The 235608-nt window shown below is 50.9% G+C and overlaps 11 protein-coding genes across 19 annotated transcripts; 3 read left to right on the top strand and 8 right to left on the bottom strand.

The window, feature by feature from the left end:
* Positions 1 to 9554: 9554 nt before the first annotated feature.
* On the bottom strand, positions 9555 to 20604 carry LOC122385042 (chondroitin sulfate N-acetylgalactosaminyltransferase 2-like). Its single transcript, XM_043373005.1, has 3 exons — positions 20241 to 20604; positions 12115 to 12184; positions 9555 to 11598 (listed from the first exon to the last, which is right to left on the bottom strand). The coding sequence occupies exons 1-3, from the start codon at positions 20404 to 20406 to the stop codon at positions 10353 to 10355; spliced, it is 1482 nt and encodes a 493-aa protein (XP_043228940.1). The 5' UTR covers positions 20407 to 20604; the 3' UTR covers positions 9555 to 10352.
* A 25998-nt stretch (positions 20605 to 46602) lies between these two features.
* LOC122385041 (putative vitellogenin receptor) lies at positions 46603 to 52845 on the top strand. Of its 2 annotated transcripts, XM_043373004.1 has the most exons (3): positions 46603 to 52008; positions 52325 to 52464; positions 52504 to 52845. In XM_043373004.1, exons 1-2 carry the CDS (start codon positions 46609 to 46611, stop codon positions 52430 to 52432), a joined length of 5508 nt encoding a protein of 1835 aa, XP_043228939.1. In that variant the 5' UTR covers positions 46603 to 46608; the 3' UTR covers positions 52433 to 52464; positions 52504 to 52845. The 2 variants fall into 2 exon arrangements, with proteins under 2 accessions (XP_043228939.1, XP_043228938.1); XM_043373003.1 differs by having other exon boundaries at positions 52325 to 52845.
* Positions 52846 to 61845: 9000 nt separating this feature from the next.
* On the bottom strand, positions 61846 to 66648 carry LOC122385037 (glutamate receptor ionotropic, delta-2-like). The gene is made up of 7 exons (XM_043372999.1): positions 66580 to 66648; positions 65943 to 66134; positions 65524 to 65710; positions 64390 to 64523; positions 63835 to 64053; positions 62028 to 62159; positions 61846 to 61872 (listed from the first exon to the last, which is right to left on the bottom strand). The coding sequence occupies exons 1-7, from the start codon at positions 66646 to 66648 to the stop codon at positions 61846 to 61848; spliced, it is 960 nt and encodes a 319-aa protein (XP_043228934.1).
* Positions 66649 to 73490: 6842 nt separating this feature from the next.
* On the bottom strand, positions 73491 to 84090 carry LOC122385063 (sulfotransferase family cytosolic 1B member 1-like). Of its 3 annotated transcripts, XM_043373048.1 has the most exons (5): positions 83926 to 84085; positions 81873 to 82180; positions 81301 to 81580; positions 80035 to 80283; positions 73491 to 73953 (listed from the first exon to the last, which is right to left on the bottom strand). In XM_043373048.1, exons 2-5 carry the CDS (start codon positions 82178 to 82180, stop codon positions 73771 to 73773), a joined length of 1020 nt encoding a protein of 339 aa, XP_043228983.1. In that variant the 5' UTR covers positions 83926 to 84085; the 3' UTR covers positions 73491 to 73770. The 3 variants fall into 3 exon arrangements, with proteins under 3 accessions (XP_043228983.1, XP_043228984.1, XP_043228982.1); XM_043373049.1 differs by lacking the exons at positions 80035 to 80283; positions 81301 to 81580; positions 81873 to 82180; positions 83926 to 84085 and adding exons at positions 75217 to 75496; positions 75788 to 76095; positions 77832 to 77958 and having other exon boundaries at positions 73494 to 74202; XM_043373047.1 differs by lacking the exon at positions 73491 to 73953 and having other exon boundaries at positions 79384 to 80283; positions 83926 to 84090.
* A 1387-nt stretch (positions 84091 to 85477) lies between these two features.
* LOC122385066 (sulfotransferase 1E1-like) lies at positions 85478 to 97252 on the bottom strand. Of its 3 annotated transcripts, none has more exons than XM_043373055.1 (4): positions 97172 to 97252; positions 87721 to 88028; positions 86981 to 87266; positions 85478 to 86388 (listed from the first exon to the last, which is right to left on the bottom strand). In XM_043373055.1, exons 2-4 carry the CDS (start codon positions 88026 to 88028, stop codon positions 85954 to 85956), a joined length of 1029 nt encoding a protein of 342 aa, XP_043228990.1. In that variant the 5' UTR covers positions 97172 to 97252; the 3' UTR covers positions 85478 to 85953. The 3 variants fall into 3 exon arrangements, with proteins under 3 accessions (XP_043228990.1, XP_043228989.1, XP_043228988.1); XM_043373054.1 differs by having other exon boundaries at positions 97125 to 97224; XM_043373053.1 differs by lacking the exon at positions 97172 to 97252 and adding an exon at positions 89992 to 90236.
* A 4969-nt stretch (positions 97253 to 102221) lies between these two features.
* Positions 102222 to 105221, bottom strand: LOC122385065 (stomatin-4-like). Its single transcript, XM_043373051.1, has one exon. The coding sequence runs from the start codon at positions 104725 to 104727 to the stop codon at positions 103213 to 103215; it is 1515 nt and encodes a 504-aa protein (XP_043228986.1). The 5' UTR covers positions 104728 to 105221; the 3' UTR covers positions 102222 to 103212.
* Positions 105222 to 108358: 3137 nt separating this feature from the next.
* Positions 108359 to 209386, top strand: LOC122385056 (muscle M-line assembly protein unc-89-like). Of its 4 annotated transcripts, none has more exons than XR_006257144.1 (45): positions 108361 to 108625; positions 132056 to 132178; positions 139442 to 139620; positions 140571 to 140682; positions 141849 to 141984; positions 142960 to 143088; positions 143427 to 143551; positions 161840 to 162031; positions 165060 to 165230; positions 167942 to 168070; positions 168566 to 168688; positions 168889 to 169027; positions 170084 to 170295; positions 170556 to 170732; positions 171199 to 171382; positions 171622 to 171758; positions 172005 to 172132; positions 172487 to 172598; positions 173692 to 173901; positions 174165 to 174356; positions 174632 to 174815; positions 175016 to 175200; positions 175543 to 175701; positions 175971 to 176203; positions 176490 to 176695; positions 177042 to 177344; positions 177621 to 177784; positions 178910 to 179038; positions 179566 to 179718; positions 180076 to 180256; positions 180420 to 180595; positions 181052 to 181459; positions 186764 to 186944; positions 187219 to 187301; positions 188035 to 188130; positions 188976 to 189144; positions 191108 to 191299; positions 191521 to 191724; positions 195239 to 195384; positions 195676 to 201923; positions 202676 to 203770; positions 204104 to 204203; positions 204323 to 204583; positions 207651 to 207875; positions 208496 to 209386. XR_006257144.1 is itself a non-coding variant. In XM_043373037.1 (45 exons), exons 1-45 carry the CDS (start codon positions 108488 to 108490, stop codon positions 208582 to 208584), a joined length of 8520 nt encoding a protein of 2839 aa, XP_043228972.1. In that variant the 5' UTR covers positions 108375 to 108487; the 3' UTR covers positions 208585 to 209386. The 4 variants fall into 4 exon arrangements, 3 of the variants coding, with proteins under 3 accessions (XP_043228974.1, XP_043228973.1, XP_043228972.1); XM_043373037.1 differs by lacking the exon at positions 195676 to 201923 and adding an exon at positions 172921 to 173070 and having other exon boundaries at positions 108375 to 108625; XM_043373039.1 differs by lacking the exon at positions 195676 to 201923 and having other exon boundaries at positions 108359 to 108625; positions 207654 to 207875.
* LOC122385057 (uncharacterized transmembrane protein DDB_G0289901-like) lies at positions 143880 to 149938 on the bottom strand. Its single transcript, XM_043373040.1, has 2 exons — positions 149832 to 149938; positions 143880 to 148778 (listed from the first exon to the last, which is right to left on the bottom strand). The coding sequence occupies exons 1-2, from the start codon at positions 149844 to 149846 to the stop codon at positions 144240 to 144242; spliced, it is 4554 nt and encodes a 1517-aa protein (XP_043228975.1). The 5' UTR covers positions 149847 to 149938; the 3' UTR covers positions 143880 to 144239.
* LOC122385058 (macrophage mannose receptor 1-like) lies at positions 156547 to 159181 on the bottom strand. The gene has a single exon (XM_043373041.1). The coding sequence runs from the start codon at positions 158797 to 158799 to the stop codon at positions 156643 to 156645; it is 2157 nt and encodes a 718-aa protein (XP_043228976.1). The 5' UTR covers positions 158800 to 159181; the 3' UTR covers positions 156547 to 156642.
* Positions 209387 to 212158: 2772 nt separating the features above from the next.
* Positions 212159 to 214339, bottom strand: LOC122385059 (dynein regulatory complex subunit 3-like). The gene has a single exon (XM_043373042.1). The coding sequence runs from the start codon at positions 214077 to 214079 to the stop codon at positions 212454 to 212456; it is 1626 nt and encodes a 541-aa protein (XP_043228977.1). The 5' UTR covers positions 214080 to 214339; the 3' UTR covers positions 212159 to 212453.
* Positions 214340 to 218541: 4202 nt separating this feature from the next.
* On the top strand, positions 218542 to 227692 carry LOC122385061 (general transcriptional corepressor trfA-like). The gene is made up of 2 exons (XM_043373044.1): positions 218542 to 219660; positions 227236 to 227692. Exons 1-2 carry the CDS (start codon positions 218991 to 218993, stop codon positions 227274 to 227276), a joined length of 711 nt encoding a protein of 236 aa, XP_043228979.1. The 5' UTR covers positions 218542 to 218990; the 3' UTR covers positions 227277 to 227692.
* Positions 227693 to 235608: the final 7916 nt, after the last annotated feature.

Below are 235608 nucleotides of genomic sequence, written 5' to 3'. Positions count from 1 at the left end.
AGCATCCACCTTCACCGTGCTGAGAGTTTCAATGTCCGTCTTCGTGGTCCTGGCGGCTGATTAGAAATGTCCCGACCGCTGACGACACGACTTCACGACTTCACGACTTCATTACCGCGGCGGTGCAGCTCTGTTCGTGGGTGGTAATTGGCTAACCCCGTCCCCCACAGCCCTACGGCGGCCCGGAGCTAGCGCGAGCTTTAGTCCTAGCATGAGTCCGAGCTCAGCTGAAGTCAGAACGCATCATGAATCCGAGCCTGGCCGATTGTTTGACCCGCACGGCCTCATGGCGGTCCGGGCCCAGCCAGACCAGGCTTGGATTACTGATTGGGCTCTGACTTCAAAAGAGCTCCTTATTTGACTTGAGCTCGGGCTGGGGCTCATTCATTTAGGACTCGGAGCTATCAGTCAACGTGGGCTTAGCTGGGACTCCTGATCGGGCTTGGGCTAGGCTCGGATCCCTGATCGAACTCGGGTTTTTGGTCGGGCATTTGCGGGTTTGGCTGGGGCTTTAGGGCCCTGCTCCAGTCAGCAAGGCGGAGAGGACGCGGGAGCTTCCAGGGAGCTCGGCGTGGTTCGGTTCAAGCAGTAAGAAGCTGTTGACGTGCACCTACCCTTCAAGCCAGTTGTCGGGCATAATTAATTCTTGAGGAGTTTCATACCAACCTATTAAGCTGTAATCAAGGTGAATTTTATTTTTGTGGCTAGTGAGGGTGACAATTATGACTGAAGAGACCGTTTGATCGCGGCCACCGTTTCGTTAGCACCTGCAGGTAAGTGGAAGGGAATTAGCAATATTCGGACGGTATTTCAAAACACGATGTCCTTACGACAATGCCACTCAGGTGCTCAATTGGCGCATTTACAGCCTGTCTGATTACTCGGAATGTGAGAATTGGCTAGGTTAGAACCCGCGCACGCTATTCCGCAAGGTTACGCCGATTGCAGGCCGCCCCTTTCTCGAAACGGGAAATTCCTGGTAGCTGCAAAGCCTAGACACGAAGTATGACATGACCGCCTAGCCGGTGCCGCCCATTGATTTCACTGGTTCTACGATTAAACATATAGGTGGGTGCATAGCAACGTGATTACTTTGTTTCGGAAAATATTTTTTCTCTAAAGTGCTTGAGGAGCCAATTGCCAGTAAACAGCATCCCTATCAACATTTGGCACTTTCGTGCCTTGTGTCGCTGTTGGTGTAAAGTCCGCAGGATTGGACGGTGCTGACCACACTCGGCGGCATCCTTACGACGGTCACTGTTCCGTGTCGTGTCCTTCCGTTCTGAACCTTTGCAGTGCCAACTGCTGTGTCTTCCTATACGCTTTGTCCCCATGTTTTGCGATACTGTTCCGTCCCGTGTCATCCCCTTGCCGTGAACCCATTGCGTCGCCGGCGGTGACGGTCACGGGTCCGCCGGGCGACACTGGGGCCATTTGGACCGGTCACGATTGCAGATAACGTGCTCACGAGCCGCCGACCGCCGCCTCTTACACGCGGTGACGCGGCGCGTTTGGTCCGCTGGTCCGGTCCGGCGGTCTGGTCCCGGTCCCCAGTGGTCCCGGATGGTCTCCCAGTGCTCCCGCCTGCACCGGCGCTGTCCCTTTGTCCTATAGGCAGTGGGCAGTGTCCCGGGCACCGATGTTCAGTGAAGCGAATGCCTTAGTTGTTAGTTACATGTTGACCAGGTTGTTAGTTCAGTATCCCCGGATGCTGCTGTTGATTGGTCTCACAGACACCTCTGATCTGGAATTTGTCACAATAGCATGATGGCAATGATTTATTTCTTTGTGGAAACTATATTCATTTTGATATTGACAAACCAAATCATTTTGACATAAACGTACCCCAGCCTGGAGGAACGACCATGAAAGTGACAATAGGTTATGAACGGCGAGTGCCGTATGTAAGCTGGCAACAGCTGGATAAACATAAATATGTAAAGGGAGAGACGATGAAATATGTAGGCAAGTGATGGTGTCTGCACACTGTCTTTCTACCCCACTATTCTCCCATGAACGCACGATTGCCCGGAATAGTTAGCTCGCCTTTTGACCAATTTTCAGTAACTTAAGCGCCTTCATTGCAGGTCTGGCCAACAAAATAACGCAATAACAATAGAAAATTTGTTCTACGTGGGTACCTACTGTTCTATATGGCAAGTACTGCTAAACTTGTAAACATTTCCCCATGTCTGTTTTCTTACGAGCTCAGGTTTCGCTAAATGCCTACTGCCGCCACGTGACCCCGGACCACCACTCTTGCCGTGTTGACAGGAATCCTGCTGAGAGCTGATACGTGACAGTTCTCCATTTCTGCAGCCTTTGGGGCCTGGGGGCCAGGGCCACGTCAATTGATCAAAGTCTAGCCCGTCTAGCCTTAGTGCAGGTGCGAGTCCGATTCTATCGCTTCTCTCGCCGAGTGCAGCGCCACCTACATTGCTGCCAGTGCTGATATCTACCGCTAGATGGCAGTATATCACGCCAGAGCCGTTCTACTTTCGCGCTGCCACCAGCACTCAGCAGCATTGCACGCGTCAATAAAATTAACCTTACCCGGGGAACTTGATAACCGAAGCTCGTGAGATGACGTTCGAACGCTCAGCACCAAACGAATGTCCTAAATGTCCGGAAGTGTCTTGTCTTGCCTTGCACACCTTTCAGGTAGATATTTACCTACACATGTAGGTAAATACCTATTAGTGCCACTTGTGAACGTGTCAAAGCTTAGGGCTTTATTTGATAATTTAAATAATTGTTTCTTGATTGGCGATTAACTTTATTGATGAATCTATTTCATGCCCAACTTTTGTTGCATATTCATATTCGTTCTCAATACCTACGCAAGAAGATGATGCTATTATTAACCCGCGACCTGGTGGGGGGGGGGGGCTATTTTTTGCCCCCCCCCCTCCAGACTTTTCGATATATCTCCAGAACCGCTGCGCCGATCGTCACCAAACTTTCAGTACCCTCCCGGACATCAATTTTACACATTGTGACCAAAAATTTTTCCAAAGGCTATGATAGGTTGGCCGGAAATGACGTCAGAGTGACGCCATGTTCTGCCGTTTTCGACCCAAAAAAGGGTTTCGCGGGAAGAGCTGTCAGGCCTATAGCTTTGCAAATACAGAAAAATGATAAAGACATAAAAGCTGTAGAATTGACAGGGCTACAAAACTGCTATCTCAGATTTTTGAAATTTTTGGATTTTGACCCCCAAAAATCAAAAAATAATTTTTTAAGATATAATAATCGAAAAATCCAAAAAGTTTTTTGAATTTCGCAAAAACCGGAATATATGTGATAGTCCTTACCACCTTCCATCCACATACCAAATTTGAGATTGATACCTCTTTTTTTGGCGAAGTTATAGCGAAAAAACTGTTCAAAATTGATGACGTCAAATTTTCAAACTCAATTTTTAGCAATTCTAGACCCCGTAGCGCAAAACAAAGACCACCATTAGACTCCCCGTGACGAGTTGCATCGAATCAATACCCATTCTATGCAAAACTATCAACTTTAAAATTTGACCTTTTTTGGCCTGACCTTGACCTGACCTTGACCTGAACTTCACCAGAAAGTGACCTAAGCCGTACCTGATAGTCTTATAACCAACACCATTGAGTTGGAAATGAAAAATTGGCCATAAAACATGCATCACACAACCCTAGTAAAGTTGGGCTCATGTGACCTGACCTGTGACGCTTGGTGACCTGACCTGTGACCTGACCTGGTATTGTCAGTAACCTCTAATAGCAACATATCTACTAGGCAACTGACGCCCTATCGCTGATTCTCGACAAAATGCGTTTTCCTCGGTGTTATAGCGCATTCCCTAGAAGACCCGTGAACGGTGAAACATTTCATCTTTGACCTGACCTGTGACGTCATCGGTGACCCTGAGGTCAATGAAATTTGGTTTCCTTCAACAAATTTGACAGGCCTTTCGAACGCCGTTTGAATTTTGTGGATCCGTCCAGTAGTTTCGGAGATATGAGGGGGGGGGGCAAAAAATAGCCCCCCCCCCCACCAGGTCGCGTTATAAACAGACCCCACCAGGGCGCGGGTTAAGACTCGTATATCTTATTTGTAGACGAAAACTACGGATCAAACCATGCTCCATGGATGTTTACCTACCTATTTTCGTCTTATTTCATGTTATAGTTTTTGCATTACCTTCAGGTGTACTTTACTCGTTTCAGGTACGTCGAACTGGAATATCATCAGGCCTGACACTCCAGCATGGGCCTGACACGCGAATGATTCCTTCCCTCCTTTCAAATGGACACGGAATATGCATGAAAGTAAGTACCCAGCTTAGAGCTAGCCTTGTGCCTGCGTGTTGTTATCTTGCATGCAATATCCGTTTATTTGTGGCATTATCAGATACCTGCCGCACCCATTTTCGAGTGCCCCCTGCCCCGCCCTCTCCAGCTAGCGGGTATTGTAGTTAGGGCAGAAGTCAGAACTGACTGATTGGGCACAATGAGTGGCATTCTTGGTCACCGACAGTTCGCCATTACATATATCATCAGCCACGTCAGCTCAAACGCCGGACGCTATCGTTACGCCGATAACGAACAGGCGGTGCCGTCTTGCACAACGCACGTGGTCGACTGACGACGGTCGCAGCGAGCCCCTGCGGCGAAACGGTCGAAATTGGTCGAAACGTAACGTAGTGGCCCCTGGTGGCCCCTTAATCCTCGCCAGGCGAGGGCCTTTTCCATAACACGGACGGCGAGGGGGGGTTGGTACGACCCCCCTTCGCGATTGGCTCCTATGGCACTTAGAAACGCCAAATTTACAGGGTAGGTGGGTCCATAAGAGATCTCGCCCCTGTGAAAGTTTGGTGACTCTAAGTCAATATTTATGGGGGTTTTGGGGGGTATGAGTGCAAAAAATTTGCTAAAACATCTAAAACATGCTAAAAGTTTTTCGCTTATAACTTTTTACATAGTAAAGATAGAGCAAACGTAAAAGCACCAGTGAACTCAGGACGTCCGTGCGCATCGAATGATATACTTTGTTACCAATTTTAGTGAACTCTGGAATTCAGTTGCCACTAATTAGCGGCAATATTGCTCCGGGCCCAAGCAGGCTCAAGTGCGGATTGCCCGAGATTTTTAGTCGGGCTAAAGTCGGCTAGGGCTTGGGCTAACGTCGGCGTATGACACAAAAACGCCGACTGAAGCCCATGCTCTGCCGGAGGTATGCCCGCTCTGCGAGCTCCGGACAGCCGTAGTTTAGCCCTAGTTGAGCGTTAGCCCGATTTAAGCCCGAGCAGTGAATCCATTTATATAATGGAGATTACTCTGGGCCCGAGCGGGCTGAACTCCGGCAAGCCCACTCTGTGTGCCCGGTCTATCCCGACTTAAGCCATAGAAGTGAATGGGGTTTATACGTTGCAAACTGCTGTGGCTTTGCTCGGGATCGGCTCGAGTGACGGCTCCTGTTTTCTCAAGTCTCGACTTGACTTCATCTTGCTTTTGCTTCACACTGGATCAACTAGCAAGGAGCAGCCAATGCACTTTTAGCAGGTTGTGCGGTTTCAATGCATATTTAAAATTGTTACGGCCACTCTTATGCTCTGTTAACCGGTCATCGAGCATTGCGAAAGGAAAGTAGTGGTAGACTTTGATTGAATGTATATTTCAAACGACTACAGACACGTCAAATGAAACATAAATACATGAAACAGTGGACTGCAAACTGCAGTAATAATATGGCATGAGTCATGAAAAAGCGCCATCAAAACTATAAAACAATCACAAGGCCCGCTAGCCTCCATCCCCGTTCATAATACTTGGTTGAACACTCAACCGAAAGCATAAAGTAAGGACAGCAAGTAATCACTCATAAGACATAAAGCAATTAGCAAACAATCGTTTATAAGGAAATTCACTCTGGTGAATGGGAGCTTTGGAGGCGTCTGGCTCCTCAACGCACACATATCTGCAGTAGGTGGTCGGCCAGCTTTCGGCGCAGTTTCCGTATATGTATGTATACCTACTTAATTATAAGCAGGCAGTTTCCGCTAAACCACTTGGCGAGGGCGACTGCGGCATCCACCCGGTCCTGGTTTGTATAACTATTCCATTTTTTGGAACCATTTGCTCTAATGGTACGTACCTGAAAAGAGATTAATTGGTTTAATTTACATTGCATGTTTGCTTGAAAAATAACTCATTATTGCATTAATACTGTAAAAGCACTTCTCATTGATCCGTATAAAATGTTCATTCGATTTTCAACGCGGACAGAGAATGAGCGTGCTCGGTGATAAGTAGATAAATATTTATGTTTTGTATTTCATTTTCCTGGTTCAGAAGTGCTGGTATTTCACAAAGATATAAAGGCAAGGAATGCGGCTTTTCTGAGCGAGGGTATAAGTCGCCAGGCTGAACAGCTATTCAGCTTCATGTTTGATGGCGTGAAACTCAGTCAAAATCATGACGTTTACATACGATCAAGCGCACCATTCAATACACTTACCTACCGTAAAACTCCATGCCAGTCCACTTGATAAGAGCAGTGAGCACTATCCCTTCTTCGCGCTGTCACACGCGCCCAAACATCAACCACCAAATGCCCCAACACCGGTGTGTCGTTTCGTCGCACAGCGCGCAGACTGTCACAAACGCTGCACATGATTGGCGCAGAAATGCGCATGCGCGAACAGCCGAACAAGTATGGCTAAGCTCCGGCTTTACTCCAGTTAGCCGAAGGACACAGCCAGCTTGATCAGCCCGCGCTCCGCCCAAGTTAAGCCTGTTTTGGATGCGCGGGCAGATGTCGGGCTGAGCTACTGCTATCCGCACGTGGGCATAGCTGCGGCATGCCCCAGCTCAGCCCTAGTAAAAAATACATTGGTTTTGATCAAAGTGGGCAAACCCAAGCTAAGCCCAAGCTGCCCGACGTTTGCCACAGCTCAGCCCAAGCGAATTGCTGGCTGGGAAGCTAGTCCAATTTTCCCCTGACCTTGTTTTTGTGACCTGGTGACCTGACCTGAAAAGACTGGGACTTCAAATTTTCAGGAAAGGTGCGAAAATGTTGCCCCAGAGGGTATGCCAAATTTAACGGCGCTACGTGCCGCCGTTTTTACGTTATTTGCAAAAAAAACCTTAGGGGGGTTGCATCAACCCCCCCCCCCCCCTCGTCAGGCGAGGGTTAAAACAGTCGAAACGCAGCGTACGTACACTCGGGGGCAGATTGATGTTCTACAACTCTTTATCCACCGGGTTCCTATGGCTCAGCATTGGCAGCAGCCGCCTGGTACCGGTAGACTGTGCCGCTTCACTTACTTGTCAAGCGGCACAGCCTACCCACACCGTATGCCACCGGTCTGGGTCGGTGGCTGGAGGGCGATGTGGGCCGCCTGTGACGTCAGCGCAGCGGTGAGGGCCGAGCCCGGAGGCATGGCTCGGGTCGGCGCGGCGCGGCGGCTGGCGAGGGCTGGGGAAGTGGGGAGTGAGGTGGGGTGGGAGCACGGACCATCGCGCGGCTGAGCGAGTGTAGTTAACTTTCGCGTCTGAAGGCGCCAATTATTCTACCTAACAATTGTGCTAAAGCAGTTGTTAAAATGTCCTATCCCCAAGACAGCGCCTATCATCATACTTGCCATGCACATTACGACACACTTAAACGTGGCATTGGGACAGCCGATAGAATTTATATCACACGTGCATCGAGTTGTGGAGCTACATTGTTTTTAACAGATCAGTATTAAGGCCTTGATTGAGCTCATTGGTGTCTATTATTTCGCACAGCAATCGTCCAGAGACGTGGGAACTGGGGTTTTTGGATAGCGCGGCGTCCCAACTTTAAGCAACTCTTACTGTTCCTCTAATGTGTGGTCGCAGCCACCAATAGCAAACCGTTCCATCTAGGAACAAATAAGTCGCGCACCTGGGACGGTTCGAACCGGGTTTCTCCAACCGGTCACCCTACGAAGCGAGCGTGTTTCCACTGAGCTGCCGAGACCAGTGACCAGTCGCCGCGGTCAAACGCGATCAAATGTCACAATAGTGTCATTAGCAGTCAGCGGGTGAATGTCATTTTGTTTTGTGCAGACGAGGACCATTCTCGGTAGCTCAGTGGATGAACGCTCGTGTCGTGAATTGGCCGGTGGGAGAAGCCCGGTTCGAACCCCCCTGAGTGGCCGACTTTTTGGCTCCTAGTTGGAACGGTTTGCTATTGGGGGCTGCGACCACATATTAGAGCAACAGTAATAATCGCTTTAAATTGGGGCGTTGGCTGCGGCACTACTCATAACCCCCAGTTCCCACGTCTCTGGACGATTGCCGTGCGAAACAATAGACACCAATCTGCTCAATCAAGGCCTTAATACTAATATGTTATACAAAATAAAGCTCCGCACCTCGATGCACGAGTGACATAAGTTCTATCGGCTGTCCCATTGCCACGCTTAAGTGTGTCGTAATGTGCATTGCAAGTATGATGATAGGCGCTGTCTTGGGGATAGGACATTTTAACAACTGCTTTAGCACAATTGTTAGGTAGAATAATTGGCGCCTTCAGACGCGAAAGTTAACTACACTCGCTCAGCCGCGCGATGTCCGTGCTCCCACCCCACCTCACTCCCCACTTCCCCAGCCCTCGCCAGCCGCCGCGCCGCGCCGACCCGAGCCATGCCTCCGGGCTCGGCCCTCACCGCTGCGCTGACGTCACAGGCGGCCCACATCACCTTCCAGCCACCGACCCAGACCGGTGTCATACGGGTGGGTAGGCTGTGCCGCTTAACAAGTAAGTGAAGCGGCACAGTCTACCGGTACCAGGCGGCTGCTGCCAATGCTGAGCCATAGGAACCCGGTGGATAAAGAGTTGTAGAACATCAATCTGCCCCCGAGTGTACCTGCTTCTGCGTTGGAACGGTCGAAAGCAAGTACAAAACCCTGTTTGGAAATGTGGAGTGTTCAGAACTGCCTCTCTCTTTTATGTACATTCTACATCTTCTCTTGTATGCCTTATGCGTGAGCCATTTTGAAATATTTGCCAAATGAAGGTATGTTTAGTTCTTTGATGACAGATACGTATTCGGATAGACAGATCCGACCTCACCTCCATCGTTCCATCAATCCTCCTTATCCCTAGGTGACCGATATCGACCATCGTGATTCGTGACTGGTTTGGCCACTACAGAGGAAATTCCTTAGACGAGTGCGTACACGGAAGCGGCCCTATCGGCACCCGCTGAGTCAGTTCTCGGGACTCGTGTCTGATATACAATACAGCTGCCACGCCTTAGTCTGATAATGCGACATTAATGTGAGTGATTGTTCAACGAAAGGATAAATGCGATAGGTTATGAAATCGGCACTTTGGTGATGGCAACAGAACCAATCTTGCAGCAGCCGATCATGAGGTCAAACAGAGCGATACGGCGCCGCTGCTTGCGATATCCTTGCGATACGGCGCCGCTGCTTTATGGGCAGCTTAACGCTCGCCATATAGATATGCTGTATGTAGATTTGAAATTGATGCTTACTTGATACTCCTTGCAACCTTGCACATTTGCTTCATTCTTGCCTGAATCATAACATGACTCAATATATATTGTATATACACCCGTATGAAACACTTTCTTCAATTGGTTCAAGACAGTGCGAACACAATATTGCAGTGCTAACGCAATATTGAGACATACATTTTCACGCGCGGGGAAATGTTATCTGACAGCAGACCCAGGAGCAAATATTAACTTGTAACGAGTCCATATCGCTCCCAGTTAGTGAGAAGAGAATCCACGCTTATTCCTGGTACGCCAGATGACAAAACTCTCAGCACAGTGCAGCCCGCAGATATTCCGTCACCGCACAAACACTATCTAAGTCAAACACAGCTCGTGTGCTCACCAAATGTGATAGCGGCGTCACTTGGAGCAAATCCGCTGCCCGCGTAACGAGCGCCGCGCCATGATGCCCGCAAACACATCAGTGAGCACTGGCACTCTCCGAAGGGGCTTGACTTCAGAGTTAACGTTCTTCCGGGCACTTCACTGCGGGATCAATATGATGAGCCTAGCGTCAAGTAGTTATAGTCCGATTTGTTAAGCCTGTCTAATCTTTTTAAGCACTTTCGTGAAAACCACACGCGAAGCCTCAGTAGCTTTAACACGACGCTGGTCAGCCGAAAATATCTTGGTTTTAGTTATTGACCTCCTATTCATTCCTATCGCTCGTCTCGTGCCGTATTCATCATAAGTGCACTTAAAACGACCAGACAGGTATAAAAATCCGGCTATAGTTCAAGCACACCGGTGGGCAGTGTTCGATGTTGTCGGACATCACAGTCAAAACAGTCACTACGCAACAATGTGACGGCAGTCGGCGCTACCGGCCGCTGTCCCTCTGCGGCGGTCCGGCGCGGAACACTTTGAGGAACTCCTCAATATCGTCTGTGTCGCCCATGTGTTTGTACACCCACAGGCCCCAGCCGAGCTGGGAGGCCTCGTTCATCGCCTTCGACTTCAGGCAGGAGTTGAAGCGTTTGCCGACCTCAGTCTTGTTGCACTGTTTCTTGTGGTAGACGTGCACCAAGTCCGGGTCGGGCATGCGCACAATCTCCACACTGCTCTTGGTGAACTGTTGGTATAACCGGACATCCTCCAGGCCCCAGCCGGAGATGTTGAAGAAGTTGCCAGTCAGTCGGGTAAAGTCAGATCGGTACTGACAGCTCATGCCGAACCCAAAGTCAATCCAGTAGCCCTTCTCGCGATCAATGAGCGTTTTCTTTTCGTAGCTTGTCAGAATCGGGACCATCTTCTTTTTGATGACGTCGAAGACGATATGCGGGTTGTATGTGTTGAAGACTATGGGGAAGTAGGCCTGGTGGCCTGGCTTGGTGTTTGTACGACACCTCTGCAGGAAACTCTCTCCGAACAGCATGTCCACATCGCAGAGGAATAGCAGCACGTCATCGGTGGTGTCCCACGCGCGCGCGCCCTCCATGAGCGCTGCGCCACGCGAGAAGACCCCCGACTTCTCGATCAGACGCACCCTGGGCACTGCACTGACGCTGGACAAGCGCATGTTGATCTCGCTGACGAGTGCAGAGACTCCGTCGCGGTCTTTGCGCGCCTGGTCGGCACTCATGGGCGGAAAGCCGTCCATGTACCGGACGATAGTCAACACCACCTGCTCCCGCTTCTCCACCAACTTGGCGAACCTGCCGAGGAACTGGCGGAGCGTGTGCAGCCGGTTGAAGTACGGCAGGATGATGTTGACCACCTCGTAGCCCCCGCTGCCGCCGTACTGCACTCGCGGCAGCGCTAGGGGCCGGGTCACGCGCACTGTGTGGAAGCCCGTCGGACCCGAGTCGCGCGTGCGAAAGTAGAGCTCATACTGCACTCCGGCGCCCGGCAAGAAGCGGTAGCGACCTCCGAGCGCGTCCGAGCGCGTGAAGCTCGTGTCGCCGGTGCGACGTCGCAGCTCGGCCAGCGAGGCGTTCACCACGGTCAGCAGCTCGAACGTCTCGGGCCCGTCGCGGGGTGCGCGCTGCACCTTGGTGGCGCCCGGCTCGATCACCTGACGTCGCCAGCGGGACAGCTCGAAAAAGTGCCACGGGTACGGCTCGACCCTGGGGGCAGAGAGAGAGAACAGTGACTTAGACAGGGCAATTGAATGCATGCCCGAGAGCAGGTAGAGGGATGGGGAAATAGAATAAGAGGACATTCGACTGCATGCCCGAAAGCAGTAATGACCGGAGGAAGGTTTAACATATCGAAATGTTGTGATGCAAGGAAACGTAAATAATACATGATGGCTGTTAATCTTAAAAAGGATATGCAACTGCACACTTAAATTGCATGCAATGATTATTCCGTGAGGTCACGTACAATTCGATTGAACACTCAAAATAACCCGTAACCGAAACATCTTACACTGTTTTAGAGCCGTCCCACTTAGAGAATGACGCATTTAGGATCACACATGTGCTGCGCATCAAATGGTTGCAGACTCTCGGCCCTTGAGCGATAGACGGTCGCTTCTAGCACTTCTAGCGCCGGCCACGATGACCAATGTCCATACGGTCCGTATTTTCTGTCCGTCTGACCGCTATCAGCGACTCATCCCGGCGGAAGTCGGTACTTACCCGGGCGGGATATCGAACCGCGAGCCATTCTCTTCCTGCGTCAGAGAGCCCACCGCCACGTACTCGGGACCTGCGGCACAGAGAGTGGGTAAACACTGGGAGTGGCGGCTGCAACCTGGCACTGACACACACAGACTTACAATGAGTGGTGCCTGGAACTGATGGATTTGGGCCACGCTCGACGTGAAAGCGCCGCTGAAATCTTGTGTAGGACTTCGAAGACCAGGCGGTTTCAGCTTTCAATAATGCATTACTGGGGTTGTCTCAGACGCTGTTTTTGGGCTGCGACATGAACTAGTATGTGGAGTGGAATGCTATAGTATCAGCGTCATCTCTTGTTGTGAATTGTCAGCGCTGTTGCCGGTTGTGGCTAAATTTCTGAATATGAATAAGCCTATAAGCATCAGGCACTCGATCTGGGGACTGGGGTGAGTAATATCGAAGAGCAACAATCCATATGAGCGACCCAAATATGTAAAGTAAGATTTTAGATAGCATATGTTCAATGTTCATGGTATGGTACGTACGTTTGAGCTGTAACCAAGTCATCGTCAATGATAGTATCTATGACCGTGGTCAATGAGAGGCCAGTCGGGCAAGCAATTTCGTCCTCTTATCGATTTCGCACACATAACCAACAGCCTAAAAGCTTAAAAATGGTGACCGGAATACCTACAGCAAGTCACTTACCAAGCGAGATGGCGACCACGGTTAGAGTGATTGTTGGGCCAAGGCAATTTCGTCCTCTTATCGATTTCGCACACATAACCAACAGCCTAAAAGCTTAAAAATGGTGACCGGAATACCTACAGCAAGTCACTTACCAACCGAGATGGCGACCACGGTTAGAGTGATTGTTGGGCCAAGGCTTCTATACAGCTTCAGCGGCTGCTCGAAATAACGACTCGTAAAGTATGTTTTAGGAATACCGATCCCAGAAGGATCAGCATAACTTTTTCACCGTACGAAGTAGGTGTTCATTATACATTTTTAAAAGTAGTTTTAAGTTTTACATGATATAGGTAGATTGTATATTGCATTTAAAACGTAGGACTGATAGCAAAAAAGGTTTATTCTTATTTTATGCAACAAAAGCTTGTCGCCCTATTTCATTCGGTGATCCCTAAATACAGAACGGTTCGGGACGCGGGTCGTGCTTAGTTAGGCATGCTTTGACTTGGCGTTAAGGCAATACCTTGTGCACAACTGATCATTCCTGATAAACCTAATTTAGCTTCTTATAAACGTACATCATGCACGATGCATTCAACATGAACTACATGCTTTGCTGCAGTGTCAATGCAATGTAAATTGTGCATGCTACCCATATCATTGCATGGATCTGCTTGTAGTTTGGTATGCATTGTATCGGTACGTAAGCGTGGTGCTGTTCCAAGTAGGACCATTTCCATTTTGATACACAGCTTTCGCGCATAGCGGTTTGGGGGTTTCCTGAACAACGCCTGGAACCGCTCAAATATATTAACATATTTCGCTCCTAATGTCGCCATACCTAGTATGGCGGCAGACGGCGGGTTCCCAAACAAGTGCAACTTCGAGGCCATTTGGAAAAAAATGGTGCGTTTTACCGACTTCCGCAGTACGCCAAACTTTGAATGAGGAATTTATTTCATAATGTTTGGTAGTCTGTTGCATTCGTGTATCCATAGACCTCTGTACACCCTCAGGTCAAAAGCACGCCGATTGCACAGGTGAGTCTAGGACAAATCCCATTCGACATTCGCTCAATTATCTACACGATGCTGTTTTCCCCGTGCCGGACGGACCCCTGGTCACCAAAATATGGCACCGGGACCGGACCCGTGTCGGCCAAAATTAGCCGTTTTCGCCCGATTTCGCACGCTGATTTATACATGTAAAGTCTATGACGCGAATTTGCACTTTTTGAGCACGCGCCACGCGCTCCCTATCGACCCGATCGAGCCCAGACCCCTCAAAGGCACGTCGCGCATCCTTGATCTATAATATCTAATATCTTGATCTATTCTAGGCGGAGCGGAGAGTGCGGCTGCGGTGTAGCTCCGTCAGCTGACGGCGGTGGATCCGACTTGGGCGCTGACCTCGGGTGGAAGGGGACATGCCTAAGAGCTGGACTTTTTGCACGCGTTCCCCGCCAGGGGGCGCCACTGAGGAAGCACCCTCTGACGTCACGATAAAACTGCGCGCACTGTGCGCTCGGTTCTGTAAGCAAGTAATATAGTGGTGGTTTCATGGTGGAAATTGGAATAAGTATTTTGACGTTGTAAAATTTCAAGCCGTTTTTGTGAAATTAATTAGTAAATCCATTTCAAAAGTATTTATTTAAAGTGTGAAAGGAGAATAATTAGAAGAACATGCATATTTTTGTTCCAATAGCTTATTACTAGGGTTACCCGCGTGCTCCGCAACGCGAAGAAGAGTTATGTTTGACCCGTGGGCATTGGGTTGGTCTGTGTCGATTTGGTTGGTATCCATTTTGTTCGATTGCTTTTTGACGGCCAAGCATTTTGTAATAAAACAAAGATGCATCGCATCGAGGTGCCCGTGTCGTATTATCATGCGTACTACTTAAGAATGATTCGAAAACTGGCGTGAAGTCTTTTGAGGGCCATCGATGAATTTCGCTAAAAATGACAATGTAATGGTTTGGAACATTTACATTTTTAAGAATACTGTTGCTCATCATGCAAAAATGAAGAGTGAATATTGGGTAGAATTGAGTGCTCTTTCCAACGGTGCCATTTTTTATTGCCAGAGATATCAGATCATGGAGCAAAACCCGTGTGATTAATAAAGTGGCACAAAATTGACAAACACCATTTTCTCCCGTAATTTGTACCACCTTGATTTGGATCAATCAGCTGTTCACAATTTTTCCATGAGAGGCGGTACATTTCTCTTGCCAATAGGCGTTGTTTCAACTCTCTCCGTCTGACGGTCACCTAAAAATTATATAAATTCCAAAATCCGTGCAAAACGTCAATTTTCCAAATAAAAGTGCCCTCCCTGGTGCACGTGGCACGTGCCGTCCTCTGCATTGCACACCATTCAATAGCCCGTTCAATTCTGTACACGATGCTGTTTTCCCCGTGCCGATCGGGCGCCCGGTTGCCGAAATATTGCACGGGGACCGGACTCGTGTCGGGCAAATTTAGCTGTTTTTGCCCGATTTCGCATGTCGATTTATACATGTAAAGTCTATGACGCGAATTTGCACTTTTTGGGCACGCGCCACGCGCTCCCTATCGACCCGATCGAGCCCAGACCCCTCAAAGGCACGTCGCGCATCCTTGATCTATGAGTTGTGCAAATTTCACCGCGCTAGGTGCAACGGTCTGGCCTGTAGTCCACGCAAAGCAGCACCAAGTCGGGACCTCGGTAACGGACAGACGCACCCTCCTCAAATAGTATCTTTTTTCACTTTGCTTTTTTTCACTTTTACAATTTATTTACCGATCCGATTTACTATTTGAGGAGGGTGCGTCTGTCCGTTACCGAGGTCCCGACTTGGTGGTGCTTTGCGTGGACTACAGGCCAGACCGTTGCACCAAGCCCGGTGAAATTTGCACAACTCATAGATCAAGGATGCGCGACGTGCCTTTGAGGGGTCTGGGCTCGATCGGGTCGATAGTGAGCGCGTGGTGCGTGCCCAAAAAGTGCAAATTCGCGTCATAGACTTTACATGTATTAATCGGCGTGCGAAATCACCTGTGCGGTCCTGAGTCTATGGTGTATCGTTTTCAGAAGTTTCTCATGCAGTGAGGTTTGATTTGAAATTAGGGGTTACGCTCAGATCGCTAGCCTGCCATGACCTTTTCTTATTTCTGACTTGTCATTCATAGACGGTCGTCACGGCTCAGAAGGAAAATCATGTCTACATTCAGTGGCGTCGGAACACCTTCATTTAAGGGGGGGGAGGCACCGCCGACTTTTGGCCCCATTCTTTCCATGCAACGCCCATAGGGCTAATGTTAAAACGCCAAAATCAAAGGGAAACACGGTGCCCCGGTGCCCCCCCCCCCGTTCCACCGCCTATGTCTACATTATATCAATGAATCAAGGGCACCCACTTCCCTAACCTGACCACTTTCATCAGCTGAATCAAAACGCATTCCTCATACCTACGCCAGTCACCAGCCTCGGAAACGGAATGCAGATACAAATATTAGCATATGCATGCAGCATAGCATATGCATATGCACTTCAGAGACGTTCAAAGCAATGCCGGTCGTCCGGCGTCCGGTGCTAGTCGCGCGCCTCGCCACCAAGTGCTAACTTTCTATCGCAAATATGACCCAGCGGCCAGCGCTGTTTACTGCCCGCACAAATCTAACCCTGCAGGGTGGCAGGATAAGTGACAGCACATATATGGCCGATGCAGGACGCGCTTGGCGCCGGCACCGGTAGCTGATAGACCGGTACGAATAATTCTGTTTGACAGTCGGAGCTATTCTGTTTCTGGGATAATTTTTTGCACTCGTTTTTCAGTTACTAAACTAACGAAAAAAGGTAAGGTTTCCTGCGAAAGGTTTCATTTTGATAAGTGCCTTTCGATGGACTCTCCTTAGACTCTCCTAAGCCTCAATGTTACACTTATCAAAATAAACGAGTACCTACTTACATTTATTTGTGACGTGGAGGGACATGTAATGAGGCTTGATAAAACCAATTTAGGTCGCAATTTTGCCTTTTTTTGTATTTTGGCCTCTGTATGCGAGTTACCCTGATCACCTCTTCACAATTTTACACTCCAATCTGAAGGATACAGTGCACTCATTATTTCGATGGTTTATCCCTCAACCGATTCTCCTATAGGCCCCTGCAACGTATAGAACTGGTCGCCTTCTGGGCTGATGTAACAAGAACATGTCGGTATATTTTCCACGCTTTATCTTGTGCCGATAAAGGCAACCCCACAAAATAATTAATGACGACACAGTAAATTGGCTGTAGTTTCGAACTATGGGTGTCCCCCAATTGAGTTGCATCACATGGCCAGGGGCAGCAAGATAGTCTGGGCGCGAGGCACGATGAAAGCCAGGCAAGCCGCCAGCCCTGAAATGGGATCCGTTTCACCGTGATCGGAGCGGTCACAGGACTTTGATCGGTCATTGTCGTTCAGGAGGGGATATGTGCTGAGCGGCATAAAACAGGAGACGAAACAGGAGACGGTGACATGGGGGGGGGGACACAGTCTTTGGGAAGTAAGTAGCGGCTATTCCGAGGCTGCAGGGATCCCTTTTACACAACTTATATGAGCCGGCACCGCGTCAGACTTGTGCCACTGCCAGGTAACCATTTTCGTTGATCACCAGTAGGTAACTATGCAGTATGCACTCCGGCAAGTCACAATCTAAGGTTGAATTAGTCCTTAACCCTCGCCCGCACATCGGGGGGGGGGGGGTTGCCACCCCCCCCAGGTAGTTTTTCTGCTCTGCACTCAACATTTTTAAAGCTAGAAGCCTGATTTTTCGTATAGCTGCTGCTCTATTCTTTCTTGATGTCCACTGAAAACCTCAAGTTTCTGTGGTTTTTGGTTTCGGAGATATGACCTTGTTTTTCAGGTCATGTCATGACCCAAATGACCAATTCTCAACATCTTGCGTTGGCTATGGGCCTTGGGAGCTTTTGACACCTTGATTTCGGCCTTTTTTTTGCCAGTCTTACCTCCCACCTATCATGGAACATGTTGTTCGACGATGTACAGATGTCAAGGTCAGGGTCAAGGTCAACCTAGGTCATCTAAAATAATTGCGTTTTAGGCAAGCTGAATTTCCTTTTCGTGAAGTTTTTTGACTGCATTTTTGGTAAAAGCTTCTCAGATCATGATTTCATGTAATATGGACACAAACAATCGGTGCACACATCAGTATGCACACAGACATACACAGACATACAAACACATATCATTGACCTTGACCTAACTTGACCTGAAATGACCTCAGCAGCAAAAACCTGGTCGGGTAGTGTGACAAAGAGGTTCTTGCTGGCTTGGCACCAGAAAACGGCATCGTCATCGGTATATGATAGCAGCGCACTTGATATCCAACGGTGACCGAAAACAGCAACATTTTTTAGTTTGACCTGACCTGGAAGGTCAATGACTGACCTGAGAAGGTAAAACTGGGTATCATTGGATTCGTCTCTTCCCAAAAAAAAATATTTTTGGTCTTTACCGCGAAGCTCTATCTCCAACAGGAACGAAATGGCGCGGGGGTGGCAACCCCCCCCCCCCCCCCATGTGCGTTCTACGATGGGAAAATGGCATGTGCGGGCGAGGGTTAAGTCTAACAAGCAGTTGTTGCTATGAATGCGGCAAAACGCAATCAACCGTAATCGAAAACTACCAATGAAGACCATTGTGCTCACGTCAATTGTCTGACAGATCTTGTGTGCTTTCCAATGATTTATTGCTCGCTTGCCGAAAGCAGCTGCAAGCGGAGTTTGCACGCCGCCGTATGCACCATGCAGCCTGACCTACTCTCCAGCAGGGTTGTGCTTGACTCATGAGTCGAGTCAGAAATTTGACTCAACTCTGACTCAAATGAGTCAGATTTGAGTCGAGTCGGATAAAATGTTGAGCTGTTGAGTTGAGTCAGAGTTGAGTCAGTAAAATAACTTTTGACATTGAGTTGAGTCAAACATTTAGGAACATGAGTCAGCTGACTCAACTTTCTAGAAACAAGCTTTTCATCCCCCCCCCCCGCTTAACAACTTCGCCCTGGCCCTGCTGCCGGATTTTTTTTTCACCCCCGCCCCCGCTCAACAACTTTTTTATCTGAGTCAATTTTGAGTCAACTCACTTGACTCAACAAAAAATTTGAGTCAAGTTTGAGTCGACCCATATTTTCATTGAACCGCTTGAGTCATGAGTCGAGTCAAGGGAAAAAATCAGCTCCTTGTTTGAGTCAGAGTTGAGTCAGGGCTTTCTGAAGTTGAATGATGAGTCGAGTCGGCAAATTTTTTTGAATCGAGCACAACCCTGCTCTCCAGCACATAGACTCACTACAGTGTTGTCAGACCAGAAGTCTCGCTGTGCCTGTGTTCTGTTCCGTGACGGCTGCAGCGACGGTCGGCTCCGTCGAGGTATCCGTATCGGCTCCGCCAACCGATACGGATATATCGGTGTTCGTCCTGTATTTTACCCTCACGCCATTATTCATGCTCCTGACAAAGTGGTAAGACGCGGTGCATTTTCAAAACCGTTCAATGATTTCGAAATCGTGTACAGACCTTTCAAAAGGTAGCCAAATAAATGAGTGTTTTGTGGTAAAATATGCATTCACGTACCGCGTACGCTCCAAATTATGTCACTTGGTTTAAAAACGCCTATTAGATCAAAACGCACACTTTATTCGGTTGTTATTCGTTTTCGTCTTTTGTATTCATTTATGTTGCCTTCTGTCTTCTGGCGGCACGAGATTTGTTTTCGCCCGCAGTCTGCAGTGAATAACCCAATGGACATTTTCTAATAGGCTCATGCTACGGCTGACCAAAACCAGGGGCCGTATCGGGGACCAGATCGATAGTTTCCCAAACGATAGTGGTTTTGCCAAACAGTGGCACATGTTTGACACTGAATCCGTGGCGAACGTATGTATCGCTGGAACCTAAGGCATATGACATATTTAGGTCAGTAGAATGTTTTTCTTACGTTTTCATTGCAGATGAGCGGCAACCGCCAAATCAGATGTGATGTCAGTTTTAAATGGTTGAAAAACCGAAACCAAGCAAACTATCAACCAAAACCACGAATAACACTGAACCAAACAAACTGGAATAGTTTGATGTTGAATGATGTTGAGGGTTTCTTTGAAAATGAGCCCCATTATTATTAAAAGATAAGCAAGTAATAGCCTTTGGCTCATTGTATAATAGACAAAAGAAATGGAAAAGAATATATGTGCGGTCATTGGGAAGGTCGGGAATATATGTGCGGTCATTGGGAAGGTTGGGAAGGTCATTGGGAATATACTGAAGGTTTGATATTGGTATAGCACAAAAATGTCATTTCAGTGGACATTTCCACCCAAAATCACCATAAGGCTCAGTGTCATCTGAGTGCCGCCAAGTGTTTGCAGTGTTCACTGTTCAGCTCAGCGTCTGCTCACCCGCCCAGTGCTCACCTGGCGCCTGCCGTTCGGTCGTGGTCGTCGTCACCACCGGCGCCGTCACCCTGCTCCTGGCCGCCCTGCGCCGGTGCACGGTCTCTGTTTCTGTCAGCGCGAGGAACACCAGAGCGCCCGCCAGCAGACTGACGCCGAGCGTCAGCCGCCGCCACGACACCCGCATCCTGACTGACGCGCGCGCCGCCCCGGTCCGCCCGCCGCCCGGCACAGCGCGCTCCCCGGCCGCCGCGACACGGCACCGATAGCCGCCGGGCTATCGGCGATAGTGACGTCCGCCGTCCGCGTCATACTCCACGGGCGCACTAAAACACACACGTCACACACGGGGAGAGGGAAGACGCACGCGGGAAGAGGAGTGAGATGTCAACAGGTGGTATCTTTTGAGAGCAGTTGTGGAGGCGTGGAGGACGGCACGTGCACGTGGGTAAATCAAGGACTTTGGACGGTGTAAGGTGGACAATGGCGTGTATGACGTCATAGTATTGATGTCGTCAGGTGATATGATCCTTACGCATGATTTGTCCCAATTTAGAGAGGCTATGAACGTGGACGAGGCTTGGATTCAGACCTCACGGTACTGCCGATCCAGTAGTGCTTTGGGTATGGGGGGGGGGGGGGAGGGAGCATCCCATGATTGGCAGTTGTCGGGTGCTGACCGGCACCACATGTCTCGGCTTATTAGCATCGTTATGTGTGTCAACCGGGCCACTGACACTGGGGCACTTACGGCGTACCTAATACTAAGTGATATTGCATGTGCACGTTTACCTCGTGAATCGAAAGTCATATACAGGGTTGGGCAGATAAATTGGGACAAATTTCAGCTTCCTCTAAAACGACTATTTTTTTTAGTGATAATGATAATTTTTGAACATAAATATAGGCTAATGAATACGTTTCCATGTTATGCAGGTTGCGTTGTAATTTTGAGTCGGCTGGTCACAGAACGTGGGCTTAAAGGGACTATCCCACCTTCTAAAATGTTGTCAAAACCAGTTAAATTGTGCCCGACTTTATAGATTGGATGACCAGGAACACGGTTCTGGCATTTATTTTTCATTAAACATCTTAGGCTTCCCATATTCCAAACACAAACTTTCAAATATGTGACGTCACAGCCCAAAATTACCTCCTTCCTCAGGCCACATTACTGTCATAAAGCTGATTCTTTTTACTCTGTAGGCACCACAACAAAGTTCAGACCAAGTTTTAAGCGATTTTTCAACGAACAAACCCATTTAAATCAGAATGACTAAACGAGGTGACGTCACACTAACGGTCGCTCCATGTTGAAGATAGGGCCTTGCGCAAGGCCCATTTTCAAATGAAGGGAACGAATTTCTTCAACACCAAGAGGCCGCGGGGGTTGCAACCTAGATAGATAGTGGTTTCTGAACCTCGCCGCAAACTTGGCTATCTCAACTCAAACCCCATGTTAAAGGGACCCTCCCACCTTCAAAAAAGTTTATGAATTGGCATGAAAGTGATGTCGCTCGGTTCAAAAAGAGCGAAAACGAATATCTACCAAATTTCACCGAAAAATATTCACCGGTTTTCAAGATATTAGACTTTTACTTTTGTTTACTTTTTGGGATCTCCACTGTTCCTAGCGACTTTATTTAAAAGTGCGGCATTTGTTGCGCGCAACGCAGCATATACCACCGCGTGCTACAAAACGTTTTAGTCAAACATTTAACGGGCGTTCGAAATCCTGATGACGTCATCAGATTCCCGTAATGGTTAAGAGATAGGGACCACGCTGGTCCCACCCTGCAAGTAAAGGGAAGAAATTTCTTGAACACCATAAAGCTGCGGGGGTTGCGACCAGGATAAATGGTGGTTTCTGAGCCTGGCCGCAAACTTGGCTATCTCAACTCAAAACTAATGTTAAGGTGGGAGGGTCCCTTTAAAGGTGGGATAGTCCCTTTAAGCAAGCCACTTTCAACTTAGTCCGCGCGCACATGCATGCCAATGCTCTAATTATGCTCCATCAAATGGCTGAAAGTAGTGTGTATCGAACAGACGTAAACGTTGGAGGAAGAGATGATATTGACTCATCCTTACATACCTATTGCATTGACACCGGCCGCTCCCCCGGTTTTCCAGGGGGGCTAGAAGGTAAAATTCAGTTAAATCAGAGGATCCTCGCGAAAACAGTGGCGCGAGCTTACAACGAAGGTAGCCGCGCCATGAGAAAGCGATATACCAGCACCTCAAACATGTACTCTTATGCATTGATGCATATCAACCTGTCAACATAGATGTTGAAGCAGCTGTGACGTTAAAAAGATTGTTTCCTTTTGAAGGGCTTGGAGAAGCGAGCAAGCACGTGCAAGCCTTTTTCGACGATGGTATCTCCATAACCGAACATATGAACAACCGCAAACACCATGTAACATCGCAACCAGCCCAGAAGACGTGATCTTAGTTCCAAAAAGCATGCAGCAGACATCGGTGATGGCATTCCACTCGGTGACTTCTGACGGTCACGTGGGGCGCCCTTATTTTACGGAATCGGGAGGGGGTTCGCCATTACAGGGTACCTAACCATTATTCCGGCAGTTCGAATCAACAAGATGGAAGAAGGCAACATCCTGTATGGAGTGATGCTCTTCGAGGAGTCAGCTCCCCGGCATACAGTAATTAAAATACAAAATCTCCTGAAACGGAGGATCCCGCAAACTGTACCCAAGGGAAAATGCCTTCATTAAACCTCAGCCCCCACAAGTTCTGGTTGCTGGGGCGTTTTTGCGGGTGAGTCTAACGAACGTCCCCATGTGACTGTGGTGCAGGGTTGTATACGACTCAGAGTTGAATCATGAATCGACTCAGGAATCAGTCATTTTTCTTTGAGTCATGAGTTGAGTCGAATCAAACAATTTGAAAGCGTGATGAATCATGAGTCGAGTTGATTCACATATGTACAGGCCATTTGAGTCAGAATTTGAGTCGATTCAAGGTAACGCGAGTCACATTTGGAATCGAGTCAAGGTAACTTTTCACATTCAGTCTGCTCCAACCACCAGGTAACATAAATTTATTTGAAACTGCTAGTGAGCATCTTTTATGTTTTGGTTGGCATCAGCTCTCTATTATATTCAACTTTGGCAAGTCAGCCTGTATTTATATATGTAATCACTACATCTGTGGACTGTTACTGAAATACTCACATTTGTGATTTGGTTGGCTTTGTGAATGCTAGTAAGAAACACTACCAAGTATGAGTTAGATACCAGTTGGCAGTTTACTTAAAATGAAACCTTTTTTTTTTTTTTTTAGTGGCCCTTACTTACGTTACCGGCCTCGCGAGGAGGGCGGCGACCTAACTACGCCGCGCAAAACAAACCGGCCGTCCTAACTAAGACCGGTGGCCACTTTTACAGCAAGACAACATGGGAAAACCCATATCCATGTACTATGTCATGAATATGGGGAAAAACCCATGAATTTACGTTAAGACACATAAATGACAGTGAAACTTACCGGTAAATTGATGTTTGTGAAAGGAGGGAAGGAGGAAGTTTGTGAATGGTAAGGTTACGACGAGAGAAGTTTGTGAATGGTAAGGTTACGACGAGAGTTGGATGACAGGAATGGTTTGAAGAGTGGGGGATAGGTCGCTGGGAGGGATGGGGTTTGTGAATGTTTAAGCGTCACGATGAAAGGAATGGTTTGGAGGATGGGGAATCTGTCGCTGCCGTGCTGCAGTTGGCGGCCGACGGTTGTCTGTGGTCGTTCAGCCCGGCCGCCGCCACTGTTCAGCGGCCGGGGTCCGCTGGTGTAGCTCGCTGGGCCGCTAAGCCTCTAAGCCTGCTCCCGCGGCTGGGGAAAACCCGTCTGCCATCGAAGCTCTGTGCTTCGGTACCAGCGAAAAACTCGACCCATCGGCCATCCCGTAAAACCTTAAATAATTGTCTTTGTCTAAGTTGTCTAGAAAGATTATGAACAACCATCACATCTTTCTTTTCCGATGGGCACAATTGCTAATTCGTGGTCGCACATGACGTCGCAAATAACTATTCGCAAACAACATGAAAAATGACGTTTTTATTCAATTTAGGCTTATAAATGGAAAGCAACATATTTAAAAAAATATAAAAACTTGATCTTTTTAGCCAGAAAATGATAATATGATAAGGGCTAAAGAAAAATATAAAATGGCTTAGTTTCAAATTAAAATTGCATGACGTCATTAACGTGGACGAACGTGTCTCGAGCATGAATCGATGACAGTAGTATTTGTAACTTATTAGCAATTTCTGTCAACAATCATGTTTGCTACCATATCCCAAAGGTAAAGGAAAAGCAAAAAAATCGTAGCGGCGTTACCATAGATAAAGAAAACGCTACCATAACGCAACTAACTGGAAAGTGACGTTTTTATTTTACTTTGTAAGTTATCCAAACGCAAACATACATTTTAAGGCTTGGTTTTGTATTTTCATGCTAAGATGCATTAGAGTTGGTTTGTTTATCTTGAGTTAAGTTAGTTTTGACAAGCTAGAGTTAAGGTTAAAATAAGTGACGTCATGTGTTTATAACGGGATCACACCACATTGCTCGATTATGCCCTAAACCTTGCCCTAGCCTAAACTCCCAAGGCCACAAGACAACAGGGCATGAATGGCATGTGTCTTTGCGTTTTGTGATTCTAATTATCTTAATATTTGGCTTCTTATTTGTCATATATTAAAGGCTTCATATTTGTATTTTGCATTCTTATTTAGAAATCAATACCGCGTGGCTTGCAGCTGGCAGGTAGGTAGGCACCTATCGATTTGCTGCTGACATTTTTAATTACATTACAGGTATATACAAGTGTTCTATGTGGTTTCAATGATAATAGCAAACATGTTTTTCTTTATTTCTATTTCATATGTAAATAATATGACTAGTGTTAACTTCATATAATATGACTCGTCGATTCAAATTATTTCACAGAACTCTTGAGTCATGAATTGATTCGAATCGTTAAACTGAAAATATGCTTGAATCATGAGTCGCTTCGATTCATATATTTCTTGTCATGTTTGAATCAAGAGTCGAATCGAATCATTTCAATTAAAGTTTTTGGAATCATGAGTCGAGTCGACTCAGTTTAGGAAACTCTCTTTTGAATCGACTCACCAAAAATTTGAGTCGTATACAACCCTGCTGTGGTGAGCCTCAGCAGTGCCAGTTGGCTACAATTACGAGCCATTTCAGACGGGAGATCTCGCCGCGCGTGCAGCCAGCCCAGTCCAGGCACCGATAGGCGATAAGGACTGATGCAGGTGGACCACGGTGACCATATTTGGTGATTAATGTGTAAAATTGGTGTGACAATATGTGATCCAAATTTGAAATAACTATGTTTACAAATTTCTAACATACGGCGTTCTAAATGCAAATATGTATTTTGTCCCAATTTATCTGCCCAACCCTGTATGTAGGTACTAAAATGTCTGGAATCTATGGGGGCTATTCGTCCTCAAGTACGATGCATTGAACAATAATGAGTCGTGTTTTATCCACTACAGCGAATACGGTCAGCATACGAAGGACTGCACAGTGATATGTCCTCTATCGCTGCCCAGTCCAGGCCTGGGCCGGGTGTTGGCAGGACGCCAGGCAGGTCACCGGCAGACGGCCGCTGAACCCGCCGGCCGCGCCGTGTGCTGAGCAGGAGGTCATTGGGGCGCGGGGCGCGGGCCGCCGCCGCCGCCCGGTGACTTCAGCGCTCACCAAATAGGACGTCCTGCATAAAACATACTCTCTCGGCGGCTTGAATGTAGCTGTCACTAGCCGTGCAGTCTATATGTTCAATCAGCCTGGGGAAGCTTCTTATGAATGAGGCATCGAGAAATCCGTCGCATTGTGCAACTCACAGAACTGTCCGCTGTTCAGACTTCAGCATCCTCATACTGACAGCAATGTTTGTTTTTGTAGTTGTATTTAAGATAGGTATTCCCATACATTTTTTAGGGTTCACGAACAATAAATAACACGGCCCTTGAAGACCTTTCTCTTGCTTATAAATGACCTCTGCATCCTAATTTCCTCGTTTCTTCCCTCGCTGGCCCGTGCCCATGAATTTCTTTATTTATACCAAATGCCTTCGTATTTCTACGGTCTACACTTGTACAGTAGGTCTACTAAAAGAGTCCCCCGCTCCAGAGGCGGCCGGCCGGCCGAACCCCCGGATTCCAGCCCCGACTCTATTGCGCAGGCCGCGGCAGTGGCACGGGTCAGGTCGCGGCGCCCGGCGAGTGGGTCAGTTGGCGGCGGCCGGCCGTGGAGTGAGGACGCCGTGTGTGGGGCGCAGAGATGCCGCAGTGCAGAGGATGGGAAGATAGTGACTCTGCACGATGCCGGAAACGATGCCTTTGTGATCTAAATTAAACACCTGCACTGCAGTGCATATCCTCCCTTGCCCCATTCCTATTATATCATAATCCTTCAATAATCCGTAATGACCATTCAACGCAAGCAAGCAAACAAAACAACCCGTTTAGTGGCGACATCATCTCGGATAAAAAAAGCGACAGTGATGATTAGAATTGACTTTGCGCGAGGGCAAATCGAGGGGTATATATGTATCATATGCCGAGTATTTTATTCCCATCTAGCAAATTAAGATTGGGGATCTTGTCCAACAAGTCAGCGGCCGTTCTAGACACAGATAAATGCTTTGTTTTCGGTCGCATCATTATCTGCAACAATTCGAAGCGAGGTTTAACCCTCGCCGGCCGAGAAGAAGGGGTGGATGCCGCCACCATGTATTTTTTTTTGCGGTAGCTCAAAGCACACTGATGATAGAAGGCTGACATTTCATATGCCTTACATTTGATTCAAGCCGGATCATTTGAAATCAACCACGTTTTCATGTCAGGTCACTTAACTATGACGTCTTAAGTAAACCTCTGCAGACTGCACGGTTGTCGGTTATAAAATGATGCAAATCCATAATGCACTTAGTGTCATGATATAAGCATAATGGGAAAATATGGAAACTGTTAATTTGGCGTCGGAAATGAGCTAAAACTATACCTCACGCACATGAAATCGTGACTTCATACATTCTTGGCAAGGTTTAATGCTTCACTTTTGCATTGTTCACCTTGCGTGTCGGAGTGCTCGTCAATAACTCCCGATCAAAATGAGCTAGCCAGTCGGGACAGCCATCAATGGACTCTGCAAGACTTACCGAATCTAATGTTATGCAGCATGTCCTCCTTTCAACAGCTTCGTGACCTGTGTTGCCCTAACATGACATTGACCTAAACATCCTAAATTGCTTCACCTAAGCAAAAAAGCATATAAATCGACGCGTCTGAGAACACTGAACAGAAAACACGATTGTATCGAAATGACGATAATGCGACCTTTTTTGCAAAGTTATTCACCGAAAACCGATCCAATGCCTTGGGGCCCTTGACCTGCCCTAAGAGGTCACTGATATTTTAAAACGGGGTGACAGTCGCTGCGTCACGTAACGACGCAAGCGCTCGTTTTTTTCCGCGAGGCTCTAGCAATTAGCTCAATTATAGGAGCTAAACATGGGGATGGGGAATCGCTCCCTTCTCACTCACTATTTGGCCGGGATAGTGTTTGTAATTATTGTTAAAATCTAACATTTTAAGATTTCAAATGATCCATTTTTCCCGCCCAAGTCTTTCAATTCAAGGTCATAACACCAGGTCACGTCAAGTGACCTTACCTCAAGGAAAATTCCTGTGCTCATCATATCTAAATACATCGACTAACCGATCGCTTTAGAACCTTCAGTGATTTCAATGGGCAACAGTATATGTATTTGAAACGTTTACTTTGCAAGTTTGACATTGCTGACAGAAAGGTCGGGTCAATTTTGAGATCGCTAAAGTCAATGGGAGAAAGTTGAACTGCGCTTTTTTTTGGACGGAACGCATAATAAACACCCTGAAAACATGTGGTGCCTGATTACGGAGCGAGCGAAGCGAGCGGAGTCTCAGACTGAATTAAGGGAAAATCCTGAGTATGAGCGGCCGGCCGGCCGGCCGGCCGTGGGGACGCTCTTTAAAAGCTAATATCTTAGGAACGGGACATCCGATTGACAAGCGGTCTTCTTTACTGAATGTCATTTGGACGTAAAAGTTCTGTGGTGTGATGGCCACCATGCGTTCTTGCCAACCACCGCACGTGGCGCGTGGTAAAGTTGGACATTTTTTAAGAACCCCCAAAATTGCAACCTCAATAACGGCACAACGGTTGGGCCGATTGAATTGAAACTCGGTACACAGTTAGGTCTCCATCAGAAAATTCATCTGCATGTGTTAAGGTTGGGGTGCTACAGCACGTGCGCACGTGCAGGGGGTGCTCCCAGATCTCGAGAACGGCTGGGCCGATTGCGCTCAAATTTGGTACACGGTTAGGGACCAGCTAGTAGGGTGCCGTGCAAAAGTCAGTACTCAGTTTGGACCCCGCTTGCACGTGCGCACGTGCAGTGTGCCGCTTGTATGTATTGACTTCATGACAAACCATTCCATATACAAATAATGGCTATTCTTGGCGTCGAGTCCAAAAAGTAAAACACGGACGGATGGGAAAGCTCTAAAATGCACATACGAACATTCATACCACAACCCACGCATCCCTGCACAGTACACATCACACATTGCAAGTTCAACTATTCACCATTCTGCACTCTCAGCAGATGGCTGCGGCAGTGGGCACTAAACTGACGAGGGCCCCGGTCGCGGAGATCCTGGGGCAAGGCATTGTACTCCGATACAGCCGAGTACAGGAACCGGCGGCGCCCGGACTCGGTGCGTATTGCCGGTGTTTCAAGTGAGTCCGTCTGCCTTGTATCACGGCCGTGAATGCTTCCACGAGTCACAATTCTATTTCTCAGCGACTCCGGCTGCCCTGTGTGCATCATACGCTTCAACATGCTCAGTGAGTGATAGCGCCACAGGTTCTCCGCCGACAGCCACTGCAGCTCCCTAATGACATCACTTATATGATCGTATTTCCGCCGACCCGATATCACCCGAGCTCCAAAATTGATCAATTTCTGCAGCCGGGCCCGTTGCATTGCGCCACACACGCCGTATACACTGATGCAATAGCGTACGGAAGACATAACCAGCGCCTGCACCAGCGTAGTCAGTGTCTCTCTCGGAAGGGCGTGCCGGCAGTGACTCAGCCCACTCAGAACACCTGTGCACCGGCGCGCCACATCAGTCACATGATCGATGAACGTGAGGCTCTGGTCAAACGTGATACCGAGGTTTTTGACAGTACGAGACCCGTTTGTTGGCGACGCTTTCGTTCGAATCTCCTTTCATGGTGTGGACTGTATTTAATCGCGCATCGCACAGCATTTGGTTGTTTGGTGACCGAGATCTAGGAGGAAAATGGTTTAATTGGAAAATTGGGAAAGATAAATGTTATAACCTATCACGTTAGCCCAGTTAAGATACAACTAAATATTGGATACAGGATAGAGCGCCGGATGCCGACGACTAAGGAACCTCCTTCTTAGGAAGTATATTTGGACCTAATAAAGGAGCGCCGGATACCGACGGCAAAGGAACCCCCTTCTTAGGGCGTATGTTAGGGCCTAAATAAGAGAGCGCCGGATACCGACGTCAAAGGAACCCCCTTCTTAGGGAGTATGTTAGGGCCTAAAATATGAGAGCGCCGGATACCGACGTCAAAGGAACCCCCCTCTCAGGGAGTGTGTTAGGGCCTAAATATAGAGCGCCGGATGCCGACGACAAAGGAACCCCCTTCTTAGAGAGTTTAAGGAATGTTTTAGGATGAAAAAAGGATAGTCAGTAGACCTGGTCACCGGAACCGATACGCCTGCCGCATCTCCGTCGAATATCTCATCTGTGTGTAGACCGCGCACTGTTTCACTTCTCACTCGGGCTTCTCACACACTTTGTCTTCTAGTTCACTATATTTGGCGGACAAGGCAGCGAAACGTACCGGGAAGAGAGCTAGGGGCAGCGCAGTGTCCCCGTCGAAGTCGAAAGGTGAAGTGAGGGCCGGGGGTGTTTACAACTAGTTTATATACAGCGACAGGGGGTGAAAACAAGACGCGTTGAGGACGGTCAGAGCACACAGAAAAGGCTAAAAATGGCCCGGGCGTCCAGCGCTCCACCCGGAAGACACACACGCTGGGCGCGCACGTGCGTGCCCCACACAATGGCCCGGACCTGGGCCGGTCCTACGCAAACAGGGAGCCGCCCTGCCGCGCCGGCCGGCCAGCCGAGTCAGAGGGGACACCAGCGTCCCGCGACCGCGGACGGCGCTCGGCTCGGCGGCGCGGCGGCGGTTCGGCTCGGCAGCGCCGAGTCTCTACCGCCTTGCATAGGTCAAGGTGCAATTTGTCGGCAACATCACTCCCCCCTGTGTTCGGCTTCCCTGCGAAAGTCGAACGCATACATTTGACCGACAAATTGAACAGCGCAAACGAACAGTCAAGAAAGGTGATAACCGAAACGGGCGCGGTAACTATCATTTCCAAGCTCCATACAAGTGAAAACACGCACAGCATACCAGTAAGGTGCAGAGCGAGATAAAGCGGGCCTAACACTCGCGCGCGGAGAAGGGTTACCTTTACACAGCCCTGAACTCAGACTCAGGCCCCTGTCAGGAAGGCACAAAAATACCAGAGCCGTCACGAACGGTCAGTGGACAGGGGGCGTCAAGTCACACGCACCATGGAAATGACGGACGACTGTTGGATATCTTCTCCGAGAAAACCCAGATGAGCACCGGCTATGGGGGACTGGACGGTTGGTGCCTCGGGCATGGGACCGCAGCAGGCAGTGATCAGTTGTCCACGGGACGCAGCCATGAGCACTGCGTGTTCAGCTCCTCCCAGGCGGCGCTCAGTTCGCGCACCACGGACAGCAGCTCCTGGTTGCGCGCCTGGAGCCCCTCTTTGTCCCGGAAGGTGACCAGACGCTGGGCGATCAGCCGTCCGGCGGAGAAGGTGTCCAGCTCGAGCTCGTACCGGGGTGTGGCGACGAACCCGCCGCGCGCCTCCTCCACCTTCTTCAGCGGCACACAAAACTGCATTGCCAGGTCCGCTGTGTGGGCGGCCGGCCGATCCCTCTCGTGTTGTACGATACGCAGTCGCCGGCGGGCGCCGTCAGGCTTGGCGCGTGCTGTCTCCAGCTCCCGTAATGCCTCGTCATTGTTGCCTGTGGGAGAGTCGATCGTCTGCACCGCCGCCTCATAATCCTCGCGCTGTCTCTGGATGGCCGGCGTCCACTTATCAATGTCCTTCAGGATCTGGTCGAGGCACAGTTTGAACTGCTTGCTCTCGGCCTCTGTGGCCGTCAGCTGCTCCTTGGCCTGACTGAACCCGGTGAAGATCTGTGTGAGCGTCATGCCCTGCCACAGGAGCCGGCTGACGGCGGCGGCGGACGGTGCCGTGGCCTCCACCACCTCGTCTGAAAGGCTACCTTTGCGGGTGATTGCCTGCAGCTGCTCCTCGTAAGTCTCCAGCCGGTCGCGCAGCTGGAGGATCACCTTGTCGCGCTCCACCAGGTACTGGCCGTGCTGGGTGTGCGTCTCGTCCAGATGCACCTCCAGCTGGCGTTGCTGCTCGCTGGCCGAGCTCAGCAGTGACCGCAGCTCGTCCACCGAGCGCAGCATCTCATTCGACCTGGCCTCCGCCTTCTCGACGCCCTCTTTGTAGGGCTGCGCCAGCCGCTCCTTTGACCGCAGCTGCTGTCGATAGTTTTCCTCCTGCTCGATCTCGGCCTCACGCTGCTGCCGGGGCTTCTCCACCAGTTCGGTGAGCCGCTGCTCCAGGTCGGCCGCCTGCTGTGTCAGCCGTTCTTTTTCCGCCTGCTCCGTCCCCAGCTGGTCCATCTCGTTGGCAAGGTCGGCCTGCAGCTGGAGGATCCGCGAGCTGTGCTGGCGGCGCAGCGTGGACAGCTCCTCTGCTTGCGACTTCAGGCTCTCCAGCAGCAGAGACATCTGCTTCTCCAGCACCTCCTTCTCACTCGCCATCTTCCTCTCTCTGTACTGGAAATTGATCTCCTTGGCGGCAATTTCTTCCACCTGTACCAGCGCCCGATACTTTGCCGCATTAGCTGCAGCCAGTTCAGCTCCCCGGTCGGCAAGCTCGGCCGTCAGCCGGGCCACCTCAGCAGCGCGCCGCTCCAGCTGCTGTACCAAGCTCGCCTTGTCCGAGAGCACCTGGTCGCGCTCCCGACAGGCGGCCAGCTCAGCGGCCAACGCTCTGGTGAGGGCGGCATCTGCCTTCCTGTAGTCTGCGGTGGCCATGGTCCGCTGTTCCTGGAGTCTGGCAGCTGCCTGCTGCTGTTCCTCCAGCTGGCTGGACTGCTCCTGCAGCTCCTGCTGAGCCTTCTGTAGCTGCTGGCCCAGCTCAAACTCATTCTGTTCTGTGAGTGCGTCTGCTGAGACAGCAGCGACCGATACATGTCTCTCGGCGACGTAGGAGTTGATGATGACCTGGTACTTCCCTGCGACCTCTGGAAGCTTCTCGAGCTTTCTCTCCGTTGCCTGTAGTCGCTGAATAGCCTGTCGTTTGTTGTTGGGACGTGTAGGACTTGTCTCCTTCCACAGCAGACCGGTATCGTATCGCTCTCCACTTTTGGTCGTGTTTCTTTCCAGCATCTGGAGTGCTTTCTTATCCTCCTTCGATCGTGACGTCGTTTCACTGTAGTTTGTTCCAAATGCTTCTGTAGACCACCATTCGTTGACGGCAGCGCACAGCTCCACTTCGCTGTCACTCGATTGGTGCCTCAGAAACATGACCTGGTGCATGCCGCTGGGCTTGATGTCAGACACGCATCCCGTCAGGGTCCATCCTAGGTCTGTCTTCACAGCGGCCGGCTGATTCGGACGTCCCATACGCACCTCCCTTTGCAGCACTGCTTCAAGGACGTTTGCACCGATCAGCAGCTTCACCTGCCCGCCATTATATTGCGGGAACTCCAGATCACGAAGGTGTTCAAACCTCTGAAGCTGGCTCTTCGTCATTGAAGTCGCAGTCACATTCAGCGCTGGCACAGACCACACTTCAGGAATGTTGATGCACTTCTTTGCCCCTGTGCCAAGGGGGCTGATCTTCAGTTTCACTCTCTCGGACGGACGCTGAGTGCCACTGGTCTCCACGTTTTGTATGCAGAGCGGGTGTCGCTCCCCGGCAACGCCCAGCTCCTCCAGAACATCCTCACGACACAGTGATGTCTGAGCTCCAGCATCCAGGAGTGCCAGAACGTCTGTCGAGCCGCGGGGCCCGTGAACCCGCACAGCAACAATCTGTAGCAGTGTGTCTGTGTCCGTTTTTACCGAGGCCGCTACAAACGGCTGGTTCCCGGAACTACCTTCAGCTGAAGATTCAGGCGCTCCCGTGGTTGTCCCTGCTGACGACTGATCCCTCCTCGAGCTGCTCTGATCGGTTCCTGACCGACTTGATCCGCGGTGGAGAAGCGGATGGTGCGTGAACTTGCATCCCTTCACATTGCACAGCCGAGACACTTTGCAGCTTCTGCTCCAGTGGCCCTTCCTGAGGCATGAAAAGCAAAGGCCTTCTTCATAGGCAACAGCGCTTCTTGCGTCTGGGGTCTTGGCCTTAAATTCCGAGCAGTCGCTCAGCTTGTGGTTACTGCTGCACACCACGCACACTGGCAGAGAGCGGGCCTCTGGTTCGGTTTCACCATTGGCTCCTGTCGCCAGCGCTGTTCGCCGAACAGGGCTGTCCCTTGAAGAAACTGTTGCACGTTTCCGTTCCGATGTTGAAGTCCCGGACTGGACAGCAGAGAAGCTCAGGATGCTGACTTGGACTTGGAGCCACTCGGTGAACGTCTCCAGAGTCGGTCTCGTCGGTCGCAGCCGGAACACTTCACGGCCCCACTCTCGGGCTAGTTCGCTCGGCAGCTTTTCGACCACTCTCCTCAAGTTTTCACTGCTTGACAGGTCACTCGCGTAGCCGAGATTTCGCAGGACGGTGACTGTGTTATGGACGACCGCATAAAACTTCTCCATCGCTGGGAGGTCCATTAGTGACGGTGGCGAGGTCATGAACACATTTCGCAGGTGGGCCTGGATGATGTCTTCCTCTCGTCCGAACCTATCTTGCAAAGTTTTCAAGGCCTCGTGATACAAGTCACCGTTGAATAACATGCCGTCAATGGCCTGGGCCGCGGCCCCTTCCACCGCGTTTTGAAGGTGAGCCATGCGCTCAGCATCCGACAGGGACGGCTGATCATGCACCAAGGCTTTGAAAAGACCAATCCAGCGCGGCCACTCACGTGCATTTCCACGGAACGTTGGCAGAGTCAGTCGCGGTATGCTCTTTACGAACGCTGATGGTCCTGCCAGGTCATTCCGTCGGGGTGAGGCTGGCGGTGGGATCCAGCTGGCACGAGCCAGTCCGTCTCTCTTGTGCACCCCATTATCGCCTTGAGGAGCACCGACAGCTCTGGGTGATGACGAGATGCAGCGGGAAACTTCGCCACCATTGGGTGCCGGCCGCTGCTCACCTGACGTATGACGGACGCCTCTTGTTACATCATAGTGGTTAGGCTCCACCTCCACTGGGATATCGTCATCAAAGTCATTTCTGCGCTCCCATTCAAGCTCATTTTCTGCAGCCCTCAGAAGTCTTGCCCTCTGTTGCGCTCGTTCCACCTCCTCTTCTAACTCCTTTTCCTCCATCATCCTCTTCTCTTCTTCCATCCTTTCTTCTTCTCTTCTCCTCTGAGCTGTTCTTTCTTCCTCCTGTTTTCTCAGCTGTCTTTCTCTTTCTTGCCTGGCTTTCAAATGCTTCAGCTCCAGGCTTTTCATCTCTGCCGTTATTACAGCTTCCCTGGACGCCGCTCTGGAGACTCCTGAAACACGGGATCCATTCACTCTACTCCCCCCGTGATGCAACTTTGATGGTGGTGGTCTGTCATCTGCTTGCGACGCCGCGCAGCAGCTCACTGGTCGGTGCGTAGTCGCCTCTTCAATTCTTTTCACCGTCTCGGCGTGCCGTGCCGTCAGTCGGGTGGCGTACTCTTCCGCTTCTTCCAGTTCGCAGACCTCCTGCACCTTCTCAACATAGGTGTCATTGGCCTCCATGAAACCATCCAGTGTCGCATTCAGGGTTTCGATCCGCTTCTTTAGTTCTTCCTCGCTAGCTCGGCGCGCGATCTGAGCCTCCGCCGTGTTACAGGCACGAGTAAACGCGGCGGCCTTGCGCCCGCGCTGAAGTTTCAGGTGCTTCAACACGCATGCAGTGTCTCCAGCTTCCTCGCCGGCAGTGTCCTGACTCACCGTCGCCGTCTCTGTGTTCTCCGCCTGAGTCGAATCTTCCATCATCGGAATTTTCTTCTCGATCCGACTGGCACACACGAGGCACAGCTTGTAACCTACAATCAATCAGTGAGTCGGCAACGGGCAGCCACAACGGTCTTCAGTTCTCACTTCAGGCCCGGACCATCCGGCCCGGAGGACCAGAAAATGTTGGCGACGCTTTCGTTCGAATCTCCTTTCATGGTGTGGACTGTATTTAATCGCGCATCGCACAGCATTTGGTTGTTTGGTGACCGAGATCTAGGAGGAAAATGGTTTAATTGGAAAATTGGGAAAGATAAATGTTATAACCTATCACGTTAGCCCAGTTAAGATACAACTAAATATTGGATACAGGATAGAGCGCCGGATGCCGACGACTAAGGAACCTCCTTCTTAGGAAGTATATTTGGACCTAATAAAGGAGCGCCGGATACCGACGGCAAAGGAACCCCCTTCTTAGGGCGTATGTTAGGGCCTAAATAAGAGAGCGCCGGATACCGACGTCAAAGGAACCCCCTTCTTAGGGAGTATGTTAGGGCCTAAAATATGAGAGCGCCGGATACCGACGTCAAAGGAACCCCCCTCTCAGGGAGTGTGTTAGGGCCTAAATATAGAGCGCCGGATGCCGACGACAAAGGAACCCCCTTCTTAGAGAGTTTAAGGAATGTTTTAGGATGAAAAAAGGATAGTCAGTAGACCTGGTCACCGGAACCGATACGCCTGCCGCATCTCCGTCGAATATCTCATCTGTGTGTAGACCGCGCACTGTTTCACTTCTCACTCGGGCTTCTCACACACTTTGTCTTCTAGTTCACTATATTTGGCGGACAAGGCAGCGAAACGTACCGGGAAGAGAGCTAGGGGCAGCGCAGTGTCCCCGTCGAAGTCGAAAGGTGAAGTGAGGGCCGGGGGTGTTTACAACTAGTTTATATACAGCGACAGGGGGTGAAAACAAGACGCGTTGAGGACGGTCAGAGCACACAGAAAAGGCTAAAAATGGCCCGGGCGTCCAGCGCTCCACCCGGAAGACACACACGCTGGGCGCGCACGTGCGTGCCCCACACAATGGCCCGGACCTGGGCCGGTCCTACGCAAACAGGGAGCCGCCCTGCCGCGCCGGCCGGCCAGCCGAGTCAGAGGGGACACCAGCGTCCCGCGACCGCGGACGGCGCTCGGCTCGGCGGCGCGGCGGCGGTTCGGCTCGGCAGCGCCGAGTCTCTACCGCCTTGCATAGGTCAAGGTGCAATTTGTCGGCAACACCGTTAATGTTGGAACCCATGAAGCGAACCGTGATCGGTGGAAGGCTACGAAGACCTTGCTTAGTTCCAATTACAATTAATTGCGTCTTTTCTGCGTTGATTTTCAGTCCGTTTTTGCCAAGCCAAGTTGAGAGGGTGACCAGATCCTCTTGGATGCGATTCACTAACGTGGCCACATCCCGAGGGCATCCTAGTAGCGCCAGCTGGACATCGTCAGCATATTGCACCAAACATCGGTCACGAGAGACATTATCGGTCAGAAAAAGCGGCATATCGTTGGCATAGATGTTGAACAAGAGGGGCCCCAGGGCGGACCCTTGATAGGTTCCTATAGGGTTCAACATAGGGCTCGAGAGCGCAGCTCGACCATCAGGTAGGCGGACCGACACCTGCTGGTAGTGGTCACACAGGTAGCTGGTAAACCATCGGGTGTCAATGCAGTACTGCTGTAGCTTGATTAGCAGTCGGTCATGGGGAATCGTGTCAAAACACTTGGAAAGGTCAAGCATACAGAGTAGCGCTATCTGCCGTCTGTCCATTCCCTCTAGCAGTCTATCGGTCATCGTCAGAAGTGCCGACTCAGTCGAATGGTTTGTACGAAACCCATGTTGGCAGGGTGAGAATAGGTGATTGGAGGTGAAAAACTCGAATAGTTGCTCGTATACAACTCTCTCTGTAATCTTCGCGATTGTGGGGAGGATCGAGATTGGTCGATAGTTGGATGTGTCTGTTGATTTGGGACTTTTCTGGATCGGGTGTATGAGGGTTAATTTCCATGACCGAGGGACCGTGTGGGATGTCAGGCTGGAGTTGACGATGTGGGTGATAACATGATAAACACTGGGAAGACACACCTTAATAAATCGCATACAGAGGCCATCTGCACCGCAGGCGGGGCTGCTGTTCATACGGGCTACCGTACTGAATAACCGTTCAGGAGTGATCGGTTGCACCTGGAAACGGCCAGTTGCTACTCTGGGGAGACGTACAGGCAGGTCGGGGCCCGACGAGTCTACCTGCCGCGCGGTTTGGGTGCCGACACTTACAAAGTATGCATTCATCGTTTCTACATCGGCGCTCGGTGTCGGTCTAGGCGTCTGTCTACCTGAGATAACCGGTCTGATACAACGCCACATGTTCCCCCGTCCACTGTCCTCAATGCGCCTCTGTATATCACAACGTGTGTCCTCGCGTATCGCGGCCTTGACACGACGGTTCAAGGCTTTGTTGGCAGATCTCGAGAACGGCTAGGCCGATTGCGCTGAAATTTGGCACATCGCTAAAGACCGGTTAGTAGGGTGCAGTGCACAAGTTAGTTGGAGGTACCCCCTCGCAATTTCCCACGTGCAAGGCCCATCCTCTCGCTCGCTCCGTTGGTCGCCCAAAAGGCGTTTTACTAGTGAGATACAATACTGAATGAGAAAATTGTTTGTTTTGTTGGGAGCCATCTTTTTCGGTCTGGGAAGGCCCTTGCAGAGCTATGACATAACTATGCTCTGGTGTAGTAATTTGGTTGTGCGAGCCAGCGACAGTGATCTGCGGACTCCGGAAGCGTGACTGTTCCCGTGGGACGATTGCCCTGTCGGGCGGTCCAGCCGTCTCCCCAACGGTCACCCGAAGAGGGTTATGTGTCTTGGAATGGAACCGACATCAACTACAGGTTGGCTGGTGGGGTGACCTCCAGTCCAGAGAGGGAAGCATGAAGACTAGGGGCGATGCGGATTGGTTTTTCCTGAGGATAGCGAGGACGGAAGGAATCTAGCACCCTTGACCCTTCCTTATACTGAATGTATCTCAGGCTGTTAAATCTTCTAAGCGTTTTTTTTTCTCGACATCGTCAAGGTGCCATTAATAAAAATATGAAATCCGGGAGGATAAATTAAATATAGAAATTGTGGCCAACAGAACATTATCAGTTGCGTTCAACATACTCGTAAGCATGATCACACACCCAGCTTACACATGAGCCATGTAATAAATATTTTTGATAGACATGCTTAAGTTATGAAATCATCTAAAGTGTTTGTAAAGTTTCACGATACGGATCTAATATCCTGCTATCCATCATGACTATTTCTGGTCAGGTCATGTCTTTGAACATAGGCCAAATTCTTCAAATGACCTCCCTTGCCGGCACAGGGAGGGAGGGTTGATGCAACCCCCCTCCAAGGTTTTTCGCGAATAACTCGCGTAAAAAGCGGCCGATCGCGACGAAACTTTCAGTACCCTCGCATTGATCAATCTTACACCTACCCTGAAAATTTCATGGCCCTGACCCAAATGACCTTTGACCTGTGACCTCTTTTCCGAGACCATGTTTGGCCGGAATCGCGATTCGGCGTATGTCGGCTCGCATTAGCCGCGCGTTTGCAAGCTTTTCGTGGTTTCAAGCGTTCAAACATGTGATTTGATGTTGCTCCGATGCATTAGGGTGGGTGTCAAGATCACCTGAAGGTCAGGTCAGGTCATTGACCTTTGGTGACCTCGGTTCACTTTTTCGAGTTTTACATGTTTCTACGCCAGTTTTTGGAGCTGAATTCGAATTTAGCAACCATTTGAACATTTACGAAGTAGTTTTGGTGCCTTCGTAACATGTTACGAAGCTGTCAGAGGCGGATGACAGGTATTACGAATACCCGTCGTGACCCCTACCGGTTGACCTGACCTGACCTGACCCGACCTGGTCTAAATGCTTTAAGACATCATCTCTGATCAAAACTAGCACGATATTCGTGATCAGCACCCCGGAAAACCCCATAGCAGCCACACTTTACGACTTTCTAACAGGTCCCCATTTTCCCGATTTTCGGGTCATTGACCTGACCTGGAAGGTCACCTGATGACCTAGGACCTTAAAATTGGGTACCATCGGCTTCCTCTCGTGACGGGCAGCACGCTCGTTTTTTTCCGCGAAGCTCTAGCTCAATCAGGGGCCAAGCGCGAGGGGGGTCGTGCCAACCTCCCTTGCCCCCCCCCCCCCCCCTTGTGCCGTCGAAGGATGCAAAATGGCCTGTGCCGGTGAGGCTTAAAGATCAACTTTTGATTCATTCGAAGCGTTTTGATAGGAGGAACACGAGGCTGGTAAAATTAATTTCATGCAGGTTTAGCTTAAAACTTTTAGTGTTTGTGGAAAAGCAATTGGTTTTCTCATAATACCGATGGTGGCAGTTGCTGTTATTTACGTGCTAAGCCGTTGACCTTAATTAAATCTGACAATATTATTCAGACATAGCGGTAAACGAGCTGCTTGTTGTGTTAGGTTAGGCTCTTTCGGTCGATTTCAGAGTGGGAAGGATGACAGGAATTAGGGGGAGACAGGGGGCCTGGGCGGGAGTCCTGAGCCTCATGCTCCGCTGGGGCCGAGCCCATCACGTGGGTTGGACTGCCCTGATACATGGATAGCCCTGGGCGGTGTTTCACGGCCCCGCGCTGCAGCACGCTGCGCTGCGCTGCCATGCATTGTAGCGGCGGTTGATATGAATTCGGCTCCACGCTAGCGTTACGAGCTTCCGAGTCTGTTGATGTTTCCATGGAAATTGGAAACCCAATGCACCGGTGCGCACAACGCATCCTGTCCAAGCAAAATTTTACCATCGATGACCTCTGGTGACATGACCTTTTGCTCTGAACCGATCTAAAATTGGCTGAAGTATTTTTCTTCTTTTTGCTACTTTCGACGCTACTTCGAATACCACTTAAATGCCCAAAGCTGAGTTATAAGAATGATGCTCAATCCCCATTTCCCCTCCAACAGGGCGTGAGAGTCTAGGCATTCCTGTGGGGCACGGGCTAACAATGACTATCTCATAATCATTGTGGCCATGAACATCTACTGCCATTCTTTAACACGGTAACACCGGTTTCGCTGCGCTGAGCGGTGGCCGTCTCGTTTGTTGGATTCTACAGCTGGCTGGCGGAAAGCGTTACCGGCCGCCCGTCCACCGCCCGCGGGCCGGACCGAGCGGTCCCGCTGACCCTACCTGACCTGATACCGGCGCGATACGGGACAGGCAGACGGGGGTTCGGCTCAGCGAAGGCAGCGCCCACTGGTGCTGGGGACTTTTTTAATAGACCTACTGTACCTTCATATTCGAGTCCGTTTTCCATCACCTAATGCACAACGGCTTGCCGCTCTCGATACTCATCATAAATGGTTTAGCAGTTGGCACACGAGTTGTATGACCCGGAGGGCTGTTCACGGACCCTGTGTGCGGTCGGACCGCACACAGCCTCCAAGCTCCGCCCACTGCGTCCCTACGTCAGCCTTCCGTCACCGCACACAGCGACCGCTGTGGCCGGTCGGGACTGGCCACAGCGGACCATCCACCGCACGCAGCCGTGACGTCAGAGCCGCCTACCCATCCCCTACCCCCACGCCTGCTGCACACACCGCACATTTCTACCGCACTCAGCAGTTTGCGGTGCCCGTGAACATCCCTCGGGTCTATCTATTCAGCGATTGGGGAATACCGTGCAGTCGTGCCGCGCGGCCCCTGCCCGGGTCCTCTCGCCACCTGACCGAGTTCCCTGGGTACTCTGCCATGTGGCTTAGCCTGCTTTCTCTCCCACGCATGGGATTATATTGCTGCTGGCTCTCAGACGGACACAGTTTACACCGATTTCAGCTCTGCTTTTACTTCAGTTAACCATCAGCTGCTTTTGCACAAACTGAGAACATCGTTTAGTGTTTCTGACAAAGCGTATGCCTGGCTCGCATCTTATCTGTCCAATAGGCGTCAGCGCGTAGTGCTGAATTCGGCGTGACCTCTGACTGGACTTCTGTCAAGTCTGCGGTGCCAGAAGGCAGCATCTGTGGACCTTTGTTTTTTATCTGCTACACTGCTGACATTCCATCAACACAAACTGTATCATGTACGCGGATGATTTGAAACTTTTCAATCGTGTAACCTCTAACGACGACGCCGCCGTCCTGCAGGCCGACCTTGGTCGGCTGGTGCGATGGTCTGAGGCATGGCAGCTAAAATTGAACCCAGTCAAATGTTTTGTTATTTCGTACACGCTCAAAACCCGGCCAGTTACATTTGATTTCCAGATCACTCATGTTTCACTGCAGCGCAAGGTAGAGGCACGTGATCTCGGAGTGATACTGGACAGCAAGCTGACATTCGCGCGTCACATAGACACTGTTGTGGCGAAGTCCAGACGCATGCTCGGGTTGTTCATTCGGGGTATGCAGCAGCCTCGCAACCTGCGCGGTGGGGCCCTTGACGTCAGAGCATTGCGTACTGCCTACTTTGCGCATGTCCGATCACTCCTGGAGTAGGGTAAGGGCGGGTAAGAGGACGCGGGCGATAAGAGTACGCATCAGCTGTTTCGGTTGCTTAGCAACGCGGGTTTGTCGAGTTCATGAAGTGACATGAAGCCGTCAGTGCGTGTTTGTCACCAACGGAATGTGGGTGTTGTGCGGCGACGCTGTTGAGTTTAAGGCGATGAATATTATTTTCGAGCGTTATGATTACGAGCGAGCGAGCGCAGCGAGCGAAGTGAGTCTTTTCAATATAACGGAAAAATCTCAGTATGAGCGGCCCGGCCCGGCCCGGCCCGGCCCGGCCCGGCCTGTAACGCTTTTGAGAGGCTTATATCTCAGCAACCGTTGGACCGATTGGCCTGCGGTCTTTTTTGCTGGGTAGCCCCATTCCTTCTACCCCGTAATTGACTACTTTTGATACATCTCAGTGACCGTCGTGGCACGTGCCACGTGAAAAGTCAAGGGTGTTCAAGCTGTTTTGCAAAAGTAGTGATTTTGAGAGGCCCATATCTCAGCAGCCGCTTGGGCGATTGTCTTGCGGTAATTTTTGTAGGGTAGCTGCATCCCTTCTACCAAAGGTCGGATATTCTTGATCTATGTGAGGGACCCCCACTGCACGTGCAAAATGCAAAAAGAAGAGGTGCCAAATTTGTTCCCATTTCAATAACTCGGTAATTACTGGGGCGATTTCGCTGAAACTTGGCATACAGGTAGGCACCCACCAGGCAATGCATTCCCATGTATTGCGGTTAGGGTGCTACTGCACGTGCGCACGTGCAGGGGGCGCTCCCAGATCTCGAGAACGGCTGGGCCGATTGCGCTCAAATTTGGTACACGGTTGGGGACCAGTTAGTAGGGTTCCGTGCAAAAGTCAGTTTGGACCCCTTTTGCACGTGCGCACGTGCAGAATGCCGCTTCCAGATCTCAGGAACGGCTGGGCCGATTGCGTTCAAATTTGGCACACTGCTAGCGACCGGTTAGAAGGGTGCTTTGCACAAGCCCGTTGGAAGTACCCTCTCGCCCTTCCGCACGTGCAGGGCTCACTATCTCGCTCGCTCGTTCTTCGCCCAAAAGGCGTTTTACTGGTATTATTATTTTCGCGAACACCCTGTATAAGGGAAAAATCTCAGTATGAGCGGCCCGGCCCGTAACGCTTTTGAGAGGCTTATATCTCAGCAACCGCTGGACCGATTGGCCTGCGGTCTTTTTTGTTGGGTAGCCCCATCCCTTCTACCCCGTAATTGACTACTTTTGATACGTCTCAGTGACCGTCGTGGCACGTGCCACGTGAAAAGCCAAGGGTGTTCAAGCTGTTTTGCAAAAGTAGTGATTTTGAGAGGCTCATATCTCAGCAGCCGCTTGGGCGATTGTCTTGCGGTAGTTTTTGTAGGGTAGCTGCATCCCTTCTACCAAAGGTCGGATACTTTTGATCTATGTGAGTGACCCCCACTGCACGTGCAAAATACAAAAAGAAGAGGTGCCAAATTTGTTCCCATTTCAATAACTCGGTAATTACTGGGGCGATTTCACTGAAACTTGGCATACAGGTAGGCACCCACCAGGCAATGCATTCCAATGTGTTGCGGTCGGGGTGCTACTGCACGTGCGCACGTGCAGGGGGCGCTTCCAGATCTCGAGAACGGCTGGGCCGATTGCGCTCAAATTTGGTACACGGTTGGGGACCGGTTAGTAGGTTGCCGTGCGAAAGTCAGTTTGGACCCCGTTTGCACGTGCGCACGTGCAGAATGCCGTTTCCAGATCTCAGGAAAGGCTGGGCCGATTGCGTTCAAATTTGGCACACTGCTAGCGACCGGTTAAAAGGGTGCTTTGCACAAGCCCGTTGGAAGTACCCTCTCGCCCTTCCGCACGTGCAGGGCTCACGATCTCGCTCGCTCGTTCTTCGCCCAAAAGGCGTTTTACTGGTAGGTATATCATCCATGGAGCACTGTGAGGCAGATGCGTACCCGAAATTCTTCTAAATACGAGTTATTCTCCCTTTTGATTGTACATTTTTTTAGAACCACATGACATGATTATTTCTTGATTTATAGATTTGCAAGATTTATTTTATGTTTTTCTTTTTGGACACTAGAAGTAACTTAAATGTCTTCTGAGTTTGATGTTAAGCATTTGGACAGTACAAGCTGCATAGGTGTGTGTGTTCATATGCTTACGTACTCCACCCGCCTGGCGTGCGTACTCTTACACACCCCATATGGTAAGAGTACGCAACAGCAGCGGTTCAGAAAACGTCATTTTTAGACCACTTCCATTTACGCTGAAGGATCGTTGCCTCATGAGTTGATGGCTAATTCAATGATCTTTAATATTCTATATTTGCGATTTCTTTCTTTCAAATATTAAACAAATGAGAGCAAGAAATCCACTAAGTGCGTACTCTTATACGACTTCACCCTATTGTAGTGTCGTTTGGGCCGGCGCTGCAGTGACCCACATGAAACGACTATAGACCGTGTGCAACACAAGTTCCTCATTTGGCTCGCATCTCGTTCGGACCATCCCACAAACTGCCTGGATTACGAACATCTACTGTCTCACTTTCAGGTTCCATCCATCAAATCGAGATTTCATCAACACGACCTCATGTTTTTATTCAAGTTTTTCCATTGTCAGATTGACTGCCCGCAACTGGTCACAAGGTTCTCACTCTCAGCTATAGTAGAAGGGTGCGCAACATCAGGCTGTGGAATATCTCACCAGCACGAGTCAATGTACTGTCAAAAACTCTATGCTCGGGCGAATTCCTAACAGCTGTAACGCCCTCGTAGCCGCGAACAGTATAACAGTTGACTTTTTCACGGCAACACTTGGAGCCTTCAGAACTGCTGCATATTCATTCGGTCAGGCCGCCGGTGTGTACTAGCATGTTTCCTTTTAGTGTATACTTTTAGCTTGTTTTATTTTTAGTGTTGCTTATAGTAGATACCTACCTATGTTATGCCGTGCTTTTAGCTACAGTGTTGTGAATCGTTCGTGTTTTCACCTCATCGTGTTTATGATTTTATGTACAGTTTTGACTGCATCTGTTAAAAGGGCGTTTGCCTGTGGGTGCTTGTAGTAAATACAAATACAAAATACAAATGTGTGCCTCCGGGGAGGTCACGCGTGAACGGTGCTGCAAGTTTGCTAGCAAGATTTACTTCGCCTATTGCTTTTGTTGCTCACTATAGAATGTTCAGTTATTTCAATCTCTATTTTAGCTCATTTGATTGACTGCACTGATACGCACACACAAGCATACCTACACATACAATACATATTACATAAATCTTTAACCGAATTTGATCTGATTGTTTTCGGCTAACGCAAAATAGCTGTTTTTAGAGAAGCTTAGGTATTTCTACAAGAATAAAACGAAGGACAGAGTGTCAAATATAAGAAAAATCGAGAAGAGTTAGAATTATAAATTTAATGTGTCCCAGACCAAACGAATAATACGGTAAAAAGCCAATGCTAGGGACAAGTCCGGCTATTCTGTGGAATAATTCGGGGGTAATGAATGAGAGCAATACCATAGGTATAAAAGACGGAACCAGTGACACCGAAATACCTACTTATATCGCCTTCGCATTAATCAAACCCATTTATCACTGCAGTGTGGAAAAAACGAAACTGAATGATTGTCGTCTAAGTCAACCTATGGTGACCAAATTATATGTTTCTGAAGTAACGTTTGAACTTTAACATGTATATGGCCGACAGAGCTCTTCGGCCTGTGAGCTACCGCCTGTGGGACTGTGGGTGGCCCGTGAGTGGTGAGCTGTGAACTGTGGACTTTGGTGTGCTGTGGGGGACGTGAGCATGACTTGTAAAGTGTGAGCTGTGAGTAGGCAGTGGGGCTGTGAACTTTAACAGTGACCCGTGGGTCTGGGGCAGCATCTGTTGGCCGGCGGATACGGGCTGTGCTCTGGAATTGTGGTGTGGAGGATGTGTGATTTTTCAACTGTGAGCTGTGGTCCGAGGCCTGTGAGCGACTGTTGTCGGTGAATTGTGGGCCCGGCTGTGAGTTTTGGGCGATCGTTTCGTATCGAACTGAGTTATCTGCTCCATTGCGGCTATCTCATACCGATAACCGAGAACAGCTGCGCTCTGTTGGCTCAGTTCCGGCTTTATGGCTACGCTTTCCAACTTTAATCTGGGCATTGCGATGTAGAAATCTTGCCAATTATGAGCTTGATATGTGTAATTATACGTGAAATACTCGTTAATATGACTTATGGAATGCTATTGATTAAAAAATAAATTTAACCTCAGCATTTATGCGATTTTTATCTCGGGCGTGGCTGAATAGATTATGACGTAAGATTGTGGTCCAAAAGTCCACTGTCTAGAATCGTACTCAGAAGCCGTTTTCACTCCCGAGGCCAGCGGGCGAGCCGTCCGGCCCGTCCGGCCGTCCGGCCGTCTGCCGTGCCTGGCGCCGCGCCTGCCGGCGGCCCGCGGGCGTGTCACGTGACCCGACCTGAGGTCTGTCCGGCGGTGGCCGGCCGCGCCCGGCCATTTCCCCGAGCGCGCCGCCGTCGCCATGCTGTGGGTGCGCTGTGCGCTGGTGCTGGTGAGCGCGTGCGGCCGGGCGCCGCCCGCCGACGCCTTCCTGACCACCGGGACGGTGGCGGCGCTGCTCTACTCCAACGGCGGCTCGCTGTCGACGTGCGACGGTGACGGCGAGTTCCTCTGTACGGACGGCAAGGCGTGCATCCCGGCCGGCCAGCGGTGCGACGGCTCAGACGACTGCGGCGACGGCTCGGACGAGCAGGACTGCCCGCCGGGCGTGGAGCCCACCGAGGACCTCAAGAGCCAGTGTCTGCCGCCGTCCATCTGGTGCGGCCGCTGCATCCCCAGCTCGTGGCGCTGCGATGGGGAACAGGACTGCAACGACGGCAGCGACGAGAGGGACTGTCCGAGCGTCTCGTGCCAGGGCGGCTTCAAGTGCGACTCGGGCCACTGCGTGCACATCTCCTGGCTGTGCGACCGTGACGAGGACTGCCCGGACGGCTCCGACGAGCGGAACTGCACCGAGTCGAGGGCGGCCGACTCCGCCCGCTGTCGGCCGGGCCAATTCCGGTGCTCGGACGGAGCTGGTTGTATCCCTGCCGCCGATGTCTGCGACGGCCGGCCGCAGTGCTCCGACGGCTCCGACGAGGGCACCGGCTGCGCACGGCGCGATACCTGCTCACCTGCCACGTGCACTGCCAGCCAGACCTGTCGGCCGACGCCGGCCGGCGGCCACCTCTGCCTGTGCCCCGAGGGTGCTGTCCCGGACTCTACCGGCGGCTGTCTGTCCGAGGGATCCTGTGTGGGCCGCGGCTGCGAGTACGACTGTCAGCCCAGCGGTGGGTGCGTCTGTCCGCCGGGGCTGCAGCTGGGAGCCGACAACAGGACCTGCGAGCTGGCGGCCGACAGCGCCGAGCCGGAGCTGCTGCTGGCTGACGGTGACACGGTGCGCCAGCTGGCGCCGCGCTCCCGGCGGCTGCACACCCTGGCGCCGGCTGGCGATGAGCGTGTGCTGGCCGTCACCGGCGAGCTGGCTACGCGCACCGCCTACTGGGGCTTCCGGACGGCGGACGGCGGCGGCGGCGTGAGGAGGCGCGCAGACTTCCAGCGCGCCCCCATCGACCTGTTCCTGATGAGCGGCGTGCGCGTGGCTGACGCGCTCGCCTGGGAGTGGGTGGCGCGCGTGCTGTACCTGGCTGACGCCGAGCGGGGCCACCTGGCCGCCTGCGACTGGCTCGGCCACTGCGCCGTTCTGGTGCGGCCGAGCGGCCGGCTGCTGGCGCTGGCAGTCTACCCGCAGCAGGGCTTCCTGTTCTGGTCGGAGATCAGCGAGAAGGGCGGCCAGATCACGCGGGCCGTGCTGGACGGTGCGGACGCGGCCCCTCTGCCGCTGACCGGCCTGGAGACGCCGCGCTCACTGGCCGTGGACCCGGCGGCGCGCCGGCTCTACTGGACCGACACCAGCCGGCGCGTCATCGAGAGCTGCCTGCTAGACGGCTCCGACCGGCGCGAGGTGCCCGAGCTGCTGGTGCGCGCTCCATTCTCACTCACCGTGCTCGGCTCAAACCTCTTCTGGTCCGACCTCGACTCCGAGGACGTGCACGTGTGCAACAAGTACACCGGCAAGAACCGCACGAGCGTCTACAAACGGCGCAGCATCTGGTCGTTCCGGATAGCAGCGCTGCACGCCTCTCTGCAGCCGGCACTGCCGAACGCCTGCGTCGGCTCCCGCTGTTCTCACCTGTGCCTGCCGTCTCAGACTTCCCCACACGGTCACCGCTGCTTCTGCTCGGAGGGCGAGCGGCTCGGACACGACGGCTTCACCTGCCACCCGGGTAACGCCAGTCAGGTGGTGCTGGCTGGCTCTGACCTGCTGCTGGACGTGCCGGTCGGGGTGCTGGGCGGCGTCGGCGCCACGCCGATCGAGTACCCGGCCCGGATGGTGACGGCCGTGACACTCGACTGGCTGCCGGTCGGAGAAGGCCTGAACCTGACACTGCTGTACGCCGACTCCGCCGATGGCGCCATCCATGCCGTGGATCTGGAGACGCGACGCCAGCGTACGCTCGTCTCTGGACACCTGACGACGGTGGTGGCTCTGGCGACCGACCCGGTGCGCGGTAACGTCTACTGGGCGGACAGCTCGCGCGGCACGATCGAACTGGCCAGCTTCGACGGGAGTCACCGTCGCCTCATCGCGGACGGTCTGCGCCACTTGACTGCGCTGGCCGTGTCGGCGTCCGAGCGCCTCCTGTTCCTGTCACTGGGCGGTCGCGCGGGCTCCATTCAGCAGATGGAGCTGGACGGCAGCCGGCGCCGCGCGCTCGTCTCTGAGAGGCTCCAGACTCCGTCTTCACTCGCCGCCGATGACACCAGCGGTCGTCTCTTCTGGGCGGACGCGCAAGCCGGCGCGATTGAGAGCATTCGCTACGACGGTACGGAGCGGCGGGCGCTGAAGCGGTTCCTGGCCGGCCCGCTGTCCGTCGCCGTCACCTCTGGTCGGATGTTCTGGAGCGATATGCACTCGTGGCGGCTGCACTGGGTGCAGCTGAACAACATCGGCCACCAGTTCGCCCAGTCGCTCGGCGAGGCGGTGGACGGCAGAGACGTGAAGCCGCTTCTGCGGCTGGCTGCTGTCGGAGTGGACCGGCTGGAAGAGGTGCTGCGGCTCCGCGCGGAGAGCCGCTGCCCGCGCCTGCACTGCGCCGAGCTCTGTCTGCACAACTCTGAGCGCGGCGAGCAGTGTGACTGCGGCACGGGCCGACAGCCGGCGTCCGACGGCCGCTCGTGCGCCCCCGCTGCCTGCTCGGAGCGCGAGTTCGCCTGCCAGTCGGGTACCTGCCTGGAGGCGGACTGGCGCTGTGACGGCTCTCCCGACTGCCCCGGTGGGGAGGACGAGGCCGACTGCCCGCACCGGCGCATCGCCGTCTGCGGCGCCGACGAGTTCAACTGCACCTCCGGCGAGTGTCTGTCGTCTGTTCTGCGCTGCGACGGTACGCCGCACTGCAGCGACGCCAGCGACGAGGACGGCTGCGCCGACCGGGCGTGCGACGCGGACCAGTTCCGCTGCGGCACCGGCTACTGCGTGCCGGCACACTACCGCTGCGACCGCCACTCTGACTGCACGGACGGCAGCGACGAGGCTCACTGCGGCGGCGGCGCCTGCAGCAACAGCTCCTTCACCTGCGTCACCAGCCGGCGCTGCGTGGCCGCCGAGTGGTTCTGCGACGGCCACCCGGACTGCGTGGACCTCTCAGACGAGCCGGCCGACTGCCAGCGCCTCAAGAACTGCACAGATGACAGCCGACGGTGTGATGACGGCCGATGTGTCGGCGCCGACCTCTGGTGCGACGGCGTGATCGACTGCGCCGACTCTAGCGACGAGGGAGCGCACTGCGGCGGTAACGGGACGGCCACGCCTCTGCCGCCCCTGCAGCCACGCGAGGAGGACAAGGCGGCGTGCGAGGAGAACCAGCGAGCCTGCGTGGACGGCCGCTGCCTGTCCCTGACCGCCTTCTGCGACGGCACTGCTGACTGCGAGGGCGGCGAGGACGAGCTGGGCTGCGGCGAGCCGACCTGTCCGGGCACCGAGCGGCGCATCTCGGCCCACTGGCTCTGCGACGGCGAGCGCGACTGCGAGGACGGCTGGGACGAGGCGGCCGCGCAGTGCGACGGACGCCCGGCGGCCACGAGCACCCCGCCGCCGACGCCCGCCTGCGCCGACGACCAGTTCGCCTGCGCCGACGGCTTCAGCTGCCTGTCTCCGGCCGAGGTGTGCGACGGCGTGGCGCACTGCGGCGACCGCAGTGACGAGGGAGGCATGTGCGAGACGGCCTGCAGCACGCACATCTGCGCGCACCGGTGCCGCGCGACGCCCACCGCGCCCGTCTGCGGCTGCCTGGACGGGTTCCAGCTACAGGCCGACGGCAAGACCTGCCGGGACGTGGACGAGTGCGCCACCGGCGCGGCGCCCTGCTGGCAGCTCTGCAACAACACCGAGGGCGGCTTCCGCTGTGGCTGCCTGGCCGGCTACGGACTAGAGCCGGACGGGGTGGCGTGCCGCGCCAACACCTCCCCTCGCCTGCTGCTGACTCAGGCCAGCCGGGTCATCGCCGACTCTGTCCGCCACAAGAACCTGCAGCTGATCTACCGCAACGACAACACGACGCTGGCCTTCTCCGACTACGACGCCTGGACGGAGACGCTGTACTTCTACGACAGCTACCGCGGCGCCGTGCTGGCCGTGCCGGCCGGGGACGACCAGCCGCCGCGCACGGTCGTTGCCAACGCCACCGGGGTGACGGCGATGGCACTCGAGTGGGCCACGAAGAGCGTCTACCTGGCCAGCAGAGAGGGCGAGACGGGTGTGCTGCGCGCCTGTGCCGCTGACGGGCTCTGCCGCACGCTGGCGAGGACGGCCGGTGAGACGCTGCTGGCGCTGCGCCCCGTGCCCGAGCAGGGCTTCCTGCTGGCGTGTGCCGAGCTGGCCGCTCCTCCCGGCGGCCGCCGGAGCGGGCGCGTCCTCCGCCTGAGCGCCGACGGCTCCGAGCGGCTGGTGCTGGCCGACCACAAGGTGGGCCGCTGCGGCGGCGTCGACCTGGACCGCACCACCGGACTGGTCTGGTGGTCGGACACGCACTTCCACCGGCTGGGCTCTGCGCGGCTGGACGGCAGCGGACGCGCCGCCGCCGACCTGTCGGGCCTCCACCTGCCGCGCGGGCTGGCCGTGTTCGAGGACTGGGCGTACGTCATCAGTCACCGCAGCCAGGTGCGCCGCTGCCACACCAGGGTCGTCGAGACGGGCACCGGCACCTACGCGCCGCTGCGACCCGGCGCCGCCGCCTGGTGTCAGCGCGTCTACAACAACGCCATGGAGCTGCGGGCCCTGGACGTGCTGCACAGACTGCGGCAGCCGCTGCTGCTCGGCGAGCGGAACGGCTCGGTGAGCGCGTGTCGCCGCCACGGCCGGTGTCGGCACATGTGCCTGCCGAGAGGGGGTCAGGTGGCCTGCTACTGTCCCGACAGCGAGCCCGACTGCCGGCCGGAGCTCACCGACACAGACCTGGCGGACGGGGCGGGGGAGGCGGCGGGGGCGGCCGGCGCGGCTCAGCCGCCCTCGGGCGGGGGCGGCAGCAGCGGCGCCGCCATCGGCGTGGTGCTGTGCCTGCTGGCGCTGCTGCTGGTCGGCGCCGCGCTGTGGCTGCGCCGGCGCGGGCGCCGCTGCGGCCGGACCCGGCCCGCCGGCCACCAGTTCCAGAACCCCACGTTCGGCATGACGCCGCCGCCGGACGCACCGGACCTGGGCGCTCCGGGGGCCTGGCTCCGCGACTCGGCCGACGACAACAACAACCCCTTCAGCGAGGAGGACGACTACAAGAAGAGGACGGCCGGTGGCCGGACAGCCGCGCAACACCCCGACTGCAGTCCGAAGGTCAGTACGGAACTAGTGTTCTGGATACATTTGGTTATGTTTATGAAGTAAAATAATTGCTTCTCTCGTCATGGAATGCCTTGAGATATAGCACTCATCTGACCTGCGGTCTCGAGCACTTATTCACTTGACTTTTTTGTAAAACGAATATAAACAAGTATTTTCCTTTAGATAATAACCTCTAAACAAACGTACACGATGAGATCAGAAACTTGCAATCCCTCCCGCCTAAACGTAGCATGCAGGTCTTTCCGTGCACTCAGCAGTCAATGTGTGTTCAATTTTTCTAACACAGCGTCTCCCTCTTTGTTTTCAGACAAAGAGCTGTCACATCCAGCTCGGCCTGGGAGCTCGCAGCGAGGACTCTGGGTTCCTGGAGCTAAGCTCCGCCGGCTTCTCCTCCATGGAGCGGTTAGTGCAGTAGCGTCATCGCTGGGACGTCATCGCTGGGACGTCATCGCTGTGACGTCATCGGTGGGACGTCATCGCTGGGACACCGCCGCAACTGTGGTGACATCGTGGATGTTGTAATGTCAAAGGGTCGTCTCCGGAAGCCATTTCTGGCCTTGGCGGCAGCGAGATGGCCGAGTTTACGGTCCAGTGAGGGGCCGATGAGCGCAACGTTCATACCGGATGGGCTGACTGGGCACATCCTGCCGCATTCCGTACTGGAATGGCATGACGAATGGTTTAAATTCATGGGCGTGCATTGTTGATACTGGATTTGTTTTAAGAGACGTTGAACTTAAATGTGTTTATTTTGAGCCACATGTGGTCCAAGCGATTATGCCACGATCGATGTCCTTAGACGCTCTTCACAATAAAAGTGCATGCCGATACGATGTTTTAAGTCTGATCGTGGATCCCTTTTTGATAGCGAGACAGTCGTGATGTCGATAAAACAGCGATTTTTGCAATGCGGAATCTCACAGAAAAGTGATCAAATTGTTTAGAGTTATTTGCTATTTTGATTAACCACTGGACAATGCGCCTACGTGACAGCGCTTACACAGATATTTCAATTTCGAAAAGATTCTGATGTAGGCTATTTATCGACGATGTGACAGCAACAAAGACGACACTAAATGTGAACTCATGCTTTTTCGATCGGTGTCTGGTATTTGGTCAGGTGGCATAAGTGGATTCTGCGGTTATCCATTAATCTTTGAACTTTGAAGTTCACGTTATTGCTGCTTGTTCCCATTCTGCTTATGATCGTGTCATTAAATGTACATAAATGCACATTTGACATTTAGAGCTATGCTATGGTATGACACGTTCAAGTCCATTTAAGAGGTCGCTTCAAATGTTATTTCACATATTCATCGCAACAGCAAACACAAACATTGAGCGTTGGTTTTAACTCGGCGCCAAACACTCGATGAATTAACGCCTCGGCTGCAAATGAGGGTCTTTCCCCTGGCCCACCTCCGCTGGGCGTTAATCATTAATAATCAAACCGACGCCAGTAAGTGTGTGCCTGACACTTCATGCAATATGCATGGTATACATACAGCATAGACTATAGTGTATATGTGAACCTGCATATATTTGGGAAAAGCAAATCACTTCGGCATCACAATCCACAATGTCTATCCAAACGCATATAATATAGGCAAAATCTCTTCAGAGCTGGGATGCATTTGCTGAACCAACAGTACCTAAACGATACGGTCATGGGTACGATCATCAAATTACTACTTTCTAACTACAGCAGAGCATATGTGCTCTCTCTCTCTCTCTCTCTCTCTCTCTCTCTCTCTCTCTCTCTCTCTCTCTCTCTCTCTCTCTCTCTCTCTCTCGTGACTAGACTGTCTCATATCGCACATCGCATCGGTGCAGCTAATGGCTAATGGGAACATGACGCCTTCAGCGCTCTCTCCCCGTTGCAGCGGATCGCTCTCCCCCGACCGAGTTGGCTCCGGTCCCGCACCTGCTCTTTACGAGGGAGAGAGAGAGAGAGAGAGAGAGAGAGAGAGAGAGAGAGAGAGAGAGAGAGAGAGAGAGAGAAAGAAGGAGAGAGCGAGAGAGAGAGAGGGGGATGGAGAGAGAGAGAAAGAGAAAGAGAGAGAGAGAGCGAGAGAGAGAGAGAGAGAGAGAGAGAGAGAGACAGAGAGACAGAGAGACAGAGAGAGAGAGAGAGAGAGAGAGAGAGAGAGAGAGAGAGAGAGAGAGAGAGAGATTCACGTCCACAGTCGATGGTCGGTTCCGTGGCGGTAGAACCAGGCGTCGGAGCTGTACCGGATGTCCGCCCGGTTAGAGCACCACAGTATCAGGTGTTCCAGCACCAGCAGCACCAGACTCAGCGCCACGCCTGAAACGGCAGTGGAATGTCAACAACTTCTGGAGTTGATAAATAATCCATCAAAGGTCTGAGAGGTCTTTGAAATGTTGAGGGCATGAAAATACCGATAAAATACGTAAAGCTTGAATGAAATACGGAAGACAGCATTTTTTTTTTCTTTATGAAAACGTTGGCTACTAATTGATGTCTCAGCAGCAGCGTGTAAACCAAAAACCCTCAATAAGCCGCCATTCCATGGACAAATGTTGGGATGAGGCAGTGAAGTGAAAAAAGGATGAGGCAGTGAAGTGTCAGCAAATCAGTGCAACTATGAAAATTTAAAACTATGAAAATGATGACAAAGAATGAAAAGAAAAAGATTACGAAAACAATATTTTCAATTACCTAAAGCCAACTAAATGGAAATAACATGAAACAAACCGAGAAAAACATCACTGAAAATGTCATATAGGTACCTACTTGATACCTACTTTGTAGTATGTGTTCGTGTTCGTGTTGGTCGTGTCATGTGAAACTGTTGTGTTCTTTGTGGGGGCCGTTGCAAAGGCATTACCCAAATAAACGTCATGTCATGTTGGGACGCCGGATGACGCAGAACCGTGGCAAACATAGTGGCGACGTGTCACCTGATGATAATTACAATCGACTGCGTCATTCACCGCCTCATTATTCTGTGTCAATTCGTGCTGGCGCTTGGAGCGCGCACACTACATCTATTCAGCGAGGGGCCTTTTCATGCATTATTTAATACGGATGCGCCGTAACGACAAATTCAACAAACATTGTTTATTTTTTTACGTCACTTGCTTGGTCCGCCAGCCCCTCCCTATATGTCCATTCATTGACGCGTAGTGAATGTAATTATCATCTATTGACAGACTGCTCAATGGACTCCCATTATCACGCCTTCCCGGATGCACAATGTGCATGATGACACAGAAACGTCCACTTTCACACACTTTATTGAAGTTCGCACCAGGGCCCAGTTTCACCAAGCTCTGTTTGGGGTAGTTTCGGCAAAACTACCCCAAACCAGTTTCACCAAATGGGGTAGGTTCTGATTGGCCACTTCCAAACTACCCCATGGGGCAGTTCTTATTTTACCCCAAATTTGCCATGCAAACAGATGCTCACGGTCCGTGAGCATCTGAACAAGCCAATCAATCAGCTGTTTGCCGGCAATTCTACCCCAAATATCCGACCAAAATTACGGCTGACATTCGTGGGGTAATCTGTGAATATGATACGAATTGTGAGCAAGAATTGACAGTAAAATAGTAATAAGAACATATTTTATTGAAGTCCAATCACCTGTCATGTTTGAGTATGCATTATTCATAGCATAGGTACTTCAAGTTTCATCCAAATATTTTACTGCATGTAGCCTGCACCACCTATGCTTGTGATCTGCATTGCAACACCCAAAAGAAGCATTATAGATGTCGCCCATAGCTGAATGCCAGGATTTTTACTTTTTTAACTATTAAAGGTTTTCCTTCAACAGTGACCTTGAATACCGGATGAGGAAGCCTTGAAATATAAACAATAAAAATGCACATTCTTCACGGTGGTTACATGCTGACGATGTGTCTTGTTGAAATGATCATAGTACTTCAACTTGTGCAGGGGCGGATCCAGAAAAACTCCAAGGGAGGGGTCATGAATCGAAGTGGGGCAACCTACCTATACCCAAAATTAAAAACTCAACGGATTTCGGCCACTTATTTTTTGGTGGGGCCCTATTTTTAGTTTTTTTCTGTTTTTTTTTATCTATTTTTTTATTTTTTCCCTGCCCCCTGGGCCCTGACAGAACTGGGGTGCCCAGCTGACAACCCTGAAGTGTCCCTGACAGGCACGTGGTGCACCTGACAGGCCCAAGGTGCCCCTGCGAGGCCGGTGGTGCCCCTGGCTGGCCTGTGGTGCCCTTGCTAGACCTCTGGTGCCCCTGACAGGCCTGTGGTGCCCCTGAAAGGGCTGTGGTGCCCCTGGGCTCTGACAAGCCTGAGGTGCCCTGACAGGCCCGCGGTGCCCTTGCTAAGCCTGTGGTGCCCCTGGCAGGTCTGTTGCGCCCCTAGCGGGCCTGTGGTGCCCCTGCTAGGCCGCTGGTGCCCCTGGGCCCTGGCAGGACTGTGGTGCCCCTGACAAACCTGAAGTGCCCCTGATAAGCCCAAGGTGCCACTGGGCCCTGCGAAGCCGGTGGTGCCCCTGCGAGGCCGGTGGTGCCCCTGTGAGGCCGGGGTGCCCCTGGCCCCTGCGAGGCCGGTGGTGCCCCTGGCGGGCCTGTGGTGCCCCTGGTGGGCCTGTGGTGCCCCTGTCAGGCCTGTGATGCCCCTGGGAATTGATAGGCCGGTGGTGGCCCTGGCAGGCCTGTGGTGCCCCCGTGGGGCACCACAAGTGCCCAAGGGGGGGCCATGACCCATATGACCCCCCCCCCCTTGGATCCGCCACTGAACTTGTGTGATCTATTCAAATTATCATTCGAGGTATCTATATGCCTTACGGTCAATGTGCAAATATCCAGCAAATGTCAAGACGCTAACAACTGAAATAAAAATAAAAATGCCGTACCTAAATCAGCAAGAGAATGTCGTGCATACCTAGGTAATTCTCATTAGAAATAAAAAGCATATGGTGCAAGTAATTCGTAATAAGCAGTTGTTAAAAATACCAGGCCAAGTGGATTCGATACTTTCCATATCTATGTTTTTATTTTTGTCGCTGTTGTGCATATCTCAATAAAGTTGCGTTAAATGTGCCGTGCATCTGTAGGTACTGTATGTATTTTGTAATGCACATTAGAAATAAAAGCATCTGGTGCAAAAGATTCGTAGTTAAAAGTCGTCAAAAATACCAAGCAAGGTGTATTCGATACTAGTAAAACATGCACTATGATTTACTAAAACATTCTAATTATAAAACACTTAACATCTAATCTAATCTAAAACATCTAATTTAAACATCTAATGTAAACATCAAATTTACTAAAACACTAATTAATTTTAAAACATTCGATACTATTCGATAATAAAACATGCCATTGTTCTGTAACCTATCCATCAAGATTCGCGGTTGTGCATTGCATTCCTTTCTCAATAAAGTTGTGAATCTTGGAAACTGAGGTGCCATTGTGCCATCGTTACCAAGGTGATTGGTAGACAAATACAAGAAGCCAAATCAAATGTGTTCTTCATTTCACGCCGTCGTGAAATGAAATTCTCGACCAATCAAAACGTTCCGTTGTTTTGCTGATGCTGCTTGCTTAGCAAACATTCACAAGAGACGCCGAAACTACCCCATGGGGGTAGTTTGATCTGGTGAAACTGGATTTTACCCCATGGGGCAGAATGGAAATCTACCCCATGCCGAAATTACCCCACTTGGTGAAACTGGGCCCAGGCGGCCCATCTGTTTGTCTTCCCCGAGGAATCGCTGAGCTGCATGAACACGCTACCCACCTGCTGGCATCACCAAGAACATGCCGCTGATGTCAAAGATGGATAGGGCCCGCAGAGTACCGGCCGAGTCGCACTTCATGGTGGTGGCGTCCCAGTACCACTGGCGATAAAAGCGGTGGACCGTCCCCGTCTCGTACATCCGCCTCATCCTGACGAGGGCGGTGGGGTGGTAAGAACAATGTGAGGCAGTGGAGAGCTTGTAAGAAGATATAGCTCTTTCTGAGACAGCGGTGAGTTGTAAGAATATTTTGGTTCAATGTGAGGTAATGGTGGTTCGTAAGAATATTTGTCTCGTTCCAAAAAAAGGCGGCGGTTTTGTAGCAACATTTGTGTTTTTAAGTTAGGCAGTGATGAGTATAAGAACGCTTATCTCAATAACAGAAAGCAGCGATATTTTTTGAAGACGTTAGTCTCAGTCGCAGACAGTCGGTTTGTTAGGAAGGGCGTCAGCTGTGTGATTCATAGTGGTGTATTGAGACCTGCAGTCGACCGTAATGAAGTCTATAGTGGAGCGACACTGATGATGCATGGCTTGCTGCTAGTGGTCATTAGGAGAGAGTGCTGAATAGGAAGAAAGGAATTGCTGATTAGTCATTAGAATCGTTTTTGTGGCGTCGTCATCTGGCATTAATGTAAATTTGCATCATAATAACAACGCTGATTGGCATGAGTTTAAATTTATATTTAAAGTACTTCAGTATTAAGTATTTTGAAATGCTCAAGTACCTATTTCAATGAAATAAAACGCGCCTTTCGTAGCAAACCAACATAATTAAATGTTGTATTATCGTTTAAGTGTTACCTTTATGGGCGGTACCTTGGTACCGCTATCCCCATGCTATCCTTAGCCAATAAATACCTAGCGCTATTTTAAAGGCTTTCTCTTTTCGCATTCAAGAAATCGCATGCGAGAGCCTATTCAAATACATTATTATTCTGCCCGCATCAATCGCATGCGGGAGGTGCGTGCGATTGATGCGAGCGTGCTTCCATGTAGGTATTTCAATTTCATTAACATGCATCTGTTGCAAAATGATGGAACGGATATTGGTCGCATCTATTGTGACACACTTAGAAGATGCTGGGCTGCTAACAGAGTATCAGCACGGATTCAGGAGGCGATTGTCCTGCGAAACACAACTAATTATGCTATGTCAGGACTTGTTGGCATCCATTGATAATAGAAAATGCATAGATTTGGCATTTATCGATTTTAGTAAAGCTTTTGATAAGGTCCCGCATTACCTTCTGATAAATAAGCTTAAAACATATAACTTAGATAAAAAAGTATTGGGATGGATCAGATCTTTCCTTAAGGATCGAACCCAGAGGGTTGTAAATGATAATTGCTTTTCTGAACCCATTAAAGTAACGTCGGGTGTACCGCAAGGAAGTGTTTTGGGTCCCATTCTATTAATTTTATATATAAATGACCTCACAGACAAAATCAATTGTTCAGTTAGATTGTATGCAGATGATGTAGTTCTCTATACACATGTTTCAGGTAACGAGACATATAATAGTGTTTTGCAGGCAAACCTTGATGAACTATCTCAATGGTGCCAAGACTCAAAAATGGTTATCAATGTTAATAAATGTGCAATCATGCGTATGTCTAGACAAAAAATGAATATAGCACCTAAATACTTTTTGAACAGCGAAGAGATTAACGTTGTTCAAGAATTCAAGTACTTGGGAGTGCATATATCTAGCAAATGTAGTTGGCAAAAACATGTAGAATATGTCGCTGGAAAAGGCAACCAAATTCTTCGATTCATTAAAAGGAATTTTAGAGACTGCCCTCAAGCTGTGAAGGAAACTGTTTTCATGTCACTAGTCAGGCCAATTTTGGAATATGCAAGCTGTGTCTGGGACCCATGTGGAGAGGGTTTAAAGAAAGAAATTGAGATGGTTCAAAGACGTGCTGCGAGATTTGTGTTGAACGATTACGAGAGATATAGCAGTGTTGATGAAATGTTAGAAAAAATTGGATGGAAAACTTTGGAAAGGCGACGTAGTGAGTCTCGACTGTGCCTTATGTTCAAAATGTTCAACGGTGAGCTATCGCAGTTATCCACAGAACTCAACAGCATCATATGCCAGCCCTCTTATGTTGGTAGGCATGATCATGAGAAAAAGATTAGAAGGGTTCAGTCTAGACTTCTCCCTTACCATCATTCATTCTTCCCTAAGACGATTAGGGAATGGAACAGACTCCCACGTAGTGTGGTTGAAGTCAATTGTTTCAAAGATTTTCAGGAACTTTTAAAGAATTGACTGGCTAAGCATTCCAAGATGTACGAAATATGAAATTATTGTGTTACCGTGATGTGACAATGTGTGTGATATCTGTGAATGTGTATGTGTAGCATGCTATTTTCATGTGCGACGACGTATAGGGTAGGGTGGTTTAACCCGCGCCCCACTGGGGTCTGCGTATAACACGCCCTACTGGGGGGGGGGGGGGGGGCTATTCATAGCCCCCCTCCTAACTCCGAAACTACTGGGCCGATCGTCAAAATTCAAACGGCGTCTGATAGCCCCGGAAAAACTGTCGAGCGAAACCTAATTTCATTGACCTCGAGGTCACCGATGACGTCACAGGTCAGGTCAAAGTAAAAATTATTAGCATTTTGGCTTCTTCACGTTTTGGGCTCTGGCCGCCGTCTTACAAGTCAGATCAGGCTCATTTTTGGTTCACACACTCGTGAACAGATGCTCTAGATACTCTGAGGGTACCAAACTTGTACTTTGATTTTCAGGTCAAGGTCAGGTCATCACAGGTCACGAAAATATTATATCATCCGTCGTTCACGTGACACATGTTTTATGGTCCATTTAGGCCAAACATTTCGAATTTGATGTCGTCTGTGTCATTCGAGGTCATTTTGAGTCAAATTTAGCTTAGGTTAGGTCACTTTCAGGTCAAAAAAGGTCAAATTTTGAAGTTAAACTTTTTCAGCAAAAAAGGTGTCTATTGGATGCAATTTGAGCTCAGGAACACGATGGTGCTATTTATATTGGCGTACGATGTCAAATTCGTGCTGAAAAATTGATTTGAAAAATTAATAATTGTTATTTTTTTGCAATAATGCGTATAACTTGGCCATTTTTGAAGATATTTAGCTAAAACTTGCTAGAGTTAGTCATAATAATGCGTTCTATCACATATATTCCGGTTTTTTCGAAAAGTCAAAAAAAATTTGAAAAAAATGTAAAAATATAAATTTTGAATTTTATTATATGAAATTTTCGAAATTTTCAAAATTTCGAAAATCCGAGATAGCAGTTTGATAGCGCAGTCTATTTTGAGTCCTCTCATGCAAAGAAATTGGATCTAGCTTAAAAACTGAGCTCTTGGGAGCGATTGCCGTGGTTCAATGTTTTGCGTCGAAATCGGCCGAACATGACGTCACTCTGACGTCATTTCCGGCCGACCTATGGTAGGTACGAAGTTCAAATTTTGACACAAGGTGTCAAATTGATGCAGCCGAAGGTACTGAAAGTTTGGCGTCGATACGTCAAGCGGTTCGGAAGTTATTGCAGAAAAACGGGAGGGGGGGGCTATAAATAGCCCCCCCCCCCCCCAGTGGGGCGCGGGTTAATTTGAATGGGGTCTAATTTGACTTCGTCGGTTGACGAAGTGGTTTGATTTGAATAGGGTGGTTTAATTTCATCACCAGGGCTTTACAGCATTTGTGATGTCTGAACTAATATACGAATATACACACAGGTATTTGGATAGGCTCTCGCATGCGATTTCCTGACTGCGAAGAGTCTGTTTCAGGCTTAACACGACTTTCCTCTTCAATTTAATCGTCTCATTGTACAGCAAAAACATATTGTTTTCTTTCACTTAGCACGCGTAAGAATCTTTGGTATACTCACACCCTATCCATTTTTGGGCGGATTTTCAGTCCTTTCTGCATGGTGAGAAAGACGGGCGTGTATCGGCCGTGCCCTGCATGGATCATTTCGGCGTTGGTTGTCACAGGTCGCATCGGCAGCGTGACCAGATCACACGCCTTGGAACCCAACAAGAAAAACGCCTGTACGAAACGACACGGTCAGCATCTGTCAGTTAAAGTCATTGAGATTTGAGCCCTACGAGTTAAAAAAAAGGCTTTCAGACATCAGTGGTAACACGTCCTTCCATTTTAAGAGTTGTCAGAAAAGCGTGTTAAATAACTTACATCTTTAAACAATCCGTCAACAAATTCCTGAGTCAGCGTAGTCCGGCTGTTTTCAAGAGCTCTTACCTGTTTTAGGTCAAACGATGTGACCGTTTTAGCGTCCAGCATTTGGTATGACGTGTTGGCTGTTAGTAACTTCATGCCCTCGTTGGCTTTTATTCGCTGAGCGATCTTCCTCAGGGAAGGATCGGGATCCGTCTGAAAGTCAAAGGTCTGTTAGAACTGACGCTTAAATGCCGCCCCACACTGGACCTCGCATGCGGGTTGCTTGCGAGTTTTTGGGTTTTCGGGTTTCTCCCAAACTGAAAAATACACTCTATGTTGAGTGACCCACACCACCATGTAACAAGCGAGTCTGCATGTTTTAGCATGCGAACCACATTGCATCACATTCCAAAAGTTGATTTTGAGTCAACTTTCGATTTTCAGCTCGCTGCGAGGGCTGCGAGTTTTGGTGTGTTTTGTTGAAGTCGAATTTTGGTTCGTTGTGCTGTTATTGCGATAATATGCAAATTTTTGAGGGTGTGCCAGCTTCACTGCATTCATGTAGTGACCATAAAAGAATGGTTTAGTCACTTCATAAATGAGTATTATACCCGCGAATCCAAAACCCGCAGACTCGCAACCCGCATGCGAAGTCCAGTGTGGGGCAGCCTTTAACTTGCTGACACGAGTTGAAGTGCCGCCGGGGGTCGTGAACAAATATGTAGAAATGACCCTTAGCATGATATTTAAGGTGCAATTTAATAAATCTTGGCTATTGCTATGACCATTCTTATTGATACTTTCTATTGAAAACGTACTTTGCTATAATTACTGGTAGTCATGCTATGCTAGTTTGATTATAGTTATTGTATGCAAACATAGTGAATGCTCTAACTGAATTTTCACCAATACGAAAATCTATAACTAGAGAGAGACCATGCCTTATATTCCCTTGTGCGTTAGTTTTTCCGCGATTACTGCGTGTCGAATTCATCAATCTAAGCAAAGGGAGTTTTCTGAAAGTACCCATATGCTAGCAACATGCCTCGTGATTATCAAGGCATTAGTGTGCACTGTGCCGTGCCCGGCGTCCGCATTGAACGGTCTTGCCTATCCATCCTTGGGTTATTGACAAATCAATAGTCGCCGCTCATAGCTTGAAGGATTATCTAAGCACAAACACTCCACTATAATCGGCGGTGGAAACCCCGTGCCCATCCATGTTACAACGAACCCTCTCAGTACGCTTGAGTGATCGCTCCACGATTGCCTATCGTTCAACTTCTGACTAATGTAACGTGTCTTGCATCACTTCTGACACGCAAACGCGAATTTATGTTTGCCTTTCTGTCTGTCCGTGTTCGAAGGCCTGTCCTACAGTTCAAGGTAGCAATATATTGTGCTTGTTTACATGCTTCATTATTGATTATTTTCATTCCTAAGAGTTATCATTTGTTTACATGCCTTACTTTAAGTATGAGCATACATAATGTGATATTCCTTCTTTCCTTCCTTCCTACTGATTTTTCTTTCGTTCCTTCCCTCTTTACCACCTTCCTCCCTCCTTCCCTTACTATCCATCCAAATCAAATCATCCCGCTCTCCCTCTCTCCCAAACCCACGCCCCCATCCACACAGACCCTCCAGTCGGAGCTGGTAGACTCCCCCCCCCAAACACACACACACACAAGCCTTCCAGTCGGAGCTGGTAAACCCATTCCCCCCCCCCCACACACACACACACCTTCCAGTCGGAGCTGGTAAACCCATTTCCCCCCCCCCACACACACACCTTCCAGTCGGAGCTGGTAAACCCATTTCCCCCCCCCCCCCACACACACACACCTTCCAGTCGGAGCTGTAGGCCACGCCCCCCCCCCCCCCCCACCTTCCAGTCGGAGCTGTAGGCCACGCCCCTCTGCATGAGCAGCGTCCAGTCGCTGCGCTCGACGAACTCCTGCACGGAGCCGACCTCCGTCCGGGTCTGCAGTACAGTCATCACGGCTACCAGCGTGGCCGTGTACTCGACGTAGACGATGTAGCTCATCAGGCGGGCAGCCATCATCACCAGCCACGGAGACCAGCGCGTCGGCGTGCTCGACCAGCCCTGATAGACGGCGGGGGAGGGAGTGAGGGGGACTCCTCAAGCACCTGTGGTAGTCGGGGTATGTGGGCCTGTGGTCCTCCCACCTCTCTGTGATGGAAGTGTTGATGATTGGGATTTGTTGTTACTGCTGACATACAATCAGCGAAAACAAGAATCATATCTCGCATGCATTTGATGTTTCTTTCCCAGAATCCTCCGGTATCTGCCTTCGTGTCAAGCCGGCGCGCTGAGACCGACCGGGCCACTCTGAGGCTACGATCGTCCCCACCTGCAGGCCCTGAGGCCGCTCTGAGGTCGCCCACCTGCAGGCTCTGAAGCCGCCCTGAGGTCGCCCACCTGCTGCACCACGCAGGCGTAGACGTGCAGGAAGCTGGAGATGACGCCGAACGTGCCGGCCTCCTCCGGGTGTCGGGGCCGGGCCAGTGACACGGTCAGCCGGAGCAGCACGGCCGCCAGCAGCATACCCACCACTGCGGGGCAGCGGGAGGGTGACGTCGGAGAGAGAGAGAGAGAGAGAGAGAGAGAGAGAGAGAGAGAGAGAGAGAGAGAGAGAGAGAGAGAGAGAGAGAGAGAGAGAGAGAGACAGAGAGACAGAGAGACAGAGAGACAGAGAGACAGAGAGACAGAGAGACAGAGAGACAGAGAGACAGAGAGACAGAGAGACAGAGAGACAGAGAGACAGAGAGACAGAGAGACAGAGAGACAGAGAGACAGAGAGACAGAGAGACAGAGAGACAGAGAGACAGAGACAGAGAGACAGAGAGACAGAGAGACAGAGAGACAGAGAGACAGAGAGACAGAGAGACAGAGAGACAGAGAGACAGAGAGACAGAGAGACAGAGAGACAGAGAGACAGAGAGACAGAGAGACAGAGAGACAGAGAGACAGAGAGACAGAGAGACAGAGAGACAGAGAGACAGAGAGACAGAGAGACAGAGAGACAGAGAGACAGAGAGACAGAGAGACAGAGAGACAGAGAGACAGAGAGACAGAGAGACAGAGAGACAGAGAGACAGAGAGACAGAGAGACAGAGAGACAGAGAGACAGAGAGACAGAGAGACAGAGAGACAGAGAGACAGAGAGACAGAGAGACAGAGAGACAGAGAGACAGAGAGACAGAGAGACAGAGAGAGAGAGAGAGAGAGAGAGAGAGAGAGAGAGAGAGAGAGAGAGAGAGAGAGAGAGAGAGAGAGAGAGAGAGAGAGAGCTAGTGTGCTTGAATGGCGGTGCTGGTGCGGTGTGTGTGTGTGACCAAAGCGTCGCTTCGCAGCCATGTAGAAGACCAAAATGATTTGGTTATGTCATCGACCTGCTGTGGCTTATTGAAACAAATAGTCGACGAGCAATTTTAACGACTATAATATTCGTTGAATATTATAATGGCTACCAGGTTACCTACTACAGCGACCGTATCCAGTAAGGATAGCGACAAAGCGAATCAGCAGCCAACAGTCTCGTCACTGACGTACCGAGGCAGATCCAGACGCCGATGTCGAACGGCTTCAGCAGCGAGTGGACGTTGGTCAGAGAGGCGCGCTTCTGTCCGGGCACGAGGAAGTCGAACCGCTGGGTGGCCACCGGCACGTGCCCGATGTAGTCGATCACGTCTCGGCGCGTCCTCCGGTAGGTCAGCGGCGCCAGGGCAATGTGCGCCGTCTGAGAACGACGAGAGAGAAGAGAGAGGAGAGGATGTCCTGTAAAACCTCTCATCTTTATCCGGATTTAGTTTCTTCAATCACTTCATCCGCCTCACTCTTAGTGTTAGCGCCCAACGATAGACGCTTCGCCACTTGGCAACACAAAGTGGGAGACGTTTGTCGGACATTGACTCAAGTTTGTCGAGCGCCTGCGACCACCAGTGGTGCGGCTGTCTGGGCCAGCTCCTCACCTTGTTGACCAGCCTGCCGACCAGTCCGCTGTACGTGCCGTCGGGCCGCTGCACGCCAAAGTCGCCCACCGTGTTGTTTGTGTCGTACACCAGCGAGACGCCCACCTCCTCTGCCAGGATCTCCAGCAGCTCCTTGAGGTAGCCGGTGACCACGCCCGGCTGGTCCGGGCTTACGAAGGTGAACGGAGGGTACTGTGCGGATAAACGGGAGAACGATCGGCGCGTGTAAAGGCTGCAAACATTTAGGTACAGTCCACACATACGGAGGTAGAGGCTCGAGAGTCGAGAACGGTATTATCTTCAAGTGGTGTTTCCTTCAAGTATTCGGTTGTTTCTCCTAAGGAGCTAGTGTTCCTCGTTTTTCGTCAGCTCACTTGATTACGTTTACGCTGGGAAGCTTTACTGGTTGAATACTTTTTAATGATTGAATGCAATTTTGTATTAACTATTAAATATCATATATGAGATAATGAGTTGTCCCTGCATTCTTTTCACACATGTGAATCCTTTTCTTGTTCTGTTGAAAACATTTTATAAACATGCATCAAATTATTTGCTCTTGAACCCCACGGTAGAACCTTTTGCGAAACATGTCTCGTCTTTCATGTATTTTTGGTAACTAAAAGACGTGACTTACATCGAAGGTGGCGACGACAAGTGTTTCGGCGTCCCCGGTGGTGTTGGACCAAGGCCCGAGCCGCTCCATGTTGGACCTCTTCTGAAGCAACTCCTGCGAGAGCGCCCTCCTCTGACGGCTCCTTCAGAAGTGTCGCCTCCCCTGTGCGACAGCGGCTCAGGCCTCCACCAACTGTCGCAGAAATGAGAGTATAGGTTAGGTGGAAGTTATTCGTATTTCGTGCCACCGCGTACCGTACATAATCCGTATCGGGTATATGATTTGCGCTCAGCGCACAATAACTGTGTTTCAGTTGTTGTGTCAAGGATATTCAAGATTTTGCTCACTTCCACTGAGGCAACGTGTGTTGCCAGTGTGTCAAAATCACGAAGGGTTTGCCGGTGTTTTGATGCGCCATTGAAATGAGCAGTGGTGACAACATGACCTTTGAGCTGTTGTGCTGCCCATTGGTCAACGTCTCATGGCACTAGCACAGCACTAGCATACGTCCCACGCCCACCAGCAGCATGTATTTCCCACCCATTACGACCGGTACCATTAGGCTGAACACCCGAGGTCCGTGCCTTTGTGCCACCTGTCTCGTCCCGACACTATCTCATAAAACATCGTCGCATGTACGACTAGTTAATTGCGTGAGCTGGCCTTTCAACGTTTTCGCGGCAGCGTTGGCGCATCGCACGATTCACACTAGGGCAAACAGTTCTCACAGGCAGACACGTGAGTCCAAACACGTGATCTGTGGCACGTTACCTGCAGGACCCAGAAAACGGCTCAGAGTCCAAACTACTTGAGCTTGGATGCAAGCTTGTTGTATTGAGGATGGTTGTTATTTGGAAACGTTTTTGAACGCAACTGGTGCTCCGAGGCAAATTTGATTGCTCCTGCTTGGTCATTGCCCTTAGGCCGTAAGTGACTTAGGGGAGAGTGGGGTAAGATGCCCAGGGTTTTGCAATGTCATATGTTATTCGAAAATGACGATCGGAAAGCAAAAACTTGGAGTTTCAACGGAAGCCGACATCATTTTTCTCAAAAAAATATCACACTTCCGTGCCTGAAATATGATAACTTTTTTGCTATTAAGCCTTTTCCTGAAGAAGTGAAAGGGGGCATCTTACCCCACTGGGTGGGAAAGACGCCCCCTGGCGTTGGGGAAGATGCCCCCTGCACTAAAAGTGACATAAATGGGCACGTGAATCGCCTGAACGAATCAGTAGTCCCTTCGAGCCTGCAGTAGACACTAAACGTCATCGTAAGGGCCCTCAAAAGTAGTAGTAATGGGCTTCAGAGGTCATCGTTAGGGCCATCATAGTCCAGCGCGGCCAAACAAGCCTCCGTGGTGGCGTTCGGAGTCCGCTGTGGGGCCCTTATAGGTCCTCATGATGCTTGAGGGCCCTCGAGCCCATCGTGGGGACCTCAGATGTCAGCGCGACCCGTGGAGTTAACGTGGGAGCCCTCAAAGGATGTCGTGAGGGGCCCTGGAGCCAATAATGGGGCCCACAGAGGCCGTCATGAGGGCTCTCAGAGTCAGATGCCGCCCAAAAAGTCGCTGTGTGGGCCGAGAGACCGGCATTGGGAGCACCCGACCGTACTGGACTCTCAATAGTCCCAGCTTTTGTCTCTCACCACAAGTATGTAATAAATGATTCGACGGGTTGCTTGAAGGACAGCCTACGGACTTAGGGGGGCGTCTTTCCCCATCAGGGCAGGGGGCATCTTACCCCAAGGTACCGAATAAACATTAAATCAGTACAATTTGTTAGCCATAAAACTACACCCTGAAACAAACTGTTTGGGACACAGTACACGCATGTTAATGTATCACGACCATAGCAAGGGACATACAAATTATTTACCTTCTTTGATATTTACAATGTTTTGACACCAAAATATTTTTCGAAAGCAGGAAATAAAAAACATGCAATCACCAGCAAGCCGTTGCCCAACTGATCTTCGCAAATTTTTGTGCAATTAACAAGGCAGGCTTCCGCTTTACGCTAAGCACATTAATTTCCAGGTTCGATTCTTTGTTTCGCCGCTAGAGGGGGTGGGGCGTCTTTCCCACCCTGGGCATCTTACCCCACTCTCCCCTACTGTAGCTAGCCGCTCATTGTTACAGCAAGGAACATGTTTAGAAGACACCAACATTATTTAATCATACCATCAGGGATCAACATTCAATTATGTTCTTAAATTGCTTTAATATTTTAACTATCATCTAAGCGGGTTGATTTTTTTTTTTGCCAACTAATCAATAGTTGAACAGAAAGTTCCGTTAAATTATGAACGGGTTTCTGACACACAGCTACTGGTCTGTTTCTAAGCTTACTTGATCCGTCCTAGCTCACTCACCACTGACTCACCAGCATTGAGCGAGTTCAATTATAGGTATGTGGCCTGAAGCTCCACTGGCCGTCGATCTGCCGGATGTTTTGTTTTGCGCTGCTTCAATGGTATTCACGGGCTCTCCTGATACACTATCATTCACTCTCTATCGTCCAGCATTCGCTTGGGTGACCCGCCGATGTGATGCTGGTGCATTATTGATGCGGTATGTAAACTACGCCGAATGCTATTTTCGCTTACACCATTCTGAAGCATAAAGATGGATAGATGGTCATCTAGTTTTGCATTTTACATGGAACATGACCATGCCAAAGACTAACAATGACATGCAAGTGATGGCTCAGGCAGCGATACTTCAAACTGACCATGCCTGAATTAAAGCTCATTTGCTCATTGCATGTCACATTGTACGGGGGTCCGACGGAATGGCCGTCAAAGTCTATAGAAACGGCACTTGCAGTATGTTTCCTAACGGTGGTCGAAACGGACTGTCCGCGGCAGTTATGGGATGAACTCACGCCTATGAAGGTTGTTGTGTTGGCTGGAAGACTGCAGGGTCCAATATTTTAACTATCGTAGAAAGGTTTGGTGCAGCACTTCTTGCCGAAGTTCAGCTGCAGAAAAGGGCTATGCTATTAAATGAAAAATGTTTCTGCACGTATTACATTCCTTCTTATATTGACAGTTCTAGGAATCATTATTCTGTTGACTCGGATACGCAGTTGCCAGCACCGGTAGGTGTTATGCCACATGCATGGCCTCGTTTCATAAGCGAGTTCGTAACTTACGCCGGTTTTTGGTCTTGTATTGCAAGTGCATGCGAAACAATAAGTTATTCCCCCTTCTCCCTTCTGTTCTTGCTTACAAGATAAATAATTTCAACGATTCAAACTATCGTCATCGCTTCACATGCACTTGCAATTCAAGACCAAAAACCGAGGTAAGTTACGGACTCACTTTATGAAACGAGGCCCATATGGATACCTTATTCCTTGGTAAATGTTATCAGAAATGTTACAGAGGATACAATAGCACGGCACTTTATAATATTGGGCCTGCAGGAGACCACGCCCAGTATGGCGGTAAGAGTATTTTCGTCCAGTAGGATTTTGGGACTCTGATAACGTCTATTTTTTATCAGCTGTGCTATTCAACAGGATAAAATATATCTTTTTAAGACCAATGGAGACCATAGACAGCTTGGCGTGTTTTCCACGTCCCGGAGTCTCTATACACGGTCATCGAACCCATGAAGAGCGCTGTAATTCCTGCGGCGAACCATATTTTTCGGCGGCACTTGACGGCCATTTGTGGGACGTGTAATTGACAGCTCGGCCGTGGATATTTGACTGAGGTGTTTGATGGAACACGGCGCAGGTGCACTGTTCACAGCTCCGTGCTGCGTAAAGACAACGCGGGGTCTTTTGTAAGCAGTGACGTAGGTATTTGCGGGACACTTAAAACGTTTAACCCGCCCCCTGCTGGAGGGGGGGGGCTGGAAAACCCCCTGCGGTTTTTCGCGAATATCTCAGAAACGGCAGCGCTGAGTGCCGCCGTTTTTGGAACACGTAATCATACATCTTTCCCGCACATGCTTTGAAAAAATTCAGACCAAGGTCATCCAAGTTTAGCTCACTAGGTCACGCCAAGTGACCTCACCTCAAAAGTTTCAATGCCTGCCATTATTACACCGAGTGACCGACGACTCTGAAACTTTCAGCAATTGATAAGAGCAACAATATGCATACAATTTATATCTCGGCATTTCGATATCGGTGGACTGAGATCAGGTCAATTTTGCGATCTCTACTATAAGTCAATGGGAAAAAATTGAAAGGCGCCTCTTTTGGACGGACGTCATTCTAAACACTATCAAACACCGAATTACAAATACAAATGACACACTGAACGGGAAAATGGCACCTGTGACCCCTCGCTACGTCCCTGAGGTCATCTCAGGACTCAGGTAACGAATGGCGTCTAACAGTCTTTCGCTAATAACTTCTTATATAGGCACGCTAGAGCGATGAAAACGCTTAAGATGTATTCGGCTCGACGATACGAATCGGCTGATATGCAACATGACCTTTTTCGGTCAGGTCATGACTTTGACCTGAGGTCAAATTTTCAATTTGACCTTTCAAGGTCAACTTATATTTCATTCGACGCGCCTCGACAAGAGGAAGACGATGCTGGCAAAAATAATGTCGTGACTCTCTTGAATCAGAAGTTATTGAAAAAAATATTTTTCTTAAAAACGGCTTTTTCAGTTTTTGCTCTCGGGTAAACTGTTGACCTGACATCAAATATAGGGGACATTGCAGAAAGTGGGTTAAAAGGGCTATCGAATGCGCTTTTCTGCGGCGCTGTAGCTCTATGGATTCTCGAGTTATGTGCCGATGTTTCAAATGATGTTAAAATAGGCAACATCGTACCCTTGATGGCCTCTGGTGCCCTGGCGTTTGACCCGACCTAAGAAATGACTTCAGTGTTTTCGTCCTTATTTTGGACGTACTTTCGAATGCCGCTTACTGCGTGTCGCCAAGTGACCCAGGAGCCGAGTTAGAGGGGAGGAGGGGATGTTCAAACTCTTTTCAGCAGGGCGTGGAAATTCAGGACCCCCGCGGGGCGTGGGAGAAGGAACAACATGTTTGTTGTTCTAGCTAGATGCCAAAGCAAATTATAAACAAAGAAAATTATAAGCGAGGAAACATACAGCGCTTCTTACTGAAGAAACATGAATTAAAAACGGATGAAAGAAACAGAAACACACAGTGGTTTAATTACTGAAAAATCAGTCATTTTAGGTGGTTTTAAATAGGTATGTAACAGCATCCTTTACAAAATTAACAAAATTCATATTCAGCTCCGCATACTTACCCACCCTAAGGGCTGGACGGTAGTGATTACGGTGCCCAGAGCTGAGAGTGATGTGCCGCTAATGCCACAATAAGGCTGAAGGTGGCGCTGCTGGTGCCGAGTACCGGCTTCTGCACCTCTTGGGCTGCAGCTCTGCAGGTATTGAGTAGCAGTTGCTAGTGATAGCTCTGCTACTTTTTGGTAGCTGCTGTGCTGTATCAGCAGCAGCAGCTACAGCATCAGGCGCTACAGCTATCAGCCGGTACAGCAGCTCTGCCGGTACTAAACAGCAGATCTTCCAGTACCGGACAGACAGGATCCTGGCACCGAGCAGCAGCTGTTCGGGCCGTGCCGCTGTCTGCCGGCCGTGCTGCAGCGACTGGACGACACCCAGTGGCTGCAGGTGGTACACTGGACGACACCCACCAGGCACGAGGTGCTAGTGGTAGGTGCTCAGAGGCCCGCCGACGAAGCGCACCACGGTGGGACGTTATTGGTCGCCAGCCTGCCGCTCCCACGGCGCGTCATCGCGGCACACATACAGAGGTACCTAAACAGTATACACAGCACGTGCAGTGAACACCTATGGCAGGCCGACAAGCCCCCAATGAGCTGCTGTGGACAACAACACACGGTGGGGGTGCCCCGCCCCAAACTGGAGGCTATTGACATGACCTGGTACTTCCCCTGGTCAGACCCGTTGTTTGCAGCCGAAGTAGAGTACAATAGAAAGGATGAAAATAAATCTTGGTTACGCTGCCTTTCGACATATCATAGGTCACATTTACATACATGCCTACTTCTTGGACCAACCCAAGGACCTACAGGGTGTCCCAAAATTAATGTCACACCCTCCCGCAACCTTTGTTTTGCCTTCTACTGCGCAATATCAATATAATTTCACCGGTACTGGCTCCCAGACCATATTGGCCACATTCTAGTCACGTGACCTTCGAATTTTTGTGACCCTGAAATCCTAGCATTCTGGGAGAAGGACAAATGGCCGGTGAATAGCCCCGACCTGTCGCCGATAGAAAATCTTTGGGCGATCGTCCTGTAAGAGGCGAGCGAAACGGCACCAGGATAACCTGAACGCACGCTGACCAGGAACGTTCGATCTGTCTGGTCCAAGATCAGTCCACAGAAGCTAGACATGTTGATGTCTGATGTCCCGGACCGTATGCTTGCCCGCATCAGGGAGAAGGTGGGATGCATATGTAAGAAAAGCGCGCCTCTCATGTTTGTTATTTTCATGAAATTGACGCTGGAAAGGTGTGACATTATTTTTGGGACACCCTGTACCTATCTAACATAATTCGCTATTCATCATCTACCTACGTTGTTCTTTATTTTGTGATTTCTTTATCTAATATTCGTATGCATATTTAAATTATTAATGCTGGTTCATGCGCTTATTCATTAGCACAAATGAAATGTTTAAATGAACATGAAGAAACATTTACCATTGATGTCTGGTATCCTCAGCCCTCACCGCCGGCCGTATTTCCAAGACTTGCCGTGCGATGGCGCCACTGTGGAGCTGGCCGTACGGCGCCACCTGCGTCAGTAAGTGGGAGATACCTACCTTGAACCTTCTTTGGCAGACGAGTTGGAGAAGTCGGGATACTTACTGATAATTTGTTCTCTTTAGTTCATTTGAGATTCTAACCATGTTGGTTTGGCATTAGTTCAGGGTGAATAACACAGCATTAGCATTAGGCGCAGGTGTCCCGAATAGCGACAACTACTATATTTATCCGTGTGTTGATCTTCACATTCGTCAATTCTAGGCGACCATTGTCCATTTGGTACGTCATATAAAAATGATGAGTACGTAAGTACATGGACAATAACATTGTATCGTAACTCACGTTATTTGGGCAGCACGCCCACCATTAACTCAATTTGGAAGAGCTTCATTCCATACGGTACCTATGTCATAGCTTCCTACTGATGTGGTACTACGCAAAGCTAGTCCATAACAGTAGCCTAATCCTGCTTATCAAGCTCCTCCACATATTTGAGATCGGTGCCTTTCATTTTCTGCGCCATCCACTTGTCGAACTTCTCCGTCATCTCAGGGGTGAAGTGGTTCTTCCAGTCACCCGTCTTCCCCTTCCTGATGAAGCTGCCCTGGTCCTTGTTGACCATACCATGCGTCGATTTTTCCATGTTGACGTACGGATTCTTTTTGAAGTTGTCGATGTGCAGGTGGCTGGCCAGCTTGTCGATCTGCTCCTCGCTGTAGGACTTGCCGAGGAAGGCCGCCACCTTTCGCAGCTGCGCCCTCAGGTCCTTCTTCATGTCCTCAAAGAAGAGGAAGCACATGTTGGGGTGGTGCCGCAGGTTCCACGCCTCGATCATGTGCTCGATGAACGGAGTCTCCACGATGGTCTCGTTCATAAAGTGCTCCACGAAGAGCTGAAAAACAAACAAACACCCCACTCAGCGACAAAAACTCGACGAGAATTTGACGAAAGCAGCTTCCCGGGAGTTGGTCTCCGGTCCAGCCATCGGTCTATGGCGTCATACGAAAACGTTCTCAGGCAATAAAAAAGCTATTTTGCACGCATTGCCGGTGACAGCATGTTGCTGGAATAGGTATACGTAATGTTTTCCATTCATCCAACACTCCAAGGCAGCATTAAGCATGATTTGGGTTTTATATAGTCTCGTTTTTTTATAGCAAATATCTGCTCCCCTGCCACATATGTACCAGGCTCACGTTTGTTAAGAAACTATTACATGGTATTCGTAAAACTAAATTTTGTCTTGAAAACATGGGTTTAGCTGAAAGCAGTTCGGTGTAATAACTAAGATTCTTTCTTCGAATAATATCTAGTGTTGTTTTGTATTGTATTGGACCTAATCGTGGCAAACCGATCCATCCGAAAATGACTATTTTTGGCTGCGGAGTGAAGTGTTCATTCTACTTTCAAGGCAATATACCAGCGCTATCGGAGTTCGAGTGGCACTATCCGTATCTTACAGATTGACCACAGTCCAAATACGATGCTTCAAGAGCGCACGGGCGCACACACTGGTCAGTGGTCACTATCTACGGGTACGAGGATCACTGGTGCAAAATTTGTTTTGAAATTTCATGGCTCTCTTCCGTTTTTTTTTTTTCAACTTTGCACATACATGAGCTAGTACAGTCTGTCTTAAAAGTACCGCGCAAAGTGACGGTGGATCCATCAAACCTGACCGAGGAAGGGCCTGCTGAATTTGAAAGTTACCGAAACAATTGACCTGGGGAATGGACGAGGATGTCAATTGCTTCGGTGACTCAAATTCAGCAAGCCCTTCCTCGGTCAGGCTTGATGGATCCACCGTCACTTTGCGTGGTACTTTTAAGACAGACTGTACATTTACTTACTCAAATCATCCAACGAACTATAATTTTGTCTCCCGCCGAGCCTCCAGATCACCCACCTCCAGGTCCCCGAAGTATCCGTGCCCGCGCAGCAGCCGGTTGTGGTGGTAGTAGGAGACACACGCGTCCTTGGGGTTCCTGGCCACGTACACCACCTTGCACGTGTCCAGGAGGCGCGGGTTGTTCAGCGACATGGGCAGGTGCGACTTGACGAAGCGCGGCGAGGGGCGGTTCGGGTCTCCGCCGAACTTCTTCACGTCTATCGGAGGGGCGCCGGCGGGCGCCATTTTGGCGTAGCCATCCTGGTCCAAAATGGCACTGATCTCGATGAAGTTCCATCTGTGAGCAAGTAGGTAATGTTCATTGTCCATGATAACATGCGTGCAGGAAACGATTAGCATGCGTGATGGTGTCTTATTGCTTGAACCAGTACATCCCTAATGACATGAATCTTAATGAAATTCTTTTACATCGTTACTTAATATGAACGCGAGTAAAAGTATAGCTTCTTTAATAACGAACTACTAACTAATCAAGGATAACTTACTGTTCTCAATCGATAGAACGGCCATTTTCAAGTAAGAAAAAACAACGTTAATATCAAACGTTATATTTTAGGCCGGCACTCACCTGTCAGGCATAAGGGGCGTCTTGGCTCCCTCGTAGTCCAGGTCGTTGGCGATAAGCCAGATCATCTCCTGACTCCAAGTGGTCCCACACTTTGGAGGCGTTACTACCCAGACGTCACGAGGGTCCAGGGGGTAGTTGTACAGATTCTCCATTTCCTCTTCGGTCACCGACCCCGCCAGCTTGAAGTTCCAGTGGTTGCAAGAGGCGAGGCCATTCGGATAGCCCTCGAAGTCTTTGGCGATCTTTTTCTGTACATCGTCTTCAAGAGGACGGATCTTGAAGGGAAATGAAACTCGTTCAGAAGACATCTGTGAAAATCATGTGCTAATGTTATGGCCTGGAATAAATTACGTGCAATTCTATAAAACGGAAAAAATTAACCCCGCCCTGGTGGGGTCTGTTTATAACGCGACCTGGTGGGGGGGGGGGGCTATTTTTTGCCCCCCCCCCTCGTATCTCCGAAACTACTGGACGGACGGATCCGCAAAATTCAAACGGCGTTCGATAGCCCTGTCAAATTTGTTGAGGGAAACCAAATTTCATTGACCTCGGGGTCACCGATGACGTCACAGGTCAGGTCAAAGATGAAATGTTTCACCGTTTACGGGTCTTCTAGGGAATGCGCTATAACACCGAAGAAAACGCATTTTGTCGAGAATCAGCGATAGGGCGTCAGGTGCCTAGTACATATGTTGCTATAAGAGGTCACTGACAATACCAGGTCAGGTCACAGGTCAAGTCACTAAGGGTCACAGGTCAGGTCACATGAACCTAACTTTAGGTACTATGGTTGTGCGATGCATGTTTTATGGCCAATTTTTCATTTCCAACTCAATGGTGTTGGTTATAAGACTATCAGGTACGGCTTAGGTCACTTTCTGGTGAAGGTCAGGTCAAGGTCAGGTCAAAAAATGTCAAATTTTAAAGTTGATAGTTTTGCATAAAATGGGTATTTATTCGATGCAGCTCGTCACGGGGAGTCTAATGGTGGTCTTTGTTTTGCGCTACGGGGTCTAGAATTGCTAAAAATTGAGTTTGAAATTTGACGTCATCAATTTTGAACAGTTTTTTCGCTATAACTTCGCCAAAAAAGAGGTATCAATCTGAAATTTGGTATGTAGATAGAAGGCGGTAAGAACTATCACATATGTTCCGGTTTTTGCGAAATTCGAAAAAAAAACTTTTTGATTTTTCGGCTATTATATTCAAAAAATATGTTTTTTGATTTTTTTTGGGTCAAAATCCAAACATTTTAAAAATCCGAGAAAGCAGTTTTGTAGCCCTGTCAATTCTACAGCTTTTATGTCTTTATCGTTTTTCTGTATTTGCAAAGCTATAGGTAGGCCTGACAGCTCTTCCCGCGAAACCCTTTTTGGGTCGAAAACGCCAGGACGTCACTCTGACGTCATTTCTGGCCAACCTATCATAGCCTTTGGAAAAAATTTTTGGTCACAATGTGTAAAATTGATGTCCGGGAGGGTACTGAAAGTTTGGTGACGATCGGCGCAGCGGTTCTGGAGATATATCGAAAAGTCTGGAGGGGGGCAAAAAATAGCCCCCACCAGGGCGCGGGTTAAGTACCATTTCTATAGGGTTGATCGTCGAAGGCGCAAGGATGCGTTCTTATAGACTGACGAAATAACATCGTAAAAGGCATTCGTGGATGAATCGGCTCACGCTTTTCTACAGACAATTATTTGCGTATTTTGAGAATCTACTCTAGATGCTTCTGCGTTAGTTTGATGCCTGTAATTTTTATGTTTGTTCAGCTACCGCTGCGCAGAGTTCTATTGCACAGTCATCGATACAGCTCTTTTCCTGAAATTACTAGCTTACGGGGTAAGACAACATATCAATTGCTTCATCGTAGTTGTTTTCATTTAGTTAGTAGTTAGTTGCTTTCATTTCATTTAGTTTAGTGTTTGATTTCCGAAAACTGAGCTACTCAACTCACATTAGTTCAATATAGCTTCATTATTGAAAACATGCCTGTTACCAATTTTAAGTCACTTCATAAAGTGATAAAATAGGACGATATACTGACCCTGGCGTTTGTCTGTCGGCTCCTCGCTGGTGACTGCTCCCTCTCTGGTATCGGGTCGGCACTGTTGGGGGGCGTTCCTCTCTCCGGCTCTGTCAGAGGACGCTGCTCTCTGGCGGCGGCCCGTCTCCGTCTGACGGGGCTCCGAGCCGGCGCTAGTGTGACCCTGAGCTCCGATAACCGCCCAGCGGCGCCGCCAGTCACGGTCCCCCTCGCCCCGGTACATACACGAGTACCGTCAACCTGACTCGGCTCGCACCGAACGTGCCCAGTCATCACGACTGTAGAAACGAGTTGGAGTGGGAGGGTCAGGAAGGGGGCGGGTCCGTGGTTCAATAGCCAGAGATAACCATAGTTTCATCCGCGCGTGGTGTGGCTCCGCTCGCGTACGTAATGGGGGGGGGGGGGTAGTGAGGTGTTCAGTATCGCATATGATCGCTCAAACTGTTTTTCACTCGCTGTTAGTGTCTGTCGCTGATCCCGCTACAGTTAATGTACATACGACCATGCGATCGCGGACGGCGACAAGTTGATAGCTGTCGCTAGCTGATATTGTGGAGTTAGTGGGAGGCAAATAAGACACTCGTGACTCGACACTCGTTAAGATTACGCTTTATCTTACCGAGCGTAACGTTAGCGAGACCAAGCTGCTGACGCAATCTTCCGGAGTCAAGGTCTTATGCTTTTTTACTGATGTAATAAAACGGTGCCGCAGTGAGCCGTCGAATTTGAGACAGAGACAGCTTTGAGGAAAAGCCGACAAAATTTCGACTTGGGTGTATCCAAAGCCTTTTTCTTCTTGTCTTCCCTGTTCACTAACTCCCAAATTTCGGAGGTCAGATTTACGCGCAATTAAACTTGACATATGGATAATCTTCCATTTTTCACAGGTTGTAAGCTGCCAGAATGTTAGTCTTGCTGCATTGCACAGGTAAGGTGACGCAACCGTGTCTGTGGCCCTACGTTCACCAAAGACTCGCTTAAAGGGAATATACCACCTTCTTTAGATTAGTTTTTTGCAATTAATTTTTTATTTCTATGCTCAAAATGATCAGAAAATAAAATAAAAACCTTTTTATAAAAAGGATTATTTTCTATATTTTATGAGAAGAACTAGATTCTATATAAAATAATTTTTTAACGGGGAACCTTATTACGCGTTGACTGCAAGCATAGTTCAAACCTAGCATGCGTAGTTCAAACCTACGCATGCTGCGTTGGCTGTTAACAGCATGCTGATTGGCTGACGATGACGTGGCTGCATTCTGGGTGCCTATTTCTTCTACAAGGCACGCTTCCCTCTACAAGGCACTTTTTCTTTCGGGACGAGAAATGGAATATCTTTGCCTAGGGTGATCGCCGGGGTGTAAAAGCTTCTGATTTGTGCTAGTCTCAACTCAAGCTACAAAACTGATATTCCAGTTCAAAACCCAATGTTAAAGGTGATAGGTACATTTCCTTTAAAGCCGTTACAAGCGACCAATTTATTCCGCATTCCGGTACCTTGCAGAAAAGACGCTCAACATAGGTACCTACATGTTGAGATTGCAATATAAGGTTAGAATGGAAGACGTACAGGGTATAATGGAAGCGCACAGTACCTATACCTGCATTGTTTACTAGAACTTCTTATAACAGACATGAGCCTTTTACATGCGGACGGTAAATATTGCATTGTTACTCCTGTTATACTGCACATGATCATGGCTCGTTTCGCAGCTATGTCCATTGAATTTCTTTTCACGCAAAATTAATTTATTGGTTACACCGTCATTGTCATGGTAATAGCATGTCACTAATTGATGCATAAACAAATGATATATTAATGCATTTTTATTACACAGTATTTACTACACAGCCGTCTATCACACTACTCCATAACACAGTCCTTATAATGTAAAAGTCATGAGTTGGTTCCTCTCAAAAGACCCTAAGCTCCAATCAATTGATCCCTTCCTTGTTTCAAAAATCGCTGTCACGATGATGCATGCTCTACTCATACACAGAACTAAATCCGTCTCTAATCCTGATGATCCAGCTCCTCCACGTATTTGAGGTCGCAGCCTTTCATTTTCTGCGCCATCCACTTGTCGAACTTCTCAGTCATCTCGGAGGTGAAGTGGTTCTTCCAGTCGCCTGTTTTACCCTTGCGGATAAAAGACCCGCGGTCAGTGTTAACCGCTCCAGACGCGTTTATGTGCTCCATGTTGACGTACGGATTCTTTTTGAAGTTGTCGATGTGCAGGTGGCTGGCCAGCTTGTCGATCTGCTCCTCGCTGTAGGACTTGCCGAGGAAGGCCGCCACCTTTCGCAGCTGCGCCCTCAGGTCCTTCTTCATGTCCTCAAAGAAGAGGAAGCACATGTTGGGGTGGTGCCGCAGGTTCCACGCCTCGATCATGTGCTCGATGAACGGAGTCTCCACGATGGTCTCGTTCATAAAGTGCTCCACGAAGAGCTGAAAAACAAACAAACACCCCACTCAGCGACAAAAACTCGACGAGAATTTGACGAAAGCAGCTTCCCGGGAGTTGGTCTCCGGTCCAGCCATCGGTCTATGGCGTCATACGAAAACGTTCTCAGGCAATAAAAAAGCTATTTTGCACGCATTGCCGGTGACAGCATGTTGCTGGAATAGGTATACGTAATGTTTTCCATTCATCCAACACTCCAAGGCAGCATTAAGCATGATTTGGGTTTTTATATAGTCTCGTTTTTTTATAGCAAATATCTGCTCCCCTGCCACATATGTACCAGGCTCACGTTTGTTAAGAAACTATTACATGGTATTCGTAAAACTAAATTTTGTCTTGAAAATACATGGGTTTAGCTGAAAGCAGTTCGGTGTAATAACTAAGATTCTTTCTTCGAATAATATCTAGTGTTGTTTTGTATTGTATTGGACCTAATCGTGGCAAACCGATCCATCCGAAAATGACTATTTTTGGCTGCGGAGTGAAGTGTTCATTCTACTTTCAAGGCAATATACCAGCGCTATCGGAGTTCGAGTGGCACTATCCGTATCTTACAGATTGACCACAGTCCAAATACGATGCTTCAAGAGCGCACGGGCGCACACACTGGTCAGTGGTCACTATCTACGGGTACGAGGATCACTGGTGCAAAATTTGTTTTGAAATTTCATGGCTCTCTTCCGTTTTTTTTTTTTCAACTTTGCACATACATGAGCTAGTACAGTCTGTCTTAAAAGTACCGCGCAAAGTGACGGTGGATCCATCAAACCTGACCGAGGAAGGGCCTGCTGAATTTGAAAGTTACCGAAACAATTGACCTGGGGAATGGACGAGGATGTCAATTGCTTCGGTGACTCAAATTCAGCAAGCCCTTCCTCGGTCAGGCTTGATGGATCCACCGTCACTTTGCGTGGTACTTTTAAGACAGACTGTACATTTACTTACTCAAATCATCCAACGAACTATAATTTTGTCTCCCGCCGAGCCTCCAGATCACCCACCTCCAGGTCCCCGAAGTATCCGTGCCCGCGCAGCAGCCGGTTGTGGTGGTAGTAGGAGACACACGCGTCCTTGGGGTTCCTGGCCACGTACACCACCTTGCACGTGTCCAGGAGGCGCGGGTTGTTCAGCGACATGGGCAGGTGCGACTTGACGAAGCGCGGCGAGGGGCGGTTCGGGTCTCCGCCGAACTTCTTCACGTCTATCGGAGGGGCGCCGGCGGGCGCCATTTTGGCGTAGCCATCCTGGTCCAAAATGGCACTGATCTCGATGAAGTTCCATCTGTGAGCAAGTAGGTAATGTTCATTGTCCATGATAACATGCGTGCAGGAAACGATTAGCATGCGTGATGGTGTCTTATTGCTTGAACCAGTACATCCCTAATGACATGAATCTTAATGAAATTCTTTTACATCGTTACTTAATATGAACGCGAGTAAAAGTATAGCTTCTTTAATAACGAACTACTAACTAATCAAGGATAACTTACTGTTCTCAATCGATAGAACGGCCATTTTCAAGTAAGAAAAAAACAACGTTAATATCAAACGTTATATTTTAGGCCGGCACTCACCTGTCAGGCATAAGGGGCGTCTTGGCTCCCTCGTAGTCCAGGTCGTTGGCGATAAGCCAGATCATCTCCTGACTCCAAGTGGTCCCACACTTTGGAGGCGTTACTACCCAGACGTCACGAGGGTCCAGGGGGTAGTTGTACAGATTCTCCATTTCCTCTTCGGTCACCGACCCCGCCAGCTTGAAGTTCCAGTGGTTGCAAGAGGCGAGGCCATTCGGATAGCCCTCGAAGTCTTTGGCGATCTTTTTCTGTACATCGTCTTCAAGAGGACGGATCTTGAAGGGAAATGAAACTCGTTCAGAAGACATCTGTGAAAATCATGTGCTAATGTTATGGCCTGGAATAAATTACGTGCAATTCTATAAAACGGAAAAAATTAACCCGCGCCCTGGTGGGGTCTGTTTATAACGCGACCTGGTGGGGGGGGGCTATTTTTTTGCCCCCCCCCCTCGTATCTCCGAAACTACTGGACGGATCCGCAAAATTCAAACGGCGTTCGATAGCCCTGTCAAATTTGTTGAGGGAAACCAAATTTCATTGACCTCGGGGTCACCGATGACGTCACAGGTCAGGTCAAAGATGAAATGTTTCACCGTTTACGGGTCTTCTAGGGAATGCGCTATAACACCGAAGAAAACGCATTTTGTCGAGAATCAGCGATAGGGCGTCAGGTGCCTAGTACATATGTTGCTATAAGAGGTCACTGACAATACCAGGTCAGGTCACAGGTCAAGTCACTAAGGGTCACAGGTCAGGTCACATGAACCTAACTTTAGGTACTATGGTTGTGCGATGCATGTTTTATGGCCAATTTTTCATTTCCAACTCAATGGTGTTGGTTATAAGACTATCAGGTACGGCTTAGGTCACTTTCTGGTGAAGGTCAGGTCAAGGTCAGGTCAAAAAATGTCAAATTTTAAAGTTGATAGTTTTGCATAAAATGGGTATTTATTCGATGCAGCTCGTCACGGGGAGTCTAATGGTGGTCTTTGTTTTGCGCTACGGGGTCTAGAATTGCTAAAAATTGAGTTTGAAAATTTGACGTCATCAATTTTGAACAGTTTTTTCGCTATAACTTCGCCAAAAAAGAGGTATCAATCTGAAATTTGGTATGTAGATAGAAGGCGGTAAGAACTATCACATATGTTCCGGTTTTTGCGAAATTCGAAAAAAAAAACTTTTTTGATTTTTCGGCTATTATATTCAAAAAATATGTTTTTTGATTTTTTTTGGGTCAAAATCCAAACATTTTAAAAATCCGAGAAAGCAGTTTTGTAGCCCTGTCAATTCTACAGCTTTTATGTCTTTATCGTTTTTCTGTATTTGCAAAGCTATAGGTAGGCCTGACAGCTCTTCCCGCGAAACCCTTTTTTGGGTCGAAAACGCCAGGACATGACGTCACTCTGACGTCATTTCTGGCCAACCTATCATAGCCTTTGGAAAAAATTTTTGGTCACAATGTGTAAAATTGATGTCCGGGAGGGTACTGAAAGTTTGGTGACGATCGGCGCAGCGGTTCTGGAGATGTATCGAAAAGTCTGGAGGGGGGCAAAAAATAGCCCCCCACCAGGGCGCGGGTTAAGTACCATTTCTATAGGGTTGATCGTCGAAGGCGCAAGGATGCGTTCTTATAGACTGACGAAATAACATCGTAAAAGGCATTCGTGGATGAATCGGCTCACGCTTTTCTACAGACAATTATTTGCGTATTTTGAGAATCTACTCTAGATGCTTCTGCGTTAGTTTGATGCCTGTAATTTTTTATGTTTGTTCAGCTACCGCTGCGCAGAGTTCTATTGCACAGTCATCGATACAGCTCTTTTCCTGAAATTACTAGCTTACGGGGTAAGACAACATATCAATTGCTTCATCGTAGTTGTTTTCATTTAGTTAGTAGTTAGTTGCTTTCATTTCATTTAGTTTAGTGTTTGATTTCTCCGAAAACTGAGCTACTCAACTCACATTTAGTTCAATATAGCTTCATTATTGAAAACATGCCTGTTACCAATTTTAAGTCACTTCATAAAGTGATAAAATAGGACGATATACTGACCCTGGCGTTTGTCTGTCGGCTCCTCGCTGGTGACTGCTCCCCTCTCTGGTATCGGGTCGGCACTGTTGGGGGGCGTTCCTCTCTCCCGGCTCTGTCAGAGGACGCTGCTCTCTGGCGGCGGCCCGTCTCCGTCTGACGGGGCTCCGAGCCGGCGCTAGTGTGACCCTGAGCTCCGATAACCGCCCAGCGGCGCCGCCAGTCACGGTCCCCCTCGCCCCGGTACATACACGAGTACCGTCAACCTGACTCGGCTCGCACCGAACGTGCCCAGTCATCACGACTGTAGAAACGAGTTGGAGTGGGAGGGTCAGGAAGGGGGCGGGTCCGTGGTTCAATAGCCAGAGATAACCATAGTTTCATCCGCGCGTGGTGTGGCTCCGCTCGCGTACGTAATGGGGGGGGGGGGGGGTAGTGAGGTGTTCAGTATCGCATATGATCGCTCAAACTGTTTTTCACTCGCTGTTAGTGTCTGTCGCTGATCCCGCTACAGTTAATGTTACATACGACCATGCGATCGCGGACGGCGACAAGTTGATAGCTGTCGCTAGCTGATATTGTGGAGTTAGTGGGAGGCAAATAAGACACTCGTGACTCGACACTCGTTAAGATTACGCTTTATCTTACCGAGCGGTAACGTTAGCGAGACCAAGCTGCTGACGCAATCTTCCGGAGGTCAAGGTCTTATGCTTTTTTACTGATGTAATAAAAACGGTGCCGCAGTGAGCCGTCGAATTTGAGACAGAGACAGCTTTGAGGAAAAGCCGACAAAATTTCGACTTGGGTGTATCCAAAGCCTTTTTTCTTGTCTTTCCCTGTTCACTAACTCCCAAATTTCGGGAGGTCAGATTTACGCGCAATTAAACTTGACATATGGAATAATCTTCCATTTTTCACAGGTTGTAAGCTGCCAAGAATGTTAGTCTTGCTGCATTGCACAGGTAAGGTGACGCAACCTGTGTCTGTGGCCCTACGTTCACCAAAGACTCGCTTAAAGGGAATATACCACCTTCTTTAGATTAGTTTTTTGCAATTAATTTTTTATTTCTATGCTCAAAATGATCAGAAAATAAAATAAAAACCTTTTTATAAAAAGGATTATTTTCTATATTTTATGAGAAGAACTAGATTCTATATAAAATAATTTTTTAACGGGGAACCTTATTACGCGTTGACTGCAAGCATAGTTCAAACCTAGCATGCGTAGTTCAAACCTACGCATGCTGCGTTGGCTGTTAACAGCATGCTGATTGGCTGACGATGACGTGGCTGCATTCTGGGTGCCTATTTCTTCTACAAGGCACGCTTCCCTCTACAAGGCACTTTTTCTTTCGGGACGAGAAATGGAATATCTTTGCCTAGGGTGATCGCCGGGGTGTAAAAGCTTCTGATTTGTGCTAGTCTCAACTCAAGCTACAAAACTGATATTCCAGTTCAAAACCCAATGTTAAAGGTGATAGGTACATTTCCTTTAAAGCCGTTACAAGCGACCAATTTATTCCGCATTCCGGTACCTTGCAGAAAAGACGCTCAACATAGGTACCTACATGTTGAGATTGCAATATAAGGTTAGAATGGAAGACGTACAGGGTATAATGGAAGCGCACAGTACCTATACCTGCATTGTTTACTAGAACTTCTTATAACAGACATGAGCCTTTTACATGCGGACGGTAAATATTGCATTGTTACTCCTGTTATACTGCACATGATCATGGCTCGTTTCGCAGCTATGTCCATTGAATTTCTTTTCACGCAAAATTAATTTATTGGTTACACCGTCATTGTCATGGTAATAGCATGTCACTAATTGATGCATAAACAAATGATATATTAATGCATTTTTATTACACAGTATTTACTACACAGCCGTCTATCACACTACTCCATAACACAGTCCTTATAATGTAAAAGTCATGAGTTGGTTCCTCTCAAAAGACCCTAAGCTCCAATCAATTGATCCCTTCCTTGTTTCAAAAATCGCTGTCACGATGATGCATGCTCTACTCATACACAGAACTAAATCCGTCTCTAATCCTGATGATCCAGCTCCTCCACGTATTTGAGGTCGCAGCCTTTCATTTTCTGCGCCATCCACTTGTCGAACTTCTCAGTCATCTCGGAGGTGAAGTGGTTCTTCCAGTCGCCTGTTTTACCCTTGCGGATAAAAGACCCGCGGTCAGTGTTAACCGCTCCAGACGCGTTTATGTGCTCCATGTTGACGTACGGGTTCTTTTTGAAGTTGTCGATGTGCAGGTGGCTGGCCAGCTTGTCGATTTGCTCCTCGCTGTAGGACTTGCCGAGGAAGGCCGCCACCTTTCGCAACTGCGCCCTCAGGTCCTTCTTCATGTCCTCGAAGAAGAGGAAGCACATGTTGGGGCGGTGTCGCAGGTTCCACGCCTCGATCATGTGCTCGATGAACGGTGTCTCCACGATGGTCTCGTTCATAAAGTGCTCCACGAAAAGCTGAAAAACAACAACGCACAGAAACATCGATAAATGCAAGAGAGCATGTGAAACAGGCCCCACATCACTTTTGAAATGTTTTCTCACTATGCGTGTTTTCAGTCGTTCTTACCTTGTAAAAGACTAAACCTAAGTAACCTTTTAATTATCAGCACTTCATAGCGCAGAAAACGGTAGCTGTGGAACACCTTCCATTAAGGGGGCACTGCCGACTTTTGTTCCCGTTCTTTCCATGCAACGTCCATAGGGCTAATGTTAAAATGCCAAAATCAAAGGGGGGCACGGTGCCCCGGTGCCCTCCCCGTTCCGCCACCTATGGCAGAAAATGCATTTATCGAACTATTTTTGCCTACATTCGAGAATGAGGGCAGAAGGAGAATAAGCTAACCATACAGAAAATGCTCGTATGAGTTGGCTGTACTGAAGAATTGCATCACTCTGTAGATACATGCATTTCTGTAGCGCACCGTTCCAAACACCCAGAATCATCTGAAATGTCAAGACCGAAGACAACACTTCAAAGTACTTCACTGGTGACCGCTTTACATTTAAATCCAACAAGTAAGTAAGAGCCATCGTCTGTTCTCCTCACCTCGAGGTCCCCGTTGAAGCCGCAGTCACGGAACAGCCGGTTGTGGTTGTAGTAAGAGACACAGGCGTCCTTTGGGTTCCTGGCCACGTACACCACCTTGCACGTGTCCAGGAGGCGCGGGTTGTTGAGCGATATGGGCAGGTGCGACTTGACGAAGCGCGGTGAGGGGCGGTTCGGGTCGCCAGTCAGGTCTTTGACGTCAAACGCAGCGTCCGAGGCGCCCTGCGGGACTGTTTTGGCCAAACCCTCCATGTCCATGATGGCTGCGATTTCGATGAAGTTCCACCTAGAAACACAGGGTAAAGACGTGCGGGAGTTACGAAAAACACAACGAAAACAGATTGAGGCAAACGATGGAGGGGATGAAGGAAGAGAAAAATGAAATGAGAGCAGGAGAGAGAGAGAGAGAGAGAGAGAGAGAGAGAGAGAGAGAGAGAGAGAGAGAGAGAGAGAGAGAGAGAGAGAGAGAGAGAGGGAGAGAGAGAGAGAGAGGGAGAGAGAGAGAGAGAGAGAGAGGTGGGGAGGGAAAGAGGGATTGTGAATATGATTCGCTGATCAAGTTCGGTGAGCGGCTGCCGGCAGGTGACCATAAATCGATAGAAAAAACATTACTTTGTGCCTAAACACATTTAGCACATTTAGAACATTTTAGCAGCATTTAGCAGCACTAAGCACATTTAACATTAAATGTGCCTAAAACAACTGAGTCATACGGCTGAATGGCTGAAAACGTTGAGTACCTGTCAGGCATCAAGGGTTTTTTGGCTGCCTCGTAGTCAAGGTCGTTGGCGATAAGCCAGATCATCTCCTGACTCCAAGTGGTCCCACACTTTGGAGGCGTTACCACCCAGACGTCACGAGGGTCCAGCGGGTAGTTGTACAGATTCTCCATTTCCTCTTCGGTCACCGACCCCGCCAGCTTGAAGTTCCAGTGGTTGCAAGAGGCGAGGCCATTCGGATAGCCCTCGAAGTCTTTGGCGATCTTTTTCTGTACATCGTCTTCAAGAGGACGGATCTTGAAGGGAAATGGAATTTGTTCAGAAGACATCTGTGGAAAAAAGGCTTATAATAATCGTTGCATTAATGAAAAATGCCGAACAGTCGCCCTCGCATTTTTATTCATCCTGACCTCTCATTGACATTTATACAGGTACCATTCATATTTATGATTTATACTTGATCACAAAGCTGTTCTAGCGTTTTGTTTAGATGCCTATGGACTTCCATATCATCTTTGTCATTACCTATCTTTCCAAAACATACGTTTTCGCACTAGCCTTATTTTTGCGCTATTATTCAAACGTAGCGTCATTTGGTAGTAATCGACGTTCTGGTAAATCCTCGAATGAACTCATCTACCATGCAACCTGGGCTTTAAAGTGAGATCGTGCCAGCATCCTCGTAGCAAAAGCGGGGAGTACACCTTTTTGCATTTGAATTCAACCATTGGCCATAACTGTTTGAGGAGCCATTTCGACAATCGGCATTGAGCACAACTATTCCGGCGTCGTGCGTTTCATTTCAGCCATTCGACAAAACAGATCGAACACTGAAATAAGCGATCTGCAAAACAGTTTGACACTTCACCATGACTTCGGCAATGAGCGAAACTCCTCGGCATTTGGTGATATCCCTTCAGCAATGTTTAAAACAGAATAAATGGATATCTGGGCTAGTTTTTTTTCAAATGGACTTAACACACATCGACCAATCAACACTTGAGCATGAACATTTAGGGCATTTCTAAGCAATAAGTCAGCCGTTCGTTATAAAATCTTTATAAATGGAACAGTACGTATTTGTCATTTGTCAGTCAGGCTTATATGCAATGCGGGACAGATTAAGTATATCGAGTGACAAGTGTTGCTGAGCGCTTACGAAGGCCTTAAAATTAAATTTTCATATTAAATACATATTAAATATATCATAAATATTTAATTTAAGGCCTTTCTAAACGTTCAGCAACATTAAATGCAATACGTTTATCTAACCGGCGAGCGATACCAATCAATGCAGCCGACATATTTTGATTTGGACTTTGGTTTTAAATTGCCTACGACGTCATTTTGGTCAGCAAGAAAAAAAAACAATGTGTCCCCTTCGCGTTTTTTTTTTTTTGCTTGCAATGTGTTACCTACAACACACAGCTGAATTTAATATGTTCAATGAATTCATTGAAGTCATTTCCATCAATGCACCATACCATTACAACCTAGCACGCCTACGTTGGTCAACGGGCACTTTACAAAAACTTCATTTAATTCGCCTATTCAAAGACGAGCTCTCTATCGGCGCATCCGGAATAAACAAACGGTCCTCATGGCGGAACCTGACGGACACTATGCACATCTGTCATGACGGTCGCCTTGGCATCCCGGAACTCTCTCATGAGGGCAAGGTTTCGCCAATTTATGAGGCCTATCTCATTTCGAGCCCCAGGGCAATACCGTTCACCTGACTTAGAATGAGCGCAAGGTGTTGTTTACATGTTTGGTGTGGGACTTACGCCCAAAGAAACATGGTGACTTCCCGGCCTCAGCCGAACCATACGCTGAGTGTGCAGGCTGAGGCCGGTCTCGTCCAGTGAACACTTACCGGCCGCCCGGTGTGCTTGTTCCATCATCCACTCGGTTATATGCCGAGGGAAATGGCAAGGATTGGGCCCCATGAGCTGCTCCATGCCCCCTGCAGCCGCCAGTGCACGCGATTAATTGTTTCGATCATTGCTGATCTGTTTTTCTGAATGCTGAAATATGCATAGACGGTTTTGGCCAATCATGAATTCCCGGCTGCTCAATGACGAATAGTTTCGACCATTGACGATTTGTTTTGCACAATGTTGAACCATTCGCTCAATGTCGAGTTGTAGAGGAGGATCGCCAAATAGTTTTGCACAATGGTGATTCTTTGTGACCAACCGCCCATTTGTAGCGCCATCTATATGGCGAATGTGTACAAATGTTTTGCCCAATGGTCAAAAGCTAACGCAAAAAGGTGTAGTAGGTACTGACCTTTCCAGGCGTGTGTCAGACCGGTGTCGTACGCCGGACGCTCCTCACTGGTCCCCGTACGGCTGCTCTCTGGTGACCGGCGAGGAACGCACCCTGATGAGACACCACGCCGCCGCGGTGACCCTGAGTTTCGATAAACCCGCAGCGGCGCCGCCAGGGCCACAGTGACCGTGAGCCCGCTGAATTGGCGACGCCTCTCGGGTGGGGCCAATCGTGCCCAGTCAGCGCCGCTCGCCGCTGCACCGAGTGATCAGAGGCTCCGCGAATTCTCATGGCCCTCGGGTATTGTCGTGGTTGCGCGGTAAATATCTACAAGCCTCTGATGGTTGTCCTGGCCTGACTTGCTCCGATATATCAGATGCACGTTGCACATATAATACATCTTTCTGGAATAAAAGGAAGGCCAAATTCGAAATTATATGCCATTTCGGAATCAGACTCCCTCATACGTCAGCCGCTGTAAAAAGGCCAATCGGACGGACGAGGACTTAAGCCGACAAATGGTCGAAATGGTCGACAAATACGAGATGCCGATGGAGGCGATACAATGTCTTGTGCACGAGTGTTCGAGGGGCACAAAAGGTTTACGAGTGAACGAGTTGACGTGGAGGATGACCGGAAGTCTGGAAGTCCCACAACATCCAGAAATGAAGAAAACGACCGCGAGCCTGATGCACAAAGATCGCCGACGGAAAGGATGCTGGCTGAGGGGCTAGGAATGGAAAGAGAGTCGGTGAGTACATACCATCCTGACGGTGGATTTGGGCATGAGGAAGATTTGCGAGAAGAGGTTGCCCAAAGTGTTCTCCAATGAGCAAAATGCTCACTGTGTGGACGTGTCCCGGAAGTCTTGGGGCAGCTGGAGGGCAGCCCACAGTGGAACCCATGGAGTGAAACATCGCCCGTACTCGCCAGATCTAACACTATGTGACTTCTGGCTGTTCCTGAACACCAAGGGTATCCTCAAGGGATCACTTTTTGAAGAGATTGAAGACATACAAGAGCACGTGACACGGGGCACTGCAGGGGGTATAGAGACCCAGGGGCGTAGGCAGGGGGGGCCACTGGGCCATGCCCCCCCCCCCCCTTGGGCGCCGAAGGCGCCCTCCAATCGCGAATGCAATTGTGATAGAATCAAATCGAAAAACAATCGCGACTGGATACGTAAGCCTATAGGATCGCTGCTTTCCTGCCCACTTGCACTGGTGCCCTCATTTGATCGGTGTACTCCTACCTATTGGTGCTCTCCTGTAAATAGGCGCCCTCTCACCCGAAGGCGCCCTCCTGTAGGTCGCCACCCTGCTACACATTGCTACCCTTCTGCTGGTCGGCGCCCTCATAATTATTGGCGCCCTCCTATCTATTGCGCCCTCATGTGAAATTTTGATGGCCACCCTCCTCCCTTTTGGCACCCTCTTGTTAAGTGCCGCCCTTCTAGCCATTGGCGCCCTCCTACCTATTGGTTTCCTAGTCCCTCCTGTAGAATGCTAATCGGGGCCCTTCTACCTATTGGCGCCCTCGTGTTGATCGCCGCCCTCCTAACCACTGGCGCCCTCCTGTTGATCGCCGCCCTCCTATCCACTGGGTCTTCTTGTTAAATCGGCGCCCTCCTCACAGACGCCCTCCTGTTCGATGTCATCCTCTTGGGCAAAGGCGCCCTCCTCACCATTGCCACCCTCCTGTTAATCGTCACCCTTCCACTCATTGGCGACTTCCTGTTGATGACCGCCCTCCTACCCATTGGCGACCTCCTGTTGATCGCCACCTTCCTATCTATTTTTGCTCTCCTGTTCCTTGCCGCCCTCTCACCCATGGTGGCACCCACCTGTTGATTGTTGATCGGAGCCTTCTTACCTATTGGCGCCCCCTTTTGATCGCCGCCCTTTTACCCATTGGCGTCCAAGTTTCGGTGATTGAAGGTGCTGAACACTGTATGCATCTGTGAGAAGGTCATGAGGGCTGGTCGAGGTAATTTGGATGAGAAGCCCGAGAAGGCTAATCGATCTCATGAGGAACAGCCCTGTTATGGTTTCTCTTTCTGTTGTTGCCGCCTTCTCGTTGTGCGCTTGTGTTTATGCACCTCGCGCTCCGGTATCAATCCGATATGGTGATCTGGTGTGTATGCCACCGCCAATAAACTTTTCTACATCGTCACCCATGGGCGAAGCTTTCTATACAGCTTGTGTGGCACCGGCCCCACCAAACCTTAGGTATTTTTTACACCTTCAAATTTGGTAAAAGAGCGGGAAGAGCTTTGAACAGTGAGCACGCAAAAGATGTGCCAAAAAAGCGGAGGAAAAGGTTGTTTTCAAAATTTCGCGCGCCATTTCACAAACTATTCTTTACTAGGAACTTAGTACCTATGCCAATAACTTGCAACCTTTTTGTCACGTGTGAGATGAACCCGCGCCAGGAGGTTTCTTCAGACATGCGGTTAAAAAAGATCCGAAAAAGGTGTCAATACGTTACGAGCTTCCATTTTTTTCCTGGGGGAGAGAGGGAAGTGGGTGAGCGGGAGGGGCACACCTTTTGGTACATTGCTCTTACGCGTGCTCTAAAAATGCAAACCATAGTCGCTAAAAGCAAGGTCATCAGGTCATGTCAAGTGATCTAACTTAAAAAAAGTTTTAAGCATTGTCACTTAAGCTGAGCGGGTGACTTGAGCTTTTTTGGCCTGGAGTAAAAACACAATACACACAATGCCAAATCAATGCAGCATAACCTATATACCAAGTCACGCAAAAAAAAAAAAACTGGTGGCGTGGTAAAAAACGCCTCCACCCCCCCCCCCCCCCCCCTGAGCGCATTTTTATCTCGCGACCGTATGGCGCCCTCCTGGGGTGAGGTGGCGCCCTCCAAACCCTTGCCCCCCCCCCCTTCGCGATTTTCTAAATACGCCGCTGAGAGACACACTTGTGTAAAGAAGGATAATGGGCCAGCAAAAGCGAAACTTCGCTCAGATAGTGCTGAAATGCTACGCATCAATATAATATAGGTAATCGGTGTGTAGATGCTGAGCCATGTCCCCGGCGGAGACAGTCTCGTTTCTTTTTGGTCACACCTCGTAAAGTCGACACCATCAACAATGAGAGCCACCAAATGTGCGAGGTTGTTGGATGCTCTCCAGGAAGGGTCACTGACTGGAACCGCTGGCAGCTCATGGCTAATGGTCATGACCGGTCATCGCCGTACATAGATGACTGTCTCACTGGTCTTGGAGACGTCTGGTCCAGCTCCAGTGACAATGGCGGCCCATGATCATTGGTCATTGGTTTTCACCGACCGGTCATGACTTGATCTGATCGCAGATGACCGTAGTTCGGCTAGAGCTGGAAACGTTTGGTCCCATTTTGCCGATGCCCGTGTCGAGCGGAATGGAGTTGACGTAACGACGGGTGAACATATCAATATACCATTTATTAGACGCGATTTATGTGCTATGGTATGGTGAACGGGTAGTTCAATGTTCTGCTACCACAGCTCATGGCGATCGGTTCAATGGCAAGTACCGGTTAGTTGACGCCTTGACCCGCCAGGTGACGCCTCGATCGGCTGATACTCTGCTCAAGACAGGCCTCGCCCTGGCGGCTCCAGGGGATGAGGCAGCTTGGATAGCGACCAAACCACCCCTCTAGAGCCAAAACGGCAACTTTGCACTGGAAAACTATGTCCAGATAAATTGTGTCACACTTTCCACTCAACTACATTTGTTTTCAGACTTTGTCATGATCCCCCCCCCCCGCCACACACACACACACACACACACACAAAAGCTGGACCATGGTCCTGGCTCAAAAAACATGATTCTTGAAATATTCCATTGAAATACATAAAGATATTCCGAGTACTGTAAAGCAATAGCACTGCTGACAGTTACCGGCGACGGAGCACAATCACGACAGCAAGCACACAGACCAAAGCGGCTAAAAACATCAAATCCTTTCTCTCAGCCTCCTTAGTTTGCAGTGGAGCCTCCATACTCTCACGCTCACCCCTGAAGGGTTTGTTGTTCTGCTCTCTCTCGCTGACGGACATCTTGTCCCTGTCAGCTATCGCCTTAAGTACGTTATTTATCGTATCGGCTTCATCTTTTGCCTGATTTTTCTGCTGTAGCTCCATTTGAAGTTTCATCAGCTGGAGAACCATGCTTTCTTTTTCAATGCTCATTTGATGCTCCCTCCGTTCTGCGTCAGCCCGTTCGGTTGCCACCATTTCCCAAACCTTTTCGTCTGCCTTGTTTGTTGTCCAAGTTTGATACCCAACAATAGTCGCCGCGACCAAGGGCGGATCTAGGGGAACGTTTTGGGGGGGGTCACCAGTCGGCCGACATGCCAGGTCTGATGAATGAATTCTGACGACCGGGGGGGGGGGGGGGGGGGTAGGGAGCGAGTATGTCGAGATCAAATGACATTTGATCTTCGTCGTTTCTGAGTTGAAGTTTTATCGTAAGTCACTCGGCTCAGTAGTTTTAGTTAGTGAAACCCACCTATAGAGGAGCGTCGCCACGGATTTTTTTACTGGGGGGGGGGGGGGGCGGATCGACCGACTTAAAAACCCAGAAGTAGTAGATATAGTTACCTCACTTATGCATTAGTCTAATGCCCAATGCATTAGTAGCATACAGTCACGATCTCTCTTATTGACCTGTGTATGAATCGGCGGCGCGAAGCGCCGCAAAAATTTGAAAAAAGTTGTCAAAACACAGCTCTAAAACACAAATATTACAACCCTTTTAGCATGCTAGTACAAGCCGGAGTTCCTTCACAGTGCACATATGAATTCCGATTCAATTTGACACGGTTGGTGTTATTACAGTCACGATCTCTCTTATTGATTGGTGTATAAATCGGCGGCGCGAAGCGCCGAGAACATTTGCAAAAGAATGTGTCAAAACACAGCTCCGCTCCAAAACACAAATTTTACCACCCTTTTAGCATGGCAGTACAAGCCGGAGTTTCTTCACAGTACACATATGAATTCTGATTCAATTTGACACGGTTGGTTTATGTAATTACAGTCACGATTTCATATTGACCTGTACGTATGTACATGAATCGGCGGCGCGAAGCGCCGCGAAAAATTTGCAAAAACATTTGTCAAAACACAGAGGGGGTCTCCTCTCTACAGAGGACCACCGATCTCTACTGCGGGCCTCCTCTTTTCACAGGGCCTCTTAACTACAGAAGGCTTCCTCTCTACAGAGGGCTTCCTCTCTACTGAGGGTCTCTCCCTTTCAGAGGGCCTCCTTTACAGAGGACCTCCTCTCTTCAAAGAGCCAGAGGACCTCATCTCTGCAAAGGGCTTCCTCTCTTCAGAGGGCCTCTTCTCTACAGAGAGCCTCCTTTCTTCAGAGGGCCTTCTCTCTACAGCGGGTCTCCTCTCTTCAGAGGGCCTTCTGCATTCAGGCGGTCTCCTTTCCACAGAGGGTCTCCTCTACAGAGGGCCTCCTACCTACTGAGGAGTCAGAGGGGCCGACACAGACACTAGCGGTTATTCACTGGAGGCCCCAGGAAGTAAGAAGGGCCCTAGCTGTCAGGCTGGTCAGAGTGCCCTGAATGTCCTGACGTGATTTTTGGGATTCCCGTGAATTTCTTTCGCCTCCGACGTGATTTTGACCTGCCAGGGCCCAGGGGCACTAAAAATAAAACAAACAAAATAAAAAAATGGAAATAGGACATCACCAAAATTAAGTGGCCGAAATCCGTTGAGTTTTTAATTTTGCGTATAGGTAGGGGCACCACGAATTAAATTCATGACCATCCCCTTGGAGTTTTCCTGGATCATCCCCTGGTGCTCGCACGGTTGAGACAAAAATGAGTAAGATTCTGGCCTTCAATACGCCTTTTCACGCAACACGATCCAGAAAAACAAAGGTATTAGCTCAGAAGTGTTTGACATGTGATTTTGAGCATGCAAGACGGCGTCTATAGCGCATTTAGGTCTTCGGCTTTTGGGGGGGGTCAAATGACCCTCTCAGACCTTTTGGGGGGGGTCATGACCCCGTGGACCCCCCCCAGGATCCGCCACTGGCCGCGACCACTAAACAAATGATTAATACGTTCATCATCTGTTGTCTGTTTTGTTCGAAAACAGCCATCATTTGCAGCCTGTTTTGTTCTTGTGACTCCCTGAACATTTGTGCTGTTTTCACGAACATTTCTGCCTGCTGTTTCTGGGCATTTTTCATGGCAATCTCTTTGTCTTTCATTATGTTTTCCAATTTCTCTAGGCTGATTTCATGCTCACGGGTCTTCGCTTTTGCTATTGCGATCTGCTTGTCCGCCTCTACTTCTTCTTTACTCTTTCCATTACCCATGGTCGCAGCGAAATGGACGTCTTTTGACAATACCTATAGATACTTTACTGCGGAATCCAGTGTTATGTAGCCTTGAAAAGTGAAACGGTCCCTGAAAACAAATAAAAAAGATGAGAAATGCGACAATGGTTAAAGGGACCCTCCCACCTTAACATTAGATTTGATTTGAGATAGCCAAAATGGGGTCCCTGGCTCACAATTACCGGTTTCGGCACTCACAACATCGAGAAATGCCTTAAATCGGAAATATTGAATTTCAAAATTGCAGCATTTTGATTCAGAGGGGCTAATGCATAGGAAACCCCTCTGAATGTGTGACGTCAGCTCAGATATCTAACGATTTTTAAATGTTTGACTAAAACGTTTTGTAGCACGCGGTGGTATATGCTGCTTTGCGCGCGACAAGTGCCGCACTTTCAGCTGCCAAACTATTGCTTCCAAATAAAGTCGTTAGGAACAGCGGAGATCCCAAAAAGTAAACAAAAGTAAAAGTCTAATATCTTGAAAACCGGTGAATATTTTTCGGTGAAATATGGTAGATAATTGTTTTCGCTCTTTCTGAACCGAGCGACATCACTTTCATGCCAATTCATAAACTTTTTTGAAGGTGGGAGGGTCCCTTTAAACCATATCGAACATTATGACTGGATTGTCAGCAAATTAGGCTTTGATTACCATCTATGTACATATATACTGTCATGCTTCTGGCCATATCGTAGTCCCATATACCGTGGAGCGCTAGGGTACGCTGTAGGTATAGACATAAAACACAGGCATAGTATGTACATTAGGACACAGTCTCTATCAAATTTCTCACCTTTTTTAGATAACTGCCACTCCTCTCACCACCACTCCTCCACTCACTGTATAGTAACGCCCAAACAGCGTTTCACCGGTGCGACGATGGCTGCAGAAATGAAGCCCTGATCCCCGGTCTGGGACGCTGTGAACTCCTCTGATTCACGCTCGGAACCGACGTCAGGTCTGTGATATCGCTATCGCTAGACAGAGGCGAGTCGAGCAGTTACACCGCTCGACAGCTACACTGCTACCCATTTGAGGCCGCCTGGCCGCCTTTTAAGGCGGCCAGGCCCATTTAAAATGGGCCCCCAATTCGAATGGGGGGGGGGGGGGGGTACGGGCCAGTGTGCGCCCTTGATCATTGGCAACTCGTTTTCGTCCTCAAGGTTTGCTGATAGCTGATACATAAAGCTGCGACTGTGTATCAAGAGCACCTGCCGGGCCAAGAAATGTGTGCAAATAATTATTGCCTCCACAGATCATTCAGCATATCTGCTGTAAAACTGAGTAAATTGTGCTCCGGAACAAGTGCGACACAAGCCTGTCGCCTGTGCTACCGTCGCATCGCCTCTGCGGGTGTTTATTCTGTCAGCTATAGGGGAAGTCCCCTGGCCCCCCGCGGTGTACCACTCTGCAGCGCTCTCTGGCTCGGTGGAGCCCGTGGAGAAGAGGTCTTGGTGGAGAGGTCAGCAATAGAGTCAGACGGATAAACATTGACGTCATCAGAATGTGCACTCCGAGATAATGGGCGGGGAGTCCTGATGTTTGCTCAGCTCTGTTACAACTGTTCCGTTTTTTCTAATTGAAGGGGAAAACCTTAACTACTTATCTCTCATAAGACGAAATGATGGGAGTGGATGATATTCTGCTTAAACAAACCATATAAGAGAAACTGCTTTGAAACAGCAAGCAATACAGCTTTGTGTTAGTGCCCTGAGTACCTACTAGCTACAGTTTAGCATGGCAGCCGAGGACGCGATATGGGCCGGGAACAATGGAGGGACTCTCCGATGACTCAGTGATTCTGGCGCCGACCCAGCGTCTCTGCTCTTAAAAGAAATTATCGCGGTGCATTGTCAACTTTAGCCCCTTGGTGCACAGCTGATGGCGATGATTCTGCCGTAATGAACTCGTCTCCTCACAAAGCGCAGATTGCGGCTCCCATCCCGGTCCTTTTACCTACATAGGTACCTACTCAGTATATCTGAGGTAGACGTGCTGGGGAGATTGTACTGCCCTGGCACTGGCTCAAGGTGGGCACGTGAAAACGGATGGTCACTGCTGGCTGTGGGCGGGTCCATAAACAAATGGACCGACTGAACGTGGAACGGCTCTTTTGTTTGGCAAAGTGACATCTTCTAACACGCAAAGTACCTAATGTGTTCCTACTCGTCTCTTGTTTCATTTGATTTCATTTATTCTTGCATCACCAACGGGCATAAGCCCAATGATAGGCGAACTTGATAGGAAAAAATATGTAAAGTCGTTGTTTATAGTCCTTTTCTTTCTGTAGCAAATCATTTCCAGACTTGAATATGTTTTCTTTGATAAATTATCAGCACGATTGTAAAAAAAAAACGATGCATCACAAAAATGTACTGAATAATTCAAAGAAAGAACTTACCGATGAGGCATACCTATACCATGCTTCATCCCATTTATATCATCGTAGGTAATCAGCTCATCTCATGCCAGCATTCATGAGTTTGCACTCTCAGTGCCGCGTTTTCACAGAACGGTCAAAGTTCGCCGCGGCCGTTCGCCCCCGCGCCAGTTGCTGTTAGCATGTCAATAATTATACACTTCAATACCAAGCCAGTATCTAATTTTAATATCAAGAGACGAGGCAAAGCTGTCACTGGGACATTGCATTTCGCGGTTATTTTGCGAATGCGATGGGCATCTGCCGGCTACTTCCGCTTGTGGATGCTATGCCATTTTGTTTCAAGGAAGCGGACAACTTCACCCGAGTCTCTTTGATTGTCGGGGTCATATTTGGATCAATTCACGAACGCCATCCTTCCTCTAGAATGTATGTATCCGGCAGTTCCGGCCTGGTTCTCACTGATATGGCCTGAACTACAGACAATCTGAGGTAAAAAGGCCGTGAAATTAACCATTGGCGCCGATCCAAAGAAGGAGCTGGCTGACCGCTCAAGAATGGGGCCGGCAGCAGTACGGCGGGCTGGAAGCTCGCACGCACGCACTGCACTCTCTGATGTCTATTAATGTTCCGAGCATCCGTGAAACACACCGCGCACTTATCGCGGTGATGAGGCATTGCCACTGACGACAAGCCAGCATATTTCACATTATCTATTGCGTCTGCGGCAATGATGTTTATCAAGCTAAACGGCATGTCCAGCTGTTATCTCGCGTCGCAGCTCATCCCGTCACATCAGTCGCGTCACTCCGCTCCCTGATGTCCCACTTGTCCGCGTCAGTGCGCGGCCGCCCGGCCCCGTGACGGCGCCGACACCCGAGCCGGCTGCCGACGACCTCGGGTGACAATCGGATGATCTTTACCGCGCGCGACGCACGACGGACGACGACGACGGGCGACGGGCGGTGGACGGAGGACGACGGGCGGTGGGCGGCGCCCGGTCCCGGCTGACACCCGCCGCCCTCCGGCCGCCGTCCGCAGCCGTCCGGCCGCCGCGGCGCTATTCATAGCTCTCACCGAGCCGCAGCGCCGCACGGCACGCCGGCCGGCTCGCCTGGCCGCCGCACAGTCACGGGACCGACGGCCGAGCCTCGGAACAGGCTCCGTCGGGCTGTCAGCGCGGCGGCGCGTCGCGTCCGCGCGCGACACGCCGTCGCCGTCGACCGAGACGGACGGTCGGGCGTGGCCGACAATCGGCCCGTCGGAGCCGATGGCCGAGCTGGCGCGACACGGCGCACCTGCTGCCAGCGCGCGCCAGCCGGCGCAAAATGGAACCGGCTGACCAGCGCCGACGTAGGCAGGTGGTCAGCCAAAAACTCACTCAGCGTACCTTTTTACAGGGTGGAAGGGTTTGTGTTCACATGGATGGTTCTAAACGGGGTGATGTTTGATGTGCAAAATAAAGCTTCTAAACATGAACAATAGACGCTTTGGGGAAGCTAATACTACTTAAGTTTCGCATCAATGGCTTTAGTTTCAGAACATATTTGCCCTAGTTCGCATTGCACACTGCACAGTCCATTCCATGGAGCGTACTTTTCAAAAACTGCGAATACTATTTGCTCCCAAAGTTTAAGAGCAGTCGAACAAGTTAATTCAAAGGTCATGCCCTGTCGAGCCACCATACCACACAATTGACTGTATTTCCGACCTGTGACTCAAACGTCCAGCCCACGGATCAGCTCTAATGACATATTCCGTCAACACATAGTGCCCTGAAATACTGGAACGGTGCATTAGACAATCAGTCATTGTCGACCAACTGCAGCCACTGAGGCCGTTGCATTCAGCAGCGTACCGTAACCATAACCCATCGGAGCACCAGAAACACCAGCCAAACAGAGCCGTGTGTTTGCCGCCCACGGCAGCCATCGTCGGATCGGGCCCAGCTTCCCAGCCCTGTTCAAATAAACCACCACCGGCCGAAGCTCCCAACGACCGCCCAACGTGCCGGATGACGTCATTATCGGACCTTAACCCGGCAGGCGGTGGGCCTACCAGCCACCTTCCGCGCGGTGGGGGGGGGGGGGGGGCACTTTTTTGCCCCCCCCCCCGTATCTCCGAAACTACTGGACGGATCCGGAAAATTCAAACTGCGTTCGATAGCCCTGTCAAATTTGTCGAGGGAAACCAAATTTCATTGACCTCGGGGTCACCGATGACGTCACAGGTCAGGTCAAAGATAAAATGTTTCACCGTTCACGGGGCTTCTAGGGAAAGCGCTATAACACCGAGTAAAACGCATTTTGTCGAAAATCAGCGATAAGGCGTCAGTTGTCTAGTACATATGTTGCTATTAGAGGTCACTGGTCATACCAGGTCAGGTCACAGGTCAGGTCACCAAAGGTCACCAAGGGTCACCACATGAGCCCAACTTTACTAAGGTTATGCGATGCATGTTTTATGGCCAGTTTTTCATTTCCAACTCAATGGTGTTGGTTATAAGACCATCAGATACGGTTTAGGTCACTTTCTGGTGGAGGTCAGGTCAAGGTCAGGTCAAAAAAGGTCAAATTTCAAAGTTGATATTTTTGCATAAAATCGGTATCGATTCGATGCAGCTCGTCACGGGGAGTCTAATGGTGGTCTTTGTTTTGCGCTACGAGGTCTAGAATTGCTAAAAATTGAGTTTGAAAATTTGACGTCATCAATTTTGAACAGTTTTTTTCGCTATAACTTGGCCAAAAAAAGAGGTATCGATCTCAAATTTGGTATGTAGATAGAAGGTGGTAGGGGATATCACATATATTCCGGTTTTTTCGAAATTCAAAAAACTCTTTGGATTTTTAGGCTATTATATTCGAAAAAATCTATTTTTTGATTTTTGGGGGTCAAAATCCAAAAAATTCGAAAAACCGAAATAGCAGTTTTGTAGCCCTCTTAATTGCACACCTTTTATGTCTGAAACATTTTTCTGTATCTCTAAAGCTGTAGGCCTCACAGCTCTTCCCGCGAAACCTTTTTTTGGGTCGAAAATGGCAAAAATGACGTCACTCTGACGTCAATAGCGGCCAACCTATCATAGCCTTTGGAAAAATTTTTGGTCACCATGTGCGCTAGCTGCTCCCGGGAGGGTACTGAAAGTTTGGTGACGATCGGCGCAGCGGTTCTCGAGATATATCGAAAAAAACTAAAGGGGGGGCAAAAAAATGCCCCCCCCCCCACCGCCTGGAAGGTTAATAGTTTTATGATGGAACCGTACCATATCTTTGTTATGGAAATGTTGCCTAATGCAGGCTTAGTTCGCTTGATTTCTTTGATGAATCAGTTTTCGTTTATATTTCCTTCCATAAGAAACGGTCGTGACAGATTGAAATGCTGCCTTACATTTTTTTTTTTTGTTACGATGCATAGTGTTATTAGCCATTTTATGTGCGCATATCATCTTGCGGTATATTTACATAACAACGGCAAGTGTTAATATCATCAATGGCTACCTCACATACCGCATTACTTGTGAAATTATATTGCAAGCTCTCGACAGAATGAACAAATTAAACGATACAAGAAGTAGGTACGTCATGGAGTACGAAATAATTATTCACCACGGAGCTCACCACACTGCATCACGCGCACAACAATAGAGCAATCAGTGCCGCTGGCAGCCACTTCCAGGCATAACGAGCGTGTGCAAGTGCCACGACTGAGCGGATGCCGGCAGCTGAAACAACTGATCTATCGCCCTGCCACAGACGCTGTCGACAAGACGGATGACCTGACCGGCCCATCACTTCTCGACGCTACACGCTCCAAAACATCCCGGTGCCGTGCCGGCTGCGGCGGCTGTTCTTCTCAGTCATAAGGCCATGGCACGTCAGTGATCTTAGCACACAAGTTTGGCACCCGACTGATCCGCGACAAATGATGCAGAGTTAACGCCGCTGCGAGTTACATCAAGCCAAGCCGCTGGCTTTTCTTGGCAGCTGCTTGTTGGATGCTCCTAATAGCATTGCGGGTTAAGTGCATGCCTCCACCTACAGAGAAGATACTTCTGCGGCAGAAGTCACGTGCGCGCGAACTGTCATGAAGTGTTGACAGATACTCATGTCGTTACTCACCTTTTGACAGATGGCACCTGGCAGACTGTCAGGATCCATTGATAATCGTCACCGAATGGTTTACATTTTGGATCATTAGCATTCATTGATCCGTGAAGGACGATTTATCATCATTCTAGCCGATTACTCTCATGAATATTCGCGTGTGAATATAACCAAGACCCTAGAAATTCACCACGCAGACCATATACATTCAGCTGGAAGCTACCTGTATCTCGAGACAGCAATTATCTTGCTCACAAAACAGCTCTCTAGTGGACATTTAATTCATCACCTTAACCAGCTCCAACACAAACTGGCTTTGCCCCCAAAGCCAGGGAATTGTAGAACATTCAACCGAGTTAATACCTCAGTTCAGAGTTTCGTATCCGTGTCGTCAGCTCTTATACCCGAACTCCAGAAGACCCGGGCACTATCGTAACTACGCTCCCATTGGAGTGCGATCCTGTGCTGATGGGGGCAGACATCACACTGGTTCCAGTACCGAACACAACGCTAGTTCCTTCACCCAATCCTATAGCGGGTGCTGCACTAAAGCCTGGTCGAGGCCGGACACCAAACAAGCTTTCGGTCTTGGCGGTGGTGACGCCGCCTCCTCCTCCGCTGCCGCCTCCCTCCGCTCCACCGTCCTGGTCTGGGGCGCTGTCCCCCCATCCTGGATCGCTCCGCCCGTCACCTGACCTACCGCTCTCGTCGCCGTTCCCTCGACTGTGTCCGCCGCGAGTCCCGGTTCCACTGGTGCTGGGGCTGCCTACCTCGGCCCTGGTCGTCCTGCCAAACTTTCCGCCATTCAGTCCTCCCAGAATGTCGATCGGCACTGGAAAGATGATGGTGGAGTTCTTCTCGGCCGAGATGGTGTTGAGCGTCTGCAGGTAGCGCAGCTGCAGCGCCGACGGACTCGTGCACATGATGTCAGCGGCGTTCTTCAGCGAGAGCGACGCCTTCATCTCACCTTCTGCGGCGATCACCTTGGCCTTGGCCTCGCGGCTGGCCTCGGCCTCGGCGGCCATGGCGCGCTGCAGCTCCTGCGGCAGGCGCACGTCTTTGACCTCGACCCGCTCCACCTTGACGCCCCAGGCGTCGGTGGCGTCGTCGAGGACGCCCTGCATCTGCCCGGCGATGCTCTCGCGCTGCGAGAGGATGTCGGCGAGCGAGTACTGTCCGAGCACGGTGCGCAGGGTGGTGGCCGCCAGCAGGCGCGTCGAGTAGCCGCTGTTCTCCACGTTCGTCACAGACACGATCGGCTCGAAGATGCGGAAGTAGACGACGGCGTCGACGGAGATGGTGACCAGGTCCTTGGTGAGGATCTCCTGCGGCGCCACGTCGAACGAGACCACGCGCAGGTCGACGCAGGTGAACTTGTCCAGGCAGGGTAGCATCAGGAACAGACCGGGGCCCTGCGCGCCGCCGGGCAGCAGCCGGCCGAGCCGGAAGATGATGGCACGCTCGTACTCTTGAACGACGCGCACGCAGGCGAACATGGACAGCGGGAAGAACGCCATGACGATCAGCCAGGAAATCACTGTCAGCACCAGCTCGCACATGTTGGACACCACGGGCCGGTCCGACTGACCGAGCACCTGCGGCGGCGGCCGCTGCTTGGGCGCCGAGGGGCCCGCCGGCGGCGCACTGTCGCTCGCTCCGTGCCACTTGTCGCTCGGAGGGGTGCGCCTGCCTGATGACCCGGAGAACTCGCCCTGGTGGTGCCACGACTCGGCTGGTGGCGCGCGGGGCTCACTCTGCTCCGGGTACGCCGCTGACCTACCCTTCCGCCACTCAGTCTGGACGGGTGACGGCTGACCTCCATTGTGACCTCCGCTGTGACCTCCGCTGTGACCTCCGCTGTGACCTCCGCTGTGACCTCCACGGCCGGCTCCGCGCCATTCCGATGACGCCATGATTGACAGCACCGAGCTTAAACTGACTTTTCTTGGACGGCACTCACGTGACAGCGGTCACTTCTCTGTTTAGCGGGAAAACTTTATGACGGCCGTGTACGACACTGGTGTCACATGCGAGTACGCCATCATCCCATCACAAAGTCTTTTTACCCTTCGCCACTTCTGGACCGTTATGCTGCCCAGAGGCCAGTCGTCGCTTCATCCCACTGCCGTCACTCAATTAACGATTGTCACAACTTACGACCAACACTTGTCTTCCCGTGAAGCCCCATCTTTCCGTACCACCGCGCCCGCTCCGCACTCGCCCCCGTTCCCCGCCGCCGACGCACTGACCCGTCGGTCTCGACGGTCTGCTCCGTCGGTCTCGACGGTCTGCCCTGGCCCGGGGCGGCGTCCCGTCGGCTGGCTCCGGTCCCCGAGCGGCTGACCGTCGGCTGCCAGTGGCACGGCCCGGCGCGCGGTCCGCGGCATTTGTTTGCGCTCAGGTGACGTCCACTGGCCATCTGTTTGTCCCGTGTGCCTCGCTGAGATTCTGTTTGTTTGGCGAGATTTACAGCGGCCGGCGGCGCCTGTGAAAGTAATGGCGAGTGTCTGTTTGCTTAGGCGAAAGGTGGCTGGCTGCAGCGCCGCGTCGACTGATGTATTTGGGCTTCTTGTCGCATTTTGGCACACAAGCGGTTCTGACTACGGAGCAGCATCAGAATGTTTCGCGGAATTATTTACCAAATGTAACTAAGCATTTATGTGTAATTTTCTTGTTTTAGCTGAATGATGTTTACTCTGCTATAACTTTGCTATATAACTATTAAACACATATACTAATTACTTTGTAACTTTTGTTTGTTTGAGTGTTTTGGTATGTTAATCATTTTTGTCGGACTACCCTGCACCAGGAGTCAAGGCACTCTTCATTCATTTGTTATTAAGTGTCATATCATCAAGTCCATTCAAATGTAGCCTCGCGACGCATGCAAAACTTACACAAAACTTATATGTCCTCGGCCTTAAGACAACCAGTGGCGCGGGAACCGGGGGGGGGAGGGGGGGGGGGGGTAGCGGGGGCTGAGCCCCTCCGGCTTTTCGGCTGGGGGGGAGGGGGTCCGTAATGTATTTGAGTCCCCCCCCTCCAGCTGCAGGAATCGAAATCGGAAATCTACCAACATAATTTCATAGATTCATACATAGGCGCGGGAACCGGGGGAGGGGGCAGAAGGGGAAGCTTTCCCCCACAACTCTGCTGCCGTGGGGGCGGTGCCCCACAACTTTTCATGAGGCCAGGAACCGTTGGGCAGCTTGTCCTCCCCAAATTAGGGGTCGTGGGTCACAATATAACGGAAGAAAGCATGTAAGTGAAAAATCCACCTCTTTCACTGTCTCGGCAACTCATTTGGCAGATTAAAACCTTTATTCCAGGCTGCCAAAACGGTAGTTTCTTCACTCAGCTGAGACGGAATACCTCACTTTTTTGCAAATATTTTTTTTTTCGTTGAAAAGCTAAGGTCTGAAAAAATAAGTGGCCTAAAACCGGTGAAAAAATTAGATTTGGGGGTACCCTAGATTGATCTCTATTATGGTTCAGCCCCCCCCCCCCCCCAGTCTGGAAGAAGCTCCCGCGCCACTGAAGACAACCTTGCATGCTATGCCCTGATATACGAATTAACACAGTATCTTGCTTGCAATGCAGGAACATACGTAAGGAGGCAGGTAAACTGAGATCCCTCCCTTCTTACAAAACCGCCAGCGCCCAATTTGGCCGAACATGACCTGCTGGCTGCTATAGGGCTCTTCGTAGCTCAGTAACCCTACCTGACAGAGAACCGAAATTTACAGGACTTATGTGTCTGAATGATGAACGTAAAATATGTATACCTACCTGATAGCGTCTGGATCCTTTTTATCGATCGAATTATTAGAATGTGTTTTCGATAAATTTACAAAAACTTTTTCTTATAGAATTGCACTGGCGATTGCCATATCCTGTTTCGGCGACTATTAAACTTGTTTATTAATACTGGGAGTTATATGGGCTTAGCAGACAGACTCCAGACTTCTGTGTTTGAGGGCTTTGTTGGTTGGTTTGCTTGGATTGATTGATCGCTTTCGATCCGATTTTGTAAGGCGATTGATGGGTGATGGGAAAAGCCACCAACCCTCAACCAATTCTCATTGTGTTCTCGTTGAATAAATGGTGTGAGGCGTGAGCCATTTCGCTTTAGGCTCAGGCAATGCCAACCGAAGATCAGTTAGTAGCAAGGGAAGACAAAGGGGGAGACGAGGACAGACATAGGTAACGGGGTTGATTACATAGACCACCGCACCTGATGCGCCCCACTGACTGAGCCATGCCGACGGGACGGGAGTGGGGAGAGCCACGGTGGGGCAGGCACGGGTCACCCAGCCATGCTAACGGTTATCCCACCACACGTGAACTTACTCCCGAGTAGCTACATACGGCACGTCGGATGAGATGAGGGTAACCGTCCTGCCTAGATCGCGGAGTCAGCCGACGGTTAGAGATGTGCAGGGAAGGATTTGACTGTCCGGAAGAGGGATGGAAAAGACGGAACGGTGACTGTCAATGACCCTGTCGGGCGTCGGCAACCTCTTTCCTCTTCCGACCATTGCGGACCTATGCCTTCTGCCAGACCAGAGTTAATTCCGAAACGGTCCGCCCATCCCATGGATCAGTGGCGGATCAAGAGGGGGGCATGGGGTCACGCCCCCTCCCCCATTGGGCCTCCCGGGGGCACCATCACGGAGTTTTTTTTTAATTCATCACGGAGGTCACCGACGGGAGCTTCAACCCAGAGGTCTCCTAAGGGGGCACCATCCGGAAGGACTATCAGAATAGGTTACCGTTTTCGGGGTCTCCCGGAGGCCCATTTATGTCCCTCGCCTCGGGTGGGGCTATTTCCATCCCGAGGTCCGCGGGGGCACCATCTTGAGTTCTCCGGGGGCACTATCCCGAGTTCTCCGCGGGCACCATCCCGAGGTCTTCGGTGGCACCATCGCGAGTCTGGGGGCACCATCCCGAGGTCTGAGGGCAGAGGGGACACCATCCCGAAGTCTGTCTCCGGGGGCACCATTCTGAGGTCTCCGGGGTACCATTCCAAATTTCCAGGGGCACCATTCCGAAATCCGAGGTCTGAAGGAGCACTCTCCCCGGGTCTGAGGGGGCACCATCCCGAGGTCTCAGGGGCGCCATCCCCCTGAACAAGTGGCCGAAATGATCCGTGGATTTTTTTTTTGGGGGGGGGGCACCACAATACCGTATGGCCCCCCTTGACGAAATCCTGGATCCGCCACTGCCATGGACGATGATGATGATGATGCACAATGCACGCCGATCAATCTTATGTGAAGTAAGAAATAAATCAGACCAGATAGGTATATGGGATAGGTATGTGGGCCGGTGCTGGGCTCAAACACAGTGACCTGTCGGAACCCTGTAAGCGGTGAAGTCCACTCCACAATTCACCCTAAACCTGCGCGACATCTGGCAGTCGGTCTCTAAACTCCAGCTTCCCGTACCCACCGCTGCACCCGTCGCTGCTGACACCTGGCGGCCGCTGGTGGAACCCTGCGACGGCTCGGCGCAGCGGCCCGCCCAGCCCGGCTCCAGCCGTGTCCAGTTCGAGTACCGGGGTGAGTGGTGTGTAGTGCGGGTCCACGCGGTGCGCGGAGCAGGGAGTCGGCTGTGTGTGTGAGCGGTGGGCGGCGGCCCGGAGGGTGTCGCAGGAGGGTCGGACGGTCACCGATGGGTCGCGGCACCATGGCCGATGGAGCGGAGGCACTGGAGACGGCCCGTGGGCCAGGCAGTGCCCAGGAGGCTACCACCCTGTCCACCATCGCTGTGCAGAGCGGCACCACGCGCATTGTCATCGCCCTGCTGCAGGTAAGCGGACGAGTGTAGGTGATATAGCGGGACGACCAGCGGCGGGACAGCCGGTGTCGATCGGGCAGAGGGCAAACGTCGTTCCTGACGCAGAGGAAATTCGATGCGCGACTCACTAAACCTACAGGTGAATTGGACTGAGCCCGGTTGACGGATACACGTCATTCTTGTCACTCGCTACCTTTTCCGCATGTCCTCAGCTGCAAGCGATGAACTTCAACTACGGTGATGCGACGTGACAGTACCTAATAGTGACGTGGCCTGCATTGTTTACTTTAATTCCCTCTCTGTTTGAGAAAAGCGTTCACCGCCGATGCTGCAGAATGTTTATCGTACGGTCTCGTTCGTCAGTTGTCGGGGCCGGGTCACCGCGCGCGGTACCAGTACCGGCCTCTGTCACCCAGAAATGGTCCCACTGCTCCGCTGCAGCCGGCTCAGAGATCGGGACCGCAAGCCGTGCATCACGACCGTGATTCCGGGATGATCGATACGTAAAAAACTGACACTAGGAATAGCTCCTGACGGGTTCTTTCTAGCCTCTTGCCTGAATGATTTTTCCCTAATGCAGGGGCGGATCCAAGGGGGGGGGGGGTCACATGGGTCATGGCCCCCCCTTGAGGCCCGGGGGCCCAAAGACCTGCCAGGGGCACCACCGGCCTATCAGGGGTATCACAGTCCTGACAGGGGCACCACAGGACCGCCAGGGGCACCACAGGCCTAGCAGGGACACCACGGGCCTGGTGCCCCTGGGCCCTGACAGGACTGTAACGCCCCTGACAAGCCTGAAGTGTCCCCGGTAGGCACGTGGTGCCCCTGACAGGCCTGAGGCGCCCCTGCAAGGGCGGTGGTGCCCCTGGCAGGCCTGTGGTGTCCATGGCAGGCCTGTGGTGCCCTTGCTAGGCCTCTGGTGCCCCTGACAGGCTTGTAATGCCCCTGGAAGGACTGTGGTGCCTCTGGGCCCTGACAAGCCTGAGGTGCCCCTGACAGGCCAGTGGTGCCCTTGCTAGGCCTGTGGTGCCCCTGGTAGGCCTCTGGTGCCCCTGACAGGCTTGCGGTGCCCTTGGAAGGACTGTGGTGTCCCTGGGCCCTGACAAGCCTGAGGTGCCCCTGACAGGCCCGTGGTGCCCTTGTTAGGCCTGTGGTGCCCCTGGCAGGCCTCTGGTGCCCTTGCTAGGCCGCTGGTGCCATTGGCAGGCCTCTGGTGCCCTTGCTAGGCCGCTGGTACCCCTGCGCCCGGAGAGGACTGGTGCCCCTGAAAAGTCTGAAGTGCCCCTCGGCAGGCCCGTGGTGCCCCTGACAGGCCCAAAGTGCCCCTGCGAGGCTGGTGGTGCCCCTGGCAGACCTCTGGTGCCCCTGGCAGGTCTGTGGTGCCCCTGGCAGGTCTGTGGCGCCCCTGGCAGACCTGTGTTGACTGGTGCCCCTGCTAGGTCGCTGGTGCCCCTCACAGACCTGTGGTGCCCCTGGGCCTTGACAAGCCTGAGATGCCTGGCTATGACAGGCTCGTGGTGCCCCTGATAGACCAGTGGTGCCCTTGCTAGGCCTGTAGTGCCCCTGGCAGGCCTCTGGTGCCCCTGCTATCCCTGCGCCCGGAGAGGACTATGGTGCCCCTGAAAAGCCTGAAGTGCCTCTCGACAGGCCCGTGGTGCCCCTGGCCCCTGACAGGCCCAAGTTACCCCTGCGGGGTCGGTGGTGCTCCTGGCAGACCTCTGGTGCCCCTTGCAGGTCTGTGGTGCCCCTGGCAAGCCTGTCTTGACTGGTGCCCCTGCTAGGCCGCTGGTGCCCCTCACAGGCCTGCGGTGCCCCTGGAAGGACTGTGGTGCCCCTGCCCCTAGGGGTGCTCATGGGCCCAACAGGTCCGTTGTCCGCCTGACAGGCCTGTCGTGTATACTTGCTAGACCTGTGGTGCCCCTACTTCCTGGCAGGCCTGTGGTGCCCCTGGCGGGCCTGTGGCGCCCCTACAAGGCCGTAGGTGCCCCTGAAAGGTTTGTGGTGTCCCTGGAAGGACTTTGGTGCCCCTGACAAGCCTGAAGTGTCAAGGACAGACCCTTTAGACGCCAGGGTCAAGTTCGTCGGACTGACAACGATTTGCTTACCTGATAACGTTCCTGGTAAGTACTCACTACTCAGCGTCCACAACATATGTATATACACATAGCATCTATGCACATAGCACATTCATATATACTTGCTTACAGTTGGCAAATGTGGTTGTGGCTAAGAGTTAAGATACTGACTAAAAATAAACAATAAAAAGAAAAAAAACTGAAAATGGGGGCACCACCAAAATGAAGTGGACGAAATCCGTTGAGTTTTTAATTTTGGGTATAGGTAGGGGCACCACTTCGATTCATGACCCTCCCCTTGGAGTTTTCCTGGATCCGCCCCTGCCCTAATGACAAGGGTGGGTTTCCTCACCCCACCGATGCAGCAATAGTGGTTTCGGTCTTCTTGTACTGGACAACACGCTAATGCAACTACCCTAACACCCTTGTACATAGGGAGTAGGGACTATCCCACCTTCTAAAATGTCGTTAAAACCAGTTAAATTGTGCCCGACTTAATAGATTGGATGACCAGGAACACGGCTCTGGCATTTATTTTTCATTAAACATCTTAGGCTTCCCATATTCCAAACACAAACTTTCAAATATGTGACGTCACAGCCCAAAATTACCTCCTTCCCCAGGCCACAATACTGTCATAAAGCTGATTCTTTTTACTCTGTAGGCACCACAACAAAGTTCAGACCAAGTTTTAAGCGATTTTTCAACGAACAAACCCATTTAAATCAGAATGACTAAACGAGGTGACGTCACACTAACGGTCGCTCCATGTTGAAGATAGGGCCTTGTACAAGGCCCATTTTCAAATGAAGGGAACGAATTTCTTCAACACCAAGAGGCCGAGGGGGTTGCAACCTAGATAGATAGTGGTTTCTGAACCTCGCCGCAAACTTGGCTATCTCAACTCAAGTCCCATGTTAAAGGTGGGATAGTCCCTTTAATTCCATTCCCACACACCCCTGGTGACGTCAGTTTTCCTACCGTGGCCGCCGTGATGTCACCGTTCCGCCGGGGCCTGCCTGTCGGCACCGGCAGCTCCGGAGATGCGGGGGCGGCACGGGGGCATGACAGCGGTGTGAGCTGAACCCGTTTGTCGCTCAGTGACGTCATCTGTGTGCACGGCGGCATGCTGCACTGCCTGTGAGTGCTCTGCTCATCCCCGCGGGATATAACACCCTGGCCAGCGCGAGCGGGTTGGTGAGGCGCGGTGCAGTGGACGGTGCGGGGTTTGAGGGGGAGCAGCCGTCTCTCTGGTCCTTCTGCGACCAGCGCAGTCGTTCTGCTCCGACCTACCTCCGCCCCTCCGAACATGCACACTGACGGATACACCGTCCATGACTCGGCCTCCTGTGACCTCAGGCAGGCGCACATCATATCTCTGAGGCACCCCTGGCGACCCGAGGCACAGCAGCGCATGGCGCCGCCTGCGGCCCTTAGTGAGTGTCGCAACCGGGCGCCTGACCACCGCCCGCGGGGACCACAGACGCGGCTTTCTTTCTCGAGCTGATTATATCGGGATAATACAGGGCGGTCGGAGCAGGTTTAGATAATGGCGCCCTAATGCCGAGATGATTTATGTGGATACGTGGCGTGTTCTACGCATACGTAAACACGTGTTTGTCGAGGTGACATTTTTTAGGCCCAACGTCCAGCTCTTGGCTGCGGGGCAGACTGTAAGTCTTAACCAATTCTATGGCAACAACCACTCACCAATCCTGCATGTGTTTGCTCGGCTGTCCATCATTATACACTGCAACAAACGAGGTGGCAACTCTAACCACCATAACTATATGTAATCAGACACACTCATTTTGTCGTTGTTGTGGGCTGTTAGAAATGTTTGCCCGCAGTTTTTCATCAACCAAAGTCGACCTTTGACAGCATTCTGTGCAAACCACCACTGTTAGCTTTTTGTTAGCTCGATATGGGACGTGATTCACACTCTGAACAGCCTGCGTTACATCATTGACTAATCATCATTCACCTCACTAATTGGGAATGACTCGCCATTCGTTCCACTTTTCGCTCAAGGTGTCGGCCGAGGCCAAATCTCGGTTAGAGCCATCTCTCTCTCTCTCTCTCTCTCTCTCTCTCTCTCTCTCTCTCTCTCTCTCTCTCTCTCTCTCTCTCTCTCTCTCTCTCTCTCTCTCTCTCTCTCTCTCTCTTTCTCTCTCTCTCTCTCTCTCGCTCTCGCTCTCTCTCTCTCTCTCTCTCTCTCTTTCTCTCTCTCTCTCTCTGTCTCTCTTTCTCTCTCTCTCCGTTCCTTCGCGTCCCTTACCACGTCCGGCTTACAACCGCTTAGAAGCGACGTTAGAGGTGACCGGCATACGAATCACCCGGGCACATTTTCACCCACATTCACAGGAACGATCGTACGATAGCCCACCCCTCGGCGCAGAACGTCGGCACTTGTGACGCGCCTCCGTGGGTAAGGCATTTGCGGCGCGGCTGAGTGCCACGCTGTGGCATTCGTGGCGCCGCTGTAGACTGATTTCCGCGGCAAATGTGGCTGTTTTATCGGCCGAATGGGTCGGTCACAGCGGTCACTTGACGGTCAAAAGCACGACGGTCATGGTGGCCGTCCGATTTCCGACTAACCGGATGAGAGTGAAATATCAGCAAGCATTGTCTCGTCCAGTAAGAATTCATTGCGAACCACGCGAACTCGATTACCATTGCAAACTGGCAATCTTCCCTGAAGCGCTGAGGGCGATGAGCAAGGATGATGCGGAGGCTCTGCTGCTGTGTGCACTGTGCATCGTGCAACATGCTTACAATGCATTTTGATTACATGAAGTTAAACATGAAACAGTTCAATCGGTAGTTTGAAGTTGTGAACTGTAATAAAGTTACTACTTGAGGCCTGTAACTATTGAGCGTTCAACGGCCGGTCTATAGGAGCTGGAGAAGGTGTCACTTGTCGGAAAAAAAAGTTCGCCGAGCATTTAGCAATGCATGACAATTATTTGAGCGCTTTGTTTCATAATTAGTGATGAGAAGGCCGCGGAGCGCATTTACATTAAAACAACCGTGATTTTGTAATACCGTGGGCGCAAGGTTTCCATTTGGGTTAACGCGAATGCGATCACATGCAGACAATCTTTGCAGCCATAGATTCAATATAAAATGATCTAACCTTGAACGGGAGTCAGCGGCTGAAAAGAATTGAGTGGGAAGCAAAGCCGGCTGATGTCACATCGAGGGGCTTTCAGGCATTTATGTTAGCTCAAGTGGGAGGCACAGCATGGAACAGGGACTGATGTCACATGCTGTGGGAGGCCAGGACAGACGAAATGCCACGATTATCTCCAGATCTTGAGAAGGCTCATCGCTTTGAATGTTGCCATAAAAGAGGACAGACCGGCCCTTATGGGCCGAGGCTGACAGCGTCAGTTAAAACCAGTAACGACACAGAAAAGTGGGCGGCCAGCTGTTTTCCCTTTGTTAATTGTCAGTACTGTGGTTCCGTTCGTGACCGTGACAAAGTTTACGGATGTGTCGCGCTCGCAACGTGCCGTGCTTCACGTGAAATCCGACCACAATCCGATACAAGTCGCACTGTACTCAACAGCTTACTCAACAGCTAAATGGATTTCCTGACATGCAACTGAAGTAAGGAAGTGGAGCAAAAAGGCTGGTAATTTTGTTTGTTTACAAGTCGTTAAATTAGCATTGCCTTTTGCGTCTGCTTTCATGAGTTTCTCATGATGCATCCACCATCCCCTCCATCCCATTCCTTCCAGTCCATTTTCCATCAATGCCTTCATTGCACCTGGCACATTGCACCGCATGCTTCTGCAGTGGCCCGTTTGCAGCATTGACCGTTCGCGGCGTGGGCGAACAGGTGTCGGCCGTCCACTGCAGTCCGCCCGCGGGCACTCTGGTGACGTCATCTCGGTCCGCGCGGTACTGGAGGAGACCGGTCGGCCGCGGTGCTAGCGCCCCACAGTCCGCTGCAGTCTCCGTTCGATTCGCTCCATATTTGGAAGGTGACCGTGGCGGTCGTCCGGGCCCCGCTGCTCGCTCGCCGCTCGGCCGGCCGGTTCGGCAGCAGAGGTGGAAAGTTGCCGCTCTCAGCTCGGAGAAGAGGAGCGGGGAGCCAAAGGTGGCGGCGGAGAACCAATGACAAATATTTGTGCCTTCTTCCGGTAGAGAGCAGCCGACAAAAGGCGAGAACCATCCCGGCGACGGCTGGCTGGCCGGGAGCTGCGGCGGTTGGATGACTGCTGAAAAAGTTGAATGTAGATCTCCTGCGTTTTTACACCTTGTTTTTGCATTACTGAAGGACTTTCTGTGAATATTTTCGCTTAATTCAACCACTAGTCTCACATTATGAAACACCGAATCTTACTTAGATCGTCCTTGATTATCGGTGTGCTGCAAAGGCTGTAGAATTTCAGTACGAATTACTCATGCATGCACTGAGTGGCGTATTCAGCAGGCTCGCCCGATATCAATGCTAACACATCCTGCACGGCTACCCTGCTTACGCTGCCGGTGGAATAAATGTCTTATCGGGCGTGGTCGGACATTCCTCTGCTGCCTGTGTCTGGCAGAGAGGCACCGGTGGTAACGAGTTACATCCGTCAGCCGCCCTTCCAGCCGGCTGCAAAAACCACCGCCCCCGCCCCCGCCCTCGCCGCCGGCCGGCCGCCCGCCCGCCGTCAGTCGAGCAAACAGTCCGGTCCGTGTTTACTGTTTGTCGAGACGCCGCCCCTGCCGCGTCCGCCGGCTCCAGGTGGTAGTGATAACACCACACCCGTCACTCTCCACTCTTCACACTCTTCGCTACGGCTGCACACTCCCCACTCCTCGATCTGCATACTCCGCACTCTGCGATCGGCACTCTCTATACTCCGCATTCCACACACTTCGATCGCCACTCTGCATACTCCGCGGCTCGCGTGGCAACACTAGACTGTGCTAGCCAGGTGTTGATTCCGCCACTACTGGACGACAGACACACCCCTGTCAGAGCTGTCGCCGCAGTGTGTTCACCATCGCCTGTTCACTAACCTATCTTCACTGCCACTGTTCGTCACATCGCGTGGGCGAGACGTCCACCGAACGCTTGTCGCGGCGAGCGAACGTCGTTCGAGCTGAAGTGTTTCATTTACCACATCGGGGTGCTACGAAACAGCCCCGGCGTGATGAAATGGCGGGCGGTAATAGGTGACGTGATTGCAAACGCAGCGTATTAGTTACTCTAGGTGTTGAAAGCCTAGTGAGCTCTGATAGCCGTGTTTGTAAAGTCGGGAACAGGTGCTTAGAGGCGCTGCGACTTTAGTCGAGGCGAAGACTTGAAGATCTAACTAATGCATCGGAACGCTCTTCTAGCGCTGTCTGCCCACTCATATCACGCAAACAATTAACACAAACTGGAATGTCCCAAGATTCCTATGCTAGGCTTATCCAAATATTGCCACTTTCACCGTTTTACTTGATGCAATGATTGTTTTTCGCTGATTTCAATTAAAAACTCCTTCATGTGCTATGAAGGATTTATTGGGACTTTTCTTTCATAAATCCCTCATTTCAACCACCCCGTAATCCGTCTTCTTGCAGTGCAGACGCCTCCCATCGCAGCCCACGATGCCCATGCCTGTCCCACAGATCACATAGCAGAGGAGACAGCAGCTGTTACTTTGCACCCAAGAGGGTCTGGCCCTTGTATGGGCGGATAATGAGGTAAAGGGCATGTGCTGTTGACCGACAATGGTGGACCGACGAGCAAATGCCTACTAATGACACATCAAGCAAATATATTGAGACGGGTTACACAGCACATTGGGTGGACGCGTTTCGTCTAAATGACTTTTTCGACACCCTCTCGGAAATTAAAACAATACAAACACCGAGAGGGTGTCGAAAAAGTCATTTAGACGAAACGCGTCCACCCAATGTGCTGTGTAACCCGTCTCAATATATATATTTGTCTATTACTACTCAACATCAAGCAAAGTAAGATCATGAATACGTGGTTCCACTCCGGCTCTCGGCATTCGTCATTTATCTTCTGAGCTCTGCCTGTCTGTCTGTCTGTCTGTCTGTCTCTCTTTCAGTCACTCTCTCTCTCCCTCTCCCTCTCTCTCTCTCTCTCTCTCTCTCTCTCTCTCTCTCTCTCTCTCTCTCTCTCTCTCTTCCTCTATGCCTTATCCTAGTGCCCTCTGCCTGACCGCTGCTCTGCACAGGAACTGTTCCACCCTCCCCGTCCGTCTCATGAAACCTTTCCGCCCCCTCCCGTCTGGCGCCTCCCTTCACCCCCTCCCCCTCCCGTGTCACTGTTCCACCAGACCTTACTCATGATATGGCAACGGTTCGTGTTCCATGGCGTCCAACCGGCACGGAAACCGTCACGGGAACGTGATCTGAACGGCTGCACGTGCTGCTGCCACCACAGAAGGCGACGAACTGTTTACATTTGATAGCTGAAGCGGTGATTGAGTGCTGCTGGAGAGCGCATTGGTTTGGTAGTGGGTAGCTGTGGTGTGGGGGTGATATCACGTGGAGGCAGGCATTGTAAGGGTCTCGGTGTTGCTGAGGTTAGTGCTTTGAAACGAGCGCGCTTACGCTGCTCGTAGACATGCCCGCTCAGTGAGGCTGACTGTATGGTTGGCGTTGTAAACTGTGAACAAATATACATTGTCGGGGCGAGTCACGCAGAAGGTCATCCAGACTGGGGTTGGTTGCTTATCACCGTTTACGAGAAACGCTGCAGCTGGCTTCCGTGGAGAGACGCTGCTATAAACCCCGAGGTGGAATGGTTTCTCAGGAACTGCTCGGTTCCATACAGGCAGTGTTGATTTTTAGCAAACGGTGGTGAGTGGTCATTCGTACCTACATTTTATGTTAATGAAGCATACTTGCTGGTCAACTTCAATTGTGCAAGTTGCATTTCATACCTACTTCAAAAATTGCTGACTTGTTTCATTTCGGGAAAAGAACTAGCATGATCCAACGTGCTCTTATTTTTACCATCTTGCATGAACATGCAAATAGCGGTTACAAAGGCCTCGCGACAAACGACCGGTCAATGTATCTAAAAATGTTTACGCAATGCCCAAATGCATTCGATCAGCGATGGTGTCATCTCGATGACGGCACCATACAAGCGCCGACCAGAACCATCCCGAACTCCCTCTAATGCATCCCGCTGCCCTTTGTAAACCCAACAGTACTGACCAGCCACCCCCTCCCCCTCTACCACAGTGGTGGGCGGCTGCGCGGCGCGCCTTCGCCTGGTCACTCGTTTCATTGCATTACAGAGTGGCTCACTTTAGGACCGCATTGTCAGTCACAAATGACAAACAGCTAGGGCTGTGGGCGAGATAAGGTGGTCGTGCCGCGTGCTGATGTCACCCGTCTCGTATCTATTCAGAAGGGAGCGGTGCTTATTGGCATGGCCGTAACGGTAACCTGATCGGTGCTCACTTAGAGATAGTAAACTATGGAGTGCGTGGGCAGTATCTGGACCTTCACAGTTCACTGATGTTTGGTTTGGAAAATGAAGATGAAAGAAGGCAGGAACAATTCGTTTTGTTTTCCATTTTCGTAATATCTGGGATGGTCTATAGCTCAAAGTAAACTGTCACAATGAACTACGTGTGGAGTTGGCCATGAGGTCGGAAACATATGTCAATGCTCCATAGGTGAGGCGATGTTTTAACTCATGAACCGTAATCAGTTGAAAATTTGATAGCTTTTTCAACAGCCGTAGGTATCCTTCGATCTACATTCCGAGGTCGAAGGTGATTAGTATTGCCTGGTAACTTTGATTGAAATTAACACAAAGACCAAACTTATCATCCTAATGAGCCCGATCACATTGCAATTTGGCATTGAGGCTAACCAAACCGTTTGTCTTGGAAGTTATCGAAGCCAATACTTATTTCCAGCTACTGACTGGCTGACCACAGTCTTCTGCCAACTTCAGCACTGCTATGGACACACGCGGCGGCTGTGCGGCGTCTCGAACACCCAGCCTGCAGCTCAACCGCTCACCAAGTTTGATCGTCCTCCGTGCTTCAAACTCATTGACCTTATATAATCACACTGCCGCCTTAGCGCCTGAATCTATGCTAGCTCGCTGTACCGTTCCTTTTGTGGAAGCATTAATAAGTGCAGCTGACGGGTCAAGGTCCCTGAGATGAACAGTGTAGCTGCGCTGACCACCAGCCAGCCGCCTTTCTGCACGGTTGTATGCGTCTCATCAGTCAGTCTGTCTTCTGTATGCCTGTCTGCACTCGCTGTCTGCAAGATTTCTGATTCAGTCAGTCTGTGCGCCTGTCTGCGCGTCTGTTCTGCCCGTCTGTTCGTCCTGCTCCTCACACCCTACACAGTCCAGCGCTCGACGGACTAGACGCCACGTTTTTATAAAGGGAGCAGCGTGTTGCAGACAGCGTCACTGTTCCTCGAAGAGTGGCAAATGCTCTGCAGTCTGCACTCAGCCTCGAGGCCGCCCGCCCGGCGAGGGAGGGGGAGGGGAAGGAAGGGAGTGGTCAGCTGGCGGTTCACTCAGCTGACTAGCAATGCGGTCAGTCGCCGCCCCCTGCACTGAGACGGGTTACCCCCATCGGTCACCCCGCTGTCCGTGTTTCATATGAAACTGTCACAGCAGCCCAGAATACTGAGCAGGAAGATGAACTTTTAACATAGGGCGTGATCTATTATCATGGGTATTTGGTATAGAATGCGTACATGAACTTCTTTTTATGAATTTACAAGCTGCTTTTAAAAGCTGATTTGGCGAAGGGTTCATCTCGACAGATTCTAGCGCGGAGATGACATGAGACGGAGCTTGGGAAGGTCTTGCCAAGCCGGACCAAACAGTGTCAAACAGGGCCAAACAGGACATCGGCGTCACTTCTACAAGTGGTCCGAAATTCGTCGCAGTTTTACTTGCCTCAGCATCACAACAGATATGTGGGCATTCCATTGCCGCTATAATGAGCTCATTCCATCACTATGATGGATTTTGATTGAACTCTGATTGCCCTCTCCTCGACACGTCAAATCTCGATCGAGAAAGTGCGTGGCTCATGTTCCTCCCGTTCCAAACACACAACGGTCACAGTGCGCTCAGTTCAGTCGCCGCTGCCTGCACTGAATCCGTTGCAGTGGCATGATGCGTCGTTTTCGGTTTCCCACTGCAGTGAAGGTCACACCGCGTCAGTAGCCGCAGTGGGGGCTCGGCAAGGTCGCGAGGCGCGCTCTAACTGCGCCCATAAATTCATCCCAACTGGAACGGTGATGGTCTGCGGCGTTCAGCGGTGTAGCTACTGTGGTGTGAGAGACCGGAGACGGCGGCTGAGGCTCTATGGATAGACGAATCGGTCGTAGGAATCACATTTGTAAAGGTTACAACTTGAGATAGAGATGCAGCATCGATTACCTATCGCAGCATAGCGCCTATCAGACCACTTTGATTAGAGATGTAAAATGAACATCATGCATTGGCGCTGGTTCATATTGTGCTGCTGGAAAAGGTGCTCAGGTTCCCTGCGAGAACCACCATCATGGCTTTGACACGTTAGCATATATCTGCAGGAAAGTCGTAACTCGTAGGCTGTCTTGTCAGTACGCACTGCACGGTTTCGTTTAAGTTGGATGGACATAGGATTGGGATAATCCCACCATGCATTGTAGTGCTGCGATTTGATGTCTCGCGATTTTTTTCGACTGCCAGCCGCTTTGTCATGTCACAACTGCCGTATCATTTCAAACCAGAAGGCTTATCCAACACGCTCGTTTTGTATTGTCAAGGTTTATTTAATGCTGCAAAGCACGGTTGCTATCGAGACTGGGACAGACCCAATTCATTCAATGGCTCTACCACTTCTAAACTCATCCAATAAGGCAGCGCCCCGTCTATTTTTACATGATTAGCATTCAGTTTCAATTGTGGTTCCCCGTGACTGATGGGGACAGGGCACACGATCAGCTCTTCACGATCGACCTCTATTTGGCCATCACGACTGAACCCCCGGCGCACTGTGGGGTGTGACGTCATTATTCACCTACCCCGTGGAGGCGCGCGCGGGTTGAATACCAATGGGCTGAACCAAAGGCTCAGAGGCTCGCAATGGCTGACTCGGGCAGTGGGCTTCAGCAGGCTGTCCCTGACCCGCTGCCAGTTGTGTGAGGAGAGTGTTTTAGATGTAATTGGCATTGATTCGTGAATCTTTATTTTAACCCCCCTATCGGTAGTTATGGGTTTTGTTATAATACCTACTATAACGTAATTTAACAGGGATGCGTATTTTTCTGTATGCCTGTTGTCCAAAACCCTATGCTGCCAACCACCGCGCCAGCAAAGCTGGTTTGAGGCACTGATTCTGTCCATTGTTGCTTCAGCCGCACTTTCTTTCTTCAGTCACGTGTGTTGTGTGTGTCCTGTGTGTGTTTCCGTGCCGCCAAGGTCACTCGGCGCAGTGGCGCTCGCTGCGTGACAATACCTCATCTACATCCCCGCCCCCGCCTCTACCCCATCCCCCTCGCCGGAAGGCCGTCTCACCTCCCCAGCCCATACGCGTCCTGCACCCGGGGCCCGACACAAGCTCAACACACGAGCCGTGCACCTTCCTGCAGGTGTCAGTGAATCGGGCGAATTTCTCACCTGTGGGGACTGGGTAGTGGTATAGCCTATTCTGTATTGCACGCCTCGGGTGTATTCAGTGGCTTATTTTAGACATTATGCGTATCAGAAATCAGCGCTGCACTCGCCTCTCTAGGCGATGTCTGCAATGCATTTATTCTCTGTCCTGCGCGTCGCGAACGCTGCATGCATTTCAAGCACACTGCGTTTGTTCAATGACTCCACTCCCTGTGCCACACCGTCGTAACCTTCACTCACACCTCCTGACACTATGCTGACAGCTGATGCCGGCACTCGATGCTGACACCCGATACCACACCATGTCTGCTGCCTCGCTGTCTGCATGCCGTGCCCACTCGTCAGTCGTCACCTCCATCGGCCCTCACTCGGCAGAACGCTGCAGTGCGGCCCGCAGAGACCGAAGCCCGACACCGGCCGAGCCCGATCCTATCGACAGAGAGATGATATCAGGACGAGTGCAGACGGCGGGGTTGCAGGCAGCCCTCTCCCCTCCCTCTCTCCCTCTCCCCTCCCCACCGCCGGCTGTCGGCACCGCCCCCGTGCCGTGCTGTGGGGCGGGCGGGCGGGCGGGCGGGGGGGGAGGAGGAGGAGGAGGAGGAGGAGGAGGAGGAGGAGGAGGAGGAGGAGGAGGAGGAGGAGGAGGAGGAGGAGGAGGAGGAGGAGGAGGAGGAGGAGGAGGAGTTCCGACGCGCCTACGACCAGCTGGCACTAAGGTGGGCTACCCAGGCAGAACCTCTCACCGTCACGCAGCTGGACCGACGCTTCTCCTCGACCATCCTCAGGGCAGCGAAGCAGGCGATCCCGTACGGGAACGGCGGGAAGACTAGAGCTCCCTTCTGGAACTCAGCCTGTGACGCAGCAGTCCAGGCCAGGGACGCGGCCAGGAGGAGAGCCACCGCCCAGGACCGCACTGCAGAGGACATCCGCGCCTACGGAGAAGCGAGGAGAGAAGCCGAACGGGTGATCAGGGACGAGAAGACTGCTTTCCTGAGGGACAAGATCGCCGAACTGGGACCAAACCAGGATATGTGGGGCCTAATACGCGCCCTGGACGGCCGGAAGCCACCGGCCAAGCCCGCCGAACCCCTGCAACGCCCGACCCTGCCTGGTCATCCCGCCCCTGCCCGGCCAGCGACCACAGACAAGGAGAAGGCCAACGCGCTCTGCCAGGCCTATGCCGCGGTGTCGCGCATCCCGTCGGACAAGACGGCTGACCGACCTATCAAGCTGGAGGCGCGCGCCGCGGTGAGGGGATGCAGCTGCGGCGGATCACGAGCCGGCATGTGCAGCCCCTTCTCCATGGCTGAACTGGAAACAGCGCTGACCAAGATTAAAGCTGGCAAGAGCCCAGGGCCAGACAAGGTGGCCAACGACCTGCTGAAGCAGCTGAGCCCACTCGGCAAGCGCCACTTCCTGGACCTCCTGAACAGGACGTGGTCCGCTGCCGACGTGCCTCCCTCCTGGAAGGTAGCGGAGATAGTGGCGATCCCGAAGAAGGGAAAGCCGCCGTCGGAACTGTCCTCCTATCGCCCCATCAGCCTACTGAGCAGCACCAGTAAGCTGGCGGAGCGGCTGGTGCAGGGGAGGCTGCAGCACTGGCCCGAAACCAGCGGGAAACTAAACCGAAACCAGGCGGGCTTCAGACGCGGCCACTCCACGATGGACCAGATCGGACGGATTACCCAGCAGACCTTCGACGCCTTCGAGCAGAAGCCACCACACAGGGCCGTGCTTGTCCTCCTGGACTTCGCCCGCGCCTATGACCGGGTCTGGAGGGCAGCCCTCTTCTGCAAGATGGCGCGACTGGGCATCCCCGGCTGTGTGATCCGCTGGATCAAGGCCCTGCTCTCCGACCGCCGTGCTAGAGTCCGATGGGGAGCTGCCCAGTCGGACTCGCGTGTCTTCAAGGAGGGCCTCCCGCAAGGTAGTGTCTTGGCACCCCTCCTATGGCTCATCTACGTCAATGACATCGACGAGGGCCTACCGGAGGGCGTGTCGCGATCCCTGTTCGCGGACGACGTGGCGCTACTGGCCGACGCCCGCACGCCGGAAGAGTGCGACGCCCACCTCCAGCCGTGTCTGGACAGCATCGGCGCTTGGCTGACGCGGTGGAAGGTGACGCCCAGCGTCTCCAAGTGCACGAGCACCCTCTTCTCGCTCGACCCCAAACAACAGAGAGGAAGAGTCCGGCCAAATCTGAAGCTCCACGGACAGGAGATCACCGCCACCGAACACCCGACCTTCCTCGGCATCAAGTTCGATCCGCAGCTGACCTTTGCTGAACACGTCTCCGATCTGAAGGCGAAGATGGCCCGACGACGACGATGTCTGCAGGCGATGGCAGGAAAGACATGGGGCAGCCACCGTCGCACTCTCCGGACCGCCTACATCGGCTACGTGCGAGCGCTGTTTGACTACGGCGCCGCCGTAGTTGGCACACATGCAGCGCCGTCCGTCAGGGAGCGACTGGAGGCCGAACAGAACAAGTGTGCTCGCCTCATCACCGGCTGCATCCGTCTGACTCGCACGGACGCCCTGCTCGCCGAAGCCGACCTCCCGCCACTGTCGTTGCGCGCGAAGCAGCTGGCCGGACAGGAGTGCCAGCGCCTCGCCAGACTCCCCGCACTCGATCCTGCCAGGACCCTCCTGGAGAAGGAGGTGCGGCCCCGGCTGGAGTACCGAGCCCACCTGGCCTGGCGGAGAGACTGCACGCAGGCAGAGGCGGCGCGGAGGCCGCCACCGAAGCCGCCCGACGAGGACGCGGTGCTCACCAAGAAGCCGTGTCTCAGGCGGGTGGGCCGGTGGATCGCCGACGAAGCCGGGCTAAAGCAGCTGCCGACTGAACCACTGGCGTTGTACCAGTGCCGGCCGCCCTGGACAGTGGAGAGGACCTCCGCCCACTTTGTGGTGGACCTGCCCGCGCCCACGCGTCGCACAGACCCCCCCGACAAGCGCAGAGAGGCGGCGCTCCGGGCCATAGAGCTCCTGCCGCCCGCAGACGTCACCATCTGGTCGGACGGGTCGGCGAGAGAGGGGACGACATGTGGCGGCGCGGGCGCGCTGATCCAGCTCCACTGCCTTGGCCGTGAGGAACGTATCAGGGCCCCGGCCGGCGCAGTGTGCAGCAGCCTGCGTGCCGAGCTTACCGCCATCAGGGAAGCACTGGCTGTGATAACCTCCCTACCTGAAGAAGACCGGGAGTCCGTCCGCGCAGTCCGCCTTTTAACCGACTCCAAGTCCGGCCTGCAGCAGCTCCAGAGGGGACCGGCCGGCCAGGTGACCGCCCTGGCCGCCGACATCTGGGAGTGCCTACACACCCTCAGCGAGCGTGGCACCACCGTCACCTTCCAGTGGGTGCCGGGGCATGCTGGCCTGGACGGAAACGAACACGCCGACCAGCTGGCCGGCGAAGCGGCCGCTGCGGAGCAGCCGGACGTCCAGATCGACTTCGCCAGCGCCAGAAGCGCGATCGGGCGCCGGGTGGGGACGATGGTCGACGCGAGAACAAGAGCGTCCCACCCCCACCCGGCGCCCACACCGGGCCACAACGACCTGTCCCGCTGGGAGGCATGTACCCTCTCCCAGCTGCGGACGGGCGCATCGCCGCTCACGCGGGACGTCGCCCACCGCCTAGGCCTGGCGGTGGACGCGGCTTGCCCTGCGTGCGGCGAGCCGGACAGCGCGGCCCACCTGCTGACCGACTGTCCGGCCTACGAGGCTGCGCGGCGCCGCCGCTGGGGACTCAACCCGAGCCTGGGGGACGTCCTCGGCGGACCGGCGCCGTTGGTGATTGAATTCATCCGGGCTGTCGGGCGGACCGACCCTCCGGTCGACCCGCCTGCGCCGTCGTCCCCCTAGGGGGGCGACGGGTGAGGTGCAAAAGAAGAAGAAGAAGGAGGAGGAGGAGGAGGAGGAGGAGGAGGGGAGTGGCCGACGGTTCTCGCAGTCTGGTGCAGGGCCTTAGTTATCGCCATGATGTTCGGGGAATAGTCTCCTGAGATGGCAAAAACAGGCTGGCCATTGGACTAGTGGTGGACGGAAATATGGGGCCTCGGATGTTATTGCTGTTGGAGTACGGCGGAAATCGTACACATTCCAACAGGAATATGCGGCGCTGATGTGGCCGCTATGACAAGGAAACAGCAATTGTTCTTTGTGTTGCCGTGACTTCCTCGAAATGATCCAAGCATGACAGAATGTCGCTAATACTTATTCGAATTTAGTTACAGTTCGTTGAACCATAAAATATTTACATAAATGCAATGCACATTATCGTGATCAGACGTTTCATGTCATGTTTGCGTGTTTTCGCCCGTCCACAAAGTAAACCACGGAACACAACATTTCGATTTAACACGCCGCAACAGATCATTCATGCTCGAAAGGAAGTAAAGCACAAGTATTTCAGCGTCATGACATGATATGTTGAGGTAACGTCCACTTTCCACGTGTGCGAGGCTTAGATTCAATTTACTTCCGATTTGTAAATCCGCTATACCCAGGGATGCGGAGCCGTGGAAATTTCAGACGGCTCCGGCTCCGGCTCCGGCTCCGGAGAAAAAAATAGGCTCCGGCTCCGGCTCCGGCTCCGGGTGAAATGTCATGGCGGCTCCGGTTCCGGCTCCGGCTCCGAGTAAAATGATCCGGCTCCGGCGGCTCCGGCTCCGGCGGCTCCGGCTCCAGCTTCTACTCAGTACATCCCCTATGCGATCAATTAACCCTCGCCCCGTTGGGGGGGCCATTTTGGCCCCCCCCTGTGGTTTTTCCTGAATAGCAAAAAAACGGCGGCGCGCAGCGCCGCCAAATTTTCAGTACCTTCCCGGGCATCAATTTGACACCTTCACACCAAATTTCAAGTCTTAGGTCACCTTAGGTCACGAGTTATTGAGGTCAAACTGAGGTCATGTTCGAGCAAAAATGAGCAAAAAACATGCAATCTTGAAACGCTCACCAAATCTACAGTTATCAAGCAATTTCAAAGTTCTTTATATGGTCTAGTAGACAAAAAGCGGCGCTAAAAAACTGCTATCTCGGATTTTCAAAATTTTTGGTTTTTGACCAAAAAAAATTCCAAAAATTGATTTTTTTAGAAAAACTTTGAAAAAATCCAAAATTTTTTCCGAATTTCGAAAAAACCGGAATATATGTGATAGTTCCAGCGCTCTTCTATATACATACCAAATTTCAGATCGATATCTCGTTTTTTGGCCAAGTTATAGCGAAAAAACTGTTCAAAAATGATGACGTCAAATTTTTGAACTCAATTTTAAGCAATTCTAGACCACGTACGGCAAAACAAAGACCACCATTGAACTCCCCGTGACAAGCTGCATCGATTCGATACCCATTTTATGCAAAAATATTAACTTTGAAATTTGACCTAATTTGACCTGACCTTGACCTGACCTTGACCTGACCTTGACCAAAACGTGATCTAAGCTGGCCCCAAAGCCTGCCTGACCCATATAATCGCATTTGTCATGTAAAATGGACCATAAAACATGTATCACACGACACTTTCATATTGTGACCCCCCCCGTGACCTGACCTCTGTGACCTGACCTGGTATCAGTGACCTCAAATAGCAAAATATGTGTTTGAAGAACATTTCCCCATCGATGATCTTCAATGAAATGCATTTTACTCGATTTTACAACGCATTTCTTGAAGTGCCTGTAAACGGTGAAAATTGAACCTTTGACCTGACCTGTGACGTTATCGGTTTGACCTAGGTCAATAAAATTGGGTCACAAGGTAGTTCCCCGTTGGGGCTATCCAACGCCGTTTACCGCTTGTCGCTATGTTGCGTGGTTCTCGAGATCTTAGGGGGGGGGGGGGCAAAATGGCCCCCCCCCCCCCAACCGGGCGCGTTGCTCGGCAGAGCCCAACGGGGCGCGGGTTAAATACGGGTGGAAGAAAAAAGGCGATGGGATTAGTACACGTTGCTTCTGTATTTGTATAACAAGGCTATTTTGAATACCACATTGTTTTACGCCTTGTACCTACTGTCAAACCGAACTAGGTAAATAATTGTTTCCTAGCTTAAGAAAAGGAGCCGGAGTCGCCCCGTTTTTGACGGCTCCGGCTCCGGCTCCGGCTCCGGGCTATATTGTTTCACGGCTCCGGCTCCGGCTCCGGCTCCGGCTCCGCATCCCTGGCTATACCAATGTAAACACTGTTGACTAAGGGCCGATGCGACCACCAAAAGATGTGTCATTAACCATGAGAGTCGTTATAGTGCGATTGCTGAACTTGAGTCAGCTTGTGGCTTTGCGCGCATACAAGTAAATAGGTACGTCTTATGCTTATATAGGTCACAGCTCCAACAACAACGGTGCACGCATTTTCACACCATGCACACTGACGTATTCGATTTTCTACTTCGTTACGCACACCACCAGCTGTAACCCTACCGAGCTGGGCCCTGCAACGATCTATGAAAACAGCTCCTGTCTGAGGGTTTGTGCCAACCGGCATACCGGCCCGCCGAAGGCCCGTCTATGACCCCCCTGGCACCTCGTGTGCTTTGTTTTCACGAACCGGAGCGGGCTGGCTCGTGTTTCATAGGCGCGCCCTGTCTGCAGTCTATCGGCCATCTGCCCAGCGGCCGAAAATAGCGCGGAATCCGGAGCTCTGATCTCTCCTCAAAGCATAAATCATAAATAGCTAAGGGTATAGAATCGTGTCTCGATAGTACCTATTTTGGTGATGGATTTCACAGACACCCGAAAGAGCGTTTCATTTTAATTATTTAACCCCCAGATACGCCTACATTCCATTAGCAAGGACTGAACCGTACGATAGCTTTTATCTCGCTAAAAAGACCTGGCTTTCGCTCGAGCCATTCCTCATTTCTGTAGATTCATTTCGGGATGACCTGTGACTTTTCCCGCTATACGCCACCAATGTTTCGTCAATGCTTCCATTGGAGACTTCCGCACCATCACGGTCCTAAAGAGCGTAGCTGTCAGACTGAGAGGAGCCGCCTTCAATCAGCTGCCGGGCTGGACACATCGAACACTAGACTATGCGCTGCCTGTGGCGTGAATGCTGAGCTAAAATCGAGAAGCGCAGTGGAAGTGTTGTTATTAGTGGTGGAGAGAGTGGCAGCTGCACAATTGCTACTGCTGCACAGCTGCGGCAGCAATATCATAGTTAATACCTTTTCCCCCTATTTTAATCGTCTGCTGTCTTCTGTGCATGATTGAGATCGTCCGTTTTCTTCTGGGCATCTGCGTTAAGAACACCAATCTTCGATTGAACCGGTCGACAATGCAATCTGAGGAGGATAAAGTGGCTTTAGAACCAACCATGCTCCTTTTCCGAGGCTAGAAATTATTTCCAAACCTCGACAACTGCCGACCCTCATCCACGTGCAGACCAAGCCCCGCTGTTAAATTCGTCGTCACGAGAGCCATGCCGTTCCAAAGTCGCGGTGCGGCCGATGGGGCAACTCTCGTCCCGCCTCACCCGGTGGTCCATCACGATTACAGCGGAGACACTCCCAGTCATTCACATTCCACGCCCAGTCTGTTTCTAATTACAAACTCCTCTCGGCACGTCTTTCATGTTCCTGTCGGGTGGTCGGTTTAGAAGAGGGTGATTTTCTTTCCCCCGACGAATGGGTGGATTACAAGCGGTTGATAGTGTGCCTCAGCAGCCGCCGTCTTTGCCCTGCGGCTACGGAGCGATGACCGTCAGCTGATGGAAGGGAGGGACTCTCTGGAGGGGAGGGGAGGGAAGGTCAGGGTGGGCCGGCTGGCTGACCCCACGCCGCGGGGTCACCGATTTCACTTCTGACTCTGACAGGCACGCACCACACCATCCATGCTAATAGCCGACGGTGCGAAAGTGGCGCGGCCGGCCTTTTACGGCGTTTGCGGCGCGCCGACTGCGGCGGTTGCGGCGCAGCGGGGGCGCCGCGGTGATTGGCTGATCGTGACCTGGCCCCGTGGCCCGGCTGCCAATTGTTATGGGGGAGTCTGGATGACCCAGACGCTATTCACACCCAGTAATGCCCGGGGCTAATATCAGCACGCCCTCCAAATTAGCAAACGATGGGCCATCATTACCTAATACAAGCACGCAAAGCTGCAAGGGGTGCGTCACTGCATGATCTTCGAAAACATGAAGGGTTCTACAATTAATGGAAATAGTTAGAATCACAGGAAAACCATCGACACTAAGATGGTTGGATTTAACGCTACGATCGCTCTGAGTGCGGGTTACAATGCTGATAACAGCGCCAGACACGGGAGCCTTCCATTGTTGACCGGCCAGGGCGCACTGATATCCCGAGTCTGAGCCTATCGTCGACATGTCCACGTCAATCTATCTCCATTCCGGTGTCATGTCTTCACACCAGCCACATGTCGTTAACGAGCCTAAGATAATAGCTTCGGACATAAACAACACACTACGCCAATCTGAAGTTGAATCAAAGTCGCCCCGCGGCATTGGAACGAATCGATCAGCGAGACGCCCACCTCACTAAACTGAGCAGCTTTTTACAGCGCTCTGACCTTGACCCGCCGGGGGAGAGAGGTCAGTCGTCGCTGGGCCGTGCATGACAAACTGGACGGCCTGGCCGAGCACTTGACCCCGATCACGACCCACATTGGAACCGGTCCGGTCCGGTCCGTGGAACGTTTTGCACCGGGGGCGCACGAGAGTCGATTTAACGGAGAAGAATGCTGAGCTGAGGCTTTTCATAAGCCAATTGTGGCTATAATTGCGATAATAGGCACAAGTGGTATGCATTACCTTACATACCTACTCGTGGCATTAGAACACCCTTTCTCCTCACTGCCCTTAATGTATTTGTGTATCTTTAATTATTACTATTGTATCCTCAAACTAATGGTTAGACGGCTCTCTTACACTGTGCCGCTGCCAGTCAGGCACACTTACCTACTATAGTAGGCCTTGTGATTGCCTAAGACTACGCACGAGCTTGTTGAACGACCCAAATTTGGCCAGCAACTGGATCAATGGCTCGTGTAATCCCATGTATGGGTCAATCATCCCTTATCCTCAAATCAGCGAATGACTCACCGCCGAGCCGCCCAGCCCGGCCATCAGGTTTGGTCCGCTCACCCCGCCCCCCTCCCCTCCCCCCAGCGCAGTGTGTCGCCGGGTGGTCACAGCGGTCACCATTGTATGGAAATGGTCCCCACCAAACCGTGCAGGACAGGACGGGGAACAGACGTCGGCGGCTCAGACGCGGCCGCCGTGACGACGGACACGATTCAGCGCGGCCCGTTCTCGTCTGAAGGCTGTCAGCGACTGCAGAGGAACGGTGTCGCTGACAGCCTTCTTGCCAGCTCAAAAGCGTGGGCTGATGTCGCGGATTTGGTATTGCACTGGGTGCTTTTTAAGTCGACAATCTTTCATCTTGAGTGCGTGGGTGTAGGCTGAAGACTGTTTTTACACATGAACTTTTGCAGCTCTTTGGTACTGCTTGTTCCTGTGGTCTTACATATAAGGAAACGAATAAGCCTTCAGATAAGATAGGTGGACCTCCCGGCTCCCTCAGTCCACCTTGGGACGGACATGGTCAGGTCAGGTATTCATTCAGACATCCACGAACTGCACCGCCACGCGCGGCCTCAATCGTGGTGACCCTTAGGACCCGCTGCACTGGACATAAGTCGGCTAACCGCTATTGAATTCGCTCTGATTCGGGATCGCAATGAACGTTCGATCATATTTCAAGACTAGTTGGAAATATAAATGAGACACATAATGGTTTCGTTCCACCGTTGGCTTACCAAAATTTTCGGTCAGCATTCAGCAGTTTGAAGTTTGAGCAGTAGGCGTATTTTCTACTTACAAATGACCCACCACAAGAATATGCAATACCACACAAACAATGCAAGAAAACCCGGTCATTCATCATTCATCATCCTTACACACAATCCGTCACATCTGATCCCTGTAAATGAGCAATGAAAGACGCAGGCTCTTATATGGTTCATGACCTTCTCTGTCTGCACCAAGGTCCCACAACCGCACTGTTGTCGAGTCAGACTAAAGCCATGACTCATGACTCCAACGAGGTCGAGTGAGACAACGAGCTTCTTGTTCCTCACGTCCATAAGCGTGCCTGAGACGGGGACATGGACGGGATAAAATCGCCAGTCATTCGGAGTTGGACGGCGCGTGTCGCTGATAACACGAATGGTACAAGTGTTCGGGTACTTTTACAGTGAAGCTTCCACTGGATGAAGACAAAAACATCGTGGCGCGGACGGATCTCCTGACATGTGGCCAAAAACGAGGAATGATAAAGATGCTTGGTTGTGATAAGGGACACAATCCACATGCGTCAATTGAGACAAATAAGACAGTATTCGTCCGGCATCGCCACTGATCAAGATTTAGTTTGATCCACTGTGGCATGCTGCATTGCGATGTCATATGTGTTCCACCTTTTACACGTCCGTTCTCAGAAGCTGTCGCCCATGTCGGGGCAGTAATCGGGCAGTAACCTTAGATGTGACCCAGACTCGGGGCAGTAATCGCCACGCCATTGTGGATCGCCCACGATCGTAAATACATACATACCTACATTACATGTTCCCTGACTCCTAACCTAACGCGCCCTCCCTCCTTAGATGCAATGCCAATGCCGATGTTGAATGAATCCGTGCGCTGTGCGACTGTTACGTCCGGCACTCAGTTTCATGTGTTATTAGAGATGTCTCCACTCTTTGCCAGTCTTGTCTAACCCCCCGTTGTCTTATGTTCCAGAACAAGGAGTGGGTGGAGCTCAAGTGTCTGGAGATGACTCCCGAGCTCAGTCATCTGGCGCCCTCACTTGAGGAGGCACAGCAGCTTCAGCAGCAACACGACGACGTCCTCCAGAAACTGGCGGTGAGTGTGCTCTCCAGGAGTGAGCCTCGATTGGAGACGGACAAATTTTCGAACCGATGGACTGGGCTCGATCTTTGGAGGAATAGCGCCACTAGCGACATAGCATTTCATGCAGATGTACCCGAGTAATACATTTCTTGGTTTATGATAAATTATCATCAATAAAGTAGGACAAATTTGTTATGCAGGGATGCTTATTAAAATGTATCATTCAATTCGACATTTATGTTATAACTTTTGCAAAAATCACGCTCAGACAGCATTCTTATAAGGTGGGATGCACCATGCCGCCATAACCACGTCCCTGTGGCCAACCATAGTATGGGCCAGATTGGGCACTCACGTCTTCTGTTTGGTGGGGGCGGTGCGGGCGTCTGAGTTCACATACACGAGTTTTATGAATGCGCTAGATAAGCACGGGCATCCGTCATGTCTTGAGTGCTTCTGAATGCGTTTTTGGACCGAAGTGAGGTCAGCAGTTTCTTTGAAATGGTGATTGTGGTGCATTGTGATGAGATGACTGAAAACCATAGCCCGCTAAGGCATTTTAAATAATTGTGTTTTCTAAGTCATGGTCGACAAGGACTTGGTGGTTGTAGTTTCGGCTCCCTGAGATAGATATTTTCGCACTGCCGTTGGCATCCTGCAGATCGGCATATCAGCACTGTTCGAGTACAGAGAGTTGGGGCCCTATCGAACTGGACATCTGCCAGCAGTGCTGATCAGTCGAGTGGACGTCTCCCAAGCACGGCTGACAGAGCGACTCTGTTCAACTCCAGCTTTAATCCCATCTACCAGTCAGATGAAATTATCAGAAACGTAGTCAAGTGAACAGAGCAGATAGATAGGTACTTGGTGTGACGAGGAGGTGATCGTATCCATATATAATGAACATTCCTCCCTCCCATTTCACCATTCATCTCATGAGAGATTGCACTGTTGCAGATTAGGACTTACGTAACATGCGGGTATCGCTGCTGCAATTTTGATGCAGCACGCCGTGAATATACCTACAGAGCGAATTCGCCACATTCGAAATGCAAATTAAATGGCGCGTATGCCAACTGACTGAGATAGCCCTTGATGAATTGATTTTTGCTGGTTAAGGTTTTTGGATTATTATATGATTGGGGCCCTAGTATGTACATATGTGGCATTTTTATTAATAGTACAAGTTGACGATACAAAAAAAAAAACAAAGGATACATTGGTTCTGAAACACCTTTTTTATCACCTTCCAATTCTAAGCCTTGTTGACTCACGCAAATGGCTGCACAAATCATGTGCACAAATTGCAGAAACTCACACAGATGAAGAAAGCTGGTCAGCAATTATCCAAAAGGATGAGGGCTGCTCCGCTTTTCAAATGTGCAGGAATACATATTTATTAATGTGTAGGCACAGCTCACTGCAGTGGGGGACTATAATTACTGCGTTGTAAATAACAACAGCGGACACTGACATTTGAAAGTGTTAGGTAAGCACTAAGCACTTCCTGCTTCTCGTCATCAGCTGTCGTCAAAATCACTGCGTAACAATGCTTACATTTATACTATCACGGATTTTTTCGCAACCGCTCCCTATATGCTGCATCGCTAACGTTCCATTAGTGCGCCCCAGTCGCCGCGCCAGTGCCCTGGCCTCCGTGTGAGCGGTGCGATCCATCACGTGCCCCGGGATCCGGCCGGTGCTAATCGGTACCCCCGACCGCGGCAAGGCGCCAGGCTCTCATCTGAGGCTGGAACGGAGGAAGCTTACTGGGAGGCGCGGGGGGAGAGACAGCCAAGCAGTTTTCATATTGTGGCTCTGTCTATGCAGCACATGTGTCAAAGTTGTTGGTAGCCCGAAGCTAATGCTTTCGAAGTAAATGACAGTAGGGAGACTGCAACGCTGGACGAAGCAATCAACCGCGCGTGCCTGTGTCGCGGCTTCATCGCTATTCACCTGCGACCCTGTAAACTTGGGATAGTACATAAATGTTGTCTATTTATGTTGCAGCTTATTCCTGCCTCTCTGATCTGTCATGCTAATCGCATGTTCGTCGCAGTTGCAGCTGAGGAATCTCGTGGGCGGCTTACTTTGATGTTGCTTTGGTAGCAGACAGAAGTTCGTGAAAAGGACAGCCATGGAAGGTGATCAATGACGTTAATTGACCATGACAGGCCTATCCGATAAATCAGTCATTAGCGACGCTCCTGATGCAAATTCGACGTCGATACCTAATTGTGAAGCGCAAATTATCCGGCTGCGCTAGAGCCTGGAAAACAAGCAATAAGCATACTATCATAGATAAGTATTGCATGGTGACAGCTTGCGAACTTGAACTTTTGCATCCTGCATAAATGCTACTCGTACATCAGATGAACACGTCAGTAGATATGCTTGCTTGATTTGCTCCATCTCAGTGACAATGGTGGTATCATCAAGAACATTGTAAATTCAGCTCAGTAGGGGTCATCTCACTGTATCTCTCACGGCGCCCCCGGTTTCAAATAAAGGGAAATTATTCTTCCGATGACTTTTCACTTCATTCTGACTAGCTCACCCGCTGTGTCGGCGCTTCCCTTGCCACACCTCCACAAGGTCGCGGCGCATGGGCTCAGCACTCCTTGCCTGCGGCTTCTCTTCGAGACGGCGGCGGCGGGGTGTTGCAACTGGGCCTGCCGACCTCTTACGTGACCTGCATGCAGTGCACGCGCGCCCCACGCGGCCGGCACTGCAGCGGTCGGGTCGCCGCGCCTTGGAAGCCAGCCTCAACGTGACGACGACGTCTCTGCTAGGCACACTGACGAGGTGTGGCTCGGAAGGCACTAAGCTAGAGGCGCGGCTGATGAAAGTGACGTTAGAGATGGAAGTGTTGATGAAGGATGAGATATTGTGGAAGTCGCAGAGATGACCGCACTAGTTGGAGCAGTGGCCAAATGCAGACGCAGCGGCTGACGTGGATGGCGACAGGAGGGGAAGTCCTAGCAAACGGTGTACGTTTAAAGACCACATGAGATACTTAACTACATACCATGCACATTTCATTGCAGCTGCAGCTAAGGAATCAGCAGTGCAAAGGCAGAGGATAATATAGCGGAAAGTAGCTCAACAGCGCCCACTTGACCAGAACAACAGGTGGCGTCGGCCGTTCTGACCTCCTTCACTCGCAAACAAAGGGCAGCGGGCCGGCCCGTACGTCCAGTGCAGTGGGGTGGGTAGCACATGCCTCATGCGCAGTGGGGCTATTAATATCGCCCGAGTAGGCCGGGCCTGGAACTAGGCTGTAACTGATCGACAGCGCGGCGTGCGTTTGGGTTGTTTTGTCGGATGAAATATCGGACCTTACTGATACAATTAGGGCGATGGATGAATAGTAAGGCATGTGCATTGTGCATTTGTCCAGAGTGATCTTAATTTCAATGCTTTGTTGATAACGTTGTCGGTGCCTTTTATTATCTGTGCTCTCTTCCGGTTAGATACTGCAGTTCCCTCAGTGGAATGGAATGTTTACGGCGGGTTGAACTGTACGGTAAACCACATGCATCCCAAAGCACACCATGCACATCGGTCTGACGCTGTGCAGACCCGGTTTTCGGGGTGCTCCGGCTGCCGACCGCTGCCTGCCTTTGTCCGCTGCACGGTGACCTTTGGGCTCGTCCGGCGGTATCGATATCATGACCGCTCCTCCCTGGGGATCACGCCAGTCTGTGGCCAAAACAAACCGGGCCGCCTCCGCTAGCCTGCTGCTGCCGCCGCTCGCTCGGTGTCCGGTTCCACGGGCGAGGGCGAGCCGCTCGCCGTCAGCGACCGTTCGCTCAACCGCAGCGACTTCTGACCGTGGGCGGACGCGGTCACATTCCTGCAGAAGGGTGCGATGGGCGGCCGGCACACCCAGCCTGCGGTCAGCCTGGTGGGACCGTATGTGACCGCCGACCGCACTGAAAACGACGACATGACCCGGGGCGGTGGGCCGACCGCGGACGGCGCCGGGACTGAGCGGGGTGGTCGGGACGATAGGCACTCACAAGCTTTACGAAAAGACACTGCGTCTGAAAGGAAGGTTTTGACGACGATTTGGGAGAGGGGGGAAGAGTTGTGTTTTAGGTGACTTACGGGACAGGTCGTTGATAAGCTCTTTGATATGGTTTGAGGAATGTGACACGATTATGACACCGCCGTGTCCTACACTAACCAAACGATATGGTTTTAATAACTTACTGTTAGGTTTACTTCTTTAGTTAAAATTTCGGTTAGATGCATTTTTTCAGTAAGACATTTAATGAACAACACTATTTTTCACACACAAAATGTATGGCGTGTGGTTTTAAACATTTTTCTTGGACACGGTGAGCTGAACTGTGAACACCCAGGATGATTGCGTTAAACAGACCGAAGCAAAATTGGACCATGCAATTTAGATGAGATCCGGGCCTATAATAGGATTGCAATAACTTTAGTGTGACGGGAAAATGACAAACAATTGCTGAATTTTCAAGTCATTATGTCATTTATGGGTCGTCATTGCGCTGAGACCACCGGTACCGCGCTGGTTAGGTCTAATTTGTGCACTTTATTGCTAACCATCGGCGAATGAAACTATCGGCATGACATCTGCTCACGTCTGAATCCCACAACGGTCCCTAACAGGCATTATGGACAACCTTTTTGACAAAATAAAACGCACCGTCAATGTTTACCTATTGTTAAGAAAAGTTCGTTAGAGCATCGATCAGCCTACCACTTGTAGCCACAATAGACATGCGAAAGGTGCTGACCATGACATTTGCTGTTTGCACGCTGATCAGTGTATGACTCACACGAGTGGGCGTCTCGCCGTCTGTGAGTGCTCAAATCAGCAGCGGTGTTGACGGCGTCAGAAAGGGGCGTGGGCGGTAACCTCGGGGGGGATTAGGGGGACCTTAAGCGTCAGAGGCACCTAGGTTGGTTTCTGAAGACGGTGGGTTGAAAATCATGCCCTTATTGCCCTGGACTGTCTATAAAATGACATTGGCATTCTCTCCCAGCCTCAACTCATAAATGGCATCTTCTTGCGTCATACGGTGCGGTATGCTTACAGTATGAAAACTTAATTGTCCCTGCAAACAAACGTTCATTCCTGGACACTACTTTGTCTTGAAGTAAAATATGGCCAGCATTAATTCACTTTCGAAAGCAGTTACGTTGATAGTGACCCTCTAAACTTGCTTGTTTGGCTTGAATGCAGCACATGAATCCTAACGACCAAGCACTGTCGTCAAACATTTTATGACCTGCCCTATACGCTGACCTCCGTTGACTGCTGTAACTCTCCACAACAAAACACGTGCGCAGCCGTCTTTGACTAGCTCTCGTTTTGAAGTGACTCATACCCCGTAGCATGCCTCGAGACGACCTTGAATTGGCTGACGGCGTCAACGCGAGGGTCTGGCCTCGTCTCGTCATCGCAGTAGGCTCGCGAGTGACGAAACTCGGCAGTGTTTACCGGATGCACGTGACGTTACACCCGGGACCCAGCCTGTCCCGCTCAGCTGTGCCGGCGGCATTCTGCTCAGGCACAGGCAGAGACTGGGCCAGGAATGGCTGAACGCAGGCGCGTGTGGTGCATTTCGGCGATAGCCGGGATCAATTTTGACAATGTGGCAGCACTTCCATTGGTTTTAGATGCGGTGGTTTGCAAACATTTGTAACTGCTAACATGAGCGGTAAACACTGCACGGTTTGGTCAATGGTCAGATGGTTCAGGCATTCTACTATGCACGTTGCACTATGCACATGCCTTTTGTCAATGCGTCATATTTCAAAATGTCAACTTAGTAGTGATATGAATTATTCATGCTCAGGACCGTCTGACCCTATCCTAGCAGCACAGGAGCCTCCTAAAGTCTATAGACTCGGCAAACAGCGAGCTGTTGCAGCCGGCAGCTGCGTCTGATTCGACTTGGCTCGGCGCTGGACGGTGCAGAACCGGTACCGTTTTATAGGCGGTCCATGCCTCCCGTGCACGGTATGGCATTTGACGGAGGGACCGCGGCGTCCACCCCCGCAGGAGGGGGGGGGGGACATCCGGCCTGAGAAGGAGGGGGAACAGCTGGGGAGGTGACCCCGCGTGACGCCCACAGGGGGTGTCTGTTTGTCGTGCTGCAGGCGCCTGGTGTAAGAGAGGGGTGAGAAAGACGTTGGCTGTTGCTTTATGACTTCTTTTGCCGGTAATGTCGCTGATGTTTGTTGGGCTTTGTTTTTCACTTCTGGTGTGACTTTCGACAGTGCAAGCGCGAATGTGGGCAAGCCAATAACGACAAAGATCTGAGAGCTAGGGATGGGTTGGTCCAGTTGCTCTTGCTTGCTCAAACAAACCCATTGGAAACGTAACGTCTGTTCATCTTTATAAGCATTTCCCTCCTTGAAACGACAGAAAATTAAATCAATTCGTTTTCTCTTAGTTCGTTCCTTCTCCAAACCAAGCTAGTAACCGAACCGGTTCCACCTTATCTGAAACAGTCCAACGGTCAGTCCGGTCTAGCTCAGGCGCGGGTCCAAAGTTCCTCCTATCCACTCCAGCTATCCCAGCTGTCCCAGCATTCTGAGCCAGTCCAGCTGCCCCTGCATTCCGAGCTGAGTCGAGTCGGCGGCGTGAGTCGCGGTCACGTCCCTATCGGCTCTATCGAGCGACCAGCACAGCTGGAGAAAGTCCGCCGGGCCGTGACCCGACCCGGCGCCGACCGCCGCCGCCCGGAGCCCGCCACCTGCCGTCCACCGCTTACCGCCCGCCTGACGTCCGCTTACCGCCCGGTGTGGCTGCCGTCCACCGCCCACCATCCACCGCCGCCCGCCACCGCCCGGTGTGCCTGCCCTCCGCCGTCCACCGCCCGGTGCCTGCCGTGAGTCGCTTACCGTCCGCCTGCCGTCCGCCGCTCACCGCCCACCGCCCACCGTCGGGGTGCTCTCCGCTAAGTTGCCTCGTCAGTCGTCGGGGGTGGACGATCGGCTGCGAGGCGCGCCGAATTGAAACTGACTGAGACCAGCCATGAAGTGCTGGTGACAACCGCGAACGAGCCGTCACCAGGACCTCCTTCCCTCCTCTCCCCGCACACTGACCTACGACAGTCGAGCTACAGGTCAGCAAAGCTCTGCGTGTGATGATGACTCTGCTCTGCGCTGATACTTCGGTGGGAGAGTCAAGCAAAAAATTAATAAGTCCAAAATAAAAATAAAATAAAACACACACAGTGAAGGAGTCTCCTTCCGTGTAGCTGACCTCCTCCCCTCCTCCCCCCTCAGAGCAAGGAGTCGCCGGTGGAGGAGCTGCTGAACCAGGCCGACCAGCTGATCGCCCGGCAGGACACCAAGGCCTCCACCTACTCGGCGATGGCCGAGAGCCTGGCAATGGCCTGGCGCGAGCTCAATGCCCAGCTGGAGCAGCGCAGACAGGTGCTGGCGCAGTGCGTCCGATTCCACAGGTCAGTAGAGATTATGAATCCCACAGGCGCAGTGCGTCCGATTCCACAGGTCAGTAGAGATGATGAATCCCACAGGCGCAGTGCGTCCGATTCCACAGGTCAGTAGAGATGATGAATCCTACAGGCGCAGTGCGTCCGCCTCGACAGGTCAGTAGAGCTGATGAATCCCACAGGTCAGTTCGGGGTGAGAGAGTACCTACTTACATATATGGTGCGTCCGTTTCCGCAGGTCAGTGAAGCTGAGCCGTTTCCTCTTACGGTGAAGAGGACCGCGTCCGGTATTTTAGTGCGTCCGTTTTCGTAGCCTACCTATCCGTACGAAAATGCTTACAGAACTAAGATGACTGGCCAAGAGAAACCATTCCCAGTTGATATGAGCAATTCCCCATGTAAATCAGTATGGTTTTAATAAGATGTATCACAGCCCGATCACGATGCAGTGGAAAGTTTTTGTTTTACAGGTCTCGAGAGCCGACGTTTCTTCATCGTTAAAGGACGTTTAATTGTCAATATGTCTGCTGACGTTTGCCATAAACTATATGTTACCGCTCCAAGACAGTGTCCAGAGAGTCGGCGCCCCAGGCCCCCTCGTCGACCCGACTCTCACAGCGGGTCGGCCACGCTGTCATGTGCCATCCATCCTCGTTTTAATTGTTGTTTGTTGGTATAAGTCGTTTCTGTGTTGCCTCACCGCTGCTCTCGGGAAATTATTGCGCCGTTATTTGTTTTTATTGCGGGATGGTCTAAGGAAGACGTCTCCATAAGTCCATAGCTAGACTGATGATGTTTGACCGTAAGCCGTCTTTCCATTTTCACAGAGTTATGACGTGGGACGAGCCCATGTTCGACATAAGCACTAAGTGTGGAATCCAGCAATAACACGTTTCGTATCCACAAGCTCTCCTGGTTCCACGATATACCCTGCCCTGACTGGTGCTGCCACCTTGCAGACGGTCGCGTAACTTCAGTGACGTCATGGACCTGGCAGATGGCGTATTCGGCGACGTTACGATTCCGACCGAGCCAGCCGAGGCCGAGGAGGCCATCCGACGGCTGCTCGATGTAAGTTGAGCAATGCACATAGATGTTGCATTATATATTTCTGTAATCATATGTTTGTATGTCAATTGTCACTACATGTCAATGAAGTTGAAGATAAACTGTTTAGTGTTTAGATGGATATGTGGCTTGTGGTCAAAGTATGGAACTATGTGGGAGTCTTGAGGTAGGCATTTGATCACCCGTTCCGTGGCTCCGTTCCGTCGCTTCCATCCTCAGGATGCTGTCAAATCATTCTCCTCCACGCCGCAACCCTCACTCCGGGCTGGACAGGCACCTTTATCTCGTGCGGGCTGCTTCCTTGGAGCGGCACCGCTGCTCCCGAGGGAGCGCACCCCATAGCCGGGTGCAGAGAGTGCTTGGAGGGCTGGTTGGCCTGTCCATTCGGACGGGCTCAGCCCCGGCGACTCTCTAGGGTGCCTGCCCAGATCAATGTCCCCCCCCCTCCCTAATTCCTATCATCCTTCTGGCTCTGAAATGGTCTGGTCAGACCGAAAGGGCCTAACCCAACGAAACAAACGAGACGAGCGTGGCCACTGCTGGACACCGTTCAGCATTCAATGTAAGGACTGAACTGGGTCCTCGTATTTCAGTACTTGAAATAGAAACTCCTAGATAGCTTCTCCTAATCATCCCTCTATCCTATTCCCGACCCTTCCCCACTCGACGTAGACACAGGAAATCCTCAATAGGAAAACTACCTGCCAAAATAGTGTCGTTCTATAAGCAAGCAACCTTCAGATCTTTTCAGAACCAATCCGTCTTTACAACACCACCCTGTTCCGATCCGGGGGACGGTCAGTCACCCCACCAGACAGCCGACGGAGGGCAGCTCCAATAGGGTCATAATTCTCCGGGTAGACGGTAAGCCTGTGCCATCGGGACACTCCCGTCCCATCGAGATGGACTCCGTCGCTGCGGCGTACCAGTCGGTGACCGACTCAGAATAATGTCTCTCAATAATCGCGGGAGATATTCTCCGCACCCTCTCATCAAACGGCCCTGAAATATAGTCTCAAAAGACGGAAATAACTGACCCAACATTCGGCAATGTATAAAAGCGTCCCTTACCATTCACTTTCTCTGATCTTCTCCTATGCTAAGAGAACTCGTACCATTGAGTGCAGTGTCACTGCTGGACTTCTATCTGACCTCTTGCTCTTCCACAGGTACGAAAAGGTGTGCTGGAGGGCTCTATGCTGACACTGCAGGAGGGCAACCTTCTACTGGAGAAGCTTCGTCTTCTGGCCACCAGGGGCACGGTCGACTCACGGCCCAACCAAATACGAACGGCGCTGCAAACCTGTAAGTTCTCAGTGATGGTGTGCTTGGAGATGCGTCGGAAGTTCATATGCCTAATCAAAGTTTTATATTATTAGATCGAACAAAGGTGTAAATGAGCAAATATCGGAAACTCGGAAGAGCGTTTGCTCTATAAATTGCATTAGAAACCGTAAGGTGACTTGAGACTTATAATGAGAATGGCTCTTCGTAATTGTTCGAGTGTGCTTGCTGCCTAGCTTTTTCACGCTGAGCAGTAACTCGGTTTGTGAGTTTGTGACTGCGTTGTAATGTTTGCTTTTACTGCTTGTGTTCAGGAGGAGCGGTGGATGGAGTCCCTGTTTATACACCCGTCCGTCGTTTTCATCCTCAGAATGCTGAAATCCTTCTCCTCCACGCCGCAACCCCCCACTCCGGGCTGGACAGGCACTTTTATCTCTTTCGCGCTACTCCCTTGGAGCAGCACGCTGCTCCCGAGGGAGCGCACCCCGTAGCCGGGTGCAGAGAGTACTTGGGGGCGGGGGGGGGGGGGGTGCTGGTCGGCCTGTCTATTTGGATGAGCTCAGCCCCGGCGACTCTCGTGTCTGCCCAGACCAATGTCTTCCCCTTATTCCTATCATCCTTCCGGCTCTGAAATGGTCTTGTCAGACCGAAAGGGCCAAACCCAACAAAAAAAACCCTGTTTGTGACAGTGTTTGTGTTTGCGTGTTTGTGTTACAGCCTGTGTCCAGGTGGAGCGGTGGATGGAGTCCCTGTCTGTGACTGTGTTTGTACCTGTGTTTGTATTACAGCTTGTTAGTTGTTTGCAAGTGGAGCGATGGACGGAGATTCTGTGTGTGACTGTGTTTATAACTGTGTTTGTGTTACAGCCTGTGTTCAGGTGGAGCGATGGATGGAGTCCCTGTTTAGAACTGTGTTTGTGTTATAGCCGGTGTCCAGGTGGAGCGGTGGATTGAGTCCCCAGTTGTGACTGTGTTTGTGACTATGTTTGCATTACAGCCTGTGTTCAGGTGGAACGATGGATGGAGTCCCTACACGACCGGCGCCGGCTGGTGGACGTCCTCTTCACCAACCGGCGACACATCCTGGAGCAGTGCCTGGCGCTGGCCGGGTTCCACGCCGACCTAGGTCAGAGACCATTATAGAGTTCAGTGTCAGAGACGCACGCACCCTCCCGGACTCGTCTCAGGCGGTGGATAAAGGCGCGGCTACTGCACCCGTTCAATTGTGGTTTTATTATTTATTGCATTCGTTTACGAACGAATGTTTTATTGAAACACCAGTCCAATAAAGCGACCTGACTCCTCAGTGTGTGCTACAAAGTGTGAATAGTAGAAACTTGGTCGTAACAGTGCCGCTAACAGTTGGGCTTATACCATACAACAGTGTGCCCCTTAATGTCATTTTCCTTGTACCCACCAATCATGCTGTGCCGTTTTGTGACGTCATTTGACGCGTGTCCTCAGACGAGGTGGAGCGGCGCGCTGAACAGAGTCGCCATCAGCTGCTGTCCGCGTGTGAGCTGGGCGACTCGGCCAGCTCCGCGGATATTCTGCTGTATGAACACACCAAAATGGAGGCTCAGACTAAGGTAAGTTCGGAATCCAGAGAAGTGCCGAACGCTAGCCGATATGTGACAGTCGAGGAACATGAGAGTTTTGGCTGAAGCATAAGAACTGATGGTTGTTATGTGTATTAATTTGCGTGCTAAAGAAGACGCTTGTGAATAAACTATGCGCCAGCCGCGAGCCTAATTGTGTGACAATGACGACGATCATGGTGTTGGTCACGACTGGAAGTCGCGCTCCTGTTTGTTCTATGTATGTTTTAATGCCCATGAAGATTACATGTTATACAGAACTTAATCAATTTGTCTTATGATTCTACCATTTATCATCATTCTCATAGAGCAAAGACGGTTGAAAACTCACGTATCTTTATTTTATTTCCCACAACGTAATGTACTATAGCGTCCAACAGCTCATGGCACGAACAATATCACATAGAGACAGTGTGTCGCTAAACAAAATCAAAGGAAAATCATGACGTCAAACAACACAGTGCGGACAAACGTGCCATCGTCTGCTAAATCTACCCACTTGTACCAAACGACAACAACAACGCACAAGAAACGTTCCCGAGAATAACACGCATTGGGAACGAAGGCCACAGATCATTCCATTATCACAAGCGAATATCCGTTATCTACCCGACTTGGCGACCTCGCTCCACGGTCCCAGTAAGCCCCCATTCCACCCGTTTACTTGATATCTTCCCTATCATTCCTCTGGTTCTCGGATCCCTAGCTTCTCCGCCCAGAAGAGCGCGGGGTATCGCCGCCGCAGTTCCGCATAGGCAGGGATCTGTTCCGGCGGCTTAGGCAGGTGGTCCCCGGTAGGCAGGAACCCTCGCTCGTCGGCCGTGTACTCCACGATGTACTCTCTGCCGTCGGGTCCCCGGTACCGGTACGATCCGGTGCTGGCCAGGGTACCCGTCTCCGGCTCGGCACCGGCGGTGAACTGGCCAGACTCCTGCGCCGCCTGGCCGTTCGACTGCTCGTAGCTGTACTCGTAGTTACCGTTCTCGTCGATCTCGAACGTCTGCGAGAGGATCTCCACCGGGCCGTCGCTGCCGCCTGAGCTGCTGCCGGTGCTGGCGATACTGCTGTCCCCTGTGCTGGAGATGCTGCTGCCTCCGGTGCTGGAGATGCTGCTGCCTCCGGTGCCGGAGATGCTGCTGATGCTGGTAGGGCTGCTACTGATCCCGATACTGCCGGCGTTTCCAAATCCACCGCTCACGGTGCCGCCCTCTGCGTTACCAAGGCTACTGCTGATGGCGCCACCAGCTGCAACGCTACCAGTAACGCCAGCGGTGCTGCTCGCACCACCGCTGCTGATGGAATTACTACTGCTGATACTGGTCCCAGTGGTGCCGCTGCTGCTTCCGCTGCCACCGGACCCACTGCTGCCTCCGCTGCCGCTAAAGCCACTGCTGCTCCCACTGCCGCTGAACCCGCTGTCGCCCTCGTTCCCGCCAAATCCACTGCTGCTTCCGCTGCCGCCAAATCCACCGCTGCTCCCGCTTCCGCTGAAACCGCTGCTACCACTGAACCCACTGCTACCAGTTCCAACATCGATTTCGCCCTCACCACCACCGCCACCACTGATAGTGTCTCCGCCGCTGCCGATGTCGCCACTGATATTGCTGATTTCGTCCCCGCCAGTGCTGCTGACTCCAAATCCGCTGGTGTTATCTCCTCCGCCGGCTGCAGCGGGTATGCCTGGGGCTGCAACGGCGAGCGGTCCTCCAGAGGGACCTGTCAGTAACTGTTCATCAATTACGAGACTGGGCGGCGACTCTGGAGGCCCGAATGAACTTCCGCTGCTCGATGTTTGACTGGTGGTTGCTGGCTGCGGAGGACCAAGCGGTTCGCTCTGAGCTGGTGGCCGGGGGAACGGCACAGAAGAACCGGTGTCACCGCTTGCAGCAACGCCCAGAGCGATTTCTGGCTGGTATACCGGCTCACCGATTTGAGGCGGTGACTGGCTATTACCATTGCCTGGTACTAGACCTGTTGGAAGGGTGGCGAATCCTGATGATCCGACCTCGCCAGTATTCCCCTCAGACTCCAGTAAGGACTGACTGTTTGGCGAGCCGTACTCTTCCAACGACCCACTTTGCACGGCACCCTCCGAAGAGGCTGCGCCACTGTCCACGAAAGCTTCGGAGGTCAGCGGAGGCTGCGTTTCTACGTAACCGTCCGTGGGAGCGGAACTCTGCTGCTGTGTTGCGACTGCTTCAGCGGACTGGAAGGCGGTTTGTCCGAACTGCTGCAGAGACTCAACATTTTCTTGCGGAGGTAGATCCAGCGGTTTCAAAAGCGTTGGCACGGCACCCGAGCTGACAGAGCCGGTTGAGGTTTGGGTTAAGATCTCGCCAAACTGTTGGGCAGAGGAGCCTTCTTCACTCCCCGATGAAGGCTGGTAGTTATCAGTTGGAGACGTGGCACCAGAACTTGTTTGTTGCGAGAACTGCGATGATGATCCACCAGCAGACGAGGTCACGGGTGATGATCCACCCTCCGGTACAACTGGACTGTATGAAGAGCTGCTTCCGCCGCCAGCGATCTCTGCCGAGGATCCAGGTGAATATCCATCGGGGGTTGGCAGGTCCAGAGGTTTTAGCAAGGTCGGAATAGTCTGCGGGCTTGAGTCCGTTTCATCGATAAACGAGTTGCCAGTCTCTGATGGCGACCCTTCAGATGGCTGAGGATAAGATGCAAATCCTCCATTTGATCCTTGCTGGTTGACAACTGGCTCAGATCCCCCAGTGGCGCTTCCTTGTGAGAAGACGCCCTCGCCCCCTCCGAATGACCCGAAGGAGGACGCTGACGAGGTACCACCTCCTGATGCAGATTGAGATCCAGGTTGAGACCCAGTGACCTGTGACTGGAAGTTTCCGGGGATGAGGTTCGGAATAGACGCCCCACTCTGAGGAGGCTCACTCTGCCCCGATGAGGACGTCGAACTTGATGGCGAATATCCATAGTTGTCACCCTCTGTTTCAACAGAAGACGTGGATACGAATCCATCAGGCTGTGGTAGTCCCAGAGGCTTCAGCTGGGTGGGTACTATACCAGATTGAGTGAAAGATCCGCCTCCCGCCGACGCTTGTTGCTGAGAAGGGGATTCACCGAACGTGCTTCCACCTGCCTGCGATTCCAACTGAGACAAAAATGGTTCTTCTGGTTGCGGCAGGCCTAGTGGCTTTAGAAGAGTCGGGACGGGCTCAGCATCTACACTATTCCCAGCAAGAGACTGAGATGCCTGAAAGAGTTCTGATGTTTGAAGCAAACCAAGAGGCTTCAGTTCGTCTGGAATCGAGCCCCCTTGAGAGAACGAATCTTCACCCTCTGGCGTAGGAGGCACATATGATGGAGCGAGGGGCCCAATGTTTTCTTGGAATGCCTCCTGCGATGATGGTCTTCCAGTCGGTGGAAGACCCAATGGTTTAAGGAGGGTCAGAACAGTTTGATCTTCAGTCTCAGGCAGTCCCAAGGGCTTGAGAGAAGTAGGAACTGGTTCTGTTTGGGGGAGGTTCAGTGGTTTTAGGATAGTTGGTATGGGCGACTGCTGGCTTTGGAAGGGAGGATTGTTGCTTTGGAAGGATGAGCTGCCAAATGAAGACGAGGACGTGATGGCGGCATTGCCACCAACTGTCTGAGAGGAAAAAGAGTTTGCTGGTTGTCCTGTTTGTGGCAAGTTGAGAGGCTTGAGCTCGGTTGAAACAAAACCTCCTTGAGTAGATGCTCCTCCAAAACTTGATGCTGTCGCGATATTTGAGGAGAATGAAGAGTCTGTGCTTTCGCTTTCTGATTGGGTTATCGAAGGTTGTGAAAACCCTCCAGTCGGCGGCAGGGTAATTGGCTTAAGGCTGGTAGGTACAGGTCCTTCGCCCTGAGTGAGCGTGCCGACAAAGCCTGTTGAAGGAGGCACATAAGAGGAAGGTAGACCACCACTACTTCCTCCACCACTAGTTTGCGAAGTGAATTCAGATACATTCTCTGGCTGCGGGAGGCCTAGCGGCTTCAGTAGTGTAGGCACCACACCCTGCACCAATGAGTTGTCTCCACCTGATGTGAATGGCTGATTGTTTTCGTTCCCCGTTTGGAATGAGCTTTGAGCGAATCCCCCAGTCTCAGGCAGTCCAAGGGGTTTCAGCTCCGTCGGAACTTGATTTCCTTGAGAAGAAGAGCCGGCCGCTTCGGAAAAGGGAGGCACGTAAGAAGACGGCAAGTTGACATCTGTGCTTCCCGACTGAGGGGATTGGGAGAATCCTCCGTCTGTTACACTTCCTCCGGAAAGTGATGCTTCATTTCCAGATTGTAACTGCTCGGTGGAGGAAAAGGAAGAACCGACGCTACTATCGCCATCGGTGGGAGACAGGAACTGAGACGGAATTCCTCCGGTTTGGGGAAAACCAGATGGATTCAAACCGGCAGGGATGGACTGTGCAGGGAATGAGTTTCCTCCTTCGTTTGAAGATGCAAACGAGGATGAAGCATCGGGGTTTCCACTGAAGGATTGAGAAGGAGATTGTTGGAATGACTCTTGGGGCTGTGGTAGGTCCAGTGGCTTCAAAAGGGTAGGAACATTGCCACCCTGGGAAATAGCGCTATTGATTCCTTGCGTTGGCGGAACGTAAGACGATGGCAGCCCACTATTGCCACCTGCCGATTGTGCTGTTGGTGCCTGCGACCATGCGTTCGTTAGAAGCTCTTCTTGAGTCGAACTCGACGATGCTCCTGAAGCAAATGATAAGCCGTTGTCTCCGTTACCGGCCTGCGGCTGCAGGCCTGATGGAGACGGTCCCTGGCTGATCCCGAAGTCAGTTGGTTGCTGACTGGACGATGCGGATGAGAGACCGAAGTTCTGTCCTCCGGTCTGCGCGGCTGGCTCAGTTTCTGGCGACGACGTCATCGGAATCCACCCTCCGAATTCCGGCTGAATGAAGGTAGGCAGCGGGTCTCCAATGCCGATCGGAGGACCAGAAGGCAGCTGCGTAAACTCATCAGCAGGCTCGATAGCGATCTGTGCGTTGCCAGGTGTCGGTGGCGGGAAGTACAGCTGCGGTAGCCGGCCGGGCGGCGACGCTGGACGTTGCTGGGGCGGGAACGGTCGTAGCGGCTCGCCGGGTTTGGTGAACGTTCCTCCGCCAATGTTCACGCCGTTGAGGCTTCCCGCTCCGAGCTGCTGTTGGCCCCCGGGCTGGAGAGTCCCCGTCACGGAGCCAGCCGTGCAGAGCATCAGCAGTAGTCCCTGTGGGCGGAGAGAGAGAGCGCGATCGTGAGCCACCACTCGACTGTCGGTCCTGGCTCCGCCGCGTGGCGCAACACGCGGACGAGATGACACACGAGATTGCGCCCGATAGCATCGTATGCAAATGATGCGGCTGGGCAGTCGGCAACCAGTGGCCGGGTGCAGACCGAGTTACGGGAAAACCTGCGCGCTGTCATGCATGTGCAATAGCTTGTAATGTCATGTCATGTTTTCAACCGGCTTAGGACGGTTGGCACCTGGGTCTGACTTTTTATTGCGGAGGCATTGGTTTGCCTTCATTGTATCGACAGTTAACTGAGTAAATGATCTCAATTTGTTAGGCTCTTGTAGCATGCAGTATGCACCAGAACAAGCAATTGATCTATTTATCGTATAGGGTGACATTGGGAAAGTCATGCTGAATATCTTGCTTGTTTCTTGATTTTTTACATTTTATGTTTGATTTTTTTTTCTACATTTTATGTGATCAATGTAAGAAGGCTGACATTGGAAAAGCTATGCTGAACAGCTTGATTGTTTCTATTTTTTATACATTTTATGTGATTAAAGTAAACTTAGCGCCAGCCGTTTCTTGTATAAGCAAAACAAAATGGATGAAAATTACAAAAGTAAATCACACCCTGTATGGGAATCATTAGGCTGATTAATAGAAAAATAACGCATTTCATGTATAAGTACCTGTTGCGTTGCAATGGTGATAATGTCGAGCAATATATGACCTTAGGGTCTTGAAATGTTTGAATGAGCAGCTATGTGAAAAGAATTACAAACAAATAGGCGCCCTACAAAATGAACTCCTTCTTCGTAATGGTCAAATATTAAACATTCTTTTTGTTTTAGGATTAACTATTTGTCCTTAAAACAAACTATTAAAAAAAGAAAATTAAATTCAACGATTAAAAAAGAATATTATGACATGTCTATTATGGAATCACAGAAAGCCGTGAACGTGCCACTGACTTCTCTGAGGACGATATGCGCTCTGAGTCTCCAAAACAAGGACCCATCCTCCTCTGTGGGACTCAGTCTCACCTTGGCTCCCGCCATGAGTGGCGTCCTGCACCCCTGGTGCGCCTCCGTGTCTCAGTGCCTCCGTGTCTGCGTGTCTCACCCCCACCGAGCGCTCCGCACTGACTGCCGGCGGCCATCAGCGCGGAGCATTTATACGGCGCGCAGAAAGCCGTCGCGAAAGGTGCCCTCCGCCGCCGCCGGCACTGACCCTGCCACCGCCCGCCGCCAGCGAGATGCGCCCATTGCAAAATACGGCACGGCCACGGCGGCGGCGTGCTCGCTACGGCCGGGGCGGGGTGACGGAGCGACCGTCTGCAGCGGGTGACCGATCGGGCGCTCAGTCCTGTCCGCCGGCCGGCATGACTGACCGGTCAGAAGGTCGCCGTGGCAGGGGTGGCTCCTCTCCCACCGTCGGGCTCCCGCCGTCGGGACGGGAGATGGTCGGGGGGATGTCGAAACGGACTAGGGGGACAGAGGGACGCTCCCACGGTACGGAGGCGGAGCAAGGTCGATTAGCTGGCTGAGAACGGTGTGAAAGTTCGTCCGATCCTGCCCCCGAGAAAGTCTTTGGAGATATCTGAGCAATATATGGTAGGTATAGGCACTCGTCCAGACCGAGAGAATCGGAGAGTACTTCTGCTGTGTTTCTGATGTGTCATCGCGTCGCGTCCATTGGCCGAATACATTCGCGACGCATTATTAGAAGTTAGAACGCATTTTGCAAAAAAAAAAGCGACCGAATGTGCAAGTAAGAATGTTAATGAAACAAAAACGGAAACATCATTTACAGCATTCTCAATGGTTGTTGGACAGCTACATAGTTTTGATGACTTTACAAACACCCATCACATTACACAGTAATGTTAGGTACGTTGCAATCGCATAACGAAGGCGTCCATCAACATGACTAGAGTGACATCGATTAATTGGATTGCCAACGGCTAGAGGCTAAATGTATAATGTTTTGCAACATTTAAGGATGCAAATGTAAGTGGAGATATATCAGATTTTCTTACTTTCATTTTGAATAAAGCTCATTTACTCAGGCCTTTAGGATACTGTTGCTGTTTTGGAGGATCCGTCTCAATGATAAGTTTTATATAAACAACACCATTAACATGCATGCATGATCATATATGAACCGTAATTTTTGAGTGTCTAACGTTGTAAATGAGTTAAAATAAATAGCCTCCGCATGCATAACAGATGTGTCCAAGTTCAATTATTTCTGGCTATTGCTGATCATGCGGAAATTTAAGACATCATTTTACTATATCGGTACACATATTGAGGACTAGAACTACGGTTCCGTAAGGTCCCAATATTATCACAAGTGCAAACAAGACCCAATCCCGGCGCACAACTCCACGAGTCATTACCTCAGCCAGGTGTCACATGGCACAACTCACCCTCTGGTCATCTACTGTCATATAACACCATTACCGCCGTTCCTCTGAACGCTCTGGCCCGAACAATGCACTAACGAGAGCGAAAGAAGCCTCGGATACAAGTCGCAAGGCACGCGTCTCGAATTCCGCTTCCACCATGCAACACCGTATCATTAGCAAGTGAGTGAATAAAGTGTTGCGGCAGTGACGCGGCGTTTGCTAGGCAGTGGGCTAAGCTGATTTTAATGTGGGCATAGCATAAGCTTGCAAGTAAGTGCAACGACAATAAGTGCGTGCTAAGCACTCAGTCCGCACTCTTTCGTCCTTTGGTTGGTGAAGTTTCATTTCTAGCACAAAGTTAAAGGTACCTCATTTACGTTAACCCTATTCCTGGCGGGGGGGGCCTCAGAAGCCCCCCTGAGGTTTTTTGGTTATTTCTCCCAAACGCTTTGAGCTAGGAAGCTCAAATTTTCTGACTTTTACTAAAAGGCTTTTACGCAACATTTCTGAAAATTTTGAGTTGATCTGACCTCAGGTCAGGTCACCAGAGGCGGTTTGGTGACCCTACCTCAGAAAAGTTTGCAATCACGCCAGAGCTAGAGTTTTTGACCGATCAATTTCTTCTCTTCAGGCTTTAGTTAGGGTACCAGTATGTGCAATTTGTATATCTCAGAATTTTCATATCTGTGACCTGAGGTCAGGCCAGACTCGTGACCTTTACATTGCAAGCCTATGGGAAAATATTGAAACGCCTCCTGCTTCGTGTAAACGAGTCAAAACCACCCAATTCTTTCAGTATTATGGAAGATTATCTCATCGGCGATGATCCTGGTGCCGCTAATTGACAGGGGCACCGGCAAAGGTCATCTGAGGTCATGTGACGTCATAAATCGTTTTTCTGTAAATAAATCACGACATGATGGTGCTAAAGACTTGTAAGTGGTACCAAACTGCTCGCCTGGTCAAGGCGCGTCGTTTGGTATGCAGCATGACCATACCCCACAACCTCATTGATGAATGACCTGACCTTGACCTCAGGTCAAATTTCAAATTGACCTGTGAAGGTTATCACATACTTATTTCGCATCGCCTCGGCGAGAGCAACAAAAATGTATTGGTTTTATGTCTCTATGTTTCTTAGTTTAAAAGTTATAGAATATATAGGTAACTAATTCCAAAACATTTTATCGTTGATGACCTCTGGTGACCTCAATATTGACCTGACCTGAAAATGTTTTATGTAAAAGTTGTAGATCTTTAAACGACCTATCAAACGCCGTTCGCCGTTTGTCGCTGCGATGTGTAGTTTTTGAGATCTGAAGGGGGGCCGAATCGCCCCCCCCGCCAGTTTCTTGTCCCGGCGGAGCCCGCCAGGAATAGGGTTAAGTCTATTTTTGTGTACCTATTTACGACTGTGTGTTCAACGGTCATTCAACGATTCATCTAAAAGATTACCTCGGCATTGCAACGAGGTCATCTTAAACAGTTTTTTAATCTTATTTAACAGTAATTTACGTCGTCTTACGTCTGTACACCTTACACTCTATAACACAGTCATAAGTGATATGGTGTAATGTTTCTATATAGCTCAGTTGTGCCTCGCGGCGATTGACGGCCCTCCGTCTCCTTTCGCCCTGTCCATCGCTTACCCCGTCCGGCACGTTTCAGTGTGCCGTAACCCAGTCGGAGCACACGTCTGTGGCCGCCCCCATTTGTCACACGAGGTACCGACCAGTGCTCAACTACCGACGCGTCCGAGTATCACGAGCGGTACCGAGTGAGGTATTTCGGGCCGACCCAGTGGACGTCTGCCGAATGGTCAGAGATGGTCAGAGGACAGAGGTCTACTTACCGGTCACTGGTCTGATGACCGGTAAGGCGTCTGCTGATCGGTCAGTCGGGATCTGCCGACCAGAGCAGTCAATAGTCAGATCAGCCAGTTAGTTAGTTATAAATATAGTTGAAGTTGCGTCCATAACCACCAGTATAACGCCTTTTGGGGCGACTAACGGAGCGAGCGAGAGGGTGAACCTTGCACGTGCGAAATTTCGAGGGGGTACCTCTAATTGACTTGTGCACGGCACCCTACTAACCGGTCTCTATCAATGTGCCAAATTTGGGCACAATCGGCCCAGCCGTTCTCGAGATCTGGAAGCGGCACCCTGCACGTGCGCACGTGCAAAATGGGTCCCAACTTACTTGTGCACGGCACCCTGCTAACCGGTCCCTAACTGTGTACCAAATTTGAGCGCAATCGGTCCAGCCGTTCTCGAGATCTGGAAACGACCCCTGCACGTGCGCACGTGCAGCAGCACCCCAACGCTGGCACATGGATATGCATTGCCTAGAGGGTGCCTACCTACATGCCAACTTACAGCGCAATCGGCCCAGTAGTTACCGAGATATTGCAACAATTACAAAACTGGCACCTCTTCGTTTTGCACGTGGCACGTGCATAAGGGGTCACCCACATGCATCGGGAATAGTCCAATACTTGGTAGAAGGAATGAAGCTACCCTACAAAAATTACCGCATGTAAATCGGTCAAGTGGTTGCTGAGATATAAGCCTCGCAAAAGCGTCCGCACGGCCGGCCGGCCGCTCATACTCAGAAATTTCCGTTAACCCGCGCCCGGCTGGGGGTCCTGGATTTCCACGCCCTGCTGGGGGGGGGGGGGGGTGTTTGAACACCCCCCTTCTAACTCGGGTCCTGGGCCACGTAGCGATACGCGGAAGGCGGCGATCGAAAGAGCGTCAATAATAATGAGGAAATCACTTTGGTCAATTTTTTGGTCAGGTCAAAGGTCAGGTCACCAGAGGTCATTGAAGGCAAAATTTCGCCGATTTCCAGGTCGAATGTCGACAATTTCCAAGAAGCCAACGCATAACTCGGGAACCAATAGAGCTACAGCGCCGCGGAAAAGCGCATTCGATAGCCCTATTAACGCCCTCTCTGAGTAATTCTCTCAGATGTGACCTAAAGTCAACGGTTTTGCCTGCAGGGGGCAAAAACTGCAAAAATAGCCGATTTTTTTCGGAAACAGTTTTTCTGCAATAACTTTTGACCCAAGCCTTGTACGAGCTTACTTTTACCGGCATCGTGTTCCTCTCGTCAAGACGCATCGAATGAACTATAACTTGACCTTGAAAGGTCAACTTGAAAATTTGACCTCAGGTCAAGGTCATGACCTGACCGGAAAGGGTCATGTTGCATATCAGTCGATCCGTATCGTCGAGCTGAACACATCTAAGGCGTTTTCATCGCTCTAGCATGCCTCTATCAAAAGTTATTTGCGAAAAACTGTTAGATACCATTCGTGACCTAAGATGACCTCAGGGCATAAACAGGGGTCACGGACACCATTTTCATGTTCAGTGTGTCTAAACCACTTGTAATTCAGTGTTTGGTAGTGTTTATAATGTCTTTCGTCCAAAGGAGGCGCATTTCAATTTTCTCCCATTGACTTATAATTGGGGAGGTCGCAAAATTGACCTGACCTTAGGTCATCGATATCAAAATTCTGAGATATAAATTTTGTGCATGCTATTGCTCTGAGCAATCACTGAAAATTTCAAAGCGATCGGTCACTCAGTGTAGCTATGACAGACATTGAAACTTCTTATGAGGTGAGGTCACTTCAAGTGACCTGGTGACCTGACCTTGAATGACCTTGGTCTGAAATTTTCACAACATGTGTAGAATTGATGTATGATACGTTTTTGAGATATTCGCGAAAAACCACAAGGGGGGTGTTCAAACACCCCCCTCCCAGCAGGGCGCGGGTTAATCTAAGGAAAGACTACGCTCGCTTCGCTCGCTCCGTAATAAAAGATTAGATAAGTATTTCAAGGTATTTAGAACGATTAGATATTTTTGCAATTAACGCATGGAAGTCCACGGTAAATTTGTTTCTCTTTTTTTTTGGCGTTGCTGCGCTTGAATTCACATGGTAAGCTGCACCATCGTCCCGTCGCACTACTTTAGCTGTTCCCCTGCCTCTGTCCCAGTGCCGCGACCTTGTGCCGCCGTCTATGTGACGGATTGTCGGCACAAGCACTCACCTACTCGACCCGCCGGTGGACGCCCCGCTATGTGGCCGCCGCAGCAAACTACGTGACCCCGGCGACACATCATTAATCAGCGCTAGCCCAGCACGGCGTTACAGACATTCACCGGCCATCTTACGATGGGCGACTGTTGGACAGGTGGCTAGTCTCCATGACCTCATGTTTACTGTGTAGTGTCATTGGTATAGTTACTATCTATGTATGGCGTATCTCTTTTTGCAAAGCACTAGGTACCACGTTTGATTACGATGACACATGTAAATAATAATTTAAACGCAAAATGGTCATAAGTTGTCCTAATGATGGATTTATAATGGCTTGCACAATGTACACGTCACCAAATGCCAGCAGTAACAGAGGCATTCTCATTTTACATTACGGGGATGTAGAACATCTGCACAGTGCAAGTAATACAGATAAAGTACATGCATTAAAACGTACTTCGCTCTCAGCTAGAATTACCGTCCTTTCCTAACACCTCTCGATATTGCTATATGCATCCCCCGAGGCAATAAACTTGCACCCAATTTAACCACACTCCTGCCATGCCCTCTGAAATCATCTTCACCACTTCCGCACTGGCTCATAACCCACTAACCCGACAAGCTAAACCGTTCACAACTGCTGTCATGAGTTAGCGAGGCCCTGACGCAAGCGGACCGCAACAGGCCAATTTGCGGGCGCGCCACAGCTCCAATAAATCGCCGAGCGCCAGTCATCGGGCTAATATTTAGCGCCGAGTTGGCCCAACTCGACCGATACTGGCGGTAGTGGCGGCGCCAATTACGTTTGACTTTTGACGCTCTCTCTGGCTCATCTGCGGCCCGAGGGTTGCAGAAGACTCCCGCCCCGTTCGTGCCTCTGTTATGGGTCTGCTTGTGCAACACGGCCACCCCGAGACCAGGAAGAACGGGCGGCAGCGCTGCGGAATGACAATGGGCAGGTGGTGGTCTGAGTGCTCGCCTGGACCTGTCAGTCAACCCCGCGAACTTATCGAAACCGAGAGTAAAGCATTATAATTTCATGATAGATGTTTCTACAGTTGCCCAATGGAATATACGATATCATTTTATCAGCGTTTCTACTTGTTTGCATCAAAGGTAGTTGGTTTCTTGAGGTATTTCTACGATAGATTGATTTCTAATAACCGTTATTTCGCAAATCATGTCATTCAATCATATACCTTTTTAAAACAAGATTTGCTCTACACTACCGTTGTTGAGTATTTTGATTAAGAATAGCTAAATATCATGATCGTCGAAGCCAGGTATTTATAACTGGTGAAAGAGAAAAGTTGTAATGGTTAATTAGGCACAACATGTTATTTAACTTGGCTCAAACGTTGCCAATACAATTTATGACGAAATAATAATTCATTCAATTCGGCAGACGTCTCGCCTCGCAGAAGAATATTAGTTTGTCTGAGCACCTGCGCGCAACCAGACCGCCCATGTCGCCATCTATAGAGGTGCACCGTGTGTCGGCAGTGGGCTTCAGCTGCCACTGGAGGTCGGTCGCCCTCACCACGTCGTGCCAGTACCAGACGGACGTGTACCGGCGCGTGAGCCCCACCCAGACGTCGCGACCTCCCGTCAGCTTCAGCAGCGCCTCCAGCGTGTCCTTGAACCTCACCACCGGCAGCGATACGGCGAACCCGTCCTTCTTGTAGGTGCACGTCTTAAAAGCGCTCGTAAATGTGGAAGGACTTGACGTGAAGGACGCCAGACATACGCCGCTTTCCTCATGCCAATGCCTGCCGTCATTTGGACATATCTTCGGTTTGGGTCGTGGAGCCGCAGTGGTCAACGTTTCTACAGGATGGGTCGTTAAGTGGCTAGAAGTGTCGCGGTTGGGACTATGCAATGGTCCAAACTGATCTCGGCACGGGTCCTTCTTGCACAAAAACATCAACTTGTAGGCCTCACAGTCGAAGCTCTTCCACCGTCCTTCGGAGTTTAACGCAGCGCATGTGCCCCTATCGCCGTCACCGTGGGCCCAACGCGGTGTGCCCCAGTCTGCGCCATCCGACCACGACCACGGAGACGTTTTGTCTGCGCGTGAAGCGCCGATGAAGGCGAAAGGTCTGCATGACGTCCTCGCATGCTTCGTATTGCGACGCCAGCGAAATATCAGAGCAGTAATGAAGTCGTTCTCATCTTGGCTCAGTATGCTGGGCAGGTGGCCGCCGACGCTCTCGCAGGATTCGGTCGCATGTTTCAGAGTTCCAATGCCCTTGATGAAATAGCAGTTACCTTGAAATAAGTACCAGTGTTGGGGGCACTTTGGGACACATGATGATAATTCGCATATCCCGGGATGCTTCTCATCGCACTGTTCTCTGCTCCACTGGCCGCTGCTCTGTAGTGTTGCGCACCGTGCGGACGACGCAGCGGTGACGCCCGTCTGCCAGTTACTTGAACCTCTTTCGGAGTGTCTTATCCAAACAGGCAGCGAACCAGATGCCTGGAGGAATACTTTGTCGTTTTCTGGCAAAGATGTGACGTTTGCAATATGAGATCGTGGATGTTGTTCCTTGCATAACTCCTCCGCGCGATCAAACGACTCGGGACTAGTGGGTTTGCTGTAACACTTGCTTCCACCGAGCCTCCACCCATTCGGACAGCGAGGAGAACCTCCATCTGTGGAAGACACCGCTCCACCTTCTTGTCCTGAATGTGGAGGATGCGCCCTGTTGCCACACATGGGCTGCTGGCAAACATAGGACTTGGGCTGGTCTTGACACTTATGGTCACTCCACTGTCCTGATGTACCTACCTGGACACAATCCTCCGTGTGTCTGGCCCCGTTTGGCTCGGACACCGCCCAGTTCCTGTAAGCTGGGGTCGTCTCGCCGCCTGCGCCACTCCACTGGTACTCGCCCTCTTGTTCACGGTCATTCAGCCCGATCCAGAACGGCATTTTGTTTGACATCATGTTAACGAGAAAATCATTCTCAGAGCTGCTGTTGATTGTGGCGAGGTCGGCCATAGGCGCCATACGCTGACAACGTTCACGGGCGTCCAGCCACCTGAGTGGACACTTTATAGGCTTGTAGCAGCGGTTTTTCTGTTTTACCCAGCCTTCTTTACACTCGCACGAGGGCATTTTGCATACAGCGTGAAGCTTTTTGCCCCCATAGGGGGAGACCAGTTCCCAGTGGCCTGTAGTACCCGCTAGCTGCACAACCGCGTCCGTGACGTCGTCCAAAGGCACATTGCTTCTGAAATGCATGAATTTCACTGGCGACTTATCTGTCCAGCAACGTCGCTCTTTGCGAAGGCGCAAGCCCAGCCATGCTGATTGCTGTTTGAGGATGTTCTCGAGGATGAAACGATTTTCCTCCCAGCTGCCAACGCTGGCAACATCAGCCTGTTTGAACGGATGCTTGCACACGTCTCGGATCTCGAGCCAGGTGGCGGTTGAGGCAGACAGGCGATAGCAGTGGCCATTCCACTCTTTCCAAGGAGAGCCTGGACAGTCGGTGAATGCAGTGGCCACGAGAGACAGAGCCAGGGTGCAGCGAAAAACCAACATTGTCGGATGCTTAATTTAAAATATTGCGTGCGCTTGTTATGAAAGTTAGCCTTCAACTATCGTCGGATTTCAAGACAGGTCGATATTTGTTGGGATTTCCTTCTTCAGCAAGCATGTCTTCTTATTCAGTCATCATGTACGCCTAGCGGCTAGCTGTCTTGTAAATTTTATGGGCACGCTGTAACTCACTAATATTTGGTATCATGCATTTAATTAACTGAGCTATTGAGTGCTGCAAAAGAAGGCACCTTTGTAACCTGTATAACAACTTGTAATTCTTTATGACTTTGAGTTATACCGCTAATAAATATTCATTCAAAATAAAACATTATATGCTTAAAAATAATAACTAGGAAAGGTAAACAAAAATTGATTTATGCCCACTATTACTAGATTTTGTGATTGCCGCGAATGATTTTGAACTTCTGTTTCAGGTGTGCTAATTTTTATGATGTCACGTGTCAAAATTAAGACAGGTATCCTACCGTAGATTGGTACATTTATCTCGCCATGCATTTTGTTACTAACGTAACACTAACAAGACACATATATGTATATATTTGAACACTACACATATATAGGTAACACACAAATGTACAAATTTGATCGTCATTTAAAATTACCCTTAGCACCTCCTCCCCCCCCCCCCCTACGAGCACGGTCATTTGTTTAGGCGATAAGGCGAGCGCCACGCTCCCAGTGAGACTGTCCGATCTTTTCCCGTCTCGGGTCAGACAGCCCGGGTGACCCCGACTCGTCTGTCAGACAGATCCATGCAGTACGATGACTGGCAAATAACCGAGTCAAAGAGCGACCACGGTGTGCCGCTACGAATGGCGGTTGCCCTGAGTGCTATAGTGACCGCGCGGTCTGAAGATCAGCACAGAGCGAAGAGAACAGAGCGGGCAGCGAAGTGGCTCTCGTACAGAGGCAGGATGCGAGGCGCGGGCGCTCCCCGCTCGTGGCGCAATGCGAGCACATTGGTGTGGGTGTCTTCACTGAATTATTCCGGCCAGACATGACAGAAAGGTAGAAAGGCAGGCGGCCAGCTTGTAGTGTGGCTGGAGCACCACTTGCACTGTCTCGGCTCGACTGAAGCCAAGGTATGTAACGGCAGAATCACGAATATGGGTCACACGTTACTTGTTTGCAGTCCTACGAAATAGCTGTGATGTTCATAGGTAAGGTTGGGCGTAACAATTTAATTATCCATAATCAATTTTATTTATTTGTGCCTCTTATAAGGTGTCGTATCAAAGATGAAAGTGATAAAATCGAAAAAAAGTTGCCTTAGCTGTCAAAACAGATTGAGCGGTACGGCTCAGGCATGTTTACATTTTATCTTTACTTCCTACATTACTAAACGCTTTTACCGATTATGTAAGCGCATCTTAATTGGCATCACAATCCATGCATGCTCGATGACATTGCTCATTGATATGCTTGAAGCGTCTGCCGTATGAGTCACGTTCTTGGATAGCACGTGACATACCCGCTGGCTTCTTCTGGGGACAATGTGCAATGGTGACATGTCATCTCACCAGTGACCATGCACTACCACTCCCCTGCCAATGCTACCGGGCTGACGGACTCCGACACTCGCATCAGAAATGTCCACAGTCACGCCTCCACGTGCAACCCCAGGCGAGCATGCAAATGTGCGTCCATAAACCGTCTCAGACCTCTCGAACGAACCCGTTACGGTAAAATGACGATTTTCCATGGGTGCGCTCCGCAAGAGGTGAAACCGCTCACCGCTCGGCTCGTCTTCAAGGTCCTCTGCCAGATATGGAACAGCACACTGCGAGCAGCGGCGAGACACATTCACTTTTGAAGCGCGCGCTGCGGAGACTCTGGTGATGGTTCGCTCCGCCGTTGTCTCTCCGATTGCGTTTGCGTTCTGGTTGGGCGTAAACTGCCCTCTCTTCCGGCTGGTGGTGGTCGCTCGAAGCCGCCCTCCGCCCTCCAGAGGCCGTGGCTGGCGGTACAATGAGATCGGAGTGGAGTGAGCGCTGTGCACATGTTTATTTTGGCAGTGAGCGTGGTAAGACCGGTTTGATGATTGGGATGGAGTAGAGAACGGTAGAAATGCGAGTCATTCGGCAATGTTCGAGTCGCGTAGTTTCAGATACTCGCATCTGATCCCTGGAAATGCGATGCAAGTGCTGCTAATCGATTGTTAATAGCATAAACAACATGATTTACACTGTATAATGACTTAAAGCGTTAGCAGACTTTCCACTCATGGTCGTGCTTTCTTTCGGCATGTAATCTTGTTTGTTGAACTTTCTCTGGGGGAGAGCAGCTCGCATTCGAGCAGCGGGCAAGGGTTGAACTGACCCGGCCGTTTCGAAAGAGCCCACTATGGCACGACACCGCCGACACTCCTTAGCGAGACGCCATGATCGCGAGATGGGACGCCGGAGAGGGATGATAAATGGAAGGCCGAGAAACTAAGACAGAGCGTGAGGAGGCGATATCGGAAGGAGAGGCCGCGCGCCATATTTTACACCTATAAAATTCAATTACTCCGATCTCCCGGTTCGTGCGATTTCCCAACAGTCAATAGGGCATCGGCTTCCGCTGTGTTGTAAACTCAGGATTTCTGTTTCATGTTAATAAATCTGCCTGGTGTAACTTGAGTAAAAGTTCTGAAACTTCATCTGCGAACCCGGACGCGTGCCGGCCTTTTCTCGTCACTCGTTATCTCGTTTCAGTCGCTGACAATTCTCAGTCTTGACATATTTTGTTGATATGGTAGTCTACCACCAGCTAGCTCTGCTAGGCATTGCTGGAACGCCAATATACCCAACCTAAGGAACAGTGGTGACTCTGTTTGTCTGTCTGTCTGTACTGCTGTGTGTCTGTATATCTGTCGTGTCTGTATGCTAGTCTGTATGTATCTCTTCCTTCTCTCTCTCTCTCTCTCTCTCTCTCTCTCTCTCTCTCTCTCTCTCTCTCTCTCTCTCTCTCTCTCTCTCTCTCTCTCTCTCTCTCTCTTTCCTCCCACCTAACCGCCGTTGTTCTCTCTCTTCCCCAGTCGATCCAGGACCGCGGCTTGCACCTGCTGCGGGCCGCCGAGGGTCTGGTGCAGAGCGGTACGTTCGCCCGTGACCAGCCCCGCACCCGGGCCTACACGGTGCTGGAGAGGTGCTCGCAGCTGGTGGGGGCCGCCGAGCGCCGAGCGGGCCTGCTGACCGCCGCCGCCGAGTTCTTCAGACTCGCCCAGCAGGTCAGTCTCGAACGCCGCTCAAATGTGACTTGTGAATGTAGCTAAAATGAGTAACCAGGAGGCGCCTATAATGGTTTAGCTAGACCATCTAATTATGGATCTTCTGTGAATGGTATAAAGCGACTTCCTTCAACAGAAATTCAACAGGAGATGGCCGTTTTTATTCTATACTTACACCATTTTGCATATCGCTTTTGCTGCGTGCTCCAACGTTTTACACTTCTCACGAAAATTCGTGCGCTTTCAACTACCTGCTGAGCGATCTCGTAGTAAGATCTCGACCTCGCTTACCTACCAGCAGTTTCCCAATCGATTGGGTCTGAGATGCGCACGCCATTGTGCCTCCGTCCGCCACCATTGGGTCTCATCTATTCAGCGATGGTGTGTGCCGGCGGCACCGACTGTTGTGCCCGTAACGGCCGTGACTCGTGCCCCGGTCATTTCACCACTGGGAACAGTAACACGGCACGGCGGCGCACTGCGGATCAAAGACACCCTCGATCACTCAGAGGGAAATATTTGTAGTTGGTATATTGCGAAAAGCTGAATCTCAGCCGAGGTTGAACTTAGGGACAGTAGCAAAAGCATATTGTGTCTCGATTAGTGACTGCTGCAACCTCGCCGGGGTGATATGCATATCACCGCGAGGTGCATGGCGTAAAACTGTGATTTGTGAGACCAAATTGCCTTAGCTGCAGCCTTCGGCCGGTCAGTCCGGGATGACCTCTCAGTGGTCAAAAGCTCACAGCTGCCGCTCACTGGTGCGTGACGGTTTCCCTACGTTCATGATGTGTCAAGGCCACTCCTGCCACGGCGCCGAACACAAAGCGTCGGCCAGGGGTCTTCAGTGCAGAAATACGGTGACGGTGCAGTCGCGTTTCTGAGTCGGCGGTCTCCGAATATCAGCACCGAGGTGCGACGGGCGAATGTCATCAAGCGCCATGCCAGAATGACTGGTGATTTTAGTGGGAATAGAATGAACACTGAAGGGTGGGTTCAGTTAGTAGCAACCTCCCTGTTCGTCTGCGGTTAACAGTACCTTCGATGGAGATGCAGTAGAACATAATGCACTAAACATTAAACAATGAAAAGTTAGTACTTAAGGCGTTAACGAAAGGAATACGTAGGTCAACCGCCTCCCATCTCTGGTGAGGTTCGGCGTTAAAAGAACGATTTTTAATTGCTAAAGGCTCAAGTCTTCACTTCAACGTCTTCACAGTATTAAAGGCTGTCTTAAATCCATTGTCTCATGGATAGGGTATAATTTGCAGGTGACAGTCCAGTTGCATGAATATGCTGATTAGCATCAGAGAATGGATGATAGCGTCTTGGTCGCTGGGCTTAATTGCCATTCATTAGACCCAACAGCTAAACAATAAAGTTGTGCAATGACATCGATGACCTCTCACTTGTCTTTCTTTAAATAGCTACAAAATAGCCAGCAGCGCAATCAGACTGTTCACTGTGTCACACGTGATTGTGTTCGAATGCCAACGTTTTCACGTTATGCATTGCTTAACGCTAATGACCCGTCAAAAATGTCCATTGGTATGTTGCCTGGCCTTGATCCCTCCCTTTGATCAAAGCGATGTACGCGCGAAGAAAATGTCCCAAAACATATTCGGTAGTCGGTACGCTTGAGAAATAATGCATAAATGACGAATGTGGCGAGCAATCGCAAAGTTCCGAAACATCAAATGGAAACAACTTAAATTCTGCGCACTTGATATGTGTATAGGGGCTACTTTTTTGCCACCTGCCGCTATCCAGTATCTTCCAATGGACCAGAACTAACGCTAAACTTTTAATCTAAACTTTCTCCCGGGATTATCCTAAGCGAGAAATATTCTGAGCTGCAGTGTAAGCGCTTACGCAAGCTCATCCTGCTCCTATTATCCGTCTACTCCCTAGATAACCGTATCTTAAGACTGTCGCCGAGCTAGACCTCGTGAATTAAGAAGTGCTGTCAAAGGGTACATTTTACCGCGCCCTGCTTACCGTTGACCTGACCTGCAAATGACCGAAGTACCGATTTCTCAGTAATTTACGAGTATAGCCGTTTGAGCGTCGCTTACCGTTACCTGGTTCTGACCTCTAAAGCCGAGTTAGATAGAATGTTTAAACACTACTTCTACAGCAGTGCGATGGTTGGGTTCCTAATTGCAGGAGTCCAAGCGGCGCAAGGGTCAAAGAAATGTAAGGTCATGAAATGAAGAACATTTAAGTGTTTACGAATTTACATTACAATACATGTCACCGAGTCAAGGTCCTTAGGAGTGCTGCTTTGCAAACTCCTCGCAAATAAATCTGTGGCACGTGTCTAAATGTTATTCACATGCACAGCAATACATCAATCTCAGAAAGACTTGACCCATATCACCACTTCAGCGTCCCGTCACCACCTGTCCCAGATCCGGCCTATTCATCTCTCCATGTCGCGACCAAACAACTGCACCCCATTGTGAGGTGCTGACAACTGCGATACATGCGCCCCCAGCTCCGGACAGACACTCAGTCCCTGCAGTAGACCTCATCACTCACACTGCATTCAGACTGTAGGTACCTAGTCATATGCACATCGCCCGTGCATTGCTTCATCCAGATGCTTTACATTATTTTGTGTGATCACTCGTGTGTTTCCAACACTTCTCGGGTTTTCCATACATTCTGAGGCATTTGACTACAGATGTCTCCATCTCTGAACATTGCTACCTTGTCTCGCCGGAGGCGGTGACCAAAAGCGTTCCCGGCCCTTCCCATCATTCTTATTTACGTCTCTGTCGATGGAATTCTTCCTGCAGGCGTTTTACCGCCGCCTCCCCAGCTGCAGGCATTTGGCAACCAGCTGTCCACTGTCCAGCCTGCAGGCATTTTACCGCTTCCTACCCCACATCCAGGTGTTGTGCCACTACCTACCCACGTCCCACATGTAGGAGTCTTGCCCTTACTTCCCCTCCTGTAGGCGCCTCATCCCTAGCCCACCCACTGCAGGTGCAGGCATCTAACCACTACGTTTCACCCCCTGCAGGCCTCCGACCGCCTCCTGCAGCTGGAGGCGGACCTGCAGGCGGCCCCGGCGGCCGACCAGGGGGCCACCCTGGGCCGGATCTCGCGCGCCCTGCGAGAGACCGCTGAGCCGGCACTGATTAGAGGAGAGCAGATTCTGTCCGAGGCCGGTCACGGTCAGCCGGGCACTGAGGTGAGTAGGGGGGAGGGGGGGGGGGCACAGACGGGAGGACTTGGAGGAGACTTGGAGGAGAGTGGGTAGTGGGCAGTAATGGTGGAACTCGGCAGCTGTGAGCTTGTTCCATGCGTTAAACCATCCCGTCTCCCGAGTGCCATTGACGTTTTTAAGTGCCCGTGGCCATTCTTTTCGCGTCCCAGCTTTATTCCTTTTTTGATATTTAATTTTTTATTTCTATCTGCTGTTTTGAACAACGCTGTATTCCATTCCAGGGCTAAACATCAAACATATCTTTGCTAATTGAGTATTGACTTCCACCGATGCATTTTAGCATGCATCGTACGACAAACATAGGGCTTTGCAAATAACAGAAAGTTCAATTGATGAAACGATGCGAAAACTGACCTATAGCGCAAAGTAAAAAGAGATCTGTGCAGATGTTCCTACGAATTGGTACTTGCTCGATCGCCCTCGGCATTGGTACACAATGGCCAGCTTCCCTAATGATGCCGAGGGAAGCTCACTAGACGAATGCCGACCGTGTGCATGAAGGAAATCGACCACATAACTGTCTCGCCGGGGCGGTCCAGTTTCAAGTTACGACCACCATGTCATCTTGGGTCAACATCAGTGACATTTGCGTGACAACTTTCAACAGCTACCGCCATTCTTAACCAACAGTCATTATATCTAAGGTATCGTTCCGTTTATAGTCGCCCCTATAACTCTCCAGTGTCCACCCCTTCGTGCATTCTCCCCTCATGACAGCGAGCCCGACCTGCCCAACACCCCCCTACCGATGACATCACTAGGCCACGACTGTCATGTGTGTTACTGTGTTATATCCATCCCGTGAGTCTCATTCGCGCTCTGACGTCATCAGGGGTACCGAGCGCGGCCCCATGCACAGGAATGATGCGTGAGGCAAGGCGCCGTTGCACAATGGTCCCGACTGTGATCGTGTGTGTCGCTGGACACTGGAGAGAGACAATCGCCATTCTGATGGCTGTCGTGATAGTGTCCGGTTTCGGTGGTGTCTGACTCGTGTAATCTTACCCCCGAGGGTGAGACGTTCGTGGAGATGATTGAGAATCGGGAGACATCGGCCGCTGTTACAACACCGAGTTTTCACGCCGATTTGTGCATATGGAGTCATGTTGGCACTGCATATGGTTTCGTGATGCACTCTGCGATTCCAAATAAGATAGGCAGAGACTGTATTGTATCGGTGTCGTTGCCAGTCGTGCAAGGCGCTTCAGGAGTTTTTAAGAACCTACCGAATGCCGTTTTCTTGCCTCATGGACTCAAAAGTCACATGAAAGCTGAACGAAGGCATGCTCTAACAATATTACTGATCATCTAACAATATTACGCTGCAACTTTAACCCGCGCCCCAGTGGCGGTCTCGGCCAACTTCGCCCTAGTGAGGGGGGGCATATGTTACCACCCACCTCTAACTCAAAAACTAAGAGGGCTAGAAAGACGCGGTAAAAAGCAGTCGATAGCTCTCAATGCGTACGTTTGAAAGTATTTCAGTCATTTTTCACCTTAGAGCAATATTAGGGTCACCAGAGGTCATCAAAGGTCAAAATTTGCCAATTGTCATTATATTTTTCAGAAAACATGCCGCTATCTCAGGAACTATGGTAGCTAGAAAAACGAATGATAAAACAATCGATAGCTTTTGAACTCTTCTTTTGAAAAGGTCATTATCAATATTGACCTCAGGTCAACGGTTTAGCCTCCAGAGGGCAAAAACTCCAAAAGTAGCTGTTTTTCCGAAAAGTGTTTTTCGCCAATAACTTTCGACTACAAAAAGTCACGACAGTTCTATTGCCAGAATCGTGTTCCCCTCACTGAGACGCGTCGAATGAACTATAATTTGACCTTGAAAGGTCAACTTCAAAATTTGACCTCAGGTCAAGGTCATGACCTGACCGGAAAAGGTCATGTTGCATATCAGTCGATGCGTCTCAACAAGACAAACACAATGAGACCATCCCCAGCGTTCTATCTCTTTCCAATCGCGAGTTATTGGCAAAAAACTGTTTATAGCCTCAAATGACCTCGGATGACCTTTCTAGAGGCTATAAGCAAAAATGACACCTTGGTCATCACGAGTGGACTAAATCATTGTGATTCTGAAATATTTGGACTGTTCCTATGCGTACACACGGATCTAGAGGCATTTTCATTTTTCTCCATTGACTTGTAATGGAAAGGTCATGCCACTGACCTGACCTTAGGTCACGGATATAAAAAATCCGAGATATACAAATTGTAGGCACCCATAACAGCATGCAATCCACCAAGTTTCAAACCTTTCTGACAAACACTACAGGCTGGACATGATTGCAAACTTTTTTTAAGGCTTGGTCAGTTAACTTGACCTGGTGACCTGACCTGACATGACCTGGGGTCAAAAATTTCACACATTGTCCAAAATTGATGTACCAAAAGCTACCCCAAGCGGCGCGGCGCTACGCGCCGCGGTTTTTTATTCACATGCAAAAAACCTGACAGGGTGGTAACATATGCCCCCCCCCCCACTGGGGCGAAGGTTAAGTATTTAATAGATTCAATGGGAGTAATCGGAGAATCATGAATCGACCTCAAATGCCTTCTCTTCCCACCTACCCTAGACTGTGCCTAAGCTGTGTCGGAGCCTGATCGCCAGTGCCATCCCCCTCGCTCTCGCCTTCTTCTCACCTCTGTCCGTCCCTCAGGGCGTGACCCGGTGTCTGGACGATCTCCGCCGGCGGCTAGCGACCCTCACCACCCGCTGTCAGAGTATCCAGCAGTCGCAGCAGCGGCACAAGCAGTCACACGCCGACTTCTTCGACAAGTACAGCCTGGTAGGTGGCGAGGGCGGCGCAGTCGGGATCCGTTGTGACATGATCATGAATGCCGATGCGCCGATAGTGAGTTTTGATGACGGCGGCGCTGGGCAGGGGATCGCCGTGGAATTACAATGCAGACTTGTGTGACCGGCGGGTAGTTGTGCAAAAACGCTGTCGGCTCCGCTCTGTGGGCCGTGCGGCGCTGAGTGTAATATGATGGATGAGCTGAACTTGCATGAGGTTCTGGTGAGGGGAGCGAGTCGGAAATAGCGCAGCAAAAACGCGAATGTTGTCAGGCTGGTCCTTGCGGAAGGGACCGTACGCATTGTTTCCTAACCGTGATTCCTTTTTCGTGGTCATAAAGTTCGTTTGACGCGTAAAAGTAGACACTGCAACTATTTCTGCGTGCCATGCATCAGGTTTTCGGTTTCATGTGTACTCATCCATGTGTACCGTTCGATGCCATATCCGTCCTTCCACCGTTTCCTGTAGCTTACGTCTGTGTTGCAGCTGTACGGGTGGCTCTCGAACACGGCTGACTCGTTCCTGCGCAGTCACTATGAGCTGGGCACCTCGCTGGGTCAGGTGAACCAGTTTGTCACCGTACACGAGCAGATGCAGCGCGATGTGATGGTGAGTGACCTGGGGCCTCCCAGGGAGATGAGGAACGCAGAGGACGGGCGAAAACATCATGGCGCGGGTGATGGAGGATGGTTTTAGCAGTACCACCGGATATATCATCGTGTATGCCTTGTGTTTGGTGGATAAGAAATTGTACGTGGAATGACCTCTGTCAGCAGCGAGTGACCGTCTGTTCATGCTCGCTCCCTCAGTCTAAGGGTGAGGAGATCGACAGTCTGCTGTTCGGCGTGGCCGACGTGGTGCGACACATGGACCGGGGCCAGGCCAGAGAGCTGGAAGAGAAGACGGCCGACCTGCGGTCTCAGTGGACCGCCCTGCAGCAGGTCATCGGTACGTGAGCCAGCGGCCGGTGATAGCGAGCCAAACGAAATATGTCAATGAATGCCAAAATTAAGAGCGGTTCCATTTAAATCGCATTATTTCTGATGGCTGCTAATGGGCGGAAAGGTTTAGAAACGTTGAGCATTTAATCAGTCATGAGCATCATCTGAAATCAGTCATGAGTAACGGTTCCTCTGAGAGTCCAATTGCGCCATGCTATCAACTTATACGAAGCGCCGTGACCCCTGTTTTGCATTGCCCAAGTGTTGTAGTTGTCTCACTTGCCCACTGGAATGGACATGGGCTGCCCGGCACGGTGTAAATATGCGCATATTAATCGGGTGTTTGCTTAGAACTGTCATGTTTCTCGTGACGAATACTGCACAATCGTGTGCAATGGGCTTTAGGTCTACGTCATCACTCATCCCCAAAACAATCAGCCAGGAGAGGCACACTATCTCCTTCTCTATTTGCAAGTAATATATCAACCGGCTGGTGGACACATTACGTGCACGTATCTTCTGACCAGTTTAGTCTATGCGGACTCCTGAGATTGGCCATCAGTATTCCGAACAGCTGCACAGCACACAGGGTGCTCGGTCTTTCTATAGCGCAATATAATGTTTGACGACATTGCAGTTCTATCAATGCAATGCGTGCATCCGTCATTAGACAATGCCTACATTGTTTGAATTGATTTGGGCAATTGCTACGTCCGCATTGAGCATGAGGAAGTAAAGTATTCCGATTTACATTCCATTGTAGGAATCTTTACTGTCGTAATTTGTATGGCGTAACTGTCAAAGGTCATCTGTGCTGACCGCATTGGTCTTTCCGCGTTGTGTTAGGTCATGTATCTTCCATGGTTACATATTTTTATACGACAGCCGAGTTGCGCTAACGTCTCTTTGCGACTCTTTGAAAGTGAAACAAAAAGAACATTTTACGTCCTTCGCGGACGGCCAATCCGCACAACCCGGCTTCATCTGACCTTTGCCGGGATTGCCGCCACTGACGGCCGACCCTCCCCCCACTGCTGTAACAAGCTCTCCCCTCCGCCCACAGACAGCCGCCTGGACCTGTCTAGGGTGTACCAGCGGTTCCACCAGCAGACGGAGCCGCTTCGGAACTCTGTGGCGCAGCTCAACTCGACCCTGTCGGGCGGCTCTCTGAGTGACGAGCAGCTGAGGAAGCTGGAGGACCAGTGGATGAACATGCAGCAGCAGTACCACCAGCTGGCCGCCGTCGGACAGAGGTTCATCGACAGGTCCTATCAGGTAAGTTCAACGTAGGCGGGATGTTAGAGTTGCAGTACATGCATTTTGGTAGCATTAAAGTGATATTTGGCGAAATATCTTGTGATTTGAGCGATCTTCCTATAAGATTGAAGCATTTTTCACCGTCGTGGTTTTTGTGATTATGACAATCAATACGGTAAACACTATATTAACCCCAAAAAAGATATGCCTTACGAAGTTTAATTATTTCAATTGAATGAAAGTTCCGTTCCACCGCCACGATCGTACTCTCTGCACAGGTGCGCGATCCGTACCTGGACGTGGCGGCGGCGCGCTCGTGCGTGGAGGCTATCGTGGAGCAGCTGCGGGCGGGTCATCTGACGATCACGGAGAACTACGAGCGTGTTCAGCTGACCACCACCACCATCAAACGGGTGCAGAGACAGTGGGAGCGGGTGCAGCGAGACGCCAGGAAGGTGGGTAGGACTTGGGTCAGTGGCAGTGAGAGTAGGGAGACGGAGACATATACAGTCAGTCAGAGAAAGGGAGACTGGTAGTAAGAGACAGTGGGAGCGGGTGCAGCGAGACGCCAGGAAGGTGGGTGCGACTCGTCTCCGAACTCCAAAGTATGGTCAAGTAGTTAGCTGAAGTATTTTTTATCTACTTAGTGTAAGGTTTCGCAGCTAGTGGTAATGAAACCTGAAGCAGGCATATGCAGAAGTGTGTACGATTTTTTATGGTCTTTTTAACAGTCTTCAATGCAAACAATCTGGTCAGACCACAGCTTATCATTTCTGAGGAATCTCTTCATGATCTCTTTCACATGTTTGTCGCCTCCGCTTCTCGCGTTTCAAAGGGCTCTGCCATGTGTAGAGTGTTTGCGCGAGTATCTGAACTGACTGGATTATGTATGCACTCTGACGCCTTACTCCCCCTCCCCAGGTGGAGGAGTCGGTGACTTACCTGGAGTCACAGCTGTACCCGATCCTGCGCGAGACGGGCCTGTCTCTGGACCAGCGTCAGAGGCAGTGTGAGGACAGGATGGACCGGGTGCTGCCCCTGCTGCGCCAGGCCCAGGCAGACGTGCAGCAGATGGAACAGACGGCGCAGAAGGTCTGCGAAAAAGGTACGGGACTCATCAGCTGGCAGTCGAGAGGTTTTCACGAGCGTGTTGTATCATATCACGTCTACTGAGATCATGATGATGTTGGCATTGTTTTGATACGTAATTAATCGTTGTATAAGCGTTTAAAAGTTATATTTTAAGATTGTTCAACATTTACACCCAAACAATACCTGTGGAATTAAGCGAGTAAATTATGATTTGTGACATTTCGCCGTTTTTTTTTTTTTTGCACATTTTAGGAGCCGGCGAGACATCGAGATCTGCCGAGCGACTGTCTCGAGAGCTCAATACCAGAAAGAATCACCTCACAAAGTGTGTGACAGACTACCAGAACCTTCTGCAGATGATTGTCTCCTACCTCAGGAAACTGAAAGACGTGAGTGTATGCCAAGTGGTTTTTATAACGATTTCCGCTCGATTTGATTAAATATTGATTCAGCAAGTTTAAATGTGTGGGTTACCTGTTAGTCCACTTCACTTTGTCCGACTTGTATCTTATCAAAAATGTCTTGTTCTCATATTCTCCAGTGAGGCATTCCCAACTGAATCTCTGATCTATTATTACTATGGCCTTATTTCGTTCACACGATGCTTGGGTGCTAATTTGATTTTGGTGTGACAGGTGGAATCGAGCGTTCAGAAGAGGAAACACCTGGATTCATCCCGTCCTCTACCCAAAGAGACAGAAGAGTGCCAGCAGGCGCTGAAGGACCTCGAGACCACGCAGAACGCCTTCAACGAGCTCTTCAGGTACGTACTCTATCGATAGTTTTAGCCAAGGTGGACAAGTGAAGTGTGTTGTGAGATACCAGTGCGACACAATGCCGCACCATGCGACCAGCTTTCGAATTGGCTGATCATGATCGACCCATGTAACTTTTGGTAATACTTATTTGACATTACAGCGACCCCGGTTATACAACCTTTAGCTCTGTTGCCCCGTATGACTACCAGTGCTCTCTGGTAACCCCTTTATGACCCCCGTTGACCCAGTGTGGTAACCTTGACCTTTGATGATCCTGGCGAACTTATATCACCCATTGTGACCTCTGGCTGACCTTCGGTGAGCTCTGTATGACCTCCAATGACCCCCTCTGCCCCCAGACTGGCCGGTGAGGAGCTCGAGTGTGTGGCGGAGCGTCTCAGACAGGTGGAACCTCCATCTGCGGCTGACCACGACATCAGTCAGCTGAGGGAGGCACTCGACAAAGAGTCGGTACGTGGCCGGGTCAGAGGCACGGCGGCAGATATGTAACCGTGTGGACATTTAAGAAATGTCACCGTAGGGTGCAAGGTTTCGTTCATCGTGTTTTCTTTCTTTGAGTTAAGGTGGTATAGTATGCTCAGCGAACTTGCACTATGCGGTGCCGCACCTACATACGTCTTGACTTTAAGGAAAGAAGTAATTGCTTTTGGTGATGGTTAACAATATCCAGCCTGTAACTGGTTTCTTGACCGTGGTTACGATCACTGTAGTAACGAACCACAACACTTCTCCTTTGGACACTCCCCTCCAACGTCCGCCGCTGTCCCCATAGAACAGCGCCAGGGAGGCGACCAGCTCCAAGACCAACACGGACACTCCCTCGACGGAGCAGCGGCGCCGCGTGGCCGCCGGTACACACGTGCTGGTCTACTACTTCCCGCGCCAGAAGCCCCGCTCGCGACCCGTGCTAGATAGGGATCAGGTAGTGACGGCGACCGCCGAGGTGCTGCCTGCCCCTGGAGGATGGGCGGTGTGGCCAGAGAGCGACCTGGCTGACTGTGTGCTATTGTCTGTATTTAATTTTCCATAACGAGAATGTATGGTTGGTCTTTTTATCCGTGTGCATTGTGCAACTAACAATATTACAGCAAGATCTGCCTCATTTTTATTTGCAACAGGTGCCTGGAAAACCGTGAAACTGTGGACATCTCTTGAGCTCGTTTGTCCTGCATATGTTTATTGTTTTATGTCCTGAATGTTTATTTGAGGATTTATGCGTTGTACTAGGGGGCAGTTTATTGCGCTAGTATTATACCCTTATACCTATGCTTATAATTTTGTTATTTATTGTTTTGTTACTGTCTTATTGATCAAGTTCGTGATGACCATTTTTCTTAATTTGTAGGTATGTTCGTGTTGTTTATCCGGTTTGATAATGCATGACATTTTATCACGTTGCTAAGTTTATCGATCTCATCTAACTTGTTGTGTCATCGACCAGCGCTATGCTATGTATAGCCCACATCCATCTGTCCTTGACAATGTCTTCCATCCTTCCTTGAACCTATATCATCTAACCACCGCGCCTCCCCTCCCCCACCAGACTAAGTGGGAGTCGGCGCAGACGACGCGGAAGGAGCTGCTGGAGCGTCAGGTGACCTCAGCAGTGTTTGACGCGGAGCTGAGCACCATCAACAGCCAGCTGACGGACTTGAGCGACCAGCTGGCCAGGGCGCGCGGCCACTACGGCGAGAGTCTACACGAGGCCACGCAGACCAAACAGGCCTTCAACACCTTCGAGGAGACCATCGAGGTGCGGAACACCAGATACTGACGGCTGGTGCAGCCTGTAGGGCTGAGTGTGTGGTGTTGTTCGTCGTGTTGAGTCGGAATATTTATTGGCATATTTTATCCACATATTTATTGGCATATTTTTACATGTCAGGTGATGACTACGAAAAGCTCTCAACCGGTGTTTAGAATAGATTATCATCCCACCTCATGCTAAATCTCATGTGCTATGTGTTATACCGACCTCGTCTCACATTTAACCTGACCTCCTCCCCATCCACCCAGGGCACGGGCCGCCAGATAGAGAACTTTGTCAGCACGGCGCACGAGTACCTGGGTGGCCCCACTGGGGAACGGGAGCAGGCTCTGTCGCAGCTGGAGGCCCTCCAGGACCGCTGGACGGCCTTCCAGCGACAGGTGGCCGAGAACAAACACCTGACCGACCTGGCCATCCAGTACTTCACCCTACTGGAGGAGGTGGGTTCGCAGAGGACTGCCGCAGATGGGAAACTCTGATATTGGTATTTGTGTTGAGTGTAAATGAAGACCAAGCGAAAATACTAATTCAAGTCTATTGTACAATAGAAACATTGTTGACCTTTAACATAGGCCATTTTAATCCGATCGTCATCTGCTTTTGAAACGTAGCCAGACTCCAGTTTCTCCCACAAAACGATCCACTAAGAACCGCGCCCAATCTTCAGCCACCAATCAACTTTACTAAGTAACTAACACTCTCATCTTCCTGTCAGGCGGAGGACTGGTACAAGTCGGGCGGCCGTCTTCTAGTCGACGTGGCCCGGCAGGTGTCGTGCGTCCGGCGCCCCGAGGAGGCCCACCAGCTGAGGGCCGATATCGGCCAGTTCCTCACACCGGGGGCCCAGCAGCAGGCCGAGAGGCTAGAGACGGCCGGCGGGCTGGCGCACCAGCTCTATGGTGAGGCACGAGATGGGTTAGGATTTGACAGTACCATTACTAACACAGAGGTCATGGACCGGATCTGGGTCACACATCATGTTCATCGGGGCATTGATAAATAATACTATCTCTGTCAATGTGCTGCTATTGACCGTTTATTGACAGGAGACGATTATGCTGCTTGATGTTCTGACCTACCACTGTCCTCGTCCATTTAGGTGCGTCGCCGCCCCGCCGGCTGGCGTCCGTCACTCAGGACAGTCAGGAGATGGTGGAGTCGTTCGAGGCCATCCGTACCCACCTCACCACGCTGGGCGGGTCGCTGGAGCAGCTGCAGCGAGAGCACGACTCGCTCCGGCGAGAGAAGGACGAGCTTAGCGCCGAGAGGGAGGCCGCCAAACAGGTCAGAGGGGAAGGGATACAGTCTAACAGGTCAGAGGGGAGGTCAGAGAGGGAGGCCGCCAAACAGGTCAGAGGGGAGAGAGGTCGCGCTACATGTCAGAGGGGGAGAGACAGCCCAACAGGTCAGAGGGAGGGTCGAGGGAGGTCAGAGGGGAGGGAGGTCGCCAATAGGTCAGAGGGCGCAGAGCGTCGTATAATTTGATAACCAGGGTGGAGGGTGGGGATCGTGAACTAGATTAAAAGGTGACAATGTATTATATGGTGAGATGTACAAACCCGTATAACTGAAAGAGTCTGTGACTGAATGTCCCACTGATCACGCTGTCCTCTATGTCTGACCCAGGAGGCGGAGGTAGCCCGCTCGGCCACTGCAGCGGCGGACGAGGCCCGCCGTGCTGCCGAGGTGGCCGCTCGGGCCCTGGAGGATATGCCACGTCCCATGACCCCGCTGGTCGTACCCAAAGTCGATGTCTGTACGGAGACAGTCACCGAGATCACAAAGGTATTGAAGTGCGGTTATAATTCAATAAGTTATAAAAGAACTGGGGTTCTTTCACTCACTTCGTAGTTCAGCCTATCATTGATGCTTATTGTTTATGTTTCACTTAGATTTCGAGTTTACACAATAGTGTGGTCTTTGCGGCTGTGAATGAACGCCAATCAACATGTTCCGACATTCACGATTCATATCAAAACACAATACTGATATTAGCCGTCAAAATTATGCCGTCAAACATTCATCCCCTTGCCGTCTGCTTTTCTCCCCTGCAGGTGACTGTGGACCGCTCGACCCAGGAGGAGCCGCGCTCCACGTCTGACGCCAGCACACAGGAGTCCGCTCCCTGGGAGGAGCAGGTCATCCGGGCCTCCCCTCCCAGCGGACAGCAGGTGTCGCCACCGAAGAGACCGAAACGCGACGAGCCGCCACCGGCGCCGCCGACATTTACGGAGCCCCTCAGGGATCACACGGTCCAGGACGGAGTGCGGCACACACTGCAGGCCAGGTGGGGGACGGGGGAGGATAGGGAGATGGGAAGCCACAGGACTGGTCCCTGGTTTTTGGCAGCGGGGAGGTTCAGTGGTGACTGGGAGCTGGAAGCTGTGGGCTAAGAGCTTCAGGACTGAAAGTTGGTGAAAGTTAGGCGATGCAAGCGTGGATGGTAGGAATCACCAGGTTCAATGTATAACTCAGTGGACGATAACCACATCATGGATGCAATAGCTATATTATTTCGAGCAATGAATGCATCGCTTACTGATAAACGCTTTAATCTCCCGTCCCTCCCCCAGAGTCTCTGGCGTGCCGGCGCCCAAGGTGAACTGGCAGAAGGACGGCGTGTCGTGCGACGCCAACCCCGACTACGTGATCGCGCACGAGCACGGCCTATGCACGCTGACCATTGAGGAGACGATGGTGGACGACACGGGCACCTTCACCTGCCGCGCCTGGAACAGCGCCGGTGTGACGCAGAGCTCCTGTCGACTCACTGTCAGAGGTGAGATAGAAGTGGTAGATTGGAGCGTATAGGTGGCAGATCAGCGGATAGAAGGGGTAGATCAGACGTATCAGAGGTGGAGGCGGTAGCTCAAAGTATCAGATGTATGAGATGTCAGAGGCTAGGTAGGTGATTGTACGGCATTCGGAGCAGCATTGAAGGAATGGTTGTTCTATCGGAGTAAGATGAAAATAAGTGAATTTATGAAGCTAACGTAAAGCTTAAGAGACGACCACGTGCCGGCCGGTTGATTCGTGTCTTTCTCTACCCACCGTGGCCTGACCATGTTCTTTTACCATCCCCGCCGCAGTGCCACCACCCTCTGATCGTCCCCCGTCCCCCACAGACGCGGCCTCTGAGGAGGAGCTGGCGCCTCCGATCTTCACGCGGCAGCTGACCGACTGCCGTGTGCGCGAGGGTCGCCCCCTGCTGCTGGCGGCCACCGTCACCGGTAACCCCCTCCCAGTAGTCACCTGGCTCAGGGACGGTACCTGCGTGGACGCCTCGCCAGACTACGTCATCACATACAATAACGGCGGCTGCGAGCTGAGGATCGAGGAGGCCCTGCCGCAGGACGGCGGTCAGTTCGTCTGCAGGGCCTCCAACATGCTGGGGGCCGACCAGACCAGCGCCATGGTCAAAGTGGAACGTGAGTCTTGGTCGCGGGGTGGGCAGTGGGAGTTAGAGCAGCGATTGAGATTGGACGACGAATGAGGTATTCACCGTGCTTGTTAGAACTGGGACTCTCCCCTGTAATAATATACGTGTTTCGGTACATATTCCGACGAAATGTACAATCATATTCAATTGTATTTATCGTATTCCGGGCAATCCGTTTGTTCCATTATAGAAGCATTGCAAGAAAACGTACGTACTTAGGTGAATCGTGACAGCCCCCGATTCACTCCTCCTCACCTCCCCACAGCACGGACTCCCTCCGAAGCGCCTCGGTTCACCACTCCGCTGAGTAACGTGATGGCCCGGACCGGTCAGAAACTGCGCCTGGAGTGCGCCGTCCGGGCGCTGCCACACCCCGAACTGACCTGGCTGCACAACAACAAACCGGTCAGGGATAACGTCGATGCCAAGGTGAGGAACACGACGAAACCAGTGATGGAGCGAAGATGGAAGAGTGTCAGTAGTGTGCTGTAGCTCACGTTCTTCAGTCATTATTATTCGTTTTCTGCTTTGGGATTGCGTCATTTAATGTTTGGGTGGATGGGTGACGTAAAACCTTCCTGACGTGTTTCCTTCAATCGTATGCCGTAGCCAATCACCTTTGGCCCTTTTTGGCGCTCAACGGATGAGATAGCTGATCCTGATCCGATCCAGGGCAATATTTGCCGAGGCTTATTTTTCAGTCTACCACACATCAAACCGTCCCGATTCAACCAAACACCAAACAGGACGCGGGTTACAAGTTTTCGAATACGGCATCCAAACACCGCCTACCCCTTAACAGTGGAGACTTTTCCGGAACATTCAGCAGTCGGACCTATGACGTCAGAGCCAGTCGGTCCGATGACGTCATAAGGCGGGATGTATATTTAGGAAAGGGTTCCCAGCCGGCGGGCGGGATGTGTTTGGGTCCGAATACACAAGAGGAGCAGTGGCAATGACCTTGACATTCGGCAAGGTCAGGGGCGGTGCGACAGCGGGTGAAGAGAGACGATGACTGTAATTTGACTGAATGTGGCAAAATGAGTCCCACTAGTATCAATAAAATGACACGCTGAATGGCGTACAGAGTAAACGCCCAATCAATTGTAAAATGCCAAATACATCGGCCGACGTGAAGCCCATATAGGTCAAATAGCACCGAAATAATTAAGAAAATATGGCTAAAAAATAGTAATTTGACTATTTGGTTATATTTGTTACTGCTCTTCATCATCAAAGCTTTGCCATTAGATGTTCAGCCAATCACCCCATCAGCCGTTCCGCGATCTGACAGGTAGCGTCCAATCAGTGTCACCATCCGTTGAGCGGCGCCGTCTTTGATCGTGAATCCATCGCCCGCCCTCACCGGCTGTCACATCATATCAAACCGCTAATGAGCCGAACGGCGCTGACATCTTCCTAATCTCCACCCCCTATCCACCCCTCCGCTGGTCGCAGAGTGGCAAACTCTCTTCCCCAGCTGACCTACCCGAGGCTCGACCTCCGAAGTATGGTGACATGCCGCCTATCTAACCTACTCCTCTGCCCCCACAGCTCACTTTCGACGGTCGTCGGGCCACGCTCACCATCGCTGAGCCGTTCCCCAAGGACGCTGGAACGTACACCATCGTGGCCAACAACGCCGCCGGCCAGGCCACCTGCTCCTGCAACGTCTCAGTCAAGGTCAGAGACTCGGCACCTCCTCTAGGGGAGGGGAGGGGCGCAGTGCCAGCGGACCGCGAGTGATGACGGAAAGGCCGCAAGTTGAGGGGGGAGGGGTCTCTGTTGTTGTCGGTCCCGGGCGGGAGAGACGCATTTCGGTGTGATGAAGGAAAACCGCTCCTTGGATGCCATCCAGCAGTATACCTAGGCAGTGAACTGCTTCAGGACATAACACAAACGGTTGGTTTTTACTTTTTAGTACCTTGATGATTGAAATTTTACCCCAGTAAGCCACCAATCTTAATTTTATAGACGAACATAGACCTCTGTATACAGAGGTATATGAGACGACAAATATTATTTCTTAAAACTCTGGTTGCACTCAGGTAAGAATAGTATTTCCAGGCCCATTTGTAATTTCTACATAAAATTCTACCTCTGCATTATCTGCTTCTTCTAATGGTGTTTGCATTTTCCTAATAATGCGCTACAACTCGACCGGAACACGTAAGTACCAACACCGCTCATCCGCCCTTCCTTTCAACCAGGGTCGTCTGCCGACGGAGACCTCGGACTCGGAGATGGCCAGTGACCTGGAGCCGGTGAAGCCGAGCATCCCCGTGCAGCTGAAGAACATGACGGTCCCGGCCGGGCGGCAGGCGCAGCTCGACTGTGTCATCACCGGTCAGCCGGAGCCAGAGGTCAGTCGGGTCACATAGAGGTCAGGGGTCATATGTAGGAAAGTAGAGGTCATACCACAGCGGTCAATTGGTGCCAGAGCTCAGCGTAGTCGCATAGAGATTAGGGGACATTCGATGACGGCAAGTAGGAGCGGACCACACAGCGTTCAACAGGGTAACACACAAAAGCCGACGGTCGTGGTTACTATGACTGATAGGCTCACGTAATCCCACAAAAGCTGTTCATCGATGTTCAATCACTAATTTCCTTTGGCTTGCTAAGTTGAGTTTCTAATTGGGTCGGTGTGGGCCGGAAAATCCGGGATTTTGAAAGTCAATCACAGAGTACATTTTCCTTCTCTCCCGTCGTGCAACCAGGTGATCTGGTACCACAACGACCAGCCGGTGAAGGAGTCAAAGGACTCTCAGCTGCTGTTCCACGGCGACCGGTGCACGCTGGTCATTAATAGAGTTCGACCCGAGGACGCCGGCACCTACACGGTGGTGGCCATCAACTCGGCCGGCGAGGCCGCGTCGGAGGCACGGCTGGATGTGTCACGTGAGTTGGGAGCAAGGGGAACAGAGGTGGGAGGAGAAGGGAAGGAAGGGAGATGGGATGGAGGTGTTCAGACTTGATGCTAAAAACATCGAGTCATTTGTGTAGCTTGTTTTGTTCTGACTTCACTGGTCCCAATAAAGTAATGACCACTTGCTCTGCGCAGCCGAAGACGCCGACGAGGAGCCGGTTGTGAAGCCCAAGTTCGTGAGGAGTTTCAGCAACATTAACGCCACGGAGGGCCAGCCACTGGTGCTGGAGGCGGAGGTGGCTGATGAGTCCGAACCACTGGTCATCTGGCTCAAAGACGGCAGTGAACTGAAGCCGTCCGAGAGCGTGAAGGTATAGTCTGGGCAGCACGGGACTTTAAAGGCAATCTAGTTGTTCATGAACAATGAATGTTTTTAAATGCAACCTGGTTCGCATGCAGATTTTGGAGATGAACACAATGAGCACTGGCATCGTTTTGGTCTCAGTGTCTTGTGGCCTGCGGGTACACTGCACTTCAGTCGTGTATTTGCACTACAATGTCATACACTCGTGGTATCACTATGGCATTCAGCGCCCTAGTTTATTTCATCGTTCCCCGCGTCTGTGTTAGAATGCGACATATGATTATCACGTAGCAAATTAGTCATTACGTCCCGGTGCTGGGTCACGCCTGTTTAAGCCTGACGTTAAGGATGATTCGCACCCTCGCACGCCTCAACTGTTCACCTTACGCATTGCTGGCACCCCTGGCCTCTCCACCAATGGTGCACGGCTCACCGCTGTCGCCCGCCGGCACCTCCCCGACAGATCACTCGGACCGGGGGAGTGTGTCGACTGGAGATCGCCAGCCTCCTACCGCAGCACGCTGGCACCTACCTCTGCCTGGCTTCAAACGCTGCTGGCGAGGCGCGCTGCCTGAGCCGAGTCGTCGTCAAGCCGGGCGAACCCAAACAGAAACAAAAGCAGCGGGAGGAGTCCCAGCCGCGGCAGGAGATGCAGCATGAGATACACCAGGAAACGTACCAGGAGACAAGAAAGGAGATACACCAGGAAACCGAGCCACAGCAGCAGCAAAAGCAGCAGACTCCCGGGAGGAGGGGCTCACTCCGCCGCCGTCTGCCGCCGTCGTTTGTGCAGATTTTTGTCGATCAGGAGGCCGAACCAGGAGACGAGGTGCTCTTTGAGTGCATCATCAACGGCTGGCCGAAGCCCACGGTAGGTCACGCTTGGGGAAGCCACAGCTGGGTGCATGTTGAGGGGTTTGGGGTATAGGTGTTCGGACGTTAATGTTGTGCACGAGTTGGGTTAAGCTTGCTTCATTTCCGTCAACGATATTACGAGTCAAAATGTTCGTGATTCTAAGATGACATGATTTTGCTGTCAACATCGATGCACACAAACATGCATTGTGTACTTATTTATTCCTTACTTCCAATTTTCAAATCATTCAGCACTCGAAAGATGAACCACCAAAGCCTATAAACGTCCAGTTTGTCATAATATCCTGCTCCACATTTCACTCCACCCCATTCCTACACAAACATTCAGACGTAGACCGCAGATTCGATCTCCCGTGTGCGACCAACCCATCTGTCACCACTAACGGGTGTGCACTTAGTTTCTGGAAAAAGTTTGTGCTGCCATAACTTTAGTGTTTGAACTTAGATTAAGATGATATTTGGCACATATATAAATTGCAACAATATTTATGAGTTGTCAAAAGAATTAGGCGCTCTCTCCTCCCAGGCGGTCTACAGTCCACGTGCTATACAGACGCCTCCTGTTGAAATTGCGCGGCACCTCCGGGTCCAGGTGTGGCGATGGCTAGCGGGTTACGGACTTCAAATAGGCGCTAATATGCACTTAACATCTTCCTTAGTACTATATTGTCTTCATAAGTCCCCATTCGGTGGCCGTTGAGATATGTCAAGAAGATTCTCTTCGCGGCTCACAAACGGTACATGTGCGCCGTCCCGTAGATCCAGCGCTCCGCGCGCACAGTGACTGCATTGTGGTGTGATCATGACACCTATACCTTCCTCGGGTAGTGGTGTTCCCAATGTGCCAAAATTTCTTTATTTAAGCACTGCTGTCAAAAGATATCGACGTCGGCATTGGCTGCATAGGGTTAACATAATGATTGGATACCGCACGTGGGGATATGGCGGTCCACTGACCAGGAGATTGCGTCGAAAGTGGTCAACAGGCCAAGGTTCCACATTTTGTGAGCGCCTGCTTCTCGAGTTGGTGTTTTACCCCATCTTCATTACATAAAACTTCCCTTTTAGGCGATCTAATTCCAGCATCCACAGGTGACTGCTTAATTCGTCTGTGCACTCAGCATTTATCGTGATAGCGTACACATCCATGTCCCATTGCTCCTCTGCTGCTTTTATCGGCTGCCGAGTGCTGGATAATGGTATCTCTACCCTTTTTGGTAAACAATATCACAATTTAAAATTTTTCTTACAAACATGGAAAACGGGAGGACGGGAAGCGTATCGGGAGCACTCACAAGCTGGTGAATACCTTTTACCTGCCTTTTACCAGAACGAGCCTCTTCTGCTGTGGCACTTTCGCCACGAATCAACACACCTGCACACTGTGCATGTGCCATGCACTTCCCCGTGCTCGTGCCGTTCCTCTAATGGCACAAGCTTTCTTTCTAGCAATACTTAGAAAACGCCAGTGGGAAGAGAAGTTGTTTCTCTCGAATTTTTGTTATTTTTGTGAAAATTCCGCCACGTTTTTCCGCGTTCATGATTTAGTTGTAAGCTCCTTTCTGTATGAAAAAATAGTCGGTTTGGTCTGAATTTTGGCATGCTCATTCCCAAATAAATGATTATTCACTATACGAAAAATTGTATTGATAGCTGTAATAGTTTTAAAGATACGGATCATCAATCTTTTTCCAGAAACTAAGTGCACACCCGTTAGAGCACCCTCCCCGAAGCACGCCGCCAATTAGCCTGGGTAGCTGTCAGGTCGAGTCGAAGTACACCAGCTGTCGCCACCTGGGGTGTTGCACCGTCCCTCCCTCCATCCCCTCCTCCGATGTTGAACCGCTGGGTGCTGACACAACACAGTCTCCGTCGGTGACTGTGGTGGGTGGAGGAGCGCCCCGACGCCATCCCGTGCCAATGTTTTTGGCCACCGACCCCAGGAGCCCACTCTGTCGGTGAGATCTCCCCGCTCCGCCCCTCCCACGTCCTCTTGGTGTGTGGGGGGGGGGGGAGGGGACGACCCCTAACGCCCGGGCCAAGAGCGGCGCTTTTAGCTGCCTGGAGGGACTCACTCACTCTGTGGTTGGAGCGAAACGGTCCGGCCGACGCCGTACGGTAGGCAGTGCTTTTAGCGGTGATTGGGGCGCGTGACGTCTGTTTGGCCATGCGGATGTGTTTAATTCGTGGATTGGGTGAACCGTGCTTTGAAGGTGGTTGATTTAACGCCAATTTACAGACGTGATGTTTTGATAGTGAATCCCGACGAACATTTTGCCCATATTCTTTAATGAGGTTTCGCTTTTGCTCAGGCAGCTGTTACATCGGTAATAAGGTCGGAAATAATTTGGTAAAATTATTACTTTTGATAGTTTGGACGGCGGAAGCTATTTTTTAGGTGAATTTATAGCTGCGTCCCTGGCGTACAAAGTGAGGTATTCAGTGCACCGTGTAAATCCATTACAATTTGCTGCTGTTTTCAAGTTGCTAATGCCGCCGCATTACCTTGGTTACTAGGCAGAGGAGTTAGTTTTTTTCGCCCCTTGCTTTTCCAGTATCTTTTTACTTTTAAGATAAGTTATTACGGATCAGCGGCTTTACCTATATATTTTATTACAACACTCTTGCAAGAAAAAATAGTCTTAAGTGTCTTAAAAGTAAAGGAAGTGTGTCCACGGATGGTAGATTTTTTCATTCTAAAGGTCGTATTCCCAACTCTCAAACATACTCGTACCTAAATGACTGAAGTTAAATTGGGCAGATATTTCAAATTCGAAGTGCTGCAGAGAGTGTCATTATGCATAGCGTTAAAGATGTCACAAACCCGTTAAAAACAGCATTGATTAATTAAACTATTTAACACATGCCCGAAGATAGCTGAATGTTAATCGTTTGCAAAATTTGGCGTTAATGTTACCGATGAAGCGTAAAATGTTTTAATTTAAATCAAATATTTTCTCACATATTGCGAGTAATTACGTACGCCATTAAACCTGTTCACGCCCCCGTTCACGAGCTCCAGAATCCCTTTACCGTGACTTCACCACGGCGGTAGAATCTCCCTTCACCCATAGGCATGCATGCAAATTTCATCATCTGTCGAGCGAGCTGGAGAAAAAAAAACAAGGATTATGTGTCATCAAAAGTTGTACCTACGAGTCCCAATACGAGTGTAACAATAAGTTCGCCTCATTACGATAAATGGGGCTGAAACTGAAATGTAGGACTATATCGAGCCAAAATCAGCAATGCAAATGACCCCTTCATGTGAACGTGAAGGATTTCCTCTGATGACGTCACCACGGCGCCTTTATTTCCCTAGTGAACCAACCTGAGTAGTAAAGGAATCTTGATTAAACCATTAGGAGCCGCTATTCGTGAGGATCATTGGCTACCCACATCACTGACATGCTATCGTCCAATCTGCATCTAAATATGTTACGCTTGGCCTGATCTGAACATTAGTCAAAGTAGCAAAATACATTGCTGTCCGCTGAGATAGCTACGTGTTGATGCCCAGTCCTCCAAGACACACAGTTGCTTGATGTTCAGCCCCAAAATTAATGACCTTTTAGTGACTCAGTATCCTATTTCATTATTCTTCTGTTCACAATTTCACGCTATGAGGCACTACCCCTCGTTTCTTTGTCGTGTAGTAATTATATTTGGTCAGTATGCAAGACGTGGTAATTGACAATGTTGGCAGCTTTCTTGCAAATAAATGAGAAGATGTAGCCAATGTTCATCAGGAAAAGTTATGGACAGCTATAATTTCATTACGAAATATAGTACAATTAGTTGGATGCGTATTTTTACATGATGGTGCATTCATCTGACGTTCTTTTGGCAGCGCACGCTATGAATGCCATTAGACTAAACACAAAATAAACACCTCCCCGCCTCTCCGTTTGTCTGTCGAACTGTCGGTGACCTCTCACTCACAGTGAAGACACGAGAGTGACCCGAGGGCGGGGGGACGTCCCCGTGTCGGCTCCCGGCTCAGGGGGTGGTCCGGTGGCCTGCTCCACCCACCTGTTCCCTCGGGTAAACTGTGGGCCGCGGGCCAAACAGTAACACCGGCCAGTCGGGCGCCCGGTCCTCGCTCGCTAAACCACAGAGAAGAGTGGGAATGAAAAGAGTGAGATTCTAGAAGAGAGTGAAGTTTTTTTTCGAAGGCTGAAGCAGATATTAAAGAATTTATTATGACGCGGACACTGACAAGGTTTATATAATTTTATTGAGAGCGCAGTAGTTAGTTTCTCTTATGCCGGGAAAATCGGACATCAGCGAGATTTTTCTAATGCTGCTAACCAATGACTCCATTTCGGATGACGGGACGAAATACAACTACCCTGAAATAAAGTGAATAGATATCGCAGTGCTCCTTGCTGGGAGGGTGCCGCGCACCGGGGAGCCGCACTGGTCTGCCTTAGCCAATAGCCACCTCAGCCACGACCCGGGGGAGCGCCCTGAGGACGTGAACAGGTGGTCTCCCGCACCCCACGGAGGCCACTGCTGGCCGTGGTCGGGCCGGTCCGCCGTCCAGCGCGAGCTGCCAGGAATGTGCCCGAGCGCGGCCAATTTTCGGCGCCACCGATCCGCGGTCGGCCGGCGGTAAACCGGTGCCGAAACGGCCGTTCCAAGCGCCTCCCGGCTCGTTTTCACCGCGGATTTAGAGCCGAATGGTCAGAGGGTGCGTCCGACCCGCGCCCCGGCCGGATTCCGGGAAGGTCACAGGTCCGGTGGGTTTAGGGAAGCTGTGTGGGTTTCACGAGTGAGTGAAAGACGTTGTTCATCTTGGCAGCCCATTTTGACGGTTGACGATGGATGGGATTCTGCCCGGCTGAAACAATGATTGATGATTTACAATCACATAGAAACGGGATCACTTTATGGATTCGTCCTAGCAAATAGACGATGCGATATGGCAAAACCGCTATTCGTCTACCAGCAATGTATCGTCAAGTAAGACCCATATTCGCATTTGACCCAGTCTCCGGATAAATATGAGACAAGTATGGTTCCCACGAGTCAAACTTATCCTAGATCTACATCCTAGAAAAATATTGGACAGTTCTAGAATCATTTGATGCTGTCACGTCCATGTCGTCGTATCTCGGCCGCCTCGCCCGCAGTGCGGTATACGAAATCCTCCCCATCCCTCTCCCTGCGTAGCCGTACACAATCCATCAATCTCACCCACTGATGCTCACACATCACCAGATTCATCACACCACTTTGCACCTCCCTACCTGTCATCAGCCCATCTCACGGCGCCTCTTTCCTCGCCGCGTTACAGGTTGAGTGGCTACTAGACGACGGCCCCTTGCCGACCGGTTTCAACACCTCATCGGACGGACAGCTACACGTGCTGCGCATCGCGTGCGGCGATCACGTGCCCTGCGGCCAGATCAAGTGCGTGGCCGAAAATGACATAGGAAAGGCTACGTGCGCCGCCCACCTTTCCGGAGCAGGTCAAGGTAAGGGAAACTCCGGGCTGCCGCCGCCGCCGCGGGAGCCGGGAGGTAGACTGTGCCGCAGTACAGCAGTGCTGTGCGGCTCAGCTGCCGACAGGGGTTATGCTGCGCCGCAATACAGCCCACAGCCGAAGGGAACGACGCGACGGAGGAAATGCAGTGAATAATAGTTCAAAACGCTTAGCTTTTCTGTTTCACGTTTTTATAAGTATTTCAATAAAAATCACTCGAAATCATAGTGGCTTTCATACAGCTACGTTTCACCGTTTTTTCACAGACTTCTCCAACGGCTCCACCGGACGGAAGTCTCGAAAATCAACAAAGAAGACTACTTATGTGGAAACAAGAGAGGAGACAGAGGTTAGTATGCTAACGGTGTAATGATTGTGCGGGGATGTAAAAAAAGTCATGCTGCCGTGTTATTTTAAGTCCAATATGCGAAAGCCACCTGCTCGTATTTTCAGATAATTGGCAGCGCATGAAACCCAACTCGGGGCGAGCGGTTGATACCAATTTGTGTGCCAGCCAAACGACCTTTATCCGGGCGCAGGTTTCATTGATCTTGGCCTTGTGTTTGGCAGCCGCTGGGAAGCTAACGCGATCCAGATATTTAGGGGCCAGATGTGCGCCATGTTATAGAACATCGCCGGATTTTACTTTGGTTTAAATAGCATAACGTACTCGTATTATTGGGCACATCAAGAGTGGCTGCTAAGCCCTCGGTTAGGGGTAAATTTGATTTCCTGCTACGACTCCAACAAATTGGAAAAATAGCTCCCGCAAGAAGCTTTTTCATCTATTCTTAACTGCTTTCAACATAAGGTCGTGTAGCACGTCCACAAGTATATCAAAGTGTGGGCGTGGCATCTGTTCGGCGGACCGTCTCTCGTGTTTTGCCCCGTGCTGGTAGCTCGCTCCCACCCACCTATGTAGACGTCTCGCACCGCTCCCAGTAGTCGCCTGGCAGCCGTCCCAGTCTCCGAGAGCCTCATTAGAGCCGAACTGCGGCGATCGGGTTCGCCCTCGCGGCGTTACATCGCCGGCGGTCGGCGCCAAGTGGCGGCTCTGGGTACACCCATCTGCGGTTTTCCAGGTGATTAACGGAGACCAGCGCCGGGGGAGCGGCGCCGAGCAGCGCTACAGCGAGGAGGAGACTCACTCCGGAGTGGTCAAGGGACGCAAGAAACAGGTGGGTTCAGCGGCGGGAGAGAAGCGGCGTTTAGGTACTGGAGAAATATGAATTACGTAAATAAGTGTAAAGTGACGTGGTGTTCCAGCTTAGTAACTGATCGGGGATCACTTGATAAAAAATGGCTGCTCGATCTAGGTATTATACACTGAATAAGCCCATGTTGCAGCATCGCTCTGCTGGTTTTCCTTTGACTTATGAGCTACTTTTGATTTGAAACGCTGCCAAGATGTGCTGGCAGCTGCTTTCAAAAGAACCGGCACAAAACAAACCCGCAAAACACACGCATGAAGCGGCAGGTCCAACCTACCCAGCACGCAGTTGGCGCGTTTAAAACCAGAGGACGGCTTCCGTCCCTGTTTGTTGTCACACGCCTGATGCATTGCAGTGTCCCGCACTTAGACCAATCAGCAGACCAGGTGGTCACGTCGTCCATTCGGTGTGGGTTTTGGCGCAGAACGAGACACACTGGCCTGCAGTTGCTCAGCCTGTAATCCGACAACTCACAATAGCCGGAGAGATTCCGGCTTGGCGAAATTTTATTGGTCTCGTGACTGTTAGTAGACCCAATCAGGCCCATTTAACAATCTCCTTGGTCGATTAGTCTTCCAGATGATCATAGCTCACGTGTACCCCAGACCAGTTAGATACCCACACCGATATCCATAGCCGATTGTCCCGGCACCCGGGTGGCCCACCAACCGACCGTCCAGCCGCGCCGTACGGCGGCGGGCGGCGGCGGGCGGCGGGCGGCGGGACGGAAGTTTGTGTTGGCTCGTGGGCGGGGGCGGGGGCGGCGGCGGCGGGCGGGCGGCTCACTGGCCGCCGCCGGCTCCGTCGGGCAGGTGCTGCGGTCCAGCCACGAGAGGAGTGAGGAGGCGCGCCGGCACAGGATGGAGGACTCAGCGGAGGAGGACGGCGAGCGGCCCGTACAGCCGCCGCGCTTCACCACTCCGCTGCAGGGCACCGTGGTGCACGAGGGAGAGAGCGTCAAACTCACCGGACAATACTCAGGTGGGTGGTGGAGCGAGACTCACAGAAAAGGTTACAGTTGGGTGACGGAGCGAGACTCACAGAAAAGGATACAGGTGGGTGACCGTGGTGTGCGTGGGACGCACAGGAAAACATACAGGTGGGTGGCGGAGTGTGACTGCAAGGAGAGTACTCAGGTAAGACGGAGTGAAACTCTGAGAAAAGAACTCAGGTGGGCGACACCTGAAAAACAGGAGGATTGAGAGTGAGACTTGACGGGAAGTGAACATGGGAATGAAGGTTAGGAGAGGAGCGTTGAGCCTCGGCGGGCATTATAGCACTACACAGACTGGTGGTAAGTAGGAGGGCGATGGAGATAGGACCGGTAGCATTGACACATATGGACTGTGGAGTGAGAAGTGTTCACAAGTCGTACCTACCTTGCAACTGCAGTCTGTTTACAATATGTAGCGGTACAGAACTCGTCATCTGTAAAGCTTTTCGTTCCCGATAAATGGTAGAACAACGTGCCTTCTACGGGACAATATTACAGCGCAAAATGCATCATACAGGTGTGCTATTGATAACAAGGTGTTTAAGTATTGTTTTGCCTGATCAGGGAGAAATTGTTTACGGAGCTGCCGTTTATTGTTTGACGAATACTGATTGATATTAAGTACAACATATTAAACATATACATATTAAACAGTACAACATATTAAACGGTTGCCCAAGAAAGGTCACCTGTCGTACACACATTTAAGTTCTTTTACCAGAAAGTGTAAGCGGCGTCACTCTCTATGAAATGATTTTGTTCGGTGCTTGGGACAAGAGGAGCCGTTCAACTACCGGATATGCTATCTTTGTCCTGTATCCGCAGCAGCAAACATAGCTTAATATTATTTGCCTTTTAATGATAATTGGTGTCATTTGACGTTTGTTTTGAATGATAATTGATGTCATTCGATGACAGCACGGTCATCAAGCATTGCAAATTATGCTGACACAACTTTCATTCGGTATTCATGGGCGTTCTTAGACACCGTGAACATGGCAGAGCTCCGTTTTATTGATGTATTTTATGACGCAACGTTGCGTTCGGCCAATGGTTGTTATGGTAACCTTTTGTTGGAGGTGTTATGCCAACCTGCCCCTTCATTCCACGCTGCCTAATTTAGTGCCCCCAGCGCATATACCGGGGCCAATCAGAGTCTTTGCCAAAACCAACCTGTTACTGGGACTAGCGGCAGCTTCGGTTTCAGTTTGGCTGCTGAAAGTCGTTATTCTATTCGATGCTAAAACATTCTTCCGTTACATGACTAAAATGGACAAAAGTGCTATTCGAACGAGCTATTCATGATTTGTGAGCAAGAACGAAACTTTCATAAGTTTCAAGGAAATAATATTAGGAAAAACAGCTTTTTGTGTATTGTTTGGGCTGGAGTTGCTATGATCATTGGCTACGAGCTACACCAATGACAATTCCCAGATCCCTCTAAAGATAAACGACTCGTTCAGTTTTCAAAAAACGTCTTCACACGTCACAACAGGAGCCCAATTACGTCTTTCTAGCTAATCTATATCCTCACGCCCACCCCCGCGCTAGAAGGCAGTCCCTCTCGCGCTGTGTAAATACTCACTCGGCGGCTGGCGGTGGCAGCGGTTGGCACTGACCACTGGAGTCCTGGAGCCCTGGACGGGGGCCAGCCGCGGAAAACAATTGGTCAGCGCGGCATCGGCTATCATGAAAGACAGCGAGGACTGGTGTAGTCCTGTACAGGACGGGGATATTGACGGGAGGGGATCGGGTGGCTGACTGTGGTATTTGTATATCAATTGCAATAATTATGAGCGCTTAGACTGGGAAGGGAATGTTAACACCAATAGCCCACGTCTTTATCGCCATTTGTATATGTATGCTTCACATAAAGGGAGACCATGCAGATGAGAATAACTAACCCGGGTCACGTGATTTCCTCCCCTAACATCACCCACCGGTCCACAGGGCGCCCCAAGATCACGTGGTTCAAGGACGGCGTGGAACTGGACGCCGATTCGCGTGCCGTGACGTCATTTGACGACAGTCACGTGACCCTGACCATCGAGTCGGCCGGTGAGGAGGACGAGGGCAAGTACACGTGTCAGCTGAAGAATGCGGCCGGGACCTCCAAGAGCACCGCCGAACTGCTCGTCAGAAGTGAGTGGGATGGTAACGCATTGAATTGTTTTAGACAATGAGGACTATGTAGGTATGCGAAATCGTGATATTTGCATTGCGGTGCCCTGTTTAAATTTCAAGTCATTTACCAAACAAATTAGCACACGTTAATGCTTCCATAGCATGGATGCAAGTGACAAATAGAACTTCAGCCACAAGTATTTTAAAAATCATGCTTCAACCTTTCCTCTCCCCCGCAGAGATCATCGAGCCGCCGACGTTCGACCAGCGGCTGGAGGCCCAGGTCGTGCTGCCCGGTCAGAAGGCCGTACTGGAGGTCAAGGTCAGTGGTCTGCCGCCGCCGAAGGTCACGTGGACTCGAGACGGACGACCAATCAGCGACGGAGAAAACGGTGTCGTCATCTCCCAGAACGAAAATCATCATACGCTCACCATTGAGAACGGTTAGTGGATTTGGGCCGGAGAGGGATCTGGGACTGACATTGAGTCTAGGGGGGGGGGGGGGGGTAAGCTGTGTGTGACAGATGTGTTTGGTACCGAAGTGATGAGTGGTTGTTTTCAGTGGGTTTGGCGCCAAGTGCGTGATGTTTCAGGCGCAGGTGGTGTGTTTTCAGTTTTGTGTGCGTATAGTGGTGTGCTCAGTCAATAGGTTCAAAAATTGAGCTTCAGGGCCCGACCTCACGCTCCAGTTTGTATTTTGTTAGGGCACCGAAAATAGATACGAATCTGACTGGCCTGATAACAACTAACAATAGTTGACAGCCGTGGAAAGCTTCGTCTCAAAGTGAAACGTAGCTTGGAAACAACCAACGGCACTCGATGCCAGCCGACTGAGCGGTTCATCCTCGCTGTCTGGCGCGGCTAAGCCACACGCGCGGTGGTATGCGGGCCGCCCTTCCCAGCCTGTCGAGCTGGGTTCACCTGAGTAGCTCTATACCAGCCATCGACATCCTGAGCCTCACCGTCTACCGGTGTCGGGCGCAGAGCTGCTAGGAGGCTGTTCTCGCCGCTGAGAGGCATGTTTTCGTTGGCCGTACTGACCGCAGAGGCTATGTATGCGCTGCCGGTAAAGATAAGCCTGACGAGTTTCAGAGCATAAAGCCTGCCATCAGCGGCCCGGCCGCGGACCCAGTGTTTGGGGAGAATATCGACTGCATTCGATCATACGGGCCGCTCTCCGCAACTCGTCGGCACCGCTTTGTCTCTGGGCTGAAACTGATATGTTTCCAGAATTGTTGAACGTTTCTTTTGACGCCTGAAAATGGTTTGAAGTCTCAACCGAGGATTTAGGAATGTGAGGTAGCTTGGTCTGGTTCCATGGTCTGGTGATAGTGGAAATTCCATTGAACTCATCGAAAGCGTTTGTGCAGTTTATTTTTATTATCCATGCCCACTCTACATCGTAGAGGGAAGAGTGCAATTGTAAATATGAAGGGTGATTTATAAACATTTTACGAATTAACATTTTCAACGCAATATAAAATATAAATCGTCTGGCAGCCCACATTACCAGTGCCGGCGTAGGAAGCCTCCAATGACATCAGAAAGTTCGTATCGCATTTGTATTTCGTTCGTATCACACTCGTTTCATGCGCACACGGCGTTCGTACCACGCTCATGGCGCACGTGCATCGTTCGGTCCGCGGCGGGTCACGCCAGCGGCACCCGCTTGCTATCCATTTCCTTCGACATGGGCTCCGGTACCCGTACACGGTCCAGTCCGGTGAACACGTACCTCGATTGTCGACTCTTGAAACTGGCGCCGGGGGCTGTGCGCTGGAACGGCGCACGGCCGCACTCGGAGGGCGGAAAGTACGTGGCTGGGGACGGCACGCTCTCCTTTTCCTTGTACTTGAGATTGCGCTGCCGGTCGTGAAGGGTGTAGGCGGGCGCCCGGGGTAGGGGTCGCTCGGGGAGGTATTTGTTCGGGCCCGGGGCCTGCATTAGCTTGGGGTCGGCATGCCTCACGCGCAGTGAGTAGCCCTTGTTGGTGCCCGGCGCTTCGTGGGGCGAATACACGTTGGGCGCGGGGAAGTCCTCGTGCTTATCTGCTCGGCGACAGGTAAGTTTAAAGGCGGGCCTCTCGACCACCGCCGAGCGCGTGTTGTAGGAGGCGGGCCCGCGCCCCAGAGGTCGCCGATCCTGGCTCGGGTACGTGGGTTTCACCGGCAGACGAATACTGAACGCCGGCGCGCTGCGCTTCGCCGGCATCACGGGCGAGTAGGCGCCGGGCCCGGGCGTCGGCTGCTCCAGCTCCGACTCGAATGGACGAAACGTCAGCGTAGGCGCGCTCCGCATGGCCCGCGGCAGCTTGTAGGCGTTCGGGGCCGGTCTTGGCGAGCGCCGGCGGGGCCGTGGCTTCTCTCCAAACTGGGACGCGTGCACGGCGGGGAGCACGTCCTGCACAAAGTACCAGTCGGGAGGAGGGTTGTTCATACATGACACCATCTGACGAGGCCGCGGCCGCATTGTGTACTCGGGTCCCGACAGGGGCCGCTCCATGTTGAGCCTCCCCGGGCCCGGACCTGGCGTATTATCACGTCTCGGCGGCTGCGAGTTGAACTTGAACCGGGCCGCCGCGGGCAGATGCGCCGTGACCGCCGAGTACACAGGCGCCGGCGTCTCTGTGTAGGAGGTGGGGTCCAGGGGTGACGGGTGACCCGTGGTGGCTGCCAGGTGCCGGCCCTTGATGGTCACCTGGCCCGGTTTAGTGTCCACATCTCCCACGCGCACCTTATACACGGGCCCGGGCGAGCAGCGATAGTCGGGTGGTATCACCCGCGACTTGATCGTCGTCATGATCGGCTTCTTGCAGGCTGCCATCTTGGTCATGTACGACGCGGGACTAGGTCGTACCTCCCTGGCCGTCGGATCGCCCGCCTTCAGACGAATTGAGAACTCGGGCGGCGCCGGCTTGTGCAGCTTCATGTCCGGGATTTGGTAGTCGGCCGGTCCGGGAAAGGGCCGGGCCAGCGCGGTCAATGGCTGACCTCCCGGCGGTGGGACGTACTCCCCAAGGGCGGTCCGCTTGGGGGCCGCCGCTCGGTCATTCGGTGGCTCCAGGTCCAGACGAGCCATTGTGCTGTGCTTGATAACTCTTTGAGAAACGATAGCTACATTAAATGACAGAGGAATTTGGAGTCAAAACAGTAAAGGTACATTTAAGCCATGCCGGAAATCATGAATGATTGTGACGAAATGTACCGGAAATTATAAGCACAAAAACAAATAAGCACCAAATCTAGACCGAGAAATGAAACGTGTTTTTGCTAACTGAAGTACGAATTCTGGAATGACCGGCAGGTCTTTGACCTTTGACACGAAAAGTAGCTCGTGTGGAATCCGATATATAGGCACATAATGGTCATAGTTGTTGTCCAAGTTTTTATGCCCGCATATTTCCAAATAATGCTGTTGAATTTTTGCATTGGGCTGAGTCTCGTGACGGAGATAATATAGGACCTCCGTGCATTTTGGGCACATTCTTTTTTCGGAGATGACTGTCCACGAGGCGTGACCAGCTTCTGTCACTTTAAGCGCACTGCTTGCATTTGTAACAATTAAATACCGATTTACCAACAGCCACAAATGCCTTACTATGTGACTGGCTACCTTGAAAAAGCATCCGCTACTTAATTGTATAGTAAATACTTGACCAATGACCATTTCCCATTCCAATCATTGTTTTTGCTCCATGTACTGCTGTGCTGTACATTATTCAAGGCACAACATTATTGTGACAGTGTATGTAGAGGTCTGTGGACGGTGCTAATAAGAATGTCCAGATCGATACGTAAAACAAAGCCCATCCCTCTTCTGTTGGTATTTCGATGCCTTGCTGATGCCTCTGTAAGGTGAACTTTTACGCATGGGTATTCTATTGACACACACCTCTAACACCACCACCACACATCGATTGACATTATAGTACCTGAGATGTCGAATGTTTCTTTTCAGTGACGCACGACCATGCAGGGAAATACGGCTGCTCAGCGAAAAACGACGGCGGCGAGTCGACCTCGATCGCCGATTTTCTCGTCACCGATGTCATGCCTGACGTCATCGAGAGACGCGTCATATCACATGACGTCACCGACGGAGAGGTGCGTACGCAACCGTCTGCCGATGTTACATTACTCAGCTTATGGTGGTGGTGGTAATATAGAGCGATGTATGACATAGATTATAGAACCGATAAATGACATATTTGAGATTTGATCGGTCTATAGGGGTAGCCGTCGTATCTTATCACGATACAACTTCAAGATTAAGTCGATTGAATTCTTTATCTATATAAAGCAGCATGATCACTTCTCCAGTACCTATGTTCAAAATGAGACGTGTCAATGGCCTGTCTATGTGACCATCGCGATGATGCGTTACGCTTTCTTCAGCCGACGGTGACGGAAACGAAGGAGGTGGTTCCCGCCTCCAGCGAGTCTGCCATCGACACCGAGGAGGCCAACCTGTCCCCTTCCTCATCCTCGACCAAACGACACTCCCACAAACACAAGAAAAAGAAGAAAGACAAAGATAAAGAAAACGATAAGGATGGAAAGAAAAAGAAATCCAAAAAACACAAGAGCATGTCTCAGGAAAGCATGGACAGCGTTGCCGATTCTGAAGACGCTGCTGCACCGGATGGTGCTGAAGAATCAGCTGGCGGCGATGAATCTCATCACAAGAAGAGGCGCTCTTCGTCCTCATCGAAAAAGAAGTCTAAAAAGTTGGCCAAAGAGGAGAGCAGCGAGGCCATACCTAGCGATTATGGACCAGAAGGTAAGGAACCAGATGTACAAACTGCTGAAGTTGAAAGACCCAATGTACAGCCCAACTCTGGCAATGTGCCTGTGCCAGACCAAAAGCAGAAAGAACCCGAGCCCCAGCCGAAGTCGGAACACGGCGCCGATGAGCCAATGCGTGAAGAGCCTGATGCAGAATATATCGTAGAAGAGCCGGTTGATAAAACTGATACCGAAATAGGACATACGAGTGAAGATGAGATTCAGGGGCTGCGGGAGCGGGTCGTGCCCGTTGACGTTGAAAAGCCAGAAAATGTTGACATCAAAGTGGACGAAACAATAAAGGAAGAGGTCGAGCCAGATGAAGAAATGGAAGAAGATACCCCTGACAAGAGTCCAGAAGCCGAGTCTCCGGAAAACGTAGAAGAAGAGGTTCCCACAGCTGAGGTCAAATTGGTTTCAAAGGAGCCCAAGAAGCCAAGCCCTCAGGACAAACCTGTACTTGCAGAACAGGTTGATGAAGATGAGCCTATGGATGCAGATGCTTCTGAAGAGCCAGCTGTATTTACTGCGCGACTTGGAGGGGAGGTTGCACCGGAATCCGAGTACACAAATGACGATGCCGATGGGGAAATGACTGAAGAGGAGGACGTTCAGGTAACTCAAGTAGTGAAACTATCTACACGACCTAACGAAGCGGCACAAGTTGAAGAATCTCGGGAACAAGACGAAGAAGAGACAGGTGGGGACCAGTCAGACCATGTAGACACTGAAGCAGTAGCAGAGTTCATTATCAAAGCACCGCCATCGAGTGGGGAGCAGGATGAACAGTATGAGGAGCAAGAGATGACAGAGGAACCGGGTCAGCATTCAACGGTTATTCCAGAAGCTGAGGCATCAAATGACGCTTTGAAAGAAAAGTATCCAACGTCTGATGAAGAGGATTTAGCAGAAAAACCACGGTCCGATGCGGCTATGCCAGAAACTGAACTATCCGAGGAAGCTCCTACTGAAGCAGAAGATACGAAGTTAAACGTGGAGCCAGTCACCGTAGCAAAGATGGACGACGCTCTCCCTACACAACAAGATGCCAAACCAATTGCAAAGCCGGACGCGGAGGAAAACGTTAGCGATGAATCAAGCCAAATAAAATCCAAACATGCTGAAGAAGTAGTTGGAGTGTCTGAATCCGAGGAAGAATCTCTCGAAGATTCCGGAAGACAAGCTTCAGTGGATGTGGAAGATATCCCCACCATGGATGAAAATAAACCAGAGCCTAAACTAGCTAATGGAGATGCCAATGAAGAGCTTGAAGAAGAGCATCAGCTTCTCCCAGAGGCCAAGGAAGACGAAGAGGAGAAAGCGAGGATCCATTCGCCTCTTCTACGATCTGACGGAGAAGAGGTTCGCTCTGAAGATTTCGAAGATTCTGAAATGCCGCCTGTAATCAAGAATGAACCATCTCTGGAAAATGTTCCAACTGAATTTACGACTCAGGACGATGCAAACAAAGAAGCTGTCACTCATGAGAAAATTGACACTGAAGCTTCTACTTCCAATGAAAAGCACGTTCGATTTGGTGGAGAAATGAGAAGAGAAATTAGTGACGATGATGAGCAGATGGAGGATGTTCATCCCGAAGAAGAGCCGCTCTCGAAACAAGAGCTGGAACTGCTGCATTCCACTAATGAGGCTACGACTGAAGAAGACGTTCCGGAGGAAGAATCTCCAGTTATGCCTGAATTCCCCGATCAAGAAGCTGCAAATGCACCTGAAGTGGTGTTGGAGCCTGCTAAGCCTTACACAGACATCCATGGAGATCTCTCGCTTCGAGCCAATGTTGCCGTTCAGACTCCCGACAGCCTAATGTCGTCAGGTCCCCACCTCGGTGGACCTCCGCCAACCAGTGACAGGCCTCACGATCCCGTATTCGCGGCTGTTAATCGCTCCTCGGAAAACGGAATCTACCAGACCACAGACTCAGAGGCACCTTGGCTGCCCGACGCAACTCCGGCAGAGCTAACTATCCACGCTCCCACAGAGCCTATGTTGTATAAATTCGCCAAAGCTCCAACAACACCACCTCAGACGGCACCGAAACCCCGTCCTCCTGGCGCTGCGCCCGGGGTCCGTCCTCCCCCAGGTTTCACCATTCCACCCCCACCGCCACTGCCCCCAAGCACCGAGCCTGCAGAAGCCCCACACCAGATGACCGGAGCTCCACCCCTGGGCGTGTTCCGCGTGCCGGTCGTGGCGCCATACGCGGAGCGGATGGGGGTTCAAACCTCCCAGAGCACTATGACCACACTTGGAGGCGAGGCGCAGATTTCCGCCGCGGTCGGCACCGCTCCTGCTCAATCGCCCTTGTCTCCGCAGGCGCCAGCTCTTGTGCGAGGCCGCAGTCCCATCTCGCCAGTACGGCCTCCTGTGGCAAAGTCGCCTCTCTCACCAGAAAGCGGCTATCAGGGTGTCCCTTCGCAGAGTCTGACTTCCTCTGCACCCCTGCCAAGTTCCGCATCCAGCCCAGCCGTCAACTCGGCGCCATGGTACAAGGACGACAAAACGCAGGGCATTCGAGTTACATCTGTCACACATAAGCCGGCTCATCTCACGGTCTCGGCGCTAACAAGAAAAATTAACATGCCGCCCTTGGCTTCTCACGACGCACCTCAGTACTCCACTGAGACGATCATGGTCGAAAATATATCTCAACCAAACCAGGGTCCATCCATGACAAGCGAAACAGATGAACAATTTTCATCCGTGCAGCAAAGCTATCAAAGGCAAGATTCGTCAACTCCGTCTATGCCCTCTGGTTTTGCGCCGGTGAAGGCGCCTGTTTCCCCTCAGCCGCAATATCAAATTCCATCTTCCATGCAGAACACCTCAGACACATACAAGACGGAAAAGGCGCTCAGCATCGCGCCAGTGAAAGCGCCGGTTTCTCCGGTCCCCACGACCACCCCTGACGAAGAGCAGCCACCTCGCGGAGTTTCCTCGATAATCAAGTCGATAGAGTCCAACGCTATTTCAACCTGGAAACCAGATCGTCCGCCCGGTTTTGCTCCTGTCCGTGCGCCAATGTCACCAGCTCCCGTATCTCCAGTTCAATCGTCTCAGCTTCAGCGTTCTTACTCAGGTGGTCAAGTAAGCAGCATGGCTTCGTCTCAGACCACGTCCAACGCCAGCTGGATGACTGACCGAAGAGAGTGGTCGTCTTGTGCTGAGCAGAAGTACGAGGAGACCCAGCCGGTGGCAGCTCCCCCTGGTGTGGTGTACACATATGTTGCTCGAGCCGGTCCTGCGCGACACCAACAGTGGACTCCGGTGGAAGAAACGCGCCAGCAGACGTGGCAGCAGGAGCAGCGCAGCGCCCAGTGGACCTCCTCGCAGGCCACCCGCTCTGATCAGTACGGTTCACCTCGCGCCGCGCTGCCTCGTCGCTCCGCCAGTTCTGTGGGAGAAATGCGGCGGAGAATTGACACGGACACGCGGGAGCAGCAACAGACACAGGATACGTTCAGGCGTCTGGCGCGCGAGCGACAAAGCTCTGCGCCGCCTCCGCCACTGCCACCTTACCCGGAGCCAGCGAGGCCAAAGCAAATGGTCCGTGCTCCTACGCCGTCCAAATTTATCCCCGGACGCTTCTCGGGATCGCATTACCACAGCGACCTCGACGAACGCATCCCGACGCGTTGGTGGCCGGACGGGTACGAGTACATCGACCGTCGCAGGATTCTGGTGAGTTTGCCGGAGGCTCGAGGCCGGCAGAGGCGCGGCCGCTCGGCGACACCCCCGTCCGTGTACGACCGCCCGGCGCCAGTCCGGGAGACGCCTCCGGAGCGTCCTCCCGTGGTCGGACTGCCGATCACCCGCGGAAGGACGACAGTCAGAGGCTCGACGGCTGTCCAGAGATCAGTCTCTGCGCCGCCACGAAGGATGTCAGCGCCTGAGGTGCCTCGGGCGCCGCGTGAGAGGGCTCCGGGGAGGAGTGAAGTGGACAGCAACTGGCAGAGGGAGCGGGATGGATCGTGGCAGAGGCGGGATGTCAGACAGGAGGTGACGAGGGCACAGCAGGGAGGATGGACCCGCCAGTCCGTGTCGCCTGTACCACCGCCAAGGCGGATGGCCTCACCGAGGCCGGTGCCCCCACCGAAGCCTGTTGTACCACCGCCGCCGCCGGTTTCTAGCGAGATCACAAGAACAGCCAACGAAATTTCAGAAAGCATGCAGAAAATGACAAACGAGAGCACGTTCCTGAAGAAGACGCCACCGATCGTTCACCCTCCACCAGTTGCTCAGCCTGTGATAAAACCGGTAGCTCCTCCGAAACCGGCACCACAGCGCATTTCTAAAACCGATCAGACAGACTACAGGAACTCCCAGACAGTCACTAAAACCACTGAGCAAAGTGTATACCAGCAGCAGCAGCAGCAGCAGTTATATGAGCAGCAGCGGCGGCAACAACAACAGTATCAGCAACAACTGAAACAAGAACAGGAACGACAACAGCAGCAATATCAGCAACAATTAAAACGAGAACAAGAGCAAAAACAACAACAGCAGTATGAACAACAACTTAAACGACAACAGGAACAATATCAGCTATTGAAACGGCAAGAAGAGGAGAGACAGCGACAGCAACAATATCAACAACAACTGAAGCAGCAAGAACAGCAGCAGAAGGCCATAGCTCGCGTTCCAACGCCCATCTTGAAGCCAGCCCAGCCTGTCTCCATCCCTCACACCAACCTGACGCAGCTTGGCGTCAACCAGCAGAACTTCTGTGACAAGCAGCGCACTCATGAGTCCCTGGACGGCCCGGGAGTGCGTGGCTTCCACGACACGGCGGCGAAGGAGTCGCGCCAGTTCAACCGACAACAGTCAGGCGGTACCACCACGGTCGAAATGCGCGTCGAGAAGACGTTCGAAGAGCGCATGGAGAAGACAGAGTTCACGGACGCCAGTGGCAGGACAGTGACGATGTCGTCGTCGGTACCGAGCAGGCCGACGCACCTGGCGCTGGCACCAGCCTCACCACAGCCGATTGTAACCTCTCCGGTGCCAGACCGAGGATCTCCAGCGCCCAGTTTCCAGCGCGGCTGGCAGCAGCGCTCCAGTATATCCAGCTCATCACGAGGCCGAGGCAGTCCGTGTGGCTACACCTCAGACGCCGGGGGATACACATCGGAGCCTGAACTGGCGTCGCTCCCGTCACACAAGAACGTGGCGCCACCGGCGGTCCCTCCGCGCGCTTCTCAAAGTCAAACCATGACGAAGGGGTACACCGGCTCTCTGGACAGGATAACAGTTGGTCAGACTCCGCCATCGTCACTGAATGTGCATCGAAAGGCATCGGACGCCAGTGACTACGAGTCCCGACTGGCGACAAAATGGACGCCGTCCGACACGGCACACCGCACGTCCAGTCCGTTCCGTCCAGTTCAGGCGCCGGCGCCAGCACCGGGCAGCAGCAGTCGCGGCCAGCAGTGGTCTGAGTCCATGTCCAAGGCGCGCGAATCCTCTTCTCAGGAGGGCAACACCACCACCCACGTCAAGGAGGAGTACCACAGCCAGAAGATGATGCGGGAGGAGACGACGACCAGCGTGCTGCCGGCCGGAGCTGTCAGCATGGCGCCGCTGCACTCCCCGCTGCCAGCGCGGGCCATCCAGCCCCGCTCTCCGCTGCTTCTTCGGGCCGCACCGCCGTCTGGCAGTGCGTCCAGGCACGACCAGGAGGACCAGTCCTCGGTGTCTGATGATGAGATCGCCTCCTCGCTGCCGGGCGAAGGTCCTATCGTGTCCCTACCCGTAACATCCTCCTCCGTATCCTGTACGGCTGACTCGGTGTCAGAGGCGCCAGAAGTGGTGCGAGGAGGTCCACTCCCGCGGCTAGCTAGGTAGTCTCGTGGCGTGTGCGCGTGTTGTGGTGTTCTTTTGTTATCTAACACGTTTTGTTTGGAGTGATTATGAGACAGGACTGACATTTTATGATGTCCAACACGGACATCTCACATTATAAATGTGTGCCTTTGAAGAAGGGAGTGATTTCACAGCTCACTTACCTTTATAAAGTTACATGCATGAGCGGTTACCAACTTTATCGTGTTATATGGTTTGTGTTTGACATACATTTTTTGTTGACATAATTTTGCTGGGCGAACATTTTACCTAACAGAAAGGCAGGCGGCTGTGACGATTGCCCCCCCCCCCCTCACCCACCCACCCACCCACCAGTCACTACTATGACATCGTATGAACTCTATGTCATTACATATGCGATCAAAATGATTCCGAAATGGGTTGCAGAGGCATAATTCCCGACTGAACCAACCATTGTTGACTAACGAGGGTATTACTTTATTATTGTCATACAATGATTTGCCTAATTCCAGGCAAATCATTTTCGATTATTTTGTATATCCAATTTCAACTAACGCAAAGGCACAGGAACCACATACCTACAGTAGCGTTACAAAGGGCGCTGCCATGAATGCTATCAGGACGTCCATAATTTTTTTTTTCGCGACCCGTGCTGACTCGCATATACCTGCTCTAAAGTTGTCTCAGCGATGCAGAGACCGCTATGCTCGTTCAATCATTTTTAGTCAGACTATCAGCATTCCCTCTGACTCCCCATTCTGCCCTACAGGTGGTTGAAAAGTCAGGCCGCTGGACTGACCAGGAGATCGTAGAAAATTCCGTATCGTCGCACAAGTGGGAGCGTTCCACGCCGGGCGCCCGCCGGCCTGCCGCGCCCCCTGCCGACTCCGACGAGCGGCCGACAGAGCCGTCTGTGAGCCGTCGCGGCAGTCAGGAAGCTCGGCCGGCCGGCGACGGCCCCCGTCAGCCGCCGCATCGCGCCCGGTCACCGCCGCAGAGACCCGCCCGCCGCAGTGATAGCCGAGAGCGAGACGGCGACTCGCCCTCCGCCAGCGCGCTGGTGCGACCCAGCCGCCGAGCAGACGACTCGGCGACAACCACGCGATACGAGAGCTTTGGCGAGTTGTCGACAAGAGAGGTGTCGACGCATCACGATACCTCGACGCGGAAGGACAGCTCGATGCGCCGAGAGGTGTCGATGCGACAGGAGTCGAGCACGACGCGAGTGCACGAGGAGATCAGTCACCAGGTGGTGTCGCAGTCGCAGCAGGTTCGGAGGGAGTTCCGGCTGTCGGACCTGCCCGACCCGGGAGGACCCCGCCGCGGCCAGCGCGCCCTACCGTCCAGCGGGAGGCAGTACTCACCCTCGCCCGAGCGGGAGTCGATTCCCAAACGGAGGGAGACTCCAGAGCCGAGCGAGAGGCACTACAAAGCGCAGCTGGTGGTTAAACTGTCTGATGAGAGGACGTCCCCGCCGTCTGAGAGCCCGGCGAAGAAGTCCTCTCGGGCTTCCCAGGACAAAGAAAGGTTCACCCGATCTTCTGAGGATAGGGACAGACCCTCGCCGGGTTCAAATGACAGAGAGAAAACGCCTCTGAACTTTAACGACAGAGACTCGTTCCCGCGAACACCGAAGAGCAGCGGGTTGTTCTCTCGCGCCTCTGAGGACGGCGAGACCTCCCACTACGTCTCTAAGGACAGCGGGCTGTCCTCGCACCGCGTCTCTGAGGACAGGAGCTCGTCTCTGCGCCGCTCAGAGGAGCGCAGTGTGGAGGAGAGGAGTGAGGTGACGCGGACACAGACCGTGAGGAGCAGCGGCCGAGGAGCAGCGCCGGGACGGCCGGACAGGACCGCGCACAGCCAGGTGGGAATGAAAACGAACACGGATCGGTGTAATTAATGGGAAGCGAATGTTATGTAGCGAGATGGGCGTCATTTTGTGCAAGCTGCCGATATATCAATCATGTCTGACATTGCCGGCCGCGGGGTAGTTGAAGCATTGCCTTGTCAGAAGTGCCATTGATAATGTTACAAATCTATTGTCGCCCTAGTATTATTACGTTCGGTGCGTCAGGAACTGAGTTATTTATTTGATGGAAAAGCATCATGCGTAGCATCAATTTGTATGCCCAAATTAGTAAATGACCAACACCAAGTTCTCTTTAACTATCAATGTCCACGTATTACGATATTCCAGAGTCGGTCTCCGTCGCCTCCGGCGCTGCTGAAGGAGGATCACCCGCAGCGAGGCGGAAAGACAGTCGGGTCCCACTTTAGAACGGAAAGAATCACCACTGGTAAGAAACTCCCTCCTTTTTCTGATTAAACTTGTCAGAATTAACAGGCGAAGTGTTTAATTTTCATGGCTAAACGAACATGCATGATTCACGCATGCTTCTTTTGGTTCTCTCTCCAGCGAGCCGCTCGTACGGTCCGGTGGACTCTCCCTCGGTACGTGGCCGACCTCAGGGAGAGAAGGAGAGGGCGTCCTCCGTGGACTCGGCCGGCCACCGCAGCCGCTCGCCGTCTGACGACGAGCGTGGCCCGGTGGACAGCGGTGGAAGGTGGACGGCGGAGGCGGTGGAGAGCGCCCTGCAGCGGAGTCGTCTGAACGGCCGGGCCAAACAGGCCAACGGACGGCACTCGGCACCCGCGGAGAAGGCACCGAGGGAGAATGGTGAGAGTAGAGAGCAGAACAGAAACACGGTGTAGATAGCAATCGACTAGGGAAGGGATACAGCAAGGAAAGCGCCTAATTATGTGAGAAAAGTTCAACTAGAACGAGGTTATCTTTTAGTCAACATTTATGCTAACGCCACATATCTCGTAGTCTGCTGTCTTCCCGAGTGCTGCGTCACGATTGCATGCCCTCGGTCTCCCATTCCGCACCCCTAGCCTCTCTGGCACCGATCATGGACCAGCTGTTGACTAAGCAGTGTCCCGAGAGGCGCTGTGACCACGGCAGTGTTGAATGGCTCCGCGCCAGGCGGGGTCGATGTTGTCTTTGATACGGAGACCGGTAGCGTTGCGCCCTTGGATCGGTCCCCGGCTATTTTGGAGCTCATGATCGCAGCAGACGGGTAACTGCATCCACCTACAGCTGTTGACAGGCATTTGCACTGGATGTGTCAGCGGCTAGAGGCCGCAGGGTGTAGATGGATGATACCCAAATTAATAGAATTTGTTTTGTTCGAAACGATTTTGTAATTCTGAAGGATTAAAAAAAATCAATCGTTAATCGTCCACTTGTGACGAGTATTCACTTTCTCAACATAGTTTAACCCGCGCCGGGCCGGTGCTCTGAGATTCCGCGCCGGGCCGCGGGGGGTGTTTGAACACCCCCCCCCCCTTCTAACTCGGCTCCTGGGCCACGTAGCGACACGCGGTAAGCGGCAATCGAAAGAACGTCAAAAATAAGGACGAAAACACTTCGGTCATTTTTTGGGTCAGGTCAAAGGTCAGGTCACCAGAGGTCACCAAAGGTAAAATGTTGACTATTTCAACATTTTGGAAACTGCCAACGACTATCTCGGGAACCGATAGAGCTACAGCGCCGCAAAAAAACGCATTCGATAGCCCTTCTACGGACCTTTCTGAGTAATGTTCTCAGATTTGACCTCAGGTCAACAGTTTAGCCTCCAGAGGGCAAAAACTCCAAAAATAGCCGTTTTTACGAAAATCGGTTTTTCCGCAATAACTTTTGACCCAAAAGAGCTATGACATTACTTTTGCCAGCATCGTGTTCCTCTCGTCGAGACGCGTCGAATGAACTATAATTTGACCTTGAAAGGTCAACTTGAAAATTTGACCTCAGGTCAAGGTCATGACCTGACCGAAAAAGGTCATGTTGCATATCAGTCGATCCGCAACGTCGAGCCGAACACATCTAAGGCGTTTTCAGCGCTCTAGCGCTCCTCTATCAGAAGTTATCATCGAAAAACTGTTAGATTCTGTTCGTGACCTGAGATGACCTCGGGGACATAACGAGGGGTCACAGTTGCCATTTTCTGGTTCAGTGTGTCTATTTTACCTACATCTCGATGTTTGAGAGTGTCTAGAATAGCGTTCGTGCAAAACAGACGCTTTTCAATTTTCTCCCATTGACTTATAATGGAGAGGCCGCAAAATTGACCTGACCTTAGGTCACCGATATCAAAATTCCGAGATATACATTTTATAGATAGTGTTGCTCTAATCAATCGCTGAAAGTTTCAAGGCAATCGTTCAGTCGGTGTAGCTATGACGAGCATTCTTATTTTTTCTGAGGTGAGGTCACTTGGCGTGACCTGGTGGCCTGACCTAAGGTGACCTGGGTCTGAAATTTTCACAACATGTGCGGAAAAGATGTACGAACAGGTGTGCCAAAAACGGCGGCGCTCCGCCCCCGGCCCGGCGCGGGTTAACCCTATTAGTGGCAGGGGGGGTTGTTTTTATCCACCCCTCAGGTTTTTCGGGAATATCTCCGAAACCGCTGAAGCTACGATGCTGAAATTTTCTGACTTTTCCTAAAACTAAATTGGGCACATTCCCTGAAAATTTCAAGTTCATAACTTTACGAGGGGCGGCTCCAGAGCACTGGGAATTGGGGGGTCCTATTCGTGAAGCGAGTCATTTGGGCGAAGATCACGATGCTGCACCAGTTTTACGAACAGTGAATGAAAGGTATCATGTGATAACATATACAAAGTTATTGTGCATCCTCTTTTGACACGTTTTTGCTATAATAGGCGGATCCAGGCGTCCAAAAAGGGGGTTATTTTTTACCTCCCAACATAGGTGCCCTGACACCGCCTATGCGTGACAAATACAATTTTAGTCGTTCTCTCATAAGAAAATTGTTACATAACAAGACCATTGCCACCCTTTTTAGAAACAGTACCAACAAAAACCTTATTTACTATACTTTTTGTGTACCCCCAATCTCAATGATCTGTATCCGCCTATGATTTTTGAAAATGCATATTTATAGGATCCATGTGAATTCCTGGTTCATTCTCTATCGATCGGCAAAAGTTGCGTTAAGATTGGTTCAGAAACCTGGCCGTGATAAACAGTCTAAAATGTATCTGCAATTTGCCCGTTTTTACCCCCCTCTACCCCCCTATTGACATTTTTTAATTTTTTTTTTAGAAATGTAGATCTCGTTGAGCCAAATCGAATGCCGTTTGAATTTTGAAAATCGGCCGGTTAGATCTCGAGATATCAAGGGGGGGTCGTAAACAGCCCCCCCCCCCCCTGCCACTAATATGGGGTAGCCAGGAGCCTGCCACTAATAGGGTTAAGAATGGCTGCCAATTTGAAGGCTGTTCAATGACCGCGATTCTCTGGGCAATGTTAGCACTGGTGGATGGTTGTTGTGATGGTTTGCGTCGTTGGCTTCTCGTTCTTACTTCCCGTTTGACCTTTGCAATAATTGATATGGCCATCAACACCATGGCACGTTGTTTGCAATATTCGGTTCTCTGTCTATTCTCGCCCTCAATGTTGGTGGTGATGCAGCCAAAGAACGTGAGTTGGCACTCAAGATATCTTGTGATGAAATCCAGAGTTTCATTCGGGTCGCACTTCGTTTCCATATGTGCAAAGGCTCGACCAAACTAAAACACAATTAAACATTTATTTCCTCAACTAAACATTAAGGAGGTCTACAGTGTTACTTCCAGCGAATCGCGTAAAACTGTTTTTCTCCCCCATCCCTTTCCCACGCACTCCCATTCACACGCTGAAACCCCCTCTCTCCACAGCAGACTCAGCGCTGCTGCGCGCGCCCGTGCTGCTGCGGCCCCTCGCTGACCACACGGTCCGTCCGGGAGCCGTCACCCAGCTGCGGCTGATTGTGGACGCCCTGCCGCCACCCTCGGTCACCTGGTACAAGGACGGCCGGCAGCTGGAGCCGCGGCCCGACGCGCCCTACGCCATCTCAGAGGACGGAGGGGTGTGCACGCTCTCACTGCCGAGAGCCCATCCCGGTGAGTGCGACCACGGGAAAGGTCTCCTTATCGGAACAATGCTTGCCAGAAACTAAGCGACTAATGTCATGAAGAGCACCAGTACCCCATGACTTGATTAATTAGCTGCGGTGAACTTGGCACAGCGGCCTTTACCGTGTTAGGAGCCAATTCGATATGCTAATTTCGAATCCCCATCGTCATCATTTGCCTCTGGCAGCCGTAACTGACGCCCCATGATCCGATTCCGAAAAATAATGTGGCATGTGGTCATAAAACGCCACGGAGCCGTCAGCATGCGAGGCTAGCCACTCCATTAGCCAGAAAGACGGCACAAATGACGGACACTCTAAATTCTTCGGTAAATGAGCTACATGTGCGTACGTGTTGTAGGTTGCGGCTCCCCAAGAAAGCACTACCCATATAGTAAGAGAATCTTCTACGATAAATATGATTCGATTTCGTCTGTAGTTACTGATGCCGATCCCCTACGCCGATAGAAATCCCAACTCACTATCAGTCACCTGCGACGCTCCAGTTTCGCTGCCAAGTGCATGGGATGTTTACCTTTCTCAGCCAATGACGCTTTGTATCGCAGCCAATGACGCTAAATCTCTCCCCTTGCCCACCCCCTGTTCCAGACGACTCTGGGGTCTACTGCTGTGTCGCCGCCAACCACCTCGGCTCCGTCTGCAGCGAGGCGCTGCTGGCCGTCGCAGGTGAGCTCTAGACTCCTCCCTCTCTCTCTCCGTCGTCCCACTGCCTCCTCCCGGTCGGCGGGAGGTCCTCTCCGAGGCTGGTCAGACTCGTTGCGCAGTGGATGTCGGTTTATAGCTGCGCTGCGCGGTGACGAACGTTTCGCGGCGGCTGATATGGTGATTACGTTGTGATGGCGGTCGGTCGAATAACTAGCTTGTGATGATTGGTTGAATTATTGGTAAAGAATAGCGGCTTGTCGAACGATACTGTGACAAAGGGGCTGTCCGAAATCTCCGCGGCGGTGACGGCGGCCGGCGGATCGCGTCCCGGCGTGGGAAAAACTTTCACGAACGGTGGAATCTCTGCGCACTGTGCGCTGGCAACAAAGACGATACGGAACGCTCGCTTGCGGCTTAGACTTTTTAGACAGCTTCTAGTCAGGACTAGACATAGTCGTAGACGATGCATCTAGCGCTCGGTGCTTGCGGCTGCTGTGGTGACCTCGTGTGAAGGTGTGTTCGATCGATAACATGTTGCGTGTAGAGCGTGCGTGGAGCGTGGTATTTGGACAGCGACCTGGTCGCATTCGGTGATGTAAATAGCACGGCGGTGCCGCGCTGCCTCGTGATACGCGCCGAGCCTCGTGACTGCTTGTGATTGACTCTGCATCTCTGGCCTTTGGTGACCTGTCGTGGCCCAGGTCGGCCCTCGGGTCGACCTGACGTCCGTCTATGCCGGTACTAATCAAATAAATAACTCACGTGGCAGGCCGTCAGCGCCGCTCGGCGGCAGCTCGGCGAACTACTGGACTGAATAAACGTTCACAAACACTCGCTGCTTGCGTTCTTGGTAGAGGACAGGGATGCATGGCTCCTCAAAGCGCATTCTGTTCTCGGAATGAACCTTTTTCTTTTTTTCTATAGACAACGCATTCTTGTAGCGAGGTTAGTCGTACAGTGTGGGACACTTTAGACTGTAGAATAAACCTGACAAGTTGCATGTCCGCATATTTGCAGAGGAGTCCTGCAACTTTCTGGCCTCGCAGAGGAAGGCTCGATGAAATGAAAAGAAGTGACACAATGGCAAATCCTCTGAGTTTTACAGAGGATTTCCACAATCCCACTTAAGATCGTATTTTCTCTTCTTGTTCAATACCACCATCACCGTTAAAGAGCGCCTTAAAATGCTGTCTCACTTGGATAAACACGTAAACAAATATATGTAAAAAGTCCCTAATATCAACAATAGGATGGGATAGGGCTATTGACCCTGGGCCAGATTTTCAGCTAACACGTTCATTGGGAGAAGGTAAGTGAGCGACGCTTAGAGTGCTTTAGCTTCCAGGCCTCGGCATGAACTAACACACTCTGCCACGCAAGGTATGCACGTCTGTCTCAGCCATTCCACTAATATCTTCCGGTGCTTTTGTAGCCCTCTTACGCCTCACTTACCGCGCGGTCCGCCGCTCTCACCAGGACCCGTTTTCAGCGGGCTACCGTAAGACGTCATCCGTATTCTATATTAGCTTTCAGAAGCGCACGTCACCCGCTTTATCAGCGAACATGGCGTCAAAGCTTGCAGCTTGTTTAGTTTCGGCAACGTTGAAATGTTCCTTCGTAGGTCTGCACCGCTATGAGCCGTACATCATTTGGTGTGTGAATTTGATCATGTGAATGGTTGCCATTGTTGATGCGCTTTCAGTTCATCTGCTGCGCCTTTGCGCCCTTCCTTGCACTCGTCTGTCTTGTGTTTGATGCAGTATTTGCTGGCCGATTCCGTCGTAGCCGCTTCTGCTTCAGTGTGCGCCGCGTAGATTTCGCAGCATGGTGGCTTGGTGTTCGCGTGTTCATCTCTCCAAGACGACATAATCTGCTCTACCGGCCGCTCCAACTAGACTCGTCGTCCGTTCGTCTCTGAAGACTGGGCCGGATGTCGCAGCCAGCTACGGACCCCTGGCAGCATCTGAGTAGTCCCAGCATCCCAGTAGCAGAGACATGGCTTTTTAGCAGTGGAGCAATAGAAAATACGGTGCAACGAAGGATACCACTGAACAAAATGTAAAAACCGATTATCATCACAAGTCTGAAGTACTTCCTCGCACAAATGATTTTCATTTTGGTTCAGGACGTGCTGACCCATGAATATCGCCGGATCAGGTTCAGGAGTAATTTGAAAAGGCTCTGGCCTCTGGATTTCAATTGGTTGGGGCTTCTTATCTTAAATATAACTTTGAATTTTGTTGAAAAGGTCATCATTCCCTACCGTCGAAATTTGTTGCATCCATTTCAAAGTTTTCAATTACCCAATATCAATGTATGTAATATAAGCATAGGTAGGAACACGAAAGCTAAACATGCAAGTCGAGATTAGCATATAGGTTAGAGAGCATATGTTGCAATCTTCATATAATTGGTGTAATTGTATATTATGTTGGCACACCTCTTGCTAAAAATCAGGACAAAAGAAGAGGTAATCAGATCATATACCTAATATTAGTCGAATCGCTGTGACAGGTTTCATGCAACTGACATATTTATGACTCATTTCGTGATTATCATAAGCAATAAGCATAGCTCTCAGTGTAGGTACTGACAAACATGCAGTGATGTATAAAATGACATGGTTTAGATTTAAAACTTACGAATAGTCCATAAACTCCGCACCAATTTCGGGAGACAGTTACGTCGCATAAGAAAATAGCATGTCGTGCGGTGCAGCATCCTCCCAGGCGCACCGATGGCAGAGCCATCTATGAGGTGTTGTACGAAATACAGGTACTGCGGCGCAGCATGAATCAGGCGCACAGACGGCGCGGCGAGGCGAAACCGGTGCCATGTTTATTATAAACTCCTATGCGGCTTGACACATAGGCGGCGGAACGGGGAGGACACCGGGGCACCTTGCCCCCCCCCCTTTGATTTTGGCATTTTAACATAAGCCCTATGGGCGTTGCATGGAAAGAATGGGACCAAACGTCGGCGTTGCCCCCCCCCCCTAATTAAAGGTGTTCCGCCGCTACTGGCTTAACATATTGACTAACAAGCAATTATTTTAGTTTTTCAAGCGTATATTGATAATGCAGCCAATATACCTCCCATAGCTAAGTTGGTAGAGCATTGGACTCCCGGTAGTGAGTCCTGGGCACGGGTTCGAGTCGCTCCGGCGCCCAAAATTTTAGAGATGGTCTGCGATTGGTGGGAGCAGACGCAGCCAGTTCATGTCAGCTAAATGGGGCAGGCCGTGTCCGACTACGATGCGCATTTTAATCCTTGTCATCTAAATAGGACGGTAGGGGTCTGGGCCTGTGTAACAGCTCCGTGTAGGGTGGGTTCAAGCTCTGTCAATCCGTGCATTGAGACATTCGAGCTAAATTTAAATGCAAGAAAAAAAAAACATTAGGCACGACTTGGAAGCATAGGTTGTCAATCGAACATATTTATATCAACCCCATGTCATTCTGTGAATGAAACGCAACAGCATACCACGATTTATGAAGATATTCACATATGCTTATCATAAAGCTATCGAATACAATGTGCATACACCTAGCTAGGGATGAAACGAATCGAGCAGCACATACAGAAAATCGACACCTTACATCCATCTTATCAAATAGTGGAAGCGTATTTATTTGGACCTGCACTTCGTTTTGGTCGTTTTTAGTGATTCTGATGCTGAATGCAGTAGCAATGCCCTCTGATTGGCTATTTCATAACGCACTGCAATGCATTGTAACCGCGACACATAGACCTGCATACCGTATCTACCATACACACATTGAGTAGTCATTTCTAAATGGCTATACAGTCACTTATGACGTCCTGCCACAGCCAACCTGGCCCCACCGCTGGATACAATGTCTACAATGGCTCGAAAGTCGACAGAAACTGCGATTGCGAACTACGGTGCGATATCCAGCTCCATCTCTGGCACGCGCGGTATCTCAAACTCATCCAGTTCCTCGCGCTGTTTGTCGAGGAAGTGGTTTATCTCGATGACTCGGTCTCGATTCCTCTTCTCCTCCTCTTGTAGCAGGTTCGCGATGGTGTTCTGCAGCCATGTCTTGACGCGAGACGTCATGCGGTCCTCCCTCCCGTCCAGCACCTGCAGGTGGAAGTCGTGCGATCCGGTGACCAGCGACATCACCACCTCCTTGTCGGTGAAGAGCTCGGTGGTCTCCGGAGGCATGTCCACGTCCTCGTCGTTCCTGATGACCTTCTCCAGGACATGGAGCGCCAGCTCGGTGACCTGCTCCGTGTAGCCGGCCTCGAGGTCACGCACCTGGGCGAACAGCGCCTGGGTCGCCTCCAGCATGCTGGACACCATATCGGTGAGGTTCCTGCCGAACTCCTGGATGACCTCCTCTAAGCCGTCGTTGAGTACCACCTCGCTGCCCATCAGCTGGCTCCAGAGACTCTGGCAGCGGTCCCGGTACGCCTGGATGGCAGTGTCGATCGCCGCCTCGGTTTCATCATTGACGCCGGCTACCTCGGCCATCTCGATGGCCGCCGCGATGTCTCCCAGCAGGGTCTCCTTGTCCGTCAGAAACTCGTCCATCCGACCCACAGCCTTCTCCTGATCGGAGTCGCGGCCCTCCTTCAGACACCTGATGAGCTGACTGAGCTCCTCCGCTCGCTGCTGCTCCTTCTCAATACCCACGTCGAATATCTGCTTGCAGATGGGTACCACCTGTGTCTTCAGCGTCTCGCGTAGTTCTTCAGCGCCCTGCATATGATACAAATGGTCACCATCTTTATCACCGTCAAACATTTCGTCAAACAGCTGCCCCTCACTCAAGCCTTCCACGAAAGCCTCCCTGTATCGCTCTTCCTGCTCTTGCTGCTGTTTCTGCTTCTCCTTTTCAAACTCATCTCGATGCTCTAGAAGATCCATCTCCTCGATCTCGTAGCTGTGCTTCTTCAATCCCTGCTGACGCCACTCGTCTTGCACTAGTCGATAGTCCAGATAGGTGAGGTGTGGCAAGAACGCTCCGATGTAGCTCTTGTACTCGGGATGCTCTGCCACGGGGTTCCCTGCCAGTCCCAGAGAGCCCAGTGCCCCCAATGTCCTCAGGTACAGCACATTCTCGAGCCTGTCGATGCAGTTGTTACCGATTGAGAGCACTTGAAGCTTTTGCTGTTTGTCCAAGTTCTCCAACACAGATATCTTGTTGCTGTACAGACTGAGATCTTCAAGGTGGATAAGCTGGTTCAAGTTTTCTATTTTCTCGATGCGGTTGAACGATAGATCCAGCCATTTCAGATTGGGCATGTAGAAGATGTTTTCTATCCTTTCAATGATGTTATTATCTAGCTGCAACTTCGTCAGAGACGTAAATTCCCACAGGTTATCAATGCGCAGAATCTTGCGATAGCTCAGTGAGAGCTCTTTTACGTCCTTAAAACGCACTGGTTCGTGCTCAACAATAGTTTCCGCCTCACCTTTTGGGCCCTGCTCCAGCACAGCAGCAGAGAGAAGACCATGACAAATCACCACAGGATCGTCTCCCAAATACAGGTTGTTCATCTTGATCGCAGCACGGTATGGCTACCCAAACTGTTCTGTCTCGATTTGGCTATTACCACGAGGATAGCACACTTAGCCGTTGGATCGATAACGTTATCGATCAAACAGCGCTAGCTCACAGCGTGCAGATATTCAACAAGTGAACGGAAACAGACGAAATGGCGCCGGTGGTTTTGTTTGTGTTCCCATGGCAACCTTCCTAGGGCTCCAGTGGCTCCATCGCTTCGCTGCCAACTTTTCAGTTTTTCGCAAGCTTCATTTTTTCACCGTTCGGTCAGCCTTTGCAATAAAGCTTTAATAAAACATGTAGTATTTGTCAAAGCATTATTTTACTAAAGCGACAAGCTAGTGACATATCTACCACTCCTCCCTTCGACTTAATTCAAACACCTAATATGCTTCTTTTCTGAAGAGTTGATTCAGTCCTACCATATGTAGAGCTGAAAAGCGGGGCACCTGCCTGGGGTAGGTAAATGAGGGTACCCTGAGGTTCCTGACTGCTTCACACAAGGCGAGGACTGTAATCGTTTGTCGGAACTACGTCAGCGAATGATTTCCTCGAAACTAGTCATCAAAACTTGCAAATGAAATAAAACATGTGCAGATAGGGGCGATCAACGCCAGTCGCCGAATAGCTTACCCAGCGACCATGAACATTGATCGTGCTTCCCAGAAGTCGCATATTGATTTAGATATTCTGATAAGTCGTAAGCCATGAAGCGATTCTCAGAATATTAAAAATCCAGCCCTCGCTATGACTTACGCATGGGCAGCACAGGACAATTCATGCAAAAGGAAAAATATGATGCACGTATCCCAACTGCTATCAAGCGGTTTAAATGAAGACGTTATCATTCCCCTCCCAACCCACACGGTCCACTGTTCCCATTTCTCTCCAGAGATGTCGCTAGTGGTACCGCAGCGCCGGCGGCCGGGGCTGGCTCGGAGCCCTCGGCTCGCATTCCCGGCGCCGGCAGCAGCCAGTTTATTTTTACCGGGTGTATTTTGTTTGGGGTCGGTGCCAAGCGCTGCCGCTGCTGCCGGCCGCTCTGGCCACCGTCCTCGACTGTGGCCCCCCCTCTCCTGACCCCTCCCCACCGCCCACGGACGGACCCTGGGGCGCGGGGCCCGGGTCAGGGCGTGGGGTACCACCGGCAGCCTTGTCCGGTGTCCAAGTCCAGTGCCCCTTGCATAAGATGAGCGTGTTTAATAGGACTTCGACAGAAAACGCCCACGATTCGCTGACGGCTGAACTAACGGAACTAATTACGAGCTTAAAGAGCCGTGTTCTCTTGCTCAATGAACACTCCGGACAGCTTTCATAACTTATAAGTAAGTTTTCGAAAGAAAGTACCTACAACTCTTGTAGTGGTTGGTTGTGTTATAAATCTGCTCAACTCGCTTCATTATCATAGTCTGTGAGGAACGAATCAACTGCAAGTCCCAACACATGTATAAACGAAGTTTAATACGCCAAATAATGAAATTGACGAATAAAAACTTTTCAAGCAGGATGGTGACCTGGGAATATATGTCCTGTTGTGTGTCATGGTGCGATTCAGATTGCTCATTGCTATTGTGTGTAAGTCATGCATTATGTAATCCACCAGGCATCCGAATAGCCTCATTCACTGGCTAAAATTTAAGAGTATCTCTCACTGGGCTCAGAAAAAAAATGCCCAGAAAACGGGAAAAAGATGTTGTGACTTATTATAAACGATATGCTCTCAATTCGGTTGTAAAATTTATCCATCAATAAGGACAAAGTGTCGTAACAAATCTAGGCAATAATACGCCAACGCATGACATCACACAACGCCCGGAAAGAGGCAACAGGAAGACAGCAGAGGGTTATTCAATTTCACGCAGTCCTATTCACGAGTCCAAACGGCAACGTTTGATGGCCTCTATTGATTTCGCTATTTACTGGACGAAAAAAGCGGTCCAACAATTTCCAAAATGGTTTGTGTGAATGTTCAAAATTCGTCTCCCACTTGTCACAGAACGACCAAATGGTCTATGGATACGTTTTGGAAATGTTAGTGTTCTGAACCATATCGAGCTTCTTTTCTTAATGTCAACCATCTTTCAAGAGCATCGCTTTGAACGTACGCCATTCGATGAGAAGCCTTCTCTAACTTTCCACGTAAAACGCAAGTAAAATGGACATCGTCGCTATATTTGCAATACTACAACCTCTATCAGCAGTAGTTCGGCAGTAGCAGCACAAACGAAATGGAACAAATTGATCCCAGTCTCGTTTGGCCGTAGCTGGGCAGCCCATCGTCGGGCCCTATCTCGAACAGTTCCGGGTGAGCGCTGGCCGTCACCGGACGGCGCCCTGGCGGTGACCGTCCAGACCGCTGACGTCGGCGCCGTCGCTGGTCGGCCGCCGCCCTCTGACGTGCCTCTTGGCTCAGCCGGCCGTCAGCCATTTCAGAGTTTGTTTGTTCACCGGAATGCGGGGGCTGGGACAACAGGTCAGGAAAGCTACCTCCGCTACCAATGCAGGGATGAGGTCATTGAAAAAACGACAATTTTGAATAATAGGTAAACGGAGGAAACAGTTGCAAAGGACATTCATCAAGGACCTGAAACGATGGTAAACCAGCGCGATTATGCAATACAATTTAAAGTGACAATAGGCAGAAAGGCGGAAACACTTGAGAATAAACCAATCATCGATTTGAAACCAATCTTTTAGATCCAAACGTCGCTTATTCCGGTGGTGCGCTTACCATCGCTGAAAATATGATGCTGAAAGTTAAAACGTTTCACTCTTTCACCTACGCCCTGCTGGCGGCGGCTTTTCTGCCGTCAGTTACGGTGCCGTTCAGTACCATCATCTGTGCATATTTTTTCTAAAGTAAGCATTTTCTGCATAGTGCTACGTAGCAATGTTCGTCCCAGTATGACTGTGCATTTTGTAATATATGATGGTTACGTAACCTAAAGAGGTGTATGGAAATAGGACAAAAAAAGGAATACGGTCGGTGCTCGGTAGTAAAAAAAAGAATCACGATTAAATCTTAAGGATGATCAATAAATAAACTGAAGGCAATTTATTTCAACTAATTATTTCATCTTACTAATACAGTTACCAACTTCCATCCAAACGTCTTTTAGGGTCATACAATTCCGCTTCGATAATGTATTGTTTTTTTTACTGAAAGTTTCGCAATATGAATTTCTCCGCAGTTCATATGTTTGTTTCTGGAAGGTGCTCACTGTTCAATGACGGTACACGGTCGTTGGCAACAACACGGTGTAACCAAAGCCGGCAAAAACCGCGCCACTGTTGTGTCTACAGCCGATGTGGGCTGCTGGCTCTGCGTTTTTGCCGCTGTCCATCCCCCGCCGCCGGTTTTCGTTGGCTGCTGAGGGTCTGTCGGATCAGAGTCGGGCGTAGGCTGCAGCCCCCTCTCACGGTTCGCCCCTAACGCTCCGCTTAGCCATAGCTATCCTATACCGGTGTCAGCGAAGGCGGCGGGGCCGTCCGTCGTCACAGCCATTACTGCGAAATGAGCCCTGAGGCGATTCAGACCGACGCCATCCGTCAGGGTACACGTCACGGGGTCGGACCAGGCGTCATCGAGCGCCGATGACCGGGGCGGACACGGGGTCACGGAAACTGAGCTGGCAAGGCGGACTCACGGTGGCGTGGTATCGTGACAAAGGCATAGTGATGACTGACCAGGAAAGTGTAGAAAGGGCCACCCAGCTTGTGCTGTTAAATCTGATGGGAAGTGGTTTCAGCCATCCTTCAATGGGTACGAAAATTTTGCGATAAATACACCGCAACGTATGATTATGGTCACGACTCCCGTGTGCATGAAAGGCTCAGCGAATCTAAAATGCTAAAAAACTGTTCACAAATGATCATGATTTGAAAATGTACCAATGCCATTGGTACATTTTCATCTGGATGCAGTGGAGAGGACTGTTTTGACTTTTGAGTCACGCCGGCTGATCCAGGGCCCAGGCCACCACATTTGTGTCTGTTGTCTCAATCCGGAGCCATGGCTCCTGCCGCGCTCTGTTGTCCCAAGCAGAAGTCATGGGACCCGCTGCCGTGTCAGTCGGGTCGCGGCCGCTAAATAACGTACGGACCGCTAATCACGGGAAATACCGTTGGCAGCGCGCCGAACGGGAGCGGCCGACGTGTCTCGTCGTCCCGACTTCGAATTTGAACGAGTGCCAGCTCACGGGGACGGACGATTCTCCTCATCCTATCTCTATCTGAACCCTTTCAGCTGAACCCCGTATACCCAAAGCGAGTGCTTATCTCACGATGCGTGTCAGAGTGCTTTGAGAGAAAACTTCGCAAACGCCTCCAAAGCGATCACAGCCTGATTTCCGACCGAGGTTCTCTGATCGCTGCTCAGGTTAGCAGCGGTGACCGGGGGTCAGGTGGGGGGAGGCCGGGTCCGTGGGGTCAGCGTGGCCGCCGGACAGCGCCGCTGGCTACCGGCTCAGCGGCCGTCGAATCCGCCTCCGCTGTCGCTGCCGCCGGCGATCTATTTGTGTTCTTTGACAATCCTGCGCGTGTCTCCGTCCAACTGTCCATGTTCGTCGGCTCTAAAGTTGGCGAGCCGGCGCCGTGTCCGGTTTCGACCCCGGTGCACGCCAGTCGGCACTCGGGTTGCACGGCGAGCAGCTGCGAACACGGAAGGTGCTTTGTGCCTGTGAGCTGACGGCGCTATCGAGCGGTGCCGGTTTAGTTCGGACCAACCGGCGGGCCGGGTGCCGCCGGCGTCGGCCAGCACTCGTCCTCCGCCTCCGGCCGTGCGCGCAGCTCCCGACCGGCCGCGCCGCGCCACTGATCGCCGCCCGCGCGCCGGCCGCGCCCCGTACACAGTGACAGAACGTGCTGCAGAGAGCGCCGCCGACCGTCACAGCAGCCCGGCCATCATGAGCGACCAGCAGGTGGCCAACATCGCGCCCAGCGGTGAGATCACCAAACAGCAGAGCTCGCAAAGCGAGTCCTCGCAGAGCTATGCGATCCCGGGCGGCGAGGCCCACGAGCAGTCTCGGGACGCGTCCCGGCTCATGGAGGCCAACATCCCCGGCGGCCAGATGAAGCAGCAGACGCAGGAGCACCAGTTCGCCAAGCAGGCCGAGGCCGTGCAGGAGACGCCTGGCGGCGTGCAGCGGACCAGCGAGGCGGCCGCCGCTCAGCAGCAGGTCAGCCAGTCGGTCAGCAACAGCCAGACACAGGGCGCCGACGGCAGCATCAGCACCCGGCGCGTCACCTCCAAACGCACCGTCCAGCAGAGCAGCTCCGTCAAGCAGAGTCACATCAGCAGCACCACGTCGGCGCACCCGGCGCAGGGCATGATCCAGGCGCCGGTGCCAACCGAGCTGCAGATGCAGAACCTTGCCACGCAGCAGAACAACCAGCGCACGCAGCTGGCGCACCAGCAGCAGCAGCTGGCGCAGCAGCAGCAGCTGCCCGACCTGGCCGACAGCGACATGACCGCGGTCAGCCGAAAAACCACGCAGCACAGCCACAAAAAGGTCACGCAGACCTCGCAGAAGGTCACGTCGGCCACCCAGCAGCAGCAGCAGCAACAGCAGCTAGGTACGCAAGTACTCCGCCGCGACACCCTGACCCCGCCGCGCGGGGACCCTGCATGCTTCCGTTGTCCGTCTGTGTGCTGAAGAGCTCAATTTGGTATTCCTTCTGGCGATTTTGGCATTTCGAGGCCATCAAGCACCTTTTGGATTGTATGGCTGTTGAGCTGGTGAACGCTTTTCTTCCGGACTTCCTGTGTATGCTTGTTTCGAAAATTTTAACTCGAAGGGCTGCACAATGTGCACATCTTTTGCTTTGTTTCCAAAGCTAATTTAATCGATTCCTATTGGATTGCAGCTTCGCATCTATCTGAGAGCATTTATGCTTCGAATCACTTTTGGCTGACGCTTAGGTATGCAGCAGTCTTCTATTTTCTCTTCTATTCTCTTATTGCTATTTTTGTTTTGTTTTTTCTTGCGGGCCTACCTAGATCTATCACCTCAAAGATCGGCACAGAGGTGAGTTCATTTGCGGTGACTTTTTCTGGTATCATACCATTTTCGACACATTCCCGAACCTCGGACGCATCTTCATTTTATTTTTGTTTGCTTTTTTTGTTGAATGTTGAGGTAAAACAGAACAATCTTTTTTACTAACAAAACCATTTAGGACACATTTTCGAACAATTCGATCGGCACATGGCACCGCAATCAGTACGATGGTAAGCAACAAAAAGACTAGGCCATTTCGCCGCCCTGACCACGTGGTTAGCCTGCTTCAACATTTCCAATAGGATATGAGCCACGGATTGTTGTGGCCTATGCGATAAGCGCCGTAAAACGGTACGGTCGTTACTGGTTTGTTTTCTGAGATGGATAGATCTATCAACAAACCAAAACAACGGTAACAAAACGTGTGATAGATTGATTTTACTTGCAAAACTTTGGTCATCCGAGGCTGGCAATCTTTTACAAACATTATCGAGCGTCAATTATAAGGGCTCAAAGGAACAAATGTTTGCAAGGTATGTAATCAAACCAAAATGAGGCGAGGCGTGGCGAGCACTATGTAGTATGACGTCATACCAGCCCATCGCTGCAGGGATTGATATGAAAGTGCCTTATTAGCCAGGTATGTAATCTATCGTTCAGTGTGCAATCAACTGATGCTGATAACGTAAAGGTCACTCAGAAAGCAGCAATAGACATTGCAAATTAGGAATAACTTTAAATAAGAAAAACCATTGCTTACGTTTTTTTATTTGTTAGTTAATTAAGACCCTCCATTGACATGGGTTTTCCTTTGACATAGTGAAATAATTACGCAAGAGAGCATTACTCACGTTAAAGCTCCCTTGCGTAAGCAATTTGCGCTGACAAGCCCCTCCTTCCGGCCAACCAAGACTTGAAATGGAGGAGGGCCAACCACCAAAAGTAATTTATTTACGTAGAATAGCATAGGTGGTTTCGTTGAAAATGGTCTCTACAGGGGTACGAGGGTCCCCTTTCCCTGCAGTTGTCAATGCAAGTGACGGTGCTGGATTCCGGGGGGGGGGGTGAGGGGAAGAAAAAGCCCTTCTCTTGTAGCGGAATCACACGACACGTTGGCAGTGGTCGACTGTTGGAAAACGTTTGTCCTTGACCTGAAGAGTAGTGTAGTGCAGCCCAGCAGCGGATAGTTCAAGGTAGTCTTAACCCTCGCCCGTATTGGTGTTTTTCCAGCCGCGAGCGTATAAGGGGGAGGGGGTCCGTTGGACCCCCCCCCCCTTGCCGTTTCGCCACTGATCGAGCTAGAGCTTCGCGGAAAAAACGAGCGTGTTGCCCGTGACGAGAGGAAGCCGATGATACCCAATTTTAAGGTCCTAGGGCATTGGTTGACCTTGCAGGTCAGGTCAATGACCCCAAAGGCGGGAAAATCGGGACCTGTTAGAACGTCGTAAAGTGTGGCTGCTATGGGGTTTTTCGGGCTGCTGATCACGAATATCATGTTAGTTTTGATCACAGATGATATCTTCATGCATTAAGGCCAGGTCGGGTCAGGTCAGGTCAGGTCAACCAGTAAGGGTATTCGTTGTAGGTGGCAACCGCCTCTGACAGCTTCGTAACATGTTACGAAGGCACCAAAACTACTTCGTAGATGTTCATATGGTTGCTAAATTCGAATTCAGCTCCAAAAACTGGCCTAGAAACATGTAAAACTCGAAAAAGTGAACCGAGGTCATCAAAGGTCAATGACCTGACCTGACCTTCAGGTGACCTTTACACCCACCCTAATGCATGGGGGCAACATCATATCACATGTTTAAACGCTTGAAACCACGAAAAGACTGCAAACGCGTGGCTAATGCGAGCCGACATACGCCGAATCGCGATTCCAGCCAAACATGGTCTCGAAAAGTAGGTCACAGGTCAAAGGTCATTTGGGTCAGGGTCATGAAATTTTCAGGGTAGGTGTAAAATTGATGAATGCGAGGGTACTGAAAGGTTCGTCGCGATCGGCCGCTTTTTACGCGAGTTATTCGCGAAAAACCATGGGGGGGGGGGTCCGTTCGACCCCCCCCCCCTATACGGGCGAGGGTTAAACCTTAATTGGCTTAGGTCGTTCGGATAGTGTTTGGTGTATTTTGCTCAATGTTAGACTCTGTCCATCCTTATTTGAACGTGATAAATAATGACATCGAATTATTACATAACAAAACACTTACAAGCTCAACGCCCCTTTCATACGCATATATGGACTTACATATATGCTTGGATGGAGATTATGTGTTTTTCATTATGCAGCCACATCTAGGATTCCGCCTTAACAATATTAAGATTCATTATTTTTAGTGGAATTCACAAAATCTCTGGCACGTAGATAAAAAATGAGCTTGAAGTTGCAGCACTCAGCCAGCACCTGCTTCCACCTGTTCGCCAATGGTCATGACATTCATTGTCCGGTAAGGTCTGGCTTTCATGCAACTGTGTCCCAAATACGGGTACCGTAACGCGATCATGGGTCTAAATTAGCCGGGGCAAGTTGGCGCATGCGCTGTGGGTTCGTTCTCCGTCGGTGCCGACGGCGGAAGCGAACGTCGGCACCGTCGGTAGAACAGGTAGAAGCGGTAGAGTCGGTCACCGGCGCACAGCTGATGGGGACGGCACACACGGGGCCGGCCTGACGGTCAAGGACGCCAACCATGACGGGCGTGACTGATAAGAGAGAAAGTCGCCCAACAAATGCATGAAAAGTGGTATGAACCAAGCTTGATGAGTTCATAGTTTGATACGCATAGGTTACTTGTTTTTCTAATGCCACCAAATTTTTCAGAGGGCACTCGTTCACTTCAGGTTCATTCTTGACCGGTAGCAAAGGCTTTTGAGCGGAAAGGATCCAATACTGTCAGTCCCTGAACCTGTTCACGTCGGCAGGCAAAAAAAGCGGCCTTTCAGGGATTTTAGTACCTTTTTCAGCAGCATGCATCCTCATTAGAGGTGGCAAAAGATGAAAATTTTGGGAACCAGACTCGAACCAGACCCGGCTGGACATTTCTGGAACCAGTCGGACCCGGTCTTAGTTGCAATCGGAACCAGTTGGACCCGTTCCCCAAAAATCAGTTAATACAAACTACTTGTAGGTATCATTAGTTGCATCATGTAAAACAGCCTATTTCCCACTGGGAATACTCATGAGCTACTGTGTGCAAAGAAACATTCACTTCATTCGCTTCATTTTTGCAATAATGTGTAATGTGCAAGATGTATAGTTTATGGTAGGACCCGGTTGGACCCGTCAGAAAATTTCCAGGAACCGGTCTGGACCCATATGGGTCCAGACTGGTTCTTTGGACCGGGTCCCCGGGTCCACATTTTGCCACCTCTAATCCTCATCAATGACCAAAGACCACCCACCCCCAGCCCGCAGTTTTCATCCCCTCCCCTCCTCCACTTTTCAACAGAAGAATGCAGTCCCAATAGCGCAACCTCTCTTCAGTAACCGTTTTTCGCGGCGTTGCACCAGCAAATGCACATCCACCTAATGCCTCCTAGTCCCCTATCGGCTATCATATCATGTCATATCATGGGTTTGAAATGATATGGTCAAGATATAAAAACAGAGTTTTCAAACATTCGTTCAGAGCACCCGGGATGACGAGCCATAACCTCGTGACTGTCAAGGTTGCTCCTGCATCTGTTCTTCCGGCTGACGACTATTCACTTTCTGCCAACCCACTTTTCATCAACCATCGCAAGTTTGCATCAGCCCTTAGAAGTCATGTGCATGAACCTGACGTCAGCGAGGCCGGAATAGCAAACGGCAGTCGTTAGCGGCCACTAAGTCACGCCCAGCAAAATGGTGCCACTCGGCCGTCTCATAACTTTGTTTGTTGGCCAGCACCCTTGTGAGTTGAAAGCAGTGTGTTAGTAAGGCAAGACCAATAAATCAAACGTTGTGACAGAACAGTAAAACTGCATGCTCCAGGTAACGTTGCAAGGCACCTGTAATGCAGCTCATTCAAGAACGGATATCAAAACGTCATTCATTGACGATACGGCGCCAGCAAACCGAGCTCTGAGACGCTAAACGGCGCACAAACAACCAAAGTACGTCTTAAGTGCACCCTAAGGCATTTTCCTTGGCGCCTGGGTGGCCCTGGAGCGGGTGCCCCTGGAAGCGTCGGTTCGCCACCGGCCAATGGGCGCCGGGAGCGGGCCGCCGCCCCCGCGCCGGCTAAATTTACAGCCATCGGCCGATGACGCCGCCGGTGGCGGGCTCGGTCCGGCGCCGCCCGAGCTGGAAGCCGCTCAGCTGGCGTGGCGGCCGCACTCGGTGGTGCGCGGGTGGTGCGAGAGCAGTGGTGCTGGTGACGCCGGTGACGGGCAGTGACACCGACCCGGGGACGCACCAGGGACAGCGGCGCGCTCGCGGCAGGGCGGCCGCCCCGGACCGCCCGCGGGCACGAGCCACCGATTAACGAACGGTGAGTGTCCAGACGGGTACGACCGAGGCAGAGGTGGTTTGCTGGAGGCCGGAGGTGGAAGACTGGGCAGCGGAGTTACGGATCGGTAGCTCCTATCTCGATGAGAAGGGCAAATCGTAATCTGCTGTGACTACGGGCTTCGAGAGGACACTAAACGAGGCTGAGAGAGGATGTATGCATCGGTTGGATATTGAGTTTGGCTGTAAAAGGCAAAGGTAAAGGTTGTCGGCCAAGGCATGGTTGCTTCTATTTGATTCCAAATCATTCTGTAATAAAGGTTCAAATTGTTCAGCTTATTAGCTATGGCCGCATTTCACTACGATATCCCACGAGCCGCTGGGGGGGGGGGCATAAAGTTGCCCCCCCCTTTACGTTTGGTGTAATATCTCCGAAACCGGATAAAATACGAAGCTGAAACTTGGCATAGCTTCAAATGAATACCTAGCGCATATTTGAGGAAAGTTTGGTGGGTGTAGCTCTTAAGATGACGTCACAGTGACGTCATAAAGTTTTGTCGTTTTCCAATACGGAGCGTTTCCGATGTCGCTGAGCATGAAACGCGGCGGTAAATGAAGCAAACAGCACCTGCTGTCATTCTGACACGTCTAAGTACACTGTTAACTATATCCTGACCAGTTATCGGTCCTATATTCTCGGTCTCATATGTCGGATATATCGTGAGGAAACTAAGGGACGCCAATCTACGATTGGGCTTCTGACGTCACTGTGACGTCATTTCAAATGGAATCGACACCAAATTTGGACACAACCTCGGCTAGGTATTCAGGAATACGTGTGCAAAGTTTCGTTTCTCTATCTCTTCGCGTTGCGACGATATCGTCGGAAAAGTAAAGGGGGGCAACTATATGCCCCCCCCCCCAGCGGCTGGCGGGTGGCGCGGAGGCCCAGCGGCCGCCGGGATATCCGAGCAGTTGGAACCGTCTAATGGCGTGGCGGAAATTCGAGGAATTTCGTATGAGAATCGGCCAATATCATTCGGTTCTACCAAAACTGAAACTAAGCGAGTGATGCTTCTCCCGAAGTTTCCCTGTGGCATCTCTGCAGCGGAACAGGAAAACATGCTTACAGCGAGCTCAGGCCAAACAAGGCATTGGTATAGACTGGGCTATGCCGAGTCGCTCTAAGCCATATCAATTCACATGTCTCAAGAAGCGACGCATGCCAATTCGTCATGATTCGTCGTCGGATTGGCTGTCCATTAGGACGCAACCAGGGCATGGAAGATGCCAGCGCATTCCAGAAGTTCTCTATCGGCCGCTTCTCGTGTTACCGATTTCCAAATGTGAATCAGGCCCGACCTATTTTCCTTGTTGTCGGTGGCGGCGGTCGCTGTCGGACGCGAGGGCAACAGGTAGCCGTCATCCCAGAATAGTCGGCGAGGCTTCCAGCCCATGGGAGCCGGCCAGCGGGCCGCGCCTGAGGCTGTCCATCCAGACGCTACCCCCTCCAGTCCGAAATAGCCACTCTCTCGGCGTCACCGTTCCAGCCGCTCCATCTCCAGCCCGCTGGCGGGTCCCACCGACCCACCCGGCACTCCGCCACAGCGCAGAAAAACAGACAGCCTCCATTTGCTGGGAAAGCTCGTCTGTGAGCTTTACCAGCGGGTTGTCCGACTGAGTTTCCGCTGCTCTAGCAGGCGCTGCGGCTGCGCCATGGTGCCGACGGTCGTTGGCAGTTTGCGCTGGGAGCTGTCAGTGTGTGTCTGGTTAGCTCGCTGCTGAGTGAGAGCCACGCTCGGCAGGTGCGTCCGTCGTTGTGGCCAACTGTTTATCCTGTTCGCCGCCTGCGTTGACGGGTTCGTCTGGCATCACCCAGCTGTTTTCAACTAACAAAGGCAGCGGTGCGGGACGCGAAATTGGCAGACCACTGCAGGATGCCCTTCCATAATGCGTTGCTGGTGCTGAAATTAATGCATGATCAACGATTCAGCGCCGAAAAACGACTGAGGCATTGGAGCAGCTCCGAAAGCATTTGCTCTACATAGCGAACCCATTCCTACAATGGCAGCCTTGAAAAAAACGTACGTTCCACATATGCATGTTTCCATCCTCAGGCAACACACGAATATGATGTTCTGTACGATAGCCATCGGACATAGCGCCCACCTGCCACGAAACTGCGCGTGTTTTGTTCGAGTGACCCACCCTGAGCGGCAAGACAAGGGTCGGCGAGGGACCATGTCGTCCTCAACGTGGGAGAGCGTAATTGGAGAGGGGATGAACAAGTGGATGCGGGACGTCAGTTCTTACAACGAGCAACGCATCAACACTGCATTTCTGCTGAAAAAGGGATAGGCGGTAATGCCATGGCAAAACTACCTAAAATACGAACTTGGAAAGCTCTTCCGATGCAGCATAGATGCTTCTTTGGGAGCAACGCAATGAAATATGATCTAAATCAAAATCGAATTAAATTATCCATTCTTTAATTATACAGATGTGGTTTGACACGGCCTTACAACCTTAAAACCCTTACCCTTTTATTCGCGGTGAATATCTTTTTTACAGTCGTACGTATCCACACCCTCAACAAGGATAAACTTGATATGTAGCCCTAATGCCGGCTATACTCGCCGTTTAATCGTAACATATCGACACATCGTGACTTGTCCCTCTTCTCTAGGGATAAGTTTTGACTCGTTCTCTCCTCTGTTTCAGTCCAAGGCACTGCGCATCAGCAGGCGCTGAATATGCCGTAAGTAGAGCTAGCTGTGAGCTGCTGAACGTGTTCACCTGGTGTCTCCCTCGGTGGTGGAGCACGCCGCGCGAACGGCCCAGCCGCCCATTCAACTCACTAACAAGACCGCGCGCGCCCGTCCGCAGAAGGGACGGCCGCCGCCGGCCGGCCGCCGCCCTTCGAACCGAGTCCCGCGAAACACTAACACCACTAGCCGTGTCGCTCGCTCTGTCTCCTCTCGTAGCCTCTCTCTCCCTCAATCCGGTGTTGGTAGCCGCTGGCTCGCGCAGTCGTTGCACGTGTGCTTTTGCTGCTTGTCCGCTTTCGTTCTTCTTTTCTATTGACGAATTTTTGAAATGCTCGCCGTGCAGTCGTCGACTTTATGTCTGCACATGCTGGTCCTACCGCAGAGCGTCAATAAACGAACACTTCGAATAACTGTGGCCGTTTGCTGAGCTCAATTGAAAAGAAGAACGATCCCCCGTCGGAGAGAGCCTGCGGTTGACCCCAGACCCGACAGTGGTGTGGTGACGGGCTAGCCTCAATCTCTTGCACGTGGAGCTGCGAGTCTGCTGTAGCTCTGGGAATGGGGGCATCTGTGGTGGTGGAACCAGGACGAGACGCACGGCGAAGAACAGCAGATAGGTATACAGTTCTAAACTAAATATACAGAGAACTTAACGGGCAACTTAAAAGACAACTGACAACACATTAAAAAGACGTTAGGAGTCGTTTTCACGAGGGCCATCTGGTACACATTTGGTGCAGATTATGTGCAGATTTGGTCAAAATAGGTTCAGTGTGTTTCAAGTTAAAAGTTTGGGCTGCCGAGATGCTTATTTACCTCATTTTCCAAATTATCAGACGTTATTTTCTATTAAAACACTAAAAAGAGATTTGTTGCAAAATTGGTCAAATTAAGTGCATTCGCCAGGTAGCCCGTCGTGAAAACGGCTAATGTGAACATACAAGCATTACGTTTTTATTCGTTGGATGTCCCATGAACATTTAAGGTCATTGCTTGTCATTACTGCTTTACAAGCGGAAGGAAAATAGTAAAGGATTTTATTTTCAATCTTGTATTTGTGCATAAGGTTGTCTGACAATGTTCAAACTAAGAATACAAGACCGTTCAATCAAGGCAAATGGAGGTAATGTATCACATAATCCAAACTACTCGCATATGTTTCATACGTTTTCACATACGCTTGGTGAATAAGTGCAGACGTAGCAAAGCTCGAATGTTCACTACAAAGATGAGATGAAAAGTGAAATGATGAACAAGATAAAGCGTTAATTGGTTTAACATGGTATGAATTATTGTCACTCGACTGACAACACAGTGTCGTGTCGTCTCCTTACAGATGAGTTTATGGCTAACAATTTATATGGGTTCATTTAACAGTGCCGTTAAATAGATGCCCAAGACCAGCGCTGAAAGCATTAAACTTAACAGACATAACCTAGCATAGACATTAGATAAGAGTAACTGTAACCGTTAACTGAATAATTACAACTTAACATCATACCAAAAAGAAGATCAAAATCGGATGACCGGTGAGATCAACCATCCCATTAATTTTAAGACTGGTAACTGTTATATCGCAATATGTAAAATTAATTTTTTTTTGTTCAGGTAATGTACCTAATGTTGTTTTTCTTACAAAACGCATTTATTTTTCACGTTGTCTCAGGGTCGCACTAATCGGAATGACTGCCATCGTTCACAATCAGTGAAGGAACAATAGTTAGTGGAAAGAATAGCCCGGTCAATAATGTTTCGGGACAAAAAATACACTAAAACAATCGGGACAAAACGACTCCTGCAATCAAACACAAAAACAATTTGCGGTTTATTTTGTTTTACATCTTTTTAACAGGATGGCCAAAACTCACCTTTTCTGGCCAGTCTATGATAATAATGGATAATATGCAATTCAGATCCATAATAAGTGAGTACCCATACTGGGTGAAACTCCAAAAGGCCGTAATTCAAATTAACCCTAGCACTTACAGAGGGTCGGATGGAACCCTCCGCTCGATTTTTGCGAATAACTCGCGTAAAAAGCAGCTGATCCCGGCAAAGCTTTCATTCACCTCGAGGTAATCAAATCAAAAATCAAATCTACCCTGAAATTTAATGTACCTGACCCAAATGATCCGTGAAATATAACGTGCTTCTTAACCCTATTAGTGGCAGGGGGGTTGTTTTTATCCACCCCTCAGGTTTTTCGGGAATATCTCCGAAACCGCTAAAGCTACGATGCTGAAATTTTCTGACTTTTCCTAAAACTAAATTGGGCACATTCCCTGAAAATTTCAAGTTCATAACTTTACCAGGGGCGGCTCCAGAGCACTGGGAATTGGGGGGTCCTATTCGTGAAGCGAGTCATTTGGGCGAAGATCACGATGCTGCACCAGTTTTACGAACAGTGAATGAAAGGTATCATGTGATAACATATACAAAGTTATTGTGCATCCTCTTTTGACACGTTTTTGCTATAATAGGCGGATCCAGGCGTTCAAAAAGGGGGGGTTATTTTTTACCTCCAAACATAGGTGCCCTGACACCGCCTATGCATGACCAATACAATTTTAGTCGTTCTCTCATAAGAAAATTGTAACATAACAAGACCATTGCCACCCTTTTTAGAAACAGTACCAACAAAAACCTTATTTACTATACTTTTTGTGTACCCCCAACCTCAATGATCTGTATCCGCCTATGATTTTTGAAAATGTATATTTTTAGGATCCATGTGAATTCCTGGTTCATTCTCTATCGATCGGCAAAAGTTGCGTTAAGATTGGTTCAGAAACCTGGCCGTGATAAACAGTCTAAAATGTATCTGTAATTTGCCCGTTTTTACCCCCCTCTACCCCCCTATTGACATTTTTTAATTTTATTTTTTTTAGAAATGTAGATCTCGTTGAGCCAAATCGAATGCCGTTTGAATTTTGAAAATCGGCCGGTTAGATCTCGAGATATTAACCCTATTAGTGGCAGGGGGGGGGGTTGTTTTTATCCACCCCTCAGGTTTTTCGGAAATATCTCCGAAACCGCTGAAGCTACGATGCTGAAATTTTCTGACTTTTCCTAAAACTAAATTGGGCACATTCCCTGAAAATTTCAAGTTCATAACTTTACCAGGGGCGGCTCCAGAGCACTGGGAATTGGGGGTCCTATTCGTGAAGCGAGTCATTTGGGCGAAGATCACGATGCTGCACCAGTTTTACGAACAGTGAATGAAAGGTATCATGTGATAACATATACAAAGTTATTGTGCATCCTCTTTTGACACGTTTTTGCTATAATAGGCGGATCCAGGCGTCCAAAAAGGGGGGTTATTTTTTACCTCCCAACATAGGTGCCCTGACACCGCCTATGCATGACCAATACAATTTTAGTCGTTCTCTCATAAGAAAATTGTAACATAACAAGACCATTGCCACCCTTTTTAGAAACAGTACCAACAAAAACCTTATTTACTATACTTTTTGTGTACCCCCAATCTCAATGATCTGTATCCGCCTATGATTTTTGAAAATGCATATTTTTAGGATCCATGTGAATGCCTGGTTCATTCTCTATCGATCGGCAAAAATTGCGTTAAGATTGGTTCAGAAACCTGGCCGTGATAAACAGTCTAAAATGTATCTGCAATTTGCCCTTTTTTACCCCCCTCTACCCCCCTATTGACATTTTTTTTTTAGAAATGTAGATCGCGTTGAGCCAAATCGAATGCCGTTTGAATTTTGAAAATCGGCCCGTTAGATCTCGAGATATCAAGGGGGGGTCGTAAACAGCCCCCCCTGCCACTAATATGGGGTAGCCAGGAGCCTGCCATTAATAGGGTTAAGACTACATGTTATATGTATATGTCAGGCAAAAACGGTGAATTGGCGTATGTCAGCGCACGTTATCCGTCTGTTTCCAGATGTTTTGTGATAAGAAACGTTTCAAAATGTGGAATCATGTTTGTCTCGTGGATAATGGTAGGTGCCAAGTCCCTTGAAGGGCTGGTCCTCTGATAACCTCGATCGACTTTTCGAGGTTTCCGACATTTTTTGGTGTAATTTGGATAAGTTTATTTGAAATTTGGCACTCATTTAAAGATTTGAGAACTACGTAGATTGGATGTCTAAATAATGCTGCGAAGGTGTTAGTGGTGGTTAACCCACGAGCCGCTGGGGGGGGGGCATAAAGTTGCCCCCCCTTTCCGTTTTGTGAAATATCTCCGAAACCTGATGAGCTACGAACGTGAAACTTGGCATAGCTTCAAAGGAATACCTAGGCAATGTTTGAGGAAAGTTTGGTGGTTGTAGCACTTAAGATGACGTCACAGTGACGTCATAAAGTTTTGTCGTTTTCCGATATGGACCGTTTCTGATGACGCTGAGCATGAAACTCAACTGTAAATGAGCTAGACAGCACCTGCTGTCATCCTAAAACATCTAACTACACTTCCATCTAGTTTCTGACCAATAATTGACCCTTTATATTCGGTCCCATATATCTGATGTATCGTGAGGAATATGAGAGTCGCAAATCTATAATTTCACTTATGACGTCACTGTGACGTCATTTCAAATGGGATCGACACCAAATTTAAACACAACCTCGGCTAGGTATTCAGGAAGATGTGTGCAAAGTTTCGCTTCTCTATCTCTTCGCGTTGCGACGATATCGTCGCAGAAGTAAAGGGGGGGCAACTATATGCCCCCCCCCCCAGCGGCCGGCGGGTGGCGCGGAGGCCCAGCGGCCGCCGGGTTAATACTTACCACCTATTATGGATAGCCAGCGGGACGGACGACTACCAGTTGACCTGACCCGACCTGACTCGACCTACCCCAAATGCATTAATATGTCATAGATGATAGAAAACAAATGCCAAGTTCAAAGTCGGGACCCCAAAAACCTCAAAACACCTCACTTGAAGGAATTCTGGCGAGTCCAGATTTTTACGACATTTGGTTTGTTGACCCTATGGTTGACCCGACCTGCAACGTCAGTAAACGGCTTATGACCTCAAAATTGAGCATCATCGGCTTCTTTTTGCAACGAGCAAGGCACGCTCGTTTTTTTTTCGCGAAGCTCTAACTCGATCAGGGGCCGGGGGGTTCTATCGACCTTATACGCTAGCGGCTGCGAAAACGCCAATGCGGGGGAGCGTGAACAAAGCAAGGCATATCACTGGCAACAATTAACAGAGTTAGCTCGATAGCCGATGCTACTTTCATAAGTACTTAAGGAAGAAATCATTCGAGTCGTCCATACGAGTCAAAATTAAAAGTGCATTTTTTTTTTCTCGGAAGGCCAAGAAGAACCTGCATGTCATTATCACCATTAGTTTGTAGCCTGCTCTGATTCAATCACTTAAAAGCATTTTGTAATATAGTTGCCTTCTTTAGTCTATAGTCTATAGTCTTCTGGCTGGTGTAGCCAGTAGAAACACTGTAAGATACAGATATCTCTTGTATTTCGCCACAAAATCGAGACATATATAGTTTTACATACGAACTTAGTTATCTAGTATTGCACACATGTTGGCGAGAACATCGAATGTAATAAACGAATACATATGGTTTTTAATATACACATAGCCAATGCAGTTGTCCAAACAATACAGCAGTTTAAGCAAACGGAACGTTAAAAGGGGGGCGCACAACTTAATAGAAGGCTTTAGCAATTTAGAGACTGGTAAAAGCGACACCTATTAACAAAACTGTAACTCGCGGTTCGCAGCATCTAGCGGCGACCGGCAGAAGTACATGGCTATATCACTCCCCCGCCCTAGTTAAACACCATAAAAAGATGTTTGACGGCGAAGACGCGACGAACGACGGAGAGGGGGCGGCGAAGCAGGCGGCGGGTCCGGCGGCACGCGGCGAGCCGGGCGAGAGCCGCCGGGGGCACCTGAGCGGCTGGGTGCAGGCGATGCAGCAGGCGGGCGGTCCACCGAGCTGTCTGTCGCTGTAGTAGACGTGTCGATCACCAGGACGTCCGGCGCAGGAGGCGGCGTTGCGGCAGGCGTGTGGTCCGTGAAGGCCGGTTTACACCGAGCCAGGGTGACGGTGTCGCGTCGCCCGAGACGGTCGATGGTGACGGTGTGCTGGTCGCGGGATAGGACACGATAAGGACCGTCATAGACGTATTGGAAAGGAGAGCGATGCGAATCGCGTCGGATGAAGACGTGGGAGCAGGTTTGCATGTCTTGAGAGATGAAGATTTGGCGGGAGCCAGGACGAGGAGGAGTTGGACGGAGCTCCGACATGGCGGCACGGAGACGAGAGGCTAGGGAAGCCGGATCAGAAGAAGTGTCCGACGACATGGGGGAGAGGAAGTCACCAGGAAGTCGGAGACTGCAACCATAGACTAGGTCTGCAGCGGTGCATCCGAGATCCTCCTTGAGGGCCGTGCGCACTCCGAGTAGCACCAGAGGAAGTCGGTCCGACCAGGAGACGGCGTCGTCATCGGTCCGCAGAGCTGACTTCAGTTGGCGGTGGAAGCGCTCTACCATCCCGTTTGCTTCTGGGTGGTAGGCACAGGTCCGGATCCGAGAGGTGCCGAGAAGCTTGGAGACTTCTGTCCAGAGGCGGGACTCGAACTGGGATCCTCTGTCGGTGGTGATGAGTTCGGGTACTCCGAAGCGGGCGATCCAGCCGCTGACGAGATGCCGAGCCACCGTGACGGCGTCCATGGTGGGCAGAGGAATTGCCTCGGGCCATCGGGTGAAGCGGTCGACGACAGTCAGGAGATAGGAGTTGCCATGGGACGGAGGAAGTGGTCCGACAAGGTCGATGTGGATGTGCAGGAAGCGAGAGTCAGGTGGCTGGAAGCTACCCATGGGTGGCTTCGTGTGGCGCTGGATCTTGGCACGCTGACAGTGCTGACAGCTCCGGACGAAGGCACGGATGTCCGCGTTGATGTGGGGCCAGATGAACCTCGATGAGATGAGATGACGCGTAGCGTTGATGCCAGGATGAGACAAGTCGTGGAAGCTCTTGATGATGGAAGGGCGGAGTCTGGCTGGGACTACAGGTCTAGGTGTGGCCGTTGAGGTGTCGCACCAGAGACGTAGATGCGGATGATCAGGGACTGGGAAGTCACGGATGATCAGAGATGAGGATTGTTGCAGCTTCGGCAGGTCAGGATCGTTGGCTTGGTGTAGGGCGATGTCGGCCAAGCTCAGAAGGCCGGGTGAAGGTGTAGCTGCGGCAGAAGCTGGCGCAGACACTGAGCTGATCCGTGAGATGGCGTCAGCTACCGGGTTGAGGTGTCCAGGAACATGTCCGATCTTGCTGGTGTGCTGCAGAATCAGGTCCATGTGACGTTGTTCACGGAGAGAATGGTTGGCGTTGCCGTTGGCCTTGAGAGCAAAGACGAGCGGCTTGTGGTCCGTGAGGATCTCGAAGTCGCGTCCTTCCAGATAGGGCAGGAAATGTCGCACGGCGAGGTACATGGCGAGCAATTCCCGTCCAAAGGTGCTGTAGCGGCGTTGGGTGGGCGTGAACTTGCGCGAGAAGAAGGCGAGAGGCTGAAGAGAACCACCAACTCGCTGGTGGAGCACGGCGCCGGCTGCCGTGCTGCTGGCGTCAGTGCTGAGGCTCAGAGCTGCATCTTTGACGGGATGAGCGAGCTGGGTGACGTCAGCGAGGGCGACTTTGGCTGCAGAGAAGGCGGCGTCTGCCTCTGGGGTCCACGTGACTGAAGCAGCTCGGTCGTCTGAGGCAGTCAGGCCGTGGAGAGGTGCCAGAAGAGCAGCAGCGTGTGGGATGAAGCGATGGTAGAAGTTGATCATCCCCAGGAACTTCTTGAGGCTCTTCTTTGACTCTGGACGGTCGAAGTTCTTGATCGCGCTGACTCGATCGTCGAGAGGAGTGATGCCTCCGCTGGAGATCTGGTGGCCGAGGTAGGAGATGCTTTCCATGCCGAAGGCGCACTTCGATGGGTTGAGGAGCACACCGTTGCGGGAAAGACGGCTGAAGATCTCTCGGAGGTGTGACAGGTGTTGCGAGATGCTGCTGCTGGCGATGAGGATGTCGTCTACATAGACGAAGGCGAAGTCCAGGCCACGGAGGATGTGATCCATGAACCTTTGGAAGGTCTGAGCGCAGCTCCGGAGACCGTACGGCATACGGAGGAACTCGAAGGCGCCGAAGGGCGTTGTGATCGCTGTCTTGGCGATGTCTTCTGGGGCCATCGGTATCTGGTTGAAGGCCCTGACGAGGTCGAGCCGAGAGTAGATCGATGTCCCAGCGAGGCAGGCAGTGAAGTCGTGAAGATGTGGTAGTGGGTACCGGTCAGGCACTGTGATGCGGTTCAGTGCACGGTAATCACCACAGGGTCTCCA

Source organism: Amphibalanus amphitrite, unplaced genomic scaffold (assembly GCF_019059575.1).
Source record: "Amphibalanus amphitrite isolate SeventyFive unplaced genomic scaffold, NRLGWU_Aamphi_draft 000206F_arrow, whole genome shotgun sequence".
Classification (NCBI taxonomy): Eukaryota; Metazoa; Arthropoda; class Thecostraca; order Balanomorpha; family Balanidae; genus Amphibalanus; species Amphibalanus amphitrite.
This window is presented reverse-complemented; position numbering and strand designations above follow the sequence as displayed.

Excerpts from the sequence above, each read along its gene's own strand:
- LOC122385063 (XM_043373047.1), bottom strand. The coding sequence starts at position 82,180 with ATGTCTTCTGAACGAGTTTCATTTCCCTTCAAGATCCGTCCTCTTGAA. Across the intron at positions 81,581-81,872 it reads ACGCCCCTTATGCCTGACAG|ATGGAACTTCATCGAGATCA; the intron begins GTGAGTGCCGGC and ends ACTTGCTCACAG. Across the intron at positions 80,284-81,300 it reads GATACTTCGGGGACCTGGAG|CTCTTCGTGGAGCACTTTAT; the intron begins GTGGGTGATCTG and ends TTTGTTTTTCAG.
- LOC122385066 (XM_043373055.1), bottom strand. The coding sequence starts at position 88,028 with ATGTCTTCTGAACAAATTCCATTTCCCTTCAAGATCCGTCCTCTTGAA. Across the intron at positions 87,267-87,720 it reads AAACCCTTGATGCCTGACAG|GTGGAACTTCATCGAAATCG; the intron begins GTACTCAACGTT and ends CTGTGTTTCTAG. Across the intron at positions 86,389-86,980 it reads GCTTCAACGGGGACCTCGAG|CTTTTCGTGGAGCACTTTAT; the intron begins GTGAGGAGAACA and ends GTTGTTTTTCAG.
- LOC122385041 (XM_043373004.1), top strand. The coding sequence starts at position 46,609 with ATGCTGTGGGTGCGCTGTGCGCTGGTGCTGGTGAGCGCGTGCGGCCGG. Across the intron at positions 52,009-52,324 it reads ACCCCGACTGCAGTCCGAAG|ACAAAGAGCTGTCACATCCA; the intron begins GTCAGTACGGAA and ends CTTTGTTTTCAG.
- LOC122385065 (XM_043373051.1), bottom strand. The coding sequence starts at position 104,727 with ATGGCGTCATCGGAATGGCGCGGAGCCGGCCGTGGAGGTCACAGCGGA.
- LOC122385059 (XM_043373042.1), bottom strand. The coding sequence starts at position 214,079 with ATGAACAACCTGTATTTGGGAGACGATCCTGTGGTGATTTGTCATGGT.
- LOC122385037 (XM_043372999.1), bottom strand. The coding sequence starts at position 66,648 with ATGGAGCGGCTCGGGCCTTGGTCCAACACCACCGGGGACGCCGAAACA. Across the intron at positions 65,711-65,942 it reads TCGGCAGGCTGGTCAACAAG|ACGGCGCACATTGCCCTGGC; the intron begins GTGAGGAGCTGG and ends CGTCGTTCTCAG. Across the intron at positions 64,524-65,523 it reads CGGCGTCTGGATCTGCCTCG|TGGTGGGTATGCTGCTGGCG; the intron begins GTACGTCAGTGA and ends GCTGCCCCGCAG.
- LOC122385056 (XM_043373037.1), top strand. The coding sequence starts at position 108,488 with ATGGGTCGCGGCACCATGGCCGATGGAGCGGAGGCACTGGAGACGGCC. Across the intron at positions 141,985-142,959 it reads ACGAACGGCGCTGCAAACCT|CCTGTGTTCAGGTGGAACGA; the intron begins GTAAGTTCTCAG and ends TTTGCATTACAG. Across the intron at positions 174,816-175,015 it reads GCTGGCGCACCAGCTCTATG|GTGCGTCGCCGCCCCGCCGG; the intron begins GTGAGGCACGAG and ends TCGTCCATTTAG.
- LOC122385061 (XM_043373044.1), top strand. The coding sequence starts at position 218,991 with ATGAGCGACCAGCAGGTGGCCAACATCGCGCCCAGCGGTGAGATCACC. Across the intron at positions 219,661-227,235 it reads GCAGCAGCAACAGCAGCTAG|TCCAAGGCACTGCGCATCAG; the intron begins GTACGCAAGTAC and ends CCTCTGTTTCAG.
- LOC122385058 (XM_043373041.1), bottom strand. The coding sequence starts at position 158,799 with ATGTTGGTTTTTCGCTGCACCCTGGCTCTGTCTCTCGTGGCCACTGCA.
- LOC122385042 (XM_043373005.1), bottom strand. The coding sequence starts at position 20,406 with ATGCGGGTGTCGTGGCGGCGGCTGACGCTCGGCGTCAGTCTGCTGGCG. Across the intron at positions 12,185-20,240 it reads GACCGAACGGCAGGCGCCAG|GTCCCGAGTACGTGGCGGTG; the intron begins GTGAGCACTGGG and ends TCTGTGCCGCAG. Across the intron at positions 11,599-12,114 it reads CGGTTCGATATCCCGCCCGG|GGTCGAGCCGTACCCGTGGC; the intron begins GTAAGTACCGAC and ends CTCTGCCCCCAG.